Raw genomic sequence first — 238,168 nt, 5'->3', positions numbered from 1 at the left:
AGGCTAATTTAACCACTTCAATACCGGACATTTTCACCAGGCCAATTTTCAGCTTTCATCACCGTCACGCTTTGAATGACAACACTGACAATTATAGCAAAAAGTAAAAAATATTGTGTTTTTCTTTTTTTTACTAGTAATAGCGGGGATCAGTGACTTTTGTCACTATTTTGTGAACACTGACAATTATACAGCTAACAGTGCTATAAATATGCACTGATTACTGTATAAATGTCATTGGCAGGGAAAGGGTTAAAACTAGGGGGCGATCAAGGGGTTGTGTTACCTAGGGAGTGATTCTAACTGTGGGGGGAGGTGACTGATCGGTCTCCTCTCCCCTGACAGGACGTGGATCTGTGCATTTACACACACAGATCCACGTCCCTGCTCTGTGACTGGCAATCACAGGCGCCTGGTGGACATCGCAGCCGGCAGTCATGCGCATCGGCTCCCAAGTGATGCAGCATGTGCGTGCGCCCCCTAGCGCCTGGGAAGCCGAGGATGTCATATGACAGATGGCAGAGCCACCTTGCGGCTGTCATTTGACTATACGCCGGATGGGAAGAGGTTAAAAATGACTTTGAAGGGCGTGACCAGAAGCCAGCCTGGAAGGACGTGAGCCCGCAGCTCCACGGCATCCTAACCAGGGAATCCGCACCCATCCATGGGCGGCTCGAGGACCACAAGATCCGCGTCGGCCAGGGGTTCATCTCCAGGCACCTTTACGGCCTTCAGGGCTTACTTTAAACCGCCCGACATGCCTCCGGGCGGTGGAGACAAGATGACGCCGGACGCCGCACCATCGCGATCCCGGGCCTCCTCGCTCCCATCTCCACAATGGCCTTCCCCATCGCCAGACCGCCAGGCAGCACAGATGGCCGGAACCAAGTCTACGGGGACCCCGAGTGATGAGTCACTCCCAGCGAGCCCATCTCCCTCCGCCATCCTGCGAGCGGAGCAGGCCGAGGCCTACGCCCGGTCTCCATCCCCCAGCTCCCAGTACGTGGATGCCTGCCCCAGACAGCTCCGTGCGGCATCTGACCCAGGCCTACGGGAGGGCAGCCCTCTCTCCCCCAGCCCCTCTTACAGAGCAGAGGACTTTCCGGCCCTGCAGGGCCCCGCACGCTCCCAGGCCTTCACGGAGTACCCTAGCTGGGAAAACCCCTATCACTCAGACGGGCTGCCCCCGTCCTCCCCCAAGACACAAAGGCCATCAACACCCTGGGACGCCAGCACCTCCAGGAGCCATGCTGGGACCCCCCCTATGCCCAGATGGCAAGTGAGCAAGCCCCGTTGCAAAGGGCCCAACAGGCCCACCACGCCACAAGCTGGTCCGATCCCTGGGACCCCCCACAGCAGCCCACCTCCCGAGGTCCGGCTGGCCCAGCAGAGGGCTCCCTCCAGCAGCCCCCAATGCCCTATCCCCAGTCACGTCGTGCTGACTACTCCAACCCCCCCCCCCCCACAATGGCCTGCATATCTCATCCCAACAAGGGGTGACTTCAAACAACTTATCGCAGAAGTGAAAGACACTTGCAGATCTGAAATTCAGGCTCTTCAGACGGGTCTCAAACATCTAGCTGACAGGGTCAAGATGGAGGAAGAGGAGATACAGGAGACTAAGTTAGCTGTGCACCGTACCCAAATACAGGGCTCTGATCACCGCCTCCTACTACGAGATATGCAGCGCCATGTTGAAGACCTGGACAACAGGGGGTGCCGAAATAACATTCGTATCAGAGGTCTGCCAGAAACGGAGGAGGCAGAAGATCTACAGACTTCCCTTCAGGCCCTGTTCAATGATTTGCTGGGAGAACCCCCTGACAAACATATTGAAATGGATCGAGCTCACTGAGCCCTCAGGCCCAAAGGCCCTGCTTCTAAACCACGTGATGTCATCTGCCGAGTGCACTCTTATCCCCTGAAAGAGGACATTATGCGCAAAGCCCGCACTATCCGCAAGCTGGTGTTCGACAACAGCCCGGTACAGCTTTACCCTGACCTCTCTTGGATCACGCTCCAGAAACTGCGGCTGCTGCAGCCCCTTCTCCACACCTTACAGGACAAGGACATTATCTACAGATGGGGGTACCCCTTCAGCCTGACAGCACGCCACCAGGGGAAATCAGCTGTCCTGCGTTATCCGGAGGACTTAGACGCCTTTTGTGACACCCTGGGCATCCCCATCCCCCAGCTACCGGAGTGGGACCTGGTGGCCACTCCGCCCCCCCCCCCCCCACCGGTGGTGTGGCAGAAGGTTCCCCCTTCCAAACGATCCAGTGGACCCAACCCCTCCCGCAAGTCTCCTAAGCACAGGAACGCCTGATCAGCCAGTTAATGGCCCCCCTGGGACCTGAACCTCCACTTTCATCTACTTTGGTTCCTGCTTCCTCCCCTCTCCTGATCCGGCCCATTGGCCACCCCAAGCTTCATTTTAACACCATTCTCTGGTTGCCCTTGCTTTTTTCCCGTCCCACATCATGGGCTTGTCTCGGCTGAGATACTGAAGAGGCTGACTTTTGGTTTACCGACCCCCCTTGGGTTTTCCATCCAAAGTTCCTAACCCCAAGCTCCGGTGGACAAGTAGTTTTTTTATTCTCGCACCCGTGCCCCCCTGACCTACCCCCCTTTTTTTGGACTCTATGGTCAGGAGGCCCTACAGGAACTTTATGGGCTCTGCGACCCTGGAGGTCAACAGGGCCTGCTTGATACTGATTGTTATGTTTGCTTTGTGTTTTCTCGTTCTAACCTTTTTTCTTCTCCCTAGACTTCCTTTTCCTGTTTTTTTTTTTGGACCAACACCCCAGGGAGACCTCCTCGGCCGTAGGATCTCCACCGAGTGACGCCACGCCTCCGGACCCAGATGCCCCGACTGCAGACTCAGCATAGACGACACCACTCTGACCTTACACAATGGCTAAGATTATGTCCCTAAATGTACATGGTCTTAACTCCAATAAGAAAAGACACCTGGCACTTCGGGAGTTTAAACAATCAGGAGCAGACGTCATTATGGTCCAAGAGACCCACTTTAACAAGGGAGACTCCTTCACATTTGCTTCTAGACATTTCCCCCAGATCTATCAGGCCTTGAACCCGCGCAAGAAGGCGGGCCTCGCCATCTTGTTCAAAAGGGGATCCCCTTTCACCTGGTCAGCCACCTATCTGGACCCGCAAGGTCACTAAATTATCCTCCGGGGTATGTGGCAGACGCAGAGCGTCACTCTGTGCGCCTTGTATGCCCCGAATACTCGCCAACACCGTTTTCTGGGAAAGGTCCTCACCCGCTTGTCCCGAACCACCCACGACTTTCTTATAGTCAAGGGGGACTTTAATCTCTCGCAATCCGTGGCCTGTGACCGCCTGGTGGTGAGCCCCAGAGCCTCCCAATCCTAAGCCCTGAGGGACTCTAAACTCTTCCGCCAATTGACAAGGAAACATGCTCTGTTTGATGCTTGGAGGGCTCTCCACCCGGGCGACCGCCGGTACACCTTTTACTCGGCCCCCCCCATCGCACCCACTCACGCATAAACTATCTGTTTGTCAACAACAACACGCTCCGTATTACTGACGCAGCACAGATACTCCCCATATCTTGGTCCGACCACACCCTCGTTACGATAACGCTGAACCTCTGCGTCCCCCTGCGTAGACCCTATAACTGGCGAATGAAGGACTTTCTGTTGCAGCACGCCCCCTCCCGCTCGGTATTAGAAATTACACTTAAACACTACTTTGACGAAAATGACACCCCAGGCGTATCCCTCGTCACTCTTTGGGCCGCCCATAAGGCGCTCCTTAGGGGCCGCTGCCTTGCCCTTTCCTCGGCCCTTAAGAAAGATGCCGAGGCAGTCAAGCTGCAGGCAGAAACACAACTCAGGGCCCTGGAGGCCCGGTTGCCGTCCTCTCCATCCCTGGCACTCCTGAAGTGAATCATATCTCTTAGGTTCACGCTCCCGGAGTTTGCAATGGGACGGGTTGAGAAAGCACTGCTTAGATGGAAGCAGTTATATTATGACAAGGGCAACAAGGCGCAAGCAAGCCTTGTTGGCCAGGAAACTGGCCGACCGAACGTTATCTGCCACCCCGCACCAAGTTAAAAATAGTTCTGGGGACCTGGTATCACACCCCCAAGACAGCGAACGCATTTGCAGACTTCTACACTGACTTGTACAATAAACCGGAAATACCGCACAACCCCCCCCCCCAATCCGACCTAGTGGACAGGATGACAATATCTGGAGCAGGCAGGAATTCCCCGCCTGCCAGGGACAGACCTATTTGCACTTAACGCCCCTATTACCGAGGAGGAACTCACAATAACGATAAATAACCTTCTTGCCCACAAATCCCCCGGACTGGACGGTCTACCTTATAATTATTATAAAACTTTTCTTCCCCTGCTCCTACCATATATGACTAAACTCTATAATGCTTTTCTTCACCAGACCCCCATCCCAACAGACATGCAGCGCTCCCACCTCACCCTGATCCCTAAGCCGGACAAAGACCCTTCTTCATGCGCCACTTATAGGCCCATAGCCCTGTTAAACACAGACCTAAAAAATGTTCACGAAACTCCTCTCGATACGCCTGAATGGGATACTTCCCTCCATGATCCACAAAGACCAGGTGGGCTTTGTCCCCCTGCGCCAAGCAGGCGACAACACGAGGAAGGTCATTGATCTGATCGATGTAGCTAATAGGGACAACACAGAATCCTTGCTCCTGAGCCTGGACGCAGAACAGGCGTTTGATCGCCTTGGCTGGCCATTTATGCTCGCTACCTTACGCCATAATCTAACATTTGCTTGCTAGACGAAGCTCTCGTTTTAATTCTGCCTATGTCTGCTTGCCATATTTGTACCAATGTTCTGCTGTTTTATTTTTCTAAAAGATCAATAAAAACGTTATATAAAAAAAAAAAAAAAAAAAGTAAAATGTGTAATACCTGTTCATTTCTCTTTATAACATTTATTATTATTATTATTATTATTATTATTACACAGTATTTATATAGAGCCAACAGTTTGCGCAGCGCTTTACAACTTGAGGGTAGACATAGTGGGCCAGATTCACAAAGGTTAGCGGATCTTTAGATCCGTGTAACCTATGTGTTTTAAGATCCGCCCTCGCAAGTTTGTGAGGAAAGTGTCAAATTCACAACACACTTACCTCCAAACTTGCGACGGCGGATCCTAACTCCCCCGGCGGAATTCTAATTCCGCGGCTGGGGGAGTGTACTATTTAAATCAGGCGCGCTCCCGCGCCGATTTAAATACGCATGCGCCGTCCGGGGAATTTCCCGGCGTGCATTGCTCCCACTGACGTCAATAGGACGTCAGTGGTTGCGACGTGAGCGGGACTTGCGACGCGCGTGTTCGTGAATCGGCGTACGCAAACGACGTAGGAAATTTCAAATTCGACGCGGGAACGACGGCCATACTTAACAATACTTACCCCTGCTTTTAGCAGGGGTAAGTATACGACGGGTACCGCGCTACGGAAACGACGTAAGAACACAGCGTCGGGTCCGCGTACGTTAGTGAATTTCACGTATCTCGCTGATTTACATATTATTCAGTGTAAATCAGCGGGAACGCCCCCGGCGCCATTTTTAAATCCAAAAAAAGATCCGACAGTGTAACACAGTGTAACACTGTCGGATCTCAGCCCTATCTATGCGTAACTGGTTCTATGAATCAGGTGCATAGATAGGACCAGTAAAAATCAGAGATACGATGGTGTATCTGTAGATACACCGTCGTATCTCTTTGTGAATCTGGCCCTACAACTACAAAACAGTAGGAATCAGAGGGCCCTGCTCGTTATAGCTTACAATCTAAGAGGGGGGGGGGTCAATAGATAAAAGATGTAAGGGTCAAGAGATACAAGATGTAAGAACTGTGGGGGAGGAGCTGATGGAGAAAATAAAAGTACAGTTGTTAGGTGCAGGCCAGATAGGCTTCTCTAAAGAGATGAGTTTTCAGGGATTGTCTGAAAAGGTGGACAAAGTAGAAGATAGGCTGACAGATTGGGGTAGGGAATTCCAAAGGATGGAAGAGACTCAGGGGAAGTCCTGGAGGCGAGCATGGGATGAGGGGACAAGGGAGCTAGAGAGCAGGGGGTTCTTGGAGGGGGGAGCGAAGAGAGCGATTTGGTTGGTATTTTGAGACTAAATTAGTGATGTAGTTGGTTGGCCAAGTTGTGTATGGCTTTATAAGATGTTGTTAGTATCTTGAATTTAATTTGTTGGTTGAGTGGCAGCCAGTGGAGGGATTGGCAGAGAGTGGTAGCAGACGCCGAGCGGTTTGTAAGGTGGATGAGCCTGGCAGCAGCATTCAGGATAGACTGAATAGGGAATAGTCTATGTAAAGGTATTCCTGTGAGGAGGGAGTTGCAGTAGTTGAGGCGAGAGATACCAGGGAGGGGGATTAGAAGCTTTGTGGTGTCATTGGTTAGTATCATTGTGGTTGTGTCATTGGTTAGAACATCTTGGAGATGTTGCGGAGGTAGGCTTTGGACAGCGATTAGATTGAAAGCACTAAATACAAACATTCAACACTGTTAGGCCTCGTTTAGACTTGTGGTTGGGGGGGGGGCATTGAGCCGATTTTTGCCGCCTGCCAACTGCCCCGCCTTAAGCTGCAATGGGCAGTGGATGGGATGTTTAGATGCCAGGGCTGCGATGCTACACTTCGACATGTAGTGATTGGCCAGCGGCAAGCACAGCAAATGCTATACATTCAAGTTAATGGAAATGCATGCAGTTAAGGCACATTTGCCGGCAAATATGGAGTTAAAACAGGCGGCATTGCATGGCTTTCTTACTGCCTGTCAGTAGCCTCTGGAGCGCAATCCGAACATGGATTGGGCTTCAGAGGCAGGGGAGGTTTAGATGTATAAATATACCCTTCAAGAGTATGTATAGTCAAAATTAGGGGGGTTATTTACTGAGTGAGTGAAAAACGTATATAGCGCTACACATGTGAACTGAATCGCCTCAGGGCGCTTGGTATCCATTTTTTCCTTACACTGGAGAGTGTAAAATCTGGTGCTGTTCTGCATAGAAACCAATCATCTTCCAGGTTTTATTTTCAAAGCTTAATTGAACAAGCTAAAGTTAGAAGCCGATTGGCGCAGCTGTGCTTGGTAGCCAGATTCTGAGCTCTCTAGTCTTATGCTGGCCATACACTATACGAAAATTTGTCCGAAATTCGGTCGTTCAGACAGTTCTTTCGTTTTTCAAACAGTTAATGGGCACAAAATCTAAATCGTTGGGACGTTTGAGACAAAAAAAGAAGGACACATTTGGAAATTTTCTGCCGAACAAACGATAAATCGGAAGGTTAATGTGTTTCCCGTCCGAACTTTCTGCACTAGGTATATGTAAAAAAAACTAACCAATTTTTTTTTATTTATGTCCACTGAACGATTTATCGGTCATTACATGATGGCACTATCATTTGCGCTCACGCCCGAACTTTCGTTTTTCGAAAGTTCGTTTGGACGATTTTTCGTGGAGTGTATGGCCAGCATAAGTAAATCTTCTCCAAGGTTTTTATAGTGTATAGAAAATTTTAAAACATATCTTTTTTTTTTTGCTGTCTGTGTACCATTGGAGAAATTTCCCTTCATTTCCTGTCCTAGGGATGAATCCAGAAGTTAGAGGAAATCTCCTAAAGTGAGGGGACCTCCCCTCTTAAGCCATTGCCACAGGACAGGTGTATCTATAAGATTTCCCATCACCTCTTGCTTTAGTGGTTTTAAATTTGCCTTACTTTCTCAGTGACAATGGTCACCAATATAAATAAAAAGAGTAAAACAGAGACACATCAATAAAAAGATTATAGAGGGTTCATTCTATCCTGTTCTATCCAAATATATATTTAAAAAAAAAAATCCTATGGATACTATTTTCCTGGAGAGAGCAACAAATATGACTGCGCACAACCCCTAAACTCCAGTGTGCTGATTCACATGCAGGAGCCGTGCAGGAAACACTCCCTATGCATTATGAAACATATGCTATTTTGGCTTCTTCAAACCAATTCAGTTACAATGGATACATGCAGAGAATTTACATTTCATCATGTGTATGTGGTAATTTGAGAACATTAAATGTATAGCTATCGCACAGATAGGGCCAGATTCACGTAGATCAGCGGATCTATAGATCCGCTCGATCTACGTGATTTAAGATCCGCTCCCGCAAGCTTGAGAGGCAAGTGGCTAATTCACAAACCACTTACCTCCAAACTTGCGGCGGCGGATCCTAAATCCCCCGGCGGAATTCAAATTCCGCGGCTAGGGGGAGTGTACTATTTAAATCAGGTGCGTTCCCGCGCCGATTTAAATGCGCATGCGCCATCCGGGGAATTTCCCGGCGTGCATTACTCCCACTGACGTCACTAGTGGTTTCGACGTGAGCGTGACTTGCAACGCGCGTGTTTGTGAATCGGCGTACGCAAACGACGTTAGAAAATTCAAATTCGACACGGGAACGCCGGCTATACTTAACATTGGCTGCGCCTGATAAAAGCCGGGGTAAGTATACGACGGGAAAGCCGCTACGGAAACGTCGTAAGAAGACTGCGTCGAGTCCGCGTACGTTCGTGAATTTGCGTATCTCGCTGATTTACATATTATTCAAGGTAAATCAGCGGGAACGCCCCCGGCGCAATTTTTAAATCGAAAATAAGATCCGACAGTGTAACACATTGTAACACTGTCGGATCTAAGCCCTATCTATGCGTAACTGATTCTATGAATCAGGCGCATAGATAGGACCAGTGTAAGTCAGAGATACGATGGTGTATCTGTAGATACACCGTCGTATCTCTTTGTGAATCTGGCCCATAACGTTTGTTGGTTATCTAATAAAGTTGAAGGGTTATTTTAGGCCTCCATCTTACATACCCTTTCACTGTTTTAGTGTCAGGTGGGTGGTTTGGCTGAATGGTATGACCTTACATTGCTGGCCAACAGATCTATATGATGAATAATTCAGTGAGCAAGATCTAATTGAGGGTCATTCCACCTATAAGACACCCACCACTTTTTTGGCCCTCTAGGGGGCCAGTCATTTTTATGCTCCGCTCACCATTCGCAGCCGTTTCGAGGGGGGTATTAATCTCCCGTTGAATCTCACACTCAGAGACAAGGTCTTAAGTGATCAGCAAAATAAGTGGACTTAATTATGCTGTATGTTGCTAATTCTCCCTGTTACATCTTGCTGGCTTAAAGTTGATCTATCATTAGATACAGTATCTCTCAAAAGTGAGTACACCTCTCACATTTTTGTAAATATTTTATTATATCTTTTCATGTGACAACACTGAAGAAATGACACTTGGCTACAATGTAAAGTAGTGAGTTGTACGGCTTGTATAAGACCCCTTTCACACGGGGCGAATCAGTAATAATCCGCCCCGTAAACCTCCGCTTGCTCAGCGGGGATCGCTCCGTTGATCCCGCTGAGCCGGCGGATGACAGGGCGGTCCCCGCACACAATAGGGTTTTCTTCCGTCTGCAGAATCGGATAATTGCGGAGGCGGACGAGATCGGGTGTTCATCCACTGACATCCGCGATCTCATAGGGACCAATGTATGTCCCTTTTTCGTCCGCAAGCGGATGGATGAAAAAGCGGACATACGTTCCGCACGTGTGAAAGGGGCCTTACAGTGTAAATTTGCTGTCCCCTCAAAATAACTCAACACACAGCCATTAATGTCTAAACCACTGGCAACAAAAGTGAGTACACACTCAAGTGAAAATGTCCAAATTTTGCCCAATTAGCCATTTTGCCTCCCCGGTGTCATGTGACTCAATAGTGTTAAAAGTCTCAGGTGTGAATGGGGAGCAGTTGTGTTAAATTTGGTGTTATCGCTCTCACTCTCTCATACTGGTCACTGGAAGTTCAACATGGCACCATGTGGCAAAGAACTCTCTGAGGATCTAATAAAAATAATTATTTCTCTACATAAAGATGGCCTAGGCTATAAGAAGATTGCCAAGACCCTGAAACTGAGATGCAGCACGGTGGCCAAGACCATACAGCGGTTTAACAGAACAGGTTCCACTCAGAACAGGCCTCGCCATGGTCAACCAAATGAGTTGAGTGCACATGCTCAGCGTCATATCCAGAGGTTGTCTTTGGGAAATAGATGTATGAGTGCTACCAGCATTGCTGCAGTGGTTGAAGGGGTGGGGGGTCAGCCTGTCAGTGCTCAGACCATACGCCGCACACTGCATCAAATTGGTCTGCATGGCTGATGTCCCATAAAGAAGCCTCTAAAGATGATGCACAAGAAAGCCTGGAAACAGTTTGCTGAAGACAAGCTGACTAAGGACATGGATTATTGTGCACGATTGTCTTGTGGTCTTGCCAGACCAAGGTAAACTTATTTGGTTCAGATGGTGTCAAGCGTTTGTGGCGGCAACCAGGTGAGGAGTACAAAGACAGGTGTTTCTTGCCTACAGTCAAACATGGTGGTGGGAGTGTCATGGTCTGGGGCTTGCCGGGACTAGGGAGCTACAATTCATTGAGGGAACCATGAATGCCAACATGTACTGTGACATACTGAAGCAGAGCATAATCCCCTCCATTCTGAGACAGGACAGTATTCCAACATGATAATGACCCCAAACACACCTCCAAGACGACCACTGCCTTGCTAAAGAAGATGAGGGTAAAGGTGATGGACTGGCCAAGCATGTATCCAGACCTAAACCCTATTGAGCATCTGTGGGGCATCCTCAAACGGGAGGAGCGCAAGGTCTCTAACATCCACCAGCTCTGTGATGTCACCATGGAGGAGTGGAAGAGGACTCCAGTGGCAACCTGTTAACCCTCTTGGGCATGGAGTTCCCCAAAGCTTAAGACAGTGCTGGAAAATAATGGTGGCCACACTAACTATTGACACTTTGGGCCCAATTTGGACATTTTCACTTAGGGATGTACTCACTTTTGTCGCCAGCGGTTTAGACATTAATGGCAAGTTTACACTATTACACAAGCTGTACACTCACTACTTTACATTGTAGCAAAGTCATTTCCTCAGTGTTGTCAAATGAAAAGATATAATAAAATATTTACAGAAATGTGAGGGGTGTACTCACTTTTGTGAGATAATGTATATGCTAGGTTAACCTCAAGTTTTACGGGTAGATATATGTTAGGTCCACCTCAAGATCAGTAGGTAGATATATGCAAAGCCAACCTCAAGGTCAGTAGGTAGAGATCTTCAAGGCCAACCTCAAGGTTGATAGGTAGACATATGCTAGGTCAACCTCAAGGTTAGCATGGAGGTTTTAAGGATCCCAGAAATAGATTCATAGTCCCACTATAAGTCCCTGATCACCGTCAGTAGTGGTATAAAAAAAAAAAAAAATGTATAAAAATTCCAGTATACAGTATAGACCAGGGGTCTCCAAACTTTTTACTTCGAGGGCCACATTCTATATTTCACACATATTCGCGGGCCGGAAACATAATTTATAAATAAATCCACAGTAGAAGAAGAATAGAATAGAATTTGACTTACTGCTGACAGCAGGACTGGATGGTGCTCCTATATTCTTTGCTGGCACCTAAACGCTGGAGCATCATGCAGCGGGGCTAAACTTCCAGCGTGCATGAGGCTTTACATCCGTGTCCCCATCCATCTGTGTGCCCATCCATCTGTGTGCCCATCCATCTGTGTGCCCATCCATCTGTGTCCCCATCCATCTGTGTGCCCATCCATCTGTGTCCCCATCCATCTGTGTCCCCATCCATCTGTGTCCCCATCCATCTGTGTCACCATCATCTGTGTCCCCATCAGTCAGTCTCTCCATTCATCTGTGTCCCCATCAGTCTCCCCATTCATCTGTGTCCCCATCAGTCTCCCCATTCATCTGTGTCCCCATCAGTCTCCCCATTCATCTGTGTCCCCATCCATCTGTGTCCCCATCCATCTGTGTCCCCATCCATCTGTGTCCCCATTCATCTGTGTCCCCATCAGTCTCCCCATTCATCTGTGTCCCCATCAGTCTCCCCATTCATCTGTGTCCCCATCCATCTGTGTCCCCATCCATCTGTGTCCCCATTCATCTGTGTCCCCATTCATCTGTGTCCCCATCAGTCTCCCCATTCATCTGTGTCCCCATCAGTCTCCCCATTCATCTGTGTCCCCATCCATCTGTGTCCCCATCCATCTGTGTCCCCATTCATCTGTGTCCCCATCAGTCTCCCCATTCATCTGTGTCCCCATCCATCTGTGTCCCCATCCATCTGTGTCCCCATTCATCTGTGTCCCCATCAGTCTTCCCATTCATCTGTGTCCCCATCAGTCTTCCCATACATCTGTGTCCCCATCATGTGTCCCCATTCATCTGTGTCCCCATCATCTGTGTCCCCATCAGTCTCCCCATTCATCTGTGTCCCCATCCATCTGTGTCCCCATCCATCTGTGTCACCATCATCGGTGTCCCCATCAGTCTCTCCATTCATCTGTGTCCCCATCAGTCTCCCCATTCATCTGTGTCCCCATCAGTCTCCCCATTCATCTGTGTCCCCATCCATCTGTGTCCCCATCCATCTGTGTCCCCATCCATCTGTGTCCCCATTCATCTGTGTCCCCATCAGTCTTCCCATTCATCTGTGTCCCCATCAGTCTTCCCATACATCTGTGTCCCCATCATGTGTCCCCATTCATCTGTGTCCCCATCATCTGTGTCCCCATCAGTCTCCCCATTCATCTGTGTCCCCATCAGTCTCCCCATTCATCTGTGTCCCCATCCATCTGTGTCCCCATCCATCTGTGTCCCCATCCATCTGTGTCCCCATCCATCTGTATCCCCATCAGTCTTCCCATTCATCTGTGTGCCCATCAGTCTTCCCATACATCTGTGTCCCCATCATCTGTGTCCCCATCATCTGTGTCCCCAATCATCTGTGTCCCCAATCATCTGTGTCCCCATCATCTGTGTCCCCATCAGTCTCCCCATTCATCTGTGTCCCCATCATCTGTGTCCCCATCAGTCTCCCCATTCATCTGTGTCCCCATTCATCTGTGTCCCCATTCATCTGTGTCCCCATCAGTCTCCCCATTCATCTGTGTCCCCATTCATCTGTGCCCCCATCCATCTGTGTCCACATCCATCTGTGTCCCCATCCATCTGTGTCCACATCCATCTGTGTCCCCAATTATCTGTGTCCCCATCATCTGTGTCCCCATCAGTCTCCCCATTCATCTGTGTCCCCATTCATCTGTGTCCCCATCAGTCTCCCCATTCATCTGTGTCCCCATTCATCTGTGTCCCCATCAGTCTCCCCATTCATCTGTGCCCCCATCCATCTGTGTCCACATCCATCTGTGTCCCCATCCATCTGTGTCCACATCCATCTGTGTCCCCAATTATCTGTGTCCCCATTCATCTGTGTCCCCATTCATCTGTGTCCCCATCAGTCTCCCCATTCATCTGTGTCCACATCCATCTGTGTCCACATCCATCTGTGTCCCCAATTATCTGTGTCCCCATTCATCTGTGTCCCCATCCATCTGTGTCCACATCCATCTGTGTCCCCATTCATCTGTGTCCCCATCCATCTGTGTCCCCATCCATCTGTGTCCCCATCCATCTGTGTCCCCATCCATCTGTGTCCCCATCCATCTGTGTCCCCATCAGTCTCCCCATTCATCTGTGTCCCCATTCATCTGTGCCCCATTCATCTGTGTCCCCATCCATCTGTGTCCCCATCCATCTGTGTCCCCATCCATCTGTGTCCCCATCCATCTGTGTCCACATCCATCTGTGTCCCCATTCATCTGTGTCCCCATCCATCTGTGTCCCCATTCATCTGTGTCCCCATCAGTTTCCCCATCCACCTGTGTCCCCATTCATCTGTGTCCCCATCAGTCCTTCCATTCATCTGTGTCCCCATCGGTGTCCCCAATCATCTGTGTCCCCAATCATCTGTGTCCCCATCACTCATCAGGCTATCCCCACAAATTGGTGTCCCCATTAGAGCCCCCCCCCCCCATCATTCATCCGAGTCTTCCTGCACGGTGTCCCCATCACAGCCCACCCCCGCCTGCATATTTGTGTCACCATTAGAGCCATCAGCCCCCCTCCTCACATGTTTGTGTCCCCATAAGAGCCACCAGCACCCCCACATTTGTGTCCCCATCAAACCCCACAGATATTTGTGTCCCCATCAGAGTCATCACCCCCCCCCCACATTTATGTCCCCATCAGAATCATCAGGCCCCCCCCCACATGTGTGTCCCCATCAGACCCCACAGATATTTGTGTCCCCATCAGAGTCATCACCCCCCCCCCCACATTTATGTCCCCATCAGTCATCAGCCCCCCCCCCACATGTATGTCCCCATCAGAGTCATCAGCCCCCCCCCCCCACATTTGTGTCCCCATCAGAGTCATCACCCCCCCCCCTACATTTATGTCCCCATCAGTCATCAGCCCCCCCCCCACATGTATGTCCCCATCAGTCATCAGCCCCCCCCCTACATGTATGTCCCCATCAGAGTCATCACCTCCCCCCCACATTTATGTCCCCATCAGAGTCATCACCCCCCCCCCCCCACATTTATGTCCCCATCAGTCATCAGCCCCCCCCACATGTATGTCCCCATCAGAGTCATCACCCCCCCACATTTGTGTCCCCATCAGAGTCATCAGAGCCCCCCCCCACATGTATGTCCCCATCAGAGTCATCAGCCCCCCCCCCATGTATGTCCCCATCAGAGTCATCACCCCCCCCCCCCACATGTATGTCCCCATCAGAGTCATCACCCCCCCCCCCCACATTTATGTCCCCATCAGTCATCAGCCCCCCCCCCACATGTATGTCCCCATCAGAGTCATCAGCCCCCCCCCCCCACATTTGTGTCCCCATCAGAGTCATCAGCCCCCCAAAATGTGTGTCCCCGTCAGTCTACAACCCCCCTCCACGTGTGTCCCAAGCAGAGTCATCAGCCCCCAGATGTTTGTGCCCCATCAGAGCCATTCAACCCACCCCCACACAAGTGTATCAGCCCCCCCTCCTTGCATGTGTCCAGCGCGTCTCCACTCTCCATCACTGGCTGTGCAGACCTGCTGCATCTCCTGACTCCCGCCCCGCTGGTATTACACACTCGTTACTGGTTAACAGCGAGGCGGGAGGCGGGAGCAGGGAGGCGGCAACGGGTCTGCCCTAAACACCTCATTGGCTGCTGGGATGCCGTGGTCCCAGCAGCCAACACACACAGTGAGACGCCGGGAGGGATTGCGGGACCTGCGCTGCATATTGCCGGGGGCGAATATGCAGCGCAGGTTCCACAACTAACAGGTGGACTAAGGATTCACGCTGCGGGCCGGAAGAAATGGCCTGGCGGGCCGGATGTGGCCCGCGGGCCGTAGTTTGGAGACCCCTGGTATAGACCATAGTTTGTAGATGCAAAGCAATCAGTATACACTTAGGCCCGGATTCACAAAGCACTTACGCCGACGTATCTCAAGATACGCTGACGTAAGTACAAATGTGCGCCATCGTATCTATGCGCCGACCCACATACTAAAATACGCCTAAAAATAGGCTTCCTGCGACCGACGTAACTTGCCTACGCCGTCGTATCGTGGGCGCATATTTACGCTGGGCGCATTTGCCGCTCCAATTGATTTTCTATGCACATATGCAAATGAGGGAGATACGTCGATTCACGAACATACTTGCGCCCGGCGCATAATATACGCGTTTTGCACAAGTCGTACGTCCGCCGTAAAGTTATTCCCCATATATGAGGCGCAACTAATGCTAAGGTATGGACCAGGGAACACAGCCGTCATATTTTACGTTGTTTACGTAGTACGTGAATAGGGCTGGGCGTAGGTTACGTTCACGTCGTAGGCAGTGATCTGTCGTATATTAGGGAGTAGTTCCGACATGATTCTGAGCATGCGCACTGGGATACGTCCACGGGATGCGCCGTTAGCATGGCTCACGCCAACTTCCACCTACGACAGCTTACGCCAAGGGAACCCAGCGCAGTTTGGGAGGCAAGTGCTTTGTGAATTTGGTGCTTGCCTCTCTGCGCTACGTCAGTGTAGCGTATATTAGATACGCTACGCCAGCATAAATATGCGCCAATGTATGTGAATCCGGGCCTTTTTTTTTTTTATACAAAAACTTCCAGACCGGAGGTGGATATCTAGGGACAGAACCTAGTATATAGAATGCCTTTATTGCTGTGTAAACATTATTTGGCCATCTAGCGTGAACATGTCTTGATAGAAATATGGGAGCCAGTAAAGCCAGAACTCTGTAGTTGCCCAATGCGGTTGTACAGGTGACTGGTACATCAACTGTATTATAATGTTACTGAGACCTGGATATACTATTCTTGAATTCAGATGGGTGAATAGTCTCAAAGAAGATTCGATGGGGTAAGGGATGTGGGTGTCTTCTATGTGCCACTGAGCACACTAAACTTTTGAAGTATGTTTTTAAATCATGAAGAAATGGCAAGGATTTTGTCTCTGGGGCAAAAGTATTATCAGCCCCCATAGTTTTCTCTTGACAGGTTCCCTTTATGCCCAACTATTAAGGGTGATGCTTCTTTACCAGAAGCTTGCGGATGTGAGAGATTCTCTTATTCTCATTAAGCAATCTATCTGTCAGGGAGACAGAACTGCATTTCCCTTCTCATTTGGCTCAACAAGAAGTCATTGAGTCTTGCTTTCCCATCATCCGATTCATCAATTTCCATCCCACGTCATCCATCAGCTGAAGATTTGTCCATTGCCAATCACAGTGTTTCTTCTTGCCTCTTGAGATGCTGATCAAAATCCAACACTCACTAAGAATTCTATTCATCATTATTAAGAACAAAGCATTTAAATCAGTGTTGTTGTCCGGTTATATTGGCGTTTGGTGCATTTTCTCGCTGCCTCCCGTTAGCCAAAATTTCTGTTCCACCAACATTTCATGTCAATAGCAATGATGTCACCAGTTCATAGTTTATTAAAGGGGAACTCTAGCAGTGAGAAATCACTAGTACAGTATCTAAAATGACTAGTACAGCTTAATCAACCAAAAGCTGATAGGACCAGGGAGTATAATGGTCTCCATGGTGGGAAATTAAATGTCTTGGGTAACATGGGGCAGGATTTGGAGTAGAGTTATTCCTCATTAGTCCTTAGTGAGCATGCAGTCCTCAAAGTCCCCATCTACGTAGAATTTGTATGACATTCCAATTGTACTTTTTAGTTTTCAGAAACAAATAAAGCATAATCAAAAGGTCATGTTCACGTATTTAACTGCTTGTCTTTATCTCAAGGGATTTTTTCTTTGCCTTCTTCTGTCTGTAGAAAAACTCTTAAGCCCTGTACACGCGATCGGTTTGTTCGATGGACTGTTTTCATCAGTTAAAGTGATTGTGTGTGGGCCCCATTGGTTTGTTTTCCATCAGTTAAAAAGAATATAATTTTTTTTAATTTTTCCTATGGATAAAAAACTGATCGGAAAAAAACGATCGTCTGTGTGGAAGTCCATCGGTCAAAAATCCACACATGCTCAGAATCAAGTCGACGCATGCTCAGAAGCATTGAACTTAATTTTTCTCAGCACGTCGTAGTGTTTTACGTCACCGCGTTTGGACACGATCGGATTTTTGACCGATGGCGTGTAGGCAAGACTGATGAAAGTCAGCTTCATCGGATATCCGCCGAAAAAATCCATCGGATTAGATTCCATCAGATATCCGATCGTGTGTACAGGGCTTTACTTTCAAGGGAATTTCTGTCTAAACACATTGGCCCAGATTCAGGTAGAGACGCGCAATATTTGCGTGGGCAAAGGGCAAAGATTTTGCTCTGCGCCCACGCAAATATTTGGATTTGCCCGCGATTCACTGAGCAGTAGCTCCGTAAATTGCGCCGGGCGCTATGCTAATTAGCCCTGCGTAAGGGCGCCTAATGTAAATGATCCCGCCGGGGGCGGGAATCATTTAAATTAGGCGCGCTCCCGCGCCGAGCGAACAGCGCATGCTCCGTCGGGAAACTTGCTTTGCTTCTAAGTGAACGTGAATGGCGTCCAGCGCCATTCACGAATCACTTACGTAAACGACGTGAAATTTAAATTTCACGAGCGGGAAGGGCGGCTATACTTTAGCATTGGCTGCCCCTACTATGAGAAGGGGCAGCCTTACGCTAAAGTCGCCGTACGGAAACTCCGTACCTTGCGTGCGCAGGGCCCGCGCAACTTTTGTGAATCGGTGGTAGTATGCAATTTGCATACTATACGCCGATCACAATGGCCGCGCCCCCTAGCGGCCAACGCAAGAATGCAGCCTGAGATATGAAGGCATAAGGAGGCTTATGCCTGTCATATCCTAGGCTGCAGTCCACGTAGCGATGTTCCTGAATCAGGGGCATTCGCTACGCGAGAGCAAAACAGCTATTGCGCCGCGCAACCATAGCAATAGCTTCTTGAATCTGGGCCATTACCTTCAAACTTGCCCACCCAACAACTGTAGTTTGTAAGGGCGACCACCTATTTGAAAATAAAAAACAAACCTTTACAACCCCTTTAACCATGTAAAACAGTGGTTCTCAACCTTTCTAGTGCTGTGGCCCCCTGATAACATTTCCCAAGTTGTGGGAAACCCCAACAATAAAATTATTGGGTTGTGGGTTGTCAGCTCCCAAGACAAGTAATTTGCACCCCCAACCCACGGACATTTAGTTCTCCCTGAGTCCCTTCCACTCGTACAGTATTAAAACCTCTTATGGTACATTTTAGGATGTACCACTCTCTCTTTTTTCTCCTTTCTTGCCCTTTTATCTCTCTCTATCCTAATTTCTTGTCCCCCCCAATCCCTCTCTCTAGCCATCTTTCTTGTTCTTTCTCTTATTCTTTCTCTAATTTTTCTTTCTTCCTCCTACTCTTTTCCTCTCCCTTCCATGTATCCTTTTTATTCCTTCTCTTACTTCTTGGAGGGTGGGGGTGGAATGAGTGGCAGTGGTGGGGGGAGTTCTGATCAGCCAACTTAGGTGCTCTTGATCAAGGTCATCTGCTGATCTGAGAACTGTAGTGGGGACTTTTAATGGCAACTATAATCACAGGTAGTGTTACTCCGACTTTGTGGTGTCTCGTAGCAGTGACACCAATGCTGAAGTCAGGAGATAGGGTCTCCTCCAGCCCCTCCCACCTCACAATCCTCACCAGTCTGCGGACCTCTAGTCTCTGCCCCCCAGCCATGCCGTGAACTGAATAGGCGGCTGCGAAGAGGCTTGGTCGGTGGCCGTGGGCTCCAGGAACAGTCCAGCTGGGTGGTCAAAGGCTCCATGGACAGCCCTGCTGGGCAGTCGCAAAAAGGCTAGGAGAGTGGTGCAGGCTTCAGGAACAGCCCATGATTTGGTGACCCCTGTCAAATCCTCATTTGACCTCCGAGGGGTTCCTGACCCCCAGGTTGAGAACCACTGATGTAAAATAAATAAGCTATTGCGCTGACTAGAACCCAAGCATAGTTCCCAACTGTCCCTGATTTGAAGGGACTGTCTCTGATTTGGAAATCCCTAATTTTTGGTCTGATTTACAGGAGGTCCCCTAGTTTCAAACATCTGACTTACAAACGACTCCTACTTACAAACGGAGGAAGACAACAAGAAGTGAGAGGAAATCTACCCCTAGGTAGGGAAATTCACTCCTGTCAGGGTTATTATGGGAAAAAGGGTATCTCCACTGATGCTTTATCACCAAGGCTTGTTTCCACAACCCAAAATGTTCAAAATCCAATTGTCATTGGGAGAGAAAGTGAGGTGAATCTTCTGAACAGGGGCACAGACAGCAAAACAAAACATTACAGGGGTGTTTACCCTTCCCTATGATATCCAAAAAGATTTAAAAAAATGTTTTGGTCTGGAGCTACACTTAAAAAAATGTACCTGTTCCAACTTACAAACAGATTCACCTACAGACATAGGTGTTGCACAGCCTATTGCATTAGGGTGTGCACCCCAAAGCTCAAACACATATGCGTATATATATATATATATATATATATATATATATATATATATATATATATATATATATATATATATATATATATATATATATATATAGTGAGGGGTTAGCTCGGTAGCGGGGTGTGTGACCCCTAGGATGGGTTCACCACACACTGAACTTATACAGACTGGCAATCAAAAACGGTTGAAAACAAAGTTTCTGGTTTATTTTTCCATCTTGCTGGAAATCAATTGCAAGTATCCAAACAGCATAAACAAAATCAAAACATAAAATAAATCCTAGCCACGCTGGGCGTCTACCTTCCACACAGGAACCTATCTATGAAGTCTAACACAGCCTAGCGCTGGATAGACAGTGCTGCTCATGCAGCAAACAATAGTCTTTTGGTTTTGTTATCACACAGCAAAAAAAACAATGGTCTCCTCACCTCATCAGGCACTGCTCTCCTACTCACACAGCCTTAGGAGTGATGCAGCAATCAAGTGGTAACCCTCTGGCTACTTATAAAGGCCTCGATTGCTTTATTCTGAACAGCTGAAGTTTTCTAAAGGCCTCTAGCCTTCCTCTGTCTATGTTTGTAGCCGACGCCCGATAATAATCTGTGTATCGTCTAAACAAGGCAGAAATGTATGTCCCGGCAGTGACAACACCCACAGATTTACCTGACTTCCTGTCACATACCCCCCCTCTTGTTTCAACCCTAGGGTTGGGACACAGGTTGCTAGGCAGGCATGCACTCGGGACAACCCATCTGCATTCCCCATTTCAGCACCAGGACGATGCGTCACCACAAAACTAAATTCTTGGAGGGCCAGGAACCACCTATTTATCCTCCTATTGGTCTCTTTGTTCTGTGCCATCCACTTCAACGGGGCATGATCCGTCACCAGCTCAAACTGTCTACCCACAAGGTAGTACCGGAGAGAATCCAAAGCCCATTTCACCGCCAAACATTCTTTCTCAATGGTGGCATAATTCTCTTCATGGGCCTTCAACTTTCGGCTGAGGTACATAACAGGGTGTTCCTCCCCCTTGATAACCTGAGACAGTACAGCTCCTAAACCCACATTTGACGCATCTGTCTGAATCACAAAGTTCCGTGAGAAATCGGGCGAATTTAAAACTGGCTGACTACATAAGGCCTGTTTTAAAGCTTGAAAAGCCGTTTCTGCTTCGGGAGTCCATTTGGTCATTACAGACTCCTTCCCCTTTGTCAAATTGGTCAGGGGAACAGCCTGTGAGGCAAAATGGGGGATAAAGCGGCGATAGTAGCCCGCGATCCCCAAAAATGCACGAACCTGTTTCTTGTTGGTGGGACGTGGCCAATCCTGAATAGCCTCAACTTTGTTTATTTGGGGCCTAATTAGACCTCTTCCAATAGTATACCCCAGATACTTCGCCTCTTCCAGCCCAAGGGTACATTTTTTTGGATTAGCTGTAAATCCGGCTTTCCAGATGGAATCCAACACAGCCTGAACTTTTTGGCAAGTGTGATTCCCAATCCTCACTGTGAATGACAACGTCATCGAGGTATGCAGCAGCATAGGCTCGATGAGGCCGAAGGGTCTTATCCATGACGCGTTGGAATGTGGCGGGAGCATTTTGTAACCCAAAAGGCATTCTCCGTTATTGGAAAGATCCGTCTGGAGTTACAAATGCTGTTTTTTCCCTGGCCGACTTCGAGAGAGGAATTTGCCAATAACCCTTGGTAAGGTCTAACGTTGTCATGTACCGAGCAGTGCCTAGGCGATCAATCAGTTCATCTATGCGGGGCATGGGATAGGTGTCAAACTTAGTGATTTGATTAAGGCGGCGAAAGTCATTACAAAACCGCCAATTTCCATCGGGTTTGGGCACTAAGACAATGGGACTTGACCAATCACTATTTGACTCTTCTATCACCCCCAGCTCAAGCATTTGTTTTACTTCCTGGCGAATTGCCTCTCGCCGGGCTTCTGGAATTCTATAGGGCTTCAACTTGACCTTATCCCCTGGGGTGGTGATAATGTCATGTTCAACTCCAGAGACCCAACCTGGCAGGTCTGAAAACTTCTCCTTATTACGGAGCACAAATTCTTTAACCTCCTGTTTCTGCGTTTTGGATAGAGTCTCCGCTATCCCAACTTCAGGGACAGTCCGGTCAAACGGAGCATAAACTCGGGCAGTCTCAGCGACCAAGGACTCTCTATCCTTCCATGGTTTCAGCAAGTTCACGTGATAGAGCTGCTCAGGTTTTCGTCTTCCTGGTTGGCTAATTTTATAATTCACCACTTTTTCCAACACTTCATATGGACCCTGCCATTTGGCTAGGAATTTACTCTCGACCGTGGGGACCAACACCAACACCCTATCACCAGGTGCAAAGGAACGGACCTGGGCCCCACGATTGTAAACCCTTTGTTGAGCCAATTGGGCTTGGGCTATATGTTCCTTCACAATCGGCATCACTTGGGCAATTCTGTCCTGCATTTGGGCCACATGTTCAATCACACTTCGATGGGGTGAACTCTCACTCTCCCATGTTTCCCTGGCAATGTCCAGTAGGCCCCGAGGGTGCCTCCCATACAGTAGCTCAAACGGAGAGAACCCTGTGGACGATTGGGGAACCTCTCTTATTGCAAACATTAAATAAGGGAGCAGATAATCCAAATTCTTTCCGTCTTTATCCACCACCCTCCTCAACATTTGTTTTAAGGTTTTATTAAACCTCTCCACTAACCCGTCTGTCTAAGGGTGATATACGGATGTACGTAGTTGGGTCACTTTCAGGAGTTTACAAAGTTCTTTGGTCACCCTAGACATAAACGGGGTGCCCTGGTCAGTTAGGACTTCCTTAGGGAGACCCACACGGCTGAAAACCTGAAATAATTCTTTGGCAATTGTTTTAGCAGAGGTGTTTCGGAGAGGAATCGCTTCTGGGTACCGGGTGGCATAGTCCATTATTACCAAGATGTGCTGGTGCCCTCTAGTGGACTTCAACAAGGGGCCAACCAGGTCCATGGCGATCCTCTCAAAAGGGACCTCTATAATGGGCAGGGGTACCAACGGACTGCGGAAATGTGGCATTGGTGCAGTAATCTGACACACTGGACAGGAAGAGCAGTACAATTCCACTTCTTTAGTGATCCCAGGCCAATAAAACCTCTGGGTGATCCTCTCCCGGGTTTTTTCCGCTCCCAAATATCCCCCAAGAATATGCCCATGGGCCAGTTCCAAAACCATCTTGCGGTACGGTTTAGGCACTACCAGTTGCTCAATGGTGTCATCTATCCTCTGTGACACTCTATATTACAGGTCCCTTTCAATAATAAAGTAAGGGAGGGCAACCCTCTCGTCAGGATTAACTAACTCCCCATCTACCTTCACTGCATTCTCTCGGGCTCTTATCAATGTGGGGTCCCTTAATTGCTCAGTGACAAAGTTTTCTCTGTGCACCTCGAGGTCATCAAACCCTATCGGCCGCTGTTCCTCTTCTGAGGTGGCAGGCTCCTCCCTAGGGACTGGTGTTTCCCCTGCTAATACTGAGAATGGAAACTCAGGAGAATCCTCACAGTTAGAGGTTTCTGGAATAGATGGTTCAGACTCAGAAGAACCACCTACTGAGGAATCTGGGCAGTCCCAGAGTTCCCAGAATTTTGGGAAATCCCTTCCCACAATGGCGTCATGTGGCAGTTTGGGAACTAAACCTACCTGGTGACACAAGTTACCGAGAGAGGTTTCAAAGGAAACGGTAGTCATCGGATATTCTCGAGTGTCCCCATGTACACAAACTACAGCCATTTTCCTCGGATGTAAGGTTTTTCCTACCACTAGGTCACTTTTCACTAAGGTGACCAGGCTACCTGAATCCAACAATACCACAACATTTTTACCATCTAAGCACATTCTATATAACGGTTTCTTATTTCCCTTTACTGCAGTGCATGTGGTTGCAAAAAGGGACTGTCGTCTCTCGGTAAGAAAGTCACATTGCATGGGTTCATCACCCGCTGGGCAAACGGCTGCTACATGTCCCTCTTCATGGCAACGGTAACAGATCAGCCTTCTGGTCCTCTCCTGTGGGATGGGTCTTCCAGGCCGCTCTCGCCAAACATTAGCAGTAGTCCCGATAGTTCCTCTAGTTGCTCCTTGGTACCTCTCTCCACCCCCGTCCCTTGATGCAGTCTTACCTATAGGTGGGGACGGTCTGGTCTTGGGGTGAAAAGTCTGTGTGTCTCGGGTGGAAGAGGACAAACTCTCCGTTGTTAGGTACCTTTCGACCAGGTCTACAAGTTTGTCTGCAGTATCCGGACCACCATGGTTCACCCATTTCTGCAGGGTGTTAGGAAGAGACCTAAGAAATTTGTCCATGACTACTCGCTTCAAAATGTTTGGTCCGGACAGAGTTTCTGGCCGCAGCCACTTCTTAGCCAAATGGATAAGATCATACATCTGTGACCGAGGTGGCTTCCTCTGCTGATAACTCCAATTGTGGACCCGCTGGGCACGGACATCCAGGGTTACACCAAAACGTGCCAATATTTCCTCTTTTAATCGATCATAGTTCTTTGCGTCTGCAAGTTCCAAATCAAAATATGCCTTTTGGGCTTCTCCAGATAATAGGGGAGCCACTAGTCCAGCCCACCGGTCTTTAGGCCAATTCTCTCTTTCCGCTGCTCTCTCAAACGTGGTCAGAAACATCTCAGGGTCCTCATCTGCAGTCATCTTTGGCAATAAGTGTCGCACCTGAAAAGTCGGTACGTTACCGGCCTGACTCCCAGCCTCGGTCTGCTGTTTCTGAAGTTGTTTCACGATGGCCTCCATTTGCTGCTGGTGTCTCTGTTCCAAGCCTGCCATGCTTTCTTGGTGAGCCTGTTGTTGCTCTGCAATGCTCCGCTGCAAAGCTGCATTCGTCTGTTGTTGACTTGCATTTGCTAAAGCCAGCTGTTTCAGTATCTCCTCCATTTTGGGTTCACTTTAGTTGCCCGCGGCACTCCACCATATGTGAGGGGTTAGCTCGGTAGCGGGGTGTGTGACCCCTAGGATGGGTTCACCACACACTGAACTTATACAGACTGGCAATCAAAAACGGTTGAAAACAAAGTTTCTGGTTTATTTTTCCATCTTGCTGGAAATCAATTGCAAGTATCCAAACAGCATAAACAAAATCAAAACATAAAATAAATCCTAGCCACGCTGGGCGTCTACCTTCCACACAGGAACCTATCTATGAAGTCTAACACAGCCTAGCGCTGGATAGACAGTGCTGCTCATGCAGCAAACAATAGTCTTTTGGTTTTGTTATCACACAGCAAAAAAAACAAATGGTCTCCTCACCTCATCAGGCACTGCTCTCCTACTCACACAGCCTTAGGAGTGATGCAGCAATCAAGTGGTAACCCTCTGGCTACTTATAAAGGCCTTGATTGCTTTATTCTGAACAGCTGAAGTTTTCTAAAGGCCTCTAGCCTTCCTCTGTCTATGTTTGTAGCCGACGCCCGATAATAATCTGTGTATCGTCTAAACAAGGCAGAAATGTATGTCCCCGGCAGTGACAACACCCACAGATTTACCTGACTTCCTGTCACAATATATATATATATATATATATATACACACACACATATACACACAAACACACACATATACACACACAGTATATTAGTATTTTTACAATTTTTTTTTTTTTTTACAATTTTTTTAGGTGTGGCACACCCTGTGCGCACGCCTATGCCTACAGATCCCATTTTGTTTGTAACTCGGGGGACTGCCTGTATATAGATATATATAATATAAAATGCACTTTCTCTCTTTCAAAAAGTGTTTCCCAGCGCTAAACCTATGGAGATCTATATGAGTTTATAACAAGCCTTGATCCACTTTTACCTAGTGAGTGCATTTTTATTGTCTTTTATTCTTTTTAATAAAAAGACTGCACCTAGATGGAGGCGCCCTTGTGTTTTTTTTTTTTTTACAGCCTTAACCATGTGAACATGTGTATGGCATTGCTTTCGTCTGACCAAAAGTGTGCATTCCTGACAGTTATTACATAATTGATCCCAATTTGTTTTCTAGAACAAATCAGATCTACAGAGGGCAGTGAGTGACTGTAATGTGCCACATAAACGAGGATTAAAGAAGCATTAAAAATGGACATACTCTTAAAGGGGTTTTTGGAATCCACAGAGGTGGCTTTGGCAAATAAGGAATTAACAGTTTGCTGACCGTATACTGTACATATATGGTGGCAAGGTGGCTCTCCTGCGCTGGATCACATACCTGGTACGTAAGCCAGCAATTCTGGGTTGGGGGCATGCAGACGTGCTGCCGGAAGCCTGCTCCTGCTGTCCGCCGCCACGCACCGATTGTTCGTTACACAGGCAGAACCGCAGGCTGTCTATGTAAACAACACAGATTGCCGTTCTGTCAGAAAGGAAGGTATTGATCCTGTGTTCCTGTAAAGCAGGGACATGGATCTATGCATTCTCCTAGTACAAAGCACCTCCCACAGTTTAGTAAAACACCAGCTAGGAACACATTTAACCCTTTGATCGCCCCTGATGTTAACCCCTTCCCAGCAGGTGTCATTATTAGGGTGACAGTGTATATTTAAAAAAAAAATGGTAGTAATGCGCGAATACCAACTTTAGCTGCTGTTAGTATACAGTGTACAACGTGTGCCAATAATACCAAATATACACCCAAAAATAAGAGGCATCGATAAAATGCAATGTGAAGCAAATATAATGACAACAAACATTTATGTGAACGAATAAAAAACACAAAAACATCCCCCCTTTCCACACACAGACCAGTGCAATTAGCTTGGAATGAGAAGGAATAATCCTATAGTGTGCTGGGAGTTTCCACAGTGCTTGTTTAGCTCAGGCTGAATTTTTGATACTTCAGGTGACACAGCTCATGGAAAAAACAAAAGAAAAAAGATATGGTGCAATAATGTTGGTCAAAGGGAGAACATAGATGCAGTGATGCAATTACACTCACGGATTCCCTGACCAGAAAAAAACTTCCAAATGCAGCCTCTCATGCCGCTCAGTGTGGCGATCTCCTCATACGAACAGATGTCAGTCGATCGTGTCACTGGGCTACTCCCCCACGCGTTGCGTCACTCGGCACGTGACTTAGTGTATATTTTTAGCACTCATTGGTGTCACTGGTGCCCAAAAAGTGTCATAGTGGGACTGCAATATTGCGGCAGTCGGGACACTAAGACTCTGCTGGGTCAGCCAGCAGAGTCTGGAGCTGTGACGTCACCCATAGGCTGCTATGGCCCATCGGTTGTCGGCACTCTTTTCTCTCCCCTGAAGCCACACTGGCTGACACAGGAGAGCCAGACCAGCCCAGAACGGCTTAAAAATTGGCAAGTATATACATCTTTCTTACACAGGTTAGTTAGCATAGGGGTTAGGAGAGGAGAGGGGCAGTTTTAACAGTAGGTAGGTTTAGTTTGCCATTCTACTTTAAATTCAGAGTTTTTCCTTAAACTTTAAATAATGGCATCAGTGCTGTGCCATGAAGGGGTTAAGGATTCCCTAAGTCCCCTAGCTAATTTCTGAAGCCGTCTCACAACTCAGGAAGGGATGGGATCCCTTGGGGATGTAGACAGGATATTTAAAAAAAATGTCAAATCGTATTTCACTCCCTTTTTGGTGAGAATCTGTTTGAATTGAGGTAATTAAATGGAGTACGAGAATAAGGTCACACCAGGCGGATTTGATAATAACTGTTATAATCTTATCTAAGGTTCGGATTCTCTAATTTCAGCAGAAATGTAAATTTTGTGTTGGCAGCTGCCTTGCAGAAAAGGAACAGCACATCCTCGAGGCAAAGGCCAGTCAAACATGTACATGTTAGATTTCAATTATTATCGCATAAGACACTCGATTGGGTGAAGACAAATGTAATTGCAAATCAACCAATGACCATTAAATAGATCATTTATGCTTTATAAATGTGGCTTTTATTATAACATAGCAATTCTGCCTCTGAATCTGAAAATGGGACACTGTAAGACTGATGCTGAAAGGCTCAGTCCACCAAAAATGTGATATTATAGACAGATTTAGAACCTTAGATGTAATCCTAGACTCTGACTTGTCATTTCAGCCTCAAATCCAATCGTTGTCAAAAGTTTGTAGAATTCACCTCCGTAACCAGGGCTGTCTTTAAGGCAGGGCAAAAGGGGCAGCTGGCTTGGGCCTTGTCATTGTTATGGGGCCCAAAGCAGCTGCCTCATACTTGCCAACTATCCCAGTATAAATTCCCTTGTCCCTTGAAGTTATGGTCCTTTGCTGTGACCTGATATCTCAGTGTGAAGTGCTGCAACTAATGATGCCCAGCTCTGCCCTATTGTTGTGTACAGATGACTCACCTGCAGACCCTGTGTTTACATGTAAATAACCGTCATTCATATGTAAATAATGGGGGCATTCGTATGTAAATAGCGGCGGCATTCATATGTAAATAGTTGAGGCCGGTGTTCTGCCGAGCTAGTTCCTCCCATCGATATGGTTCCCTCTAGAGTGCGCAGCCGCAATCCGAGCCGACGAAAAACTCAGAGCGGAAACAGCTGTTCGTCAGCTGTAGATGCGCTCGGCCCTGATGCCTAATTATACACTCTATAGTACACGTCGCTCTACACAGCAAGGGCCAGCAAGGGGCGGATGTGATATTGACCAGTGCTTTTTTGATTGGTTATCCACGCCGCTCTTTACAACACGGGGCGGATGTGATATTGAGCAGTCCTTTTTTGGGGGATGGTTTTCTCAATAAAATAGACTTCTCACATCCACCCCTTGCTGTATTGAGCGGCGTGGATAACCAATCAAAAAAGCACTGCTCAATATCACATCCGCCCCTTGCTGTGTAGAGCAGCGTGTACTATAGTGCGCCATGTATAATCAGGCATCAGGAGCGAGCTCGTCCAAGCTGAGAATCAGCTGTTGAGGCTCGGAGATTTCTGTGGCCTCCTGGCTGCGCCTGCGCAGTCGAGCCAGGAAGCTATTCGATGGAGGAACCAGCTTGACAAGACAACAGCGGCATTCATATGTAAATGAAGGCGGCATTAATCAGTATATCATGCCCCTCTGCAGTCAAGAGATGATGTGTTGTAACTTCTAGCAACCAATCAGTGAGCAGTATTACTGTACAGTAATCTCTAGCAACCAATCAAGAAGAAATCATGTGCTGTAACCTCTAGCAACTAATCAGTGAGCTGTAATGTGTGCTGTAACCTCTAGCAACCAGTCAGTAGGTGGTAATAATATGCTGTAACCTCTGGCAACAAATCACAATCACTGCTCGATCTGAGCAGGTGGAGAGCAAAATTGCATGGGGGGGTCCCCCCAATAATTTTTTTGCCAAGGGTCCAATCAGCATTAAAGATGGCCCTGTCCATAAAATCTCTAAAATTCACCCCTTTTTAACAAAAGGAAACCACCAAGCTCCTCAATTCACTCCCTCGTTATCTCTGACCTTGACTATTGCAACTCCCTTCTCATTGGCCTGCCTCTCCATAGGCTATCCCCTCTTCAGTCTAACATGAATGCTGCTGCCAGACTTATTCACCTTACCAACCGCTCAGTGTCTGCCAACTCTCTCCTTCAATCCCTACACTGGCTTCCAATCGCCCAGAGAATTAAATTCAAAATACTAACCACAACATACAAAGCCATTCACAACTCTCCCCCAAGCTACATCACCAATCTTGTCTGCAAATATCACCCGAACCGTCCTTTCCACTCTTCTCAAGACCTGCTACTCTCCAGCTTTCTTGTCTCCAGGATTTTTCCAGAGCCTCTCCCATCCTCTGGAACTCGCTACCTCACTGTCAGGCTATCCCCTACTCTTGCTACCTTCAGGCAATTCCTGTAAACTCATCTCTTCAGGGAAGCCTATCACGTCTCTGACTAATCTTTTTCCACTTCCATCAGCAACATCCCCCCCAGTTACAACCTTTTGTACCACCTGCCCCATCCTATTAGATTGTAAGCTCTTCTGAACGGGGCCCACTTAACCCCTTCCCGCCGAGCATACGCATATATGCGTACTCGGCTTTCATCGGTTATACCGGGATGATGCCCGCAGCTGCAGGTATCATCTCAGTTTTGTTTTTTAGAGTGGCCGATCAGCTTTCCAGGGATAACAACCGATGCGGCTAAAAGCCACTCGGTTGATATCCCGGAGGAGTGGGAGGGGACATCCATCCCCCCTTCTGCTGCTCTAAACGGGCCTTCCGTCCCACCAGAAGACCCGATCCGCGATCCGGCACCTAGGGACAGACTGGAACGAAGCCGTGAAATGGCTTCGTTCCAGTCTCCTGAATGTAAACAAGGAAGCGACGTCCCAACGTCACTTTCGGTTTACTCGGCTGACAATGGCACCGTATTTTAAAAAAAATATACCGTATTCAGAATCGCAGTTTTCATAGAATACTTTGAAGTGCAAAGGAGGGATTGGAGGTCTTTTAGACCCCCGATCCCTCCATAAAGAGTACCTGTTACCACCTATTACTGTCACAAGGGATGTTTATATTCCTTGTGACAGCTATAAAAGTGATACATTTTTTATTTATTTTTTTAAAACACAATTTAATAAATATAAAAATAAATAAAACAAATAAGAAAAACATTTTTTTTTAAAGCGCCCCTGTCCCAGCGAGCTCGCGCAGCAAAGAAGACGCATACGGAAGTCGCGCCCGCATATGTAAACGGTGTTCAAATCACAAATGTGAAGTATTGCCGCGATCATCAGAGCGAGAGCAATAATTCTAGCACTAGACCACCTCTGTAACTCCAACCTGGTAACTGTAAAAAAAAAAATGTAGGTGTTGCCTATGGCAAGGTTTGACAAATTTGCTTGGAATCTAGGAGCCAGCTAAAAAAGTTAGGAGCCAGAAAACGCACCCCATCCCACCGAGCTTGCGCGTAGAAGCGCCCGCATATGTAAACTGTGTTCAAACCACACATGTGAGGTATCACCGCGATTGGTAGAGCAAGAGCAATAATTCTAGCCCTAGACCTCCTCTGTAACTCAAAACATGCAACCTGTAGAATTTTTTAAACATCGCCTATGGATATTTTAAAGGGTAAAAGTTTGTCGCCATTCCACGAGCGGATGCAATTTTGAAGTGCGACATGTTGGGTATCAATTTACTCGGGGTAACATTATCTTTCACAATATAAAGAAAGATTGGGCCAACTTTACTGTTGTCTTTTTTTTATTATTTAAAAAAGTGCGCTTGTAAGACCGCTGCGCAAATACGGTGTGACAGAAAGTATTGCAACGACTGCCATTTTATTCTCTAGGGTGTTAGAATAAAAAATATATATAATGCTTGGGGGCTCGAATTAGAGGGAAGGAGATGGCAGTGAAAACACTGGGGAAGCTCCATTATATATAATATTTGGGGGTTCAAAGTAATTTTCTAGCAAAAAATACGGATTTTAACTTGTAAACACAAAATGTCAGAAATAGGCTCAGTCATGAAAGGGTTAATCCTGTATCTTAATGTATTATAACTATTTTCTTCCTTTTATATTGTATAGCGCTGCGTAAACTGTAGGCGATATATAAATCCTGTATTATAATAATAATAATAATAATAGATATTAAAGTGTTACTAAACGCAAGACCACAGTACACGGAACATGAAAATGCAATTATTTTAGTAAATATAAACTGCTAAAAAACTCTCTCATCAGCAGTATATATCAGTCTTGTGACTTCTATCAGTTACTGGTAAAGCTTGCAGGAGGAGTTTATTATACTGCACTATGCTGCATCAGGATCCAGGACCCCTGACCCTCTGCCTGGACAGTGCTGATTGGCCCTGTGCTGATTACATGCACTCTCCCAAGAAAAAACAAACTCCTCTCTAGAATTGCACACCAAACTGAGCATGTGCAGCCTGACTCCAAAGTCTCTGTCTTATTTGGACCTGTTCTGGAGTCAGTGGAAAAAGGTAAGGATCTATGCATACAGAATCAAGCAGCCTTTTTACACAATGCCGAAGTTTAACCCCTTAGGTTCCACAGTGAGTTTAACAAGCATGCTTTACTGCATATACAGACTGATTTTACTGTTGTGGGTTTAGTAACACTTTAAATGTTTTGTATACTTGCTGCCACCACATCTTACCCACCATTGTGTGCTCCAGCTCTTCCTGTTACATCCTCCATAGTACTGAATAAATACAAATCCATGGTGGGAGACGCTCATAATGGTCACAGCAGCCATGCAGATCTGGCAACTTAGATCAGAGATCTCACCAGGTGATTAAACCCTCCAGCATCTACCAAACACTGAAATATCAGCTTTGGGTGGAATCTTCCTATGACAAGTATCAGTCAGCAAATCTCTAAACTTTCAAACTTGAGACTGAGGGACACTTGGGGGAGGTAGAAGCCTGCAAAAAAATGGGTCTGGCCAAACTTTACAGTGGGAGGGGCTTAAGGGGCACAGTTAAACAAAATCGCTTTGGGAGGTAGAATGTGAGGAACAGTGGGGGACAGATATATATTGTGGCGTGCTTTGGGAGGGGAGAGGACTTGTGCTGGAGGGGGGATTGAGTTTGAAATCCCCCCCACTCCACCTTCTAGCCTCTCCCCTACCATAGCACCCACCCCCCCCCCCCCCAGCAATCATTTTAGCACAAGACCTCATCTGTAAATTTAAACTGGTAACCTGCAGAGATTTTTAAAGCGTCGCCTATGGAGGTTTTTAAGTACCATAGTTTCTCGCTATTCCACGAGTGTGCGCAATTTAGAACATAACATGGGGTGGCTGTGAAAATATACAGGGGGCTGTGTAATGTAAAGGGGTCCAGAGATGCAGGGTGCTGTGTAATGTAAAGGGGTCCAGAGTTGCGGGAGCTGTGTAATGTAAAGGGGTCCAGAGTTGCGGGAGCTGTGTAATGTAAAGGGGTCCAGAGTTGCGGGGGCTGTGTAATGTAAAGGGGTCCAGAGTTGCGGGGGCTGTGTAATGTAAAGGGGTCCAGAGTTGCGGGGGCTGTGTAATGTAAAGGGGTCCAGAGTTGCGGGAGCTGTGTAATGTAAAGGGGTTCAGATTATTATCTTCATTCAATAGCAGGTTAATGGGGCCCTCCATGCATTCACATACATTGAATCTGACCCTTAAATAGAAAAAGGTTGCTTACCTCTGCTGTAAAGGAAGGTACAAGGTGTACTTTAAAACTACTAATGTCTTCTCTTATCCTCTGCCAGACATCACTTACATCAGTGGTTCTCAACCTTAGTTAAACCAAGGCCCGGTAATTTTCTTCCAAAACATTCCTTGCCCCACCAATTGCGTTTTAACCACTAGCCGACCAGCCGCCGCAGTTATACGGCGGCAGGTCGGCTCGGCTGCGCGAGATCACGTAGCTTTACGTCATCTCGCGATTCATCCCACCGCCGGGCACCCGCGATCGCTCGTTACAGAGCGAGAACTGGGAGCTGTGTCCTGTCAGGGGAAGAAATGCCTGATCGTCTGTTTATACAATGTATAAACAGCGATCTGTTATTTCCCCAAGTCTGTCCCACCCCCCCTTCAGTTAGAACACACACAGGGAACATAATTAACCCCTTCCTCACCCCCTAGTTTTAACCCCTTCCCTGCCAGTGGCATTTTTATAGTAATCAATGCATAGCACTGATCGCTATAAAAATGGCAATGGTCCCAAAAATGTGTCCGAAGTGTCCGCCATAAAGTCGCAGTACCGATAAAAATCGCTGATCGCCGCCATTACTAGTAAAAAAAAAAAATATATAAATAAAAATGCCATAAAACTTTGCCCTATTTTGTAGACGCTATGGGCCAGATTCACGTAGAAGTGCGGCGGCGTAACGTATCGTAGATACGTTACACCGCCGCAAATTTTCATCGCTAAAGCCTAATTCACAAAGCACTTGCAATGAAAACCTACGCCGGCGGCCTCCGGCGTAAGCCCGCGTAATTCAAAGGGGCGTGTGCCATTTAAATTAGGCGCGCTCATTTTTTCGAACGGCGACGTGCGTAGCGTACTTCCGTATTCCCGGACGTCTTACGCAAGAAGAAAATTTTTTTAAATTTTGACGCGGGAACGACGGCCATACTTTATACAGCACATACGTGTGCTGTGTAAAGTTAGGGCACCTAAAACGACGACTAACTTTGCGACGGGAAACTAGACTAGCAGCAACGTAGCGAACGCGAAAAACCGTCGTGGATCGCCGTAACTCCTAATTTGCATACCCGACGCTGGTTTACGACGCGAACTCCCCCCAGCGGCGGCCGCGGTATTGCATTCTAAGATCCGAGAGTGTAAAACAATTACACCTGTCGGATCTTAGGGCTAGCTATGTGTAACTGATTTTATGAATCAGTCGCACAGTTAGGAAGACCGTAAAACAGAGATACGATGGCGTATCAGGAGATACGCCGTCGTATCTCTTTAGTGAATCTGGGCCTATAACTTTTGCGCAAACCAATCAAAACGCTAATTGCGTTTTTTTAACGAAAAATATGTATAAGAATACGTATCGGCCTAAACTGAGGAAAAACATTTTTTTTATATATTTTTGGGGATATTTATTACAGCAAAAAGTAAAAAATATTCATTTTTTTTTTTAAAATTGTCGCTCTATTTTCGTTTATAGCGCAAAAAATAAAAACCGCAGAGGTGATCAAATACCACCAAAAGAAAGCTCTATTTGTAGAAAAAAAAGGACACCAATTTTGTTTGGGAGCCACGTCGCTCGACCGTGCAATTGTCAGTTAAAGCGACGCAGTGTCGAATCGTAAAAAGTGGCCCGGTCATTGACCAGCAATATGGTCCGGGGCTGAAGTGGTTAATATGTGCAATGTTGCGTTAAGGCAACCCATTCAAAATATAATCATTACATAAATGCAAGGTACATACAAAGACATACATAGCAGGCACTAAGCAGGCAACATATCTATCTGCAGATTGCTGTACAGTGCCAGGTGCGTCATTCAGTGCGGGTGTCCTCTAATCTACAGTATGCACTCATTCTGTAGTATGTCCTCTAATCGACAGTATGCTGCCACAGGTGAAAAGACACTGGTCCTTTTGACAGTCCAAAGCCCAGCTTCCAACAACCAAGAGGGTGCACCCCCAGCACTGAGGTTCACCCCTTTAACAGCACTGGTCACTCCTGCACCCCACTTCCAACTGCTTACTTCTGCACCCCCTGATACCCTCTTACTTCTGTACCCCCTGAAACCCCAGCACTGGGGTTTACCCCTTTAACAACACTGGTCACCCCTGCACCCCACTTCCAACTGCTTACTTCTGCTCCCCCTGCAACCCTCTTTCCATACAGCTCACCCCTGCAAATCTCTTTAAATGTTCACTTCTGCACCTTTTGCTGCCCTCTTTGAACACTGTTCACTTCTGCATCCTCTACCACCCTTTTCAAAACTGTTTACCCCTGGTTTCTTTTAACACTGCTCACCACTGTAAACTTTGCAGATGGCAGTACTCTTCCCCTGTTGCTTAGAGCTTACTTGAAGTTTAACATAGGGCAGGACTCTTGCTTCTGCTTTTGGAGCTACCAGGTGCTGTGGGTGGTGCTAATGACATGGCTAGTGTCCACAGCTGCCCACGGCCTGTAGGTCCAGGCTGGATCATCGTGGGAAGGTCAGAAATGGCCAGAAGTAATATGACTAATGGGAGGGCAGGAACACATTGACTTACATTGTTCACAGTCTGGACATAAAATTAACCTTTGCCAAAGGATGTGTTTATGTATTCTTAAAAAGTAGTAAATGGGCCTCAAAGCAATCCCTTACACATCTCTGTAGATGCAAGCACCGTGGAGCAATCAATCCTCAAAATCCACAGAAGAGGTACTTAAGTCCTTTTTTCTCTGAGCAACTCAGCTCCCCTGCTAGTCCCTCACAGCAGTGCTTTAACAGCTCAGCTTCCCCTGCTCACAGCAGTGCTTCAGAAACTCAGCTCACCCTGCTTTTCCCCCTGAGTAACTAGACAGGACTTAAGTTGCGAGAAACCAAAAATCTCCCTCTAGGGCCAAAACTTTATTTTCATTCTACTGAACCCCCAAAACTCTTACAGATTTATCTGGAAATCTTCTTTGTTCCTCTGATCAATAAGCCACGTTGTAATTTAGGTCTCCTGACCCAACATTTACAGAGGACCTGCGGCATTACCCTAAGCAGAGGTTGGGGGCTGATTAAGTATTAATGACCTGCTCACACCTGCTCTCCTGACACTTGTGTAAATGTATTTTTGCCACTTAGCATTGTTGCTCGTACTAAGCCAAACATTTTTAATACCCATTATAAAACGGAAACACTCTAACAAATGGCTGCACAAAATGGCATCTGTAAGAGTAAATACACTGGCAGATTTATTTTACATTTATCTGTGTTTTACGTACAATCAGGGCTGTCTTAATGAGAGGGCACACCTGGGCACTGTCCAGGGGCCCCAACTGCATTGGGGGCCCCTGCACTTTCCCCAAAGCTGCTGGTCCTTAAGCCCACGCTGCCCCAAAATTGGGGGCCCCATGAGAGTGATGGATACACAGTGGAGGCATGCTGGCAGTGGTGCACCGTGCTGTGCAGAATGATACCTATTATTTCACAGCCAGCAGGGAGGGGCAGGGCTGGAGTGCCAGTGATGCTCTGACCCCGCCCCATGCAGCTTGAATGCTTGGGACTTGAAGGCTGCAGGGTAGGAGCTGCTGAGTTGGCAGCACTGAGAGCCCAGCTCTGTTTGCACCAAAAGGCTTGGAATGCCCGGTGGGATGCTCCCTCCTCTGCCCCTCCTTCTGCCTGCTTGATTGGTATAGCTCAGTGCAGTGCTGGAGGTGGGAACACAGCCATTCTTACATGCACTGTATCTCCACTGGAAAAGGGGGTACTACATGGATAAAATAATGGTGCTGTGCGATATCAAGGGTGTATGGGGGAAAACAATGCTATGGTGGATCTGGGATGTATAGGGGGTAGAAATGCTTGGGGTAGCTTGGGTGGCTATAGTGCTAGAGGTATCAGGGATGTGGAGAGGCCACAGTTTAGGGGGTGTCAGTGATGTAGTGGGGTCACAATACAAGGGGTGTCTTATGGTATATGGTTACAGTGCTGGGGGGATATCTGGGTGTAGAGGGGTGAGAGTGCTGGGGGGATACCTAGGGTGTAGAGGGGTCAGAGTACTGGGGGATATCTGGGGCATAGAGGGGCCATAGTGCTGGGGAGGCATCAATCTAGCAGATATATTATATGCACTGTCTCCATTGTAGGGGCCCCAAAGTATTACTTTGCCCAGGGGCCCATGATGCTATTAAGATGGACCTGCGTACAATTGTTATCTTTTTACGTCTTTTGTATGTCCGAGTTGTATTATTCTTTACAGTAAAAATTTTTTTGCATGAAACCCAATGACATCTGTTTATTTCTGCAGTCGCTAATTTTAGCAAATTGGGTGCTGGATTTGATTAGCATATCTCCCAATGTCACTGCCCCAACTCCTTCCTATTTTTTTTGCTCAGCTACTAGGTATGAATGCACTGGTGATGTTCACCCTAAGCCCCATTTCAGTACCTGCCCCATTTGCCCATCTACTTTGTGTACAGTAGGTATTTCTAGTTGGACTCCTGTTGTAGCCAGAGTAATTTGTTTAGAGCTAGGTTGGCAGAGCTCCAAGTGCTGAATCTCTGTCGCCTCCCCCTGGCTTCTAGAACTACTGGAAAGTTATAGAACATAGAGGGCGGAGGGGCAGAAATGAGGCCTGGATATTTAAAGAATCTCCTCTAATCCCTAGAGGGATTAGGTAGAGGGATAGTCCATAAGTATTATAGAGTTTTGCTATGTAGGAGCAGAGTCCGGGGTCTAGTGGCCTGGAGGGGACCCCTGTGCTGGGGGCTTTGCCTTCAGGCAGAAGGCGCTAAAAAGAAGGAGCCAGAGAGAGAGCAGCAGAGGATGCCTCACATTCTTTTAGCCCGAGCTAGGCTTAGCTGAGCCACCCTGGAAGCCATTGGGGCCTGTCCAGAAAGAGGCTTGTTCAACATTCAACACATTAAGCTACTCACTCAGTCCTTTTGAAAGATCCTGTAGCTCAAGTACTACACTGTAGCCTATAGAGGAGAAGAAGTCAGGTGCAATACCCAGCTAGGTATGTACAGGGGGGCAGCTTAGAGCCACCCAGAGCCACAGAATGAAAGCACCTGCATTCAGTGTTATTGAACTAATTTCTTTACCAGGCAAGCTGATCTGTACATCCTACGAAAGGACAGCCATGTGATTTTTGATAGCCGAGACAATTTCAAGACCTCAAGTTACATTCAACTACAGTTCTGGGTATCCCATATCTGCCCAACCCTATGCAAGTTTATTCCACAAGAAACTAAAAACAAAAACACCCTGGACTGGTTTTTGACTAATAAGTGAAAGCCTGATTGTGTTTGCAAAGGGGACCCAAAAATCCAGCGGCCCTTACAGGGGTAGTGCTACAAAAGCAACCACTGATTTCAGCTAGTAGTATGTGCCAACTTAGTATAAAGACATGTGTAAGGAAATGACATTGTCTACATATTCCCTCAGATTTGAGGAAGTCAAGCAAATCAGCCAAACTGTGTGGTGGTTTATATACTTCAGGATCCAACCTCACCTTTCCTCTCCATGGTCGGAAATGTGGACTTTGTTCTTCTCATGGAATGCCACCAAGCCACAAAATTCTTCAATGTCGGTTTCCAGGCTCTGGGGTTTTTCCTTAATTCTGTCGTCCCCACAGAGCTGGTGAGTGGAGTGGTAAAAGGTTTGTCGACCTGTACTGTCTGGGGACTTGGTTTGCGCCTGGGTCCTGGTCTCCTGTTCCATGGGGTTACCGGCTGCCCGCTCTTTACTAGATTTAGACCAGGATCCGCCATATTCAATGCCCAAAGCCAAGAGATTCCAGCTGTTGAATCCCACTGAGCGAAGTGCTGAAACACAAAGTAAAGAGGAATGAAGACCTGAGTGTCTTTCATTATGCTCCCAGCCTGCCTGTGTGTATCCAGAAGTAGTGTATTTTTTTTTTTGCTAGAAACCCCTAAGCATTATATATTTTCTGAAATTAGAGGTCCTGGAGAATAAAATAGTGGCTGTTGCAATGCTTTATGTCACATGACATTTGCGCAGCCATTGTATGAATCTCAAATTATCAGGAAAAAACACACTTAAATGATCAGTTGCTTCCCTGGCTGTACTGGCTGGGGAAACACAGCACCTTAACCAAAATGTTTGTTGATTCCAGCTTGGTTAGTCACAGAGGAGATTGGATGTTCCTCCATCTAAATCTGTGCACTCTCTCTGTGTTTAGAGCAGTCCCAGGCTCCCCCCTGGAATAGGAGAGCCCGGGAACAGCAGCAGGCGGGGGCACTATCTGAGCACTGTAGAAGTGGTTGAGAGATCACTTTCAGAGTAAAGCCAATCCCCGCAAATTCACTTATCAATCCATGTCTCCCTGCTTTATTTTGTTGAGAAATCACTTTGATTTGGCCGGCTTGAGAAAGGGCAGATGATTCATGTAGCAATTACTGGAATCTATATGCCTGCTTAGCTCAGGCATGCAGATGGGAGGGTGTGCTGATAAAGCCCCTCCTCCCATGGTGGTTAGTTCTTGCCGGCGCGCTACAGTGATACAGCCGGAAGCTATAGCCGCTCACTGTATCACTCGGCCCCGCCCCCAGCACACCGCGCCATTGGATGTCATTGACAGCAGCATGAGCCAATGGCTGCGCTGCTTTCAATCAACCAATGAATGATATTTGGACATATAGAGGTAGGACTAAGACATTTTTGGGGATTTTGTAGGAGGCGTGAGGCATGTAGAGCCAGACACCTCCATCCCCGATACTTTGAGTAAAGAAAAACATGGGTGGGACTTTAAATGAAGCATGCATCCCAGGACATACACAACAAGGAATAACTATGGCAATAACCTGTTGCATTGGAACTTAAACCGTTAAATGCGGGCATTGCAAATCGACAATTGGCAGTCATTACTTTAATTGTATATAAAATATAGCAACAACAATCATAACACAGCATACCTAGTATATTGGTTAAAAATTGAATAGTACATAAAATATAACAATATTGGTAGAAAAGTAGAATAACATGATAAGTTCATAATAGAAACAATGCAACAAAGACAGTTCGTAAGGTGCATCTCCATGGTTGGTAGGTGTAGCCTAGATACGTTGGTACAGTCCAATTAATATATAGAAATGGTTGCGGGTAGTAGTGCAGTATATAGACAAATGAGCTTCAATAGGCTCAAGATAGCATGATATGGCAACATGATTGGTACACAGTATAAACGTAAAAAAAAAAAAGTTAATTTGAGTAAATCTCCATAGTAGCTGTAATCCTAATTGGTCGATAGAGTCCAATTGGTATTTGGGATAGTTGGTAAAAAGGTAGCAATATATGTGCGATGGGGCATCTATTGGCTCGACGCGTTAGGTGGTAATCCCCACTCTTGAGCAGCGACCGCATATGTAAACGGTGTTCAAACCACACATGTGAGGTATCGCCGCGATTAGTAGAGCGAGAGCAATAATTATAGCCCTAGACCTCCTCTGTAAAATGGGGATAACTTTACTGTTGTCTTATTTTTTAATTAAAAAAAAAGTGTAATTTTTTCCCCAAAAAAGTGCGCTTGTAAGACCGCTGCGCAAATACGGCGTGACAGAAAGTATTGCAACGATCGCCATTTTATTCTCTAGGGTGTTAGGATAAAAAATATATATAATGTTTGGGGGTTCTAATTAGAGGGAAGAAGATGGCAATGAAAATAGTGAAAAAATACATTAGAATTGCTGTTTAACTTGTAATGCTTAACTTGTAATACCAACGGATCACCACCAGATGGAGCCAGCTCACAAAAAAAAAATTTTTTTTGCCCCCCCTTCCAAGTCAAGTCGCCAGGACCCTATTTCTAGTCGCCATGGCGACCTGGCGCCCGGGATTTGTCGAGCCCTGCATTAATGCATCTTAATGGCACCCTAATCGTGGGACAATTTTGCCGCGATAAATTGAGCTGCAATTGCGGCAAATCGCAACGCACAATGCTGTTGCTCAAAAATAGCTCCTGCTCCTTTTTGAGCGACAAGCATTGCAATTTGTCATGATTAATCGCACCTTGATTGGGGTGCCATTAAGAAGTCTTGGCATCACACAAGCACACATTTTGAATCGCAGGCAGAATCGCAGAGATTGCGACAGCGATTTGTATAACTCAGGTGTGAATGGAGCCTTAAGGTTGCCTACCCCTGTTTTAAGGCATGTTGGTATCTAATCGACCTAATATTACAATATACTAAAAGTAAGATTGGAGAAAGTAGGGCAGTTGAAAAATAATGATCCTTACACTAAGACCCCTTTCACACTGAAGCATTTTTACAGCGTTTTAGCGTTAAAAATAGCGCTATTAAAACGCTCTCCATGCATATCAATGGACCCTTTCACACTGAGTCCTGCAAGCAGCATCTTTGGAGCAGCTTTTGGGCGCTGAAAAAAACGCTCCAAAAACGCCCCTCTCCATTGAAATGAATTGAAAAGTGCTGTAAAAACGCCTTACCCTTTCACACCAAGGCACTGCAAAAACGCGGGCTTTCACATTGGGATTGCAGATGAGGCTTCGCTCGAATAACGCCCCAGCGTGAAAGGGGCCTTAAGATACAACATTTCAAATTAGCAATCCTATGAGCAGGTCCACTTTATTTTGCATAGCAAAGACAGACTAGGAAAGTTTAATTTTGTATGTAAAATGGATGCAAATATAAAGCCCAACTCCAGGATATTAGTACCCACCTCTGTCCCCCCTCTACCGAAAAACTGGTATAAAATAAAAAAACAACCAAATGCCCATTTTACTTACCTGAAGTCACAATCAACTGGCAATCCTTCTCCCTTCCTCTCTTTACTTCCTGGGGTCCTTCCTCAGGTGTCCACTTTACTGCCTGCTTGATGTGGACACCTATTGGGGGAGGCAAGACTTCCAGCAGCTGGCTCCTCTCGCTCTCATAGGCTCCAGAGAACTGTGGGTAAAGTTGTTGCCATAGGAGACAACACTTGCTTCACGATACAGGTCGCTGCATTCAGCTTAAAGGCCCTTTTTCTGTATTCTATCTGCCTAGTTCTATTTTTTGTCTACAGAGTCTGCCCAGTTGCTATTGCATTTCCCTTAGGGTGTCCTGTGCCCCATCCCTCTCTCCCACATTTCCTGGTAAGAGAAATAAAAACCTAACTTTTAAAAGTGACTGGCGCCCATCTTGCACTACACCCGCCATGCTTAGTAACCTGCACCCTGAGGAAGAATGTCAGTTCTCCCTGACTGGGGGTCACCATCAGGGCCTTAGGGGTCGGGGAGACATTTACAACTGTCTTCTTGTAAATATAGATTACAAAAAAGTTATCAAACACCAGAAACTTTTAGGACAAATGTTCCTGGGTGCTCAGTATATCACCATGTTTTTCTGCACTCAGAATGAATTACTCTTCTACATTAATAAACCCTCTCACACGGCTGAAGTAATTAAACCATAAATTGAAAGTATCACCTGTATGATGAATGCAAATATTTCTCCACAGGTTCCTCGCATTAGAAACACATCCAGGCTCGTTAATATTCTAGATCCCGGCTCGATACTTGTTGCATAGGTTAACTCTTTAGGCAACACAGCTAAAATAAATATTGTCTTTTAACCACTTAACCCCCGGACCATATTGCTGGTCAAAGACCAGAGCACTTTTTGCGATTCGGCACTGCGTCGCGGTCGTGTGATGTGGCTCCCAAACAAAATTGGCGTCCTTTTTCCCCCACAAATAGAGCTTTATTTTGGTGGTATTTGATCACCTCCGCGGTTTTTAGTTTTTGCGTTATAAACAAAAATAGAGCGACAATTTTGAAAAAAAAAAAATGAATATTTTTTACTTTTTGCTGTAATAAATATCCCCCAAAAATATATATAAAAAAAAGTTTTCCTCAGTTTAGGACGATACGTATTTTTCTACATATTTTTCGAAAAAAAAATGCAATAGGCGTTTATTGATTGGTTTGCGCAAAAGTTATAGCATTTACAAAATAGGGGGTATTTTTATGGCATTTTTATTAATATTTTTTTTTTACTAGTAATGGCGGCGACATTATGGCGTAAAAACACCTTGGGTCTTTAGACAGCATATTGGTCCGGGGCTTAAAGCGGGAGTTCACCCATTTATTACATTTTTTTTTTTCTCCCCTTAGATTCCTGCTCGTTCGGTCTAGGGGAATCGGCTATTTGTATTAAAATATGTGCAGTACTTACCCGTTTTCGAGATGCATCTTCTTCCGTCGCTTCCGGGTATGGGTCTTCGGGAGCGGGCGTTCCTTCTTGATTGACAGTCTTCCGAGAGGCTTCCGACGGTCGCATCCATCGCGTCACTCGTAGCCGAAAGAAGCCGAACGTCGGTGCGGCTCTATACTGCGCCTGCGCACTGACGTTCGGCTTCTTTCGGAAAATCGTGACGCGATGGATGCGACCGTCGGAAGCCTCTCGGAAGACTGTCAATCAAGAAGGAACGCCCATTCCCGCAGCCCATACCCGGAAGCGACGGAGAGGATGCATCTCGTAAACGGGTAAGTACTGCACATATTTTAAAACAAATAGCCGATTCCCCTAGAGAAAACGAGCAGGAATCTAAGGGGGAAAAGTGCCCTCTAAGGGTGAACCCCCGCTTTAAGTGGTTAAGGACCGCCCGCCGCAGTTGTATGTCGGCTGTTTGAAGTGGAATATTGTTGTTATGGCAGCAGCTAGCTGCCATAACCCTGGTAGCCTCTTCAATAGCGGGTGATCCGCTTTCAGATAAAAGTGGTCCCTGAGGCGGATTCGCCACAAGATCACTTTTGTCGATGCACTCAGGTCGTCTTCGCCACTTACTGGAGCCGTCGGTAGCAGCAGAAATGATCCGGTACTCTCCCTTCACAGGCTGGATGCCGAGTGAGGGAAAGAGGGCTCCACACCATTAGATAGCGGAAGCGACGTTAAATGTCACTTTCTCCCAAATGGTCATTTATTTTTTATTTTTTGCAAAAAAAACAAATATTTTTTTTTATTTTTTATTGCATTTTAGTGTAAATGTTAGATCTGAGGTCTTTTTTTTACTCCAGATCTCACATTTAAGAGGTCCTGTCATGCTTTTTTTTCTATTACAAGGGACCTTTACATTCCTTGTAATAGGAATAAAATTGACCCAAATTTTTATTTTATTTTTTAAAGGACAGTGTCAAAATAAAAAGTAGAATAAATAAGAAATATTTAATTTGTATTTTTAAAGTGCCCCATCCTGCCGAGCATGCGCGCAGAAGTGAACACCTACGAAAATTGTGCCCGCATATGAAAACGGTGTTCAAACCACACATGTGAGGTATCGCCGCGATCATTAGAGTGAGAGCAAACATTCTAGCCCTAGACCTCCTCTGTAACTCAAAACATGCAACCTGTAGAATTTTTTTAGATGTCGCCTATGGAGATTTTTAAAGGTCAAAGTATGTCGTCATTCCACGAGCAGGCGCAATTTTAAACAGTGACATGTTGGGTATCAATTTAGTCGGCGTAACATTATCTTTCAAAAAAGTGTATTTTTTCCCCAAAAATTGCATTTGTAAGACCGCTGCGCAAATACGGTGTGACAAAGTATTGCAACGACCGAAATTTTATTCTCTAGGGTGTCTGCAAAAGAAAAATATATAATGTTTGACTTTCTAGCAAAACATTATAAACACCCCAAAGCACCTTGCCTCCATGTTGTGATCTTTGAGCCAGTATTTCAGGAAGTAGACCTTGGATCAGTGGGGTAGATTCAGTTCGATTTGCGCAGTTTTTACGGAGGCGCAGCGCACCGTTTTGCCGCTGCGCCTCCGCAAATTACCTGCGCTACCCTTGATTCACGGAGCAGTAGCTCCGTAAATTGCGTGGGCGCTCCGGCAAAAGCGCGCGCAATTTAAATGATCCCGTAGGGGGCGTGGATCATTTAAATTAGGCGTGTTCCCGTGCCGAGCGTAGTGCGCATGCTCCGTCGGGAAACTTTCCTGACGTGCATTGCGGTAAATGACGTCGCAAGGACGTCATTTGCTTCAAAGTGAACGTGAATGGCGTCCAGCGCCATTCACGATTCACTTACGCAAACGACGTCAATTTCAAATTTCGCGACGCGGGAACGACGGGTATACGTAGCATTGGCTGCCCCTGCTAATAGCAAACAACGTAAACTGCGTACGCAGGGCTCGCGTAGGGTTGTGAATCGGCGTTAGTATGCAATTTGCATACTATACGCTGACCACAACGGGAACGCCACCTAGCGGCCTGCGTAAGAATGCAGCCTAAGATATGACGGCATAAGGAGCCTTATGCCAGTCATTTCTTAAGCTGCAGTCGGCGTATCGAGGTTCCTGAATCAGGAGCATTCGATACGCCGGGGAAAGTAAGCAATTGCGCTGCGTAACTATGGTTACGCAGGCGCAATTGCTCTTTGAATCTACCCCAGTGTTTCTCAAATCCAGTCCTCAAGGCGCCCCAACAAGTCATGTTTTCAGGATTTCCCTCAGATGAAACAGCTGTGGTAAATACTAAGGCAGTGAAACTGATCAAATCACCTGTGCAAAATAATGGAAAGCCTGAAAACATGACCAGTTGGGGTGCCTTGAGGACTGGAGTTGAGAAACTTTGCCTTGGATGGTGTCTTAACAAAGATGGCAGTGTGCTTCTGAAGAGAAAAGCCGATGAAGGCATTGTCAGGGGGGAGTACTTGTAAGTTGTTCATGGATGGTTTATTTACCATGCACAGGACATGAAAAAATATCTCCGATTCTAGGTCTCCTTTAATAATTTGAAGTGCCCTTTTGTCTGGCATCAGAAGGGTTAAAGTGCAGAGGGCCATTCGTGAATGCGCAGACCTCTGGGATAAACGACAGGCAGCCTTGTAGGGAAGTTTTCCATCAATAATTCCATTTCTGCGGCTGCAATTATGAACATTCACATTGATAATATTCAGTCTTTGTCGATTGTTCTCCTACACAGGTCTCTGGTGAACCGGTATATAATAACTTCTACACACTATAATATTAATGTGATATTACTAATATTGGATTACGGTGTCCTCAGGCTTCATTTCACCAATCTGCAGTTAAATTGGGTGATTTTTAGAGTGAAAAGCAAATGAAGCCATGGTATGGATTGAGTGTAATCAGGGGTAATGGCTCTCCGAGGGGCCCCCCGCCACTGCAGAAGGGCCCATCTCCAGGGCTTTCTTATACTTGCTAATGGTTTTCCACCCTTTCATGACTTGTGATGGATTCAGTGAGAAAACAGCAAGTGTGAACTTAAACAGCCAGACAAATGCCTTTGTTAAAAGTGGCAGTTGGAAGCCTCCATTCTGTGGCCCTTTCACACTGGGGCGGTGGGGGCGTCGGTGGTAAAGTGGCGCTTTACCATCTATTTCACAGCGCTATTCGGCCGATAGCAGGGCACTTTTAACCCACGCTAAGGACCAAAAAAGGGTTAAAACCACCCGCAAAGCGCTACTTTGCTGGCGGTTCTGCTGCGCTGCCCATTGATTTCAATGGGCAGGGGCGCTTTAAGAGCGGTGTATTCACCGCTCCTGCAGCATCTCAAAGATGCGGCTAGCAGAATTTTTTTTTACCGTCGTGCCAGCGCACCACTCCAGTGTAAAAGCCACTGGAGTGAATAGAGCCGCTCTTTCAGGGTGCTTTTTTTTAGTGTTATAGCGCCTGCAAAGCGCCTCAGTGTGAAAGGGTCTTAGACACTGGATAGTGGATGAGATGTTCCTGGATAGCAGGTTACCCCCAACACAAAGCAAGACATGACTAATAAGTGCTACTTCTCACCTATGCCTTCAATCAAAAAAACTGACACATGAACCACCGGAAGACTAAAACGCTTGCCATCACTGACCTCTCTCTCTAGAAATGCCAGTTGCCTGGCCGTCATGCTGATCACAGTCCTAGAACAAGCATGCAGCAAGTGAAGTCATAACACCTGTTCTGTGCCAGTGACTTAAAGCAGTGGTCATCAACCCTATCTTCAGGCCAGGTTTGCAAGATAACTGAAATACATCACAGGTGATATCATTTACTGCTTAGTGATTGCATAAAACCTGGCCTGTTAGTGTGGCCTGAAGACAGGGTTGATGACCACTGACTTATATAGTCATGCGCTGATCAGCAAGCAGTTAAGTCGGCAGCATGGCACAGACAGGCAAAAGGACGTATATATACGTCCCCGTTAAGATCGCTGCCTTGTGGACACGTGCTTGTAAACGCGACCGCGGGTCCCGCAGACTCGATCGCCGCGGGGATACCCGCGATCGTCTCACAGTAAGGAAGAATGGGGGGAGATGCTGATGTAAACAAGCATCTCCCCGCTCTGCCTAGTGACAATGACAGTGATCATTGCTTCCTTTAATTGGAAGCGGTGATCACTGTCTTGTCACATGTAGCCCATCCCCCCTACAGTAAGAATCACTCACTAGGACACACGTAACCCCTACAGCGCCACCTAGTGGTTAGCCCCTTTACTGCCAGTGTCATTTTCACAGTAATTAGTGCATTTTTATAGCACTGATCGCTGTAAAAATGACAATGGTCCCAAAAATGTGTCAAGTAACCGATGTGTCCGCCATAATGTTGTAGTCACGATAAAAAACGCTGATCGCCGTCATTACTAGTAAAAAAAAAAAAATATATAAAAAAAATGCTATAAAACTATCCCCTATTTTGTAGACACTATAACTTTTGCGCAAACCGATCAATAAATGCTTATTACGATTTATTTTTTTACCAAAATTTTGTAGAAGAATACATATCGGCCTAAACTGAGGAAAAATAATATTTTTTATATATTTTTTGGGGATATTTATTATATCAAAAAGTAAATAATATTGTTTTTTTTCAAAATTGTTTCTTTATTTTTGTTTATAGCGCAATAAATACAAACCGCAGGAGGTGATCAAATACCACCAAAAGAAAGCTCTATTTGTGGGAAAAAAGGACGTCAATTTTGTTTGGGAGCCACGTCGCATGACCGCGCAATTGTCAGTTAAAGCGACACAGTGCTGAATCACAAAAAGTGGCCCGGTCTTTAACCACTTCAGCCCCGAACCTTTTGCTGGTCAAAGTACTGAATGTAGCATGAAAGGCAAATAAACAGTTTTATAAGAAAAGCTCAGGAATAACAGCACACAAGTTCTAACATGAACCTGAATGGCGGAGATTAGTCAGCTTCTTTATTAGCCAGATCTGGAGGCGGTCATCTTGTGTGCGTTGTGTATGTGTACATGACTCAGGGGGTATATAAGGATCTGTGTATCCAGGCCACCATTGACCTTATTGAGCCACATTAACCTCAATGCAGTGAAATTAAGATGTATGTAGTCCGCTAATGTTTCTTGTTTATAAGGTCAATGGTGGGTTTAAAGCTGAATGGAGTTCTCCAAACTCACCCAAACCGATCAATAACAGCGGATCGTATGGAGCCTGGATCCCAGTGCTGCAAAAGGAGAAATTGCCCAAATCGCTTCTGCTTCTTCAATTCATACTGCCATCACAGATTAGGAGTTTTGGAGAGCGATTAGATAACAATGAAAACCTGAGATGGGTTCTGTGTCCCCCCTAACCACTTCAATGCTGGGCTCTTACACCCCATTCCGCCCAGGCCATTTTTCAGCACTGTCACACTTTGAATGACAATTGCGCGCTCATGCAACACTGTACCCATATGACATTTTTATTCCACACAAATAGAGCTTTCTTTTGGTGGTATTTAATCACCACTGGGGGTTTTTTTCCGCTAAATAAAAAAAAACAAATACCAAAAAAAAAAAATGTCATAGTTTGTTATACAATTTTGCAAACAGGTAATTTTTCTCCTACACTGATGAGTGGACAGCGCTGAGGAAAGGAAATGCTGATAACTGACATTTGTTTACATGTGATCGGCTGTGACTGGACACAGCGTATCACCAATCAGGGTAAAGAGCCAATGACATAGGCTCTCTACCATGTGATCGGCTGTGTCCAAGGGACACAGCTCATCAAGCGATCGCCACACTGAGCAGGGCCAATCCTAGGGTCACAGGCGCCTGGGTGCAGAAATATTTCTGGCGCCCCCACATGGGCATGGTCATTTTACTAACTCCTCCCCTTTACAAATGTTTCTATGGCAATGACTCAACCACAGAGATGCTCCCCCACAAAGTCTTCATTAGCCTGGGATCCTTACATGATCTCTTAACAATAAACAAAATACAGGAAGAGAAGCAGAGTACTTTATTGGGACCTGGAGGGGGGCCTCTCTGATGGACACAGAGAGGGCTTCTGTTAGAGAGTCTGTTAGAGCCCACAGACATACTACAGACATGATACAGGAGATGGTCAGAGACTGCAGACACAGTGCAGGAGATGATCAGAGACTGCAGACATAGTACAGGAGATAGTCAGAGACTGCAGACATAGAACAGGAGATGGTCAGAGACTGCAGACATAGTACAGGAGATGGTCAGAGACTGCAGACATAGTACAGGAGATGGTCAGAGACACATCAGTTCTGGACGGACACACACCTATATGCTCAGAATACTAGTTCTGGACGGACACAAACAAGGAGAGAAGGAGGTAGGGGAGAACTCTGCCACTTCGGCGCCCCCTCCTCTGCAGGCGCCTGGGTGTAAAGCACCCTGTGCACCCTGCCTAGGATCGGCCCTGACACTGAGCACCCCCGCGCACGTAAAGGACGTCATATGACATCCAGTCAGGATCTTGAAGCCACCGCCTGTCTGTCATTCTGCTATAGGCCGGGTGGGAAGGTGTTACAGTGGTTGTAAACCCTTACATATACCCAGTGAAGTGACTGGCCTCAGGTAATAAACAGAGATGAAACAAATCCTCCTACATAAATTGTACCTGTTTAACCGCAGTTATTTGTCCGGTACATCCCTGTAAAACTCAGAGATGAAAAGGATTTTTCACAGAATCAAAAAACAGGGAGCCGCAGTTACATACTCTACAAGAGCTCTAAGAGCTGACTGGAGGAAAGGGACACACCACCCTTCACACAGAGCTGAGGCTGTCAATCACAGGCGGGGTGCTGGAGATCCTTCCCATCACCTTTTCAGCTCTTGGTGTCAGGAAAACTTGTAAGAAGTGGCTCATACTGATAATTGAGAACTACAGCAGAGAGAACAAATACTTGGTGTTTACTTGTCTTTCCCCAAAGCACTATAGAAATATGTGCTTTGTTCATATTTCATGTCTGAGGTTTACAACCAGTTTAAGAACATTTACCTGCTCTATATGTTATGTCTATCTCTGTGGCCTCCAAACTTTCTAAACAAAGGGCCAGTTTACTATCCTTCAGACTTTTCTACTGCCACTGGCCAGAGTCCGGCACTAGTAAAGATCCCAGCGTCAGTGAAAAAAAATAATGCCCCATTGTTTGTTTTAGTGAGAATAATTGCGTCTCATTATTGGTGTAAGTGGGAGGAATTGTACCCCATCGTTTGTGTCATTGAGAGGAATTGTGCCCCATCATTGGGCCTCATTGCTGGTGTCAGTGGGAAGAATTGTGCCCCATCATTGGTGTTAGTCAGAGGAATTATGCCCCATTGTTGTTATCAGTGGATGAAATAGTGCCCCAAGGGCCAGATAAAAGCAAACAAAGTTTGGAGACCACTGGTCAAACTTTCCTTCACTTTCAGTGATAATAATCACACATTTTGGGTTGTCCTCAGGACAGTAAGACCTCATGCACACTGGACGTTTTGCAACCTCTCCTAGTCAGCCTTTCCCCCTGGCAACAAAAAAAAAAAAAAACCTGTAAAAGCTTTAGACACTTAAAGCGGAGCTCCGCTGAAAAAAAAATATTACAAAGCCAGCAGCTACAAATACTGCAGCTGCTGACTTTTAATATTAGGACACTTACCTGTCCTGGAGTCCAGCGCCGTCCGCAGCAGAGGACGAGCAATCGCTCGTCACTCTGCTGCCCCCCCGCCATCCTCGGTGAGGGAACCAGGAAGTGAAACGCTCCGGCTTCACTGCCCGGTTCCCTACGGCGCGTGCGCGAGTCGCGCTAAGCCTGCCAATTGGCTCCCACTGTGTACTGGGAGCCGAGTGTTCCCAGAACACAACGGGTGGGGGGGGGGGGCTGACGTCATGCCCGCAGTCTGCCCGAGACTGTGTGGCCGGAAGTGGGTGCAAATACCTGTCTTTAGACAGGTATCTGCACCCCCCTCCCCCCTGAAAGGTGTCAAATGTGACACCGGAGAGGGGAGGGTTCCGATCAGCAGGAGTTCCACTTTAGGGTGGAGCTCCGCTTAAAGCAAGCATCAAACGTTTAGGTGCATTTACAGGCATTAAGCGCTTGGGTGTTAATTAATTTCATTGGCCAGAAGAAGAATTTAGATCCCTGTAAATGCAGGAGGAAGTTACTTGAGTCATATCCCTGCCACTCCTAAATCTGCTCCATTGCCGCCACGGCTTTCCATAGAAAAGCCCACCAAAAATCCTCAGCACCAGGAGCCTAGTGATGCTTATAATCTGGCCCTGATTGCAGTTATAGACTCTCTTTAACTACCTCCCAACCGCAGTATAGACAAATGATAGCAGGCGGGATGCTCCCTCGTTCTGGGATGATGAAATATGACATTGCCCATCTTACCACGGGGGGCACTCAGTGCACTAATCACAGGTGCGCTGTGTCCCTGGGACACGGCGTGACCCCAATCTCGGTAAAGAACCGATGAAGCAGCTCTTTACCCATGTGGTCAGCTGTGTCCAATCACAGCTGATCACATGTAAACAAGGAAGTACCGGTAATCGGCTCTCCTCCCCTCACACCGACATAGTGTGCGGGGAGTAGAGCCAATCAGCGACATTTCCTCACAGGGGGGAGACCTGTACAGATAATCTTATCAACAGTGCCCATAAGTGATGCAAGTCAGTGCTGCCTTTCAGTGCCACCTATCAGTGCAGCATAATAGTGCCCTTCAGCTGCATCTCAGTGCCCATCAGTAAAGGAGAAAAATTGCTTATTTACAAAATTTTCTGACCGAAAATTTTGAAAACGTTTTTCTTAGTTTGTCATTTTTTTCCCCACACAAATAGAGCTTTCTTTTGGAGGTATTAAATCACCACTCGGTTTTTCATTTTTTGTTAAAAAAAAAAAAACTTCAAAGATTTCATTTGGGTACAGTGTTGCATGACCGCGCAATTATCATTGAAAGTGTGAGAGCGCTGTATGCTGAAAATTAGTCTGGGCAGGAAGGGGGTGAAAGTGCCCAGTATTGAAGCAATATGAGGGACAACTAAAATCAAACCCTGCGGACAAGTCAATAGTGCAAAAAGGGGCATTGGTAGGGACTGATATCCAGCACAGGGAATTGTCCTTGGTAACATGGGCATTTACCAACTGCAGACATTTTTATGTGGTAGTCGGGCAGATTGCTCATTGCTTTAAAATAGGGTGACCAGACATCCCCAGTTTCAGGGAACAGTCCGCTGAATGAGGACACTGTCCCCAAACCAAGTCTGTCCCTGGTTTTGTCCCCAGATTGGATTTAATAGGGGGCAGGGGCAATTTCAAAGACAATCAGTGCAGAATTTAACCACTAGGGGTCCGCGATATAGTCGAATGACGGCTACAGCGCGGACCTGAAAAGCCAAGTGGACGTCAATTGACGTCCGCCCCTTTGCGCGTTCCCCGCGCGCGCAGCGGGGAACTTCTGTGCTGGCCGTGTCCCTTGGACACAGCCAATTACAGATCGCCGCGAACGACCAATCAGAGTGGCCGTTTGCTAGGCGATCTGTGCGGCCAATAAGAGATGATCTCATATGTAAACATATGAGATCATCTCTCATTGCCGTTTTGCACAGAGACAGCGTTGTAACATAGGGACATAGATCGGTCACCCCCCCCAGTCACCCCCCCCCCTCCACCTACAGTTAGAACACTATATAGGACACACATTTAACCCCTTCCTCACCCCCTAGTGTTAACCCCTTCAATGCCAGTCACGTTTATACTGTAATTAGTGCATATTTATAGCACTGATCGCAGTATAAATGTGAATGGCGCCAAAAATGTGTCAAAAGTGTCCGATGTGTCCGCCATAACGTCGCAGTCCCAATAAAAAATCGCAGATCGCCGCCATTTCTAGTAAAAAAAATAAAATAATAAAAAATAATAATTCTGTCCCCTATTTTGTAGGCGCTATAACTTTTGCGCAAACCAGTCGCTTATTGCGATTTTTTATTTTTTTTACCAAAAATATGTAGAAGAATACGTATCGGCCTAAACTGAGAAAACATTTTTTTTTTTTTTTTTTTTAAATTGGGATATTTATTATAGCAACAAGTAAAAAATATTGTATTTTTTTCAAAATTGTCGCTCTTTTTTGTTTATAGCGCAAAAAATTAAAACCGCGCAGGCGATCAAATACCACCAAAAGAAAGCTCTACTTGTGGGGGAAAAAGGACATCAATTTTGTTTGGGAGCCACGTCGCACGACCGCGCAATTGTTAGTTAAATCGACGCAGTGCCAAAAGCTGAAATTTCACCTGGGCAGGAGGGGGGTATATGTGCCCAGTAAGCAAGTGGTTAAATAAAAAATTTTGAATTACACACCCCCTGCTCCGCTGTGACTACTAGCATAGAGGGGTTGTATTTTTCCCATTATCTGTGCCCCTTTCGGATGATCACGTGCTGGTCGGAGTGGAGGGAATATTTCTTTAGTTTTGACGCATGCCCATTCAGCTCTGCTCGCATGTTCTTCTGCCTTGGCTCAAATCCTGGCCAGCCCCCTGCCTATCTCCTTGCCTTCCCTGGCAGAGTGATCTTCCTCCGCTCCCCATCCATTAGTAGCCGGGGCCCAAAGAGTAAGACTTGAGAGGCTGTGGGGCGGGCAGAGAGTCGCTGATTGTTGCCATTACTAGTAAAGAAAAAATATGTCCCCGGATTTCATTTTAAAAATCTGGTCACCTTACTTTAAAAGCGTAGCCTAGATTTTATAATACCCAGCACAAAAGAGATTTTATGTTCACCCGTTAGTGATGACAACCAATCCGCTTTAGATTTTTTTCTTTCTCAGGGACTTGTATTTACAGGCATCACACTAGGAAGTGAATTAAATGCAGCCAGGAGAAAGCACGCTTTTTAATTTCAGGGGAAAAAGGCTGCCCCCCCCCCCCCCCACATTCATGCTGACTTATTCTGCTCGGGCTGAACTGCTTTCTATCCTCTGAATAAGACATGCCACATTAATGAAAGCTCAACATGATGCATGGCAAAAGGCAACACTGCTTCATACAATCCAATTCATAATTCAAACATCGCATTCTTTCAAAAATGCTTCAAGTAGATGAGAACACGAGCGCCTGCATAAACAATGCCCCGGGAATATGAAGCTAGAGAGCAATCAGCTGACAATCTATACAATATGTATGGGAAATGAATTGACAATTTGCTATTGACAATATGAATTAAAAAGCTTGTCCACTTAAAAGCGATATTTAAGTTCCAGGTGAAGCCTGATGGTCTTATTTGTCTCGGATGTTCCAGCATTGAGATCTCCCAGCTACAATTCACAACGCTCTTCCAGTCTGCCCGGGAGAGACGAGTCTACTTTGCCCACCTAGGTCAGTTCCAGCTCCCTCTGCCGCATTCTCCATAATGGAAATACATAAAAACAAAAACAGCAGGGATGGTGGGAGCCACTCATAATCTAGAACTGAGCGCATGAGAAAAGTGCGTTACTTCCCAACATTCTACACTACCACGCGCCAATGTCATTTCACGTGTGACCCATCGGTGTTAAATGGACCAGAGTGAATAAATTCTCACCATATTCCACAGAACACTTGGTCTCTCTCCACTGGGACGGGCGGACCAGCCTCTTCAGCATGGTGTTTCAAGCTTTCTAGTAGAAGAAATGTGCCCATCAACAGAGGATGTGTCACAGCCCAGATCCTGTTCCCAGGAGGAAAAGGAAGACAATCTATTAACCCTTTCCTTTCACCCAAAGAGGGCATGCCTTAGAGTCACTCAACGGTCCATTAGGGGCAAGGATCTCATTAGTACAACGGAAAATGAGAAACTTCTGCAGCAGAACGAGGACAACGTCTTTAAGGGGGAAGGTGGGGGGATACAGCTGGAACCACTGGAGAGGAGAGTGCACCACTAGAATCTCCGAGGGGCCATATTTATTATTGGTACTTTTATAGCATCATCAATTTAACACCGCGCTTTACACATGTTAATATACATATCAGTCCCTGCCATCAAGGAAGGCCATGCACACTTTAATGCTGTGTTGCAATAACCCAAATTATTCAATGAGCTAACTTATCACAGTGTTACTATACCCAGGACCCTGCATTCACTATATCTGGTCTAGGGCTGCAACTAACGATTATTTTCATAATCGATTAGTTGGCCGATTATTGTTTCGATTAATCGACTAATCGGATAATCTTAAAAACAAGTGTGGTGTACAATTTAGTTAATATGTAAATAATAAAAAAAAAGGCAATTTATTCTTAACCCGTTTTCGAGATGCATCTTCTCCGTCGCTTCCGGGATATGGGTCTTCGGGGGCGGGCGTTCCTTCTTGATTGACAGTCTTCCGAGAGGCTTCCGACGGTCGCATCCATCGCGTCACTAGTAGCCGAAAGAAGCCGAACGTCGGTGCGGCTCTATACTGCACCTGCACACCGACGTTCGGCTTCTTTCGGAAAATTGTGACGCGTTGGATGCGACCGTCGGAAGCCTCTCGGAAGACTGTCAATCAAGAAGGAACGCCCAGTCCTGCAGCCCATACCCGGAAGCGACGGAGAAGATGCATCTCGTAAACGGTAAGTACGGCTCATATTTTAACACAACTAGCGGATTCCCCTAGACAAAATGAGCATTAATCTAAGGGGAAAAAGTGTAATTTAGGGGTGAACCTCCGCTTTAAAGTGATTTTTTTTTTTTTAAACAAACTCGTTATACTTACCTGCTCTGTGTAATGGTTTTGCACAGAGCAGCCCAGATCCTCCACTTCTGGGGTCCCTCACCGATGCTTCTGGCTCCTCCTGCCTTCAGAGTGCCTCAATAGCAAGCTGCAAAGTATAGTATAGAGCGCCCTCTATAGCAAGGTAAAAAAACCTCTGCCTTTAGAACCACTCACTTCCTGCCCAGGACTACATGTCCCATGAGGCATTGCTCCTTACACTTTCACATTCACAAATTCTCAGGCACTTAGTGACATGTATGGATGGAGTACTGAGCTGTATGTGTGCTGCACTTTATTTGCTGATATGTAAACAAAAAATGCATACTATATGCAGGCTAACTAATCAACTGGCCGATTAATCGATTATGAAAATAGTTGACAACTATTTTCATAATCGATTAGTTGTTTCGGCCCTAGTCCCCCACAGTACACAGACCATGGAAATGCAACTATTTTAGTAAATATAAACTGCTAAATACCTTTTCTCATCAGCAGTATATAGGAGTCTTGTGACTTCCATCAGTTCCCCAAGAAAGGGATTGTAAAGTCTTGTTTATCTTTCTGTCACATTTTTTTTAAACAAGCAATCAGCCCAAACATTCTCCTCTGCTGTTTCGTCCAGTAACGTCTTCTATAGAAACAGCAGCGGAGAATGTTTGGGCTGATTGCTTTTTAACTAAATCAACTGAGGTCCACCGTCTTGAACCTATTGCCTGTCTGGAGGTTGTATTTGCTGAGGGAGCCTGAGCCTTCCCTGGGTTTCATATACCACAAGCTTGATTGACTCATTAGATGTATACCTATATGAGTTTAATCCCTCTGGTAAGTGTTTGGTGTTTTTGGTGGCGGACCCTCTACAATTTGTTGACACGTTTTATTCACATTCATGATCCATATTGTCATAAATCTTTCTTGGACAGACCACAACCTTTTATTTGTATATTGGAACACTTTCACAATTGTTTCATTTCCAATGACATTTGTGCTTTGGACTTTAATTATCGCTTTTTGATATTTTTTGTGTATTAGGTTCACTCCAATAGTTCATCTATTATGCACATGCAAATTTTAGTCCTAATTTGTTCTAAGACTTCATTTTAGCACTGCACTTATTTATCTTTCTGTCACATATTTGCAATTAATCTTTGCTGTGCTGGCTGTTACATTGTTTTCTAGACAGCGCGATATATGTGTTTCTTGTTTCACATTGTTTAAAAAAAACAAAAAACAACATGTTATACTTGCCTTCTCTGTGCAGGTGGTTTTGCACAGAGCAGCCTGGATCCTCCTCTTCTCGGGTCCCTCTTTGCTGCTCCTAGCCCCTCCCTCCTATTGAGTGCCCCCACAGTCAGTAGCTTCCTACTGGGACACTGGAGCCGAGTCACAGCTCCATGTATCCATTCAGATAAGGAGCCCCGCCCAACCCCTTCTCTCCTCTGATTGGCTGACTGACTTTGATTGACAGCCCACTGCTGTGTCTCAGCCAATCAGGAGAAGTGTCCCGGACGGCTTAGACATTCGTGGACATCACTGGAGAGAGATGGGGCTCAGGTAAGCAATTAGGGGGTGTTGGGGAGGCTGCCACACACAAAAGGTTTATCTTAATGCATCAAGATAAAAAACCTTCTGCCTTTACAACTCCTTTAAGCTTGTAGGAGGCATTTTCACACTGCATTGAGATGTTCTATCAGGATACAGGACTCCTGACGCTCTGTCTGGACAGTGCTGATTGGCCCTGTGCCGATCAAATGCACTCTCCCAAGAAGAAAAAAAAAAAACCTATCTAACAATACACACCAAACAGCATGTACAGCCTAACTCCAAAGACTCTGTCTTATCTGGACATATTCTGGGGTCAGTGGAAGAAGGGAAGGATCAGAGAAGACAGGATCAAACAGCCTTTTAACACAATTCAGAGGATTAACCACTTAGGTTCCACAGTGAGTATACAGACTGATTTTACTGTTGTGGGTTTAGTAATACTTTAAGCTACCATCAGACCTCAATGCAGCCAAAAACAGACACACAGCATTGTTTTCAATGCAAATACGTGCGTTGCTGTACAGGTGTTTTGGGATGTCTTTCAAAATAAATGACATTGTAAAGTGTGTTTACCATGCGTAACTGCAATGCATATACAGTAATGTATTGTGCCCTTAAATTCATAACACCTTAGATTTAGATCTCCTTTATTGTCGCCATAAATGGAGCGATTTTATAAATTACTGTATAGTTGATTTTTCCCCCATTTACATGACCGTTTCGATCAGGTCCACCTATAAGTTTCTCAGGTAGACCTGATCAGATAGTCCATTTACACCTCTGTGATTTGAATCGTGGGCAGAATTGCCAGGATTCTGCCCGAGATTCCAAAACGCGGGATGCGTTTGGGGTGCCATTGAGAAGTAAGGGTATTGCAATCACAGTGCGATTTTGCTGTGATTGAAGTGTGATTTATTGCAGCAAACTCGCGTCACGATTGGGGTGTTATTGAGAAGTAATGGCATCACAAAGGCGTCCCACATTTTGCTGCAATTCCATTTGCCTAGGTGTGAATGGAACCGGCAGAAGAAAATGGACGTGCCAGTTTACCCCACCTACCTCAGATCTGATAAAAAAAAAAAAATGGAAGAGGATCCATGCTCCTCTGGCCTCCGGGTAGGTGAATCGGATCAGAGGTAGTCGGGTGTACAATGGCCACCTATTGAGTACAGCGGGCTCTGTCCATGTCTGCTCTGCATAAACAGAGGACACGGACCTGTCATCGCCCCGCTCTGCAAAGTGGGGGATTAGCAGATAGATCCTTAACTGATCAAAAAGGAAGGCGCCTGTTTGAAAGGGGCTTTACTGTCTGAGCAAAAAAAAAACAACATTGAAAGATTGGTTATAGCACATCAAACAATCTTTTAAATTATTTATATCAGGGGTACCAAACCTTTCGAAGAGTGAGGGCCACTTAAGCAACTTGGTAACCAGTCGTGGGCCACAATAAGCGGTCTACTCTACGAGCCCTCTGATCCCATCAGACGGAGGGGCACCTGTGGCTTTCTTGCAGGTTAGCTGCACTTTGCAATAGACTTCTATTAAATGCTACAGGTGTGGTGCAACAAACCCCGTAGGTAATAACAGAAGTCTATGGCTCAGTGCACCAGAGAATCAGTTTGAAAGCAGCTCAGTAACCACTGCAGTAGAGAAATGCCCATATTTATTTATATATATATATATATATATATATATATATATATATATATATACACACACACACACAGATTTAAAATATAAACTGACCTTAACCGCTTTAGCCCCGGACCATTTTGGTGGTCAAAGACCAGGCCACGTTTTGCAATTCGGCACTGTGTCGCTTTAACTGACAATTGCATGGTGCGACGTGGCTCCCAAACAAAATTGACGTCTTTTTTTCCCCACAAATAGAGCTTTCTTTTGTTATTTGATCACCTCTGTGATTTTAATTTTTTGCGCTATAAACAAAAATAAAGCAACAATTTTTAAAAGAAAATCAATATTTTTTACTTTTATGCTATAATAAATATCCCCCCCCCCCCCAAAAAAAAAAAAAAAAAAAAAAAAAAAAAAATTATATATATATATATATATATATATATATATATATATATATATAAAAATCCTAGTTATGGCGGCGTTTAGCGTTTTTTATTGGGACTACGACATTATTGCGGACTAATTTGACACCATTTTGGGACCAGTGTCATTTTTACAGCGATCAGTGCTATGAAAATGCACTGGTTACTGTAAAAATGACACTGACAGTGAATGGGTTAACCACTAGGTGACGCTGCAGGGGTTAAGTGTTCCCTAGGAAGTGACAGTATCACTAGGCAGAATAGGGGAATGCCTTGTTTAGAAAGGCATTCCCCTGTTCTGCCCTTGCCGACCGCAATCGCGGGACTCCCGGGAACATTAAGGCTTGCACGCCCGCTGGGCGGCAGATTTAAAGGGACGTACCTGTACGCCAATCTGCCTGCCCGTGCCATTCTGATCGACGTAAATAGTCGTGCGGCGGTCAGCAAGCGGTTAAATACTAATCTTTCATTCAGGAATCTCCCTTACTAGTAGTATTGCTGGCTGTTGCTGTCCCAGGCATTTGATATCACTCAACCTGTGACAGGAGATGACGCTCTACAGGAAGCATCAGCTTATGCGGCTCTGCTCCCTCCAGAGCTCCCTCCATTCAGAATACTGATGCTTTGGAATGGTCGGTCAGGAACCTGCGATCTAGGTTTGCCGACCTGCCATCCTGTCGCAGGCAAGCGGTTGGGCACCCCTGATTTAGATCTATCTACTTGTCCCACCATCAGATTTTTCTGCCCAGACTGATCAGAATAATTTAAATGAAAACATCCCCCCCAAGTATGGGGTTGAATTACTAAAGCTGGAGAGAGCAAAAGCTGTGCATGGTAGTCAATCAGCTTCTAAGTTCTTTGTTCAATTAAGCTTTGACAAAAAAAAAATGGAAACTGATCAGTTTCTATGCAGAGTTGCACCAAATATCGCACTTATTCCCATACACACTATTAGATTTTCTGCAGATTTTTGTCTTAAGATTTACCAAAACCATATAATATGAGGGCATACCTTAAGGCCCCTTTCACATGTGCGGACCGCATGTCCGCTTTTTCATCCATCCGTTTACGGATGAAAAAGGGACATACATTGGTCCCTATGTGATTGCGGGTGTCAGCGGATGAAGATCCGCTGACACCCGTAATCGTCCGCCACCGCAAACATCCGATTTTGCAGACGAAAGAAGATCCTATTTTTTCTTCCGTCTGCAGAGCGGATCGGGTGAACACGGACATACGGTCTGTGTTCATCCGATCCCCCCATAGGGGAGAGCGGAGAAAAGACAGGGCTGTCCCTGCACAGTGTGCGGAGACCGCCCTGTCATCCGACGGCTCAGCGGGGATATACAAAGCGATCCCCGCTGAGCTTACGGAGGCGAATCATTACTGATCCGCCCAGTGTAAAAGGGGCCTAATGCTGCATACACACGATTATTTTTCAGCATGATAAAAAACTTTGTTTTTCAGCATGTCAAAAAAACATCATTAAAACGACGTTGCCCACACACCATCGTTTAAAAAAAAATGCTCTAGCAAAGCGCGGTGACGTACAACACGTACGACGGCACTATGAAGGGGAAGTTCCATTCGCCTTTGGGCTGCTTTAGCGGATTCTGTGTTAGTAAAAGACGATTCACGCTTTTCTGTCTGTTACAGCGTGATGAATGTGCTTACTTCATTATGAACGGTAGTTTTACCAGAACGAGCGCTCCCGTCTCATAACTTGCTTCTGAGCATGCGCAGGTTTTTTACGTCGTTTTAGCCCACACACGATCATTTTTTACAAACCGAAAAACGACAGTTTAAAACAACGTTAAAAAATGCAGCAAGTTCGAATTTTTTTTTTGGTCGTTTTTCAGAACCTGAAAAATGATGTGAAGCCCACACACGATAATTTTAAATGACATTTTTGAAAAACTACGTTTTTTTCAATGCCGAAAAATGATCGTGTGTACACGGCATGAGAGTTTAAATTTGTATGCAGGTCCTTGCACTACGTGCTTTTGGTAAATCTGCAGAAAATCTAATATTGTGTATGGGGCTTAAGTTTTAGTAAATCAACCGATGTGTCTTTCCGATAATTCAAAGATCCAATTCGGCACAAAATGATTTAACCCACTCATTTGTGATATATGGCCACATCATTTTATATTAAATTGGCTGTCTTCTCTGTACGTTACAACATCGTTGTTGGAAAAACAATCAAATTGTAATGTGTGTGAGCAGCACAACTGAAATATCAGCTTGGAATGGACTGAACCTTTTGGTCATTTTCATGACTCCCCCAACTTTATTCTGTCTTGGTGCTTGTCAAGGGACAACTCCTCTATCCCTTCTATATACTAGAGTCCTCTCTACCCCCCCCCCAACTGCAAATACCTACAGACAATGATGGACGCAGCGCAGACGGCAGGAACAGCGCCCTGGGGACACGTTCCTGCAAAGACTTTGGAAAAGCTTTTAGCGGTGCAGCTACTGAAACCTTTTAATGGGTCACAGTGAGTGGAAGGAACATAAGCTGGTTCTCTGCCACAGTGAATCCGCCGTGACTCAGTCCTCGCCAGGAATACACCGCGCTCCCTTTACACCTCAGATTCCCAGCAACAGAACAATCAGATTTGATTTTCTGAGCTGGAAGAGACACAGAAATGAACAGGAGTAGAAAGAAGGAACCCCTCTAGTACCGTCGAGCCTTTTTTGTTGTGTAATTCTGTAAAAGAAATAAAAGCTAGACAGATTCACGCTCAGGATATATAATCCAACATATAAAGATGGGAAGCTGCTAGCACAGCAAAATGTGAATGTCCACTTTAAGCCCCTGAAGCAAGTATGCAGCCAGTGAAGTCAGAACTCATGATAAGCATGCTCCCCGAGAATTTCCCCCGGACACTTTTAAGTCTGTATTACCATGACTGCCAGACAACTAGCATTTTCAGAACATAAGTTGCACTCTCTAGGTTTTCTTTATATTACCCTAAAAGGAGTTGTAAAGGAAAACATTTTTTTTTCTCAAATGACAGTTTACAGGGTATAGAGACATAGTAGTTAACTGATTCCTTTTAAAAACGATTAAAAATAGATAAAACACAATCATATAATGCAGGGCTCGACAAATCCCGGTCGCCATGGCGACTAGAAATAGGGTCCTGGCGACTTGGCTTGGAAGGGGGGCAAAAAAACTTTTTTTGTGAGCTGGCGCCATCTGGTGGTGAGCCGTTGGTATTACAAGTTATTACCACCAGATGTGCAAGCTGGCGCCATCTGGTGATGAGCCGTCGGTATTACAAGTTAAGCATTACAAGTTAAACAGCAATTCTAATGTAATTTTTCACTATTTTCACTGCCATCTTCTTCCCTCTAATTAGAACCCCCAAACATTATATATATTTTTTATCCTAACACCCTAGAGAATAAAATGGCGATCGTTGCAATACTTTGTCACGCCGTATTTGCGCAGCGGTCTTACAAGCGCACTTTTTTTGTGAAAAAATTACACTTTTTTTAATTAAAAAATAAGACAACAGTAAAGTTATCCACATTTTTTTTTTATATTATGAAAGATAATGTTACGCCGAGTAAATTCATACCCAACATGTCACGCTTCAAAATTGCGTCCGCTTGTGGAATGCCAACAAACTTTAACCCTTTAAAATCTTCATAGGCAACGTTTAAAAAAATCTACAGGTTGCATGTTTTGAGTTACAGAGGAGGTCTAGGGCTAGAATTATTGCTCTCGCTCTACCAATCGCGGCGATATCTCACATGTGTGGTTTGAACACCGTTTACATATGCGTTCGCTTCTGCGCGCGAGCTCGACGGGGCGCATTTTCTGGCTCCTAACTTTTTTAGCTGGCTCCTAGATTCCAAGCAAATTTGTTAACCCCTGATATAATGTACCTGTAGTTTCAGTTTCGTTTTTGCATGTTATCCTGCCTCTGTGCTGTATAGAGCCATAGTGAAGTGATGGTTTGGAAAACGAAACTAGAATCTCCCAGTACTGCGGTCCTCAGGAAACAGACAACCAGGAAGTGTCCAGAACAGAGAACAATTACAGCAACATCAGAGCAAAAACAAACAATGAGGACATGAAACCAGGACTGCAGTAAGGTAAAGGACGCTATTTAGCTTACATTTTTTTTCCTTTAGTGACCCTTTAATATGCTTATCTGTACTATCTGCCCAGAAGCATACCAACACTGGTCACCTACTCTTTCTCTTCTGAGAGAGGAACATAGTTCCACAACAACAGCATTAATAAGAATGACACCGGTGTTGGCACTTTGACATCATCCCAAATGAACCATGTGGTACAAGCTGAGCCATCAAGGTCTAGCTTTTAGGCAGAGTGGTGAGGTGTTCAGTCAATTTTGCTCTGAGCAGTGGTCACAAGGCAGAAACCTGTGAAACTGCCAGACAAATGGGGGTTCGGCTAAATTATGGGGCACCCAGGTGCTTTTGTGTGTAGGCTAGGTTCATCTGTTTGCAGCAGTACTGAAAAGTACATTCAAACAGGAGGAATCATTTCCTTAGTCCTATCTGCCCCAGTGATCAGACTGTATACCATAACTTTGCAGCAAGCCAAAAAATGTTGGAGCAGGGGCTGATCGCTGTAAAACATATGTAAATACAGCCAAAAACTGCAAAAGCACTAGGACAGTGGTCTTAAAACTGTGGCCCTTTGCTTGCTTTTAACCAGCCCTTGAGGCACGATTTCATCCCCGATACCAATACAGTAATGGGTCATAATCTCTCTCCCCCCCTCTAGTGACAACAATGAAGGGACACAAATCCCCCCCCCCCCCACTGACACTCATGAACAGGCACAATTCCTCTCAATGACACCCACTATGGGGAACAATTTCTCTCAGTGACACCAATGTTAGGGACACAATTTCTCCCGACACCAACAATGGGGCCCAATGACACCAATGATGGGGAACAATTCATCAAAGAAGGGACATAGTTTTCTCCCCACTGATGTCAGGAGATTTCTCTAATCCCAATGACCACAGTCCAGGCCCTCCTAAAGTTTGAGAGACCGTAAACTGGCCCTTTGTTCAGAAAGTTTGGAGACCCCCTGCACTAGGATTTACATGACCGTGTCCATCTCTGAGCGAGCATTTCAGTCCAGGAAGTAGATGTTGACGTTGAATGATGCCTTAAAGCGGTTGTCTACCCGCTGAAATTTTTTTTTTTGGTATACCTGTAAGGCAAAAAGGCATAATGAGCTAGTATGCACCGCATATTAGCTCATTATGAAATACTTACCTTAGAATGAGGCGTACGGTATCTCACCCAGTCCATGCCGAGGGAGATGACATTTTGCCTTGGCGTGTCTTCCGGGTATCGCGGCTCCAGCGCTGTGAGTGGCTGGAGCCCCGATGTCGTCACTCCCGTGCATGTGCGCTGGAGACTTCTTTCCGGCAAGGTCCGAAGTCTGCCGGGCTTTCAGCCGAGAATCCTCGATGTGCATGCGCTGCTGAAGTCAGCGACACATTGCAAGGGGAATATCTCCTAAACCGTACAGGTTTAGGAGATATTCTTTTTACCTACAGGTAAGCCTTATTATAGGCTTACCTGTAGGTAAAAGTTCAAAAATGTACTATACAACCACTTTAAAGCTGGCTCCAGTCTTCTGGATAGAAAAGCAAATTAATGCATTGTTAGAGGGTGAAGGTTTAGGGTAATTAACCACTTAAGACCCGGACAAAAATGCAGCTAAAAGAACCTTGCCCCTTTTCGCGATTCGGCATTGTGTCGCTTTAACTGACAATTGTGCGGTCGTTTGACGTATCTCCCAAACAAAATTGGCGTCCTTTTTTGCCCACAAATAGAGCTTTCTTTTGGTGGTATTTGATCACCTCTGCGGTTTTTATTTTTTGCGCTATAAACAAAAATAGAGCGACAATTTTGAAAAAAAATGCAATATTTTTTACTTTTTGCTATAATAAATATCCCCCAAAAATATATATATAAAAAAAATCTCAGTTTAGGCCGATACGCATTTAAAATGCATTGTTTATTGTGAAAATTACAATTGCAGTTTGGGAGTTAACCACAAGGGGGCACTGATGGGGGTTATGTGTTCCCTGAAGTGTGTTTACAACTGTAGGGGGGTGTGGCTGTAGGTGTGACGTCATCGATTATGTCCCAGTATAAATGGGATGACACGATTGATGCTGCCACCACAGTGAAGAACGGGGAAGCCGTGTTTACACACGGCTCTCCCCGTTCTTCAGCTCCGGGGACCGATGGCGGGACTCCAGACTCGGAGCTTCGGACCGGGTTGCGGGCGCGCGCCCACGACCCACAGCTGGGTTCTAGTACAGGACGTACCTGTACGTGCATGTGCCCAGCCGTGCCATTCTGCCGACGTATACGTGCAGGAGGGGGTCCTTAAGTGGTCCATAACTGGAAAGTGTTACACTTTCACATTACTTAACATGTAAACCCCTAGCATGAATAAATTCATTGGATGTTGGGTCCACTTTACATCTGTTAGACCCCAACGCAGAAATTTGGCATGCGCATGATTATTGAGCAGTTACTAAATGTAATTTTGTTCAGCTAGTTTTGTGCATCACACACCTCGTCACAAGGCAGGGCCAGAAGTTTACTATACATCATGATCACAGAACTTGCCGAGTAAACTTAACAAAACACAGATCTTAAAGTGGAGGTTCACCCAAAAAAATCAATTTTTAACATTACATTCAGCCGAGTTGTCCTAATGACAATCAGCTGTTTTTTTTCCCCCGTACATACCCTATTTTCACCACCGCTTCCGGGTATGTCTTCTGCAGGACTGGGCGTTCCTATCTGATTGACAGCCTTTCCGACCGTTGCATGCTACGCGTCACGAGTTGCCGAAAGAAGCCGAACGTTGGTGCACAGGCGCCGTATAAAGCCGCACCGACGTTCGATAGGAACGCCCAGTCCCGGAGAAGACATACCCGGAAGCGACGGTGAAATAAAGGTATGTACGGGGGGAAAAACAAAAAACAGCCGATTGTCATTAGGACAACTCGGCTGAATGTAATGTTAAAAAAAATTATTTTGGGTGAACCCCCGCTTTAAAGATAAATGTCACTTTACCTTTAAAAAAAACAAAAGACCCCCAAAATTTAAAGTGAGTGGCGGCCACTCCTTTAAGATATTGACAGCCCAACTCTCTACAAAACGTGATTGTTTCCCTGGTTGTGGAAACTAATGTCCACATTCTATCTACCGTATGTGTATGGTAAGGCTGTGTGGCTGCCTTTAAAGCCACATTATTAGGACGAGAAATAACACATCCCCTTTCAACAAACTTTAAAGAGATAAAACAGCAACACAAAGGTTCAAAGCATTTTTTATTGTTTTACCAAAAACAAAAACAGGAAATCAAGGGTGAAGACTAGCAATGGTCCAAGGGAATTGGGGGAAGGGGGAATAGAGGATGGAGTGGGAAAAAAAAAAAAAAAAAAAAAGACGGACAGAAAAAAAGACCACAACAGTGGCTGCACCAAAAACAAATTAAAAAAATTACAAATTAAAATCCACTGGAAAAATGGCAGCCTTTTTATTTTTTAAAATAACCGGAAAACCAAAACGAGGAAATAAAACAAATAAAATACAAAAAAAAAAAATATATATTCACACTATAGTACTAGAACAATTTGTCTTTCTTAAAAAAAAAAAAAGAAAAGAAAAAAGGAAGGTATTTCTTCTGGTAGTTCAACCTAATATCAGATATTTTATGGTACAATAATCTGTCCAGTATATAAATCAGTTGTTTCAGCACCTTTTTTATTTTCCTCTGTTACTGTCAAAACTGTTTGCTGTAAAAAGACTCTGTAGGAATTCATCTATGGATTACATTGAAAACACATGTCCCGTTGGCCATTGGTAGAAGTCTTTTTCCAACTGACGGGCAGTGGCAGGTCCATGGAAACTGCAATGGTTAAGTTCCAGCTTGGCAGGGTGGCCTCAAAGGTCAACATTTTGCACATAAGTGGTTTACTTAAAAAAAAAAAAAAAAAAACACAATTCATGATACTGGTCCACCTAACAGAAAGAGTAGGGTGTGACCGTAGTTTTCATGAGCAGACCATTAAGAGACAAAAAATATTTTTTTTTATAATATCTGCACAGACAACTATGTTTGAAGATGCTTGAATTACAGGTGTCCTGAACTATTCTCAAACAAGTCATTTATTTTTTATTTTTCTTGAAATGATTAATATTAAACTTGCTTTTCCTGTGAAATTTACGAACATTGTTTTACAGAGGTTGTTGAATGCAGCGAAGGGCGGAAGGGGTCTTTTATTCACTAATGCTAATGGTTTGTGAATTCAGGTTGGTTGGCAGAAGCCTTGCCAACTAACAACCAGATGGAGCACCCTTGTCCTCAGTAAGACATTGCAGGTACATGAAGCCAGGGAAACCTCAATTGCTGTATAATGTGACTAACCTGTGGCATTTTGTTGGCGGTCAACCAATCAAAGCAAATAAAAGGCAACTGTGCGTTTACTGTGCCATTCCTGCTTCATTACCCCCAGGAACCATCTCACTGGTTATGAGGAGAACGGGGTACATGACAAAGAGACCAGCTTCAGAAAACACCATTATTATTACTACCGTCTGCCTAGTTTGATGCAAATCTACCACTTATGTTACAATTTCCCTTACTTTCAATAGAAAAGGGCTTAAAGCCTGGAAGAGCCATCATGCTGTCCTCTGAACAAGGTCATCTATCACTCCTGCTGCCAGCTGAGCTGAGGAACTTTTGGGGTTGCTGACAATGTGCTTTAAACCCAACCCCAGCCAAACAAATGGAATCTTTGGATAGAAAGGGGAAGTCTTTGAAGTCGAACCCATTCCAAATTCATGGCACCAAGGGTTTGGGACCGAGGTGACATCTAAATATTGCATTTTGATGCAAACCTGCAATGACATCATGCAAAATATGACCAGCAGTCCGCACGGACATCTTCAAGGTGCCAAAGGATACTGGCGCTAAGAAGAGTATTTCCACTTCCAAAAATAGGAAGACACAAACTAACTCAAGCTTTTTATTTGAAATTATTTGCCTTAATTTTCACTGAATTTGGCTTCGTGTTTCATGACTTTGGTGGGGTTGCAAGATTTCACTGTGCCTGAAAGAGTCCCTGGGGCTGTTAAAAGCTACAGGGCATCTACGATGGCTAAAAATTACATAAATATAAAAAAATTCCAAATTAATGAGGGTCAAGAAAAAGACTTTCCTTGGCCTACTGTATCTACACTAAGACACCAGCTAGAGGGATTATTCAAACACCTCTTATGCTAGGTATAAATAAGCTGCAGATCTCCAGTGATGTTGTTCTTCAAAGCAGCCAATCAAATCCTTTAAGGTAGTAATGCCCCAAGCACGAAAATAAGCCCTGTATATAGGTAGCCACTCAGCTTAAATAACTTTTGATCTGAAACGAGCCAAGTGTCCCTGTGTGTTGCCCAGGTATACTTATTCATCAAGGAGCTAAGAGTAGAGCTGTCTGGGATGCAAAATGTCTCTTACTGGTCAGTCTCTGCTTTTGTGGTAGGACACTCTGAACACAGGGAACATTAACGCAATAACTGTTTGCTTGAACTGTGTGTGAGTGACAGAGCGAATTAATACAGTTGCTCCCCTGGAGGGGCAGAAATACTTTTGCCTGTTCACTCCCAAAGCTGCGCTTTGGGTCTCTGAGGCAGGAGAGAGATTCACCACAATTTGCAACGGCTTTGAATCAGAAAAGATAAAATGGATTCTAGGAAGCATCTTTGTTAGTGTTGTTAAGCTCCCCATTACAAAAGACTGTAAAAAGAGCAGATGATTTCAAGTGTATGTGTCCAGCCAAAACTTTTTTTTTTTCTTCTTCCCATTATAGCAAGGAAGGGCTAGAACCTCTGTCACGTTTAACTGCCATCTGGTGTACCTGTGCAACAAACACACAAATAGTGTGGGGGGGGGGCGAAGAGGGGTTCTAATCCTTCTCCATCCTATTAAAAAAAAAAATATTTGGCCAGACATGCACTTGTCAGAACAACCCCTGCCTGTCAGAAACCCAGGATCCAGATTTTTAGCGCTATATTAAACTTGGCAAAAAACAGTAAAATAAAAAAAGGAATAGGTCCAAATTTTTCTCAAGAGTGGCTGAGCAGGCCAGAGGAGCTGGTGTCAGGCAGCCCATTTTCTTGTGGTGCCTCAGCTGGGGTGGCAGGCTGGCATGGTGGGGCAGGTTTCAGCAAAGAGTGTTTGCATTTGGGAGAGCCACAGCGGCAGCTGAACAGTTTGCCTTTAATGTCCCAGAAACGGTCCCCATAATCAAACCTGCAGAAAGGAAAAAATAAATAAAAATATCAGTCAAAAAAAAAAAGCAAAAATTCAAAAGTATATAGACTTAAATATATACAAGAATGTGATTGGCTTCACATATATAAAAATATTTTTAAGAATTTTTCAGTGCAACTACTATCCAAAGAAATATTTTTTACTAAAAACAGTATAGACTTAAAATAAATAAATGGAAAAAAAACAAACCGGCATTACCTCCAGGCAGCTAAATGTTAAATACACCTTCAGTAGATCTCATTTCCTACTGCTACAGCCAAGAGGAAGCAAGTCCACACCACTTCCAGACTCACATTCCTATCAGTTCGTCACTCGGGAAGGGCTGCCTTGTGGCCAATAGGAATATGTCCAAGGCAGGAGGGGGTGGGCAAGCTCTGTCACTACCTGAAGTGTTGGTACTAGCGAGTATAAAGTGACTTAGCCGGTAAAGCAGATAAGTCTTGTACACGTTTATGTTGCCTTTGGCTTTATGAACAGAAACGTTTTCTCGGCACATGGAATCGCTTTGAATTTGAGGATTGTAACAGATCTATCTGTACCATCGCCATCTAACGGCATCCCGGTGTGTTTAATACTGCTGCCAGAGCCTTCTCTATTTTAATGAGATTTAATAAAAGCTTGGATGTTTCATGAAGTCACTAGTGGCAGCATACTTTTGGATTTATAATTACATTTTCCTTCCTGTGTGCCCGGAGGATTGGTGTGGTAACATGGGGCACACTTTAGTGTGGTGAGAGATCTACATTAGCAAATTATTAGGCTTTTTTTTTTTTATGGACTAAGGACCCAGACTGCTCTGGTACTTATTAATGAAAAAAATTAAAAGAAGAGCTCCAGGATGAAAGTAAGTGTATTGTCACTCATAATAATACTGTGCCCCCAATCCAGAGATCTTTGGGGAAAATCTGCACTCCAGAACTGCTCTGCAACTGGCTGGTTATCGGGGCTAATAACCAATTCTGGCTGCTTACAGAGGTTTTTGCAGAGATAGGTTCACAAACTTTACTAGAGATCTCTGGTGACAAAGAGAGAATATAATGCACTTCATTAGCCTACTGTTCTTTTTCATGCTAAGGTGAAATGTCATGACAAAACCTTTTTTACCTCTAGTTTTCGGTCAAGAGTTGCTGATTTATTTATTTATTTGCGGGTTGTGTCCTGGATGCAGAGGTTTTCACTCCCAGCAACCAATGTGACCAGGACAGGGAATAAGGATAAGTCTGACTAGAGGACAGACAAGTAGTCATTGTTGCCGTTTTTAGTCACCAAAAGAAGCACTTCTAGATAAGGTAGGAGGGAAAAAAGAGTGCTGGTCAGAACAGGCTAGGGAATGTAGAAGTACTATGGAATGTAGATGAAGTATTTGTTCTTGCAATAATGAATGTTTTACAGTGAGGGCAAAAAGTATTTGATCCCCTGCTGATTTTGTACATTTGCCCACTGACAAATGATCAGTCTATAATTTTAATGATAGGCTTATTTTAACAGTGAGAGAAAGAACAAAAAAATCTAGCAAAACGCATTTCAAAAAAGTTATGAATTGATTTGCATTTTAATAAGTGAAATAAGTATTTGATCCGCTATCAATCCGCAATATTTCTGGCTCCTAGGTGCCTTCCTATACAAGTAATGAGCTGAGATTAGGAGCACTCGCGTAAAGAAAGTGCTCCTAATCTCAGCTTGTTGCCTGTATAAAAGATACCTGTCCACAGAAGAAAGAGATCAAGTTTCAATCTTTCCACCATGGCCAAGTCCAAAGAGTTGTCCAAGGATGTCAGGGACAAGATTGTAGACCTACACAAGGCTGGAATGGGCTACAAGACCAACACCAAGCATCTTGGTGAGAGGGTGACAACAGTTGGTGAAATTATTCGCAAATGGAAGAAACACAAAATAACTGTCAATCTCCCTCAGTCTGGGGCTCCATGCAAGATCTCACCTCGTGGAATTTCAACGATCATGAGAACGGTAAGGAATCAGCCCAGAACTACACAGGAGAATCTGGTCAATGATCTCAAGGCAGTTGGGACCATAGTCATCAAGAAAACAATTGGTAACACACTACGCTGTGAAGGACTGAAATCCTACAGCACCCACAAGGTTTCCCTGTTCAAGAAAGCACATGTACAGTTTGCAAAAGAACATCTGAATGATTCAGAGGAGAACTGGGTGAAAGTGTTGTGGTCAGATGAGACCAAACTCAAGCTCTTTGGCATCAACTCAATTCACTGTGTTTGGAGGAGGAAAATGCTGCCTATGACCCCAAAAACACCATCCCCACCATCAAACATGGAGGTGGAAACATTATGATTTGGGGGCGTTTTTCTGCTAAGGGGACAGGGAAACTTCAACCCATCAAAAGAGACGATGGACGGGGCCATGTATCATCAAATCTTGGATAGGAACTTTCTTCCCTCAGCAGGGGCATTATAAGCGGGTCGTAGATGGGTATTCCAGCATGATAATGACCCAAAACTCATGGCCAAGGCAACAAAGAAGTGGCTCAAAAAGAAGCACATTAAGGTCCTGGTGTGGCCTAGCCAATCTTCAGACCTTAAACCCATAGAAAATCTGACCGTTTGAGTTACCAAACGTCAGCCTCAAAAAACCTTCATGACTTGGAAAAGATCTGCAAAGAGGAGTGGGACAAAATCCCTCCTGAGATGTGTGCAAACCTGGAGGCCAACTACAAGAAACATCTGACCTGATTGCCAACAAGGGTTTTGCTACCAAGTACTAAGTGATGTTTTGCGAAGGGGTAAAAGGCCCATTTCACTCATTAAAATGCAAATCAATTTATAACTTTTTAAAATGCGTTTTTCTGTTTTTTGTTATTCTGTCTTTCACTGTTAAAATAAACCTACCATTAAAATGATAGACTGATCATTTCTTTGTCAGTGGGAAAACATAAAAAAACAGCTGGGGATCAAATACCTTTTTCCCTCCTCACTGTATTACACACTGGGAGTCTCATTTCAGGCTTAAGCTTGCCATATACATCTTGAATTTTGGCCGATTCCTGCTCTTTTGGCTGGGTTTCAAGCCGTGGATTGCCCTGACAACACATCACAGCTCAACAGTATCTTTTTAAAAACAGACTGAGCTGACTGGAAACAGTGACTGCATCCTATCAGATGTAGTTACTGTTCGGGTATTTAGTCAGCTGTGGGTGCTGCAATGAATAGAAAAGCTGGCAGCGAAGATTCTATTGATTTAAGAGAGATACAACAGTATATGGCCAGTTTACTCTACTGCGTCATGTCTGCCGACTGCCATGGCAGTGAGAGTACTTTAGATTGTAGGAGAGTTGGGTGCGACAGACTCAACTGACAATATAATTAACCACATTTGACTACCTAGAGTCAAACATGTTGCCGGCTCATGCTTGATTTTATCACAAGATACTCACCCAATCTCCTCTCCGGAACAGATGTGTCGACTGCTGAACAAGGCGATCCGCGGGAAACGCAGGTCTTGGTGGGACATGAATACACGGACAGGAAGAAGGTTGGAGTCACAGAGATGGTTGATGAAGCGACTAATGTTTCCATAAAATCGAGCATCGATACAGTAAACCTCACCGTCCTGTAAAAAAAAAATATTATTTAAATAAAAATTCCAAGTGTAAGGCCACATTTAGTAAGCGACAGATTTTGTGTGATTCTGCTAGGGATAACAAAATCCAAGACTACATCTGACTGCCTATTATTACAAGCACTGAGGGAAGTGTTCTGGAAGCGATATAGAGTTTAGATATCTACCAGGAAGCAGACATAAGACCCCATACATTTAATTTAGATATCAACATTAATTTGGTAATATGAGGGCAGGGCTGAGGAGAAAAACACTCTACCTATGCATGGATAGTCTCTCCAGAAGCTACTGTGAGCTGAGCGATCAATGAGAACGTTAAAATTAAATTAGGGAACTAAAGCTGGGCACACACCGTTTTTTTTTCCCCCGTCCTGCCAGTAGGCTGAACAAACAAAAACCAACATTCCTGTATCCACACAAAGTGGATGCAGGAATCTCTCTGCTAGGATATTTCATTTTGACAGCCAGGACTCGGTGGCTTCAGAATACGCTGATCAGGGCTGCAGACGATTGGTTGTAAGCCACGGATCAAAAGGGGGTTTTCCAGCAGGTCCTATTTTATAGAAGCTGATCTAGTGATTCCCGATGAACCAGATGAATTTTGGTCTGTGTGTATCCAGCTTAAGTTACAAGCTGTAAATGTGAAAAAGGGACCTTGGGACTGTAAAGTCAAAGTTGCTCCTAAAACCAGACACTAAAGCCCTGTACACGATCGGATATCTGATGGAATCTAATCCGATGGATTTTTTCATCAGATATCCGATGAAGCTGACATTCATCAGTCTTGCCTACACACCATTGGTCAAAAATCCGACCGTGTCCAAACGCGGTGATGTAAAACACTACGACGTGCTGAGAAAAATGAAGTTCAATGCTTCCGAGCATACGTCGACTTGATTCTGAGAATGCGTGAATTTTTGACCGATGGACTTCCACACAGACGATTGTTTTTTTCTATCGCTTTTTTTATCCATAGGAAATTTCTAAAATGTGTTCTATTTTTTTTTCACCGATGGAAAACAAACCGATGGGGCCCACACACGATCGGTTTGTCAGATGAAAACGGTCCATCGGTCTATTTTCATCAGACAAACCGATCGCGTGTACACGGCTTTAGAATTAATTTGTTTAGCCCCTGGGTCCGTCATCCTAATGCTTGCTACTCTACCTAGGAAGCCCCTGGCTAGCAACAAGCTTGCAGCCAATCAAGTCATTGAAGCATGATGTAGTAGACAGTCAGACTGGGGAAGATCGCTCTTGAGCCTAGACTCACAAAGATCAAGTCAGCAGGGACAACTGTCATATTCCTAATCAGTGGAAGGAGTGCTGTGCCTGTCCCCACTATTGACATATTGACATAGATAACATGCTGAGGAGGCGGCTTAGCTGCACACAAATAGTAACATTTTAATTTCTTCCACATGCATATGAAATTTAGAGTTAATGTAAATGGGGAACTTGAAAGCAATTTGACACATCCGTGATGCGTTTGACATGCACTGACATCACATAGCACACTGGCCTCAGAATGACCCTAATTGATCTCTAATGTCCCTATACATTCGCCCTTTGAGGTAGGAAAATCTACCAAATTATTCTTTTTTTTACTTCTGAGATAAAGCTCATATTTTATCAGTTTCAAACTAAACAGTGTACTGTTCTTTTTTAAAAGATCTTCCCATCCTTCAGAGGGAAGTAGAAACAGGGAATAAACATCTTCCGAGTTATGCAGCACTCCAGGAATGGGCTCTTGAACAGTGCAAGTGGTAGAAACTTTCTTTATAGGCCTTACAAGATTAATCACATTATCAGTAACAGGAAGGAGCAGTGCTGGAAATCACATGGCCTTAAATTACTTTAGTGGTGCTGGTAACGCTGGCTGCTGCTCTTAACCCCGAATGCTGTGCTAATGCCAGACGCCAGGCCTGAATGATTCACTGTTAACATCCCAATATCCGTGACAGTTTATAATGTAAAGCAGCTAAAGAAATCACAACACTAAATATGTGAAATATTTTGATACAGATACAAACTTACATAGAAGGCCAGTAAATTCAGGTTCAACAGGACTGTCACAATAAAGCAAAATCACAAATGAAAACAAATCCGATTTTTTTACATTGGCTATTTGCCCTGTTTAAAAAATAAGTTCACCTTTTGGAACATGTTACATGTTCTTCTACCCGCATTTAGGGTAGAACATGTAACATGTTCTCGCAACTGCAGCCCCCCCCCCCCCACCCTGTCACAGCAGGCGGGGCATCTTCTCCAGGTGCACTGCCATGGCGCGGTTGGGCTCTGTGGTAGTACGGGGTACGAGCAAACAGATATACTGACAGGTCTGCAGGATTCCTGCATGGTACCAGAGATCTGCTGATCACTGGGCAATGCTCTACAGACTTCCAAAACAAAAAAATAGTAAAGAGACATCAATTCCTATACTAGTGGGTCCATCCTCTGCACATTTTTTTACATGCAAAAAAATTTGCATTTATTATTTTTTGTTAAAAGGTGAACATATCCTTTAAATATTTGACAATGCAGAAAAAAGCTGCAAGGCGAAAGATATGATTTGTGTTAACGAATTATGAAAGTACAAAGACAAAAGTATTAGTTTATGGGTGTGCACACTTATGCAACCATATTGTTTTAGTTTTTTTTTTTTTACTTCCCTTCACCTACAACATTTCAGTTTGTTGTTCAACTGAGTTGTAGAGTTTATAGGTCACATTAAAGGTGGAAAAAGTTCTGAAATTATTTATCTTTGTCTCATTCATTTACATCACAGAAACCTGACTTTTTAACAAAGGTGTGTAGACTTTTTATATCCACTGTATATAGTGGAGATAATACTGAATTATGGGTGGAATGACTTGCATCCTCTCTCAGGACTGTCGGGGAGTCTCCTTGTCTGGCTTGTCACCCTTCCCTTGTGTCAGTTTTCTGTGGGTCCTCAACCATACACAAAATCATTTTTTGTCTTGGACAATAGACATTACTCTGCACCCCTTGAACCCCTGAAGAAGCTCAACTTGCAAAACGCTTCGGGATATTACACCTCCCTAGATTGTATCCATCTATATGTCATTGAATAAGCATAATATATTTGTTCATCAATGTAGTTATATACTGGGGAAGGTGTATGGGGTCTGCTGACTATGTGAAATTCAACTAAAAGTGTTTTTATCATTTTGGAGATTATCAACCCACCTTTTATTAATATGAATTTGTAAAAACAACTTGCGATTTTGTCTTGATGTGTGTTTTTTCATGCAGGTAGACATTATAGCACCTTTAAAGTCCGACTTATGAAAGTGCACATCTCGCTCACGACAGGTTTACTAAAGGGAGACCTGTCATGAAAAATGTGGAGGCTGCCATTGCTGTCCTCCTCCTGAAAATGACAGGTGACTGGCATGTGTCTGGCTTCAGTACTTTGAGTCACTAACCTAGAACATGAGATGTCTACTTATTATCCGTTTGCTTGGTGATCGGTTTCTCTCATCCTTGGTTTTCCTTGATACCTCCCCCACCTTCCCACAACACTTCACCTCCCACCCTCACTCTGGTTACTCTGTACGTACCCACAATTATTATTTATCACCTCACAACTCTCCCCCTTTCTTTCCCCTCCCCCTCTCCCCCCCTATTTTCCCCTCCCCCTCCCCCATTCCCAATGGATTACTCTACCCTTTTCTTCCCTCCCCCCCTTTTCTTTCCCGCCCCCTGTTCTTTACTCCCCCCCCTTCCTTCACCATCCGTTCCCTATCCCGCACACTTACTTTTACCCAATTACCACCAACACAATTCCCCCTCCCCATCACCTTACCACATACACTCCCCTTCCCTTTTTTTCCCCCCCACTTTCCTCCTTCCCCCCCCCTTTTCCATTCACATTACCCATTCCTTCACTCCGTCCCCTTTTTTTGCCCCTCCCCCTCTCTTTCACCCCCCTTATTCTTCCCTCTTATTCATCTACATTATACTTGATTGTTATCCTTCATGTCTCTCTCCCCCCACCTCCAACAATTTCCCTCTTCCCCCCCCCCCCTTTTCCCATTTCCTCAATTTTCCTATCTCTTGTCACTGAGATACACTACCCCCACGCACCCACTGGTGACCCTTATCCCATCAATTTAATTGATCATTCTTCTGCATATAATTCATCAATCTTATCCTTTAATAGAGCCCGTCCTAAATAAATATATCCCCCTCCTTGCGCCAAAGAAGGCTTCAACCGGGCTCGATCAATTGACCAGTCTGGGTGAGTTCTCTGCTCCACCACATGGCGTGCTGCTTGGATTATGTTATATAATGTTTACAATTATTGTATAAATTTGCTTGTATATTTATATGTTTTATGCATATCTTGTAGATAAACCCCCCCCTGAAGAAGCGGTACACTACCGCGAAACCGGTCGAGGCGATCGACTCCTTACATTCAGACATAGTTTGTTTATAACTTTCTGATGTGCAATGTGGGGACTGTCTTTAAATGTTGTTTTATGATACCTGTTTTATGTCAAATAAACAATTGTTACTTTTTACTATACCGTGTCCAACCAGTGCCGTGAAAAGTCCCCACCAAAATCCCTTCCCCTTTTCCCTGACCTAATCAGTGACAGACGTTCGGCCTCAAGCAGCCAATGTTGTCCTAATTATTTGGGTCTTTTTGTTTTACATGTTCAGGAACAAAAAAAAAAAAAGAAAAAAAAAAAAAGTCTGGTTCTCTCGACAGTGGTCTCCTTTAATACACCTAAAAACATGTCAAATATACTACTAAAATGACACCAAATAATTTTGCTCAACTCTGAAAGAACATATAAAAAGTGGAAGAAAACTGTGAAGCAGGATTTTGAGAACCAGAGTTTCAAAGATCACTCAAAATCTTTTTAAGGCCAAAATGAAGGTTTTTCTTTAGATAGATCATCACAGAACCTGATACAAAGCATGTAGACAAGAATGAGGCCAGCACCGTGAGGAGGAGCTGTGCGTTTTCTTCATATCCCGGGGAATAGGGAGAATAGAGAGGGAGGGAAGGAGAGGGGGCTCCTTTCTTCAACTCTACAAGCCAACTTTAATTATCACTGCTAATTTCAGCCCTGTCGGGGCCGCGAGCAGAAAGATGCATTAAAGGAGCTGGAGCTGCCTTCTGGGCACGTTTATAATGATCTTTAATGGATGACCGATGCCAGTGCCGCTCGATTAAAGCAGTTGCTGGAAAGCGGTCAGGTGTAGAAAGTGGAGAGTGCAGAATTCCTAGCCAGTCTCCAACTGCAGACAGCACAGTGGCTCCTGCAACAGGAAACAGTGAAAGTAGACTGTTACATACTGCATATGTTCTTTAGTCCATTCTGGAAACTGTACTGAGACACAGCCTGATAATAAAAAATATATTCCGCTACCTACAGGAGAAATAGGCATATAAACTTAAGGTCACCCCCTAGAGGCTATACTCACTCCACACCAATCCTGCACAGCTGTAGCAATCAGTTAAAAAAGGACATGAGAATATGAGGGGAGGGAGCTGTGTCCTTCAATGGACTTCAATAATTTTAAGTGATATTAAAAAGTAAAGGCTTCTGGCTCCTCCTTTTCTCCAAGTTTCCCCATTACAATGCATTATTACACCTGCTATGGGGGCACTCGTGCATGCAGGAGCTCAGCTCTGCCCCTGGCTGTGATTGACAGCAGCGGTAGCCAATGGCTGCTGTCTCTCAGCCAAGGAGGAGGCAGAAACCCCAGAGGGCAGCTGCTCTTGCGCACATCTTTAGAATCCCTTTCATGGCGAGTATAAAAATCCTATCTTCTCTCTCATTCATTAAATAGACACAGCTTGACAGAAAGAAACCCACGAATGTCTAAAAGCAGCAAACTGAGGGGCGAATGCACTCAAGACAACATAGGCGAAACAGTCCAACAAGAAACATCCAAATAAAAAAAACACTGGCATTAAATAGCAGCTTGCAAAACCTCTTGAACAAACTAGGATCTGCTGGTGAAAGTATGGTGAAAGTATGTACAGAAGACCAAGTCGCAGATTTACAAATCTGTAAACACAGAGGCTTGACGACTAAAACCCCAGGTAACACTCAATGCCCTAGTGGAGTGGGCTTTAAAAGAAAATGGAGGCATTTTTTTTTTTTTTTGCAATTCATAGGCCTGCACAACAACCTGTTAATCCTGTTAAAAATAGCGGATCTGGAAGCTGGAGAACTGCTTTAAGGACTTTCTGATAAAAATGGGAATTGGTCTACCTAAAGGAAGCAGTGAAAAAAGGTAAACATTGAAGGCCCTCATCACATCCAGGCAATGAGGAGACACATCCTTAGGGTGGACTGGTGTTGGACACACAATATTATTAAGGTAGAAGGCAGAAATCACTTTGGTTAAAAAAGGAGGTTCTTGGTCTCAAAACAACCTTATGGTGTTTATGTAAAATCAAATGGGACTCCTTAAAACAGTGGTCATCAACCCTGTCCTCAGGGCCCACCAACAGGCCAAGTTTTCAAGATAACTGAAATACACCATAGGTGATATCATTTGCTGCTCAGTGATTGCAGTATTCTAGTCTGCATCTCCCCAAGGTAATACATAAAACCTGGCCTGTTAGTGGGCCCTGAGGACAGGGTTGATGACCACTGCCCTACAGGACAACACTGATCACTTAAACTCTTTGTTGAAATGATGGCCACAAGAATTGCTGCCTTACTGGATAGCAATGTCATGGAAACGTCCAAAAAAAGTTTGAATGTAGGTCTTTGAAGCACTGACAACACTAAATGTAAACCTCATCTTTGGAGGGAGCAGCAATGTCTTTAACGCCTTATATAAAATTACAAATAAACAAACGATTAGGAAAAGGGCACTGAAAAATAATAGACAGTGCAAAGACCTGACCTTTGATGGTGCTTATAGGTCAAATGTTGTTCTACTCAACTGGTGGAAAGAATGAATACAGCCTACCAAAAGACATGTGGGGAATTCACTAGCTTTTCACATTATCAGGATTACAGGATGCAAAATCTGGAGCTATGACTGGAAAGATCTTGGTCTTGATCCTTTGAAATTGACAATGTGAGATTCAGTAGAAAAAATGCAACAATCATGAAATATTGATGTTAATGTGTCACCAGTGCATCTGCTGTATCTGCCATCCTTCCCATCGTCCTGCATTTCCCTTGTGTTTACTCACTATACCACATCACAGAGCTGGTGGATGTTAGAGACCTTGCGCTCCTCCACCTTCAATTTGAGGATGCCCCACAGATGCTCAATAGGGTTTACAGCTGGAGACATGCTTGTCCAGTCCATCACCTTTAACCTCAGTTTCTTTAGCAAGGCAGTGTTCGTCTTAGGCCTCATTCACATTTGGTGGACTCCGTCGGCTCAGCGGGAAATCAGTCCGCAGATCTCTGCTGAGCCGACGGATGACAAGCTCCTCTGCTCACTGAGCGGGGAGGGGCTTGTCGGGCACCGCTGTCTCCCTATGGAGCGATCTGATGAAAACGGACAGCATGTCATCAGATCCTATCCGATCCGCATGGACGGATGGGGACGTGGCCCCCATACGTCGGTTTTTAGCTGGTCGGATGTCAGCGGACATGTCTCCGCTGACATCCGACGCTCCATAGCGATGCATGGAGCGGCCGTTCAGGTCCATGACAGATGGACCCGAACAGCCCGAAGTGTGAATGAGGCCTTAGAGGTGTGTTTGGGGTCGTTATGTTGGAATACTGCCCTGCGGCCCAGTCTCCGAAGTGAGTGGATCATGCTTTTCTTCAGTATGTCACAGTACATGATGTCATTCATGGGTCCCTCAATTAACTGTAGCACGCCCCCACTCCTTCAACCTCTGCAGAAATTTTGTCAGCACTCATAAGTCTATTTCCCAAACACAACCTCTGGATATGACGCTGAGCACGTGCACTCAACTCCTTTGGTCGACCATGGCGAGGCCCGTTCCGAGTGGAACCTGTCTTGTTAAACCGCTGTATGGTCTTGGCCACCGTGCTGCAGCTCAGTTTCAGGGTCTTGGCAATCTTCTTATAGCCTAGGCCATCTTTATGTAGAGCAACAATTCTTTTTTTTCAGATCCTCAGAGAGCTCTTTGCTATGAGGTGCCATGTTGAACTTCCAGTGACCAGTATGAGAGAGTGCGAGCGATAACACCAAATTTAACATAACTGCTCCCCATTTACACCTTAGACCTTGTAACACTAACGAGTCACACGACACCTGGGAGGGAAAATGGCTAATGGGCCCAATTTGGACATTTTAATTTAGGGGTGTACTCACTTTTGTTGCCAGCGGTTTAGACATTAACGGCTGGGTGTTGCATTATTTTGAGGGGACAGCACATTTACACTGTTATACAAGCTGTACACTCACTACTTTACATTGTAGAAAAGTGTAATTTCTTCAGTGTTGTTGCATTAAAAGATAGAGTACAATATTTACATAAATGTGAGGGATGTACTCACTTTTGTGAGATACTGTAATAAACCAGAAACCTCATACCTTTTGGTCACAATCAGACTGTATAGATGACAAGGGCCGTCATACCTCCTGATCCCTATTAGATTGTATACCAAAGACCCTCATACTTCCTGGTCTGGTTTAGACTGTATAGTGAGCAAAACCCTGATACGTCCTGATCTGGATTGTATAGTAAGCAGGAGTCTCATGTCACCTTGTCCAAAGTAGATTGTACTATAAGCAGGAACTTTCTACTTTTGTTCTCTATTAGACAGTAAACTCTCATGCCTCATGTTCCCAATCAGACTAATTTCCAACAGGCAGAGCTATAAAACATCCTGTTCCCCATCGGGTTGCGTGTTATATTAAAGCGGTTCTCCACCCTAAAGTGGAGTCCCGCTGATCGGAACCCTCCCCCCCTCCGGTGTCACATTTGACACCTTTCAGGGGGGAGGGGGGTGCAGATACCTGTCTAAAGACAGGTATTTGCACCCACTTCCGGCCCGGCATTCACGGGCAAAAGACGGGCATTCCGTCACATCCCGTCTCCCCCCCCATTGTGTGCTGGAAACACTCGGCTCCCAGCACACAGCGGGAGCCAATTGGCTGGCACGGCGCGACTCGCGCATGCGCCGTAGGGAACCGGGCAGTGAAGCCACAGCGCTTCACTTCCTGGTTCCCTGAGCGTGGATGGCGGGGGGAGCAGCAGAGAGACGAGCGATCGCTCGTGCTCTGCTGCGATCGGCGCTGGACTCCAGGACAGGTAAGTGTCCTCATATTAAAAGTCAGCAGCTGCAGTATTTGTAGCTGCTGGCTTTTAATATTTTTTTACCGTGGCACATCCGCTTTAAGCAAGACTTTCAGCCCTCCTGAAATGCTTACCGTCATTTAGGAATCGGTCTTCAGCATTTGAATTCCCTCTTTTTCTCTGTGTTGTGTTAATGAGATGAATTATTCTCTGCCCCTGTTCTCTAGTAGAGTGGCTTGAATTGTATGAATACAGATCCCCCCCCCTAATTGTTTCTTAGACAAACAAAAGTGTGCTACATCACCAACCTCATCTGCAGATATCGCCCAAATGGTTCTCCTGCTCTTTAACTCCCATGTTATAGCCTTCAGGACTTCTACAGAGCCTCTCCCATCCACTGGAACTCCCTGCTCCAGTATGTTTGGTCAGCTCCTACCCCGTCTGCCTTTAGGCGATCCCTGAAAACGCACTTATTCAGGGAAGCCACTTCCACTTAACTGTACTTCATCAGATCATCCCCTGCAGCCATTACATTTTGTACCACCTTCCCCTTCCTTTAGATTGTAAGGTCCATGGGCAGGGTCCTCCTACTCCTTCTGTATTAAATTGTAATTGTACTGTCCAACTTCAAATTGTAAAGCGCTGTGTAAGCTGTTGTCGCTATATAAATCCTGTATAATAATACACAGTGATACACAGTTGACTAAATGTATTTGATTTTCAGGAGTTTATGCATATATACAGAAACATGGCAGCCAAAATGCTTACTTTGTTATCCAAATCGAACAGGAAGGTGTCATCTTCACGCACGTCTGCTTCAGAGTCTGAAATCAGTTCTCCAACATACCTAAAAATAAAAATACTTTTATTTGTTTAACAGTGATACTTTTTGCTATGCATTTATTCCGAAATTAACTTTGTGCAGTCGAGAGAGGACTACCTTCACAGCAATTAGGTTGGAAAAGACCATCATATGAAAAGGATTCTTTAAAGGAGTTGTAAAGGAAAAAAAAATGTTTTGCTGAAATGACTGTTTACAGGGTATAGAGACATAATAGTTAACTGATTCCTTTAAAATTGATTAAAAATAGATAAAAATCAATCATATAATGTACCTCGAGTTTCGTTTTTGCATGTTATCCTGCCTCTGTGCTAGACAGAGCCATAGAGCAGTGATGGTTTGGAAAATGAAACTAGAATCTCCCAGTACTGTGGTGATCAGGAAACAGACAACCAGGAAGTGTCCAGAACAGAGAAGAATTACAGCAACATCAGAGCAAAAACGAACAATGAGGACATGAAACCAGGACTGCAGTAAGGTAAAGGAAGCTATTTGGCTAAACATTTTTTTTTCCTTTAGTGACCCTTTAAGCCCAATTCACATGTGTTGCGAAAAAGGCATGCATCATGCATTGCGGTGCCATTCAGTTTGAATGTTAACTATTTGTATTTTTTTGCTCCCTGCTGGAGCAATGTTTTTTTTTCTCTCTATCTGGATCAATGAGAAGGCAATTTTTTTTTATTAATTTATCATTGTCTTTTGCTTGAACTCAATTGCAGGTGCCTTTCAACTTAAAAAAACATTATAATAAAACATTTTTACCTTTGCTTTTAAACTAGAATTTTCAAAACCGACCTTGTTTATTGCTGGCAGCCGTATCCTGCGTCTATGGTTCTGAACCTCAAGATGTGTTTACTAAATAAAGTTTTTCTAAAAGCCATTCGAGAATTTACAGGAAAAAAAAACCCAGCACATCCTAAAACAGGATACATGTTTCTGGGGTACCAATTCAGGAGGTACCTGCTTTTGACTATGGGATGAAAAGTTAAAACTCTACATAGGACAACTTCAGGGCTCCTGAGGCAAATTGTTGGCATCTCAAAGCTAGAAATAGCTGTTTGTATGAAACAGATGGAGCCTACTATGGATTTACCAGGTTCTGTCATAAGCACTCTCTGAAATAACTGACACAGAACAAAAGCCTGCACAGAAGTTGAAAAAATGGCAAAGCTCATTTACTATATTGGCATGAAAACATTTGTTATAAGAATATACAAGTGCTGATCAAGGAGCGCTCCTGCAAATGATTTTCAATTTGCTTAAAGTGTTACTAAACCCACAACAGTAAAATCAGTGTGTATATGCAGTAAAGCATGCTCGTTATACTCACTGTGGATTCTAAGGGGTTAATCTTCTGCATTGTGTTTAACCACTTATCCACCGCCCGCCATCAAATGACGGCGGGAGGAAGACCCTATTGTTCTGGGTGAACACCATACGACGTTGCGCCCTTTTAAGCCACTAGGAGGCACGCACGCCGCGTCACTGGGGACCCGATGCGCGTGCCCTGGCGGCCGCGATGGCCGCCGGGCACCCGTGATTGCCCAGTAACTGAGCAGGACTGTGGATCGGTGTGTCAAGTCCTGTCAGGGAGAGGGGACCGATGGTGTGACCCTTGTACATAGGAACAACCATCGGTCACCTCCCCCAGTCACTCCCCTCCCCCCACAGTAAGAATCACTCCTTAGGGAATACATTAACCCCTTCATCGCCTCCCAGTGTTAACCCCCCTTCCCTACCAGTCACATTTATACAGTAATCAATGCATTTTTATAGCAGGGATCGCTGTATAAATGTGAATGGTCCCAAAAATGTGTACGATGTGTCCGCCGCAATATCGCAGTCACGATAAAAAAAAAACAAAAAAAAAAAAAACGCTGATCGCCGCCATTACTAGTAAAAAAAAAAAAAAAAAAAAAAAAATATGTTATAAATCTATCCCCCCCCTATTTTGTAGATATACGCTTATTGCGATTTTTTTTTTTTACCAAAAATATGTAGAAGAATACATATTAGCCTAAACTGAGAAAAAAATTTGAATAAAAAAAAATGGATATTATAGCAAAAAGTAAAAAATACTGTGTTTTTTTTTTTCAAACTTGTCCCTCTTCTTTTGTTTATAGCGCAATAAATAAAAACCGCAGAGGTGATCAAATACCACCATAAGAAAGCTCTATTTGTGGGTAAACATTTATAAAAATGTCATTTGGGTACAGTGTTGCATGACCGCGCAATTGTCATTCAAAGTATGACAGCGCTGAAAGCTGAAAAATGGCTTGGGCAGGAAGGGGGTGAAAGTGCCCTGTAGGCAAGTGGTTAAAGGCTGTGTGATCCTGTCTCTGATCCACCTCTTCTTTAACTAACTCCAACCCATCTCTTGATAGAACAGAGCATTAGGAGTCAGGCTGCACATGGTCCGTTTGGTGTGTATCAGCACAGGGCCAATCAGCACTCTTCAGACAGAGGGTCAGGGGAGAATGAAAACTCCTCCTACAAGCTTAAGCAGACACTGATACAAGTCACACGACTCCTATATACTGCAGATGAGAAAAGGTATTTAGCAGTTTATATTTACTAAAACTATCGTATGTCCAAGTTCTGTGTACTCTGGGAGACCAGATTTAGTGAATGCAGGGCCTTGGGTTTAGTACCACTTTAATATGAAACATTTACGATTACAAAGGCAACAGATAGTGTAAACAAGACATATGTGGAAGAGGAAAGAAACATGAGCAGGTTTTCTCTTTTAAAATTATAAACATTACAATACCATCAATTTCTGTGTCATGAACTATTTAGCCATCAGGGAACTTTACACATCTGTGCCACAGAAGGAATCAGTAGTAAAATATATATTTTTTTTAAACTATACATACAAATAAAAAATCTTTGAGAAGGGCAGCTGCTATCCTATTTTGATGCACCAACACATCACTATATTGAAGTTTGGACAGCGCTATCGCTCCTATGCTACATTAGTGTGCTCACATCCTCTACAAATTACCAATCTTGTATATCACAACATGTAAAAATGTGCAACGTATACAAAAACACAATAAATACTTCACAAATTCCTTCTGGTGTACACCAAACACACAGTGCAATCCACCACAAGTACTAAATGGACACACCAGAGCTCTATGCTGGTGAAAGACATTTGTGCGAAGACACACGGGAATGTGAGTGTACTGTTTTTAAAGAATAAAGCAGTTTTAGGATGATTTTACACAACGGAAGCTTCCTGTTTCCCCTCGTGATTGTGGAATATATGTAACAAACATCGGGTGGTGCGATGTGCATTAGCTGGTTTTTAATTTTACCAGCATAGAGCTCTGGTGAGTCTATTTAGTACTTGTGGTGGATTGCACCGGGTATTCGGTGTACACCAGAAGGAATTTGTGAAGAACTCACTCAAGTTTTATCATTTCACAGCCAATGTCATTTTGGGGCTTTTATTCTTTTATTAGATTTTGTAATATGATTTTTTGCATGGATTTCTCCTATAATATGGACCGAATTTCATATATTAATATATATAAAATGTTTGCACATATTTTGGGTTCTAAAAATTGCACTTTAATTTAATTCATTATTGTACACATTGGTATATAATTTGTAGAGGGGGTTTGAACACACTAATGTAGCATAGGAGCAATAGCACTTTCCAATCTTCAATAATATCAGGCTCTCTGTGACAAGCCAGAACAAGTGAGTGACCGCGATCCAATATAGCATGTATGATTTGTGCACTGAGAAATTAGATCATAAGTGACTTGCATGTTTGTATTGACTCTCCCCCTGCGCCACTTAGAAAGATTCCTTCAGTGTTTAAACAGGGCAGAAAATCCTGACTTGAGGCACAGTGAGTGATGCATATTCTCCAGTCCCCACCTTGTGGACAATATCAGCATGAAATATCAAAGATCTCAACTGAGTCGTTTAACTTGCATATTTGAGAGTCAGACTTGGCAAGCACCAAATGCCTCTATTAGCTGATGTTACACATGGTGGAAAATGGCAATGCCACACTGAGTGGTGTCATGGAGGGCACCTATTGCAGCACTATAGAAAAAACGGAGAGTTATTACCCTTTATAAAAAGTTTCTTTAACAGTACAGCACTGTAAGCAAGACATTTCTTAGATAACCACTATTTTCCTGAGCAAATGTACACTTTTACAAAAGAAATATCTGGGAAAGATTTTCTTCTCTTTACAGTTCACAATATATTTAAATTGTTATAAACACAATTCCCACCAGTTACAACTGACTCTAATTTTTGATGTAGTGTGTGCATCTTAAGGTGAAAACAGTAAATGGGCAATGGTGTAAGTGTGTTAGAAGGGCAGGGTACACTGCAGAGGGCTCACTTACTCGCACACAAACGTCCCTGCGGGAATGTCCTGTAGAGACCGCACTCCCCAGCCTTTATTCTTGGTCCGGAAAAGCTGTAATCTGATTCTGCATGAACAAGACCAAGAGGTTAAATTCAATGTCTACATGTTAAACGAGATTAAACAGCAAAATGCAGATCTGCCTTACTGTGGAGGCAGAGATTTCGGACTGCTATATGCATTAGGGAGCTCCAGTGAAATAACTACTCATTGAATCTTATTGCCAACTCCTGTGGCACCTTTAAAAACACTTACTTGGGACAGTTCCCAACTCTAGTTACAAATGCAATATAGGAGCTGCCAACTTCCTAAAAATGCTAGTTCTCTTCTAGCTGTTATAATTGTCCTTTGCTGTAAATACAATAGTCATATATATGTAAATCAGAAAAGTCAGATGTACTTATAAGCGTACTTAATTTGGTTTAGTGACTCAAGGTCCTGAAGGCAATGCTTTAGAATGCCAGCAAGGAAACAAGCTTTTTCAGAAGAGGACAGTAACCGTCACCCTACATGACTACCAGGATACATATTATCCAGCCTGTCGCCCCGGCTGTTGATTGGCGATGGCAAAAAAAAAAAAATCGAAGGAACCAAGAGTCAGCATGGCCCATCTCTAGGTGGTGCCTCTTTCATTTCTGGTGTATTGCAAAGAACACAAACAACTCATATCGTTCTTCCCCTTCTCCCACCCTTGTGCATAGGCAGAGAGCACAGGAGGGCATCAACTCAAGGTTTCTGGCAAAATCAATAGATTTTTGCACTTCTTGAACCAATAAAAAAAAAACAATAAAAAAAAAGGGGGCAAATAAGAGAAGTTTGTTAGGTTTTACATACACTTTAAAATATACAAACCCAGGACAAAACCACACTGTGTTGAAAAGTAACTCACTTCAAACCATTCTGTACCACTCGATTGCGGCAATTCCTCCAGCAAGAGCAAGCATGGTTACATTCGAATATAAGCGGGGGTTCCACCATGTTGAATTCTGGCAAAAGACGTCCACTCTGAAAGATGAAGACAAATTCACTCTGTTAGAGGGATTGATTCATTTACATGAAGACAACTTATCATTAAATATACTGGAATTTTAACGGTAGACATTTTTTTTTCACTTTCAACTTTCCTTCCTTTAATACAAAGCTTTGAGCCTACCTTATCATACCAACACCGCATGCTGAGCTGGCTGCACATGCAGTTTCCAGATGAGCAGTCATCTATACACACACAGTACTGCAAGAGACAAAGTTAGAAACAAAGTTAGTGTTGCAGGATATATATTGCATTCTTTGGACACTGGAGAGACTTGAAGCCTCACCTGAAGATGAGTTATATTTCGATCTACGTTCAGCGGGGAGGTCACACAGTTCTGCGACACATATTTGTAATTGATGGGACAAGGTTCAGAGTCTTCACCATTAATGCATGGTATCGGGATGTTTTCGTATCCCCTCGAAATATCCCTAAAGAAAAAAGAAAAAGAAAAAGAAAGAAGACCATTACACATTTACTTTAGTTAGGAGTGTCCCAAGCTCATCAAGTTAAACAGAGTTTGTGTATTGGCCAACAGCTAAATTGTTGTGTGTAATGGATTAAAAAAAAAAAAGAAAAAAGAAAAAAACCTCTAACCAAAAAGTTGGCCATCAAAAAAATAAATACAAAAAAATTGTGTGTGTGGTGTTAAAAGCACATACTGCATACATTCCTATTCCAACATAACTTTGATAGGCTTGCCTCACTGCCCATTAAAAATGCGCAGAAGGCAGGAGGGGGTGGGCAGGCTTTATTAGTATCTAGAATAGCTGAAGCTTGGCTTATTAGAACTACAAGGAATTCATCCATATTGGCAGGATTTTTGAAATTGCTGCAGGTATTAAACACCATTTTTTTTGTGTGTGTGTTTCTTTATCACTGGCAATCTAGTAACCGTGTTTCTATTTTCACCTTTTTTCAAGAAAACTGTTTTTTTTTTTAATTCTATCATTTCTTGTAGTACAGTACAGGACACAAGCTGACAATTTTAACAGATGGATTTTATGCTGCACCTACAGGTGGGCTGGACCCTGGTAAAACCAATCAATGCTTTTAACACTCCCTCAAACACCTCTCTCACCCCATGATCCTTCGTTTTTTCTAGCGTTTGACGAAAGATCAAGCTTTAAACATCCCAAGGAGCACTGTGCAAGCGATAATATTGAAATGGAAGGAGTATCAGACCACTGCAAATCTACGAAGACCTGGCCGTCCCTCTAAACTTTCAGCTCATACAAGGAGAAGACTGATCTGAGATGCAGCCAAGAGGCCCATGATCACTCTGGATGAACTGCAGAGATCTACAGCTGAGGTGGGAGACTCTGTCCATAGGACAACAATCAGTCGTATACTGCACAAATCTGGCCTTTATGGAAGAGTGGCAGAAAGAAAGCCATTTCTTAAAGATATCCATAAAAAGTGTTGTTTAAAGTTTGCCACAAGCCACCTGGGAGACACACCAAACATGTGGAAGAAGGTGCTCTGGTCAGATGAAACCAAAATCAAACTTTTTGGCAACAATGCAAACCGTTATGTTTGGCATAAAAGCAACACAGCTCATCACCCTGAACACACCATCCCCACTGTCAAACATGGTGGTGACAGCATCATGGTTTGGGCCTGCTTTTCTTCAGCAGGGACAGGGAAGATGGTTAAAATTGATGGGAAGATGGATGGAGCCAAATACAGGACCATTCTGGAAGAAAACCTGATAGAGTCTGCAAAAGACCTGAGACTGGGACGGAGATTTGTCTTCCAACAAGACAATGATCCAAAACATAAAGCAAAATCTACAATGGAATGGTTCACAAATAAACATATCCAGGTGTTAGAATGGCCAAGTCAAAGTCCAGACCTGAATCCAATCGAGAACCTGTGGAAAGAACTGAAAACTGCTGTTCACAAACGCTCTCCATCCAACCTTACTGAGCTCGAGCGGTTTTGCAAGGAGGAATGGGCAATCATTTCAGTCTCTCAATGTGCAAAACTGATAGAGACATACCCCAAGCGACTTACAGCTGTAATCGCAGCAAAAGGTGGCGCTACAAAGTATTAACTTAAGGGGGCTGAATAATTTTGCACGCCCAATTTTTCAGTTTAAAAAAAAAAAAAAAAAAAAAGTTTGAAATATCCAATAAATTTTGTTCCACTTCATGATTGTGTCTTACTTGTTGTTGATTCTTCAAAAAAAATTACAGTTTTATATCTTTATGCTTGAAGCCTGAAATGTGGCAAAAGGTCGCAAAGTTCAAGGGGGCCGAATACTTTTGCAAGGCACTGTATATATATATATATAATTGATTGTATGTTAATATGTACACTAGAGGTTTTGTGATTCACATATGAAGAACTAGGCCCTGAGGAAGCAGAGATTATCGTGTGATATCGTATTGGAGATTTATGTGATGTGTTTTTTTTACATGTATTTGGGCCTCCAAGGGAGCCCTTTTCGCTCTTCCTTTATGAACATTATATGTATTAATAAACTTTTCTATTTTTATAATAATGACTGAGATAGAGATTTTTATATATATATATATATATATATATATATATATATATATATATATATTAGGGATGCACCGAAATGGAAATTTCAGAACCGAAACAAAACCGAAATAAAAAAAAATTCAGTCCGAAACCGAAACCGAAAATGAATTTTCTTTGTTTTCCCCCTATTAAAATTTTTTGGCGGCAATCGATGTGGCAATAATAATTGATGGTTACAGTGGCTGCGTTTGATGGGCACAGTGGCGACGTGTGTTGGCACAGTGGCTGCATGTGATGGCACAGTGGCTGCGTTTAATGAGCACAGTGGCGGCAATTGATTGGGCAAACTGGCAGTGGCAAAAATAATTGATGGTTACAGTGGCTGCGTTTGATGGGCACAGTGGCGACGTGTGTTGGCACAGTGGCTGCATGTGATGGCACAGTGGCTGCATGTGATGGCACAGTGGCTGCATGTGATGGCACAGTGGCTGCATGTGATGGCACAGTGGCTGCATGTGATGGGCACAGTGGCTGCGTTTGATGGCACAGTGGCTGCGTTTGATGGCACAGTGGCTGCGTTTGATGGCACAGTGGCTGCGTTTGATGGCACAGTGGCTGCGTTTGATGGGCACAGTGGCGGCGTGTGTTGGCACAGTGGCGGCATGTGATGGGCACAGTGGCGGCATGTGTTGGCACAGTGAGGCTGCAATTAATGTTTTTTTTGGTAGTCAGATAAGGCAAGCATGGCTCAATAACACACAATCGTTTTTTTTTTTTAAAAAGTTTGTGTGTTATTGAGCAATGCTTGCCTTATCTGACTACCAAAACAAATATCAATTGCAGCCTCACTGTGAAAAAATGGCAGATTTTTTTTTTTTACATAGTCACTCACCTCAGTTAGTTAACCATGTGCCTGTGCCTCCGTCCCCCCCTCCCCCAAAACATGGGACGAACTAGCCATTTAACAGATTGCTCCTAGTCCTAACAGGTTTTGTACACAACTTAAGTTAGTACTGCTTACTTTTTAAGTAGAGGTTCCTCCTAGGCAGGCAGTGTGATGTGACTCAGTCTCAGGCTGGTGATGCTCCGAGTCCTCCCTCGCCTCCGGCCGTGACGTCACGCAGCTCGCGCCGCTGGACTAAACCAAGAGACTCCACCATAGGGGGAGTCCAAACAACAGGTGATAGGTCTTGCTAGGAGGACAAGGTGGAGCGCGAGCAGCAGTCGGCACACAGTTAATACAGTGCCACTGCCGCTGCCCGCTGTGCACGTCTGGCGGCCAGCATGTGGGTCTACATATATTGATATGAACATTGCCTCCCCCCCTCCTAGTAAAAAATGGTATCACCCATTCACCCAGCTTTATTATCGGCATTTTAAGTTTATTTCGGCAGGGACCCAGAAACGCTATTTTCGGCCGATATGTATCGGCCACCGATAATCGGTGCATCCCTAATATATATATATATATATATATATATATATATATATATATATATACACACACACACACACACACACACAGGTACAATGTATCTCTACCATGGGGCTTACCACTTAAAAGCCCATCTCTTACATGCTTTTCCTTTTTAAAAGACAACTTCTGTGCCGAGGGCCCTTTTCTCATGGCCAGGCTCAGCAGACCAACATTTTAGCCAACGGATTCCCTGATTCTTGCACATACCGAAGTACAATATGAGATAGTTTATTCAAAAGGGTCTCTGAAAGTAGGCAAGTCCTCACCAAGAACTCTCAATAGTTTTACAGAGGCAAGAGATGGTTTGCATTATGCAACAACCCTCGTCTATAGGGTACTGTTGGGTACTGTACGGTACTGTTGAGGGGGAGGAGAAAATCTTCAAATACTGGGCTCCCCATCAGGTGGACCTGTTGAGCAGCTGGAGGATACACACATGCTGCATCAGGTACCTAGGTGTGTTCTCCTCCATTATGATAGACGGCCTGTGTCCTGTACGATATAGAAAATACAACTGAATACAAATGGAGAGATGCAAAATGTTTTCTATATACCTATTGAGCACTGTCTCTTCTGTCTTGGGTCTCTCTGATGGGTTTATGCTCTTCTTTAAAGCTGCCCAGACTTCAGAACTGGGGCTGCAACATTCCACTGGTGTTTCACCTTCCTTATTCCTCAAGCTCACTTGGGCACCATGAGCAAGGAAAAGTCTGGAGTGGTACAAAAACAGAAGGGTTCATTACAACATATAGATATGCTCAGAACGATCATCTATCCATCATACACCAAGGAGGAAGTGCCTTTTCTGCATACAGTAATACAGTTTATAGTAGGGTTGTCCTCATACTGAGTATTTGCAGGAATACTTGTACTCATGCAAATGCTCCCGATGCCTAATTCGATACCTGGACACTCAGGAACAATCGGTTCAGTGGCAGGGGGAAGTTATAATCACGATCTCCCTGTGTGGCTCTCCATAAAGCAGCTCAAAGCCGCGGTGGGGAGAGGAGAAGCACACAGGGTGATCAGTAATTATAACTCCCCCTGCTGCAACATGGATTGTTCCTGAGTGTCCCATGTATCCTCCTTTCGCTCCGCTCTGTATTCCTCCATGGTCCCCTTCTGTGTCAGCGTCGTCGTGCCCCCTCCCCCTCTCTCTGGTTCCCCCATCCTCCTCTGGTCCACTCCCCCTCTGTGCGCTCTCCAGTCCCCTCTGTGTGCTCTCTGCCCCCCCCCCCCCAGATCTTTCAGGATAGAGAGCAGAGGAAGGAGCCGGTAAATATGTAAAATTACCAGCTCCTTCATTTTTCAATTGGACACTGTTTACGAGATGCTTCAGTTTATGAATGGAGAGTCGCTGTCTTCTCTTCATTCATATTCACTGCAGCCGAGGCCGCTAAGAAGAGGACTGGAGAATCTCTACCCTCAGTCTCTTTCCATGTCTCAAAGGGGAGATGAAAAGACACTAAAGCCCCCCTACCCTAAGATTGAATAATAAAAAAAATGTAAATTAAAAATAAAGCATTGTTAACAAAAATAAATAAAATGATAGATATAGATATCTCCATCTCTCTGTGTGTGTGTGTGTGTGTGTGTGTGTGTGTGTGTGTGTGTGTGTGTGTGTGTGTGTGTGTGTGTGTGTGTGTGTGTGTGTGTGTGTGTGTGTGTGTGTATATATATATATATATATATATATATATATATATATATATATATATATATATATATATATATATATATATATATATATATATATATATATATATATATATATACACACACACACACACACACATTATATATATATATATATATATATATATATATATACACACACACACACATTATATATATATATATTAGTGCTGTCAAGCGATTAAAATTTCTAATCGCGATTAATCGCATTAATGCGGGCGGTTTTTTTTTTTTTTCTTTGTCTGAATTTCTCACTTCCTGTTCTTCCTCAATAAGCTGCTCAGTAAGCTGTTCTAAATGACTTTCCACCGCTCAGATGATGGGGGAAAGCTTACCGAGGACAATCAGGAAGTGAGAAATTCAGACAAAGAAAAAAAAACATTTAGAAGGGAAATCAAAGGAAAAGGTAAGTGAACCAACAATGCACTAGCTTAAAGGAACCTAATTAGAAAATAAAAAACATAAGGGTTATAGAGTATGTCCGACAATTTTTTTTTTCTTAGTTGTGGATTGTGTGAGGAAACTTTAGAACCCATCAGGTTTTTATAAGTATCCGGAGGTCCATCAGAAAGATTTTCCCTCACTTCTGTTCTGCTGATGTCGTTTCATCCAATAGAAATTGAGGACAATTCTCAAATATCAAAACAGACAGACATAAAATGCTTATCTTTATCGGGAAAGGCTGCAGTCCCTGCCTGATTTCTGGTCTGTGTCCCTGTTGCAGATTTTCCCTCACTTCCTGTCTTGTGAAACCACTATAAATAGGACTGGGAGCGAGTGTAATATTCTCAAACAGGATACCAGATAGGAATAAAAAAAACAACAGTTCTAATCCTCCCTCACTCTATTCAAAACTAAATGTTTTTGGTTTAACATACACCTTAAGTGTACTTTTATTGAAGTTTAGGTTTAGGTCTAAGTATACACTGCTCTTTAACCACATAAGGACCGCCGCACGACTATATAGGTCGACAGAATGGCACGGCTGGGCACATGGACGTATATATACATCCTCTTTAAGAGCCCAGCCGTGGGTCGTAAGGGCACCGCCGGTGCGCTCGTGACCCTGTCCGAAGCTCCATGACCGCAGGACCCGATCGCCGCGGGTGTCCCGCGATCGGGTCACAGGAGCTGAGGAACGGGGAGAGGTGAGTGTAAATAAACCTTCCCTGTTCTTCTCTGTGGCAGTGATCGTCTGTTCCCTGATATAGGGAACGACGATCACTGACGTCACACGTCCAGCCCTGCCCCCCTGCAGTAAGAAACACACAAGGTCACACTTAACCCCTACAGCGCCCTCTAGTGGTTAACCCCCTCACTGCCATTTTCGCAGTAATCAGTGCATTTTTATAGCACTTTTCGCTGTGAAAATGACAATGGTCCCAAAAATGTGTCAAAAGTGTCCACCATAATATCCCAGTCACGAAAAAAAAAACGCTGATAGCCGCCATTAGTAGTAAAAATTATTATTAATAAAAATGCCATATAACTATCCCCTATTTTGTAAACGCTATAAATTTTGCGCAAACCAATCGATAAACGCTTATTGCGATTTTTTTTTACCAAAATAGGTAGAAGAATACGTATCGGCCTAAACTGAGGGAAAAAAATGTTTTATATAATTTTTGGGGATATTTATTATAGCAAAAACGAAAAAATATTTTTTTTTTTTGTCGCTTTATTTTTGTTTATAGCGCAAAAAATTTACCTTTCCTTACCTACATAATTAGTCCAATTTAAATCTATTTAGGTAGAAACTTCACACTGGCTGGCAGTAAATATACAGTGGCTTGTACAAACAGACCTAACTTTTGGGTCCAGTTTAAATTTTTCAGATCCCGCTATCATTAAAAAGGGTGAAATTTGATAGCATAGTTGGAACATCGGGGGGAAAAAAACGATTTCCAGAAGGGTGGAACAGTATCCTATGTGAATTTCTAAACATGCATCTCGTTGCCTGCTGTAAATGCTTTTTGCTTACGCAACACATCCGTATCTGTTCTCCCGAGCGGCAATGTGAAGTGGGGAGTCGCCATGAATGTTGACAGCCTTAAGGTCACATTTAGAGTCCAGAAGGATCTCTGCAATTTCAACAGATCCGGCGAAAGCTGCCCAGTGCAGACATATGTTTTCCTCCTGAGAATGAAGAGTATAAAGAGGAAATGTTAGCACAGAACATATTAGTCTTTGTTTATGATGCCTCAATTTGGAGTTATTATCTATTATCTACCAGGTATGGGGGCTTCCAGTCTACACCGAATAAGATTTGCTTACATTTGCACTTCATGGTTCATGTACGTCAGGCATTTTCTTTCTATGACAGGTTTAACACATGCAATTTTGTAATTTGGAACTTTTGCAATAAACCACAGCAAAAGTGAAAAAATTGGTTTTGAGTATTGATTCTTTTTTACCCTCAGAAAAATCGGCTTTTCTGTTAAAAACAGAACTAGTCATGACTGAACACTTGCATAAAAATAAATATTTAGTGTCAAATTGCTATTAAAGAAAGATTTACATTTCTTCCCTTCATTTATTTTATATACCTTTGAGTCAGAGGTCACCTGCAGTAAGACTTTAGGATAAGCAACTGTCAGACCTCACCAATGGTTTTCCAGACCAGTGTCAAGTAACAAAATATAGTTGTTTACATTCTTAACTAACCGGTGTAATATGGCATTCTTTTGCACTGCACACATGACTAGTTCTCTTTAAAGATATAGGCTGCTGGCCTCTACATGGAGGACTCTGAAGATGTAAGTGGTTGGAGACCAGAACTGTTTGTGCCACATAGTACAATAGCACATACAATAGAACAAGTATCCACAAAGAGTATTACCCAAGTGTGAGCTTCAAGTGGAGTTTTTAGGCTAAATCCTAAAAAGATGTAGCACTTACATTGTCCCGGATATTGACGTCAGCTCCGCAGGATAGTAACAGCTTAACAAGTTCCAAGTGTTTGTATTCTGTGGCCCAAATCATCGGTGTCCAACCACCATCATCCTACAAGAGAAACAAAGGCACAGTCAGAAAGACGTACCATTGTGTGATCAGAACGGCAGCTGTCAATGTTTTTTTTCCACAAATATGGATAGAAACACTATTATATCTGAACTACAAAAATTAATAGGCAACATTTTTTATCAGTGACAAGGCTGAACAGAAAAATACGATATGCAAATGAGCAGGAAAGTGGGTGATAGGGTAATGGTGACACCAGAGTGTGATGTTAATGCCTTGGCAGGAATCACTTGAATAATGAAAATGAACTGCTTCACAAGTACCCAGCAGATGATTATAGACAAAACTAAGGTAAAAAGAAGCATGCTCACGAAACATGGAAGACAGTACTTTTGTACTCACCATAAAATACTTTGCTTGGAGTCCATTCAAGGAGCCACTTGAAGGACTTTACACCCCGAGTGGCAATGTCCACCTGTTAGAACTTGGACAACATGTAAAAAGAAGACCAGGTGGAAGTCTTGCATATCTGGAAAATAGTTGCCCGACGCAGAAAAGCCCAGGAAGCACACAGATCTACTAGCGTGCACCTTGACAAGAGAGGGTGAAACCCAATCCTTAAGACAGAGAAAAGAATAATGATCTGTAACCTAGAGAATAGTAAAATGAGAAGCTGGTGCACCCCAATGGTGACAATCTGGGATGACAAAAAAGGTTGCCCATATTTCTGAAAGAAGCAGTGGCTTTTAGACAACAAAGGAAAATGTCCTTTTGGTGAAGTGGAGCTGGACAGAGGGATTGAAGAACAATGTCCTTGAAGAGTTGAAAGGTGGAAACTACCCAAGGCAAGAAGTTGTCCTGGGCCTCAACACCACCTTGTACCAAGCAAAACCAGAAACGGTTCTTTGCAGAATAAGTCTGTCAACTCAGACTTTTGCCTCAAAGTTTATGGCTACAAGGAATACCACCTTGCAGGTGAGAGAAGCAAGTGCAATGTCTCTAATGGGTTCAAAGGTTTCTGCAGAGCAGATAGAACCAGTATCGAGGAGTGAGGCCAGCGGTTTCTGATAGAAAAGTGAAAGGGCAGAAATCCTGAGTTCAGACACTGCAGCTAGGGAAGTCTGCCTGCCAAACTTCGACTTCTAGGATTTACGCAGACAAGAAAAAAACATGACCCTGCCCAAGACAGGATGCAATCTACCCCTCTTGTCTATAGTCTTTTTTTTATTCTTTACTTAAGGTATGCAACATGACAATATACTATGACATGACAGTCCGTTCTTAATGATGACCATTAACAGCAATACAAACAGGGGTTTAATGATAGCATGGAAGCCACCGGCCAAAGGACTTTAAATAACATACCCTACTTAAAAGGCTGAGAGGCGTGGCTTCCACAGTGCGTATAACCTGTGTTTTGCAGAGAGTCACATAGGTGTCATGTACATATTGAGAAGATGGCACATAACTACCATGAGGTGAGGTGGTTTTAAACAAACACTTCAGTGTAAGTCAACCATGTCCGGGCCCCAAAGCAGCTGCACCAAAAGGTCAGTAAATACAGGGTAGTTTTTTCCCTTAATTTTCAGGGAAAGAAATTAACACACTTGGTGTCTGGGAGAAAGGGGGGAGTGAAGAAAAAAAGGGGGGAGGGGTAACAGCAGGGTCAATAGGTCAAGAAGCCCAATTCCCATACGAGAGTAATCTCAATTTAAGAGTAGGTCAAGTACTCATCTGAGAAATAAAACAGCCATCGCGTGTTATGCTCCTCCGTCTTGTCCCTGAGGACAGTGGTGAAGCGTTTAATCTGTTGGATATCGCTCACTCTGGCAAACTACTGTGATACTGTAGGAGGGGATTGTTGCTTCCACAAGCTGGAGAAGCATGCCCTGAAGGCATTTAGAAGATGTTTCAATAAAGATTCACAGTATTTCTTACTTGACATAGGGGTAAATTAAGGAGCAGTGCAGCTGGGTTGTCAAAAAGAGAAATGCCCGTAAGTTTGTGAACGATCTGTAGGACTTGTTGCTGGAAAGCTGGCGAAGCTTTGGACAGTCCCAGAAGATATGGAGTAGTGTACCAGTCTGGGCGCCATCACTCTGGGAAAAAGTGACGCTAGTACGGATGGGGTCCGATAGCAGCGTGTCAAGATTTTGAATGTTATCTCCTGGTATTTACTGCAAATGAAAGATTTGTGAGCAAATAGGAGTATCCGGTTCTTTTGGTCTTCTGAGAATGCATCGTTCAGGTCTTTTTCCCATTTGCGTAAATAGGGAGGGTCGTGCTGAAATGCGACTGCAAGCAAGATACCTTAAGAAGAGGAGAGACATTTCCGTAAGGGCTCATCTCCCAGACAAAATCTTCAAACAAAGTAGGTTGCCTGCAGAAACAGGTGTGACTTGGAAGGGACCAGAGGACATTAGATATTGTCTGTCTGTAACACTGCTCCAGATCTGCTGCCACACTCATGGGTCCATCATTTTCAAATAGATTCCGCACAAAATGCATACAAAGCTGCACATTGCTCTCCTTTGGGCTTAAAATCCTTATCGCTCCACTTCCGACACAAACTTCAGTTCACCCCACTCAGTTGAACTTAATCTTAGAGCTCCGCTTACTGGGGTGTTGTGTCAGAGTCTGTGCTGGGGGTTCCCCAGCGGTGTACAGGTTCCTCTCTTGCTGCAGTGAGACTTCAGGTTCCTCCATGACGATAGATGCAAGCCACTGATGTAGCACTTGGGCTACTGAATCCAATTTTGAATTCCCCTCCAGCAGTATGGCCCACTGCTTCAGATACAGCCATATCTCATGGAGCTCCAGAATGTTGATTGGGAGGTAGGACCCTTCCACTGTTACCTGCAGCCACATGGTGCCAAGGACTCCTCCCCAATGACAAACTGCCATCTGTTACCAAAAAATGGAAAAGTGGTAGTTTCCAGTGCTATAACTGCAGCCAACAGGTGAAAACCCAAGGCGCAGACGACAGGCTGAAGGGCAGGGCCGCAAACTGCTAATGTAGGTGCCCCACAGCAAAATGTAGGGAAACTATGCGCTGAGAAAATGAGGAAACGCGGGTATGCTTCCTTTCAGGCTGGGTTCACACCATTGCGAATTGGATGCGGTTTCGCAAAGGCAGGAGATTTTGACCGGCTCTCTTTTTTTTTTTTTTTAAGTGTATTTTGTGCGTGTACTCGAGAGAGGGGCCGGACTGCAGGAGTTGGGAGTAGGCAGGCCTCCCCCAGCGGCAATCTGCCACCTTTCTCCATGCCCCAGGTGGCAATGGCGGGTGTGTGAGGGGGTCCTCCCACACAGCCCGCCCTACTTGCTCCGCTTTGAAGCCCAACGGGGCAGAGGGACTCCCGCCCCGTTAGTCCTTCGCCTCTCTTTTTTAGAGACCGCGTGGTCAAAGTGTGTGCATGTTAACCCAATTTCGAATGCGTGTAAGTGTGGTGTTTTTTTGTGGGAGGGCGTACTAAGCGCAGGCTTACCTCGCATAGCACACCTACCGGGAGCCGGGCTGAGACCACCAAACTCAATTCACATGTAGCCGAGACCGGGATCCGAACCCCTAGCTGCAGAGGTGAATGGCTTGTCAGCGCAGTGCCAATCGCGTTGAGCCACCGCAGCTCCCTATTGACCGGCTCTCTAAGGAGCCGGTTCACATATCTCCACTGTGGCTCCGGTGCAAATTTGCACTGGAGCCCTGTTCATCTTTTGGTCCATTTCAGGTTCGAATTCAGACAAGAATGTGGGCTGAAATCAAACCTGAAACAGTGAACCAGGACTCACTGGACCCCTGCTGTGAGCCGCATGCGGGGATAGTATGAACCCAGCCATGTCCACAAAAGCCCAAAAGTCTCCCTGGTGAATGAAGGCAATAATAGACTTAGTGGATTTCGCACAATTTTTTTTTTAACTTGAATGGAGACGTTCAGAACTTTGAGGTCCAAGATGTGCCAGATGCCCCCTTAGGGTTTGGGAACAGTAAACCAGTTGGAGTGAAATACCTCAAATTGTTTTGCCACAGAACTTGGGCAATGAAATCTTGGTCCAGAAGACCTAGGAGGGCTCAATAGAGATGCCAATTTGTAAAAGAGCCATAGGAAGGTTGAATGTGAGAAACCGAGGAGGGGACAGGGAGCAAAACCTCAGTCTGTTCAGTCTGTAGCCCTGGGATATCACTCTTTTCAGCAGAGTTTCCGAGATGCGAGCTGACCAAGTGTTCACAAAGGTTAACAAGTTTAACCCATACCCCCCACCACCAACACTCTGGAAAGTTGTGGCATACCTTCATAAGAAAAAAAAGCTTGTCGGAAGGATCTGCCAAACTTTGAGACCCAGATCTTGTGAGTGGACTGGGAGCCAAGCTTGGGGAAAGCCTTGAAGATGGGGGATGCAAGAGTGGGGAAACAAAAGTGACTTTTTCTAACAGAAAAGGGCAAAGGCGACTTTGCTGTCTGTTCTTAGGCTTCATCCACTTAGAAAGGTAGGTCATCTTTACGCCATTAGCACCCTTTAAGTGGTATTAGAGTAGACCTGAAGAGACATCCCTTGAATGCCATGTCAACAAGATGCATCTTAGTCGAGGTTTCAAAGTCCAACACTTCAGCCAAAGCGTTTTACTCATGTACTGACATGGGACTCATGTGGGAAATAAGCCAGGAAGTATCCAGCAAACCATTCGCAACTAAAGTTTAAAGCTACAGCCATTGCTTCAAGCATTCTTATAAGCAAGGGATCAGCAGTGGTAAGATCCATTTTAAGGGTTCCAGCTAGCCATGGTCTGGCAAAATAAAGTCACAGCGGGAGCAGTGTTATGGAAAAGACTTCCAACTGATTAGCAATTGCGTACTTAAAGGAGTTGTACAGGCAGAAGTTTTTTTTTTTAATTTTAATGCATGCTATGCATCAGGATAAAAAAAAACTTTTGTGTAGCAGCCCCCCTAAGCCCCTTCGCTCTTCAGTGATGTCCACGATCCCCTCAGCCATCCAGGACACTCCTCCCGATTAGCTGAGACAGAGCAGTGGCGTCATTGGCTCCCGCGGCTGTCAAAGTCAGTCAATCAAGGGAGAGAGAAGGCGGAGGCCAGGTTGGGACTCTGTGTCGGAATGGATACACAGAGCTCTGACTTGGCTTGGGTGCCCCCTGTAGCAAGCTGCTGGCTGAAAGGCACTCAAAGGAGGAAGGGGCTAGGAGTAGTGAAGAGGGAACCGAGAAGAGGAGGATCCAGGCCATTCTGTGCAAAACCAAGTTCACAGAGGTGGCAAGTATAACATGTTTGTTATTTAAAAAAACAAAACAAAAAAAAAATCACTTTAAAGACGTGTGCATCCTCTGCATGAATGCTAGTCACTTTGTTAAGGTGGGACACTGCTGAATACCGCATTGAGGATAGCCTAAAATCCTCTACAAACATTTTCTAGGTATTTTGCGGAAATAAGAGCTTGTGAGGGTGTTTCCAATCTCCATCTAGGATGTTATAACAGCAGGCACAACAGACGGCTCCAAAAGACCCAAGACTGGAAACGGCACCGATAGAAGCAACAAGCTGATCCTTTCGTTTCAGAATACTAGGCACTGCATCAATTGGAGTCAAAACAGTCTCTTTTAATATGGGAGTAATAGCTGAATACTACAACTCCTTCAGGATAAACTCAGTTGGCACCACCCAGAGCAATGCAGAATCAGTGTCTCTACAGCTGATGGCTCAGAAGCCACTAAGGCCACAGGCAGAGCAGATACAGTATCTGCAAGGTAAGGTTGCCAAGGCACACTTGTGGCCTCTGCAGTCACAGTTGGCAAATAACTGGGTGATTTGAGCCATAAATTCTTCAATGACTGCAGTGAAAACCTCATCAGATGAGGGTTGGATGGTCAGAGGTGACTCAAGTGGCATAGGCAATGCTCGCAGCTCTGGACCTGGAAAGTTAGCTCCACAGCTAACTTCTTACCAAGCAAACTGCACTATACAGAACCCAATAGTCCCAGGCAGAGGACAGTCGCGCCAGACAATTGCAGTTTAAAAGACCAGCTCTAGCAGCGAAATAGAAAATATGTATTTTTTGGAGAAAAAAATGTTAGTATTTAAAACAGATTAGTCTTTTACACAGCAAAGCTGAGGAAAACACGTCTTTCATGCTGGAACATTAGCAAAAAATGAGGCATGCTGGTAATAGAAGGGGTTTATCCTAGGTTGGCCTAAAGTTGGTTAGCTAGCGTCTAATCCTCTGCAGTCTTACCTGGCAGTTGACATCCATGTGCTCATTGCTGAGCAGATACTTCACTATATCAAAGTGGCCCTTTTTGGAAGCCAAATGCAAACATGTGGAACCTTCAGAGTCCTGGAAACAGAGAAAGATTTGAAAACAGATTTTTTAGATGACAGAATGAATTCTGACCCAATCGCTAAAGACGATCAACTTACTTTGGGATCAAGCAAAGCTCCAGCTCTGACCAGATACCTAACAGATTCCAAATGATTGTTCTCAGCTGCATCCATCAGGGGTGTCCTCTGCTCTTCAGAGCAATTATCCAAGTTAGCACCAGCCTGGAGTGGACAGAGAAAACAAATGTTCTTACTAACTGGAGCATTAAAACCCATAAAAATTTTTGCCAAGATTACTTCCTGGACAAAGTGCGCAAATCAATTACATTTCCAAAGCAGTGGTGTCTTGAAAGATTTAATTTCATCTCATGACAGTTTGTATAGTATAACCAAAGGCAAAACTTTTGGTTTGTTTTTGATAGAGGGCAGAAAGATTAGAACGCTATTTAGATTTTATTGCCGTCTGTGCCCCCATTAGGGAGAGTCCCACTCTCTATTTGTCCCGTTTACCATTATTATTAAAAGTAAAAGAAAACCCCCCATTTTGGGTTATCCCCAGAAAAGTAATGGATGGTAAATTTTCCAAATGGGGGTACTAATTCTGGTGACCTGGGAGTCACCAAGGAATTCCCTTAGATTGCAAGTGTTTCCTTTCACTTCCTGTTTGTCTATGGGACAGGAAGTGAAGGGAAATCTCTGCAATGGGACATAGACGGTGAAAAAAAAAAATCCTACAGGGGTTAGAACCCTCCCTTAAACTATCCAAAATGAAAATAAAAAAAGTTTTGTCTATAGTTCTACTTTAGGTTTGTATACTTGGAATAAAAAAAAAAATACATAGCCTGCTCTATTTTAACACCACAGCTTAATGCCAACAGGTCTCTCTTTCTCATTAATCTAGCACCTAGCCCTGGCAAAATAAAAGGCTGTCACTTCTGAATTAGATGATTTCTGGATATTGCATAAACAGCTTTATTAGGCTTCATTTCCATGGACGTTTTTACAGCCACTTTTGTGAGCGTTTTTTTTGCAGCCTAAAAACGGCTCTCCATGTTAGTCTATGGCCTCATGCTCACCATGGCGTTTTTGAGCTGTAGATGGCTAAGCCGTTTTTAAGCTGCAAAAAAAAAAACAGGACCAGTGCGTTCTGAAGCTCCAGTGCTAGAGTTGTAAAAACGCCAGATGTTAAAAAACGCTCAAAAACGCGCAAAAAACACGCAAAACCGCTCAAAAACGATACTGCAACGTTTTTGAGCTCCAGCTCAAAAAATAAATAAAAATAAAAAAAACATGGACAGGCGTTTTTAAGCTGTAAAAAAGGCTCAAAAAAGTGTCTGTAAAAACGTCCATGGAAATGAAGCCTAAACCTGCTGTTTAGCTGGCAGAAAATACGGCACCGAACATCAAAGACACCAGAGTCCCTAAGTCCACTTGATTTTGAAAATAAATAAATGCAACAATCACCTGAACAAGCATGTGGCAGATATCTGTATGGCCCATCTCTGCAGAGGCGTGCAAAGGTGTTCTCTTCGCGTGTTGCTCCATCTTGTAGTTAGGGTCAATGCCATCAACTAAAATGCAATACTTTGGTAATTAGAAATAGCAGGGCTAAAACGTCCTAAAATTATCTTTCTGCACACTTATCTGTATCAACTACTGCCAATGTGAGCTCATCAGCTGCAACTTAAAAGAAAAATAATTCACCCTCTACTTTAATACCACATTTCTTTTAAATAAAAAAAAAAAATGTTAATAAATAATGGCTGAGCTGAAAAATTAAGAGAAATGTATACCTATGGTCAGTTGTTCATAAAGCAATTGTGTGGAAGTACTTAAGGGGCTTATGAGAGGAGGTGCTCTAAGTGGGTACCAATTCAGTGAGATCCACCATTAGACCAAACAGCCAGGGCAGGGCAGTGAATAGTACAAAAGGCTGACTCTATAGTACATATATACTTAGAAACAAGAAGTACAAATATGATCTTATTTGTATAATAAAAAAAACTTAGAATATAAAATTATTGGTTAAAAAAATGCATTTTAAGATGATCAGGGTTAGCCAAAAAAAAGTGCAAATTGCCTTTAAAAAATATATATTTGCATGTCTGACTGTAGAGTACTTTAGTGCTGCCTTTAAAAAGTTACATCTGCATGTCTGACTGGACAGTACGTTTAGAAGTGTGACATATACATCACTAGATTCTATATTCATTTTGTTATAAATAAAACCAAAAGCACCCACATTAGGCATATTTAGAAAGCTGCCCCCCACACTGCTACAATCCGCGCTCAATTACAGCGCGAGGAACAGGCTTGAGGAAACCGTTTCCCAGGTGGGCGGTTTGGTCAGCTCCTAGCAGAGCTCAAAACGTAAAGAAATTCTCCGGCACATATCAAATTCTCTTTTATTCCCGCTGCAGCTGGAGAGACCATATTAGCAAGCTGTGAAGAGTGCACACATCAGCACTTTACTGTACGCTCATCGGCCTAAAACAAGCAGCGGCCTACGTTTGCATGAAATGTCGGCTCTGGGAATTGAGAGCATCTTTTCGACAGGAGGGGCAAATAAAGGAAATCCAAAACACTCTGGTATACCAGTCCCCCCTAAATGAGAATGTGAGAATGACCTACACTGCATGTCCATTAAAAACCAGATGATCCATATAAACAGCAGATACAGTATTAAATTACCTTAGAATACAGCACAGGATACAGGCTCCTTAAGCCTTCGTTCACACTGAAACTGGCTTGGAAATAGTGCGACTTCGTCTGATCTCGCACGATTTCAAAGCCGCATTTCAGTTTGACTTCGGGGGGCGACTTGAAAGACATCTGTGTGGGTTAATGCTTAGATGCCTATTGAAGTTGCCAAAAGTAGTGTAGGAACTACTTTTGGAAATCAGTACAGTGCCGCAAATTAGGAGTCGCACCAATTTGGACAGTGCCATTGCCGGCAATAGGCTGCAATTGACCTGTAAAATCGTTCCAAGGCCCGGGTTCACTCTGCCTTCTATTGCGAATTTGAGCCGTTGCGATTTCTCAAATTCGCAAGTCATAAAAATAACATTGTTTTCCATTAGCGCGTCTCACATCAGTGCAGTGTGAATCCAAGCTGCAAGGAAAAAAGGGTGCTGTGCAAGTTTGATCCGTGTGCAATGCAAATTCAGCTCTATAGACTGGCATTCCCTAAAATCGCGACCACGAATCGCGGTAAATGTGTGAACGTAGCCTAAAGCAGTAATAAACCCAAAAACATGCGATGACTGCATTAGGTTTATTCTTTTATTAGTCTTTTCCCCCTTTATTTTTACCTGGTGATTCAACCAGTAAGTCAAGAGTGTTTATCCCAAATGAAAACTGCTGCTGTAACTGCTTCAGCTTCAATTTGTTAGTCAAATCCATCTAAGTCTGCTAATCTTGCACTACCTTCTCCCCAGACTGACTATGCTGCTGTTCAAATGTGTCTGCTTTACTTCTTTATACAGAATGCAGCCCTCCTAAAATAGGAAGTACCGTACGTTACTAGCTGGATTATAAAGTGGAGTGAAGGAAAACAACATTTTTAAAATAAAATAAGGATTGATAAGGCCCCTTTCACACTTGTGTGACTTGTCCTGCGACTTGGGACTGCAAAGTTGCATGACAAGTCGTTACCCATGATTTCCAATGATAATCATTCATATATGTGTGACTTTAAAGGGGTTGTAAAAGTACAATTTTTTTTCCCCTAAATAGCTTCCTTTTTGCGTAGTGCAGTCCTCCTTCGATTTTGTTTTTAAATGTCCTTATTTCTTCTGAGAAATCCTCACTTCTTCTGTCTGTAACTCCACACAGTAAAGCAAGGCTTTCTCCCTGGTGTGGAGTGTCATGCCTGCCCCCTCCCTTGGACTACAGGAGAGTCAGGACGCCCACTAACACACAGCTCCTTTCTCTATCTGCAATGTAGAGAGCGTCCTGACTCTCCTGTATTCCAAGGGAGGGGGCGAGCACGACACTCCACATTAGGGAGAAAGCCTCACATTACTGTGTGTAGTTACAGACAGAAGAACAGGAAGTGAGGATTTCTCAGAAGAAATGAGGACATTTAAAAGTAAAATCGAAGGATGAGCGATGTCCCCTTCCGCCGCCTGTAAGAACAATCAAGCGGCTGAACTGCCGATATGATTGTTCTTACGGTGCACAGTCACCAGCCAAAAATTATTATATCTGAATGATGCCTGTAGCCGCAGGCATCATTTAGACATCCCCCCTCAAAGTCTAGGACATCATATGACGTCCTTGGGCTGGAAGTGGTTAATCAGAGAATGAGAGGCCTGCGGTCTTTAAAAGAGAATGGCCAATGCGGAGACTTGACCCTTCAGGGTGCTCGAGGCGAAATGCTGCTTCAGTCGAGACTGAAAAAAGGACCAGGTATATCTCGCCAGGTATCTTCTAGGGTGAATCTTCAGGGTAACAAATCCAGCACAGCAGCAGTCAGTCACCAGGTCAGAAATATCCTGGATTGAAGACAAAGGTGCAATTGCCTGCCCAGAAACGGAGGAAGCTTATGCATCACAGTCAGTCCATTGGGCTGAAAAGGCATGGATTGAAACTGGAGAAACACCGCCATGAGGCCCAGCACCCTAATGTATAATCAAATTGTAGGGTCCAGACATGAGCTTGGAGAGTCAACACTCGCTCCTGGGAAAGAAACACCTGGGCTTTCGACCGCATCCAAGATTAAGTCCAGGTAATCCAAGCAATGGGTTGGATGCAATGCAGACTTCTATAGTTTCAGAATCCACCTGAAGCTCTGAAATATCTCTGGCTGCAAGGGCCAAGGTGGGATAGATAGATAGTCAATCACCAAGTACATCCAGATATGTGATAATGTTGATTTTCTAAGAGCCCAGCCATTAATGCAAGGGTTGAGGCAAGCACCTTGGTTAACATCCAAAGGGCCATGGCTAGGCTAAAAGGGACAGTCACTGACCGATTGCCTACCGCAAATCTCAAGTATAGCTAATGGAAGTGAAAGGAGGGAATATGTAAATACTCATCCTTGATGTCTAGCGATGTTAGAAATTCCCTTTGCTTCAACAATGCAATTGCTAATGGGCCGGTTCCATCCAGATCCACCATAGGCACTTCCCACTTTTTTGTGCTAGGCTTTCTCCACTGGCTATTGTTGCACAAACCTCCTGGACGGCATATACACTTTGCCTGCAGCCAGTCCTCACACAGAAAGTCCAAAGAAGACAGGAACTCCCTAAATGCAGTCTAATACTGCATTTAAGGCAAACAGTGCACACAAATTTGTTTTTTGGTTGCATAAATCTACAAGTGTTCTGGAAAATGTTTGACATCTAAGTTTGCATAACGTGTGACAAAACACAAAACCCATGTAATATATCGCAGCATACTTAGTCCACGGTTTGGTGGATGCATTTGTCTTCCTAATCACCTGGTATTCCTGCAAATAATACACTTCCTGTCCCTGGGTGGAGGTCGTAGTCAACACAAGTAGTTTTCCTGATATGGGCAACATGTCTGGGTCTCTTAAACTCCATTACAAAAAAAAGGAGAACCTCCAAGGGGATTTTAAAGGGCAATGACTCCAAAAAGGCATACACAAAATAAGTAAAATGTAATTGTGTAATGTTGCGAAACATAAAATATAGGACACAGCATTGACTACGTCAGACAAGGTACAAAAATACATAAAAATTGTATAACATTGTTCATCATGAGATCAAAACCACTAATTTAAATCACTCTTATACTATTACAGAGTGATACCCGGGAGGGTATACTCTGTCTAATATTACAATGCTTGGTCCTATATTTTATGTTTCGCAACATTAAACAATTACATTTTACTTATTTTGTATATGCCTTTTTGGAGTAATTGCTCTTTAAAGTCTCACCAGGGGGTCTCCTTGTTGTTTTCTGTGTTCCATATCAGGGATGCACTACACCCCACTAGAATTGAACTCCCATTTATTTGTAGCTCCATTACAGTGGATATGAAATGTCTACACACCCCTGCAAACATTTTAGGTTATTGAGATGAAAAAAAAAAAAAAAAAAGACCAAGATAAATCACTTTAGTTTACATTTTAAATGAAAAACAAACTGAAATGTTTGGAGGGGGAAAACATAAAATCAAAAAAGTTACAATGAGGTGATTGTGTAAATGTGAACTCCCTGAAAAGAATACTTTGTTGCAGAACCTTTTGGTTTTCTTTTGAGGTAGGTGTCTATCAGCCTTGAGAATCTTTGCCTACTCTTCCTTGTAAAAGCACTCCAAATCAAACTGGTTTCAGGTCTGCGCTCTGGCTCGCCATTTGGCTTACAAAGCATCAAAGGGATCTCATTGTTGGAAGAAGGGTAAACAAAAAAAAAAAAACTCCACGGCAGTGAAGATGGTCATCAACAAGTGGAGAAAATATGGCCCAATACTGACATTACCAAGAACTGGAAATTCCTCCAAAATTGATGAAAGGAGAAAACTGATCCAGGAGGGTTCCAAGAGGCCTACATCAACATTAACTGCTTAAGGACTACCCCATAGCACACTTATGCTACAAGGTAATTTTGGAATGTTTGAGCTGGAGCCTGGACCTAATGCTGTGGGGAGACCTTAAGAGGGCTGTGAACAGGAGATGCCCTCGCAATCTTACAGATTTTTGCAAGGAAGAGTGGGCAAATATTCCTAAAGTAAGATGTGCCATGCTGAAAGACTTCTACTAAAAAGGACTGAATGCTGTTAAAAAAAGAAAATCAAATCAAACGTTGCTTCAAATTGTTAGTTTAAATGAAAGTGCCACATCTAAGCACTGTAAGTTGCAAAATCCTACATTTTTGTTTTTGGGTTTAGTTATCCTTTAACTTATAAAGCTTTGTTTGGGCAGAATTAAATGGACAGCATCAATAGCTACTCACCAAGCATCAACAACACTTTCTGGAGCTCCCCTTGCCTTGCAGAAAAATACAGCTGTTTGGGGTGGAAGCGTAATTTCTTTGGCCTGTAAAGAAGAAAGGAAGGTTTAAGTAGCGATATAGACTATTACACAATGCATAGTGGGGTAGGAACCCCCTTCTCTCTGTAACTGTCTCAATGTATTCTTCAAGGGATCTTACAAAGAGGAACTCATCGTCAAAAAGCAGGGATAGACAAAGCTCTAAGCTGTAAGGTCATTCTGGAGATTTGACGGATCACATTCTTCATGGCGTCCACACAGAATAGTAAGGCCAAGGGCAAGAGCTGTAATCTTGCAAAAAGAACTAGAAGAAAGTTTACTGTTGAGCTTATTGGCCCGGTTTGCCAGCTCTGGACCTGGCAAGGCAAAGGAAGAATTTTGTGCGCATCCTACCCTGGGTAGTACATTGCAGGTAGCTCCGGAATAGTTTCGGAACTCCGCCATCTCTCCACTCCCATCGCTGATGATTCCCATCACAGGCAATCCTGAATTTATTCTGGGTATTCAGGGTGAGCAGTTTCAGCACCTCAAGGCCAAGGGATGGTCTCACCTGACAGACTTCCTTAGGCTTGCAGGGACTCTCATTTCCTCTGACCTAACACGACTTATTGACCCCCCTTTAGATTTCTGGAGTGGATTGCAGCTGCGCTCTTTTCTACGATGTTGTGCTCGTGCCCTGGGTATCCTTTGCCCACTTACTGCTTTTTAATCAATATGCCACAAAGGCGAACTGATACGTCATTCCCTCTCGTTGCTATATTCCTCCCTGATCCACCCGGGTGAGGATTATATCCTTCAGTTTCTGACTAAATGGGAGGCGATGGCTCTGAACCTTACTCCTGCCCAAAGACTAAAGATTCTTCATTTTGCCCAAAATTCTTCCATGCCACAATGGTACAAAAGAATAGCTATAAGATCCTCACTAGATGGTACAGATAATTGCAACAATTTTCTGGGGGAAGTGGTGCATTATCTAACAGAAATGCAGGGGTGTCAACAATTTTGTCCATGACTGTAGGGGAGAAATGCAGACGAGCATTTTAGGCTTTTAGCACCCAATTTTTGATTTGAGCCCGTGGTGCAGTGATAAAAACAAAATGCCAAGGTGAACTAAAAAAAAAAAGCACATACAAACAAAAAATTGTGCCAGGGTATGTGTTTGCATACTAGCACATTATGCCATTGCCTTGTAAGTGTTTTTTTTTTTTTTTAAACATCCACGGTTTACAACTGCTTTAAGAACAAACCTATGTTTTGTCTAGGACAGAAGGGAATCACCCCAACGGGATAGACAGCAAAACTGACTAGGTTTTAAACTTTCCTTCGTCTATCCAAAAATCAAAGTTGTTTTGCTATACATACACACACTTAAAGTGGAGTTCCACCCATAAATATAACATTACATCAGTAGTTTTAAAAAAATGTCATTAGTCCTTTACAAATTTTTTTTTTTTTTTTTAGATGCCTTCAAAGTGTTCTTGCTAGGCAGAATAGTTAATCTTCCCACTTCCTGCACCTAGGTACTTAATGCTTCCTAACCTACACCGCACAGACTCCTGGGAATGTAGTGGGTGTAACTTTCCAGGAGTCTGTGCATTCCCTAGTCTCAAAGAATCATGTGACTTGGACAGCACAGGTGCTGAAACCTGATCTGACACTGCTTGTGCAGCACTGAGCATGTGCAAGATTTGCATGGCTGAAATCCAGGAAGTCATACAGTCTGGCTTCATGATGCCCACACTTAAGATGGCCACAGTCAATTTCTATTTTATAAAGTGTCTAAATGCTGTAACAACCTAACAAAACGGACCTTAGTTTACAGACTAACTTTACTAGAATACATTAAGCTTGTGTATTACAGGGGTATTTATATTTAAAAAGTGAAACTGTGGCCGGAACTCCGCTTTAAATAGCATATACATAAACAACAATTTTGTCAGGCAAATTTACAGTGTAACTTGAATACTTTGGATTTTTTCCCCTAGGCATATTCTGACAAGCGTTTGCCTCGCTGTTGCTAAACTTGTAACATTCCCCTTCCTGTCTTGTTGCTGTATTTTACAATAATACACACGGCGGTGAATTAACTGCAGCATTAATAATTCCTCTACACTTTAGTGAAAGGTTCTGGCCCCCTGCAGCAAACTGGAATTGCTACATAGCTCCAGAGAAATTTACCATTTTTAAACAAAAATGCGTTGCCGGATTTTATCTTCTCTCTTGCTGAATGAATTTTAATATTGTTAATCATTACACCAACCGTTTCTGTAATTATATTATATTGCTCATCAGTTTTTCCCAGTTTAAAATCATAAAGGAGATTTAAAATAATTCTTACTCCAAAAGCTAGCCTGAGGCTGAGAAAACCATGTGGAAACTGCGAGGCCAACCGCTAGCAGAGGAGAGACAATTCAGTGGAGCGAGCTTGTCTGAAACAACTAGTGCCCACTGAACAGTCAGTGATTTGTTACAGTGGTTAATAAAATGCACAAACTGAACACAGTGGGCATTTATGTTCAGGCAGCAGTCACCTGCTGTGTGCTTCTGCTTGAGCAGTAATACCTGGAAACCAGAGGTCCAGTCATGCAAAATATAGATGAATCAGGACAAGGCACCAGCCAAGTCAAATTGTGTGGTTAGCACTACTATCTTGCAGCACCAGTTTTTGGATTCCATTGTCTGGCATCTGACTATTTCCAGTCATGTGTCATGCATGAGATTGGTAATATAATTTACCTTTAGTGACAGGGACTGGTGTGAGCACTTCTATACTCTTAACATCGCACTTTTAGTGCTATGAATATATTTAATGATTTATACAATCTTTACTAAATCCAGTAAACGTCTGGCTGATACCAAAGGATGTCTTAACACAGAAATATAAACCTCATAGTTTGTCTGGATATAACAGGGACCAAAAAATAAATAAAAATTTGATTTTTGGCCCATCTGTAAAATCCTTTTCATGGAGTACATCATGGGACACAGAGCTCCTTGGTTAAATCTCTTATAAACCCAAAACCAAAAACTTAATAAGTTGTAGCTTACAAAGTTGGTTTTTGATTTGGGTTTTTTTTCCTGTTTTCTTTCACTTACATTTTATTCCAAATTAGAAAGACGGACAGTTACATAGCCAAAAATATTATTCTGGACCGTCGGTTGTTTGAGACGGAAATCCCTTTTTCCCCCTAAAGGTTTTTTTTATATTGGGACTCCTCCCTCCTAAATTACAAGCATTAGCCCAAAAATGTACTACTCATATACTAACAGCGGCCCTATGTCTAATCGCCCTCCATTGGAAAAAAACGGAATTCCCCATCACTGACCAATCTATATGCTAGAATCAAAGACGTGGAAGTTACGGAATCCAAAGCTGCTTGATTAGCCAATAAGGTGGATCATCATAATGCGATATGGGGGCCTTGGTACCTCAGGATAAACCCCTCCCACCCCAATATTTTAACATTGGATGAGCCTGTGAGCCCAGGAGTTTTGAGCCCAGCTGGTTTATTTCAACTGTCGTTATGTTTTTCCCTTTCCTCCCCCCTGTGATTTTTTTTCTCTCTTTCTCACGGATATGTATACTGCGCCTATGCAAGTTACTAATATGCTGCTATAGAAATTTGGATCGTGGTTTTTGTACTGTTGTTGATCTAGAGCCAAGTTATCATTTATCTTTTCACTAATGTGTATATTGCTAACAGGCTATGTAACACCTTAGTTTGTTTTTATTGGAGGCTTGTATGCTTTCCAGAGAATGTTAATTTTTTTTTTTTTTTATTTAAAAATTTTGTACTGAAAAAATACAAAATTTAATGAAAATTGTCAATTATAAAAAAAAAATATATATTTAAATATATATTTTTTTTATATAATGTGGGAATGTGAACAAGATCGAGAGAAGTTTCCCTCCGCAGATACTGATCTTTAAACAATGATGGAGGCATGAAAAACAATCGATCCATACAATGTTGTATTATTACGTAATCCATTATCAGAGCCCTTTTTGGAAATGCGATTTACTTTGTTTCTGAAGAATGCAATTTAACTAGTGAAAACAGTACAGTCATCCATGGGACCAAAAAAAAAAAAAAGGTACTGCTCTTACTCATGGGAGATAGGAGAGTTGGAAGCGGTGTGATTCTTCTTTAGGCCCTCAGGAAGCATAAAGAGAATTGGATTGCCAAATTGAGGCAACTTCAGGTAAACATACCGATGGCACGAACCACATCCAAAATGTGGATAACCTTGTCTCCTGGTTTCTGATGCTTAGCATACGAAAGAAGGCAATACAATATCCTGGTTGAGATAAAGAAAGGCTCAAAAGAGAGCTGAAGTCAAAGAGCCACATTGTCATGGAGTACCCAAAATGGCTCCCCCACCAGTTCCGAATCCTATTAGCTGAAGAAATGGCAACCAGAAACACAACCTTCTGTGTCAAAACGAACTAAGAGAAGATTTTAAATGGGCTCAGTTTTGTAAAACAGAAGATCCTATGGGGTCAAAGGCAGTCTGACGGGAGGAGTAATACATGCAACAACCTGTACAAAAGCGCACACTATAGAATAACAAGTAATTGACCTCTAGAAAATAGAAGAAAAAAATAAAAAATAAATGCCAGTGACGAAATCTGACCCTTGATCGCACTCAAGATCACTCACTTATAAACCTTGTTTGGAGAAAAACCAAGATACAGCCCACAACATACTTGGGAGGAAGAAAATCGCTAGCCTCTTCTGTAGTAGGAACAACAGAATCAAAAACTCTTATGTCTGCCAAGACTGACTTCAACAGCCATGCGCACAGAATAGTAATAGTGTCCATGCCTGTCTGGATGAAAACTAGGGGCTAGTTCCAACCACAATTTCTGTGTTCCGGTGCGTTGCTGCATGTGAGTTTTTGATGCATTCCAGTGCATTTTCCTCTTTCTTTCCCCATCTCAATTAAGGACAATAATTTAGGACAAGTGTATTCCGGTGCTGCTTTGATGCATTTCTGTGTCTCAGTTGCTTTCCATACAGAAATAATGCAACGTGTTCTAATTTTGTTGACTGCACAGGACTGCATCTGGTGTGAACCAGCCTTAAGAACAGTAGCTACTAAAGTGCTGTGAGTGACCTCATTGGGTAAGATTTTTACAAAAACTGAAAGTACTTTACTTTATGAACAAAGATTAAATTATCATCACAATTTATTCACAACACGCCAACTCACTTTTCTGAGTCCAAAGCAAGTAGAGCACTTTCCAGCGTCTCTTTCACGTGTCCCTGAGACAGGATAGGAGATTTCCCTGCGTTGGGTGGTTCAGCAGTCTCACCGGTCTGTGGAGGTGTGGTCTCCGTCTTCGACTCTTCCACAGCTTTCTGTGCTGAAACATCACTATTGAAACATAAGACGACAACACATTAGGGCTAAGTGCAGACTTGTGCAGGGCTTCTTACAGATGGAACATTTAAGCTATCCATACACAGATTTTCTTTTATTCAGAGTGCAGGCCGGACAAAAACAATATAACAAATTCCCCCAACCACAGTAAACAGTGCAGGTGCACAATCTCCCACTGCATCTGACTGGATGCAGGCACAGTTTATTGACACTTTTCTGCCTGACTCCTTTAATTTTTTTCATTGACGGATGACAGGCAGGAGGGTCTTATTAATAGGGCCACCCACAGAGTGAAGTTCACCTGGTTCATCAGCAACTGGCTGAAAATCGGCAAGCCTAGGACAGTGTATAGTTGTTTTGGTTTTTTAGCTTTTTTTTTTTTTATTAGAATATATCGCTTATTCTTTTTATCACAACCATGCAGCCCTTTATGGGCAAGCCAATAGTGTATATTCAGTAAATACATTGCTTCCTGAAATTATTGTTTCATGAGACGATTATGCAAGCCAAACATTATACAATTCGTGTTCATGGTGAATCATTCCCGCTGTGCCATTGTATTCTGGCAGCAGGTGGATTCCCAGCCCTCAGAACACGATGATCACTGCACGCAGCCAAAGCTGCCAGCAGATAGCACATGAAAAAAGACCAACAGGAGGGTTGTACTGAAGCCGATCCATAGATCCAACCAGCCTGCCCATAGATGGATCGAAATTCTGTGGGTTTTGGTAAACCATCCAAATTTCAAGCCGTCCATGTCCGACTTTACTTTTGTAATGTTTGTTTTAATTTTTGAGCAGTATTTAATTTACAGTTTGAGAATTCTCTTATTAGTGGTCGGCCGATTATCGGTACAGTCGATTTTCACTTTTTAAGCATTGGTCACAAACTTACTGATGTTACCAATATTGCTTCAAGGGGTTGTACCGGGGTGATCCCAGTACCGTGCTTTAGAGCGGACAGTCGTTTTCTTGTAACAACCACCACCAATGCGGCTCAGCATCCGCTCGGCTGTTATTACAAGCAGCAGCAGGAGGGGACGCTCCTCCGCCCGGGTCTCCCATCCCATCGGGTGGCCCGAGCGACCCGCTGACGCGTCCCCAAGCTGGCCGAAGACCCGAACAAAGAAGATCGACTTTGTTCGGGTCTCTGATCTAGTAACCCGGAAGCGATGTCATGACATCACTTCCAGATTACTGGCCTCCTTAAGTTTTAAAAAATAGAAAGTATCCAAAACGTTGATCTTGATGTTTTGAATACTTTTAAGTGCAGAGGAGAACTTTGGGGTTTTATAGACCCCAGATCCCTCCATAAAGAGTACCTTTTACACTCGCCTGCTCGCATTTTGGAGTAAACTTTGAGGGCTGGCAAGTGTGGGCTTGCCTGGGTGCAAGGGGGGCGAGCAAGGAGAGGAGAGTCGCGTCCGCCGCCTGGTTGTTCAAAGCGCAGGGAACATTACAGCTTTCAATTCAATAGCCGTGTTCCTGCCGCGAGCGTCATATACAGCCCCTCCCCCTTGTCCGGGCACTTTGATAGACAGATCCCCCATCCCAGGATTGGACGGGTAAACGGTCTATCAAAGTTTCCCGGACAGGCGGCTGTATATAACGCTCGCGGCGGGGAACACAGCTATTGAATTGAAAGCTGTTCCCTGCGCTTTGAACAACCAGGCAGCGGTGGCTCCGGCTCCTCTCTCTTACCCAGCACAGCTTGGCTGCGATATGGGGACATTTGGCAGCAATGTGGGGACATCTGGCTGCAATGGGGACACATGGCTGCACTGGTAGACATGGGCAGGCTGCATTTTTGAGCACGGATAAAGTTGTTCTTAATAGTTTAGTTTATTTTTGTAACTTAATTCTGCATAAAACATTTAAGTGTCATTTCATGAGATAATTTATGAGAGCGTGTCTAGGGGCGGCACATGGTAGGGGTTGGGCGGGGCAACTGGTGGCGAGTACACCTTGAGGCCTGGCTAGTAGCTCAGGACTTGAAATTTTGAGCCCTGTGTGTATATATTAATATATATTATATAAAAAAAGGGCCGGTTGTATCTTACAGATACAACCGGCCCTTTTGAGGGCAATCATAATGCTGATGCGGCCCACAATGAAATTGAGTTTGACACTCCTGGCCTAAGAAATCTGAAATTTTTACTCCAACCAAAAACAGAACAATATTGGTTAGAGTAAGGAGGCATGAACTGCCACCAGATTTTACTGCTGTACATGCCCCTATAGGAAAGATTTGCCCTCACTTTCTGTTCTGGGACTGCTGTAACCTGGACAAATAGGAAGCATCTAGCCATTGATAGACATCACCAGATCAGGAGAGAGATATCTCAAAAGCGGGATACCAGCTGTGTGTGACAAATGCTAGTAGTGCACTTTACCCCCATATTGTCATGTACCAAACTGCTATATAGGTGGTGGGTGGCAAGTTTCTGCATTACTTCCCTGTGACCCCATGGCCATTCCCAACCACAAGCATGGCCACAAGGTGCTTGTGATCCCAGTAACTAACAATATGGAGGGAACAGCTAGGTAGATCCAAATCCTGATGGATCTACACAGACACAGTTAGACATAGATGTCAGGACACAGTGAGAGTAGTTGTCTTTATATGTAGGGTGGATCATGTGTACTGTATTTAAGCATTTTATTTGAAGGCCAAGTTCTTTATTCAAAGCCCCCCCCCCCCCCAGAGCCTTCACAATTGAGTATTTACACGTTTAGTACATCAGTATTTGACTAATCGTGGGTACAAGGTTTTGCAGGCTCCTAAGGAAAAAATAATTAAAAAAAGGTTAAAAAAGCACATGCCTTTGACAGACATTCCAAGAGCAAATCTCTTGAAACATCATTCTCGCAACAGATGGAACATGAAAGACCACAGGTCCAACCCAACATTGATCCAGTGTCCCCTGTGTTTTCGACACGCTATATCCCACAATTTTATCTCCTCCAGGTATCTCCCCATTTTATATAGAGATCCTTGATATAGGGCAATACTGAAGGGGAAAGCACAGACAATTGGTAACATGATCTCACCTAGTCAGTTTCTAAGAAGTCCACCCACACATGGTACACACGCCACAGCCATGTTTAGGTGTTGTACCACAAGGTGTGCGAGTTGGAGGTATCTGGGCAATTTCCATATTATTACCCCATGCTCCAATGGCTTCTCTTTTAACATCAAACAGCTGGTGAACTGCCAACCAAGGTGTGTGGTGTATAACATGAGTTATATGCAACATCCAGTATGTGGATAGGACTACGAGACGTCTTTGAGGACTTACCTCTCCCAAGAGCACGTACTACTACTACGCCCATGAGCATTAATTTATTATATATATATATATATATATATATATATATATATATATACATATATATATATATATATATATACATACATACACACACACATACATATATACATATACACACACACACACACACATCTATTTTACAAAACAATAACCAAAATAAAAAAGTTTCAAGGCTGCCTTAAACAGTGATTACCTCTCTGTTGTTGTGTCAGCTTGTCCTTCAGCCGGGGCCTCAATTTCTGGCTCGTAGGCTATAGTGGACACTGTTGAGGTGGTATCTGCTTTCGCAATGGTAACCTCTATGGCCTTTGAGACGTCCTCGCCACAGTGTGGGCAGTAGCTGGCATTGTTGACTTGAGTGGCACAAGCTTTGTGGAAGCGGTGGGAAATGCTGGTTTCTGGTTGGCACTCCATGAATGTGCCCTATAAATTAACAGAACAGATTAAAAAAAAAAAAAAGATCCATATATGCACCATGCCTTTTACATAAATCCACCTTTTTCCTGTCAAAAATTAGCTAAACACATATAAAACACATGTTTAGGTACACAGATGTAAAAAGCTATTAGACGTCATTCTCTGCTTCAGAGTCTTAGAAGTTCAGCAATAACACATAGAATGATGAATTTAAAAACTTTTTGGAGAATTTTTTATTTCCTCCTACCTCCAAATTAACCTTTTCTTTGCCTATGCAGGGTAAATCGTGGCAGCTGCAATTTTTTATGTCACGTAATATTTAGATTAGGGTTGTCCCGATACCACTTTTTTAGGACCGAGTAAAAGTACCGATACTTTTTTTTAAATGTGTCCCCAACATATGCAGCCATGTCCCCCACATATGCAGCCATGTCCCCCCACATATGCAGCCATGTCCCCCCACATATGCAGCCATGTCCCCCCACATATGCAGCCATGTCCCCCCACATATGCAGCCATGTCTCCCCATACCTAGATGCCCCTGCCTAGTTAATCAGCGTGCGGGGAACATTACAGCTTTCATTTGAATAGCTGTCTGTTCCCCGCCGCGTATAGACACTCCCCCTTGCTCGGGATTGGACGGGTGATCTGCACTTTGATAGACAGATCACCCGTCCAATCCCGAGCAAGGGGGAGTGTCTATACGCGGCGGGGAACAGACAGCTATTCAAATGAAAGCTGTAATGTTCCCCGCACGCAGATTAACTAGGCGGTGGGGACGTTGCGGTATGCGGCGGCGGGGGGCTGGGGGGGTCCGGGTAGTATCGGATCTGGCATCGGGGGCATTTGCGGGAGTACAAGTACTCCTGCAAATGCTCAGTATCGGTCCCGATACCGATACTGGTATCGGGACAACCCTAATTTAGATATAACAAAATGTATTCAATGATATTTAACAGATCAAAAAGTCAGTAGGTAAAAGAAATTTGCATACAAAAATGTCTCAAATTGGGCTTACAGATGCTTTCTAACACCATCAAAAAAACACTTAATTCTTGCCATCTCTGGCACTGGATTACTCTATTAGATCTTTCAGCTGACTGGGACAGGAACTTACGGCAGTGCAGAAATAGCCACACCCAGGGCAACACTGGTGTTTGACCATCTTCACCCGGTGGTCTTCACACAACACCAAGTGCCGAACCTTGTTCGATGGTCTCATCACTTCGTGCTTCACCACCTCTCTCCCACAGCGGCTCAGCTGCAAAACAAAGTGCATTTCCATTATAGGTGAGTACCCACTGATGACGGGTTCTTAAAGGAAAACAGGATTGAGTTCAAACTATTTCACTGGCTGCAAAAAAAATGTATGTTGGTGGCACCCTATGCAGTAAAGTCAGTTAGGATGACCTAGGGTTACGATCTTTAAAAACAAGTTAGCAATAGTAAAGTCCATATTTCCTTAAAAAGTCAATAAAATAAAATTGAACATTTTTCACACATCAGAGAGAACAGGTCACAACTGGTCTAATGCAATAATCTCAGCAAGGTCCTTTAACAGGTCACACTTGGCACACAGCAACATTATTGTTGGAGAATGACAATTCTACCTGCTTCACAATGAAGATCATCTTGGATGATTAATGTCAACATGTGATTTGCTCATGCAGGACAAAGCAACAGGTTACTTTTAGGGAGCTTGCACTATACCTAAATGCCAAACCCTTCTGTGTGCAGCCTGCTTTGATAAATACTTGCCATTCTTCCTGTTTCTGCTGGGTGCAACATAGCCTGTCCACCAAAAGCATCCACTCTATAGTGTGCACACGCCACGGATGGCTGAATGCGGTTCAGACACAGGAGTGGCACATTGCGGCGGGGGTGTGCACTTTGAAGTCCAGCTGGCAGGGTCACTTAGAAAGGCTGCATGACACTGAGTAAAGCCACACAGTGGAGATCCCTGAAAGGTAGGGAGAAAGGTAGGCATTTACCATAGCAGTCTGCATCAAGGAGAGGGAGAGTGGGCAATTAAGTATAGTACTTCTTTACTAAAAATCAACTTGAACTATGTTCTCTGTTTACGCACACTTCATTACTGCTGCCGTCTTCACCTGCCTGACCAATATAACAAATCCAATTAATTCAAGCAATATTAGATATTAAATAGGACTAAGGACAGTCTTCTTCCACACAGAATGGGTTATCTAAGCAGTCAATTGCCAGGCCTGAGAGCTGTCACATGGGGCGAGGGAACAGACTTTAGTCCAGTCCAATTTCCAACAAGACCAACATGAAGCTTATAGTGGACTTGCTGAGCCAACATATGGAGCGGCATATGAGGACTATAGGGAAGACCGGGTGAAGGTTGAGCATTGAAGAGAAACCTCTGCTTTAGCCTACATGGGAAAAAAACAGGTTGGCATTATCATTGAAAGTCGTGGAAAAGATTGGCTTTCAGGTATGATTCTATCAAAAAAAAAAAAAAAACTAACCAAATGATAAATGAACTCTACCCTATGAAGTCCCAGATTTCTCACCTCCTGGTCAGAGCTCTCGACAGCCATGCATCGATCTCCGGCTTTTTCCATCAGTTCATCTTCTTTTGGGGTCTCCATCCGGCAGCTACAAAGTGGAATTCCCTGAAGCCCATCCACCTCCATGTTGTCGGACCCATTGGGAAGACCTTCAAAAAGAAAAACAAGATAATTTAGAATTGGTGCTAAGCAAATATAAATGTAGAGAGTTTCCTGCATACATGCTTACAGCTTTGCTAGAGGTCCATTCATGAGAGCACTTCCAACAATCTGCTCTGGTTTAGCACCACTGTTGGTGGGGCAACTTTACACTAGCATTAGCTTGGAAACACTGGACTGAAAAGCTCTATACACACACACATTAGGCATATGTAAAAAAGATTTCACAAGCTTTTCACCGCTTTCTTGGGGCCCTTACAGCATCCTTCAATCTCCAGTCTGTTAAACATAGATTTTAATTGTAGTGCTGGCTGTAGCTTTAAACAAGTTTTTAACAGACAGGCAACTCGAAAGGAGGATGGACTGGAACAAAGCCAGTAGCTACAGTGGGAAGTTTTTTCAGGAGTGCTTTAGGCGCACAAGGAGCCAGTAAATAACCCCATATGACGCCACAGATAACAGCTATTAATTCTGGGTGTCTGAAACCTTTAACAGTTTTTCCGGGTACATCAAACTGTGAAGCCTTCATCAAGTCAATTGTGAATGTCTCTTTTTCCCACCAGTTGCCAAAGAGTTTCCTTAGTTCACATACTGCAAAAGGATACTCTGAGGCAATTATTCTCTTATTTTTTAAGATAAATGCCGCAATCTGTAGTTAACTTTTAATCTATTGACTATCTTTTGCATAGGAAAAAAGCAGATAGTTCTCATGAGTTTTTTTTTATCTTAAACTTTATGAACATAACATATGAGCGATCCCCAATGCTGCTTCATGGGCATACATCCTATGGTTGCAGTTACAGTATGGAGGAGGTTGGGACAGCCATTTTGTAGTATGAACCAACACACAAAGGTGTGCCGAGACTTGAAGCTCTGGAGCAACAAAGTTCTGCACCAACGTATTAAATGCAAGCTGCAAGTACACATTGAGCTTGTCACGGTGTACATTTCCAGAAAACATCCCTGGGAACACTCCAAAAGAGCAGACTAAGTGGATTCCATTAGGGAGGACAGGACAGAATGGCACGTAATACATGCAGCACAACCATCAGGAACTCACAACAGAAGGAAATAATTTAGCAGCAATTAAAAGAGCATTTAATTGAAGATAAATCTACAATAAATTTTCATAATGTCGGATTAGGTCTACTTGGCATTTTTGCTCAAATGTAAGCTGCAGAATTCCATGTGTTGAAATGTATACTTCCAGCAGCATCATTTATTTGCCTTTCCCACTATCACTGTATTAGAGAGGGTCTACTTTTGGCTTAGATCACACAGACTGCAATGGCAAGTAAGCTCCAGAATACCGCCTTGCCTTTGAGGTCAAAGTAGACCAATATCTTATTAGGATAATCAGTCCTGTAACAGGAATTAAAGTGTTACTAAACCCAGTAAAATGAAAATAGTTCACCTGTGCTCCCCCACCCCCCCCTGCAGTGCCCACGGCTTATAAATCTAAGTATCTTCTTACATTAAAATATTACCACTATATACCTTTTTGGCTGATCTGTATACCACGGTCACATGATAAACTGCAGGGTTTGCCCGAGTGCACAGGTAGGAGGAGATTTCCACTATAACCTTTGTCCTCATGCTGTTATGAGAGGCAGATCATCCATCAAAGTGTGAAATCACCACCCATTTTGTTTTTTATAATTGCTAGGCATGGAGAGAGGAAGGGAGAGAGGGACTGGGCTGTCATTTGGGATCTGTATATACACCCAAATGTGTGATCTCAATATCATGTGACCTAAAAAAAGCTCAGCTCAACAAGGAACTGTTCTCTCCAGCAATAGAAACCAAACTGAGCATGTGCCGCTTTACTACCCTGATTGTGTCTGATCTGGCCTTGCCGAGAGAGACCCTGCAGGAGGGAGGAGGATCTTTGCATAGAGGATCAAAGAGTCACAATGCACAAGATTAACAATGCAGAAGATTAACCCCTTAAGTTCCACAGTGAGTATAACAAGCATGCTATTACGCATATACAGAAAGATTTTACATTTTGGGGGTTTAGTAACACTTTAAAGCGGAGTTCCACCCTAAAAACAAGCTTTTTATTAACAGCTTGCCTTTAATGTTAAAAAAAAAACTAGGAGACCAGTTGCTGGATTTTTCGGAGAGGAATGTTGTTCCATTTTTGCCTGATATAGGATTCTAATTGCTCAACAGTCCTGGGTCGTCTTTGTTGTATTTTATGTTGTAAGATTTGCCAAATATTTTCAGTTGGTTGAAGGTCTGGACTGCAGGCAGGCCAATTAAGCACAAAGTCATGATGTTGTCATAAATGCGGTTTAGCATTGTGTTGCTAAAATATTCAAGTCCTTCTCTAAAAAACAGGATGTCTGGATGGCAGCATATGCTGCTCTAAAAACTGGAAATATATCTTTCAGCATTGATGGTGCCTTTCCAGATATGCAAATTCAGGTGCATGCTTTTGAACTGAGCGCTATTAAGCCAAAAGGTCCCTCTCCTCTTTAGGACGGGAGGACACAGCACCCATAGTTTTCAAAAAGAATCTCAAGTTTTAATTCTATTGACCACAGAACAGTTTTCCACCAGACCATTTTAAATGAGCTTTGGCATAGGGAAGATGGCAACGTTTTGGGATTATGTCCAAATAAGAGTTTTACTTTGCACTTCTGGATGGCATGGCGAACTGTATTCACAGACAGTGATTTTTGGGAACCCATTTAGTGATGTGCATCACAGAATCATGCTTGTTTTTCATGCACTGCTGTCTGAGAGCCCAAAGATCACGGGAATCCAATATTGGTTTCGGCCTTGCCCCTTGCACACACATTTATTTTGCCATTATGTACTTTAGATGATATAGTCTTTGCAATTTTACATCAAGGAATATTATTCTGAAATAGTTTGACATTTGACACAGCTTTTCACAGATAGGTGAACCTTTGCTCATCTTTACTTTTGAGAAACTCAGACTCCAATATGCTCTTTTTATACCCAGTCATGTTACTTTAGAAGATTTTTAAACCACCACATTCTATTTTTATGTAGATTTTATACAGAGTGTCAACTTTTTTAAAATTGGAGTTGTACAACTATTACATAATTCTATGGTAATAAAAGATTTTTATTTATTTTTTAAATATGAAGCAAGCAAACATACACACACACATATATATATATATATATATATATATATATATATATATATATATATATATATATATATATATATTAAAAAAAACACTATTCTTAGATAGGATCTCCCAAAATTATTGTTCCCCTGCACTGCAATTCACTTGCTCTACCAGATGTCTGAGGTCCAATTACAGGGCTGCTTTTGCATGCGATATTTAACATCCCATGCTCATTTCTCATGTGTTCTGCAGTTCTAGTTTGTTTCTGGTTTACACATGCAAATACCAAGAATAAAACGCTTCTTATTACGTTGGGACTGATCACATGGTTATGCTAAAGACAGAACATCTTAGTACAAATTTACAAAGAATTTTAACAGGTATACTGCAATGTCATTACATACCCCTATGCCCACACATATCAACAGTACAGAAGCAGGTTATGATCTGCAATAAAGTTTCCTATACCCAATGGATATAAAGTAGCTGACCTAGAGAGGATTGATTTTTGTTCTCTTAACAATTTCAGGTTGATTTAGTCAATTCTAGGTAGACATAACTGTCTTTGCAACACTTAAAGGGGTTGTAATCCCTCATGTTTTTTCACTTTAATGCATCCTATGCGTTAAGGTGAAAAAAACACCTGGAAGTCCCAGCCCCCCTGTTTTACTTACCCCGAGCCCCGAATTTCCCTCGGCGGAGAATGCGCTGTCCCTCTCTCCACGGGGTCCCGGCTCGTGATTGGATAGATTGATATTGATAGCAGCGCAACCATTGGCTCCTGCTGCTGTCAATCAAATCCAATGATGCTGGCGCGAGTCATACATTCGGCAGCTATGGACGCTAAATAAATGACTCAGGAGCACGCCCGCAAGGCAACCCCCCATGGGAGAGCGCTTCTTCTAGGGGGTTATCTGATGCTGGGAGGAGCAGCGAGAGCAACCGAGGGACCCCAGAAGTCGAGGATCAGGGGCCACTCTTTGCAAAACGAACTGCACAGTGGAGGCAAGTATGACATTTTTTTTTTTTTAAATAATCAAAGCTTTACAATCACTTTAAAGTGTTAGTAAACCCAGGACCCTGCATTCACTATATCTGGTCTCCCACAGTACACAAAACATGGAAATGCAATTATTTTAGTAAATATAAACTGCTGAATACCTTTTCTCATAAGCAGTTACAGCAATACTGTCACTTCTATCAGTGTCCAGCCGAGCACTGGTTAAAGCTTGTAGGAGGAGTTTTGACTTTACTATGAGACTGCAAGACCCCTGACTCTGTCTGGACAGTTCTGATTAGCCCTGTGCTGATCACATGCATCTTCACAAGTTAAAAAAAACCTCTCTAGCAATACACACCAAATTCAGCATGTGCAGCCTGACTCCATAAACTCTGTGCTATCATTAAACTATTAGGGGACAGTGGAAGGAGGGGAGAATCAGAGAAGACAGGATCAAACAGCCTTTTTCCACAATGTGGAGGATTAACCCCTTAGGTTCCAGTTTGAGTATAACAAGCATGTTTTACTGCATGTATAGACGGATTTTACTGTTGTGGGTTTAGCAACACTTAGAGAAAAAGGAAAAAGCTTTAAGACCCGGTTATTTCCTCACCTTTTTGAGGTGATAAGATTTCTTTTACTCGTAGGTCCAGAGAATCCAATGACACCTCTGTATATTCAGCGCTGGTCTCTTGACCCTCGTTATCACCCACTATATGGCAGAAAAATTAGAGTCAGTAAAGTACAGTTAAACACATATACTGTAATGGGGCTTATTAGATTTAGGACAAATTCCTAGCAGCCTATTGTCACCAAAACGTCATTAATTGCAGAGAGGACAGAGACACAATGTCTACAATGAACACTGTCTTACTGCACAAGTCTATTCTACAGTACCGTACCAGGTAGTGGACTGTCATATCACATAATAAAACTAAAAAAATCAACGTATCATAAATATAATGAATAAATAAAACCAAAATAAAAACCTCACTGATATAGAATGGCTTCCTGTAAGTGAGAGTTGCACTGTTCAGAAGATGCCATGTAAATATGACCTGTCACTTCACCTTGAATAATATAATTTAAAGATGAATTCCAAGTGTTGAGGTTTTATACATAGCTACATTGGTCTACATTGGATGCCCCTGGAAATCCCTGAATTGGATACCTCTACTTCAGTGATCTTCATTTCACCGGGGTTCTGAGTGACTAGCCTGCTGCATTCTAAACTCAGGTCATCAGGATCTTGGCACTGGTGCCATTGAGGTAATGATTTGCATTTTCCAAATGAATGCAAAGTGCTTTCCAATTGGATGTGGTGGAGAGTGTGACATCATTGCCCCTTTAACCTTTTCCAATCAGTGAACGTGTTTCATTAATTCATTCAGAAAATGAAACACATTCTCTGAATGGTGCCCTTCTGTGTTCAGAATATTGCAGGGGGATGCTCATCACAGGACCTGGAAGCAAGTAGAAATCACTGGAGTAGTGGTGTCTAAGTCAGTGATTTGCAGTTTCCAGAGGCATTGGCCAGATATGGTGTAATACATTGACAGTCTCTCTACCTGGGCAGCCACCATAATTGGAGTGAATCTTTAGTAATTGACAGTCACAGTGTTCAGGAAAGCATGTTGTTGGGTGTGTGTGTGTGTGCGCGCGTGTGCAGACTTTTAGCAGCGTTTAGTGGCAGGGGCTTTAAGAGGAAGAAACAAACCCAATGCCATTGGCCAGAGTAAATGATTATTCTGTCCGATAAAATTAACATCCAAGTGCTGGATGGCTGTAAACATGCCTTAACGCATTTCACATTTTTACAAACGTCGGGTGTTTTTTCCGGCCAAAACGCTGTTGCCAGGGAGAAAGGCTTTTAGGAGAGTATGAGGCCTTAAGGTACAGGCTTTTGATAAAGTATGGTGGTGCAATGAAAAATCCAGCTATCAAAACAATATATTTTGCGAACAATCTGTGAGCAAAAAAAAAAAACAGAATTGTTATTTTTTTAAAAAGATGTGTAAAACATAAACAGCAGGTATACAAGGTTACCGTTATCAAGGTAAAGAAGGAGTCATCCCGACAATCAGGACGTGTCAGTACATTGCCCAATAACCAGAAGGAACTCATAGTTATCAATCACCATCCCGAAGGGAAATTAAGAGCAAGGTCGTCTCCTAGGGACAAGGTCATGTACAATCCACCCATGGCTGCCACATTTTTTCATATTTCTGGGGAAGTTTTTATTAAAATACGTCAATTTGTACATTGGTAGAACTCTGTTGACAATCGATTCCCAGTAGGATAGCATAAGCGGGGAGGGGGATGCCCACTTAGAGTATTTCCTTTTTTGCATAATGTAGTAAATAGGAAATCAACTGCTTGGTATATCTAGGTCTTTGATCATCATAATGGATACCCAGCAGTGCTAATTCAGGTTTACAAGGGAGAGACAGCTGTGGACAGGAGTTGATGGGATCAAGAACCGCCGTACAAAACTGTGCTACCTGTGGGCATGTCCAAAACATATGATAGTAAGTACCCTCATTTGTATGACATCTAGTAAAGTCAGAGGAACACTGCAGATAGATTCTGTGCAATCTCTGTGGCGTGAAGTACACTCTATGGAGAAATTTAGTTTGAATTAATTTGTCTTTAGAGGCCATCATCAGCCTGGAGCTATCCTCAAAGCAGTCTTCCCATATTTACTATTGAATGCAGGAAATATGTGCCGCTGTTCCCAAAGCCTATCTTAAGTGACTGCACACTGAGAAGAGCCAGATAGAGTGTGGATAAGGGCTTAATCAAAGACTCCTGCGCCAAAAGCTCCTCTATACGGTCAGCCCCCAGTGTAGGGCGGTTCGGAAATTGGGAACGTATAACATGTTGCAGTTGGAGGTAACGCAAGTACATCCAGCGAGGAAATCCAAAATTATCTGATAAAGTACCAACGGACAAAAACGTTCCTCAGTCTCTGAACACCAAATCTAGCCCAGACCTGTGGGTCAGGAAGCATCAGGATGTGTGGAAAGGAGGGATTACCCCACAGAAGTTGATAAGGAGACCAGTGATCAGGCTTGGTAAACCGAGCCCTGGCAACTATCCACACCCTCAATGTCACGCTAGTAGGAAGTGGAAGGAATGGGTAGGCCTTTGACTCTTTGTATATCAGATTACCTAATTCTTTAAGTGATCCCAGTAAGGCCACCTCCAGGCAGACCGCTGCATTTGTTCTAGAACTCACAAACCACCAGCGGACTGAAACGAGTACAGCTTCTCTCCAGGAACCATCAGTTTTTCAAATTGAGCAGACCCAAAAATCATTACTTAGTACAGCCCAGCGGGTATTTGAATATAGTGACAAAAACAGAAGGTTGCTGGCGTGGTTAGCAAGGGGGCAGTTTGCAGCTACTCGTATAGGAATGATTAGGAATGCTGAGGGAGAGTTGCTAATGACACGGACTCTTATTAATCTTAGGTTTTCACCAATTTTTATAAGACCCTTTATTCCTCTAAAGTAATCAACGAGATCACTGACCGGGATGAATTTTTAGACCGTATTCAATCAAATGTTCTGGGAGGATAAAGATGGGACTAAGTTAAAGATCTCACGCTGGAGAAAGTTCAGACTGCTCTTGGACACATGCAATCAGATAAGGCCCCCGGGCTGGATGGTATCCCTATCAAATTTTACTCCGGTTACCAAGAACTCTTAGCGCCTAGACTAACGTCTCTACTTGATAAATTCACCACTTTAGACACCCTACCGGAATCCATGTGTCCAAAATATGTTGTCCAAATGCAATGGCAGGCCTTGCAAAAGGTGGATTTTATAACATTTAAAGCATATGGATAACAGAATTGGATGGGCTCCTATCTCTTAGGACCTTGCGCTTTATACACATGCAGTTAATGCCAGATACTGTGATGCAAGGTGGTAAACCGGTCCTTGTGACAAAGGATCTAGGTGATGTAGAAGAGCCAAGGGTAAGTATTGTCAGGAGTCTGAAGAAGTCAGAGTATTATATCTGCCTGTGCCAAATCGGTGCAATGAGAATCATAAGGACTCCCTCTATCTTGATTCGGCAGAGCAGACCAGTAAGGAGCTTCATAGGAGGAAAGGTGTAGATCAGGTTGCAATGATCCCATGAAGTCACCAGAGCATCTACTGATAAAGGCTAGAGGATCCCTCAAAGTGTTCGATTAATTTGGAGGCCAGGAGTCAACAATTTATGTTCTCCATTTACAAACAAAGACCTTTGGTACCTCACTGAATTAATGCCACTGGAGGTGCAATCAAAAGGATGAACAGTGAACTGAAATCGCCCGAGGCTCGAGGATGTTTATTGGGAGATGAGCTGACTCCAGTGACCGGGACTGCACTGAACGGGTGCCTAGGACTCCTCCAAAGGTTGTCAGAATAGGGTTTGTTGTGAAAACCCTCCAGACCAATGGAAGAAAGGATTTCCCCAAATGCATGGCTGGATTAGTGAGCCACCTGGCGTGAGACAACATGGTCAGGGTGTCCAGTGACTGGGCGAATCCAAGACTGTACTCTCTTGTTCCACAAAGTCAGTGTTGGGGTGCAACGGTTTGAAGTGGAATTGGGCATATAGGACTGCTTGATAGAAGGGCACCATCAAACCCAGAATGCAAAAGCAGCGAGTTGGAAGGCTCCTAGATTGTAGAATCCAAAAAATGGGAGCAGAGTCAATAGTTTACCCTGTGAATTAAAAATTCTAACCTTTACTGTATACCCTGCTTTTAAATGAGCTACTGCATATGATGGTGTAAATACAATAATAGTTATAATCATAATGAACTGTCATCAAACAATAGAAAAAAGTTAGGGACTGGATGATGTGTGTCCTGTTGTGTAAGATAACATGCATGCCACATATGCTAGCACTGCAATTCTGCCAGGCTCAGAACAGCTAGAACTACAGAAGGCTTCAGGGTGCGCACTCATTCATCACTCATCCTCTGAAGCCTCTATATGACACACTCCGCTGACATTGACACTTCTAAGGTCATCACCATTCTATCCCAGGGCACAATTTGGTTGAATGTTTTTCATTCCTCCTTCATTACATGAACACCACATATACACAGTTGTCATGAGTGAAGCATCAAATTTAAGGGGAACCGTCGCAACAGCCTGTCAGATTGCAGAGATTTGCCCACATTCTGACAACTGTTCAGCAACGATTCACCTTTGTTGATATAAAAGAGAAACAGTTGGGCTGGATTCCAACCTTACCAAGATAGTAATATCCAGGGTTCTCAGCCACAACAGTGAAAATGGGACGTATTTGATTACTGTATTTATTGGCGTATAACACTCACATTTTTACCCTGAAAATAGAGGGTAAACTGTGCCTGCGTGTTATACGCAGGGGGCTGTGGCAGTATTTTTTCCTGATACTGCCCTCTTAAAGTTAGGGTGCGTGTTATACACCGATAAATACGGTACTTAAACCTTTAATACTTTTTCCTCCTGCTTTGGTACCTCATCCTATTTGTTCATCCTATTTTCAGGGTCCTATTATCTCAGTAGTTTATAATGCCCACTTTGTTTAGATTTTGAAAGGAACAAGAAGGGTTGGGCCCCCCTGCCTTATCCTAACTGCGGAATGTAAACCTAGAAGGCATAAATCTTTAAAATTGCCAACCACCATGATGGTCAAGACCTTGCTGTCTGCAGAATTTTCCAATTGCCCTTTCAGAGACAAATATGTGTAAATTATGCTGACATTACACTCAATACCACAGACATCTTTACCTGATTTGGCCTTTGCTTTGATCCTCGGTCTCCTTGTCTTTTCAGCTTTCATCCATGGGGTCTCAGCACTCCCTTTGTGCTTTGCCTGGCTTTTCTTCCGAAGACTGGACTCTGAGCTCTGTAACAAAAGAGGAAGGATCAGCCTTCAGGGCCATCCTAAAGAAAACCTGTGCAAAGAGAAATTTGGAGGCTGACCTCTCCATCACATTCATGGTAATCCAGATGTTTTATTACTTTATGAACAAGTACACAGATCAGAAAATTTGACGTGAACTAGCTTCCATAGTTACTCCAGGATAGACACTCCAAAAATATTTAAAGAAGTACAGCCAAAGCTTGTTTGGCTGTGCTTCTCCTATGGATCACAGTAGTGCAGTTTTGTTCTGCACTCCTGTGACCCATTTTCAGCAGACATGTCTGCTGACATTACAGAGCTGGTCCAGGCCCAGGCAAGATCGTTACAATGGCGTTGGGATCGGCCCACAAGCCCCTGTCTCAGCCTCTTGGTGAGCTGCACCCTACCACCCAGCATCCTTTAAATCAGAAAAAAACACCTGGAGCAGGGCAGAAAATTCTCTGCCAAATAGTGTCTTCTGCAGCCAATCAGTTGCAGTCTCCGCCCACTGCATTTTGGCAGCCAGAATGTATTAGCCTTGGTAGGAGATTTGTTCATTCACACTGTTTAGTGTGGATTGGGAATGTATGTTTTTTTTTTATTCAGCCCACAGGCTATTAGCGTATGGTAAGCTTTGGTTTTAAAGCTCCCATTGTTTTCAGTAAGGTCAGATCTAACTACTATGAGAGGAGGCCAATGAGGCAAAATCAATGTGCAGAACTACTAAAGAAGAAACAGAACACCTTTGAATGAGCAAATAGGTCTTCCTCTTTATACAAATACTTTTACATTTTATGATTAGAAATAAGGGATTTTAATTATTAACACCCACTGATAAAACAAAAAGATTATTTATATTAAAGCAAAACTAAAGTCTATGAATACTTGCTGCCCCTTGCTGTCGCTGACATTTTCTCCCCAGCTTTTCCTAGCTGTCAGGTCTTTGGACCTGCTCATTGGCTGGTTGAAATTATTCAACTCCCATGCGTGTCCACGGAAGTTAATTTATTCTGCCACCAAGGTGTGACAGCTCTCAGTCCCCACTAACTGTTGGTATTCATGTGACCACTGTGATAAACAATCACAGTGGTCACATGATCTGCAACCCCCCCCCCCCCAAAAATAGGTGTACAGACCCTATTAAAGGCAAAAAATGATGCATGTGTTTAACTTCATAACCAAGAAATGACCATTACTATTAACGAATATAGCATTATCTACACTGCCATGTTTGTTTGATTTGAAAACACGGAGTAAGTTAGAATTAACCTTTAATGTGCTTCTATTATAACTGCAGGTTCTAAGGCTGCACAGTAAAAAGTGCAAAGAAAATCTCTTGATTTCCTTACATATATCAGTGTTGGCTTGTCCAATCATCAAGATTCATTATGAAAAACGAAACCCATTATATATAGTGTCCATATAATACAATTATTCCCAGCCTAATTCCTCTCGATATTAATGACCAACTGGGGCACAGAAAGCCCATTCCAGCACAAATGCACACTCAGATGATCGAATCTAAATAATGAACCACAATAAGAATATCATGCTTATTTTATTTGGAAACCGGGTAATTTCAGTATTCAATCAAAAGGAAACTACAAGAGCTCAAAGAGACAAACCAGAAACGGGGCAATATGATTACATTCCTGGGGAGGAGGTGGGCAACTTCCGTTTTTGGTGCAGGAATAACAAACTATTACATGCCATACCTGAAGTGACTCGAGCAAAAATTTCCTTTATAACACTTACTAAATCTGATTCATTCCCATCTTCCTCTTCTTGTGACTCCAAAGATTCTGCCTCTTCATCACCATCCGATTCCAAATCATCCACCTGCATCATACACAGTTTAAAAACAATTATTATATATACACATACACACCTTCACACACAGAGGCGAGAAAAAGTATGTGAACAACCTTGCAATTGACAGTTTTTCTGCTCTAATTTGCCATAAAATGTGATCTGATCCTCACCTAAAGCTGGCCATAGACTGTTCGAATCTCGGCAGGTCCAGCAGAAATCGGCTGAGATTCAAACCGTGTGTTGGCAGGCTACTAAGTCGATTGATCAACATGGGTACAACCACCGTTCCAGATTCACTCAGGATGATCGATAGCGGCTGCTAAATCCGCTAGCAATAACTGTCTCCTCCCAGTGGTGATGGCTTCCCCCGACCACCCTAGCTGGGAGCAGACAATTGCCCAGCAGGAGGGATACCCTGGTCAGGACTGTCTGTGTTAATTATGGAATTGTGCAAATTAGAAATTTGCATCGTCTATGGCCTGCCTAAGGCTGGCCATAAACAACAATTAGGGATAACACTAATCTAGGTGACGGTAATACCTTCCTTAATAATCAGCTGCATGTCCAGTCCGTGATCTGGGTAACTGATGCAGGAGACAAAATGACTGACCGCACTCCAAATATAAGGAAAATTGCTTTATTGGTATAAAAACAACCAACATGAAAAACCCTCGAGGTTACAGCATCATGACAGCACAGACGGGAGCATGGTTGACACGCTTCACTAATTTCTTTGCCAAGTCTTACCCCATACAAAATAAAATTTTCCTTGATTTACCAAGACCATATTAATATGGAGGTCAAATTTAAATACTTTCAGTTGTATGCAATCAGGCAGGTCCTTGCACTACAAAGTTAAAGATAAATGTAAAGGAAATTGAATGAGAAAATTGTATAATGTATGGCCAGCTTAAGTCACAATAGACAAACACAGTGTGCTTCAGCTGATAACACAAACAATTCTAATAAGTAACCCCATAGACGAATCACTTTAACAAATGCTAACTGGGGTCAGCAGATTGCACGCCTGGAGTCCAATTAATGAAATGGGGTTGGTTTTGAGCTACTTTGGTAAAAGAAATGCAAACATTTTAAGATTGCGGTTCATAAGAAATATCAGCTGATATGAACCATGTTTTGCAAAAAGGAGCTCTCTGAAGACACACAAATCAAAAGTAGTTGATTTTCATAAGGCTGAAAAGGAATACAAAGCAATTTCAAAGTATTTAGGCATCTAGTCGACAGACAACTAGTCTATAGATGGAGACAGTTTAGTACTGTGACTACTGTCCCTAGATGTGGGCAATGATCAAAGAAAAACACATGAGCAAGTTAAAGGCTTGAAGACATCATTGGAACTGGCAAACATCCCTATTCATGAGTCTACCATAGCAGGGTGCAGTGTTGCCAACCGTCCGTATTTTTACGGACAGTTCGTAAAAACGGGCACTTTTTTCCCCTGTTCGTAAAATGTCCGTGATTGCGGGAATGTGCCAGTAAAAATAGCCGAGATCGGTTCGGTTTGGAACTGTGATTGGAGGCAGGGGGGGGATGGTGGCTGCAGTGGCACCGCAGAGGGGGGTGGAGGCAGGGGGTGATGGTGGCACCGCAGAGGGTGGGCGATGGAGACAGGGGTTGTTGGTGGCACCGCAGAGGGGGGTGGAGGCAGGAGACGATGGAGGCAGGGGGTAATTGGAGGCAGGGGGCCTGAGGGAGATTGGAGGCAGGGGGAGATTGTGGCAACGCAGAGGGGGGTGAAGGCAGGGGGTGTTGGTGGCAGAGGGGGATGGAGGCAGGGGGTGATGTGACTAAATAATTTGCCCTTATTATATCGAAAATAACCGAAATATGTTTTTTAACCTTAATATCTACCTTAAATCACATTGCTATTTGCCTAGTGTACTTGTTTGTAGCCTAAATACTGAAATTTGCACCTAAAAATGTAATTTAGTAACTTTTGTGAAATGCCAGTAAAAACGTGGCTGCGCCAGTAAATTTCAATCTGGTAGGTTGGCAACACTGGCAGGGTGTCCATGGCAGAACACCACAGAGCCGCTGCTCTCCGAAAAAACACATTGCTGTATGCCCGAATTTTGCCAAAGAGCACCATGGCAAAGCAGAATGCTACTGGGAAAATGTTTTGTGGACTGATGAAACAAAAGTTAAATTGTCCGGGAAGAATACTCAGCACTATGTATGGCGCAAAAAGTGCACAGCATACCGACATCAAAACATCATTCCAATGGTGAGGTATGGTGGAGGGATCATCATGATTTGGGCATGCTTCCCTGCCCGGCCTGAACAGATATTGAGGGGAAAATGAATACTCAAGTTTATCAAAATATTCGACAGTAAAAGATATTGTCAGGGTGGTTGTCTGCCAGCTGACGCTTAATAGTAGTTGGGGGTGCAGCAGGACAATGACCCTGAGCATCAAAGAAAATCCCCCCCAGACTGGCTTCAGAAAAAGAAGTTCACAGTTCACACAAGACATCCTACAAATGTGTCTGAGCTAAAGCAGTTTTGTAAAGAGGAATATTCCATCTGAAAATCATGCATGTCTGATTCAGAGCTACCAAAAGTGCTTGCTTAAAGTCATTGCTACTAAAAGAGGTTTGAGCAGCTATTAACTCCAAGGGTTCACTTACCTTTTTCTTTCTGCACTGTGAATGTGTAATGAGTGTGTTCAATAAAGACACGAGAAATTAAAATTGGTTGTCATCGGCCTTAGCATTTTGCGTTTGTCTATTGCTGTGAGTGACTTAGATGAGGATCAGATCACATTTTATGACAAATTACTGCAGAGAACCGAACCAGTTAATTCCAGTGGGTTCACATACTTTTTCTTGTCACTATATATTTATAGACACACACACACACATATATCTATTAGATAGATAGATAGATAGATAGATAGATAGATAGATAGATAGATAGATAGATAGATAGAAATTACACACATGTGCATCATGATTTGTTTTTACATACGTTGATACGCATTAAAGAAAACAAGACGAAAAAGCTAAATAAGTCAAAAAGTCAGTTAATGGTGACCACACAGCCCATTTAAATAAAAAATAAAAAACAACCCAAAGAGAACAAACTGTTTTAAATAAAACCAGCAGGCTGACTGAAGGATAATTGGACAATAGAACAGTACTGGATACCTAAAACTATTATTATTTGATAGAACACTGTAGCTCTGGATATATAAAACAGTGGACATTGGGAATAACACTGTAGCGACGGATGGATATTGCACCTCTAAATTGTGCTCTAGGTATAACACTGAACAGGGGATCAGGCTGTATAAAGCCCCAGATGGCACACAGCATACAAGCCTTTTTTATGCCAGATGTAGCTATGGCTCCACCCCCACACAGGACACCAGCAAGCTCTGCACCTCTTGCCACCCTCACCAGTCGGGGTCTCAGATGAGTGGCGGGCATATCCCAACACAGCGGACTCCTCTACACTCATCCAACACCCTCGGCAGTCCCCTACATGCGTCAGGCTATGCCTGAGCAGAGTCTGCAGTACTCGACTCTAAATGTCTCAGCCACGACAGGTTTTCTTTTAGTAGTCACAACGACTGAGAATTGTCTAGCCCTGCCCTAATAAAGGCCCGAGGTACCTTGTAAGAGCTGTTCTCAGTTTAGCCATTCCCACATATTTACCACTTTCCTACCAACCCATTGTCAAATGACATCCACAGGAGGGATCTCCCATCCTGGGTGGGCATCATATGACTACCTGGGCTTCCACAATGTCCGCCGGGCACCTGCAATTACCGGTAAACACACAGATCCACGTCTTGTCAGGTGAGAAAAGACCGATGTGTGTTCCCAGTACAGAGGAACACCGATTGGTCTCCTCCCCTTGCAAGTCCCCTCCCCCTACAGTTAGAATCACTCCCTAGGAAACACAATTAACCCCTTGATCGCCCCCTAGTGTTAACCCCTTCTCTGCCAGTCACATTTATACAGTAGTCAGTGCATTTTCATAGCACTGATCGCTGTATAAATGTGAATGGTCCCAAAATAGTGTCTGATATGTCCACTGCAACATCACAGTCACGATAAAAAAAAAATAACTACGTTAGACTTACCGGTAACGGTATTTCTACGAACCTTCCAGGACGGCACATGAGAGATGAGGGCTCCTCTCCACAGGAAACACAATCACTTGACCTTTTTTATAAGATCCCACCCTTCCCCCTTGATCCTCAGTATGAATAAAAGTAATCCTGAACTGGTTCACAAGGGACATTGTTCTTTATAGGTACTTACCACCTAGCGTTTAGCTTATCTTTTTTTCCCTCCACATAGGGCGGGAAGTAGGCCTGCCGTCCTGGAAGGTTCGTAGAAATACCGTTACCGGTAAGTCTAACGTAGGTTTTCTCCTATCACCTTCCAGGAAGGCACATGAGAGGATAATCAAAGACCTACTCTGTGAAACAAAGACCTACTTTGATCAACCAAGAAAACATCTGGTTTTAAGCCACTAATCTGTACAGGAGAATGGTTTAGAAAGAAAAAAGGTCTCCTGACGGACAACCCTTGTGGGTCCCCTTTTTGTTTGCCATAGTCATGGTGAAACACAGAAATAAACCCACTCAAGGATACTAGATTAAGGGAAGTCCATTCCCTTGACTCAAATGACTGGACAGGTATGTGACCAAGCAAGGCGTTTGGTGTGCTCCTGCACTCCCTTCAGTCCACCTGTCCACCTCCATTCATTGGAATGCATGTGACTCTATAGCGAGGACACTTATTGGTCAGTGTCAGGACCACAGGATGCCCCGGTCTCTAGATTTTTAAACAAAACAAACGTGACGTTGTGTTCGGGAGAAACACAATCAATACTGAGGATCAAGGGGAAGGGTGGGGTCTTATAAAAAAAGGTCAAGTGATTGTGTTTCCTGTGGGGAGGAGCCATCATCTCTCATGTGCCGTCCTGGAAGGTGATAGGAGAAAATCACAGATTGCCGCCATTACTAGTAAAAAAATAAAAAAAAAGCCATAAATCTATCCCCTATTTTGTAGATGCTATAACTTTTGTGCAAACCAATCAATATACAGTTTTTGCATTTTTTTTTAACTAAAAATATGGAGAAGAATACATATCGGCCTAAACAGAGGGAAAAAACAAAACAAAAAAACAAATTGGGATATTTATAGCAAAAAGTCAAAAATATTGTGTTTTTTTCAAACTTATCACTCTTCTTTTGTTTATAGCACAAAAAATAAGAACCACAGAGGTGATCAAATACTACTAAAAAGAAGCTCCATTTGTGGGAAAAAAACAAATGATAAAAATTTCATTTGGGTACAGTGTTGCATGACCGCGCAATTGTCATTCAAAGTGCGACAGCGCCAAAAAAAACAAAAAATTGGCCTGGGCAGGAAGGGGGTGAAAATGCCCTGTATTGAAGTGGTTAAGATCCCTATATTTATATATTAGATTAAGAAAGATACTTCAGGAGAGACCCCGACAGAGATGTGTTCATATGAACACATCTGCTTTTTCCTAACTTTTAGGAGAAGTTTTAAATGGGGCCTCTTATGTTGCAGAACAAGGCATAGTGCATAGGTATTCTGGGCAATGGTTATAACATTAAATATGGCTTTTAAGTTGTTCTATTTGTAGTAAAAATAATGTGGTACACGGTTTTACCTGCAGATGTCACTATTACTACTATATTCTACAGAAATGATTTGTTTAAACAAAAAAAAAAAAAAAATAGCCCTGTCCAAGGTCTAATCCACAGTAGACCAGTGGCAGTGTCTTATTAAATGTAATGCATACAACCTAGAAAAGGTCTAGTAGCCTTTAAGTAATATAAAAGATCTACGGCCACTTAGAAGAGCTTTACCTTCTTTAGGGTGTCTGATTCTGGTGTGCCTTCAGATGGAGCTGGAAGATCATCCTGGTGCTCAGAGATGCTTGGCTCGCCACTGTGGTAATCCTCCTCTTCAGGGTCCTCAGAGTCCTCCTCATCAGAATCCATTTCCATGTTCTCACCATTTATATGTGGGGTTTCCGACTCCTTGTCACTCTATAAGAGGATATACAAATTGTATTGTGAACAAACGAGCATGCAGATAGGGCAGATGAACAAGAAAATCGCCTACTGGGAAGTCCTTAAAGCAGACCTCTGACTAAATGTGTAAGTTAGTCTCTGCCCCCTCCCTCCTAACTTGCTTACTTATTTAACTTTAGTTTTTAAACACCTGTTTTTTTAATGTTTACGATTTACCTTCCTAAAAGCTCACATATGTTCTACAATTACACAGTTGGTTAATTTGAATAAATACATCAGTCCATTCAGTTCACCCTGCGTGGGTGTGTAGATGCATTTCTCTCTCTAACACTTACCATATCCTTGTATATTAGTTACATTAAAATGCCTATCTAAAAAAAAAAAAATTAATTGTCGCCGCTGACATGGCCGATTGTGGAAGGAAGTTCTACATCCTTGCTGTTGCAACAGTAAAGAATCCCTTACACAGTTTAAATGGGAGCTCCACCCAAAAAGTTTCAATGAAAGAAAGAAAGTTACCGCTCCAGGTGGATTGTGTTAGGATGATCAGTAGTTTCAATATCCTGTTATGAAGTTATTGACCTGCTTTTCTTCAAATCATCAGCAAACACCAGGACTATTTATACCAACCTCTATATTGTTTATCAACAAGTTAAATAGAATTTGTCACACTCAACTCCAGACCATTCAGAAGATCGCCATTACCACCCTTTGTACTCGCTCCTATAACCAATATTCCATCCAGGTACATATATTATCAGTGATGCCAACAGACCTCAATTTGTAAATTAGGCATTTATGGGGTACCGTGTCAAATGCTTTGGTGATAACACTACATCCGCAGGCCTTCCTCTATCCAGATTACAGCTCACATCCTCAAAGAATGTTGGTCTGGTTACTACTAATGATACTAATTTCATCAGGAAAGTCTTGGATATGGTCCATTATCCCCTCCAATGGTTTACAAATATTGATGTACGGTAAGTCTGACTGGCCTGTAGTTACCAGGTATGCATCTAGGCCCTTTTTGAATACTGGAACCACATTAGGTCTCCCCCAGTCCGCTGGTAACATTCCAGTCAGTAATATGTCATTAAAGATTAGGAATAATGGTCTCGCAATGACCTGGCTTCTTTGAGGACTCTCGGGTGTAATCCATCTATCCCTGGTGATTTGTCCACATTAAAAGGGGTTGTAAACACTTGTGTGACTGACACTGACCGACCCCCTAGGCCCCCCCATTTTACTCACCCGAGCCAATTCGTTCACTCAGCGGAGACGTAATGTACCTCTCGGTGCTTGATTGGATAGATTGATAGTAGCGCAGTCATTGGCTTCCACTGCTGTCAATCAAATCCAATAATGTGGGTACCAGGGGGCGGGACCGAGTCTGGCATTCAGTGTCTATGGATGCAAATGCAGGACTGGTGAGCGCGCCTGCAAGGTAACCCCCAGGGAGAGCGCTTCTCCCAGGGGGTTTACCGATGCGAGGAGCCGCGAGCGCCGCTGGGGAACCCCAGAAGACAAGGTTCAGGGCCACTCTGTGCAACTGTGCAAAAGGAACTGCACAGTGGAGGTAAGGATGATATGCTTGTCATTTAAAAAAAAAAAACCTTTAAGTTTTTATAGTCTTTTAAGACCACTAGCTTCCATTAGCCACTAGGGTACACTAATGCTATTGTCTTGGGTAGTGAATACTAAGGAAAATAGGATTACCTAATACGTTTGCCTTCTCCCTGTCACTTATAACCAACTCTCCTCTCCCTGACTATCCTTTATGGAATATGCTCCAACTTAGCTTTTTATATATATATATATAATATATATATATATATATATATATATATATATATATATATATATATATATATATATATATATATATATATATATATATATATATATATGATTGTGCTCTTACATTTATTATTACATTCGTTGTAATGCTGACTATGTCCACTCATGCTTACATTTCTTAAAGGCCACACAGGTTTAACCTTAGTTCTTTTATATTTATTGCCCATTGGAACACACAGACCATTGCAATTAAAACCACGCTAAAAGCAGAGCTTTAGCGCTAATGGCTGGGCACTGCCAGTGTGAAAGGGGTCTTACAGTCAAAGTAACTGCCCTGTGATCACCAAGTTATCCCTTGCTTCCACATCCGCTATTGCTCCAAGTTGTTAGTAATTAGTAGGTCGAGAAGAGCCTTGTTTCTAGTTGGGGCATCCACCAATTGACACATAAAAGTGTCCTTCAAGACATTTATGAAAACCTGAGCCTTAGCGGATGGAGCAGCTCTATCTGTCCAGTCAACATTTGGAGAATTAAAGTCCCCATTATGACAACATTGCCCTGCCTCAACACCAATTCTAACTGTGCAAGGATATCAGTCTCATCTTCATCCTTCAGGCTAGGGGGCATGTAGCAAATACCCACTATTATTTATTCTTTTCTCTCTTCCCCTTTAAGCTCACATCAATTCCAACCACTCCTTTGCCCCATTAGTAATGTCAATCCTTGTGTTCACCGGTAAATCACTCTTGACATAGATACCCCTCTCCCTGGACAGTCGCAAGCCAGTCATATGTACTGTCAAATAAGGTCTCTCTGTGACGCCCACAAAGTTGAAATCCTCCTCATGCAGCAGTAGGTCTAGTTCCTCCATTTTGATCACCAGGCTCCTAGAATTAGCGAACATGCCTTTTAGTTTTGTACAGCCGCATAATATTTTATCCCCGTTTGTTCTCAGGCTGTGGTTAGATTCCGCCAGCCCACACGTATTGATCTTAAGTACTCCTGTTAAACTGACCACATTTGCACTTTCTGCCCTTCGTTTACTAGCCTGAAAAGTTTCCTCCGATACCTCCCCCACTTCACCTAGTTTAAAAGTACCTCCAACATTTTGGCCATATGCGACGTAGCCCTTTTTCTACCCAAATCTACACATTATGCCTTCCAAAAGGCTGTAGGGCTGACAGTGCTAAAATCTTGCTAGATAATATGCGTGCACAATGGCACCCCAGCAACCAGTAAACAATATAACAGGCAGCTAGATCTTGTCCTGTGGATAAGCAAGATTTTAGCAGTGTGTCACCTAAGGGCTGGTTGTGAAAACCAGAAGTAGCAGACATTTCCCAAATGATAGATGGTGGCACAGAATCTAAAAACTGCTGGCAAACCTTGGGCAGCAAGGAACACACTGCTAACCTCCAAGGGCAATAAAGGGATCTTTGGTTTACCTGTAAAATCCCTTTCTTGGAGTAAATTAGGGGACACAAAAATCCCATTTACTTTATTGTACATCCCAGGAAACAGGGTATCTTCATCTCTATTACTATAAGGCTATCCCAAAGCACTCAATATGAGGGGAAGGCAACATAGCAACAAGCCCCAAACAACTAAATCAGAACAGGTTAGAAAAATTATAGAACGTTTCCTTTTAGATCATAAGCTTGAGAAATATACTGACAGATCCATCCGGAGATGTAGATTTAACAGCATGCATGGCCTGTCTTTGGGTTTTTAGGTAGCACAAAGAGGGAATTCTACTGACAATTGCAGCAGTCAACTTCAGGTAACAGTTGAAAGCATTAACCCAATTCCAAGGTGTGAAGAAAGTTGTCCCTGGCATCTGAAGCCTTAGGACAAAAGGCCAGCAACACAATGCCCCAATTGACATGGAATGAAGACACTGCCTAAGGTAAAAAGGTCAGCTGAGGCCATAAACCACCATGTCACAGTGAAGCAGCAGGAACAGTTCCTTATAGCAAAGAACAGCAAATTCTAAGACACTGTGAGCCAAAGTAATGGCAACCAGAAAAATAAAGAACTAAAGGAATATCCCAATGGGTGCAAACAGAGATTTGTACAATATAGAAAGTACCAAGCTGAGGTCCTACTGAGTCAAACAGGATCTTAACCAGTAGAATGCAGTATCCAGCACAAAGGCTCCCACAAAAGGATGCAAGGATGAAAATAAAATAAGACTTCCAAGTCCTGTTATAAATATTTCTGAAAGTTGCTTTCCTAGCTTTCAGAAGGATAGGAAAGACCGAATCAGAGAATCCTTTTCCTCAGGGCCTGGCTTCAAAAGCCATGCTGTTAAAGCCAGTGTAAAGAAGCATGGAAGATTGAACCTTGCATCAGTAGGTCGGTTTGATATATTGAATAGTTCACAATGTCGGAGTACCAAGTTCTCCTGGGCCAGACCAGGGCAATCAGAATCTTAAGAATTCCATCCACTCAAATCCTGGGAAGCATATAAGGTATTAGCTGCAATAATGGTAAGGCACAGATTTGGGGAAACTGGTTTCACGGTGTCACCAGAGAATCCATCACAAACGCTATCACTGGTCCTAGAGGCAATCCCTTCCAGCTTTGCATTAAACCTGGAAGCCAGAAGATCACCATCTGATGTTCCCAATATTGGCAGAGCTCTTTGAATGCCTCTGGCTCACGCTACGTCTGGTGCCTTCACCACTTTGTTATTGTCTGGCCAAACCCTCACAAGAAGGCTCCTCAGCTGCACTGACCAATGGTAGTAGGGTGAGACAAATTGTTCTCAATTCTAAGATGTAAATGGGTAACACCCTCTCTTGCGGTGACCAAGTGCCCTGAACAAAAATATAGTCCAGAACTCAACCCCAATGTATCAAGCTCATTAAGAACCTTTAAAATAAGAGGAAGAAACTATTTACCCATCTACAACATTTGTGTGGAGATCCACCAGTCAGGAGACATTCTGATGCCAGGGGAGCAACTGCATCAGGGAATCCAACGACTATGTCCTCATGTCCCATGCCACCAAGATATTCTGTTGGAGGTGCCTTGAATAAGGGTACTGCCTTGAAGGAGGCAACCATCTTTCCCAGAACACCCATGCAAAGGTGAATCAAGGGATTTGTCAGCATCTTAAGCAAGTTAAGTCCTTAAAGGGTCAGGCCCAGATATTCTAACCCCTAGGCTGGGATTAAGGCAGACTTCTGCCAATACAAAATCCATCCACATTTCTCCAGTCTCTCCAGAAGCAAAGCCGATTGGTTCCTCAGAAGTCATCCAGGTACTATAAAACAGGAATATCTCCCTGGAGACAGGACCTTGGTGAACACTCTTGGGAGCAGTAATTCTGCCACTTACTTGCCTACTTTACTAATAAAATTGATTGTGTTTAATGATTTCAGATAAAGTTTTAGAGAAGTGGGCATGTGGCTAGCATTAACAAGGGTAGAGAAGTCCTTACCTTGGGACTGGAGGAAGCATTGGTCATGCTCCTAAACATCTCCAGAACTGATCGTTGCTTCAGCACTTTGGCCTTTTTCTTGGGCACCAAGCTGTATGTTCCCATCCGTCGCTTCTTCTTTCGAGACACTGCAGCAGCTATAGAGCAAGAGAGACACATCAAGCTCAAATGTATGTTATTCAGTACTTTTAAAACTCTGTAAATTGATTCTGCAACAGACATTTGTCGATGCTTACTTCACCCATTAGCCATTTTTTTCCAAGTTCAGACCTGATCTATAACATGTGGAGAAAAGTGACCATGTACAGTAAAAGACATTAACCTATTGCAAACCTGGAAGACTGTTCGAGGTATCTAGAAAGCATGCCTGCTAAATCACCATACTCTGCTCAAGCGGGAAATGCAGGAAAATGCAAACCTGATATAAGAACTTAGTATCTTCCAAATCACAAGACTGGCTAAACAGAAAACTTTCCAGAGTCAAATAGTTGATGTGTACATAATGTTCTCTACTCAACTGCAAAACAAAGTTGCAAGAGCCAGAAGAAATGTTTAAATCTATGTTGTTTCACCTAAAAAAAAATAATAATAATTTGGTAGTGAAATCAAATTTTTAGGTGTTGTCAAATATACATAGCGGCCATGCACAGGTGCAGGGATACTCTTATATCTGATGCATGCCAGCATTCGTGATAGAATGTCATCTCTATGCAAAGTAGCACAATTCCATTGTGAAGCTGGAGCCTTGCTGGCCTGCTATGGAAATAATTCTGCTGTCAATTAGCATGATGTCACTGAAGGGGTTATACATAGACATGGTTTATGAAGGTGATGGGATACTGTGCTTATTAGCTTACCCTTTGCCTATCAGAAAGGAGACAAAGCATGTGTCTGGATTTAGGCCCAGTTCACACTAGAGCGTTGCTACTGCGTCATGTTTTTAGTGCTTATTTTGAAAGTTTTTGGAGCTATACTATTCATTTGAATGGGTCTCCCTTTGCTACAAAAACACGCTAAAGAAGCTCATGTACCAACTTTTAAACATGAGCCAAGCGTGCTTTGCATAACGTGGCACAACACGCGACTACGATCTGTGTTTGGGGTACCATTAAGAAATTCACATTTCTGCTATGACCAGGTGTGAACAGGGTCTATAGCGATTTCAACTCTACATTCCTAATTTGACCATAGTTGCAATTTAGGTTCTGTTTTAAAGAGAATGTTTAGTTTGTAATACATTTTTATTATTGCTACCAAAAGTGTCTCTGATACAGGCATGGGGGATGCCAAAATGGGTAGGTGGGGCAGGTGTTGAGGTAAGAGATCTGCAGGTGCGGTGGGTGTTAAGGTAAGGGGAAAGCAAGAGCAGTGGGAGATGTGAAAAAGAAAGAACAGGTGCTATGGCTGGTGATAGAAGGCAGTGCAGTAGGTGGTGTAAGAACAGGGCACAAGTGCAGCAGGTGGTGTGAATACAGAAGCACAGATGAGGCAGGTGATGTGAGGAGGGCTCAAGCGCAGAAAGTTGTGTCAGAAGCAGAGCGCCCCCATGTGGCAGGTGGTGTTAAGATGACAACAACATGGGGGTCAGACACACACACTGCACTGTCAATGGACCACCCAGCACTGCCCATCTCCTCCGTCTCTCCAGGTGTCACAATGGCAATATACAACTTTGCTGCTACCACATGCCCATTTGCCCCTTAGTAAAAGGGGGGTCTCCTTTCATTCATGCCTTCCACATGAGCTTGTACCACCATGCCAATAAGCAAAGCAGTAGATGGCATTGTCTACAGGTCAAAAGAGGAGCAGGGTAGGCTTTCTTTCCTTCGCACATGGAAAACTTAAGTAGGCGGCACAGCTCTGGAAATTTTGACCAGAAGTGGTCCCGTGTGAGAGGGGAGGGTGCAAAGCCTTGTGAGAGGCATGCATCCCCATTTGTTGGAGATCTGTGACCCCGTCCTCGAAGTGTCTGGTTTTCAAAAGTCAGTCAGTCAGTCAATGAGCTCAGGGACATGGAAGACCTCTCGGCTACCCTGCACAATTCGGAGGAGACATTACTTAACAAAATCTTACCAGACTGAGCTCTTGCCAGTGCCATGCTGCTCTGACCCTGAGGTATAAGCTCTTGTAGTGCATTTGATTGTGGCTGTGATGAAGGATTTTCAACCTCAAAACTATTTTTGGGTGTGCTTTCTTCCTTGGCTTCCTCTTGTTCTGTCAATTCCTGGGAGTCTTTATGTTGAGGCTTTAACATAAAACAAGGTGAAGATTATTCAAAAACAATAATAAAAAACAAAAGAAACCACAACATTATTTGCACCTATTCCTTTTTCTTGAGGCAGCATCACAACAAAAACAAATATTTAATTGGATATATTTTTTACTCACACAGTGATATTACACAGACAATGAGAGGGTACTAACCCAGTTTTATCAGAGCTACACACCAATGATTCTAGATTAAGGGTATAGTTAGGCAATATCTGGGCTATCAACCAGCAACTATAGACTTGTTTGTTATATGTAGTCATTATTTCTTGATGGGCAGTTAAATAAATGTCTATAATCAGGCTGTATTGGTGCAAAACAGAGGCTTTGGATGTATATAGTTAGACAAATGGTTCTGTATTTTGGCTGTATCTGTACTACAAAACAGCAGTTCTGGATAAACCATTGAACACAATCACTGTATATTAAACTATTAGCCCAAAAAGTACCGTTGGATAATGTGCTCTATATCGGGGTCCGCAAAGCCGTTGGCCACAGGCAGCAGACAGGTAGACCGTGAACATGTCCCTGCTTTGTTGATCCTTCCCCGCTGCCTCAATCAATCTTTCAAATTAACAAGCACGCGATTGGCTGTCAAGACATTGAGTGGTCCTAGCAACCAATCACTGTTTTATTAACATGAAAAGTTAATTCCGACAGCTCTCACTCTTCATCCAGTACTGTGCTGCCTCCTGCTCTCCACTCTGCTGTACTTCCACTGTAAGGTAAGAAAGAACCAAGTACACACCGCAGTGTGTTTGTCATATGGGCAAAGAACCGTGATAGGGAAGGGGGCAGAAGACACTACAATGGGGTGGGCTGAGGGGGAAAGTGTAATGTGAAGAGGGGCAAAGGTACAGGCACTGCTATGGGGGGCCGAGGACACTAGTGAAAGAAGATGCAGAGGAACTACTGTGGGGGGGAAGTGATGTGAGGGGGACAGAGGACTCTACTGTGGGGAGAGAGGGCAGAACATACTAATGTGGGGGGGGCTGTGATGGGAAAGGGGGGCAGAGGATAATACTGTGGGGGGTGATGTGAACATACTACTGTGGGGTGGAAGGGAACTACTGTAACAAGCTATGTATTCTTCATGGTGTCTTTTTATTGGGGGCTTGATAGGTTTTTGTGTTTAAAAGAAATGGCTGTTTAGTTCCTGTTAGTCCACTCACCACAACATATCTGGTTACAGGAGTTCTATAGCCATAGCATACACTTTCCATACCAATAAACGTTATTTTGGACAATCTAATACAAGCTTACATGAAAATGTTATTTTCAGGTTGTCAGAGCTGCCTGTCTGCCAGCCATCTCTTCCAACACCTTCCTGGATTCCTTCTCGGCTGCTTTGTGTGGTTTCCTTTTGATTTCTAAGGACTACATATCCCATATTACATTGGTGGCAGCAAACAGTGATGTCAGGTGTGGCGTTTTCCTGTACAAATTGTACCTCCTGAAATGCCTTTTTGGCAGCTCTGTGACACAGAGGAGTGCATATTCACAGTGTACAGCGAGTAGGTGTCACTGACTTAAAGGCAGCAAGTCTGTGAGATGCTTCAAAAAGTAGGTTTACACTCTTCGGAATTATTCTAATTAAAAAGAAGTAGGCTAGAACTAATAAAAACTAAATGTGGAAATTAAAATAGGATTTTGCATTTGGACCAGATGCACTTTAAGCTCTCTATATTCTGTTTATTTGCCATAATGGGCATGGTTGTCAGCGCTCATTGCAACTGTGGTAAATGACATGCATTATAAATCAGTGAATTGATGCCAATGAACCAACCATCTCACAATTTACAAAGACAAAATCCGGATTCGCAATATAACAATGTGGCCAATGTCAGGAACTGCTCTACTATGAAGATATTTTTTACCCAATAAGCAGCCCAAAATATCCGAATATCAATATCTGACCGTCCATCACCAACGCAAACCAAGGCTAATAATATGAAGCTGTGATGCCTGCTTCACTAGTCTTCACTTTACTGGGAAAGCATTGCAGTGAAGTCAGAATATTGTGTTTGGGTCTCCTTCCATTCAGTCACTAAAGAATTAGTGCTGTTATTATGTCTACTTTCTGAGCATGTGTCTGCTGTATTACATAGAATATTCTAAAGGTGAGGGATGCAGCATGTCTGTTTGAACTTTGTTAATACTTTATCTGTTAAATTTTGAGACATTCTGCCTCAGTACATATGTGGGTGTATGGCAGGCATGGTGTTGCAGCAACCTGAAACGTAAATGTGATGCTTGGATTATGGCTGGCTGTTCATATACAGTTGTGCTCCTAAGTTTACATACCCTGGCAGAATTTATGATTTCTTGAACATTTTTCAGAGAATACGAATAACACAAACTTTTTTTTCTTTCACTCATGGTTAGTGTTTGGTTGAAGCCATTTATCATCAATCAACTGTGTTTACTCCTTTTAACTCATAATCACAACAGAAACTAGCCAAATGACCCTGATCAAATGTTTACATACCCCCGTTCCTAATGCAGTGTATTACCCCCTTTAACATCAATGGCAGCTTGAAGTCTTTTGTGGTATTTGTGGATGAGGCTCTTTATCTTGTCAGATGGTAAAGTTGCCAATTCCTTTTGGCAAAAAGCTTCCAGTTCTTGGAAATTCTTGGGCTGTCTTACATGAACTGCACGTTTAAGATCTCCCCAGAGTGGCTCAATGATATTGAGGTCAGAAGACTGAGGTGGCCACTCCAGAACCTTCACTTTATTCTGCTGTAGCCAATGACGGGTCGACTTGGCCTTGTGTTTTGGATCATTGTCATGTTGGAATGTCCAAGTACATCCCATGCGCAGCTTCCTGACCGATGAATGCAAATGTTCCTCCAGTATTTTTTGATAACATACTGCATTTATCTTGCCATCAGACCAAATTTCCTGTGCCTTTGTAGCTCACACATTACTAAAACATCAGCGATCCACCTCAGTGTTTCACATTAGGAATGGTGTACCTTTCATCATAGGCCTTGTTGACTCCTCTCCAAATGTAATGTTTATGGTTGTGGCCAAAAAGCTAAATTTTGGTCTCATCACTACAAATGACTTTGTGCCAAAGGGTTTGAGGCTTGTCTCTGTGCTGTTTTGCAAGTGGGATACTTTGTGGCATTTGCGTAGTAATGACATTCTTCTGGTGACTCGACCATGCAGCCCATCTTTCTTAAAGTGCCTCCTTATTGTGCATCTTGAAACAGCCACACCACATGTTTTCAGAGAGTCCTGTATTTCACCTGAAGTTATTTGTGGATTTTTCTTTGCATCCCGAATCATTTTGCTGGCAGTTTTGGCTGAAATTTTAGTTGGTCTACCTGACCGTGGTTTGGTTTCAACAGAACCCCTAAGTTTCCACTTCTTGATTAGAGTCTGAACACTGCTGATTGGCATTCTCAATTCCTTGTATATCTTTTTATCTCTCCCCTGTTTCATACAGTTCAACTACCTTTTCCCGCAGATCCATATCTTTTGCGTTCCACATGACTCAGAATCCAGAAATGTCAGTGCAGCACTGGATGAAAGATACAAGGGTCTGTCAGGAGTCCAGAAACTCATTGACCTTTTATACACACACACACACACACACACACACACACACACACACTAATTACAAGCAAACAGATCACAGGAGAGGATGGTTCCCTTTAATAGCCATTCAAACTCCTTTGTGTCAACTTGTGTGCATGTTATTAGGCCAAAATCACCAGGGTATGAAAACTTTTGATCAGGGTCATAAACACAGTTGACTGATTATAAATGGCTACAGCCAAACACTAACCATGAGTGAAAAATGTTTTTGTGTTATTCATATTCTCTGAAAAATGGCCAAGAAATCAAATGCTGCCAGGGTATGTAAACTTATGAGCACAACTGTACATCTGATAGTCTTGCAGCAAGATAAAATGATCAGCAAGACCCAACCTGGAGGCAGAGCCTGTGTATGAGTGCAAATATGGTTGCCACCTTGTACAAATAAATAATAAATAAAGAGGCAAGGATTCTAAAGCAGTACAACATATCTAAGATATTTACATTAAGCCAATTTTCTTCACATGCATATATAAATACACAGACTACAGCTCCAACCTAAATTTTGCTATAGTGGGAAAACGTGTGATATTAATGTCCTCAGACACTGGCCTACATTCAAACATTTGCCAAAAAATGGGCTTCTTAAAGAGAATTTGTAGAGGCCGACCTGCTGACAGCCTTAAAGTGTAATTGTCCTTTACAGCCAAGGAAGTCACTTCTGTTTGATCTGCAACTGCCATGGTGCTGCACATGTGATCAGTTATGACACCAGCCATTTGATGGTTTGACAGTTTGGTTGAGGACACAAGCAAATGTGACAGTTAGCAATTCCAGCATTCCAGGAATGTAACTTTTTTTGAAACTGTTAAATTGATGGATTTCCACTTTATGATTTACTGCTGTTCAGGGGCTATGGACGTTAACAAAATGGCAGCCTCCAGCAAGAACAAACAGGAGCAATGCTAGGGCCAATTTACAGCACACACAAATTTTGGTAGCATTATGTGAAATGTGTGTTCCTTGCTAAACAACATTATTTTTTATCACGTGGTTATGGGTAAAGTTCCACTTGAACTACCTCAATGCCAGAAACTTTTAACCCCTTCCTGCTCAGGCCAATTTTCAGATTTCAGTGCTGTCACATTACTCAGTCATGCAACACTGAACCCAAATAATTTTTTTCATAGTTTGAGACAGATCAAGCTTTATTTTAGTAGTATTTAAGCACTGAGTTTTTTATTTTCTGCTATACAGGCAAAAAAAATAAATCCTAAAATTACCCCATTCAGCCACCTGAAAAAGTAATCCAGCAGATTACTTTTAGTTTGTTCAGCATAACCAGCTCTAAAAAAATTATCTCTCTGGTGCAGCGATGACCAAGATATCACCCTTGCAATCGCTGTACTGTACTGTACTGGTTAAATAAAATGTGTCTTTTCCACAATATTATGTTTTACATACTGTCACCAGTGGTGGTGATTAGGGTTTGCTGGTGACAGTAGGTAAAAGTAATTTGTTTTTTTTTCCCTTCTTTACAATAGTTTTCCCTTTTTTACACATAGTGTGACCAGTGCAGTGTTATCATAGTGACACTGTACTACTTTGGAAGAGGTGAACAGAATTTTTTCTCCCTCACTATGATTACCTAGAACAGCGATAATCATGATTATAAGCAATAATTTTTATGAATGACACCCATTCATTCACAGAAGTCACATCTATCACATGGAACACATGTGCTGTGATTGGCCCTGAGTGTACCATTTGATGCGGGGGACACAGCGGGTGACAGGTCGAGTCTCACTGCGGCTCCTAGAGTGCAAAGAAAGGCGTGCAACTGGGATGATGTCATAGGACGTCAACTCAGAATGGGAGAGCCTCCATCTCGGCTGTCATTCTGCTATAGGCTGGGCAGGAAGCAGTTGAACTAATAGAAGGGAACTAAAAACGACATGACTATTTCAGCTTTAAGCAGACAGTCAACTTAAAGTGGAACTTTACCCATAACAACTTAATAAAAATAATGTTCTTTGGCATGGAACATACATTAATAATCAACTACCAAAATGAGTGTGTGCCGCAAATGACCACCTGCATGGCTCCTGTTTCTTCTTGCTGAAGGCCAGAGCCCTAACTAAATACAGCAGAACTAAAGCCTAAAGTAGGCTTGTCCCGATACCACTTTTTGAAGACCGAGTACAAGTACCGATACTTTTTTTCAAGTACTCGCCCTTACCGATACTTGTTTTTAATGTCATTTAACAGTGGCGTTTTTTTTTTACTTTTTTTTTTATAATTTTTTTTATAATTTTTTTAAGGGGGGGGGGGGGTTGTAGTGGATTGTCAGTGTGTTTTTTTTATTTATTATTTACATTTTTTTTTTTTAATTAAATTATTTATTGCAATTTTTTTTTAATCAGCCCTGTTGGGGGGGGGGGGGGCTTTGGTGAGATATCGTGGGTCTTAACAGACCTCTGACATCTCCCCTTTAAGACAGAGAAAGGGACTAAGGACACAGATTCCCCAGTCCCTTTCTCTGCAGCCTCAGCTGAAATGAATGGAGAAAGCTCCTCTCCATTCATAAACTGAAGCATCGTAATCACAGGTTACGGTGCTCAGTTATGTGAATGGACAGAGTCAGTGATCACTGACTCTGTCCATTCGAAAAAGGTAGGAGCCGGGTTTAGCGGCTCCTACCTACGCTCTCCTTCCTGACAGATTGAGGGGGGAGAGCGGCACAGAGGGGGGGAGAAGACGGCTCGGGGGAGAGCACAGCACGGAGGGGGACAGAAGACGGCACGAGGGGAGAGAAGATGGCACGGGGGGAGCACAGCACGGATTTGGACAGAAGACGGCAGGGGGAGAGAAGATGGCACGGGGGGATAGAAGATGGCACGGGGGGAGAGAAGATGGCACGGGGGGAGCACAGCACGGATTTGGACAGAAGACGGCACGGGGGGAGAGAAGATGGCACGGGGGGGGGGGGAGAGAAGATGGCACGGGGGGAGCACAGCACGGATTTGGACAGAAGACGGCACAGGGGGAGAGAAGATGGCACGGGGGACGGCACGGGGGGGGGGGAAAGAAGATGGCACGGGGGGAGCACATCACGGATTTGGACAGAAGACGGCACGGGGGAGCACAGCACGTTGGCAGTTTTTGGCTTGTTTTCAGTAAAAACGCCTAAAAACGCAGAACGTGGCCAACAGCTTGTTGCAGCGTTTTTACAGCTCAACAACCTCTGCACCTGGATGTACAGGCTGTCGTTTTTTTTCCTACTGCCCCTAAACGCTTATGCCTCTGACAGTTTATGTGTGCATGGACACATAGGCCAAAATGGCGTGGTGCTTATAAGCAGTTAAAAAAAAAGTCAGACGCCACTAACAGCAGCTGTAAAAACATCCTGTGTACATGAGCCCTTATGACACCAGTTTGGTTGACAGCATGAACAAATGAGAATTACATTTCTGGCACATATACCGGTTTAATTCCGCTTTAAAGCTGTCAGCAGATCGTCCTCTACAAACTTAGGCAGTGCCTAAAAATAGAGAGCAACTGAGCATGTGCAGAGCAGGGTAAGACCGTGTACTACTGGATTTTAAACAGTATCCCTTATTTGTAAAGTTTTACGTACAGTGAGGGAAAAAAAGTATTTGATCCCCTGCTGATTTTGTACATTTGCTCACTGACAAAGAAATCATCAGTCTATCATTTTAATGGCAGGTTTATCCAGAAAAAAACTCATTACAAAAAAGTATGTTTGACGTCTGTTGAAAAACTTCCCATGGCACACAAGGCGCGTCACCAGTTTTCGGTAAATAGCCGACCTGCGAGTCGGCGCTATACGGCGCCTGCCGTGTAGCGCTGACTGCGCAGGCGCCATATAGAGCCGACTCGCAGGTCGGCTATTTACGGAAAACTGGTGACGCGCCTTGGGAAGTTTTTCACCAGACGTCAATCATCTAACCCAGGGGTAGGAACGCCCAGTCCCGCGGGAATCAGAAACTGGGGGGAAAATTACAATATAAAGCATTTACTTCATGCACAGTGCAAAAATCCTGGTTGATTGTGCCTCCCCCCTTTTCTTTGCCCCCGCTGCAGTCTGTGATTGTACAGCTTAGCTGCTGCCATGCCTATTGCGCATGCTCCCCATTTAGCGGTGTAAGTAAGCCATTACTATACACAGCTTACCTAGTAGGTCATACAGTGGTTATAGAAAATAATCGCCCCCTTTTAAAATAATCACATTTTGCTGCTTTGCAGCCTGAAATGAAGACCAGAAGTATTTTTTATCCAGCTGTATTTACTCAAAGCAACTTACAACATCCAAGTGAAAGGTATAACATCCAAGTAAAAACTATAACACCAAAAATGTCAGGGAAAAAAATGTAAAGAATTCAAAACCAGAATCACCCAGTTGGAAAAAAGAACCCCCGTGTGTCAATATGTTGTCTATTGGGATAGGTCTCTACTAAGTTTGTACATTTAGACTTCGCAATATTTGCCCACTCTTCTTTGCTGAACTACTCAAGTTCAATTAAATTTGAAGGTGATTGTTTGTGGACTGCAATCTTCAAGTCATTACACAGATTTTCAATGTGGTTTAAGTCTGAGCTCTAGGCCATGCAAGGACATTCACCCTTTTCTCCTTCAACCACTGTGTGGTCATTTTTGCTGTGTGCTTTGTGTCATTGTCATGTTGGAGGGTAAACCTTCTTCACATTGACAACTTTCTGGCAGAGGGCAGCAGAATTCCCTCAAAAATGTAATGGTATTTTGCCCCATCCATTTTTCCTTCCTTTGCAGAGAAAACAAAACAAAACATGATATTACCACTTCAACGCTTTACTGTAGGAATGGTGTTATTTGGATGGTGAGCTGTATTGGAATTCCGCCAGACATATCATTTGGTTTTCAGGCCAAATTATTAAATTTTAGTCTCATCTGACCACAACACCTTTTTCCCTAGTAGCCTCGGAATCTTTAAGATGCGTTTTGGCAAAGCTCAATCGTGACTGCATGTGGCCTTTTTTGAAAAGTGGCTTATTTTTTTTATTTTTTTGCAATCCTCCATGCAAGCCTCAGTTGTGAAGAATTTGTGATATTGTTGTCACATGCACACAATGACCACTCTTTGTCATAAATTCCTGCAACTGCTTCAGAGTTGCTGTAGGCCTCTTGGTAGCCTCTGTGATCAGTTTCCTCCTGGCTCTTTCATCCGGTTTGGAGCAACGTCCTGATCCAGGGAGGGTCTGTGTTGTACCAAATACCTTCCCACTTCTTAATAAGAGACTTCACTGTGATTCTAAGCATTGATAAAACCTGTGGAATTTTTTTTTGTATCCATCTCTTGACTGTGCCTGTCCACAACTTTATCCCAGAGATCTTTTGACAGTGCCTTGCCACCCATAGTTAATTGTTTGCTTCAGTTGTACTACCAGGCACTGAAATGCTCCAGGAAAGCTCTTTTCATGCTGAGCTAACCAAAATGACCACAGCTGATCATAGATGAAAGTCAATGGCCTGTGTGCTAATAAGGTGATTAGCAAAACCTGAGTTTACTAGTCATTTTTTAGGAGGGGGGGGGGGGTTCAGGAATTTTTTCTAACGCAGTGATTGTTTTTTTATTTATTTAAAAAAAATTCGGACATGTTGGTGTTATATCTTTCACATGGATGGTAAGTTGAAAGAGTAAATACAGCTGAATAAAACAAAAAGTGAGCCTCCCTATTTCAGGCTGCAAAGCAACACAATATGATTGGGGGGAGTGATTATTTTCTATACCCACTGTATGTTTGCAGCTCTCATCCCAACAGCACGGACAAAGTTGGGGGTGGAGCTCAATCCACAGCATATCACGTGACATCGTTTTAGATGTTCCATTATGTAGAAGCCCTGCCTTCCATGTAATTTAGGATAAAGTTCAGCATGTGCCCTGTCCCCTAGGCAGATCAGATGCAACATCTCAGCACATGTGATGCCCTGTGCCTCATCTCTGCCTACTCCCAGGCTGTGCTGCTGCATAACCAACTAGAGTTTAGTAAAACCAACTTTTACACACACATAAAAAGGTGAATTAGGAAAACTAGCTTTAAGGCTACTTTCACATTGGGGCATGGCGGGCGTTGGCGGTAAAGCAGAGCCATTTTTAGCGCCGCTTTACCATCGTTTTTGCAGCGCTTTTCGGCCACTAGCGGGGAGCTTTTAACCCCAGCTAGTGGCCGAAAAGGGGTTAAAACCGCCCGCAAAGCGCTGCTGCAGCAGGGCTTTACTGGCAGGTTGGAGGCGCTGCCCATTGATTTCAATGGGCAGGGGCACTTTAGGAGCGGTGTATTCACCGCTCCTACAGCGCCTAAAAGTTGTGGCTGGCAGGACTTTTTTGAGTGTTTTGCCAGAGCACCGCTCCAGTGTGGAAGCCTATTTAGCCTAGCCTATTAGCTCTATAGCACCTGCAAAGCCCCTCAGTGTGAAAGCAGCCCAACAGTGTAACACATTCTTACTTATACCTCATTTGATTTTTGGTATTGAAGTGGCACTCCAGCCAAATGTACAGTTGAAATACCTGTATGTGAACAGCATCGCCTTCTAAATGATTTCTAGCTTTACCCAGCCACAGTTGTCTTGTGACAAACATTTTCTAAATTAGCTGTGCAGCTTCCCATTTCACCTCTGGACAATGCAGCATCACACTGTCCAACGAGGAGATAAGAGAAAAACGTAAAGCTGAAACATGTAATAGTGGCATCATTCAGCGACTGTGCAGTGTGAAAGAATGTATGATTTGCTAATTTGACCGAATTACAAATCCTTTGACACGTAAAATAAAATAATTCAATTGCCTATTTAGTTATAACCCAACATTCTATGTTGATGCAATTATGCGAAAATGACAAACTTTTCTAAGACCGTCTTACCGAACTGCAGCCAGTCTTCGGTATGGTTTTCCGTGCTCTGTGTATTTTCAAGTCTGGGGCAGGCGAGTCTGTTGAGCTTGGGCTGTCATCTCTGACCTGATCACCCGCTTGTGGTGGTGTTGGAGAAAGGGACGGGGGTACATGTGCACTGGCGGCTGCCTTAGCTTTGTTAGATGCTCCGGGCAAAGTCTTTGCGGCATGCCCGCTCAGCGGGGAACCAGAAGTCCGTAAAGGCTGCTGAAGGCCAACAGATTTGTTTAATATGTACCCGTTGCTCCCTACTACTGAAGTCTGTGTGGGGTTAACTTTCAAAGGGTGCTGTTGCCGGATGTCTCCTGTGTCCCGTTCACAGATCCCGTTTTCTGCCACCCAACATGTTTTGTAATTTGAGTCCGGATGTGGATTATTGGTGTTATCTTGTGTGTGCTCCTTTGAGTCACTCTTGTCGCAAGAGCCTTTTGAATCACTGACCCGCTCCGGCAAATTTTCATCTCCGGCCATGGCATCAGCTACTAGAAAACAATCAATGTTATTCACACACCAGGGAAAATTGGCCTGCAAGCAGTTAATACTTTCTAAAACAATACTTAGCAAGTTTGGCACTGGTCAAAGGGGACTTTTAGAGTGTATGGTCTAATTGCATCTCCTGTTGGAACTTCAGCCCCAATCAATCCATTTCATTAGTATAGTGCCCCTCAAAACTTATTTTTTTCTTTTGTGGATAGCGTGGGGTAGAACTTGAACTTCTGCCTGGTTTAACTTGAGTATACTTTGGGGAGAATTCACTTCCTGTCTGGTGACCACATTTCCCAAAATAAATATTTGTATTGTTGTATATATGTTTTGATTGACAAGATCTACTGCTTGTACAAGCACTGGGAAGGGGAATATTTCCAATGGTGATAACACCTGACAGAGGTTCCAACTCTTTCCCACTACATCCAAATCAAAAGTATAACAATTTGGTTTGATTTCTTCTTCTGGCATGTTGTTATACAAACATTACTGTTTCACAAAGCCAATTTTGGTTCTGTATTCCAAGATAAGGTAACATGCTTAATACAGAACTCCAGGCTGATAAGTCAATTAAACACACATAAAAATGTATGTGCTTTACTGCAGGCAATTACAACTTGTGTTTAGGAAGCCATTGTCTTTTAATGCAGCCTGTTCGCGTTTTTTTTAAATACCTGCATGCTGCAATGTTTTGTAACATAATGTGCAATAAACAGGAACAAATTTTACTGAAATAAGCAATCATTGTGATGCAAAAATTATATATATATATATATATATATATATATTTTTTTTTCCTTGCAAAAATATGCGCATTTATTATTTACCAAGTGAGCATATATATATATATATATATATATATATATATATATATATATATATATATATATAAGCTCACTTGGTAAATAATAAATGCGCATATTTTTGCAAGGAAAAAAATGTGGATTTAGTATTTTTTTTTACAAGCCTGAAAACTTTTGAACCCACGAGCAAAAGGTCAAGGTTGCAACGCCAGGCTCCTGCAGACTCTTCCTTGCTCCCTGCCTGTATCGAGGTATGGGCTTTCTGCTATAGAAGTGTCAATAGACTACAATTATTCCATTAAGAACTAAAAGTCTATCTGCTGCTGTGGCAGACAGAACTTGTAGTTCAATCATTCACAGATCTTTGTGAATCACAAACGATAGAGGTTTAGGTATTCTTAAACACACAGAAAACTGATAACCAGCCCAAAATATTAAAGCTTAACTCCAGCTTTTGATACACTTTACATCATTCATTTTGGCCAAGATGGCCCAAACAAACAATGTCCCTCACTAACATGTGAGGGTGCTGGGTGTGCTGTGCTATATAAACTGTATGTAGCTGAGGCTACATACAGCATACCGCACTCACTATGTTCTGGCTTCGAGCAGAGACCTCGAAGGTTGTGACATCATCAGCCCACGCCTCTGACTCTGATAGAAGGGTTTAAGTTTAAGGCAAAGACTCATGGGGCTTTTTAGGTTGAAATGCAAACAACTTAAAACAAGTTGTATTCTTGCACATTTTTATCTCCAAGACCTGGAAACCGCATACTATAATTTGTAACTGGAAATCTTTTTCCTGCCCTCACACTGCAGAGCTCTACACTAGCAATTGCTGAGGGACACCGACACCTCTTACTACAAGTACTTATGCTGGCCATAGACCGTTCAAATCTCCAGCAGGAACCGGACGAGATTTGAACCGCCAATGGACAGGCTGACAAGTTTTACCTGCGATTATTGTCAGGAGAAGACAATGGCTCTGCAGGAAAGAAATTCGCACTATGTATGGCCTGCCTTAAACTTGAATGGCAGGCGAAGTGAGGGGGGCATCTGACCAGGTCTGTTACGTCAAGTGCGCTGGTTCTAACTTTGATGTCTATTGGACTGCATGTTCCCTTTCAGGCACACTGCGCAACTGCTGTAACAGGAAAATGAAAGGCTGTTAGTTCAATCTGACCACATATCTATTTCTGCGGTTGCAATGGGCCATAAGAACTAATGAGATGAATGTTCACCTACCGTCTTCCTTATTGTTGGTAATATCTTTCAGCAAATCCTTCCGGGACTCCGCCTTGCCTGCGTTTACACGCTGCAAAAAAAAAAAAATAGATAAATACATTTAGAAAAAAAAAAACCTGGATTAAAGGTGCTGGAAGTTTGCTCATACATTTAAAACTAGGTTGGATTTTGCTTGTTTTCCACCTGCCCTTTTCACGTATAGCAACTTCTTTTGGTATTGATAAAGTATTCTGAATATTATTTCTGAATCTGTATAGGAATATCCCTCTAATTAAGCTATACAAGACCAACACTTGTACAGTCATGGATTTGTGAAACATTAAAGATGCACAATAAATTTTACTCTGCAAGTTAGAGTCCCCTAAAATAATTCTCAAACTGTCTAAAAAATAGCACGGTTCTTTTCCATAACAACCTGTTTTTTAAGCAGCAAGCTTGCAGTGAAAGTAAGAAGAAGATTAATCAGTTGCAAATTTTGTTTTTCGCATAATCAATCCTCAGGATAGTGTGTTTACCAATGTAAGTCAGAAAAGAAACACAAAAGTTGTTTTTGATTGTGATTATAGGTGCTAAAAAAAATTCCTGCCAGTAAAATGAGAATATTAAATAAATATCTATCTTTAAAATGCCCGGGCAAAATATTAGTCCCTGATATTATGTTGAGCCCTTTCATGTCAAGCTAAAGATCTCAATTTATATAAATTATTTTTGGAATGGAATACCTGTCATAATAAAAGTATAGAAGCTGCCATGGCTGGAGTCCATCTTAAACTCCTAGTAGCCTCCGTGTGAGTCACTGACCTGATAGAAGCATGCAGCAGGGCATGACTTACACTAAAGTAAATTGTAATAAGGACAATGTGAAGGCTTCCACTGCTGACCTCCCTATGACCATGTCTGATCCCTGGCCAGAGAAGCATGGCTTTGGAACAAAAGTAAACATTTATACTCACATAGGTTGATGCAGTATCAATCTGATGCTGCATCTGTCCCCCGCCAGTTCAGTAGTGAGAACTGACACCGCCGATCGGTCAGTTCTCCACCTCCACCCTGAGCAGAGAGCGGTGACAGTCAGTGGCCCTCTGCTCTCCCCTCCAGCACTCACTGGAGCGATTGGCTGTGGAGGGAGCGAGAGGGGATGGCTCAGGCTCTCCGTAAAGCGCAGAGAGGCCAAACCAGGTGCCAATCCAGGCTTTTGAATAGATTCCGACCATATAAATCGGGATCTTTATAGAGCTCGCCGCTATTTGCTAAAATAGAATCACGGGAGTGCAGAACAAACTGAATTCCTATGATCCATAGGAGAAGTATGGCCAGAAAAGCTTTGGCGATACTTCTTTAAATATGCTCTAAATCACTGATTTTTCTTAGGGCTTTAGTTGCCATTTAAAGCGATTGTAAAGGCTATTTTTTTTTTCCTAGAAAAATAACAAACTTGTGTATTACCTGCTCTGTTGCAGTGGATTTGCACAGAGCAGCACGGATCCTCCTCTTCTCGGCTCCCTCTTCTCTGCTCCTGTATTCATTCAGACAAGGATCCACTGACCTGGCCCTGACCCTTCTCTCCCCTGATTGGCAAGCTGAATTTGATTGACAGAAGTGGGAGCCGATGGCGCTGCTGTGTCTCAGCAAATCAGGAAGGAGAATCTCAGACAGCTGAGACACTGGTGGACATCGCTGGACAAAGAGGGACCTTAGGTAAGTGTTAGGGGGCTGCTGCACACAGAAGGGTTTTTATCTTAATGCATAGAAGGCATTAAGATAAAAAACCTTCTGCCTTTACAACCCCTTAAATTGTTCCAGGTCAGTGAATCGGGTACTGAAGCCACACACAATCAGGCAACTAGCATTTCCTCTTAACAATTTAAATTAAATATATACATGGGGGTGGGCATATTTACTTATTAGATATGAACATTTTGCTTGGCTCAATGCATTTCTTGGAGTTTACCGACTATCTGAAAACAATACACAGGAGAAGGAGAGAGCTCTCCCTACAATTGCTAATCTACAAATCTCTTTAATTTACAAACCAAGTGAGGTCCTAGATTATTGTTATGCAGTCCAACGTATCACAAATAAAGAATATGTCTTTTTTAACGATTATCAGGGCTTGTCCATATCACATTAGGGCACATTAAAAACGGTTGCAATAAAGTTTAGTCAATAGTGCCTTGCGTTTTATCACCAGGCACGGCCCCCAACACAGTAGACACAAGCCTGCACACTAAAACCAGCCCGTTTAGTGCGCAGGCAGGTGAGACCGAGCCCTGGGTTTTACAACTATATTAAAATGTGTGTTACCTCCAACATTTCATATACCCAATATGTGCCTGTTGTACCATGTAATGGTAAACAGTATCCTGTTCTCTTTGCATTGCTTTCAGTTTACAAATACTTTAAAGTGGTTGTAAAGGCTGAAGGTTTTTCTGCATTAAGGAAAAAATTGATTACGTTTTATTGGACATATCCCCACATAAAAAAAATAAAACCCTCTAAATTAACAAATCATTACTGAGCACCTTACACCTTGTCCCGTCCCACACCCAACATTGACATGAGCAGAGCTCTCTTATATTTCTGTGACTTAAAAATAAAAAGATCCAACAACCATATGTTATACATGGATGCAGTCATGTATGTTACAGAAGAAAACCTGGCCATTTATCAAAAGGAGGATGAAAACATCATCATCTGCATTGTACAAAACATGAAACAAGTTTATAAGTCTACCCTCCAAGCCTGAACACTACATACATATTCAAATGTCATAGTCTGTACACACATTATGTAGCCTCCCTCAACATACTGCTGCAGCTGACAGCAACAAATAAAAATAGCTCATCTCAACTTTATTTTGTAAAGCAAGAGTTTAATTCACCCCCAAAAGCAAAAATCCTACAAAATTCCTTTCCAAAGGGCCAGTGTAAGCTGCTTTGTGGGTCAGCCCAACCCCCACCCAGCAAATATGTCTGCTGACAGCTCAGACCCAACAAAAGCCAACTGCAGAACACCGTCTGCTTTCACAATAAGAGTCCTCACTACCTTCCTCCCACTGAACGAAGCGTTAGCAGACCTTCTGTACTTGCTGGCTACAGCTCAAGGCTCACAACGGGCTTCCATGGTCAAAGAACAGCTCAGAGGTGGCCTGCCGTTCTAAATCTTCAAGTGGAGGGAAGCAGGGACACAAAATACAAGCAGCAAGCATGGAGCCTTTCCTTCAGTGCTGCCTCGTGCTATGACACAATATGTAGAGGAAGTCACATTAAGACAATGCTAGACAGAGTAGGCTGCTAGCTTGTATCACATAATTCAGCGACATGCTGACACAATTTAACCCAAAGTATCCTACAACAAAACCAAGAAGCCAGAACAAATACAAAGAGTAAAATCTAAAGTCCACTAGGGTCATTAGCACAGACAACAAAACCAGAGCACACAGGACTGATCAGGAAACTAGATGGGCTAAAGACTTCAGAGAAAATAGAAACAGGATGAAGCAATAATTTAAGAAAACATAATAATTGCAATATGCCCATCACTATCATCAATTATACCAATGTTGTTATCCTTAAAGGTAATTAACAATTATACAATTACTGTGGATAGTTTTTTCTTCCCTGAAAACGTATATTAACTGGTGGATTTTATTTTTACCCTATGAGGCCAATTTGGCCCCAGGTTCTTAGAGGACTTTATGTTTTGGCTTCTAAACTATTGGAAGTTTAAAAAGAGGATGAAGTTAAGAGATATTGTCCTTTCTCAGCCTCCTTAGCTATACAACAGTATGGCAACACTCATACAGGGTCATTTAAAGACCCAACCCTAATCCGAGGGTCGGGTACCGATCTGTTCTGACAGAAAAAATTGAAAGATCAGTTACAGGACTTATCTAACAAGAAACCGAAGGGTCAATTATAGAACTTTCTGACAATGTTCGTACCAGGAAATCGAAATGTCCTTTACAGACCTGATCTGACAATCATACTGAGATATTAAAGGATCACTTATGGTCCTGATCTGATAACACTCATATCAAGGAATCAAACAATATTTGTACAGAGAAATCAAGGGGTCCGTTATAGAACGGAGAATCTCCCTAATTACACAATACACATTCCCATATTTTCAGTGCCTGCTTATCCAAAGCCATTTCAGATTGAGAAGCCGACCACATATACACAGAGAGAGAGAGAGAGAGAGATACACACACACACATATATATGGTAATATATAGATACACACACACACACACACACACACATATATATATATATATATGGTAATATATAGATACACAAACACACACACACACACACACACACACACACTACATTGCTAAGACTTTAAGGGACTTTTCACAACACAAGACATACTCAAGATAAGTGATCACATGTGTAACCCCAATGCACCACATAAGACTTGTGTTGTTAGGCACTAGAGAAAGGGTGCATATACATTAATAGATTGATTGTGGGTCACTTACCACAATCAAGTCTTACCACAGTGGACCTTTTTATTCAACACATCAAATGCCAAGACCTTAAAGTTATGGAATACAGGGGCATTAACCCTTTACCATTAACCTGCTGATTAGATGAGCACAGTCAACTAAGGTTATCTTTGTGCTTCTGCTTCTTTTGGGATGTTCACAACGTTAGACTGTCTTGTATTCTGCATTACTTAAAGTAGAATTTTGCCTGGGGAAGGGGGGGGAATAAAAGTCAGCAGCTACAAATATTGTACCTGCTGGCTTTTAATATATGGACACTTACCTGTCCAGGGAGCCCGCGATGTCGGCACCCCAGCCGATTTTCGGATCGGCTGTCGGGTGCTGCCCCCGCCATTCATCGGAAGGGAAACCAGCAGTGAAGCCTTTCGGAAGCAGATAAGCGGAAGTTCCACTTTTGGGTCTAACTCCACTTTGCTGTAGCACAGGGAATGATAGAAAGTTGTCAACACCATAAATTCAGGCATTTATTTCAGTTTTATCCAAAATACATGCTCTTCAAATAATAATTGCATGAAAGCTCAACATTGAATTTCTTTAAAAATTTGGAATAGAGTAGGATAATCTTAAAACCTCTGTAAGGTTTCTACCGCTGTCTGTGAACCTAAGAAAACTGGACAAGGAAGGACAGAAAGTGTGTCACAGGGACATTGCCAAATAAATAAATAAATATGTTTGCTTGCAGCTGGACTATACGGTATATGGTTTTTACATCTACATGAAGTTCACAATAGATGGTTGTTCGTGTCCTCGGTTTTCAGCATACAAAATTGAAGGAGAAGTCGGTGTGATGAGAGGTTTCTCCACGTATAAGAGGATAAAAAAAAAAAAAAAAAAACTGAGATTGATATAGTTGTATATGTAAGCTTTGGGGGCGACTTGCATTGACTTCAATACAGAAGTCATTTTGCAAGTCACCTCTGAAGTCGTCTTGAGATCGCTTTGCCGAGTTGCCCCAAAGTTAAAGTTGGTTAAAGTTGCTAATGGCGCTTTGAAGAGCAGCAGACACCCTTTAGACTTTAGTTATAAAAAAATAAAATAAAAAAATTCTGTATTACAATTCCCTGAAAACATCCGAAGGCAGACAATTTTGGAAAATGGGATTTTGCCCTGGTTCACACTGGTATGTCAAATCGCATGTCAAAACGGCGGTATTGTCGCATCTGCGGCGCTGCACCGATATCAAAAAGTAGTTTCTGTACTACTTTTTGCGATTTCCGCCCGCGATTTACATTGAAACCTGCACAGATGACTCTAAAATTGCGGCCGAAATCAGGACTGCCAGCGGGAGTGAAATCCTGCGAGTTCAGCTGAACTTGCACAGCTTCACTCCCACAGCCCAGTGTGAACCTGGGCTAATAAACGGAGTATGTTGCAGTGATTGTCCCCAGACGCACGGTGCTCTCCCTGGGGACGCTTCACGAGACGACCGGCTCCGCCTGGCTTACCTGCCTTTGTTCAAACATCTTGGACTTATTGCCTTATACCGAACCCTTCATAAAAATTTGTCTGTTCTCGCCCCAGTATTATCTAATCAATGCTTACAAATGTTTTTGAGCCCGTCTTCATTATCCCCCCACGTGCGCCACAGGGCGACTGCCTGACCCAGCATATGATCGCCTTGGCCAGCAAAAGAACTCTCCTGACGAAGCGGTTCTATACCGCAAAACCGGTCGAGATCAATGGCTCCACCGATTAGATAAAAATGGTTTTGCTGCCCATCCGATTTGTGGGGTTTGTCCCCAATGTGTTTTATTAATTTTGTATATTGTTAAATAAATATTTGTATATTTTTATAACCTCGTTTCCTATCAGTGCCTCGAAAATCCCAATCCCACATTCTCTCCTCTATGTTGACCTATGGTATTAGCTATCAATCGGCCCCAAGCAGCCTTTTTGTTTCTACCTACTAGGTCCCACTATTTACAAATAACCGGGATGCTGGCACATCTGATTGATCTTACTATTAGCCTAATTGAGGCAATACTGATTGTTCAGTTAGTTGAAAATTAGTTTGATCTTCTGAAACATTAGCTCATCTATGGCCGCTCTCAATCTGTGGGCATGGGCTTTTAAAAACATTTGTTTAAGGCTGGGTTCACACTACGGTTTTCCCGTCCGTCAGCCGCATACGATTTATATGGAAAACCGTATGCGGCTGAAACGGACGGGAACGTATGGAACCGCACACATGTGCGTTTTCCATTAACATTAATGTTAAAGGAAAACGTATGCGTTTGCCATACTGTTTTAAAAACGACCGCAAAACCGTGGTTGAACACGGTTTTGCGGACGTTTAAAAAACGTTTTGCCAGCAAATCGTACGCACCCGGATGCATCTGAGTGCATACGATTTGCAATGCATTCTCTATCTATACGTTTTCCCGTCCGGGCCCGTACGTTTTCAATACTGAAATCGTATTCGGCTGACGGACGGGAAAACCGTAGTGTGAACCCAGCCTAAACCATCAAAAGTCCACAGGTATTTCTACTTAATCGCTTATGTCATTCAGGTTTAATCCATGCAACACAAAAACTGAATGACAAAAATAAAATACCTTCATATAAGAACTACTAGGTAAGTAATGAAAAGCAGGGTTTTAAAACAGATGTGTCAAAGACATCTCAAAACCAGTTGGGAGCAAGGCTCTGATCAATCTAGAAGGCTCCATGTACAACATGAAATTCAGATTATGCTACAGAACTTGGTCTCCTTTCCAGTCTTCACAGCCATCTGCAAGCAAGTCTAGGCACATTAAATGCAGATGATTACGATAGATAATTGCTCGATTCCACAGAGATATCACACAAAAACGCACACACCACACTTACATATTTTGGCTCCAAAGAATCAGGAGCTGTGATCAAATCAACAATCTTGGCCTAACAGAACTGTTCCCAGCCAGGTCTTGTACAAAAGGATACAGCAAGAGAGAGAGCACCAATGTAACTCCCCAGGTGTGAAAACACAGGCTTCGGCCTAGTCAAGCAGTCCCTCAAGTCTTCTGCTCTGTCATTAAAATCATGCCTGGCCTTTTTTTCCCTTTATTCCTTAGGATTGCAATGAATTAGATCATCAACCACCTCCCCCTACAGGCCTCTCCTGAGCATGCTCAAATAACACACTGCCATTTCTCCTGTGCAATGTTTACAGACTTGATGACCAGCCACTCACACAACCAGCTTCTAACCTTAACAATAAGTTCTCAAAACAGCAACTACAGCTTTTCAGATTGACAAGCTTCCCTAATCCAAAGCCACGCTGTATATTATATTTAGCCTACATTTTAGGTCTGTGCATATTTATTACTATGTCTCTCTCTAGCAGTACAAACCCTACAAAACAGAGCTCTACAACATCTGCAAACCAAGTTCATCTATTTAGTATATTGTTTAAAATAATGTGTGTAAAAGACAATGCACAAGTGCTGGTTCAGGATACAATGATGCAGCCGATTTAAATACCTTGCAAAGCGATCGGGTGGAACTGGAAATCCTTAATACTAAATAAGTGCATCTAAATGTGTCACCTTCCCCAACCTAAGGCCCTTTTATATCAGCTGGAACCCAAGTGTCCAGACCTAGTATACGATTTGTAATATCTTCTTTCAAAATGAGAGTGGGCCTCACTCTTATAAACGTGATATGTATTGCTTGTGACCACCAATCAGATCCCAGCTGTCATTTTACAGTTAAGAGTCACAACTACAAGGCACATTTATTTGCTAAAATTGCATAAGATTAATCCCGCTGGGCGATTGCTCGATATCTACATGGATAGTTGTGAAGTTTTATTACTAATTTTTCTATGAAGTAAAACCCTCAATTACCAAGATGCCCGAAGGCGAAGCAGTCTAGGAATATTTTTAAAATAATAAAATTATACATCGCATTCAAGAGGTTTTATATAAAAAACAAATCAAGTATCTTATAAAGCCTACATGTGTAGATTAATGCAGGTAATCCTGCCTTACAGCAAACTAAGGAAGAAAGGGGTATTATGCAGCGTGAAAAGGAAAAGACCTCCTAGGGGAAATTTCATTATTTGCCTTAAGACCCGTGGGGAGTAGACCCCTTGTGAACACACAAGAGAAACCCTGAAGAAGCTAGAAAAAAAAAATATTTTTAATGCCTATGGGGGGGGACATTAAGATTAAACAGGAAAAAAAGCTGAAAAATGTGTAAAATATAAACTAGAGTGGTTTTCCTGCTCAATTATTCTATTTTTCTATATTTGCATATGTCCGGGGACTAAAGATTTTCATTACAAACTCAAACCAGATCAACCTAAAGAGCTAAATAAAAATGTTTACTTTTTAAGTTGTTTGACCTGCTTACAATTTTTTTCCCGTTTACATAAAAAAAAAAAAAAAGAATCTGATGCAGAAGATAAAATATGAATTTACAGCGTCCCATCGGCCAACAAGCATGCATCGGTAGCCACTTTGTCCACTATATTACCAGCAGGCTTTAGCAAGCTTGGTACATCTTTATACGTTTAGATCTGGAGAACAAAATACATTTTACTCTGTTAAAAAGAAAGACCAAAGAACATTCAATAGAAAAAAAAAAAAAAACATTTCTGAGCACACAGTCTTTAAAATTCCAACAGCCTTCCAGAAAAGGCTTCAAATAGGTCGGAAGAGAAGATCTGTGAATTTTTTCAGCAGCAGGTTCATTTTTAACATTGATAGCGTAGTCTAGAACTACCACATCTACTGAAATCTTTGCACAACAAAGCAAGATTTAGTGTAAACGTGTGTCACATTAGAGTAAATGATAATAAGTACAGTACAGACTTGACATCCAGGCCTGGCACAGCTTCCATGTTTTCTAGCCCCCCTCCTACTCCTTTGTGCTAGAGCTTATAAGAGAAGATTGCGATGAACACAAAGAGACAGGAGCAAGATGGCAGACACACACACAGACAGACAGACTGTACCTGTATGTAGAAGTGCTATGGCCTGGTAGACAGATCAGACATTTTGAGCTGACAGTCTGCAATGTCTGGATGACGGAGCTCCCTCTACTGATCAGACATGGGGCATGGAAACCATTTAACAGAGCTCAGATCGGCAGCCATCTCACAGCCTGAAATCACCTCATGGTCTTCAAGAGGCACCTTCATCTGACAATTACTGCAGCCCTAAGCTCTTCCAGATAGCAACTTCTGCCCATCTCCTGCAAATATCTGGATAATAATCTGTGCTACAAAAGGTTTTATAAAGCAAGCCATTCATTTCCAGGCAACACAAAGCACTAAAGTAAAAAAAAAAAAAATCTTACTGAGCTGAATCATACAGGAGACGGCTCTGTCATGTACTTCATTGCTGGTGCCAATATTAAACGTAACCAGTTCCACCATAAATACAGCAAGCAATACCTGCCGTTTAAATTTACATCTTCACACGCAGGAGCGTGGCATACATGAACAGACCAGTGATTGAAATGAAAAGTATGCACAATCTGGCATTGATCTAATATCTATGATCATTTAGAGGCCCCCAGTCATTATAAGCTTGCAACTAAATCTAACAACAGTTAGTTAACTCTTCCTAATTTGTATCTGGGGCCAAGATTTAATGCTCTCACCTCCCAATAACCCATAAGGACTGTTCAATAAATTACAACAACTGGCCTCAATTTGAAAGCACCAATTCAGGAGAGACAATTTATTAAAGGATAGGATAATGGACATCACCACCAATGTTTCTATGTAATTGGTCAGCAAGCACTAGCCAAAAAGGCAAACACAACAAAAATAACAGAAAAGTCAGGAGCCGGTCATTCCAACCTACAAGCAAGCATGTTATGAAGAGAGATAACATGAATATTTGGGCAAACTACAAAAAACAAAAACAAAATCGGCTGTATCTTTTCTACATGTTTAGAATAGCCGACTCTAAGGACTTATATACTATCATAGTTTAAAGATTCACTTCCATAAAGCCCTTGTGGGAATTGGCACAAGTCTATAGATTAGTCAGGTTATAAAAATTTGTTTTGCTTGCGTTAAAAAAAAAAATCATACTGGAGTCTACCCAGCCAGTAGTGTGATTGGTCTTGATCTATAAGCTTTATCAATAATACTAATAAGCCAACTTACTGCGTAAAAAGACAAATGCTCTCCCGACAAAAAGGCAACGCTTTAAACGATATACCGTACTCCAAAATGATGAGCCAACATATACGATTAAAAATTGAATGCAGCAAATAGTATTCTATGCTGCAGAAAGCAACCATTTAAAGTGGGAGTTCACCCGAAACATTTTAACCTTAGATTGATGCTCATTTTGTCAAGGGGAATCGGGTAGTTTTTTTAAAATCTAAGCAGTACTTACCGTTTTAGAGCGCGATCTTCTCCGCCGCTTCCGGGTATGGTCTTCGGGACTGGGCGTTCCTATTTGATTGACAGTCTTCCGACGGTCGCATACATCGCGTCACGAGTAGCCGAAAGAAGCCGAACGTCGGTGCGGCTCTATACGGCGCCTGCGCACCGACGTTCGGCTACTTTCGGAAAATCTTGACGCAATGTATTCAACCGTCGGAAGACTGTCAATCAAATAGGAACGCCCAGTCCCGCAGCCCATACCCGGAAGCGGCGGAGAAGATCGCTCTCTAAAACGGTAAGTACTGCTTAGATTTTTAAAAAAATACCCGATTCCCCTTGACAAAATGAGCATCAATCTAAGGTTAAAAATTAACTTTTCGGGTGAACCTCCACTTTAAATCATTTTTTATTTGTTTTTTAAATCATCTGTTCAAACTGGATGAGAGATGTCTTTTTAAGACTGACACATGAGGCAGAAGCACAGGTGAAGGACGTTCTTTTGCAATTAAAGCAGAAAAATAAAGAAATCTGTTGGATACAGTTGTGTGAGGGTAAGATTTCATATTCCCCTTATGCACCATTAATGTCTCCCATTTAGGCAAATCTTAGGCAAGGCTCCCTAGCTACAACCTGCACGCCTGTCTATATATCTCACACACACACACACACTATGTCTGCTTCTTCATCACACCCAGTAAAAAAGCAGAGCTCACTGTGGAGCCTCATCAACAGTTTAGGCTGCTCCTGCTCCAATGACAGTTCTTAAACACTTGTTATTACAGAAGGTATGGAAAAGGGGGGAGGTTGAGGGATGCAATGAAATGCCATGGAAACTGCCAGCACAAGACTTATGCCCTACTTTTGCTAAAATAAAAAAACATACAATTAAATCAGACCGGTGTCTACAGTTCTGTAGGATGCAGCAACTATGTGCAAGTGAGAACATTTTTATACAATGGTTAATCTCAATCATGCAATCTCCGACGAGCCTCCGCTCAGACACTGCCCGTTATATGTTCCATTTACCATAGCTTAACTTTCAAAAAGGTACCCATAGCAACTGGATGAAAATGGGAATATAAAAGATCTAGTTCCCCCTTTGTCCATGAATATGTGCATTGCTAGTCACATAACCTATACTTCTACATTGGTCAAGTGGTGGTCTACCTCAAGTGAAAAAACGGGTTTTCATGTAGAGGTTCTGATTGGCTGAATTAACCACACTGTGAGCAATGCCATGGCACCAGAAGAGTTAAACATTCCAAGCATTCTAGTAGAAAACATTTATCTTTGCCTCTTTCACCATTAGTTTATATAAATAAATGTGAGGGTGAAGTTATAGGATCAACCCAAATTGGCCATAATGTGCACATTCAACTTGAAGTCGTGTTTAAAAGCTTACCACACACATTACAATCTTAGTGTACAATCTTTTAATTATACTATCTACTTTTCCAGACTTTTTTTTCTATGTACTTGCGCGTATTTTCGAGCATATGCATTTTCGCAAATTTGCAGCAATTTTGTGGGCATTTTTGCACACGCTCTTGCTCGCGTTCTTGTTCTGCAGTATTTAAATGGTCATTTGTGCGCAATCAAGTGTATTTGTGTGCATGAGGTGTAAATTACTGACCAAAAATGCAGACTTTTCTATTTTATTCTTTCTGAAGAATGCACAGCGCTTGTTTACGCGCCTGTGTGCATAGGCACATTACAATTAATGGGCTGTATTTTAGCTCAGTAAAAAATAAAATAATAATCTGTAATGAGCTACAGCGTGCAATAGGCCTTAGATTCCCTAAAACAGTGTCATATGAGGACCTACCGAAACTATCCAATCTGTATCAAAACAAGCAGAAGCTTGCACTACATAGTTGCTTTTGGATTAAGGCCCCATTCACACCTGAGTGTAGCGTTTTTGAGCGTTTTTTCCGACGTTTTGTCACGCGTATTTGCACGTTTGCATACAGCGTTGTCTGACGTTTTTGAACTTCGTTGTTTTTTATTTTAGCCAATAGGAAAAATGATCATCTCTTTCATTATTTGTTGCTATGTTTGTTTGTAGATTTTTTTATCTTCTTCCTGGGTGAATATTCTATTTCACAGAACAGATTAAAGCGACAAAACGCCGTAGAAACGCTCGTTGTCGCGCTAGACGCTTGAATCAAGCGTTTCCATTAGTTTCTATGGGAATACAAACGTTCAAAAACACCCAAATCAGCCCAATTCGAGCGACAAAAAAGGGTCCAGAACTTGTTTGAGCTTCAGGCGTTCGGCTTCAGGCGTTTTGGAGTGGAGATGTGAACCATCTCCATTGAGAACAATGGATTTTTTCCCCTCTAGCGTTTTATAGCTTCAGGCTACAAAACGCTCAGGTGTGAATGGGCCCTAAAAGAGAATGTGCAGGTTGACCAATGTGTGTGTTTAACTCGTGGTGTTAGTACAACCATTTAAAACAAATTTAAAAAAATCTTTGAAGAAACATGCACTGAAACAATATTAAAGATTTTTTTTAAATCTGAAATAAGGATTATTGACACACCAGGAAAAAAGAACACAAATTCTAAATGAATATTTTTTTTTAAATGAAATGCAATCAATGAGTTACTGCCAAAATTAGCTTGTGATAGATAGAGATACCATAGTGGCAAGATAAAATCAATAACATTTATAGGACAGGTGAAGAAATGTGCATTTTGTAAGATCCACTTGTCACCCAAAAAATAAAGCACGTAACTAAATGACCATTTTTACTATAACTAAAGAAATGTGGGTCAGAAACCTTGTCATTGAAACCCTGTAATTAACTAAGAAATACAGCTCATTTTCTATGGCATTGTTGTCCAATAGCCCAGGCTGTCATGTTAGCCAGAACAAATGATATCCCAATTTACAGCAAAAGTGTCTGAGGATAACAAACACCTTATGGGTCTCTTTAGGATTAAAAACAAACCCTACTGATCATGTGACTAAATGGATCGAAACTATTTTGGCTTTGTCAATGTAACAGCCAATGTATAATTAACTATTGTTTGCCAAACCACGTTGCACTTCTGGCTAATAAAGACCAAGCTGTTAAACCCCCCCCCCCCCCCCATATAAACACTGAAGAACATTTTCCAAAGATCCCAGCATAGTACATCACAGTGTATAAACTGACATTTGTCAGTACAGTCAACATTCTTCCCCCTAAATATTCTTCTGTGAATATTAAACTGCTGTGTAAGTTCTGACATCTGAGCAAATATGGACACGAGATGCATGCAAAGAAAAAATAAATCAGAAATACGTTTCCTGCATAAAAACCTCAAAACATCACCACTCGATCTGACCCCTAAGCAATCTGCATTCACCCAGATACAAAAAGACTAGTCTCAGAACACTGTAAAATATAATTCAGAAACTGAAAATGCTACAAAACGCAGTGTCTATGGATTTCAACTAGGAGGACACCTCTGCAGAGAGTTAATAAAGAGGGATCCATCTGGATAGCAACCCCTAATGGTAAAATGCTGTTAAACATAACAGCAATGTATGGACACTACAACTTGAACAAGGATTTCCTGTGTAACTTGGCATTGGTTTCAGACATTCACAGAGCCAACGAGACCTGTGAAGCCTGGTGACCTCAGACAAAGAAGACTGAGCTCTAGAGAGACACAGGACAACTCAGAGAAGTGACAGCACCTTACCAAGGATAACCTGTGGTGCTCAGCACCCAGCAAACTGTAAAGCTCCCTGTGGTCTGCACCAGAAGCCATTATACACAGAGTGAGACATACAGGCCTGAGAGAGTCAGCAAACGTCTCTGTATTTTCTCTTCTTCCTTGGTCCAAAAGCTTCTAAACACAGTCACATGACCTAGCTCCCTCTATAGGTAAAATGAAAATCACACACACAAAGCATGCTTGGGGCACCATTTCATACAGGCAGCCATCCCAGAGTGCTCACAAGGACAGCCATGAGACTCAGCTTTGTTCTGGTCTCTTCTGGGCCCAAATCATCTGCCAGGCGACACAAAGACACTGAGTGCATGCAGCAACTGGCTAAAACATTCCCCACTAAGAAAAAGCAGTTATATTAGCACGCCATGCAAAGGTATAAACCTTGTTTCCAGCATTATTGTTCTGTATCAACTCTTTCTTTTATTTACTGGAACTAAAAGAAATGCTTACATGTATCCTGGTACATGAGAAAGGCAAAGATTCAGTCCACCCCAGAAAGAAGCCTATCATATCAAACATAACAGCCCTTTGCACAGAAAACAAGAAGGGCTGCGAGATCAAAATTCAGTTTTCAGTGACATGAATAGTGGAATCCTTCTCCGATGCAAAAGTTCTGGCATTTGAGGCCGATCCTAATCGATGGATGAGTCTCTTTCAACCTACTTAACCATGTACCTACAGTATGGAAATGGGCTGGAATATTTCCTGATTTATAGTCAAGTAACTGCTCTGGTATAACGGGCACAACATTGTGCTCATCCAATACTGAGGCTTTACATTGGGGGGGGGGGGGGGGGGATATATTAACAAATACAATACAAAACAAAACTTATTCAGAGATTAGCCATGTGTTCTGTGAATCACAGAACAAAAGATAATAATAATCTCATGGTTTAGGTCAGTCTTTGTGTAACATCATCCTAAAACAGAAGAGTCCTTTAGTATCTACAATGACTAAAAAAGTCAGCGACGTTTAGGATTCTAGAGCCTAACCTGGGGCGCGAGAGGGGGGCTGTCCATTTTGGTTTCTCGTTTTGTTTTATAATAGCCTTTGTAGACAGAATAATTAAATTGTGTTACATTTTATATTTAAGGGGGTTATATTGAGAACTGATTTGTAGAGAGGCAATAAAAGGAGTGAGCCCTGGAGGTGTCATGTAATGTGTCTCCAATGTATGATAGTCTCCAACAACTCTCATAGCATGTCTCTGACCGTCTTCTGTAGTATGTTCAGAGTCTCCAATTATCTCTGGTCTGAATTGTAACACATGAGCAGAACCAGGAGACATCACCCTTTAGAAGAGAAATGTAAAATGTGGCAGAACTCGGACCCCATAGGATTCGGACACTGGCTTTGATGAAAAGGTGACCAGCCAGGTAAAACCCCCTCCCTCCGATTTCTGACCGGAGCCATCTGTGTACGGGGTGGTTTCATTCCAAGGGGTTGGTGTGCTGTGATTATTCTGGGTGTTCACAACTTTATTTATTTATTTTTTTCGCTTGATTGTATAAAAGCAATACAAAGAGCAAGATCAAATACACAGATGGGATTAAATCCAATAAATAGATTTTACAGTACAAAAATAAAAAACATTTCTTGGTTCCTCAAGGAACACAGAATTCAGAAACAATTTGAGACATCTAATAAGGGATGGGCAATGGCAAAAAAACACAAACAGGCCTACACAACAACAAAACTTGAGGCTGGCCTGCAGCTCCAAAAAGTGTCCTGAAGTTGGCATCAGATGAAGCCTGAACAGCCACCTGGTAAAAGGTTTGAACAGAAGACCAGGTGGCAGCCTTGCAAATCTGGGAAACAGTCGGAGGCCAAAAAGCCTAGGATGCACTTATGGACACAGCAGCGTGTGCGTCAACAGAAAAGGTCAGAACCTAATGCATAAGATCATAAGCTTGGATGATATTTCTTAGCTATAGAGAAATGGTGACACGAGAAGTTAATTCCCCTTTATGGAGACCATCAGGGTTGATAAAATGGAAGTCATTCTCTAATAAAACGTAGTGACTGTGAAGTTGGCAAGCACACCACAAACTAAATCTAGATAATGAGGGGAGATGATCTTCTGATGCACTAAAGCCGAACAGAAGGACAGAAGAACAATGTCCTAGTTGAGGTGAAAATAGGAAAACACTTTCAGAAAGGAAGGATGCTATAAGCCTCAACATGACCTTACTCATGCGCAAGAGCAAAACGTTTTTTTATTTTCTGTTTTGTTGTTTTTTTTTTTAACAGAAAATAATCTGTCAGCTCAGACACATACCTTGCAAATGGCGACAAGGAGCACAATTTTGTGAGTAGGTCCCAATGCACAGGGGGACTAAACTACATACACATTGGGATATACAACCTCTTCTCTTCTCCTCCAGCATATACACTTACTTGCAGACTATTACTGGTTCGTGGGGTTCCAGCGTTTGGCTCCGGGCGAAGGGCACAGGTGTCTGACAGCTGCTGGGGCTGGCTGATGCTCCTAGCTCTATGAATGTTTAGGGCACTATGCACCCAAAGACAAATGCCCAAAACACAAGCAGTCTGCATTCTGGGCATTCATTCCTGGGTGCATATTGGCCTAAACATTCTTACAGCTAAGTGCACCATGACAGGTAGGTGCACAAAAGTGCTACATGACAGGCACCCAGTACAAAAGTCTTCTAGAATGGGAAAGTGGCCTTTGGAACTAGATCCAAAGTGCTGAGATTTGCCCCTTGATGGCACTCCGTCAAATGCTAATCCAGGCCGAACTTCAAAATAGTTAACATTTCATTCTATGAAAATACTCTGTGGGATGAATCTTATTTCCTCATACCAACCAAAGAATGTCTTCCATGTGCTATGAAAGACTTTCAGGGAAGTGGACTTCCTAGCTTCCAGGATTATAGGAAGCGGAAAGGCCCTTGTCCCTTAAGTCCTGGGTTTCAACAGCCATGCCATTAAAGCCAGTGACCGTGAGACAGGATGGCAAACGGGTCCTTGGAACAGAGGTTTCTTACAATCTAGAAGAGCCCACGGAGAGCACCCACCAGACCAGAATGAAGACAGTGCTTTGAGATGCAAGATGAGAAAGATGCCCCCTTTCGGTTTGTGTGAAAAGGTTTGAGTAGAACCTCCAAATTCTTTCCACCGCAGGCATACACCACCCCCCTTCTCCCCCCCCCCCCCACAATATGGAAATGAAGACCACGCCTTTTCAGGATGAAGATTTGTCAGCATGTTTAAGGGATTTGGAAGGTTAAGGTTTGTAGTTGGGAAAGGGGTGAGCTTTCCTTGTCGGAGGTCCTAGCTTCTTCTGCTTGGAAAGGTTAGAGGAGGGTACTCCCGCCACCCATGCCATCCTTGATGAGGGTGTCCAGCTCTGAAAGCATATGCACAGAAAAAAGCTTTGCAACATTCAGCCAAGGAGTCCTCTGCATATTTACTGACAGGAGACTAAACAGAAAATAGGAACGAAATGCTACATAAATCTGCCCTTATGGCTCCGGGCAGAAATGCAAGGGGTGTTTTCAAAGTGATTTCTCAGAAAAATAAAGCATGAAGACATGGATGGATGTGTTTGCTTGCTTTTATTAGGCCCTTGGAGCATTATTGTCCTCACTGTCAGCAACAATGGGGTATAGTTCTGGCCACTGATGTCAACAACGGGGTACTATTTCTTCCACGAACACCAATGATGGTGCACTATTCCTCCTGTTGATACCAATGATGGGGCACTATTACTCCCCTAACACCAATCAGGAGGCACAATTTCTCCCCAATACCAATCATGGCCCAAACTGGCCCTTTGTTTAGAAAGTTTGGAGATCCCTGCCCTAGACAAGGGTCACAGCCAAGGCAAGTTGCAATGCAGGAGCAGCCAGAGAAAACAAGGTTCTGGAAAGTCTCCAAAAACTGTTGTCAATGGGATCTTTAAAAACAGGCACATATTTCCTGAAAATCATCAGTGCTTAATTAGGATAGGATACTGCCGTAATCAGCAAGTGACGGCCCAATTCCTTGGCTCCTTAAACAGGTATAGGGCTGCCAAACATTTTGGAGGTGTGAACAGTTTATCAGGACCATTCTAATCGTCATAAAGGATGTCTGGGATAACACGTGAATTGGAAAAGTCCTGGTAGACTTAGGGCCTTTAAAGCCCCGCACACACAGGCTGAATGTCGGGCGACATCAGCCGATTCAATAAAAACTGGTTTCTGTCGGGACGTGCATGCTGAAAAACCAGCACCGGGAATGTTCTGACAGGGGGATGCCCCCCACCAGAACACACCAGCTCAGCGGGGGAGAACACTGAACATCGGACTGATAATACAGTGGCTCCAACCGGAGCTGTCACTCATGGTGTGTACCAGACTTAAAACGGGTTGTAAAGGTAAATGTTTTTAATGCCCCCCCCCCAGCACCCGTTTTACTTACCTCACCCCTCAAAAGTCCCGCGCGTGTCTCCGTCATCCTGTTCGGTTCCCAGCCTGGCCGTTGATTGGCTAGGTTGGACGGATTGATAGCAGCGCTGTTGTCAATCACATCCAATAATGGGGCGGGCCGAGTGATACAGTCGGCGGCTATGGCCGCCGCTGTATCACGGGAGCGCACGCGCAAAAGCTTTCCACCATACTCACATGAAGGTGGAAAGCTCTCGCGAGGAGGAGCCGAGGCAGACCCCAGAAGACCAGGTTCGGGGACACCCTGTGCAAAACGAGCTGCACAGTGGAGGTAAGTATAACATGTTTGTTATTTTACCAAAAAAAAAAAATTCTGCCTTTAGTGTTCCTTCAAGGCAGTGTTTTTCAACCTTTTTCAGTCGCAGAAACCCTGTAAAATTCTGCACAGGCCAATCATTCCCTGATGTCTTGACACACCTAACCCATAATCATCCAACAGCATTACTAACAGCCTACGAGGAGGATTGCTGAGACCATCCTTCTAGGCTCTTTACTTGCCATGGCCTGGTAAGTGCACACATCATAGGGAGAGGGATTCACCAAAAGAGTGAGAATGGGTGTCAGAGCTTACTGCACAGCAAAGCACTATTCTTTGGATCCCTCCTGTGGAACTGTTATCTAATTATCACCAGCACTGCATTTATCGGCAAGTTACATCAACTAGGAAGATGTAGGAGCGCAGTTCGTTTCTGTCACGCAAATTTATATCTATCAACACACATTATATATATATATATATATATATATATATATATATATATATATATATATATATATATATATATATATATATATATATATATATATATATATATATATATATATATATATATATATAAAAGTGCTAGCTATACATGTACCAGCGAAGGGGTGGAGTGGAGGGATAAAGTTTTGTAGGGTGAAGAGCGACTTGAAGGGTTTCTGAGAGTCAGAATCAGATAGCCTCTGTGACAAAGGGACTCTGGCTACAGGCAGATCAGATAACAATTCTGCAGGGGAAGGTGAAGAGGTATTTTTATGACCTCTGCACTAATGGGCTGGTCATATATTACACAACTTTCTTGTATAATTTTATTTTAGATTTAACAAAACTCTATAAGAAGAGGTCAAACCTCAATCTTTTCAATGTGTATGCAATCAGGCAGGCCCTTGCACTGCATAGTTGAAGGTAAATCTAAAGGAAACTGAATAAGCTAAATCAGCTATAGTCAGGAATTAAGATTACAATTTGGCCCATTAAATCCATGCCTGAGATAGTGAAGACACTAAAGAAAGTTAAGGGAGACTCCAAGAAGTCAAAATTTCAGTCAATGTCAAGCCCACAAGTGGGTACTCTGCTGGTAGCACTGGAGCGGTTAGTGGATTGAGGGACTCATTTCAAAAGGTACTATTCCCCATGTAATGGGTCGTGACATGTTGTTGTGCTGCAATGCAGGGACAATACATAGAGCACGCTCAAGCATGACATTCCACATAAAAAAATTACATTGGCCCTAAAGTTCTCAGCATTAACCCTTTTTGTCAGAAGATATAAGGCTATCAAAGGCACAAATGGTCCCATTGAGAAGGCAGCTTCTGGTGTTCAGCCCCACAGCCTACACACAAAGCAAGTCTCCAGAGATTAGGTCACAGCTCTGGACCCAGTAAGCACTCCATGGGGGGTGTAGTTATAAAGGGCTGGTTCCTGTTTATCAGCATGCAAATCATCCTATAGACAGCAGTTTCTCTTAATTGTCTCTGAATCCCGAGTCCTTCAATGAACAAAGAAAGAATTGTGTTTTGTGAGCCCAACATATATTCAAAAACAGTCACATAAGCTCCTTGCATAGTACATACAGTGCAACCTGGATCAGTATTGGAGACAGTAAGTGGCACATACATACAATCAATCATTCTATTTTCTGCATAAAACCTTCAAAACACATCAAGATCCCAATAACCAACTCATAAGCTTCCGATTAGAAATTCTGCTTTTACTACGCTACACAAGGACTTAAGCTGGTCATGCATTATACAATTTTCTTGTTCAATTTCCTTTAGATTTACTTTCAACTATGTAGTGCACGGACCTGCTTGATAACAACTTGAAACTGTTTAGGTTTGACCTCAAATTATATGGTTTTGGTAAATCTAAAAGGAAAATTGTACAATAAAATTGTATAATGTATAGCTAGTGTTAGAAAGAGGTCTTAAAAAAAAATCAAAGAACAGGTTTAAGAAACTGAAAATGGTAAAAATGCAGAGTGTGCATGGCTTTCACTCAGAAGGAAGCCTCTACAGACAGCTAATGAAGAGGGAGCCGTCTGCCTTGTAATGACAGCGCAGGAAAGACCATCAATAAACAGCAATGTATAGAGACTAGAACTAGAGCAAGGATATCCTGGTGTCAAAACACTGAAAGAGCTAATGATACCTGTGAAGTCTTGTAGTCTCTAAATCCAGAGACACACAAGACATCTCAAGTAATAGTAGCTCTTTTAGGACAACCTGTGGTGCTCAGCACCCAGCAAACTGTAAAGCTCCCTGTGGTCTGCACCAGAAGCCATTATACACAGAGTGAGACATACAGGCCTGAGAGAGTCAGCAAACGTCTCTGTATTTTCTCTTCTTCCTTGGTCCAAAAGCTTCTAAACACAGTCACATGACCTAGCTCCCTCTATAGGTAAAATGAAAATCACACACACAAAGCATGCTTGGGGCACCATTTCATACAGGCAGCCATCCCAGAGTGCTCACAAGGACAGCCATGAGACTCAGCTTTGTTCTGGTCTCTTCTGGACCCAAATCATCTGCCAGGCGACACAGATCTGAGATGACATGTCAAAAACTGTATGTTTTACTGTACTCCAGGCTGAAGCACAAACTACTATCCTTCAAAACATCCATTGTAATAAAAAAAACAAAAACTTTCAATACATAACTGACCTACTGTACACCACAACCTTTGCCACTAATTAATAACTTTAAATATTCCAACATTAAAGAGCAACTTAAAACACACCATCTATTCCAAGGTACCTGCAGGCAATGTGTGTCATGAAAATACTATACATGCCAACTATACAGGAATACCAAGTTTTCTTTCTCTGGCAAGGCATGGGTCAGGTGTAATAGTCTAAAATACAAAAGTTTATCATACAAAAGATAGTCATAACATTAACAGCGATGAAACAAAATCAAAACGGTTATTGGCGTCTCTTCCAAGAAGGGGAAATCGTTTTAGTATTGAGAAGAGAGAGAGTTAGCTTTCTAGTTGCCCAAAATTCATTGCTCCTTTGTCATTTTCCACAAAAGGAGTATATGCTTTAAAATAGATGTAAACCCTAAATGAATCGTTGGACAAAGCACCAAGTGTCAAGCACTTTTTTTTATTATTATTAAAAAAAATATAAAATTACTTTTTTTTAAATCCTTTGTTGCATACCAGTACTGCAAATCTGCATCACCCACTTCCTGTCTACATGCACTCCAGCGATGGCTGCATGGCATAACTCAGGGTGGGTTTCCTGATAGTGACAGCAACTGATCGCGTCTGTGCAATGTGTGTTGAAATTACCACTTATAATCTTAACCAAAAGCACATATGGCAGGGTGACAACACCTGAGCACAACTGGGAAACCAGGACAGAGCTCCGTCACCCTAAAACAAAACATATTGAAAATTACTTTTAAAATTAGGATGATAAAAGATTATAGCGATTCAGTTACGGTACATATAATGAAGGCTGGGGTTTTAAACATTAAAAAAAAAATATATAATAATAATGAGGCGCAGCTTTCTCAGTAATATTATATATATATATATATATATATATATATATATATATATATATATATATATATATATATATATATACACACACACACACACACACACACACACACACACACACACAAACACACACCCCATGTTAATACAAAACAGTTATTTCATTCAAACAATGTAATGTATTTTTATCAGTTACATGTAAAACAAGCTTAGATTTAGTGACGGTTCACAGTACCGCAACTTGGAATCCGACTCGTGTCGCCCCCAAGTCGTGCGACATGAGAAAATCAATTGAAATGAATGATATACACTACTGAAGTCGCTCCGACTTCAGAAAAGGTTCCTGTACGACTTAAAGATGACTTCTTTCCGACTTGTACCCATTGATTTCAATGGAAGTCGCCTCCAAAGTCGGATCACTCTCTTAACTGAAGCAACTTTACAGGATAATAAAATAGTTTTCTCGGGCAAACCCCTCCCTCCCACAGAGCTGATTATTCTGTGATTGGCCACAGCCAAAGGTGCCTGTCCTGGAGGCAACTTTAAGTCACGTTGTAAGTTGCTCCAAGTGGCGCTGAAGTTGTCTTGCAAAGTCGCACTGTAAATCAGGTTGCCCCTGTGTGAAACGGCACTAACTAGAAAAAATCAAGAAAACTGCCCCAGAAAGAGACAAGAAAAATAGAGATTCTCGTCTACAATTGGATCTGGTTTTAGGGAGAACTCCAAGAACTGTACAACTTTTTCAAATAATTAATAATGTAATTTAAAGGGTGGCATTAAAAACCGGGTACACACTTTAATTTGATCAATATTTACCTTACAAAATAGTTAGAAATAAAATATCCCATTTCAGCTTGCACACTTTTTATAAATCCACGCTTATGATTTCAGTGTACTATATCCTCACGTTCCTATATGTGGCAGAGAGGTTTGGTGAGTTTAGGACATCTCTCTAGCTATGGCAGACATTGTTCCCCAAAAAAAAGTGTATAATCAATAATGATAATCCATGCAGATGCTGGAAAACCAATTTTATACTTCAATACTTTTTTTTTTTTAAAGCTATGAAATAGATACCCCACGCCCCATAACTTGGTATTGTAATCTATCAGTGGTTTTCATTTGCATTGAAGTTTTCCTCAATTATAAATTTAAAGTGTTACTATGAAAATATATAATGTAGGAAGATAAAAAGACAGGCTACAATGATTGGAAAATACTTGTCTTAATAAAATGGTCAACCCATCAACAAGATAACTTCAACCAAGTTTTACAACTATAAAAGGAAATGTCGGATAAAATCTGATGTGGTCATGGCAACCAAGCTAATAAATGTAAGAAAGCAAAATGCCTACCCCAATCAGATTCAAATTAGACTTTTAATTTAAATCCACATCAAGGCACCTCAAGACTGAAAAAAAAGACCACCTGTGTTTTCCGAAAAACAATCAGATTCCTGCTCAATTGTTAATAGACAGAACAAGTGCAAAGTGTTACAGTAACCTATAACAACAGGCTTTAGTTTACCATGGCTAAACCTGTAAAACATGAATTCTGAATACACACATTAATTATTGCATACTGTCACCGCTTTCAGCAAACGTCTTTTTTTTTCCTATTGCAGGTTTTAAAAGAAAGGAAATAAAAAAAATCTGTGGAAAATCGGCAATACTTTTTTTTTAGACACTGTAAACTGTGACCCAAAGTTGCCCAATGTTGTGCTGCTCCCCTTCACTGTTAATAGCTATATTCCCAGAATCTGTTTGAGACAGCAGCAAATTCAACCTCAATCTATTACTAATCTTGTCTGACAAAAAGCAAATAATGACAATTTAAAGCAATTTTCTTCCAAAACAGTGAGAAATAAGTATGGTCAACAGCAGTCACAGCACATCCATACAAAAAGGAAAAAAAAAATGCACACATGTTCTTGCATGGCCCTTGCATCTTACATACATTGCACTAGCCTGTGTACTCAGCTTTAGTTCCATTTCAGAAGTGGCTTCTGTCTGGATTGCATTGTCCTAGGTCCTGTAGACTTCAGGGCCTACTCCACAGCTCCACACACACGTTCCAGACACAGTGTGGGTGCAGCCAGACTTGGGGCATGCTCAGTGCCGTCTACAGCTCAGAGCCATTGCATAGCATTCAACAGAAAAAAAAAAAAAAAAAAGGAGGAAGTGAAAAGCAGACTAGCTAATCTACCAGCTCTACCACAGCATCAACCTTCATCCCAATTACCTAGCAAGCAAATGTGGACGAAGGTGAAAAACATAGACAGATGAATGGAATAGAATAAAATAAAATAAAAAAACAGAAAAAAAACACACAGACTACAAACCTACTTTGAAGATCCAGACCAAAAACCTATGGAATGCAGCAGCTGTACACAAGATGGATTGAATATCTACATTTCCAAAAGTAATTGCCAAGTAATCCTTAAACAGTTAAACTGCAGGTTTTTACAAATATAAAAGATGAAATATCAAGTTACCCCTTATATAAATGACAGATGCCTGCCACCAATATGATGTCCCTTAGTGGCACAAACATGGATATAGAAAGTGTGCAGCCTGATCTTCTGAGCTTTCAGTCATTGCTGGCCTCCTGAAAATACTAGTGGTCTGGCCGAGTTAAGTCTTAGAACCAGAATAGCATGCTGCGAATGTCAGCAACCCTTGTCTTTTTTTGTCCAAGGCCAGCAACAGAGAACGCACTGAAACCAAAGCATCCACCTGACCGCCAGCAAACCAACATTCTCAAAAGGAGAGGTCAGTAATGACAGCCTATATCATTTCTAAATCTCCAGATTGCACAAAATGATGGGAATCAACATTGCATTTGTTATGGAAGTTGCACTTAGCCACTTTTTTTTTTAAGTTCGCATGCTTCCTCCGGGGTTGTTGTACCTTTTACTTGGTTCACTATTGAGTCACTGACCTGGAACAAACATGCTTATCAGATTTGGGGAAAAATTATACGTACACGCTTGTTCTAAAACCATCACTCCCCAAGTTGCAAATTAAGCATTCGATCCTGAAGCATGCAACTTCAAAACAAGCTAGCAATATATCATGTTTGACGGGTCCCCTTTAACCCTTTCACTGCCAAGCCTTGTGCTCCACTTTAAACCTCTGGTGACCAGTCCATTTTTGCAATGTTTCCCTTTTAATTTTTTACTCTTACACCTTTCAGAGTTTGTAAAAGACCCCACAAATCATCAATTTTCTGAAAACATAGGACCAGTTGGATAAAAAAGATGGTGCTGTTGATTCACATTAGTTTAATGAATATCAGTGATCAGTGGCTTGTCATCAGCTAATCACGGCCATTTGTTGTCACATAGGGAACCATGCGCTTCTAAGCAGAGGGGGGAAAGCAGCCATTATAAGGCAATCTGACCAGGTGAACTCGAAACGGATTGGTGCCACCATACGCCTTATGTCAGTGGCAGAGAAAAGTTTAAAGATGAAAAACTCATCATCTTCGATTTACCACTTTATGAATCTGTCACTTGGAACCAGTGAACTCAGAGCCACCCTGCATACTTATTAATTTCTTTGACTAGTGAGCCTAGGCGTTTTGCCTTTTGAGGAAGCGTACACTTGTCAGCCAGCAGCATTGTTAAATAGAAAGATGGAGAGGAATTCCGTGCAAATTTTCTTTTGCCTACATCACCACATGTATTAAAAAAAATTAAAATAATATATCTAATCATCCATGAATGTTGTTACAAGGAAAAAATAGGATTTTTGTACTCACCGTAAAATCCATTTCTCTGAGTTCATAGACGGACACAGCCTTCTTTGACATTAGGGTTATGCTTCTTCCTACCAGGAGAGTTTAGGCAGAATTTAACAGCACTTAAAGTGTTAAAACCTTTCCTTCGTGCAGCTCCTCCCAGGGGGCGTGGCTCCCCCAGGCATAACTCACACCCTGCTCTAGGAGCCTCAGTCCGTAACAAGCAGTACAAACCAAGGAGGGGTGGGTGCTGTGTCCGTCTATGAACTCAGAGAAATGGATTTTACGGTGAGTACAAAAATCCTATTTTCTCTTCCGTTCATAGACGGACACAGCCTTCTTTGACATTAGGGACGTCCCCAAGCAGTGTCAAAAAAATTAGAGGGGTGGGAATACAACACAGCAAACCAGGTTACACCCCAAACAAAAACCAGAGTTGCTCAACGGAGAAACTCCAATCATAAACTGCCGCCCGTAACACCTGCGGCTGAAGGAGGCATCAAAAGATGCACACACATCCACCTCGTAAAACTTTGAAAAAGCGTGGATTGACGACCAGGATGCATCCTAACACCGCTGTAACACAGAGGCATGATGCCGGAAAGCCCAAGAGGCCCCGATCGCCCTGGTCGAATGCGCCATAACCCGAAAGGGGGGCGCACGCCCCTTTAGGGCATAGGCCTGAAGCACCATCCGTCGGAACCACCTAGGAATGGTGGCAGACGAGACTGCCAGGCCCTCTTGTAGGGCCAGCCACCGACACGAACAGTGAGTCCGACTTCCGGAATGGAACCGTAACATATAAGTACACTCGTAGGGCCCGAACCACATCCAGAGGATGCAAAGTGGCCTCCTCCTGGTATTTCGGCCGAGGACATAAGGATGGAAGAACAATGTCCCCATCAATGTGAAAAGCCGAAACGACCTTAGGGAGAAAAACAGCTGCGGCCGCAGCACCACCTCATCCTTACGGATGACCAAGTAGGGAGCCTTGCAAGACAAGGCCGCCAGATCAGACAGACACCCGTCTGATCGAGGTAATCGCTACCAGAAATAAAATCACCATTTGTGACAATAAACAAAAAACCTCCCAAATGTCCTCAATTGGGAGCATCCCGAAGCACCGAAAGGACTAAATTCAAGTCCCATGGGGGTAATGAGGGGCCACCTGCCAGACCCCCTGACCCAACGTACGCACCCAGGAGTGCTATGCCAAGGGTCGCTGCAAGTAAAAACAGCCAGAGCAAAAATCTGGCTCCTAACCGTACTTAAGGCGAGAGCCCGAACCACTCCCTGCTGTAAAGACAGCAGAACCCTGTACACCACTTATGTACGAGGGTGCCATTTCATCTCCTCACACGTAGAGATGTAGGCCTTCCATGTATGATGGTAAATCCAACGTGAGGTAGACTTCCGTGCAGGCAGCACGGTAGAGACCACCGAGCCCAATAGGCCTCGGTCCTTCAGCCCCTGGCTCTCAACAGCCACGCCGCTAAAGCCGTTGGCTGTGAAACAGGGTGGAAGATCGGACCCTGTAACAGAAGATCAACTCCCAGGGGAAGACGCTAGAGAGCGTCTGCCACCAGGCGCACCAGGTCCGCGTACCAGGAGCGACGCGGCCAATCTGGGGCAATCAGGATTGATAGAATCCCTACCGCTTCCACTCTGCGCAGCAGGCGAGGAAGAAGCTTCCGAGGAGGGAAGGTGTAAAGTAGACGATAGTAACCCCAAGGAGCCACAAACGCGCCCGCCCACGGGTCCTTAAACCTGGCCACGAACCGTGGCACCTATAGAGATGGGACGCTAGAAGGTCCACGTCCAGAGTGCCCCACTTTTTGGCACAGTCCCCGAAATACCTGCGGGTGGAGAGACCACTCTCCTTGGCCCAGTGTAGTGCGACTTAGGAGGTCGGCTAGCCAATTCCGTACTCCCGGAATGTGATTTTGGGTTTCACTGATCTGTACTGAAGTGGGGCTGGTTGTTATAAGCTTGTGAACTATAGGATTAAAATAGGAACATTCCTCCACCCCAAGTTCTGACAAACATACATCTTGAGCATTTTTCGAGGGATTCCGCATATCGTTCCCTACCCAGAGCCAACATTCACAAAGAAGCAGAGAGCAATTTAGATGACAAAAAAATAAATGCATTATGATTAGCAAGCAGAGCTGAAAAAAAAAATAAGCATTAAAACCTTAGCAAACACATCTCAAGCACTTAAAAGAAACCCATCAGTGAAATAAGGGGAATATTAAAACTACAGCTTGCCCTCATGTGCTGTATACTTTATCAAAGTCACTACTGAAGCCAAAGACAGGTAACCAGCAATCTCCCAATGAGTACCCATATTTCATTACACACTTCCTTTACAAATTATCAAATGCAAAACAAAAGCATTTAAATCAGGCGGGGATGTCAATTGTCAGTTTATATGGATTATCATTTGTGATATCCCATTTACCTTTCCTTGTAAGACTCTATTCCTGAATGCTTGTGTGTACTGGGCCACTGATTAATAGATTAACCATAGATTATTAAACCGAGTCCCACCCAAAAGTGGAACTTCCGCTTGTTCATCTCCTACCCCCCTCCGGAGCCACATTTGGCACCTTTCAGGGGGGAGGGTGGAACGGAGACCTATTTTTGACAGGTCCCCTTCCCCGCTTCTGGGAGATGGAGCCGCCGGTCCGTCTCTCTCGGAAGTTCAACCCCCCCTTCTCCTTCCACCACCGCCGGGCCAATTGGAAAGTGCAGCAATGGCGGCGGATGTGCCCGACAGTCAATCTGAAGATAGGCTGCGGTGCCGACATTGCGGCACTGCAATATATGGACACAATATATGTGTTCATATATTTAAAGTCAGCAGCTGCAGTATTTGTAGCCACTGACTTAATTTTTCTAGGGATGTGCGGACCTCCGCTTTAAACAACAAAAATAACAGTCCAACTAGAAACAAATGCTAAAAATTGCCTGTGGCGTTAAATAAAATTTGTGTGCATGGTCAGCAGCGACTGGGAAGTAAACTGAGAATATTCAGGCAGCAATAGGTGGTAAGGAATGAGACCTGTAGCCAACATTCACCACAAACCCGTATTGTAATCATTCGGCAAACCACCAGCACTGCCCATCAGATTCCCTCCAGGCCCAGCAACCGAGGCCTACCCTTGTGTCTTAATGAGCAGCCAAGAACTGAAGCGGATACACAGGGCACATGGTCAATGCTGACTCTTCCCTCCAACTTAAGATCAGATAAAATGTGTTAGGTGGGGGAAGGCTCATTGTAATCAGCAGGAGAAAACAGCAAGGCCTAGATTAATAAATTATCCTTCCAACTTAGGATAAAATCTTACAATTGTCTGAAAGTGGGTGTTCAAACCAGTATCTGCTGTTCTGTACAAAAGAGGGCTTTTTGTGAACAATCCTTTAGTCCGATGTAAGATTTGTGCCAAAAAAAAAAAAATTTCAGAAACTGAATGCTAACCTAATTTTGGCATAATTTCTTACTTTCTATGGAAAAAACAGCGTAATGAATTCTCAAAAAATGTGTTTTCTTTAGTTTTTGACAAGCATTTTTTCTTTTCTTTTTTTCTTTCAATGTCTTGGAAACTTTTGGTGTTTATTTGCCAAAGGCCCTGAACTCAATAAAAGCTTATCTGTTCATGCACATGTAGACTTTTACCAGAGTTTAGGAACAGCAGAGTTTAGGAGGCAGTCAAAGTTACTCTCCTGAACGCAGAAGAATCGTGTTCAGGAGAGGAGCTTTAAGGCATTAAATACTCCAAAACGCACCTAAACTTTAGGCGCATTTATCACTTCGCATTTATTTGTTTCAATGGCCAGAATAAATAAAAAATTCTGACCAATTAAAAAAACTCCCAAACACCAAATCACAAAAAATTATTAATGTCTTCCAATGGCTATCCATAGATGGTCAAAAGCCTGAAAAAGAATGGTAGGCAGTGGGGATATGATGTTCTCTAGTGTCACAAGCTGCTGAGACCTGTAAATTCTTCCTCATTTAAAGGCTGATTCACACATAAGGAACCTTGTTCCTATTCACCCTTATTTGATAATGATTGCTCCCGACAATTGCACCTACATCCCGACTGCCAAAGAGATGTTTGAAACTGTTGTATCGCTTGACATTACTGAGAATCTAAGAGTAACATTTAAAGTGGTAGTAAACCGCCAGCGTTTTTCTTTTTTAACCTGCAAGGCAAAGTTATGATGTGCCAGCATTGCATACTAGCACATTATGTGAAAATAACCTTGGAACGAAGCCCTGACAGCCGCTGACAGGGCTTCCATCTTTACCCGGTCTTCCTTCTGGGTTTGCGGACTTAAGCACAGGACTCTGAAGGAATAGTACAGGTGGCCAATCCTTCAGAGCGCATGCGCCGGTGATGTCGCCGGCTGCACGTACTGTAAATACCTTCTAAACAGTGCACATTTAGAAGATATTTACAGTACCTATAGGCAAGCATTAAAGGCTTACCTATAGGTAAAATTCACGTATGGAAGTTTACTCCAACTTTAAGTTAGTCAATAGATGCAAAAAGCATAAGCCACATATAAAATCCAGTTTCTTATTACAGCTGTGGCATACATTAGCATTTAAAATGCAACGTTGGCATTCTAAAAAACTGTTTGTTGAGTGCTGCCCCTATTTCAAGTACTGTCTCTTCTGGAGAAAATGGCCATGAACCCTAAAGTGTCTACACATTTTTAAACAGCTATAATGGAGAACTGCCTTTATCTTTTATTGACCAGCAGAAGGATATGATCATGGCACATCTATGTAACTCTGGGTGAATCCTAAAATCTGTCCAGAATTGGTCAAATCCTTCATGTTTTACAGATAACTGAAAAAGAGGATCTGTTTTTAATAACTGACAGGACATGCTGGACATTTCTAAAAAGCCTTGGTCTTTCTATAGAAGCTTTGAAACTCCTGTGGAAATTTCACGACCGCGTACAGCATTAGCAGAGCATCAGGGAAAAAATACATTCATATGATATGAACATTCACACATGGATTAGTATCCTAGAATTATTGCCTAAGACTTCCCATGGATATTAAAACAGTAATGAGAGGCAGATGAAATACGTAAAACAAAGACAAATTTCTTCCCCTAGTCCCTCTCTGACATTAGACATTTCTATACACTGTTCAAACCTAACAACGAACATTTTATCTGTGTATGGCTTTCAAAAAGATCATCAGAACAATGCCTAAAATAGTCAATGCATGATAGTGTATAGTTACTAAGCAGGCTTGTTGTTTACATACATATTCTAGTCTGCAAACCTAAAATCTTCCTCTCAACCTTAAGAACTTTCTAATGACAAGTCAGAGACATTTCTACAAGAGAAAGCAGGAGCCAACTCACAATATGCAAATTTTCTCCACGTGCCTGGAAGAGAAATGAGACAAAGATTACAGCAAGCCAGCAGCCTGGTGACTGGGAGGAAAAAGAAGATCTGGGCGGGATCAAGGTGTTTGTCTGCAGATCAAAACGATCTCTTCATGATTCCAGCCAGTTATCACACAACAGACCTCCAACGCAGGCCACTAGGCCATCAGATTCCCTCCAGGAGCAGCTGAGGCCTACACTGGTGTCTTCATAAGCTGCCAGCAACAGACACACATGGAGCATGCTCAGTGCAGACTCTTCCCTCCAGCTGGAGATCTTAGGCTGGAGCATGTTTGCAGAGGAAGGGTTATCGTGATCAGCAAGAGTCACCACCAGGACCCATATCAATGGATTATCCAGCAGAGTGGGTGAAACATACACAGTTCTTTATAGTAAACAGTCATAAATAACATAACAGATTCAGTGTACTGCCTACATTGAAAGCTGCAGCGAAACACAAGCTTTGCAGTATATTGTTGCTCAAGCTTGTATTCTAAACCCTTTCATACCTGTACACAAATCCCTGGTCTGTCCTTCTAAATCAAGGGCTGTCCCTGTATTCCTGTTAAAAACAATTTTTTTTTTTTTTTTTTTAAATGCCAGGCTAAATTGTCTTCGTAAAATGCTATTTATATCATTTACTTGAGCTGTAGCAGCAGAAGAATGACCTAAAAAATGACAGAAGCTTTTCCAACACCCAACAACGTGTCAATGTACACACAGCCTTCTGCAGCCCAGTCCAAGGTTTATTAAAAGTGTAAGGGACAAACACAGATTACCATTCTTGTATCTGCCTTTTTATTTGTTATGTTTCACCTCAGCCCCTACCACCCATAGGAGATCCCACCATGCATATACAGCTACTGATATGTATAGAATTCCTATTCTATGGAATTTACTAAAATATGACATGAGAAAGACTGGACTACAAATGTCATGTGCAAACAAGCCAACACAAAGATAGCAGTGTACACTGACAAGTATATAGGTCAGTAGCACATACACAAGTACTGGCCCTGAATAGCGCCTGCCTTGTCCACACCGATAGATTTCAATGGTTCTCCAGTGCAGGTGGAAAAAATAAAGCAAAGATCTTATTGGTTGCAACATTTTGAGAGGATTTCCTACCTGCACCTTTCACCTGCTTTACCTTGTTGTCGCCTGATTCTGGGTCACAGAAGAACACAAATACGTGCACTCCTGTGACCGAGAAGAAAACTATGACCAAAAAAAGCTTCTCTAGTCATTTACAACTCTACTGCTTGTGATGGAAAAAAACAACATTTTTAAAAACGTCATTTAAAATGACCGTGTGTGGGGACGTCGTCGTTTTATGTCTTCTGAAAAACAACAAAAAAAAAATTTGAGCATGCTTCAATTTTTTATGTGGTTTTTCAAACCCGCGCATGCTCAGAAGCAAGTTATGACGCGAGCTTGAATGAAACAAGAGTGCCGCCGTACGTGCTGAACGTAACCGCGCTTTTCTAGAGCATATTGAAAAAACTATGGTGTGTAGGCAACGTCGTTTTTTAAAAACTTTGTTTTTTTTATCATGATAAAAAACTACGTTTTTTTTTCATCACAAAAAACGACCGTGTGTATGCGGCATAAGGCCTCATTCACACTGGCAGTATGTATTTATTTCCTAAAGGCGCCCCACCGCACCATGCTAAAGCATGCATCACAAGGCATAGTAAAAAGTACCATGCGCTTTGGTGCCGTCATGCAGTACTTTTGTGTGGTTCTTTGCACATGGAGCAGCCTTTTTAAATAAATGTGCTGCACAAAAACTGTACACATACAGTGCCTTAAAAAAGTATTTATACCCATTAAAAAGTTCCACATTTCTGTCATGTTACAACCAAAAACTTAATTTATTGGGATTGTATGCGATAGACCAACACAAAGCAGCACATAATTGTGAAGTGGAAGGAAAATGATCAATGGTTTTATTATTTTTTACAAATATGTGAAAAGTGTGACGTGCATTTGTATTCAGACCCCTTTACTCTGATACCCCTAACTAAAATGTAGTGGAACCAATTGCCTTCAGAAGTCACCCGATTAGTAAGTAGAGGGCATCAGTGTGTAATTTAATCTCAGTATAAATGCAACTGTTCTGTGGAGCCATCAGTGCTTTGTTAGAGAACCTTCTTTAACAAACAGCATCTCGAAGGCCAAGGAACACACGCTTTTCATCCAATTTGGCAGAGCTTGAGCTATTTTGCAAAGAATGGGCAAAAATTTCACTTTCTGGATGTGTAAAGCTGGTAGACATCCCCCAAAAAGAATTGCAGCTGTAATTGCAGAGAAAGGTGGTTCTACAAAGTATTGACTGAATACAAATACACGCCACACTTTTCACATATTTGTAAAAAATGTGGAAAACCATTTATCATTTTCCTTCCACTTCACAATTACATACTACTTTGTGTTGGTCTATCACAAAAAAAAAAATACATTTAAATTTTTGGTTGTAACATGACAAAATGTAGAACATTTCAAGGGGTATGAATACTTTTCAAGGAACTGTACCTGTATAGGTGTGTACTAAGCCTTACATTGTTTTTCTCCCCCCATCCTCCATGAGCGCTTGAACCTCTACCTTTCCCTCTTACTTCTGTTTATTTGGAACAAGTAGTGCACACGTTAGTTACATTCACGTGTACTTCCTCGATGCTTTGAGGATTGAGCAAGAGAGGGCGACTAAATTTCTACACACAGTGTGACCATAGAGAACAAGTGGAAGTCAAACCACAGCAGCAAAGAAAATGAATATTGAGATTTGGGGGCTAAGAGCAACAGAAGGTACTTTTTTCAATTAAGAATGCATATCTAGTAGGATTTTTTAAATTAAGATAGTTTAACCTTTTTATTTAAAAGCCAATTAAAATATATGAGGCTTAGTATGCCAAAATCTAGTTTTCTGTTTACCAATGGACTGCACAAAACAGCCTCTGTGAACATATCTCTTCCTGTAGGTTCTCACAAAACGCTGTGGCTTGACAAGTTTTTACACTCTTCGTCCAGATAAGAGCACTGCATGCACGACTTCTCGGTGAACAGAAAGCTAAGCCTTTGAAAATTCCAACCCAAACAGGAAAACAAAGGGAGAATAATTGATTATGATATTTTGAGACTGGAGTTCAGACACGTGAAAATAATATACTAGTGATTTCGATTGTCATAGTGTAGAAACAGCATAATCCATACTTGTATGATTTTATCAGTGTTCTTCCTTATTTGTACTTTTGGTCATTGCAATACTGGCATGTCCTGTACTACCGTTTTCTTTTTATCGTTTTGTATCCTTTTTGTGTGTGCCCGTTGTTTTGGCTTGTTTTGTACACTTTACAAATTTGTTTCATAAAAATTATCTGAACTTGAGAAAAAATTATCTTTCCAATATATGCTTTTTAATCAGTAAAAAAAATGTGGGCCCAAATTGCATCTTTGTAAATAGAGAACTCAAGCGTGGTCAAGACAATTGGAACTTTGTCCCTGGAGAAGATGTTGGTGCGGATTTAGATGCACCAATTGAAGCTGAACTCCAGCTAATACTTTGTAATCAATTACAGCAAACAATTTTTTTTTACCTTTTGGGACAAAGGTTTTACATTTACCATGTATGTTTACTAGTTGGATACATGCATCTACACAGATGTCCTCTGCATGTGAACAATCTACCAAGAATTAGTGTGGCCTAGGAAAAAGGATGATCTTTTGTGCAAGCTTGGAGTATCATTGAGACTGGAAGAGCTGTTGGTCCTTTGAAATGTAGCCATCTTGTAGAGGTACACCTGACAGAGCAGGAGTAGGATGTGACACTTGCGGAGAATCATGAGAGAGGTTATGTGCTTCAGGTCTAATAGAAAATGGTCAAACCACAGAACAATTAACCTCACACATTGGGGGAATTGAAGTGGAAGTCCATGCAAAAACTAAAATCCCTGCATCTATAGACACCAGGGATCCAACACTAACATCTCTATCCCTGTAAAGAAAACAACTTTGTATACATACCTTTTTGGAAGCCAATCCGACTCGCTGCGTCCGGGTCCCACGCTGAGCTGTCAGCCGCGGCTTCACTGTAGAGGCGGGTGCAGAGGAGACGGACAAATCGGAATCCCCATAGTAACTCTATGGCTGAAGTCACTTCCTATTAATTTCACAGCTGTTGTCGGCCGTGTCCTCTGCAGAGCTTGCGCCACTGGAGATCGGGTCGGAGCAGCCTCCAAAAAGGTAGGTCTACAAATTTTTTCTTTACAAGGATAAAGAGGTTAGTGTTAGATCCCTGGTGTCTGATGATGCATGAATTGTAGTTTTTGCACGGACTTCCACTTTAACTGTCAAAACACACAATGGGGGAAATTTACTGACGCAGACCAAATCTTGAGCAGCTGAGCAGAGTAACCAATCAGTTTTTAGGCTCAGCTTGTTCAGTGAAGGCCCCTTTCACCCAGGCTTTCCAATCAGGTCCGTCTGTCAGTTTTTCAGATGGACCTGATCAGAGCCTCCATTCGCTCTCTATGGAGCGGCGGATGTCAGCGGTGACATGTCCGCTGACACCCATTGCTATCAGGCAGTCCGTATTCATCTGATCTCCCCATAGAGGAGAGTGGGGCTCACTGTGCTGAGACAGAGCTGTCATCCGCCTGCTCAGCGGGGGATCAGCGGAGCCCTCCAATCCACACTAAACAACTGCCAGCTATTTTATTTAGGGCAAATTCACAAATGGCGCTGTAAAGGGTGTTTTAAAACAATTGTTTTCTGTGCTGCACTTTATCGCAGAGCGCTGTACAGAATCACATGGCACCATCTGGAGCAGCACAGCGCATCTGTACAGACTCATGAAGTGTACTTTTGTACATTTCAAATAAAGTTTGTAAAATAAAAAGAAAAAAAGATGAAGAAGGAGCACAGGGGGCATATTTGGACAGCAGCATTGTCAGTCTTGGGGGAGGGAAGTGTGAACATCTCCAGGTTAGCCATATTGCATTGCATTTTCAGCAAATTGAAAAGAAAATGTAAGTTTTAATAAAATTCAATTACAATACGACTTGTGTCGCAATTGTATACGCTACATTATTTTTCCCCCCCCACAAAAGTGGTGTTACCCTTTAATCATCCCTGTCAGTGTTAAACAGTTTGTCCCAATAATACTAACTGCAGGAGAGCTTGTTCTTTTAAAAAACAGACTTACAGGCCAGATCAAGTGATAAAAACAGAAGAAAGCAAGCCTAAAAAAGGAAACTAATGCAGCCATCACATCTAAAAACTGGTAAGCTGCAACATAATAAATGTTTGCTTTTGGATTTAATGCTGCTTTAAATAGCTGCTTAATTTAGCAGTAAATAGCAGTTTATTAAAATGAGTTTTATATTTAGTGAACACTGAAGTGCAAGTTTAAAATGCAGCTACAGCACCACCATCAGGAAGAGTAGGGTCACTGTACAGCATGTGAAACAATAACTGCAAACTGAATTCATTTCTGTCAAGAAAACTTTGTGCCCCTATGACCATATATATACTAAGATAAGCGTGTGTGCGTGTGTGTGTGTATACAAGCGTGTGTGCGTGTGTGTGTGTGTATACAAGCGTGTGTGCGTGTGCGTGAGTATGCTCCTCTCATTTTTGTAAATATTTTATTATATCTTTTCATGTGACAACACTGAAGAAATGACACTTTGCTACAATGTAAAGTAGTGAGTGTACAGCTTGTATAACAGTGTAAATGTGCTGTCCCCTCAAAATAACTCAACACACAGCCATTAATGTCTAAACCGCTGGCAACAAAGTGAGTACACCCCAAGTGAAAATGTCCAAATTGGGCCCAAAGTGTCAATATTTTGTGTGGCCACCAGGATATTCCAGCAGTGTCTTAACCCTCTTGGGCATGGAGTTCACCAGAGCTTCACAGGTTGCCACTGGAGTCCCTCTTCCACTACTCCATGATGACATCACAGAGCTGTGAGGATGCCCCACAGATGCTCAATAGGATTTAGGTCTGGATACATGCTTGGCCAGTCCATCACCTTTACCCTCAGCTTCTTTAGCAAGGCAGTGGTTTTAATTCATTAAAGTAATGTAAAAAAAAAATTGCATCTGAAGGACCGCTGCGCAAATACAGTGCAATATAAAATATTGCAACAACCAACATTTTAATTATATATAATATATATATATATATATATATATATATATATATATATATATATTTGGGCCCAATTTGGACATTTTCACTTAGGCCCCTTTCTGAGGTCCGCTCCGCCTGTCCATCCCTATGGGATCGCGTCCGTTAGCGGATGGAGCATCCGCTAACGTCCGCGTCCGGTTTTCGGACGGAAGAAAACCCTATTTTTCTTCCGTCCGGCGGAACGGAACTGATGCAGACGGACTGACGGTCCGTCTGCATCCGGTTCCCCATAGGGCAGAGCGGAGCTGAGACAGGGCAGTCTCTGCACTGTGTGCGGGGACCGCCCTATCCGCCGACAGCTCAGCGGGGATTCCCGCTGAGCCGACGGAGACACACGGAGCGGACCCAGAAACGGTCCGCTCCGTGTGAAAGAGCCCTTAGGCTTGTACTGACTTTGTTGCCAGTGGTTTAGACATTAATGGCTGTGTGTTGAGTTATTTTGAGGGGACAGCAAATGTACACTGTTATACAAGCTGTACACTCACTACTTTACATTGTAGCAAAGTGTCATTTCTTCAGTGTTGTCACATGAAAAGATATAATAAATTATTTACAAATATGTGAAGGGTGTACTCACTTTTGTGAGATACTGTATATACACACACATACACATCATTCGACCAGGGGCTGACCGTTCTGCACAGGACTCTCATATGCGAGTATTTAAGTGCCAGTCTGTGCAACCGTAAGGATCCCCCACCACCAGAGAAAAGAAGACAAAGACTTTGTGCATCATATAACTATGCAAATAAAAGGGAGGGGGCCATTTGTACCTCCTCTGCATTCCTCCTTTACACAAACTGTTCAGTTCAATACAACAGGTACTTTTTTCTCTTTTTTTTTTAAGCTTTATAAAACAAAACGCACATCTCCTCTCTGCTGACTCCATGACATTTATAGAAAACCAGTTCAGAGACCATTTCAATCCTCTACTTCATCAGATTTCCTCAATTTAAACCCCATGGAAATTTTACAGAAAAAAAAACTGATGTTTAAAAAGGTGTTAATGCTGATAAAACAAGAATGCCGTGTGAAAGATGGGACCCCCCAAGTGAAGCCAATGTCTGTACACGTATCTTATCTCTCCCTGCAGCATCCTCCATCTGGACCAGACACCTGCAGGATATCACGCCAGCTCCTGAATCCCTGCGAGACACTGGTCCCCCCTCCCCTTCCCACCCCAGTGTACATTAATCTCACCATTACTGCCCTATTACAGTCTAATTGTCTGTGGACTCCTGGGGGGGAAATGAAATTTTAACCTGTGAAAACATGATCTGAGTAAACAGGATTTAAAGGAGAAGTGCATGATAAAAATAAATACATATCTATTCACCTTTGCGGCTGCAGAATCGATCCGATGCTGCATCTGCCCCCCCTGCCGGTTTGAAGACCAAGAACCAAGCGTTCACATGACCGCTGATTGCTCAGTTCTTGGTCTTCACTGAGCAGAGAGTGGTGATCACCAGTTAGCGGCTCTCTGCTCTGCCCCTCCAGTGTTCACTGGAGTGCCGGGCTGTGGAGGGAGCGCAAGCAGCTGACTTAGGCTCTCAGTGCTACACTGAGAAGCTGAGTCAGCTACAGAATAGCAATCTGGTTCCCGACATTAAAGTCTGGACCAGTTCTGTGATGACAGCCGACAGGTTTAGCCCACTGCTGGCTGAATCTGGGTCACAAGAGTGCAGAAATCACTATAATAAGTCATATAACTTCCAGTAGGATAAGCCGCTAGTACGCAGTGGTGTGTCGGTCTGACACACCCGATCTCCAATCCCAGTAAAGAGCCTATGATGTAGGCGCTTTACCATGTGATCAGCTGTGTCCATTTACAGCTGATCACATGGTAACCAGGAAGTGGCATTTATCGGCTTGTCCCCTATTTACACTGACTAGGTGCGAGTAGAGGAGAGCCGATCGGCGGCTCTCCTGACAGGGGGGTCTGCGCCGAAAATCAGCACATTGATTATAAGTGCAAACTCAGAGGATGCCCACTAGAGCCCACCCTGGATGCCAATCAGTTGCCTTTATAAATACCTATCTGTGCCCATCAGTGACTCAAAATCAGTGCCACCTATCAGTGCCCATCAGTGTTGCAATTTAAGTGCCTCTTCATCAGTGCCGCCACTTATTTACAACGTTTTATAACAGAAACAAAGAAAAAACATTTTTTTTTCTAAATTTGTAGAGCAAAAAATAAACCCAGGGGTGATCAAATACCACCATGAGAAAGTTATTTGTGGGGGGGGGGGGGGGAACTATAACAATTTTGTTTGAGTACAGGGTTGTATGACCGCGCAATAGTCAAGCAACAACGCTGAAACCTGAAAATTGGCCTGGGCAGGAAGGGGGTGAAAATGCCCTGTATTGAAGTGGTTAAGCAGCACATACATTATTCTTTTTTTTTTTTCAATCAGCAGGTTGAACAAAACAAAAAAAAAAACACTTACCATAATTTGAGTGTGTGGATGGGGGAAATCACTCCCACTGAGAACTGCTGTAAGAATACACTGATCAGCACCACTGCTTATAGCAGCTGGCACAGATCAAAAAAGACTGGTTGTGCAGAGGTTGGTCGGCGATTTACCTTCACTTCCTGTCCCATAGCCAAAAGAGGAAGTCCCTCCAAAGTGAGGGAATCCCTTATCCCCCCCCAGGTCACCAGAACTAGTGTGTCCATTGAAATATTTCCACCGAGTATTAAGTCGTTTTTTGCAAAGGGGTCAAATACTTATTCCATTCATTAAAATGCAAATCATTTTATAACTTTTTTTAAATGCATTTTTCTGTATTTTCAAGCAGAAAATGACATTTCTGGGGGAGTTCTATGGACCACCTGTGTACAGAATGGCTCCAGGGTGCCATATAGCATTGCATTTTAAAGAAAATGACAGTGCTACAAATTGAAAAGGAATAACATTACAATATAATTTGTGTCTCAATAGATTATGCTATATTTTTTTCTCTTTTGCCACTTTCCCATGAAAGTGGATTTACCCTTTAAGCTATTTGGTGGTCTCCCCCCAACATATTTTACAGACAAGCTGTGAAATGTGATCCTCACTAGGAATCCTCTGTAAACTTCCTGCAAGGATTCCATGCACTTCCCACAGTTAAGACAGCTGTCAGACCACATCCATACCGCTCATTTAGACAGATGGAATCACGGGAGTCTCAATATCTCCTTCAGCGTCTGTTCTTCACCAATAATGCAATGTAATCAACACCAAGGGGGAAGTCCCTGCACTGCACAATCTGAGATGTTAACCACACAATAATCACTAATACATTACAATGGGAATAATAGTGTGCTTATCTGTGCATCTAGGGGTAACAAACCAATTTATCGGCATTCGGTCGCCTATTTAAAATTATACAAAAATGACAAAGTGGGGCTATAGCTTGCTGCACAATGAGGACTTGGTGAGAAATAGGCTTTTTCAGTAAAGCAGTTACAATTAGCCTGGTAAACATGTGAAACATGCTGGCCAAAAATCCTAAATAATAGCTATTCTTATATTTAATTTCTACTTGACTAAAGGCAATTAAAAAATGTATTTTTTTTATATTTCTAAAGCTGGACATAAAAACATTTAAAACATTATGGTATACACAAAGCATTAGCCATTAACATCAAGAATCAGACAAATATTTCAGGTACAACCATACCATCTCACTCTGTTCTGGCAATGTAACCGGCCCGAAGTGGAACATTCTGGGTCCCAACAACATTACTATTTTAGCGGGGGTTAAAGCGGGGGTTCACCCTAAAAAAAAATTCTAACATTACATCCAGCATGCTAACGACATTTACAGTATGCAGGTCTTTTTTTCCACCGTACATACCGTTATATTGTGATTTTCTCCCCGGCTTCCGGGTTCTGATTCCTGCGGGACTGGGCGTTCCTATCCCTGGGTTAGATGATTGACATGTTGTGAAAAAGTTCCCATGAGGTGACAACACTGTAAAGGCCAAAAAAAGGTTTGGCCTGGCCTATATGGGGGGCACAAAATATCCGGGCAGTCTGCCAAGTTTTTACCAGGAAACACTGTAACTAAGGCCCCTTTCATACGGACAGACCGTTCCGGTCCGCCTGTCAGTTTTCAGACCTGCATCTCTATGGAGCGTCGGATGTCAGTGGAGACATGTCCGCTGACATCCGACCCACTAAAAACAGACGTATGGGGATACGTCCCCATCCGTCCATGGCGGATCGGATAAGATCTGATGAATACGCACATGCTGTCCGTTTTCATCAGATCGCTCCATAGGAGACAGCGGCGCCCGACAAGCCCCTCCCCACTCAGTGAGCAGAGAGGAGCTTGTCATCCATCGGCTCAGCGGAGATGTGCGGACAGATCTCCCGCTGAGCTGGCGGACTGCCTAGCGTGAAAGGAGCCTAAGGCTTCCTTCTTAGATCAAAGGGGTAGACCGCCCAGACCTTCCCGCCCAGACCAATTTTTAGTTTTTAGCACTGTCGCACTTTGAATGACAATTGCGCGGTCGTGCAACACTGTACCAAAATTAAATATTTTTTTCCCCCACAAATAGAGCTTTTGTTTGATGGTATTTGATCAACTCTGTGTTTTTTTTTTGTGCTATAAACAAAAGAGCGACAATTTTGAAAAAAAAAAACAATATTTTTTACTTTTTACAGTGTACACGGACAGACATTCATCCGATCCCCCCATAGGGGAGAGCGGAGATCTGACAGGGCGGTCCCTGCACAGTGTGCCTGTTCGGCAAGTTCTGGTTCGAACCAAACTGGGGGGTGTTCTGCCCATCCTTAGTAGGGATAATGGACTCCACAATAGAAAAACAGTTCTTAATGCAGTGCTGTGGTCCAGTGATACTCAAACAATAGCGCAATCAGGTGCTTAGTCAATGCTCACTATCTTCTATGCCTTCTCCAGGTCAATGTCTCATTCACCGATTTTTTATTTTTATTAATTTTTTTTTTATTTTTTGAGTTTCTCCATTTTTGTGTTCACTGTTTGCACTTAATATTTACCACATTTTATGTGCATACTTTATGTGTTTCCTTTACCATTATTTATCTGTGTGGTGGAAATTTGGAAGCTACTCAAAGTTTGATTTTATGATTTGATTTTATGTCCGTTATTTTATATAATGTGCTTTGTTACACACAATAACATTTGCTTTATTTAGAAATTACATTTAGATTTAGCGCCGATCCGTTTATTTACTATTATATTTACTTGGCATAACATCATCTTTCAAATTATACAAAAAATTGGGATATAGTGTTTTTTTTTCATTAAAATGGATTTTTTGGAAAAAACACTGCGCAAATACAGTGCGACATAAAAGATTGCAACAACCGCCATTTTATTCCCTAGTGTCTCTGCTTAAAATAAATATATACTTGTAACCCATTTTCTAGCAAAAAAAAATTAAATACTGATTTACACTTATAAACAAAAACTGCCAGAAAAGGTCTGGTCTTCAAGTGATTATACTTATTGCATGTTCCCATTCACATAGCATTACTTTAAAAAATAAATGCTACTCACATTTTAAATGATTTCTTCAAAAATGAAAAATTCTGCTTAAAACTTTTTTTTTTTTTTAAATCAGTCTTTTAAAAAATGAAGTATACCACAGCTCTGTTTTGTTTTTTAACCACTTGCCAACCTGCTGCCTGGAATGTACTGCTGTATGCAAAGCAACGTACCCATACTTCGCTGTCAGTGCGCACATACAAAAATTACATTTAAATCCTGCAAGAATATTTAAAACACCTGAACATATTCAGTAACATCGGTCATACGTTGGTGTCAGTGGAAGGAATAGTGCCTCATATCAGTTGGAGGACTAGTGCCCCATAAAGACTAGCAAAGGGCCACATATGGCCCTCCGGGCGCAGTTTGGAGAGCCCTGCTCTAGGTGCTTGTTGGGTGGGTATGGGTGCTGCTACTTTCAAGGACTCGGAGGATGAGGCGCATGAGGAAAAGGAGGTGGGAGTAAAGGTGATCAAGCCGTCACCAGACCAAGCAGTGTACCCGCCAGAGTCGCCATGCATTCTTTGCAGGCACTAGGATATTGTGAAGAATCTGTAGCATCCCTATGGGAAAAAACTAATCTTCACTGCAGTGCAGGTTTCGGTTATGGCAGGATTGGGAGAGAAGGACAAGTAGAAGCAAACCGCTGCCACAATTTGGCACAGGCTTAAAAACGTGCAACCATTTATCTGAAGTTGGCACTGGAACTATTTGAGTCTGTAGACATTAGGAGCATTCCATTCAGCTTAGTACATACAACAGTGCTAGGCTTTTCTCCTATAATATTGGGATACTGTATCTATAGAATAGGGGTGTCCAAACTTCCAAAACCGGCCCGCGGGCCGGACTTTGGACATGCCTGCTATAGAACAACATTTATATGCGGATTTATATACAATTATGTATCACACACAAGGCAACGAATAGGGGGATGGAGACCCTCCACTGGTAGATTGTACAGGGCCCCATGATTTCTATTTGCGGCCCTGGCTCTATAGTACAGCCACTCAGAGAGAAAGGAAGATATGCCCTGACTCTACATCATAGGTGTCGAACACAAGGCCCGCAGGCTGAATCCGGCCCTCCAGGCCATTTCATGTGGCCCTCACACCTCTCCTGCAGCTGCAGGAGAGCTCCAGCCCTCCTCTGGTCCTACTCCAGACCCTTATTTTCTGCTTTCAGGCAATGCATCCAGCTTCTTCCCAGCAGTAGTATAAGGAAACGGTAAGGGTGAGTGGGGGACTCAACTTGGACATCTAATCTTACAGATACAACCGGCCCTTTTGAGAATAATCATAATGCTGATGTGGCCCACAATGAAATTGAGTTTGACACCCCTGCTCTAGATGGTGCGGCCCAACCACTGCTTAGTCCTGCAGAACCTGCTCTTTGCGTACTACCTCCTCAGCAGGACCTCTGTCTCTCACTTTAGGTCTGCCTGACATTAGTAATAAAGGCGATTGCCAAGATTAAAGCCTCATTCACACTTGTGAGACTTGTCATGCAACTTTGGACCCCAGAGTCACATGACAAGTTGCATCCAATGCTTTCCAAAGAGTATCGTTCATATCTGTGTGACTTAAAGTCTGGACCAAAGCACCACTTTGGTCCAACTTTCAAGTGACTTGAGGGCCATAGACTTCAATGTAAACCCTCAAAAGTCACACCTGCATGAAATACATGTGACTTGTGAAAAGAATGCCAGCAATGAAAAATAAATGAAAAAAACAGCGTGGGGTTCCTCTCAAAATCCATACCAGACCTTATTCTAGCATTCAGACCAGCGGGTCGGAGAAGGGAGGGGGGTTGGGGGAGAGGGAGCGAGTGAGAGACCCCCCTCCCAAACCATACCAGGTCACATGCCCTCAAAATGGGTTGGGTGCCTTGGGGCAGGGGGCTCTGCTCCCCCAAAGCACCTTGTCCCCTACAACCTAGGACAGTGGTTGCAGGTGTGCGAGCGCTTATCGTAATCTGAAAGACCTCCTTTAACAAGGGGGCCCCCAGATCCTGCCATGTGAATAAATATGGGGTACAAAGTAACCCTACTCATTCACCAAAAAAAAAAGTGTAGTGTAAAAAATGACTGTAGGCAGTTTTTGACAAGTCCTTTATTAAATATTTTTTTTAAATGTCCCCCAGTGTAGATCCATCACTTAACCACTTAAGGACCGGACCAATATGCTGCTAAATGACCCAAGGGGTTTTTACAATTCGGCACTGCGTCGGTTTAACAGACAATTGCGCGGTCGTGCGATGTGGCTCCCAAACAAAATTGGCGTCCTTTTTTCCCCACAAATAGAGCTTTCTTTTGGTGGTATTTGATCACCTCTGCGGTTTTTATTTTTTGCGCTATAAACAAAAATAGAGCGACAATTTTGAAAAAAAATTCAATATTTTTTACTTTTTGCTATAATAAATATCCCCCAAAAACATATATAAAAAAAAAAAATTCCCTCAGTTTAGGCCGATACGTATTCTTCTACCTATTTTTGGTAAAAAAAAAAAAAAATCGCAATAAGCGTTTATCGATTGGTTTGCGCAAAATTTATAGCGTTTACAAAATAGGGGATAGTTTTATTATTTATTTATTTATTTTTTACTACTATTGGCGGTGATCAGTGATTTTTTTCGTGACTGCGACATTATGGCGGACACTTTAGACTATTTTGACACATTTTTTAGGACCATTGTCATTTTCACAGCAAAAAATGCATTTAAATTGCATTGTTTATTGTGAAAATGACAGTTGCAGTTTGGGAGTTAACCACAGGGGGAACTGTAGGAGTTAGGGTTCACCTATTGTGTGTTTACAACTGTAGGGGGGTGTGGCTGTAGGACTGACGTCATCGATCGAGTCTCCCTATATAAGGGATCACTCGATCGATACGCCGCCACAGTGAAGCACGGGGAAGCCGTGTTTACATACGGCTCTCCCCGTTCTTCAGCTCCGGGGAGCGATCGCGAGGGGGCGGCTAGAAACGAATAGCCGCGCCCTCGTCCCGGATCGCTCCCCGAGGGAATCCGACCGCCGCATGTAGCGGGGGGGTCCCGATCGGACCCCCGACCCACGTCTAGGCAGGGACGTACAGGTACGCCAATGTGCCTGTACGTGCCATTCTGCCGACGTACATATACATGCGGCGGTCTGGAAGTGGTTAAGGACGGCCACCACCAACTGGTCATGACAAAGCCTCCCGCAGTCTGACAGTTCTTAAATAACTAAGGGATGTTGCCATGTGGCCCTTGGTTATTTAAGAGCTTTAAGATGGCGGAGCTGACAGACAGCGGGAGCCTTCCTCGGGACCAGAGGTCTGTTTTTTTTTTACTGTGGGACATAATTTTTTTAATAATGGGGGCCCCATTGTTAAAGGGGGAAGAGGCCCTTGTCAACATGGGGACAAGGTGCTTTGATGTGGCCTGGTATGTTATGGTAACCTACCGGGCTGCATGCGTGGATAATGGTCTGGTATGGCTAAAGGGGGGGTTCTTGTGTAGCTGCTGACTTTAATTTTTTAAGGGGGTGGGCGGAACCACTTGACCACTGGCCACTTAAACCCCCTTCCTAACCAGACCAATCTTCAACTTTTGGTGCTCTCACAATTTGAATGACAATTACTCAGTCATGCAACACTGTACCCATATGAAATGTTTGTCCTTTTTTTCACACAAAGAGCTTTCTTTTGGTGGCATTTAATCACTGTTGGGTTTTTCATTGTTTGGGCTTTAAAAGAAAAAAAGACTGAAAATTTTGTAAAAAATAATAGTTTCTCCGTTTGTTATAAAATTTAGCAAATTAGTAATTTATCTTCATAAATTTTGCCCAAAATTTATACTGCTTCATATCGTTGGTAAAAATAATCCAAATTTGTGTATATTTGGTCTTTGTGAAAGTTATAAACTCCACAAACCACAAACTATGGTGCCAATCTCTGAAAATTGATCACACCTGATGTACTAAAGGCCTATCTCATTTCTTGAGACCCTAACGAGCCAGGAAAGTACAAATACCCCCCAAATTACCCCTTTTTGGAAAGTAGACATTTCAAGGTATTTAGTAAGAAGCATTGTGAGTTTTTTCAAGCTATACTTTTTTCCCCACAATTCTTTGCAAAAATCAAGATTTTTTTTTCTTTTTTTTCCCACAAAATGTTCATATTAGCAGGTTATTTCTAACACACAGTATATGCATACCACAAATTACACCCTAAAACACATTCTGCTATTCCTCCCGAGTATGGCGATACCACATGTGTGAGACTTTTACACAGCGTGGCCACATGCAGGGAGCACCATCAGGCGTTCTAGGAGCATACATTTCCTGACTACCTCTTACAGTTTTGAAGGCCCTGGAGCACCAGGACAATGGAAACCCCCATTTTGGAAATAAGACACCCCAACTTATAATCTATGAGGCATAATTAGTCTTTTGAACTTGTCTTTTTTTTACAAATTTTTGGAAAATGTGGAAAGAAAATGAAAACGCTTTTTTTTTTTTTTTTTTACACAAAGTTGTCTAATAATACAATATTTCCAACACATACCATGTACATAATAAAAATGACACCAAAAATAGATTCTCCTAATGAGTACCGCGATACCACATGTGGGAGACTTTTCCACAGCCTTGCCACATAGAGAGGCTGAGTATGGCTGGGTATTGCAGAGTATGGTAGAGTATGGCTGAGCATGGATGGCTGGATGCGACTGCAATTGTCACAGAGCAGCGCTGTGGGCAATAGAGATCCAGCCCACAGCACTGACGCTGGTTTGTTTACAAGTGAACGCTTCTTCATTTAACAGAGTGACCACGTGGTAAACGGCAGCCATCAGCGGGCATTTACCGTGACCTGCCGGGTCCAGTCATGGACACTCCCGTGTGCGCGCCCCAGGGGGCGAGCGGGAGTGAGATTCTGGGAGGACGTCAATGTACGCCCTCCCAGAGTTATTGAACCGCCTTGTAGCCGTCATTCAGCTATGTTCGGACAAAGTGGGGCTCAGACTGCTGGAACTGAAGACGGTTATAGCATAATTTTTGTTTTGCTTTTTGCAGCCGACGCCTGCTGCCATCTAGACCTGCACAGTCCAATATTTTTGTATATTTCTTCTGTCTCAGAAATAATCATTCCCTCATTACATTTATAAGAAATCATTATTGCTTCACCTTATCAATGCTGCTAAGCTTTGTATACCTATTAGATGGACACAATCTTCACCTCCTACCATCTCAGACTGGTTTAATAAAATTGAACACATAGCCGAAATGGAAGAATTAATTTCTCAATCCAGAGATTCGCCCAAATCCTTTTATGACAAGTGGGCTTGTTGGTTACACTTTAAAAATTCCACTGAGTTTCATTCGTTTAAAAATGCCTCACCGTGAAATTATTATATTTCACTCTCTCCCAACACTCCTTCTTATGTAATCTTGATAAGGTTATTATCCGTTGAGAGATATATATATATATATATATATATATTCCCTCTCTTCTTTTTTCTCTTTCCCTTCCTTTTCCTTTTCCTCCCCTTTCCCTCTTCCTCTTTTTGTCTTTGTCCTCTTTGGACATGGTATGTATCTATACAACATTCGAATTCTCCTTTTGAGAATTATTTTGTGTAATCTACATATTATATGAATTATATGATTTATGTATATTTATTGTTATGTATTTAATTCTTAAAATTTCAATAAAATATTTGAAAAAAAAAAAAAAGAAATAATCAATTCTAATTTCTATTTCAAGATAAAATCTGCCTCATCTCTCCCTCTTATACTGCGCCCCAACCAAGCTGCTTACATACTGAACAATATTTGTTGTCTCTCAGATAACACAGTCCCATATTTTACTGCAAGATAAAAACCTACCTTTTATGTCTATTTGTAGCCTATTCAAGTGTCTGCATAGAGTCCTAATGCTAGCCAATTTCTACCACACATGTACCCGTCATCTATATATTTGGGGTATAATATAGGATAGAGGGATGTGAGGGGGTTGGGGAATGTGGTTTTGTAGAATCTTCTAGGACAGTGCAGTGTGGTACTGGGAAACAAAGCTCACAAAACTAGAACACTAAACCTTTGTGCCACTGGTCACTTTGCATGAAGTGGAGGCTTTTAGCTTTATTTTTTAAGAGTAAACTTTCCCATGGATTTTAAATCCGCTGCGGCTGCTACTTCCACCATTCAATTCAGGCCCATTGCCTCTTGGTTTAAAAAACCAAAAACGACCTAGAAAACGTATTATCCAAGTCAGATTATAATGCTGGTGTGGTTAAGTCAAGTCACCCAAAAATTTAACTTTCGCTTTAAGAGACGGTGACCCTCTGACATGCCACATTCGTCAGGTCATTTTTTTTGGGGGGGGGGGGGAGATACCCTCTTTTTAGAGGCATGCAGCTCCAACTTCCTCTCGGGGCTCCGCGGCCCCGGAAGGAAGTTTACCTCTCCCCCCCCTCCCTGCAATCTTCTGGGACACGTCACAGGTCCCAAAAGATTGCCCGGCCATTCACAGCAAGGCTCGCGCATGCCCAGCTGTGAAGCTGCAGCCAGGCGCCCACACGAAGAACGCCAGCGCCGTGGAGAGAAGCGGGGCTCCGTACACCCGCATTGTGGGACAGATGAGTGTCCGATTATTAAAAGTCAGCAGCTACACTTTTTGTAGCCGCCAACTTTTCATTTCTTTTTTCGGCGGAACTTCAAAAAAGTAAATTATGTGTATAAAATATGTGAGGCCGGAATACCGTGTTGCTGATGCCATCTGTGAAAATTGTACTGTTACGTAACACCATAGCATCTCCCAAGCATGTTGATTAACGGATAAGTTCACTTTTATAAAACAAAATAATAAATGGATCTTTTTTTGTAGGTAATAAAATATGCATTTTTTTTGCTAGGGACCCGTAGAGAATTGCATTCACTATCTGCAAACCATTGGTGTAATGCCACGTTCCTGCAGACTGTATCTGTCTGCCCGTACCCCCCCCCCCCCAATACAGGCAGGCAGTTACACTCCAACAGGAAGCTCAATGAACTACCAAGAGTGATCCACAGCGCCCTGGTAATTCACTGAGAACTACAAGCCGACAGCTGCAAAGGTGAAGGTGTTTGTAGTTTTCACATTCACAGAATACGATGTGGGATTGACCCGCCGGGCAGATGGAGTGTTTTTTTTTTTGTTTTTAGTTTTTGACATTGATGCGACATGTTACAAAAAATGAACTTATCCTTTAAAGCATTGAAGGGTCATATTTTTTGTATTCCTCGATGGGGAATAGCTCTGTGTACTCTATCAGGGTCAGGACACAAGGGTAGAAAAAGGGACAGGTCAGGAACACAAGTAGAAGGGAGGATGGGGGGGGGGGGGACAGGTTCCACGGAAGGGGGGGGCAGGTCACACAGGGAGAAGGGGGGACAGGTCACACAGGGAGAAGTGGGGGGGGGAGGGACAGGTCACACAGGAAGAAGGGGGGGGGGGGGACAGGTCACACAGGAAGAAGGGGGGGGGGGACAGGTAACACAGGAAGAAGTGGGGGGGAGGGACAGGTCACACAGGAAGAAGTGGGAGGGGGGGGGGACAGGTCACACAGGAAGAAGTGGGAGGGGGGGGGGGACAGGTCACACAGGAAGAAGTGGGAGGGGGGGGGGGACAGGTCACACAGGGAGAGGGACAGGTAACACAGGGAGAAGTGGGGGGGGGACACAGGTCACACAGGGAGAGGTGGGGGGGGACACAGGTCACACAGGGAGAAGTGGGGGGGGGGACAGGTCACACAGGGAGAGGTGGGGAACAGGTCACAGGGAGAGGTGGGGTGGGGGGGGGGACAGGTCACACAGGGAGAGGTGGGGGGGTCACAGGGAGAGTTAGGGGGAACAGGTCACACAGGGAGAAGGGAGGGGGGACAGGTCACACAGGGAGAAGTGGGGGGGGGCAGGTCACACAGGGAGAGGTGGGGGGGGACAGGTCACACAGGGAGAGGTGGGGGGGGACAGGTCACACAGGGAGAGGTGGGGGGGGGGACAGGTCACACAGGGAGAGGTGGGGGGGGGGACAGGTCACACAGGGAGAGGTGGGGGGGGGGACAGGTCACACAGGGAGAGGTGGGGGGGGGACAGGTCACACAGGGAGAGGTGGGGGGGGACAGGTCACACAGGGAGAGGGGGGGGGGGGGGCAGGTCACACAGGGAGAGGTGGGGGGGGACAGGTCACACAGGGAGAGGTGGGGGGGGACAGGTCACACAGGGAGAGGTGGGGGGGGGACAGGTCACACAGGGAGAGGTGGGGGGGGGACAGGTCACACAGGGAGAGGTGGGGGGGGACAGGTCACACAGGGAGAGGTGGGGGGGGGACAGGTCACACAGGGAGAGGTGGGGGGGACAGGTCACACAGGGAGAGGTGGGGGGGGACAGGTCACACAGGGTGGGGTGGGGGGGACAGGTCACACAGGGTGGGGTGGGGGGGACAGGTCACACAGGGAGAAGTGGGGGGGACAGGTCACACAGGGAGAAGTGGGGGGGGGGGACAGGACACACAGGGAGGGGGAGGGGGACGGATCGCACAGGCGGTAATAGAGAGTTGGTAGGCTGGTGTCTGGGTACAGGGGATGAGGGCACATCAGGGGCAGTACAGTACACAGACATAGGGGGCGGTAGAGGGTACACATGGTACAGAGGAAGCGGTGTATGAGTACCGGTTCGGGGGGGGGGGAGGGGGGGTGAGGACAGGCTGGTGGATTATATACATGGAGCGGACAGAATCGATACAAAAGGGGGCACATAGTAAACGGATAAGGGGTGCACACAATCTCCTCCCGGGCCCTCTCTCCCTTATACACAGAGCCGGGCCCCCCCCACTCTCTCTCCCGCCATCCTCCTCACCTCAGCATCCAGTGTGGCCATGGCTCCGACCCCGAGCGTAGCCCCGCCCCGCCACCTCTACCGTCACGGCCCCGCCCACCTGCTCTTGCGCTGCCCCCTGCGTTTCCGGCGCATGCGCGGCTTTCCCTTCCAACGTACAAACAACATGGCGGTGCGTGGTCACGTCAATAGCGGCTCCATGCAGTGAGTGGGCTGTTTGGGCTGGCCGTGTAAAAAATGCGCTTCAGTGAGACTATTTACAACTGAGATTTGTGATATCTCCATTTTCATGGCAACCAACCACCAAACTTCTAGTATAGCAAGCTGATTCGTTTAGTGTTTCCTTATATCATCCTATGGTCTACAGAGCCCTCACATACTCCCCAACCCCCCCCCCCCCCTCCCCATAGTGGTCTACAAAGCCCTCCGCCTCCACAGTGTGCTCAACCCTCCCCCAACTTCCCATAGTGGTCTACAGTGCCCCCCTGGGAGCCCTCAGCCTCCACATACTCCCCAACTTCCCATAGTGGTCTACAGTGCCCCCCTGGGAGCCCTCAGCCTCCACATACTCCCCAACTTCCCATAGTGGTCTACAGTGCCCCCCTGGGAGCCCTCAGCCTCCACATACTCCCCAACTTCCCATAGTGGTCTACAGTGCCCCCCTGGGAGCCCTCAGCCTCCACATACTCCCCAACTTCCCATAGTGGTCTACAGTGTCCCCCTGGGAGCCGTCAGCCTCCACATACTCCCCAACTTCCCATAGTGGTCTACAGTGCCCCCCTGGGAGCCGTCAGCCTCCACATACTCCCCAACTTCCCATAGTGGTCTACAGTGCCCCCCTGGGAGCCGTCAGCCTCCACATACTCCCCAACTTCCCATAGTGGTCTACAGTGCCCCCTGGGAGCCGTCAGCCTCCACATACTCCCCAACTTCCCATAGTGGTCAGTGCCCCCCTGGGAGCCCTCAGCCTCCACATACTCCCCAACTTCCCATAGTGGTCTACAGTGCCCCCCTGGGAGCCCTCAGCCTCCACATACTCCCCAACTTCCCATAGTGGTCTACAGTGTCCCCCTGGGAGCCGTCAGCCTCCACATACTCCCCAACTTCCCATAGTGGTCTACAGTGCCCCCCTGGGAGCCGTCAGCCTCCACATACTCCCCAACTTCCCATAGTGGTCTACAGTGCCCCCCTGGGAGCCCTCAGCCTCCACATACTCCCCAACTTCCCATAGTGGTCTACAGTGCCCCCTGGGAGCTGTCAGCCTCCACATACTCCCCAACTTCCCATAGTGGTCAGTGCCCCCCTGGGAGCCCTCAGCCTCCACATACTCCCCAACTTCCCATAGTGGTCTACAGTGTCCCCCTGGGAGCCGTCAGCCTCCACATACTCCCCAACTTCCCATAGTGGTCTACAGTGCTCCCTGGGAGCCCTCAGCCTCCACATACTCCCCAACTTCCCATAGTGGTCTACAGTGTCCCCCTGGGAGCCGTCAGCCTCCACATACTCCCCAACTTCCCATAGTGGTCTACAGTGCCCCCCTGGGAGCCCTCAGCCTCCACATACTCCCCAACTTCCCATAGTGGTCTACAGTGTCCCCCTGGGAGCCGTCAGCCTCCACATACTCCCCAACTTCCCATAGTGGTCTACAGTGCCCCCCTGGGAGCCCTCAGCCTCCACATACTCCCCAACTTCCCATAGTGGTCTACAGTGCCCCCCTGGGAGCCCTCAGCCTCCACATACTCCCCCACCCCCATAGTGGTCTACAGTGCCCCCCTGGGAGCCCTCAGCCTCCACATACTCCCCAACTTGCATAGTGGTCTACAGTGCCCCCTGGGAGCCCTCAGCCTCCACATACATACATAGTCAAAAGAGGGGCAATGAAAGTTGCAGAGCTAGAGGTGTGCCTCTGTGTAAATCTAGGAAGTGAACAGGCAGCAGCTTCATCTGCCCACAGTTAAAATGGTTGCAGCCAGACTCAGTGGAGGGAGATTTCTGCAGCATATTTGGCAATTACAGAATATATATATAAAATAATATGCAAAGTGGTTGGAGGGAAGCTGCAGAGTGGCAAAGATGTTTTTATTACAAATTACGTGAGCAGACTGCAGTTCCTGAGCAAACAGCGGCAGAATGTACAGCGGCCGCTTTAAGGGGTATAGGGAACGTGCACCGCGTCACTGAGGAGCCATGCACGTGCCCAGTGGGCGCAATGTCCTCCGGGGACCCGCGATCGCTCGTGACAAAGCAGGAACGTGGATCTGTGTGTGTAAACACACAAAGCCACGTCCTGTCAGGGGAGAGGAGACAGATCGTGTGTTCCTAGTATATTGGAACACCGATCGGTCTCCTCCCCCAGCCAGTCCCATCACTTCACAGTTAGAAAACACAGTGAGGGAACACATTTAACCCCTTGACCGCCACCTAGTGTTAACCCCTTCCCTGCCAATGACATTTATACAGTAATCAGTGGCTATTGTTTATAGCGCAAAAAATAAAAACCGCAGAGGTGATCAAATGCCACCAAAAGAAAGCTCTATTTGTGGGGAAAAAAGGACATAAATTTTGTTTGAGTACAACATCGCATGATCGCGCAATTGTCGGATAAAGTGACGCAGTGCCGTATTGCAAAGAATAGCCCGGTCAGGAAGGGGGTAAATTCTTCCGGGGCTGAAGTGGTTAGGAGGGCCCAGCCTTTTAGGCTAAGCTATGTGGGTCCTGTCCATAACACTCAGGCTCTTGATTGTATCAGAGGGAGCACCCTTCCTTGATATTGGTCTAACCGCATTGGTATGTCCAGGGCAGAAACTGAGGGGGGGCACACGCCCGGTGTGACGCATTTAGGGGGGGCACTGTCAGGGGGTTGCGTCACCCCCACCCACACTGGAAAGGGTTTCACTGCCGCCTCATCAAGTGTAATGGACAGGCAGCACCCGTTGCATAGTTTCCTAAATACCGAAGAACCAAATAGGAGGGAGACTGCATAGGCGTACTAGTGCCGAATTACTCTGCTCCTCCACCCGCCAGCACTATAGAAAGGCATTCCATAAGACCCCACATCTCTTCTCCAGGCAGAAAAGACGAAGAGCAAAAGGAAAAAATACACAATCTCGGCCTTTCCAGCAGAGTTCCCGGCATATGTTTAATTCTTTCAGGCGTGATGTCATAAAGTCACGCCCGGGCCTCTGAAGGTCATAGAGATTGCCGGGGACCATCTGTCCCTTGGAAATCTCTCTGACAGGTGATGTACTGCTGCCAGTTGGCACCTCTGCGGTTTAGTGTGCAGGCAGTGTGCGCATTCCCTTAAAGCCGAGTTCCACTCAAAAATGGAACTTCTGCTTTTCCGGTTCCTCCCCCCTTCCGGTGTCACATTTGGCACCTTTTAGGGGGGAGGGGGGAGCATATACCAGAACCAGAGCCAGGTATTTTCTCCCACTGATAGATCGCCGCAGATTCTGCGGCGATCTACGCCATGTCCGACCCTTACTCTGTGCATTCTGCTGTCTTCTGGGAGACACACAGGTCCCAAAGACAGCAGGGACCAGTGAGGACTTGCGCATGCGCAGTAGGGAATCAGACTGTGACGCCGCAAGGCAGTGAAGGCACTGATTCCCTTACCGAAGATGCCGGTGCCTGAACCCAGGATCCGAGGGAAAGACCAGCTTCAGGATAGGACATCGCGGGCACCCTGGACAGGTAAGTGTCTTAATATTAAAAGTCAGCAGCTGCAGTATTTGTAGCTGCCGACTTGAAATTTTTATTTTTTCCGGCGGAACTCGGCTTTAACCTCTTGGCACCTCATTTAATAGGTTTAGGATGCCGGGGGGTGGGGTAGGGCTTGTGATCATGTGACGCCGTGATTGGCTGTCATGCAAGCAGTGATCGGGAACTTTCCGTTAGCTGCCGGTAACTTGCCAGGAGCGCGCATGGCGCTCGTTCTCGGCACAGCTCTATTTGCCCCAATTCACACAAATATGCAGCTTCTCTGTGACAAGGCCCACTTGCCCAGAGGCCTCATATTTGTGTGTGGCCGGCAACAAGGGGTTAAAGCAGAACTAAACTCAGAAAAATACTCACCTTTTCATTCCAGTGATGTGGCAGGCAGAGGCGGACTGACCATTCGGGCACTCGGGCACTGCCCGAGGGCCCCATGCCACTAAGGGGCCCCATCAGGTTTGCCAGCCTCAGTAAAACCAGGGACAGTATGGAAAAATCTGTGTTTTTAAAAAAATCCCAAGATGATAGCTGCCCCGTCTCTCCAGTACCTTTTCAGTGTGTATGTGTATTCTGTGTGTATATACTGTGTGTGTATATTGTGTGTCTGTATACTGTATGTGTGTGGCCCCATAATCTATTGCCTGGGAGCCCCATAATCTCCTATTGCCCGGGGGCCCCATGAGTTGTCAGTCCGCCCCTGGTGGCAGGTTATCCCTCGCCAGCTGCTCTCCTTGGCTACTTCCAGGTTGTAGGTTATCGGCCTCTGGATTGGCCAGTTGGGGTATGACATCATCTTGCCCATGTGTACTGCAGTCCATCATTCTGGCAGAGCCAGAGGGGTGGGAATGTATGCTGAGCTGCGTATAAACACCTTTGTATGAATCCAATGGAAGACCGCAAGCGGGCTGGTAAGTGTGTCTTACAATAAATACGTTTTTGAGTCAAGTTTAGTTCCACTTTAAACCCTTTATGTTGCCACCATCTACAGTTGGTCACAATTGTGACACAAAACTTTTTTAATTTGATGTTATTAAAATTATCATTTGATTTCAATGTGCAGATGCTGAGACCTTCTATAACTACCAACAAATTCAAATATCACTTCCTTGTCAGATGGTAACCTGGAGATGTTCTGCATTATTAGGAACACCTCCAGATGTCATTTTACAAAGAAGTGACATTTGAATTTGTCCTTCTCCAAAATTGCACCATTTCCAGTGCGACTTTGATGTGACTTTCGGTGCGATTTTGATCCGACTTTACATTCTATGGACCAAAGTTGCATCAAAAGTCACACCAAAGTAGTGCAGGCACCTTTTCAAAGTCACATCAATTTGAACGGGTGCCATTGAAAAGAATGGTGTGCGACTTGTCATGCAAATATAATGTCCAAAGTTGCATGACAAATCGCACCAGTGTAAATGGAAAATCAATCGGAAATATAATTTCCTGCATGTGTGATTGGCTCACTGCTTTTCCCAGAGTTTAAAGTTTTGGTTGGATATTACATGTAACACTGGGGTCATCAGGTAAACATTTGACCCCTGAGTAGAGATGTAAAATTTCAAGAAATTTTAATGCCATGGGGGAATACCTGTTTCTTCCAGAAAAATAGATTTTTTTGGAATTTTTTTAAAACAATTACCGTAAGTGTGGAGTAGTTTTGAAAAGTTTTGCAAATTGAAAGTAATTTTGTTACACTGGGAACGTGAAATGCAGCGTTATGTACCGTATTTATCGGGGTATTGCGCGCTCCGGCGTATAGCGCGCACCCCTAAAGTGGACCCGCATTCCTGTAAAAAAAAAAACATTTTAGTACTTACAGTTTTGGTGTCTTGCGCGGCGTCCATCGGCGGCCTCGTTGGGTCCGGCGTCCTTCTGCGGCTTCGGTGGTGTCCTCCTCGTCGGGTCCGGCGTCCTCCCCGCTTCCCCCGCTGAGTTTGAACCACTGCGCCGGCATATACCAAGCGCAGTACACTCGGGTATAGTCAGGCAGGCTCGGCTCCTCTCGCGGTCACGTCCTGTGTGTCCTGTACGTCCAGGACGTGACCGCGAGAGGAGCCGAGCCTGCCCGACTATACGTGAGTGTACTGCGCTCGGTATATGCCGGCGCAGTGGTTCAAACTCGGCGCGGGAAGCAGGTATCGGCGTATATCGCGCACCCACGATTTTGCCCTGTTATTCAGGGCAAAAAAGTGCGCGGTATACGCCGATAAATACGGTATATAGAAGAATTATGGTTCAAATAAAAGTACAGCTTATTCAGTTAATAAACTAAACTTTTATTTTTTATAACAATCGAATATTAAGGACTGTATGTAAGAACATTTCACCTATGCAGGATGCTTATATACTTCGTGATGATCCAGAAGCAGCAGAATTTTTTTCTCTGGAATGAGAACTCATAAAAGGATTTTTTAATGTCTTTAATGCACCTCTGGCATGCCAGGATGTATTTTGTCAACCTTGTAGAATTTGGTAAAGAATATATTTCTTCTCACAATATTTGCAAATTGCAGCTTTGTTCTCAGCAGAGATCACACCGTGGAAATGTTTCCAAACTCTAGAGCAGGGGTGCCCAACCAGTACCAGCCCTCTGTTGTGGCCCACGACTTCCTGCTCTGGGATGGAATAGAATAGAATACTGTTATTAAAGGTAAGTTTATTACTAAAAATTACAGTGTATACATGGGCATATCTGTTCTGCAGTGGTTACTGGGCTTTCAAACTGATTCGCAGGTGCAGAGCAGTGCGGGTTACCTGCACTGAGCCATAGGCCCGGATTCACATACATCGGCGCATATTTATGCCGGCGTAGCGTATCTTTTTTACACTACGCCGGTGCAGCGCGGAGAGGCATGCACTGTATTCAGAAAGCCATTACTCACCAAGATGCGCCAGCGTAAGGTATTTTCGAAGGTGTAGGCCAGCGTAAGTGTAAGTGGTCGTAACCCCATGCAAATGATGGTTCGAGCGTGTCGCAGTGGTTTACGTCGGGCATATCTTAAACGGCACATGCGCTGTGACTTGGACGTATGGCCCGCACCCCTCTGCGCATGCTCACAACTACGCCCGGCGTAACCCCTAAGATACGCCGGCCCACCGCCTACGCCCAGTGCATAAATACACCCAGAGCGCAAAAGTACACCAGCAGCTTTTGGTGTAGGTACTTTTGTTTTCTGTTTTCTGAGCCATGTCTGCTCCTTTGACTGGGAAGGAGAGGAGGAAAAAAACTTTACACCTGAGGAGAAAGCAATCATCATCAATGCCATCTCAAGGCACGACGTGTACCTCCATGGGGCAGAGAGTGGCACGACCAGCAAGGCCTGGAAAGGAGGAGATCCTGCAGGAGATAACCATGCAGGTCAATGCCCTTGGCCATGAGGTTAGGTCCTCAAGCTCCCTTGGGGAGCTGCAGGCCACAACATCAGGCCTTGTGGCAGAGGTCAGGAGCCTTGCAGTGGCTGTCCAGGCGAATATAGCTGCCATCGAGGTGGAGGGGAGGAGCCTGGCAGTGGCCGTACAGGTGAATACAGCTGCCATCGAGGTGGAGGGGAGGCAGAGGAGGCGCCACCAGCGGCGCGCCACCAGCGGCTCACCACCACCCACCAGCTGCGGATGCAGGCGGAGACAAATGCGGTCCTCACCCGCATTGCCCTGGCATTGGAGGGCAGGCAGTCAGCCAGGGAGAGACCGGGGGATGATCCTCCTCCGGATGCCCCACTCCCCCACCCGAGGCTCCCCCCAGGCAACGGAGGAGCAGGAGCCTTGGCACCAGGCGTAGCCCACGACAGGGCAAATGAGTGCCAATTTTTTCCATTTTATTTTATGCTCAGGTTATGAGTTTTTTTCTTTTTGTAGTGTATGCACACGGTGAGGAGTGCAGGCTACAGTGTGACTGGTGTGTGAATGTGGGGGTGACATACCTGCCAGCAAGGCGTGTCACCCTGGGTCGCCGGGGAGAGGTTATCCCCAGGACCGTGTGAACAGGCCCGGACTGGCCATAGGGCATACCGGGCATATGCCCGGTGGGCCGCGGCCCGCAGGTCATGTAGCTGTAATGAAGGGGGGTCTGTATGGGCTGTAATGTAGAGGGGGCTGCAATGTAGGGGGGGTCTGTATTGTAGAGGGGGTCTGCATTGTAGAGGGGGTCGGTACTGTAGTGGGGGCTGTACTGTAGGCAGGGGGTCTGCACTGTAGGGAGGGGTCTGTACTGTAGGGAGGGGGTCTGTACTGTAGGGAGGTCTGTGTAACATGCAGGGGGTCCAGAACTGTTAGGGGGTGTTTGTGTAACAAACTGTGGGGGCCTGTGTAATGTAAAGGGGTCCAGAGGTGCGGTGCTATGTAATGTAAAGGGGTGCAGGGTGCTGTGTAATGTAAAGGGGTCCAGAGGGGCAAGGTGCTGTGTAATGTAAAGGGGTCCAGAGGTGCAGGGTGCTTTGAAATGTAAAGGGGCCCAAGGGTGCAGGGTGCTGTGTAATGTAAAGGAGTCCAGGGGTGCAGGGTGCTGTGTAATGTAAAGGGGCCCAGAGGTGCAGGGTGCTGTGTAATGAAAAAGGGTCCAGAGGTGCGGTGCTATGTAATGTAAAGGGGTCCAAGGTGCTGTGTAATGTAAAGGGGTCCAGAGGTGCAAGGTGCTGTGTACTGTAAAGGGGTCCAAAGGTGCAGGGTGCTGTGTAATGTAAAGGGGTCCAGAGGTACAAGGTGCTGGAACCCCACATCCCATCATTAACCGCCACCGCAAAGCCGCCACGCCCCCCCACCCACGGCTGCTCAGTCTAAAATGCCCGGGCCTATTTTTTGTCCCAGTCCGGGCCTGCGTGTGAATGTGGTATGAATGGACAGCGACACCATTGGCGTGGCGTTGCTGCTCCCAAGTCCTGCATGATGGACTTGGGCTAATCCAATGTGAGGTGGATGTGGTGTGTGTGAGCTAGGGACCACAGTGGTGGGCATGCGTGCATTCTCCTTGTGCCATGATAATTGTGTGTGTTTAACGTGCAAAGATGCGTTCCACGAGGCAACTCCTGACTGCTGTTTGATATGTAACCTCTAAAGGGTAAAAAAAGTTAACACTTAAGGGGGCGTACCATCATCCAGGGTATAGATATAAAAAAAAATTGGTTCTAAGGTCCCCGAACCAAAGAGCCAAATGGGGGATTTTTGGGCCATAATTGGACTATTGCGGTACTCGTAACATATGTAAAGAGTGTATAACAGAAACAAGTAAGTAATAATAAAAAAATTTTTTATTGAATACAGTGTCGATAGCAACATAAGGGGGATACAAGGTTAAAAAATACACAACATATACGACCAAACATGGCACCAGTATAGTAGTCCCCAGAAGGGGGGAGAAGCATAGTGGGTTGTTAGTCGTGCATGTGCCCCGGACAGGAGGATGTTAGTCGTGCATGTGCCCCTCGTGATGTCTGCATCATGGGGTCGGACAGTCATGCCTGACACCCATGTCACTCACCAACCAGGCAGCTGTCCCTGTACACGTTCTGTGCGAATTCTGTTGGGATGTTGCTTTGACGGAATATGTAGCTGTCGTGGCTGGCCCCTGGGTGTTTGGCACGGACGTGCCATATGAGGCATTGGGCATCAGCTATCACCTGTATGTTGATGGAATGCCACTGCTTACGATTGCGGTATATGTGCTCTGTGGCACGGGGGGGCCGTAGTGCCACATGTGTGCAATCAATGGCCCCCACGGTGCGTGGGAAGCCCGCAATTCTGTAGAAATCATGCATTGCCTTCTGCCACAGATGCTCATGGGTGGGTTTGATGATGTGGTGGGACATGCGTGTGAGGATTGCGGGGACAACCTGGTGCACACATCATACTGGATTGTGACATCCCAGACACGACTCCACTTGTACGCTGAAAAGATCCACTGGCAAGGAAATGCAGTGCAGCCAGTACCTTGACCAGTGGCTGCACTGCATGTGCACGTTGTGTCTGGCTGGTGATTTCATCATGCAGGGCTGTGGCTAATTCCAGGATGGCATCAGGGCTGAATCTGAAGATGCGATACACCTCCGATTCCCCCATGCCAAAGACGTTCATGCGCGTTCGGTATATCCTCTCCCGTGCCCTCCTACGTGCCTGTAGACGCAGTAGTGCTATGACCATGGCTGCCCCTGGCATGTTGGCATACAGATGTGTTGTCCTGCAAGTGTGGTTGCTCAGCTCGTCCGTAACGGTGCTGCTGCAGCTGCTGTCCAGCTGACCTGTGCACGTCTGTTGCTGAGTTACCCCTGCTTTATGAGGGGTAACTTTAGGCCGGACGTACAACTTACGCGCACCGCGCGTAGCCTGCGTCGGGTGCACGTACGTTCGTGAATCGGCGTATCTCCCTCATTTAAATAGGAAATCAATTGGAGTGCAAGATGTGTCCAGCGTAAATATGCGCCCACGATACGCCGGCATAGGAAAGTTACGTCGGTCGGAAGAAGCCGATTTTCAGGCGTATCTAGTTCTAGGGCCAGATTCACGTAGCTCAGCGGATCTATGGATCCGCTCGATCTGTGTGAATTAAGATCCGCTCCCGCAAGTTTAGGAGGCAAGTGGCTAATTCACAAACAACTTACCTCCAAACTTGCGACGGCGGATCCTAAATCCCCCGGCGGAATTCAAATTCCGCGGCTAGGGGAGTGTCATATTTAAATCAGGCGCGTTCCCGCGCCGATTTAAATGCGCATGCGTCGTCGGTGGAATTTCCCGGCGTGCATTGCTCCCACTGACGTTACTAGGACGTCAGTGGTTGCGACGTGAGCGGGACTTGCGACGCGCGTGTTCGTGAATCGGCGTACGCAAACGACGTAGGAAAATTCAAATTCGAAGCGGGAACGCCGGCTATACTTAACATTGGCTGCGCCTGATAAAAGAAGGGGTAAGTATACGACGGAAAACCGCTACGGAAACGCCGTAAGAACACTGCGACGGGTCCGCGTACGTTCGTGAATTTGCGTATCTCGCTGATTTACATATTATTTATCGTAAATCAGCGGGAACGCCCCCGGCGCCATTTGTAAATTGAAAAAAAAGATCCGACAGTGTAACACAGTTACACCTGTCAGATCTAAGCCCTATCTATGCGTATCTGATTCTATGAATCAGGCGCATAGATAGGACCAGTTTACGTCAGAGATACGATGGTGTATCTGTAGATACACCGTCGTATCTCTTTGTGAATCTGGCCCCTAGTATCTAGTATCTAGTATCTATCTAGCAAATTTACACTTACGCGGCGTATATCGAGATACGTCGGCGTAAGTGCTTTCTGAATCTGTGCCATAGACTTCTATTACCTGCGAGTTTGGTGCACTTTCTGAAAGTTCACTACACATACAGGATATAATAGAAGTCTATGGCAAAGTGCAACTAACCTGCAGGAAAGCCACAGGTGAACTGTGCTGCACCCGCGGTGCTGGAAAACAACAGTGCATCTGCGTGAAAGCAGCCTTAGGCCCCTTTCACACAGTCAGTCCGACCCAATTGGACCCTCCATTCACCTCCATTCACCTCTAAGGCCCCGTACAGACGACCGAACATGTCTGCTGAAACTGGTCCGCGGACCAGTTTCAGCATACATGTTCGGTCGTGTGTAGGCCCGAGCGGGCAGGATTCCAGCAAACATTTGCCCGCCGGGCCTTTTCCCAGCGGGCAAATATTTCCGGGCTTGTTTTAAAACAGACCGCTGGAATCCTGTCCCCTCGGACATGTTCGGTCGTCTGTACATACCTACCGTACATGTCCGAGCGCCCGCCATTCCTCGCATGCGTGGAAGCATTTAACTGGCAGGCCCGCCCACGTCGCCGCGTCATCGTCGCGGCGACGGTGCGGACACGCCCCGCGTATTGTTTACGCGCGGATTTCTGTATGATGGTGAGTACAGCCACCATACAGAAATCCCCGGGCAGACATGTACGGTGAAAACGGTCCAACGGACCGGTTTCATCGTACATGTTTGCTCGTCAGTACCCGGCATAAGGAGTAGCAAATGTAAATGGACTTGTGTCCGTTCACAAACGCCTACCTCCAATCCGATACAAAAAAAAGAAAAGAGTAGAGTGGACTCATTGTGGCCCGCGACCGATTACCAAGTCGCTTAAGTGGCCCGCGCTCTTCAAAGGATGGGCACCCCTGCTCTAGAGGTTGGTCTCACCATTTTCACTGAAAAGAGGAAAAGAAAAAACGATTTGCTGAGCACACTATAGGTAAACATTATTCTGTGATGGTGGAGAAAATGAATATGAATCATTTAAAGGTTATAAAGATAAACTAATTTGTAAGACAAATGTACCCACATACCTTTCAATTAAGGCCTGAGAGTACAGAAAGTAATATCTACTATAGCCAAACAAGCGCCCAACTGTAGGAGGTACAAGGAGCCCCTAAGCAAAGTGAACTAGACTATTTACCCTGTAGTGCCCCCTAGTGGCAGAAACGCATATTTTACTTGTTTAAGAACTGCATTAAGAAGTACAGTGTTACTTGAATTGTATTCCAGGATTGAACGTACAATAATAAAAAAATAAAAAAAAACTTTCCATAGTCTCAGAAATCTTTCATTAGGGTCTTTTTGTTGTATAGTTTGAATAACATGTGTCAGGATTCAAGGGGTTAACAGGCAGCTGTGAGAGACAATTTAGGCAACTTAAAAGGCTTTATTCAGCAAAAACAACAAACATTGTTTTACATGCTTTGTCTTCATAGGCAGTGCAAAACAGCTCTTCTTAGCCGTATAAGACAGCCCATTTTAAACAATGCTCAGAATCCCAGCCACAGCATAACATAGTGCAGTCCCAATTCAGGTAAGCTCACCCAGCAGGTTCAAATCAAAGTCAACAGGGGTCCTTCCAGGGTCAAACTCCTCTCAGCATTAATAGCTAAACAGCCATTCCCCTCAGCCTCTCTGACCAGGTGCCTAATAAGCAGACCTGAAAGAGTACTTGCCCTGTTTCATTAACCCTTCCCAGGCTGACTCTCCACATATCTCCACCCCCGTTCCCGGCCCGGAGCTGCACAATTTATACAAAATCGGCCATAGGCCTGGGAAAGGGCATCCTTTCTCCAATGCACACCCAGGTCTATGTCCCCTCCCTACTTTGAATCCACAGCATCTCTAGACCGGATTGCTGCTGTAAGCCTATCATAGTAATTTCTATCTAGTCCTAATAGGCGGTACACGTCCTGGTACTCCTCTGTGAGGTGCAGTTGCACTAATTCAGCCCAACTACTGAACTCTCTTGCAATCATCACCCCCACTATCCTGCTGGGTCCCTGGCTTGGACGTCCACTGAGACTTCCCAACTTCTTCACCGTCCCCGATTAGTGAATAAGGCTGCTCTGGTACTCTCTCAGACTCTGAACTCTGGCCTCTGATAACAGGAGCGTTGTCCTTTGATGGCGACATTTTCCCCTTTACCTCTGACCTTGGTTTAAGCTTTTCCTCTGGCAACAGGAATAGGTGTCCTCCGTTAGCAACTCTGTCCCTTCACCTGCGACATAGAGGGGTTCTCTGTCTGGTAGAACCCGTGCAACTTGAAGCCCGTTCCGAAATTAAGCCCCAGTGATACGCTGCTTCTTCTGATCCTAGTTAGGCCTCAGACTGCCTAGCAACCAGGGAACTCCCAGATAGTCCTTAGGCTTCTGGCCTAGCAGCCGAGAGCTTTTAACACATGTCCACCCAGACAGCTGCCCAGGTGGCACCAAACCCAGATCACCTGACTCCTCCTAAATACATAGGCTCTCCCAGCAGGCTATGGGGTCTAAGTAAACCCCTGCCAATTGGCTAGAGCAACCTACACACTCATATGCCATAGGTGACAATGCCACCCAGTGGAAGAGGGAAGAGGTGCATCAAACTCAGTTAGGCAAAGGATCAGGGGATCCCCTAACAACTGGCTAGGTCAGTTACCACCTAGCAAACTAGATTTGGCAGCATCCCTGTTCAAGATCAGAGTGCTACAGCCATATAAGACAGCCCATTTTAAACAATCCTTTACCGTCAATTTCACATCGCTATTCGGTGCTTTTACGCCCCTCTGCAGAGGCGCTTCGCCGGTGGTATAGACATGGTGCCCATTGATTTCAATGGGCAGGAGGGGCGGAGGCGAGGTAAACGCACCGCTCCTTCACCACTCCAAAGATCCTGCTAGCAGGACTTCTTTTTACCATCCTGCTAGCGCACCGCTTCAGTGTGAAAGTCCTCAGGGCTTTCACATTGGAGAGACAGCAGCAGCTGTTTCAGGGCGCTTTGCAGGCGATATTTTTAGCATTATAGCGCCTGCAAAGATCCCCAGTGTGAAAGGGGTCTTACCCTTTGGATCCTCCGATTTCAGTCTCAAATGTCAGACCGCTATTAATGTTCTGACTGTGTGTGTTCTTATTTACAGAATATTTTTTTTTAAGAACATTGCACAGTTTGAGGCCAGGAATAGTCTTTCTCTCGCAATATTACAATGCAATGCAGATGCCTTGGCAGTTATATACAGTATCTTACATAATAAGATACAATAGCTCTGTTCTGTATCAATAGCAGGTTGTGATGAGGTGGAAGTTTCCAAGGTTTTCCTACCGCCATCTTTATGATCTCGGCGTACCAGGGTCCTCTGAGCCAATTTAGGGCCACTAAGATTACAGGAATTCATTCCTTCTTGATCCTGCAAAGTAGCCTTTGTAAGAGAGCGATCGGAGGAAACGCATAGATCAGTGAGAACTGATTCCACTGAATTATTAGGGCATCTGATCCGTAGGCCAGAGGATCTCTCGTCCTGGACACAAAGTTGTCCAACCTCCTGTAGAACACTCCCAACACTTCTCTAAATAATTTAGATGTTCATTGGAAAACTTCAGATGGGCCTGTCCATGTGCGTTCTTAAGGAGGGGGGCCTTGTGGGCGCTACAGAATTTCAATCTATGGTGGCGTATTTTGTTACAAATGGTTTGTTTGGTGACTGTGGTCCCAACTGCCTTAAGATCATTAAAAAGCTCCTCCCATGTAGTTCGGAGATGATCCCTCACTTTTCTCATGATCATCCTTGCCACAGGAGGCAAAATCCCGCACTGAGCTCTAGACAGAGGGCGATTGATGGTTACTTTGTTCTTCTTCCATTTGCGAATAATGACTCCAACAGTTGTTTTCTTCGCACCGTGCTTCTTGTTGATGGTCTTGTAGCCCATTCCAGCCATGTCTACAATCTTGTCCCTGATGTCCTTTGACAGTTCTTTGGTGTTGCCCATAAAGATGAGAATTGAATGGAGGAAAGATTCTGTGAACAGGTGTCTTTTTATACACATATCTTAAATTGATAGGACTTCTGTGTACCACATGAGCACATACTGTAGCCAGTCTGCGAGAGCCAGAATTATTGTTAGTTGGTAGGGGATCAAATACTTATTTTATTCACTGAACTGCAACTCAATTTATAACATTTGCCTCATGTTTTTTTCTGGATATTTGGTTGAGATTCTGTCTCTATCATTTAAAATAGAAAATTAGAATTATAGGGCCAAATCCTCAAAAGAGATACGACGGAGTAACTGCTGTTACGACATTGTATCCCTGGTCCTAACTATGGAACTGATCCACAGAATCAGTTTTCCATAGTTAGGGAGAAGATCCGGCATGTGTAATTGAATTAAACTGCCGGATCTTAGGATGCAATACCGCATCCGCCGCTGGGGGCATTTCGTGTCGAAATGCCGCCTCGGGTATGCAAATTAGCACTTACGGAGATCCACGAAGCTTTTCAGCTTCGTTTTTTTTTCTTAGGTATTAAGTTGCATACGCAAAGTTAGGGCTGCTTTTACATGGTGTAAAGTTAGTACACCATGTAAAAGCAGACCCTTCTGTCTCGCGACGCGTTTTTTTTTTCAAATTTGAATTTTTTTTTTGCGCCGTATCTTTTTTTTTTCCTGACGCAACTTTATTGACCCGTCGCAATCCACAAAGCCTGATGTAACGTAATTTCAGGCTATGCACGTCGGGAAAATGACGTCACGAGCATGCGCAGTACGGCCGGCGCGGGAGCGCGCCTCATTTAAATGGGAATCGCCCCCATGAAATGAGGAACGCCTTGCTCCGGCGGAATTTAAGTTACACGGCCAGAAATTTCTAGGTAAGTGCTTTGTGGATCGGGCACTTAGGTAGAAATTTTAAGGCAGTGTAACTTAAATTAGAAATTCGCCGTTACGCCGGGTCTTTGTGGATTTGGCCCATAGACCCTTCATTTCTTTGTAAGTGGGCAAACTTACAAAATCTGCAGGGGATCAAATAATTATTTTCACCACTGTACATAGTTCCAAGCTGGACCAATGCAACTATGCAAACAATTAAAAAACATTTAATTCAGCTTTAGGTCATTAGATGCCAAATGCCAACTGAACTTAGGTTTACATTGGGAGGGGATGTTCTGTAAAGAGAGAAAATTAAAGGGGGTGGTGGTGGTGGTTTGATTGGTAGTCCAAAGAGCTGACTGGGAGCAGGAAAACCTGTGCATATTTTAAAAAGCATCATCACTCTCCTCTGCCATAGAGCACAGGAGCATAACAAGCAATTACTTCCTGTTCCTGTAAATTATTTTTTTATTTAGCTGGAGCATTTTATTACAATTTGTGTAGTAGAGACCACTCATGCTTGTAAATCATACTCCTTCCTTAGAATATAGAAGATAATACTGTGGTTTAAATCCATTACAATCCTCAGTGCTCACACATGGAAAGAACAAGGTCGATATGGAAAGACAGTTGCTATAAACCAAAGCTGGAAGATTAGAGATCGCGGCCAAGGCAATCTCGCTCATCATTCTCTCGGAAAAGACCAATAACCAGGTCACTTCAGGACAGCATGGATGGATCTGTTCAGCTTGAACTCATCAGCATAATTACCGAGTGACCTCCACTTGATTTCCTACTTCATGAAGTCAAAACCATCCTCAGCCATTTCATCTAAACGGGGAACGATAATAGAATGCAGCATCTGATGGCCACTGCCAAGTATCTCTGCTTGGGCAGTAGACTCCAGCATAGAGCCCATCTGTACACAAAGGTGTGGATCCGGAAAGATGGCATATACAATAGAAAGGCTCAGAGACTGTAGAACACAGTAGTTATGCCAACTTCTCGAATGCTTTATAATACTTGATTTGAAGACATCTATGAAAAAAAAAAAACTTTCTATATAAAGGCCCCATAACTACATTTGGCCTACAGTGGAGCCAAAATTTACTATTTTAGATTTGGATGGAGTGAAGAAAGACGAGAACCGCTCAGGTTTTACCTTATTCCAGTTGGTCACCAAAAAAAAGAGTAAGGGAAAGTCAAAAGGCTGACAATTTACAGGAAGGGAATGAGGGAAAACCTCCAGCTGTCCCTGTAATAAAAAGAAAAATCCTGCACAATTTCTAACCCCTTCGAGCTTGAGTTAAGGATAACTCCCCTTTCATGGGGAAAAAAAATAGCAACGGAAAAATATTATACCGTAGTGTATACAGATGTGGCACAGGTCGTATTGTAATTGAATGGTATTAAAAATTACATTTCCTTTTCAAAATGCAGCTCTGTAAGTTTTTGAAAATACAACATGGCTACCTGAAGGTGTTCTGTACACAGAATGCCCCCTAGCAACATTCCCCGCTTGTGTGATTGGCTCCAAATTTTCCCAGTAGTCTGTACTAAGATGCATTTCAGGCATCCCCATGCAACAAAATTTGTATTTTTGGTGAGATACTCCCAACAGGAAATCACATCCAAAGATGCAGGGCCAGAAGCTCTCTTCATTAGAGCCCTGCAGGTGCACAGCTGGTTGATCATTATGAAACCACTCCCATTAGATTCACTTTCCCACATGTAAACAAACACACAGGGATTTCTTTAGAACAACAAAAAGATAGAAATCTGCAATAAATTTTGTTAAAATCCCTGAAATGTACATAGATCACCCAGAGGGGAATGTTTTTTTTCCCCCCTCAACAAAAGTGTAGTTACTTTAAAGTGTATGAGTAATTTTCCTTTGGTGTTCAGATTTTTAATCCACGATACCCTGTAGAAAAAGTTGACAAAAATGATGGCAGTTTTGAATAATTGAAACATTGTTCAGAAGTCAGCTCTGTTTTTTTTTTTTTTAATATCTTCCCCCATTACACTCTGACATTTACTTTTGGACCGCATGGTTTGTTTCCAATATGCTATATACAAATAGTGACAATTGGTTCTAGTTAGGTGGTTTAAAAAGCAAAAAATTAAGAAAAAAAAATGGTTTGCTCTTCTATGGAGTAGCTTAACATTCTATGGAAGACTAGGGACAGTAGGATTAGGTATGAATAATAGAAGAAAAAAAAAAAAAAAAAAGCTTTGTTCGTGAAGTCATGCTTGGCCATTTGCCTTGTCCTTACATGCATTCAAGTTCAAGCCTCTGACAAATTACAGCTGAGTTAAACTCAGCCTGGCTGGAAAACATAAAGGCTTCCGGGGCCAGGAGAGAGAAAATAGGCCCCTGGCTGCTATCACATGAGTAATAATGCAGGAGGCCACCATGCCAATCTCATCGTTATCCCAGCATGTAGGTTCTGGCGCCAAAGCAGGCAATGCTATATTACTGGTGTAAGGCTGCCATCTGCTGGCTGTTTTGCAGAATGTGGTGGGTGGATAGTTTTCCAGATTAAAATTCCTTAAAACTGGATTAAACCCAAAAACTTTATTATTTTCCAGTTTACCAGTTATTAAAATGTGATGAGTGTATTAGTTTACTTATTTTTTTTCTTTATTTTCAATTCAGGCCAGTAAGTCTGTTATTTTTCAACTTTAATAGACCAAGCTGTCCAGAAAAAGTGGCAGTTAAAACATTGAGACAAACCATTTACCACTGAAAGGGGTACTTAGTTTATTACAGCTTTAATCTCAACGTACAATAAAATACAAAGGGCATAAATCTACATAAACTAATTGAAAGGGGAAAAAAACTGGAGCAAAAACAAGCAGGCTGATGCTTTGGCTCATTTGAAAGGCCCAATATAAAAATGATTTCTCAGGACTATATTGATCTGCTTCTTAATGGATATCAGCTCTATGTAAACTAGCTACTGAGGCCAAGATACACCTCTAACAGAAATACACTATATTATCAAAAGTATTGGGACACTTGCCTTTACACACACACAAACCACTCTCGAGCCCCGTACACACGATTCGATAATAAATCAAACATGAAGAGTTTACTAAAGTTACGAAATTTCTTGTACGACAGAATAAAAAAAAAAAATAATAATCTGAAGTGATGTCATGTGATATAGTGTATTTGTATTGTACTGTATTTTCGGACAACTGTACTGATTAAAACAAAAAACAGGATTTTTAAAACAGCTTACCCATAAAATCCTTTTCTTGGAGTACACCACGGGACACATAGCCTTAGTCATTACATACTGGGTTAAGGGTCACCAGCGGTGATTGGACACTGGCACAACCAATTGAATACAGTTCCCCTCAATATAACCCCTCCCATCAGGGATCCTCTCACATTCCCACCAGACATGTAGGTAGGTCCCTGTAGCGGCAACACATCACCAGCAAGACGCTGAGGTGGACGGAAAAATTTGGTGCAACGTGGAGGGGACCCTGTACCATCTTGACAAAATCTTGTAGTTCTTTTCCTGCGAATAGCAGGAAATAGTGGACTAGTGAGTAAAATGAAACAAAGTCTGCCAATCTGGTCGCAGGATGTCCTCACCCAAGTCTGCAGACCACATCCTGGTGTAAGAGGGTAGCTCAGTATGTGTGAGAGCCTGTAGGAGGCTATATATGGCCGAGAGAAGGTGCCTGGGAGTCTCTGAAAGGGAGCACAGCCGTTCAAACTCAGTACTGGGATGGTGTATTTGGGAGGAAGAACGTAAGTGCTTTGTGAATGTGAATAAATGAAGGGTAGTGAGCCAATCGTGAGATCCTGCCGGCGTCACCGGTGTCCCTTGCGTTGGATGCACAAAGGAGTGCGCTTGGGGCCATTCAGTCCTTTTAAAGGGGCCTATCGTTGATGCACCTATACCCTGAAGGAAGGAGGGATTATCAAATAGGGAAGACAACGGGGAAGGATCGGAGGATAGGATGGAACATAACCCCCTGTTATACCAAAGTCTAAGAGAGGCTAGTGTTAGCGGAGAGGAAGGGGACAAACTTTGCCAGATCAGTCTTATATCCCCATAGTAGTGCTCGAAGATCCACTGGAGCCAGGTCCTGCTCTACGGCGACAGAGGCCTTTATAAAAGGATGCGGGAACCATTCTAGGACACACGCTACATGGGTGGCCTTGTAATATGTCTCAAAGTCAGGGATGGCTGATCCGCCCTGCAGTTTTGGGCGGGTGAGCAAATTATACTTCACCCTAGGCTACCCCGGCTCCACAGGAATCTAATAGCGAGAGAACATAGGGAGGTAAAGAAGGATTTGGGAACTATAATGGGGACCATTTGGAGGAGGTATAAAAGTTTGGTCAGAGTGTCCATCTTCAGGGTATTGATTCGTCCGAACCACAGCAAAGAAGACCCTCCCCACTCCTCCAGATCTTTCCGTATGCGGGAGAGCAAGGGGACATAATTTAAAGAGAAAAGATTGGAAAGATTAGAGGGAATAATGACCCCAAGGTATGAAACTCCCTTTGCCTGCCACTGAAAAGAGAAATTCGCTTCGAATGTGGCCATCGTGGTGGAGGGGAGGGAGATGTTGAGAGCCTCAGTCTTGGATATGTTGAGTTTGAATTTGCTAAATGAGCCAAAGCGATGGAATTCCGCAAAGAGATATTAGGGTCTTGTATGTAGACCAGGAGATCTTCGGCATAAAGGGATAACATGTAATGGGAGGAAGGTGTTTGGATACCGTGTATGGAAGTATTTTGTCTCAATATCCTGATTTAAATGAAAAGCCGACACCACCTTAGGTAAAAAAAAGCAGGATGCTGTCGTAGTACAATCTTGTCCCTATGACAAATTAAATAGGGCTTTTTACAAGACAGAGCTGCTAATTCAGATACTCTACTAGCCAAAGAGATAGCAATCAAAAAAGCCAGATTCCTGCTTAAAAGAATCAGCGGATAGGTTCAAAAGGTTGCTTCTGCAACACTGACAATACTAAATTGATTTGCAGTACCCCCTGAATGAGAGCCTGACCTAGGGAACGAGATGCCATCGGTCTTTGAAAGAAGACTGATAGAGCTGATATTTGACCCTTAATGGTACTAAGGGCTAATTTCATATCCACTCCTAGCTGGCAAAAGTCGAGAATCCTACTTATGTCATATCTTTGAGGATTCCATTTGTTAGTTTCACACCATGAAACGTATGCTTTCCAGACTCTATAGTAGATAAGCCTGGAAGCTAGCTTTCTGGCATGAAGTGTAGAAAGCACTGGACCCGAGATCCCTTGTTTCCTCAGAATGTGGGTCTCAGCAGCCAAACCGTCAAATTTTGCTTTTGTAAGGAAGGATGGAACACCGGACCTTGCGACAGCAGGTCGTGACGAGGTGGATGTTTCCAAGGTTTTCCTACCGCCATATTTATGATCTCGGCGTACCAGGGTCTTCTGGGCCAATTTGGGGCCACTAAGATTACAGAAATTCTTTCCTTCTTGATCCTGCAAAGTAGCCTTTGTAAGAGAGCGATCGGAGGAAACGCATAGATCAGTGAGAACTGATTCCACAGAATTATTAGGGCATTCGATCCGTAGGCCAGAGGATCTCTCGTCCTGGACACAAAGTTGTCCAACTTCCTGTTTAACTTGGAAGCTAGCAGGTCTACATCCGGGGTCCCCCATCTCTGGCATATGGCCTGAAAGATCTCGGGGTGGAGAGACCACTCTCCTGGTGACAGCTGCTGGCGACTCAGATTGTCCCCTTGCCAGTTTTCTACCCCTGGAATGGAGATGGCAGAGAGACAAGGAACATGTCCTCCTTCCCATGTCAAAATCCGATTCACCCTGACTGCGGGTGCCGTCCTACTGCAGTAGCATTGTCGGATTGAATCCAAACTGGGTGGCCCTGTAACCTGTGTGTCCAGGTTCTGAGGGCTAAATATACTGCCCATATTTTCAGTATGTTAATGAGCAGGCTCCTTTCGGTCTTGGCCCAGGTTTCAACACTGCTCCCAAGCCTATTAGGCTGGCATCCGTAGACACCACCTTCCAGGTGACTGGGAAAAAGGATCTTCCTTTCCACAAGTTCTTGGTCTTTAACCACCAACTGAATGTATAGGCACATGTAAGTATGAGTCTTTGATGTCTATTGACACCATGAATTTTCCGCCTTGTAGGGTGGCGACCACTGATCGAATAGTTTCCATTCGTAAATGGCGAATGTTCAGAAATTGATTTAGAGATCTTAGATCCAAGATGGGTCTGACGTCTCTGTTTGGTTTTGGGATCACAAAGAGGTTTGAATAAAAACCTGAACCTTGCTCCTTTAGGGGTACTTCTGTGATTACCCCTTGGGACAGCAAGTGATCCAATCCTTTAAAGAAGGACGCTCCTTTTAGTGGATCCTTGGAGAGCCTTGAGCTTCAGAACTGAGAAGATATCTATCGAAATTCCAGTTTGTACTCTAGGGATACTGTGGATACTACCCATCTGTCCTGGATTTCTGTCTGCTATGCTGCTGAAAACTGACAAAGCCGCCCCCACACTCGGCCGAGCGGGGGTGCCTCTTCATGAAGAGGCTTTGGGGTTTTGTTTGTTAGCCTTTGAACCCCACTGCTTCTTGTTCTTCTGGGCCTGGTCTTCTTTAGAGAAAAAACTCAGCTCTCTAGTGGCCAAAAAAGAGAAGACCCTACTCACAATTAAAAGAGGTCCTTAAAGCGGATGTGCCAGTATAAAAAAATATTAAAAGCCAGCAGGTACAAATACTGCAGCTGCCGACTTTTAATATTAGGACACTTACCTGTCCTGGAGTCCAGCGCCGTCCGCAGCAGAGGACGAGCGATCGCTCGTCTCTCTGCTAATCCCCCCACCATCCTCAGTGAGGGAACCAGGAAGTGAAGCGCTCCGGCTTCACTACCCGGTTCCCTACGGCGCAGTCGCGAGTCGCGCTGCGCCCGCCGATTGGCTCACACGCTGTGTGCTGGGAGCCGAGTGTTCCCAGCACACAACGGGCGACAGACGGGAAGTCAGAAAAACCCGTCTTTTGCCCCGTAGCGTGTGGTCGGAAGTGGGTGCAAATACCTGTCTTTAGACAGGTATCTGCACCCCCCTCCCCCCTGAAAGGTGTCAAATGTGACACCGGAGGGGGGGCGGGTGCCGATCAGCGTGAGTTCCACTTTAGGGTGGAGCTCCGCTTTAAGATTGTTCTTAGGATTCCTTTTTCTCTTACCTTTATCCCTACCGCAGGTGTTTCTGCTTAAAAAATATTCAGACAGTACCAATCTTCACTCATATCGACTGGCTTTGTGTGCCAACCTTCAGGGATATGGGTTCCTATTTAAAGGAGACCTCTCCCCTGGGCCTTGTAAAAGACTCTTACCAGGACTTTTAGCATATGTAGCGGAAGTGCTGGACCCTAGAGCCCAGTCCTCCGAAGAGACATTACAGGCGACGCCTCGTGCATGAGGCCCGGATCCCATCCAGTTACAGCGTAATTATTTGGCGTCTTGGATGGATCCAAAGCATAGCTCCTCTTTTTGACCCCAGATCTCATATTTAAGAGGACCTATCATGTTTTTTTCTATTTCAAGGGATGCTTACATTCCTTGTAATAGGAATAAAAGTGACCCAAAATGTTTTTTTTTTTTTTAAAACTGTGGCAAAATAAAAGAAAATAAAGTAACATAAGAATAATCTTTTTTTTTTTTTAAAGCGCCCTTTCCCAAGGAGCTCGCAGCCAGAAGCGAACGCATACGTGAGCAGCGCCAGCATATGAAAATGGTGTTTAAACCACACATGTGAGGTATGGCTGCGATCGTTCGAGCGATAGCAATAATTCTAGCACTAGACCACCTCTAACTCAAAACATGCAACCTATTTAGTTTAAAAAAGTCCCCCCCCCCCCCCAAAAAAAAAAAAAACAGTGCGCTTGTAAGACCGCTACACAAATACAGTGAGACAAAAAGTATTGAAAACTACCACTATTTTATTCTCTAGGGTGTTAGAAAAAAAAAATATATAAATGTTTGGGGGGTCCAAGTAATTTTTTAGCAAAAAAAAAAACTGTTAGCTTGTAAACACCAAATCTCAATTTTTAAGTAGAATGGGCAATTTTTTTTTTTTGCATTTTGGATAGAGTATGGGAAGGTTAGAACCCCTGTTAGTTTTTTTTTTTTTGCCATGTGCATCCCACTTGGGAGATTTACCTCAACTTCCTGCCCCATAACCAAAACAGGAAGTGAGAAAAATGCTCTTTTACTTTTGATATTAGTAAACAGGACAATAGAAGGGATGAACCCCCCTAACAGGGGAAGGAGGTATGAATAAAAATAGAACAGTTGTTCTAATCTGTCTCCACTCTATCCAATAAAGAAAAAAAGGTTTGCTTTTGGGTTATAGCTCAAGAATGAAATGCAGCGAGCTGGATTGTGGCACTAATAAAACAAAAAACAAGAATGATTAACCTTTTAGAGGAGATCCCCAAGCATTGGCATGTCTGTTCCAAGTTTCAGCATGTGTATGTTTCTAGTGCAGCCCAAACATCTAGCAGCCACGAGATGCAGCCCTGTTCTTCCTTCCCTC

The 238,168-nt window shown here is 43.6% G+C and overlaps 1 protein-coding gene across 13 annotated transcripts; it reads right to left on the bottom strand.

The window, feature by feature from the left end:
• Nucleotides 1-67,003: 67,003 nt before the first annotated feature.
• EHMT1 (euchromatic histone lysine methyltransferase 1) lies at nt 67,004-213,835 on the bottom strand. Of its 13 annotated transcripts, none has more exons than XM_040324199.1 (27): nt 213,767-213,835; nt 161,237-161,306; nt 158,673-159,184; nt 148,015-148,186; nt 145,942-146,078; nt 140,532-140,714; nt 134,600-134,683; nt 132,730-132,847; nt 127,567-127,665; nt 122,688-122,833; nt 121,268-121,411; nt 119,927-120,156; nt 116,232-116,396; nt 110,980-111,062; nt 105,520-105,626; nt 104,155-104,277; nt 103,970-104,071; nt 97,667-97,771; nt 96,750-96,904; nt 93,628-93,783; nt 89,393-89,537; nt 89,230-89,307; nt 88,966-89,081; nt 88,057-88,143; nt 83,611-83,689; nt 73,432-73,607; nt 67,004-70,001 (listed from the first exon to the last, which is right to left on the bottom strand). In XM_040324199.1, the coding sequence occupies exons 1-27, from the start codon at nt 213,785-213,787 to the stop codon at nt 69,815-69,817; spliced, it is 3,780 nt and encodes a 1,259-aa protein (XP_040180133.1). In that variant the 5' UTR covers nt 213,788-213,835; the 3' UTR covers nt 67,004-69,814. The 13 variants fall into 13 exon arrangements, with proteins under 13 accessions (XP_040180133.1, XP_040180134.1, XP_040180142.1 ...); XM_040324200.1 differs by having other exon boundaries at nt 158,673-159,181; XM_040324208.1 differs by lacking the exon at nt 213,767-213,835 and adding an exon at nt 193,155-193,263.
• Between the last annotated feature and the right edge of the window lie 24,333 nt (nt 213,836-238,168).

This window comes from Rana temporaria, chromosome 9 (genome assembly GCF_905171775.1).
Source record: "Rana temporaria chromosome 9, aRanTem1.1, whole genome shotgun sequence".
NCBI classification, from domain to species: Eukaryota; Metazoa; Chordata; class Amphibia; order Anura; family Ranidae; genus Rana; species Rana temporaria.
Note: the sequence above shows the minus strand (reverse complement) of the source record. Positions and strands in the feature narration are given on the sequence as shown.

Coding starts and splice junctions, on each gene's coding strand:
- EHMT1 (XM_040324197.1), bottom strand. CDS start 175,838: ATGGCTTCTGGTGCAGACCACAGGGAGCTTTACAGTTTGCTGGGTGCT. Junction 132,848..134,599: donor ATGGGAATGAATCAGATTTA/GTAAGTGTTATA, acceptor CTTTTGTTACAG/AGCTCAGAGTCCAGTCTTCG. Junction 111,063..116,231: donor CTTGCTTTGGACTCAGAAAA/GTGAGTTGGCGT, acceptor TCTTCTTTACAG/GCCAAAGAAATTACGCTTCC.